General features: G+C 36.5%; 4 protein-coding genes and 3 pseudogenes across 6 annotated transcripts; 6 read left to right on the forward strand and 1 right to left on the reverse strand.

Annotated features, from left to right (window-relative positions):
- Positions 1–582: 582 nt before the first annotated feature.
- Positions 583–37,176, forward strand: LOC102541494 (cytochrome P450 2C18). Its single transcript, XM_072971671.1, is given in 12 exon segments — positions 583–809; positions 7,212–7,310; positions 7,312–7,375; positions 7,546–7,695; positions 10,497–10,512; positions 10,514–10,646; positions 12,963–13,139; positions 17,982–18,123; positions 21,005–21,191; positions 34,937–35,007; positions 35,010–35,081; positions 36,846–37,176. Coding segments are annotated over 12 exon segments (1,458 nt in total). The 5' UTR covers positions 583–641; the 3' UTR covers positions 37,025–37,176.
- LOC107034236 (tyrosine--tRNA ligase, mitochondrial pseudogene) lies at positions 4,121–5,629 on the reverse strand (annotated as a pseudogene).
- LOC140699372 (cytochrome P450 2C28-like) lies at positions 21,058–93,588 on the forward strand. Of its 3 annotated transcripts, none has more exons than XM_072971669.1 (7): positions 21,058–21,192; positions 57,233–57,439; positions 62,279–62,421; positions 70,427–70,579; positions 74,127–74,267; positions 76,268–76,343; positions 93,546–93,588. In XM_072971669.1, exons 3-6 carry the CDS (start codon positions 62,346–62,348, stop codon positions 76,321–76,323), a joined length of 426 nt encoding a protein of 141 aa, XP_072827770.1. In that variant the 5' UTR covers positions 21,058–21,192; positions 57,233–57,439; positions 62,279–62,345; the 3' UTR covers positions 76,324–76,343; positions 93,546–93,588. The 3 variants fall into 3 exon arrangements, with proteins under 3 accessions (XP_072827770.1, XP_072827768.1, XP_072827769.1); XM_072971667.1 differs by lacking the exon at positions 93,546–93,588 and adding an exon at positions 79,863–80,656; XM_072971668.1 differs by lacking the exon at positions 93,546–93,588 and adding an exon at positions 76,575–77,169.
- Positions 84,247–150,032, forward strand: LOC102533247 (cytochrome P450 2C18-like). The gene is made up of 10 exons (XM_031682404.2): positions 84,247–84,464; positions 93,536–93,692; positions 93,840–93,989; positions 107,265–107,425; positions 108,619–108,795; positions 116,853–116,994; positions 119,724–119,911; positions 128,239–128,244; positions 148,645–148,777; positions 149,515–150,032. The coding sequence occupies exons 1-10, from the start codon at positions 84,300–84,302 to the stop codon at positions 149,694–149,696; spliced, it is 1,461 nt and encodes a 486-aa protein (XP_031538264.2). The 5' UTR covers positions 84,247–84,299; the 3' UTR covers positions 149,697–150,032.
- Positions 132,519–134,482, forward strand: LOC102532995 (cytochrome P450 2C14-like; annotated as a pseudogene).
- Positions 138,120–138,866, forward strand: LOC102532759 (large ribosomal subunit protein eL32-like; annotated as a pseudogene).
- A 17,756-nt stretch (positions 150,033–167,788) lies between the features above and the next one.
- On the forward strand, positions 167,789–199,320 carry LOC140699373 (cytochrome P450 2C18-like). Its single transcript, XM_072971670.1, has 9 exons — positions 167,789–168,088; positions 169,302–169,464; positions 169,638–169,787; positions 180,081–180,241; positions 181,432–181,608; positions 190,878–191,019; positions 193,622–193,809; positions 197,981–198,122; positions 198,843–199,320. Exons 1-9 carry the CDS (start codon positions 167,921–167,923, stop codon positions 199,022–199,024), a joined length of 1,473 nt encoding a protein of 490 aa, XP_072827771.1. The 5' UTR covers positions 167,789–167,920; the 3' UTR covers positions 199,025–199,320.
- The last annotated feature ends 6,920 nt before the right edge of the window (positions 199,321–206,240 follow it).

Here is a 206,240-nt window from a genome sequence, read left to right on the forward strand (position 1 = left end):
TTCTTCTAGTGGTTTTTTGTGGGGGTGGGAGGAGGAGAGTTTGATGTAAAATACATGTAAATTTACTTAGCTAATTACTTGATACATGTTTGACTTTCAAGATGTATGAGTTACGTTACCAAGTTTATGTTTAGGAAGCTATAATGTTGGTACAGTGCACTAAAATATTTCAAAAGGCTTTCATTTTCAAGAACAAAGTATCTTAGTGCTTGATCAAGCATTAAAGGATAAACATTTTTTAATATACAAGGATTTGCCCTCAAAGCCATAAATTCTCAACTGGTCATTAATCTGGGAATCCAGAATGTTGATCAATTTTTTAAAAATTAAATCACTGACTTCACTGGTTCTCAACCACATGGGGTGTTTTTAAACAATTACCAGTACCTGGGCTCCACTCTAGACCTGTTAAACCAGATTGTCCAGGGTGGGGCATTAGACAGAAACTAGAGCAAAGAACACCTTATGTTAATCTTTATCAGAGGGCCAAATTCCCTTCATAAGAGAGATTAAAGTACACCTAGCTGATTGTTTACTTTGAGTCATTATGAATCAAAGACTCACAGGTTGAATTAGCTGGACTGTTAGAAAAGCTTTAGATTTCAGGCTCACAGTTGTCTAAGTAAGAAGAGAAAGCTTCAATGGATCTAGCTGTGGTCCTCGTGCTCTGTCTCTCCTGTTGGCTTCTCCTGTCTCTGTGGAAACAGAGATCTCAAAGAGGGAACCTCCCGCCTGGCCCCACTCCTCTCCCAATTCTTGGAAATATCCTACAGTTAGATGTTAAGGACATCAGCAAATCTTTAAGAAATGTAAGTATGTTTTATAGTCCTCCCACGGCTTGCAAAGGGTAAGTAAGTTAACTTCTACTTTAAAATAAAATCTATTTATTATAATATATTAAAATATGTCATTTTAAAGCAAATACTCCCTGTAGAGTTTTACCTTTGGTCTGTCATTGTCAAGAACAGTGGAATGAAGTAATGCATTTTGTGATTGGAGAAGCATTTAGATCTTTGTATGGTAGAATCAAAATAATAAAGTGGCAGAAGATGGGAGTGCTCCTTCTCTTCTTTATTTCACCACCATTTGCTATGATTTGGGGCTGCAAGTGAATGGTAAGGGAAGTGTTTTGTCATCAGAGATTTCATTCAAGAAGTCATTTACTATACAAACTGTATGTTTTGGTCAGAACAGCCATGAATTTTGAACTTCTCTGAAGAAGCAAATTATGCCTGATGTCCAGTAAATAGCTGGGGATCAGGACCAGCATGAGTGAATGATAGAAAAGAGTTAACTAGTCAGAGCCAGCTGGGTGGTGACTGAATCTTTCTGAATTCTGCACAAAGCGGCTGAGGCCAAGAACGCTGCAGGGTGGAAGAAACTGTTCTTTCATGAGATGCTGCATGTCCTGACACTGCCTCTGTTACGCTTACACCCTTTCTGTGTTAGTAATACCAGCAGATTTGGAAATGGGCTGGGCATTTGAATCACCTAGAGTGGTTTTAAAAAATACAAATTTCTAGCATTTATCACTACTGAGTCACAACTCCCATGGGATGACCTTTACAGGTGATCCGGAAGTAGTCAGCTGGAAATTGGCCCTAAGGTAGGCACTGGGGACTGATAAATTGCTCAGGCACTAGAGGTCGAATAAGAAGTGCTGAAATTTGGGTCTTCTATTTATTAGGTGTGACACACTGCAAATAAACAGGAAATTCTTTGACCCTCAATCTCTTTATTTATAAAACAGTGTAAATAGACTTATCTCAAGGTGTTGATCTGGTGGTTAGTAATAATCTGAGTACCAATCGCCCAGGCCATTGCCTGGTACATCAGAGGTGATATAACTATCAGCATCATATTTAGTCTAAAAATTTTTTACTGATGATAAAAATTTATAATTGATTTACAATACTGCATTAGTTTCAGGTGTACAGCATAGTGATTCACTTTTTTTTGAAGATTTTATGCTATTATATGATATTATAAGATTTGCTTTTAATGAAAATAGTGGTGGAGCTTTATTATTTAAAGCAAAACATCTGGACACACATACTCCTAAAGGCTTTCAGGGGGTTGGGAGTGAGGTCTAGAACATACACACATTTTAAAATTCCCCAGGTGATTCTTGACATGAATTACATTATACATGTTAAGATAAATTATATATTGCAGATATTAAAATTTTTTAAGTCACGACATTCATGAAGGACTACTGGCAGGAACAATATGGAGGTGTCTGTTATCTTTATCTAATGGTACCTACTTACTAAGAAACAATAGGCTCAGCAACTGATCTCAAACATAAAAAAAACAGACTCAGTCTGCTATGATATGGTACAACTCTATATCTTCATAGAATACATGCTTCCAAAATGTTTGTTAGCACACTTTAAAATCACTCTGCCATCATTCAACATCAGTTTTGAAATTATAGCCATACATGACTTATTTCGGATAGATCTGGTGACTACCATGCTATTCCAGCCTATTAAATTTGGAGAGGGAAAAGTAAGTATAATGCACCTTTCTCCAATATATCAAACAAATTTCAATTTGAAAACGTTACCTGCTGTGGTAATGCACTTGCTGGTACTACACACCCTGTACAAAGAAAAACAGAGGCAAGATAGGTATGGAAAGAGAAAACCTTTTGTTGGCCCTCAAACAGTGAAGTTCTGAACCATAGAGATGATCTCTGACATTTACATTGGATACCTATTACTTACTATGTCAAAAAATTGCCAGCATATAGTGACATAAAACTTTGTCAAGGAGTGAATTCTTCCCAACTCTACTCTCAGAAGAAGATTTAGATAAACCAGAACTTTTTAACACTTAAATCTACTTTGGAACACAGCAGTACAGCTTATACTGTATGAAAGTTTTATGATATTTCTCCTATTAGATTTTCAGAATTGCCTGAAGTATTATTAACATCTCCATTTTTGCACATGAAGATAGTGGCTTGCTGCAAGAAATCCAGGTAGTAAATGGTTAGAATTTGAACTCTGAAGCCATGAGTGGCTTGCTGCAAGAAATCCAGGTAGTAAATGGTTAGAATTTGAACTCTGAAGCCATGAGAGGCTTGCTGCAAGAAATCCAGGTAGTAAATGGTTAGAATTTGAACTCTAAAGCCATGCTATGCTGCCTGTAAGTTCTAAAAGAAATCTGATTGTAAACCATTTCATGTGTGTTTGTGTTTCACTTGATCCTCAGGGACGTAAGGGTGCTATCATCTTGGTTTTTCACATGTTGCAAATAGTGCTGGAGGATTAACTCACCTGATGTATGTAGAGCTTAATTTAACTAAGCCTTGATTCCAAATCCTTTAAATCTGACCTGAATTTTTTTTTTTAGCCCTTTTATCTTTGGATAGTCTCATTTGGTTAACTCTCTTCTGTCTGGTTGGTCACTTAACTTTTCAGTTCATCTCAAGTTGCAATATGCTTGGGGACAGAATTTGAAACTCAAAACTAATTTAAAAGTTTATAAATCATTGCTGCCTTACTTTACTAAATAAAAAGACAAGGCTTGAGTAAATTTAATTATATGGAAACACAGGCATGGGACTGGAAAATTGAATTAGAAACTTTCTGAAAAGTCAGGTACTGATTTTTGTTCTTTTCTTTGAAAAGAAACTACTTCTACTATAATTTCTAATGCCAACTATGGCTTCCTCTACCATGTTTCCTTTTTTAAGGAGAACTGTATTAGCTTCCTAAACAACAAAAAAATTCAGTGATATATACACCTGATATAAAAGTACCCACAATTCCTATACTACCTCTTTTTCATTTTCCCTCTCCCATATCCAAAAGAGCAAGAACAGGACAGGAAAACAACCATTAGTTTTTTTTTTTTTATGAAGTAAAATTATTAAGAGATTACTCTGGAAGTCATGCTTTTCTGTGGGAGTCCTTCATATTTAAGGATTAGGAATTAAAATATCCCACTGTTATACACACAAAACCAACCTATATAAATAATGAAATTACTCACGCTGTGATGCCTAGAGTATACTCCATTCTCTTTGTTTCATTTGCATAAGCAAAAGTGTAAGTTCGAATGTCTTGAGAATGAATAATGTATAAATTTGTTTGAACCACCAGAAGGATTTTCACCATAGCTGAAGTCATCTTATAATGTAGAAATTCCTTTTTCCTATTTTAAGTAATGAAAGTCCATTCTTAAGAATATGTTCTGCAAAAAACTAAAATACTCTCAGGATTTATTACTTGTCTGTGATTTATACTGACTCCGCCTTCTGTTATCATCCGATACCCTCAGGACCATCAGGCATTTGCTTTGCAGCATGTATCTAGGACGCTTGTTCCTGGGTCAAGGACTAATTCAGAAAATGAAGCTCACAGCAAAAAAGAATGTGACGATGAATATATGTATGTTCATGTATGACTGAAAAATTGTGCTCTACACTGGAAATTGACACAACATTGTAAATTGACTATAACAATAAAAATGTTAAAACAAAATTCCAGAAAATGAAGCTTCTTTAAACAATTCTTTTAACTTTTGATCAGACATGACCTCCAGTGCATCTATGCTGCTACGATAAAGGGCTTGTGTACACCTTTTTAGCAGAGTCCAGCCCTTTTCGTTCACGAACAAACTTTGTTACTTCTGCAAGTCCTTTCTAAGGACTCGGCTTTTCTGGCTCTTTGACATGCAGCTGCATTATGTGGTCAACCCCTGGAAGGAGGCATAAAAGTAAAGAGCGTCAGGTAACCTTCTGCCAAATAGTCATGCTGCCTGACAAAAAAACTGGAACAATTCAAACGGAGATGTCTTATACCTGTTTGGCCCAACAGCACCGCTGGCGGACTTTCCCAGTTTTGCTCCAATTGTAATTAGAGGAACAGAGTCCAAAAACGTCTTTTCCAGTCAAGTTGTGTATGAACTCGTATCCTGAAATGATATTGCCCAGCTGATCAGATCACCCAGCTGGGCCTGGCTTCCATAACGCTAGAATAGGTAGTAGAAATCACAGTCCTGGAGCACATGGTAGAAAAACCCGGCCAAACTCATGCTCCTGGGGCTCTTGAGCCCAGTCTGCACGATCAGCGAGCTCAGCTGTGCGCCCATGCGGAAGCAGCCGCCCACTGCCGACCGGAAGTTCTTCAGGAGCTGCTTCTAGCCCCGCACCGAGTCGTCCAGCACCGGAAGCTGCCCCAGGTCTGCGGGTTAGTGAGGCGCCTTGAGTCCTGGGTGCAGGTTGCGTGCGCGCGCCTCGCGCTCCGCGTCCGGCGCCTCGCGCTCCGCGTCCGCCTGACTCCCACCAGCTTGATCCGGTTGTGGCCCGCTCGCTGGAAATGAAAACAGGCCCAACAGCACCAGCAGGTGCCCTGCATTCAGTGAGTGGGCTGTGGTGTCGAATCCGCAATAGGTGGCCTGAGGAAAGTTGCCTGTGGTGCCGGGGTCGAAGAGCTCTGTGAACTCAGTCTTCGCACCACTCTCGGGGAAGAACTTGAACAGACCCTGAGCCTTCTGCACCGCCAGCAACCCCTGAGAGCCTGAGTGGGCCTCACGCAGCCCCGGGAGCAAGACTCCTGACTGGCCTGAGGTACCAAACCACCGGATGGAAAATGCAGCGCAGCTTGGGCGCCGCCATCTTGGCGGTGGCCTGTTACAAGATGTTAAATATATTCTCTCTGCTGTCCGGTGAATCGTTGTTGCTTATCTATTTTATGTATGGTAGTTTGTGTCTGTTAATCCCGTACTCCCAATTTGTACTTTCCCCTGTTTGGTAACCGTAAATTTGTTTTCTATGTCTGTGAGTCTGTTTCTGTTTTGTATATAGATTCATTTGTGTTATTTTTTAGATTCTGTGTTTAAGTGATATCATATAGTATTTTTTATTTCTCTGACCTCTTTCACTAGGCATAATATTCCTTGGGCCTGTCCATGTTGCTGCAAAGCATTTCTTTTTTTTTTAAATTGAAGTGTAGTTGGTCACAATTTTTAATGACTGAATAATATTCCATTGTGTATATGTATCACATCTTAAGCCAGTGGTCTGTTGATGGGCACTTGGATTGCTTTCATGTCTTGGCTATTTTAAATAGTGCTACTGTGAACTTTGGGGTGCATGTATCTTTTCAAATTAGAATCTTTGTTTTTTCTGGATGTATAACCAGAAGTGGAATTGCTGGATGATGTGGTAAGTCAATTTTTGTTTTTTTTTGAGGAACCTCCATACCATTTTTCATAGTGGCTGCAGCAATTGACATTCCCACCTGTAGTGTAGGAGGGTTCCCTTTCCTCCACACCCTCTCCTGCATTTATTATTTGTAGACTTTCTGATGATAGCCTTTCTGACTGGTGTTAGGTGATACCTCATTGTGGTTTTGATTGGCATTTCTCTAGTAGTGGTTTTGAGCATCTTTTCATGTGCTTGTTTACCATCTGTATGTCTTCTTTGGAAAAGTGTCTATTTAGGCCTTGTGCCAATTTTTTGATTGGGTTATTCCTAGCTATTTCATCCTTTTTGATGTGACTTTAAATGGGATTTTTTTTAAACTTTCATTTTGATAGTTCATTATTGGTATATAGAAACACAACAGCTTTCTCTATATTAATCCTGTATCCTGCAACTTTGCTGAATACATTTCTTAGTTATAATAGTTTTTTGGTGGAGACATGTTTCTTGATATAGTATGATGTCATCTGCAAATAGTGACATTTGTACTTCTTCCTTCCCACTTTGGATGCCTTTTGTTGTCTGATTGCTGTGGCGAAGATTTCCAATCTATGTTGAATAGAAGTGGTGAGAGTGGTCATCCTTGTTTTCTTCCTGAATTTAGCACTAAGGTTTTCAGCTTTTCACTGTTGAATATTATGTTGCCTGTGGGCTTGTTGTAAATGGCTTTATTATGTTGAGATATGTTCCCTCTATGCCCACTTTGGTGAGACTTTTTATCGTGAATGATGTTGAATTATCACCCCGTTTATATATAAGATCCAGAAATGTTTGAAATTATGTGTGGCAGAATAAAAACGTCGACAATGTGATGATAGCAATCTTAATCATGAGTAAAATAGACCAAATTGTGACTTTTTTTGATAATATTTGCATTTTCTTTTAAATATTTTTTAATTTAAAACATTTTTGAATTAATTTTAAAAATTTTTAATTAATTTTTTAAAATTTTTATCAATTTTTAAAATATTTGCATTTTCTTTCCATTTTCCAGCTCTCAAAAGTTTATGGCCCTGTGTTCACTCTGTATTTTGGCTTGAAGCCCACCATTGTGTTGCATGGATATGAAGCAGTGAAAGAAGCCCTAATTGATAATGGGAGAAGAGTTTTCTGGAAGAGGGAGTTTCCCATTGGCTGAAAGAGTTAATAAGGGATATGGTATGTGTGCATGTTTCATATTCAGCATTGGCAATGGGTGTGGGGAGGGTGGAGAACAGAAATTTGAAAAACTCCTCAGCAGAGTTGGTTCATCCCAGAGGCTGGCAAGTGTCAGCTCACTCCTCCTTTCCTAGGACCTCCCTCCTAGTCTCTGCTTCCCCTCCTGGTAGGAGTCCTCTTCAGCAATGGAAAGAGATGAAAGGAGATCCGGCGCTTCTCCCTCATGACCCTGCGGAATTTCGGAATGGGTAAGAGGAGCATTGAGGACCGTGTTCAAGAGGAAGCCCGCTGCCTTGTGGAGGAGTTGAGAAAAACCAATGGTGGGTGATTTCTGTACTCAATCTCTGACCTTAACAGGCTGCTCACTTCTCCAGTGACATCCTTGGAAACATTTCAGGGGCGGCCCCATTTTTCATGTGGGTAGTGGCTGTGAGTCCTCATGTGGAGGAGGAAGGATTTGACCCAGAGAAGCAAAGGAGCTTTTGTGTATTTATGCTTGTTGTGTGTGTGTGTAGGCCCAGAATGGTGCATACAGTGTGGATTAAAAGTCATTTAATGCTATTCTGTCCTGAACTCTTGTTTTCAAATCATTAGGTCATAAAGGTAGACAGTTTTGAGTCTTAGTTTTTTGACGTTAGAGAACAGTATTTTTCCTATAGTGTAAATGTGGGTTATCTATTCCAGAACATTTCAACAAGGAGTACTTGTCAGGTGGACACGGTAGAAATGACCTCATCACACCCTGATGAAGCATGAAACAAATGATATGTGCTTTTTAATTGGCCTATATTTGTATGCTCAGCCTCACTCACATATCTGAAGGTTTCTTCCAAGACCCTTTACTTGATGTTCTGGCCCATAATGATACTTTTCTATGATTTTAATTGCTTTGGCATCCCTTAGTGCAGACCTCGTTAGCTGTGATTTCCTTGTAAACAACTGCTTTTAAATTATCAGCTTAAGTTATTTAATGTTGTTCCCTACTTAAGTATTGTTTTATATATTTTAAGAAATAGATGCTATAGCATAATCCTCAACATTCCCCAAATGCCAGGTTATAAAATGATTTATTCAAACAGATTTCAGCTTTTATTAATAATTCATTGCCCTGCCTTCCCTAGTAGTGGCTTCTGTTTTCAGTTTTCTTTGTATTCCTCTCCTCCTTTATTAATGTAATAATCATGTTTTTAATTTTCTCTGTTATGATACTTTGACATCTTGGGGGCCTTGCAGACCCAGGGAACAACTGCCTTTCCCAGGATTAGCTAATTCTGAGAGCAAACATCTTGTCTGTGAGCATGCCTTTGATTTTCAAACTAACCTATCCAATGTCCATATCCCCTAGCCACCTCCTTTATTAAACTTTCACACACCAAGGCAATATTCTCCCTGCCTTAAATCAACCCAAGGCCAGTTACTGGACAACTAGAGACCACCCCTATAGTCTAGAGCCCTCTGAAATTACCCAAACTATCTAATCCTCAACTTAGTCAGCATACATACCGTGCATTGCTCATTTCTTCAATGAAAACCCCAGTAAAGGCTCTGGCCCATGCTTTCCCCTTGACCCTTCTGCCTCCTGACTGACCTTGGTGCTCCCCCTTGTGGCCCTGTGTGGTGTACCCCCTCTTCTTGGGATGTGTAAGTAACAAACTGTCTTTTTGATGGCTATCATCTGCTGATCTGTTATCCTCACCATCTGAATAAAAATAAAATCCCACATACATTTTATAACAACTGGATTTTAAGTTAGAACTTTTTGGTAATTTTTTTTACCACCTACTGCCGGCTATACTGACTTGTGAAGTGCTTGTCACAATGAATCTTATTTTCAGTCTGAATTCCAAATTTCCCTGCTCAGTAATTCTCTTTTTCAAAGGAAGTAGAAGGAAAGATTAAAAATCAGATTTTAGTTGTCAACACACAGAAGGAAATCATCCACTGCCTTCTAAAAGAAGTTTTTTTCCTGAAAGCTTAGTGCCCTGGCATGTTTCAGCTGAAAAGGAGCCTGGCAGAGGAGCAGTTGTTTAACAGGTTTCCTGTTACTTAATTCCCTATCATTTCTTCACAACACCTTGATTCAAGTCACCCTTAATTACATCTGTGATGTGGATTTGGGCATATAAATTTTATTGATTGTTTGATTATAGCAACTTCATTTAAATATTGTCCCCTAAAAAAGAAAACTACTTTTCTTCTGCTCTATCTGTACAGTGATGGAATTGATCTAAATTCGAATTTAAAATTTTATAATAGCATGGTATTCTGTTGATGGGTATATATAGCAATATCCCAGAATTGAGAGAGCAGGTTCTGTCAAATAAGTTAAATGTGAGGCCTGGTTGGGAGTAAGGACACTATTTCTTAGAGCAGGATGTTCCCCCCTCCCCCACCACATTGCAATAGAGAGACGAAGGGACTCCGTTTATCAGTTTAACCTTTCTTGTTTGCCCTATCTGTGATTTAAGTTTGAAGTGAAGAATTCTTACATACTTTTATTTTAGGAAAACAAATCTATCTTATAATTTGCGTTCATTTGTGTTAGTTTTTCTTTTCATGCAACATGGACGGCTTTTGCTTTTTTCTATTGTTCCATCAAATACCTGAATTTTTCCATAATCTTTCTGTCTTTAATCTGTTCCTTCACTGATTCTACAAGCTGTTCCTTCAACTATTCATTATGTATAAACGTTTTCTGGGTCCCTAACTATTTTTCCTTCCTACATCAATGCTTGATTGGCTATAAGCTTACCAGGCAGATGTGATTCTACATTGATAAATAGCCTGAATTATTAAGTGTTTTAAAAACCAACCTTTAATTTTTTTTTCTTTTTTTTTTTCCTGCTTTTCAAAATAACCAGCACCTTGGGTCAAGGCAATAATATAACTGGAGTATTTGGAAAATTTATTATTAATTGTTATTAAACCTCAAACTGGGATGGAATGGTCAGTCATGTTTAAGGGAAAAGTGGTGTGTTGACTTTAAGCATACTTAAAGTTTTGCTGATAAGGGAATTTCTAGGTAGATACTGCTTTAGAAATTCTAAAATTACTTGTTAACCACAACAAAGTTTTATATGTATATTTTAATAATGTTTTATAAATCTTTCCAATTCTTTAGCTTCACCCTGTGATCCTGGGCTGTGCTCCCTGCAACGTGATCTGCTCCATTATTTTCCAGAACCGTTTTGATTATACAGATCACGATTTTCTTAGTTTGCTGGAAAAATTTAATGAAAACCTCAGGATTGTGAGCTCCCCATGGATCCAGGTAAGGTCAAGATCTTCTCTTCCTGAAAAATCATTTATGTTCTTCTGACAGGTTCAGAATTACATATGGACCAGGCTGTGAAATGAATGTTTGAAAACTGAACATTTTGGATATTACAGTGTGGTAACTCTGGGACTTAGTTTCTCTCCTCTCTTTGTTTTGTTTTTTTTCTTACCCTACGGGTTTTTTTTTGGGGGGGGAGGTTCTCCCCCCCACCCCGTTACAGGCTATAGGTCTTTGTTTATTTAGTGACTTTTCTAAACTATTTTTGCAGAGTCTTTTGTGTGTGTATGTGGTCTCTGAAATCTGTTCCTTTGACTTATGTTCAGCTAGTGTTTGGATAGAGATGTCCTTGAATGTGAGGAGCCAAAAAAAGAGGTGAAGAGAAAGGGGTAGAGATAGAATGAGGAAGAGAAAGAGAAAGAGGGGAAGAGGGGAAAGAAGGAAGGATGGAAGGAAGGATGGAAATAACTCTTCCAGATTGCCTCTGTGTTGCTGGGCACTCATTCAGCCCTTAGCCAGGCCATTTTTAACTCTGTCTTGGTCTTCACTTGTTGCTTGCGCTAAGCCTAGAGATCAGCAGTGAAAACATAGTGTCTCTCAGGTCTTTATTTAGCCTGTGTCCTGCCCTGGGCATGTGTGTAGCTTTCTGAGTTCCTCAGTATACGTGAGTGCTTTCAAATGTTCTAATTTCCCAGAGGGACTCCCCCCACCGCCCAGCTTTTCTTCCCGAGGTCAGGTGCTCTGTTGAATGCCTTAACTGTAATCTTTTGCCCCAGGTGGCTGTAGGTTGTTCATTCATCTTGCAGGGTTTTTGAGACATACCTGCTGCTTTTCCACCCTGAGTTCTAAGTTAGATGACATAAAGACAGATGCCTGTGTCAGTTCTTTGGCCCCAGAGAGGTCAGGACGCAGAAACACAATTCTTTGTGAGTGAGGTCTGCTCTGGTCCCTCCAGAACTAGGAACCAGGGTCCCACATCAGAAGCTTCCCTTGTGAAGACCACTGCCAAACTGAGGAGGGAGGTGGAACAAGGGGGAAAAAAGCCACAAATCTTTCCCACCATTTTTAAGTTACCTTTTTTCTTGATTCAGCATTCACGTGATTGCTCCAAACCTTTGAATTCAAGAGTTCTGAGAAATTGATTCTGACAGTTTTTGCTTGATTTTCCAACATTCTTTGTAGGGCTGGGCCTTTGGAGCTATCTATTGCACTGTTTTTGCTGATGTTAATCTGTGAATATTTGAACACCATAGTCCTGCCCAGAGCTAGCATCACAGAGTGAAAATCTGGGAAAGATAGCTGAGCCTTTATTTTACAGACAAGAAAAGAAATACCTGAATTCAAGCCTATTGGGTTCCTGGCCAGTGATTTTTCCATTACCCCCTAAAACACAGTTTCCATAACTGCCCCAAAGCATGGCCATAGCACCCGGTGAACCCCCAGGTCCTTGCTGAAAGGTCTCTGTTGCTCATAAGTCTTGTCCTCTAGTCACATTTATTGACCTCTTCATCACTTTAACTTAGCAGAAATATCCTAATTAAGAAAGGAAGAGACTATCTCTCAAGGAGGGAGAATGTTTGTGAACAGATGCTGCCAGGGAACGCTGACTAGGGCAGGGGTGTGTCATGTGTCAGTTTGGGATCCGAGCTGACAAAGTATTGGGGTTGAGATGACAGAATGATTGGTATTCTGGTGTATGAACCATGAACAAACACCACGATTTTTCCCTGTGCTGAGCTTGTGTGTCCTGTACTCTGCCTAAATAAAACCACATGATCTTAGAAAAGTCACTTGCCTGCTGTGGTGCACATGTACTTTATCTGTAAAATGCTGAGTCGGGTTTCCTGCCAGTTTTGCGTCCTGCTGAATTAGAAGAGTGGTTCTGTTTCTGGGGCTGCCTGATAGTAGAACCAGCAGGGAGTGGCTTTGTGCTCTATGTCAGCTTACCCACACTTCCTTAACCTCTGTCTTCATCTGTAAACTGTGAGTCCTAGTAATTCATCTCATTCTATAGGTTGTAACAAAAAACTAAGTTAGAAAATGAAAGAATTGCTGTAAAGATGCTTTAATACTATAAGGTTGATGTATGAGTATAGAAAATTACTATCAATTATCATCAACTGGTCAGAATTTTCTCCCTTAAATATCTCTACCAGCAGAGAGAATTACTTTATATGTACAATATAAAATGCTCCCCCTGAAGACAGAGACCATTTTGTATTCATCTCTGTTTTTAACCAGGGCTTTGCATATGGTGTATGTCTCCGATATATGTTTTTAGTTAATAAACAATGTATTTTTTTAATCTTTAAGGTCTGCAACAATTTCCCTGCTTTCATTGACTATCTCCCAGGAAGTCATAACAAAATACTTAAAAATTTTGCTTATTTAGAAAGCTATGTTTTGGAGAAAATAAAAGAACACCAGGTATCCCTGGACATTAACAACCCTCGGGACTTCATTGACTGTTTTCTGATCAAAATGGAACAGGTAAAATGTTAATGACAGATTGGTTATCTGTTTGCCTGAATTGTTTGGTTCATTGACTAGTTCTGTACTTATTTGGGATGTTTAAATGGTTAGACAAGAAATGCTTGACGAGCACTTTGGGTACTTGTGTGTGCATGGATCTGGACTGAACATCATGAGAGATTTAAAATTGAACTGTTAAATAACTAGAATATATTGACCTTGTTTGTTAGGTACTAATAGGCTACCTGAGGAGAAAGGAATGTATATCCCAGGTGAAATGGAAATACAAACAAGTGAGACATACAAAATATTGAGCCATAGAAGGAAGGTGGATGTGATCATGTCACACAGCATGTGGGAGGGTGAGAAGGAAGAGTTTAACCTGGATGGGCTTCCTCTTTGTCCTAAGGTTTGATGTAGCTCTTCAAATATTTGCAGTAAGTCATAGGGGAGGGAATTTCAGATTGGTAGAAAGATACAATGAGAGGTTCAGAGGTGTGTTGTGGTAAGGAAATTAGATGGCTAGAAGAGAGAAGCCTGAACTGAATGTCATCAAAAATAAATTTAGACAGATGCAGAGGTGGAGGTTGGTGTCTGTCCAGTAACTGTAAACCTGAGTTTTGGCATGAAAAATTTTGATTTGATCAGGCAGAGATGTGTGAGCCAAAACAAGAGTAGAATGCAAATAACTACTGGGGAAAATTATCCTGAAAGTTCTATGAGATGAACTGTATCATAAGAATGGAGCTCAAGGACCAGCTGTGAGATTTTTCTTTTTTTTGAACTTTGGTTTGATGAAAGTTTAGACCGTGGAAATACAGAAGATTCTGAAATAAAATCAAGCTGCCCATCTTGTCATGTTATCAGAGATCAATAAAGATTGGTTTTAGTTGGCGGAGGGGATGAGAGCCAAATTGTAGGGATTGTATGGGAAATTTCAATAATATGACCAAATACCTTATTTGAGAAGTTCAACCAAGGAGAGAAACATTCAGATAGTAAATCTGAACAGTGAATTTGAATAGTAGTAGGGTCAGGTTGGAAACTATGATAAGAGTAATGTAGATGACATCAAAACCCTCGTGTGGGTGCAGAGAACTTCCTGAACTGAGGAAAGGCAGAACACACTGTAAAGAGCTAATTCTAGAGAAGGAAATTCCTTTATCTGAGGCCACGATTATTTTATTCAACCAGTTTGTAGCACTGGGCAGAAATGAGAAATCAGTTAATATACTAAAACGGCGAGGAGTCACAGATGCTGATGAAGGTTGCTTTGAAAGAATTGTCTATGGATTTGAACTGGACTGCTCAAATCATGTGTCCCAGGTGGAGCAAAGTAAAGCAGATGGTATGGTTTGAAGAAACTGGAGGAAGGAAGAAGCAAATTATTACTGCTCTCTGCTTTCTCTCTTGCTGGGGCAAATATTTTTATCTTTCTGGGGTCCAGTTGACTTGAGAATCTGATTAAAAGTATGGATACCTTCTCAGAAGAACACGTCTATATGAGTTCTTGATATTCTGCACATATTTTGAGGGGTTTCCTTAACGCTATGAAGCTTCTCCACTAATCCTGGGCTAAGGAGGCTTTAAAGTCTGGTATTTCAGTAATTTCAATTAGCCTGCTTCCTCAGTGCTATATTTAAAAACCACATTATTTCTCTGGATTTCACTATGGTATTTAGAGTATAACATTATTTTTTGATAAATCCTTATTGAGTATAATTCACATACCATACCCTTCACACAGTTTAAGTACAATTCAGTAGTTTCGTATTTCCACAGAGTTGTGCTGTCACCACCACCACAATCAATTTCTGAATATTTTTATAACCTTGAAAAGAAAAGTTTTATACTTTTGGAGTCACCCCCATTGCTCCCCATCCTTTCTTGCTCTAGACATCACTAATCTACTTTCTGTCTCTATAGAGTAGCTATTCTGGACATTTCATATTAATGGAATTATACGATATGTGGCTTTCTCTGTATAGCTTCTTTCACTTAATGTTTTCAGGGTTCATTGATGATGTGCAATATATCAGTATTTCATTCCTTTGAATGATTGGATGATATGTCATTGTGGATATACCATATTTTATATATTTTTGTTGGTTGATGGACATTTTGGTTGTTTCTGTTTTTTGGCTATTAGGAATAACACTTCTGTGGACGTTTGTATACAAATTTTTGTTTATACATATGTTTCAATTTCTCTTGGATATATACCTGGTGGTAGACTTGTCAGGTCTTTGATAACTTTATATTTAACCTTTGGAGGATCAAAGACTTAAGTGTAAGAGCTGAAACTAAAACTCTTAGGAGAAAACTTATGCATAAAATTGTCTGCACCATTTTATATTCTCACCAGCATTGTATGAAGGTTACAATTTCTCTACATCTTTGACAGTGCTTCTTAATATCTTGTCTTTTTGATTCCAGCCATCCTAGTAGGTGTGAAGCGGTCTTTCCTTGTGGTTTTGATTTGCATTTCCTTGATGGCTAGTGATGTTGAGCATCTTTAATGAGCTTGTTGGCCAGTTACATATCTCTTTGGAAGAATGTCTATTTCAGTTCTTAGCCCATTTTTTAATTCGGCTATTATTATTAAGTTGTTAAGTTATAAGAGTTCTTAAATATTAGAGGTACAGGTCCTTTATCAGATATATAATTTGCAGATATTTTCTTCTATTTTGTAGATTGTCTTTTTACCGTCTTGATAACGTTTTGATATTCAAAAGTTTTAAATTTTGTGAAATCCAGTTTATTAACTTTTTCTCTGGTTGCTTGTGCTTTGGTGTCATTTCTTAAGAAACTATCTAATGTAAGGACATGAAGATTCTCCCCAGTTTTTCTTCTAACAATCTTACAGCTTTAGCTCTTATTTAGGTCTGTGATCCACTTTAAATCAGATTTTGATGATAGTGTGAGGTATGGGTCCAGCTTCTTCTTTTTTTTTTCTTTTTTGCATATGTATATCCAGTTGTCCCAGCACCATTTGTTGAAAAGACTATTCTTTTCACATAGAATGGTCTTGGCAACTTTGTAGAAAATTAATTGACTGTAAGTATGAGACTCTCAATTCTGTTTCATTGGTCTGTATATCTCACTTTATGTCAGTACCACACACTCTTGATTACTGTAGCTTTATTTTAAAGTTTTGATATTGGAAAGTGTGAGTACTCCAGTTTTGTTCTTTTGCAAGATTGTTTTGTCTGTTGTTGGTCACTTAAATTTCCATATGAATTTTAGGATAGTCTAATAAATTTCTGCAAAGAAGCTAGCAGTGATTTTGATAGGGATCATGTTGAAACTGTAGGCATTGGAAGTAATGCCATCTTAACAATTACAGGTCTTTCATAGATGAACATGGGATGTATCTTTATTTATTTAGGTCTTCTTTAATTTCTTTTAGCAACGTTTTCTATAGGCTAACTTTTTTTTGATAGCCTAAGTGTACACAGCCATTTGATTCTTCAAATTCATTTGAACAGATGGAAATACTAATAATGGTTTATAGGTACTCTACTCTGCTTCTCGCCTTAGAGTAATTTTGAGTTGACAAGTTTAGAAAATTGAATGAAGTTGTTGTTACCAGTGGGGATGGTTACTTTTGTCTACCGAATACCACTGTAGGTAGGATTAAGTCTGTCTTAATGGAATTGATGACACAATATTTTACATGGCACAGGTCCCTTGGGGATTCAAAGAGCCTTATTAATGCTGGTCTAGAGGACTGATAGGGAGAAATCATTTTTTGTATATTAATGACATCCATAGTTAATATTTCAAACTATCCCATTGTTACTATCAATTTTGTGTCACAATATCCTTCATCTTAAAGCAACCTTAGTTGTCTTCGTGAAGTGCTTTTATTCTCACAATTTCCAATTTATGAGAGCTCTGTTCAGTCACTTCCTGTGCTCAGCATCTGCATTACCTCATCTCTCTCCTTCATCCTCCGTGGGCATTTAATGCCCAAATTCTTTGTCTTCATGTTTGTAACATTTCTTCTGTGTATATATTCCTGTTAATTCCTGCACTTGTTTCCTGGACCAGATTGCCTGTTGCCTTACATCTGGAATACAGTAGTAGTGGCTGACCCCATTTTGTCTTTGTGAATCCATTCTCTTTCTCTGTAATGTATTCTAGGATGTACTGCTATGGTAGCTTTTGCACATTTTCGGCTTCATAATGAGTCTTTAGGCAATATAGAATCCACATAAAGTCTTCAGCAATAGAAGAGAATTGCAATCTCTTGATCCTGGCTTGTAGCATTTTTCAAGATACAGCTCTGATTTGCCTAAATTAATATTGTGTTTGCCTACTAGTAAGAAAGAAAAACAAGTAATAAAGGTTTAAATAAATAATGGAGTTTATCTCACATACAGAGAGTCTCCTGTTGGGCATTTGGCAGTCCAGGGCTAGTATGGTAGCCCCAGAGAATCATGGACTTAGGTGGCTTCTGTTTTTCTTAAGCATACTTAGTACACAGGCTTCATCTTCATGCTCAGATACTCATGTTCCAAGATGATGTCTACACCACCTCCACCTTCATATCTGTGTTTTGAGTAAGAAGAAAAATAAGAAAGTGGCATCAGTAGGCCATTGTTAAGAAGTATGTTGGTTGGCCAATATAGCTGCAGAAGAGGCTGGGAATGGGATTTTTAGGCAAGCAAGGTGTAAGAGTAGGAAATGAAGATTTAGTCAATCCAAACACTTTGCCATACCATATGGTATTCTTGTTGTTTTAATACTGAACTCAACAGTGTCTGAGTTTCTTTAATTTTGTAACAATGTGAGTTTTTTGGATTCACTGTAATTGTATATGCTGGTAAACTGTCAAATTAAATCAAAAATTCTTAGGAAAAGCACAATCAACAGACGGAGTTTACTTTTGAAAACTTGATAGCCACTGTGTCTAATTTGTTTGGAGCTGGGACAGAGACAACAAGCACCACCCTAAGATACGCTCTCCTGCTCCTGCTGAAGCACCGAAAAGTTACAGGTATGACCAACATGGTGGGCAGGGTGAATTTCAGAGAAGGTATTGGGTCCATCATCTTACTTCTCTTTGTGAAGCTTTACTGTGGAAATTTCTGTGTTACCAGCTATAAGTTGTCCAAATACAAAAAAGGATAAAAGTGAGACAAATTGGTACAATAGGGGAGGATGATTGAGAGAAGTGAATACAGTGTGAACAGTAGTAACAGCAATAAAGCTATGGATTTCATCAGTGAAAAATTCTGGATAAGTGCCTGGATTTCATGGATAGGGATTTGCAGCAAGCACAGCCAGCATAAATTGGCCTTGAACTGAATATTAATTTTCTTAAGAAGAGGCCACTTTGAATGGTAGGTATGGTTTTGCAGTGATCTTTCCTTATTCTGAATATGCAGTGTTCTAATGCTAGAGTAGGGAATAATGGAGACTATATTTGTTAAGGTATAGCAGAAATTCTAGAAATTTGGTGCGAAAGCCTGAGAAAATTTAATTGCTTCTTACCCTGGTAACTTTACAAATACACAGCCACATGCCAGTCTGGGGGATGCTCCACAGTGAGTCACTACAAACTAGTCCAGGCATAGCTTAAAGCTGTTGATATCCATCTAGGGGCAGTCCCAGCAGTGACCTCAGCCATGTGAGTAAGGGCCTTGGATGAGGACTGCCACGCGTAGCTGGGGACATGGCTTCAGGTCTGCGGAGGTGCTCCATCAGTGCGATGCTCATTCTCTGTCCGGAGGGCAGCTGGGGTTGTGGGCTCCTCTGCTGTCTTAGGGCTTTTCGGGTTTGTAGGTGCTGCTGCTGTGCGTGGTGGGGGGGTCCAGAGTTGCAGTTGCCTCCACAGCTGGAGGGACAGGGTCACAAGTGCTGCTTCCACTGCTGCTCGGTTGCCTGTAGCTGTGGACACGTGCTGCTCTGACCAGGTGGTCAGAGTTGTGTGCAGTGCCTCCCCTGCTACTGCTGGGTGCTCTGGAGTTGCAGGCTCAGCTGCCGTGGCTGGGTGCCACAATCTCAGGCACTGCCTCATCTGTTCTCCCAGTTCTGCCTCTGGATGTTCCAGTCCACCCACCTTTAAATGAACAGTTGTGTGGAATTCTGTGGCATCCTAGTGTGTTGGGCAGAGTTACCTTTGTTGAGTTATGGATGTTTTACTGGTAGATTGAAGGTGAGAAACTAAGGGAGCGTCTTATACTGTTGTGATTATAACATCACTTCCCTCATTGTTGAGTATGATGTTAGCTCTAGGCTTGTCATATGTGGCCTTTATTTTGTTGAGGTACATTCCTTCTATAATTAATCTGTTGGGAGTTTTTATCGTGAAACGATCTTAAGCTTTGTCAAGTGCTTTTTCTGCATCTATTGAGATGATCATATGATTTTTTATGCTTCATTCTGTTAATGTGGTATATTATATTGTTTTGCATATTTTGAACCACACATGCATCTCAAGGATAAATTCAACTTAATCATGGTGTCTGGTCCTTTTAATGTGCTGTTGTATTCAGTTTGCTAGTATCTTGTAGGGAATTTCTGCATCTGTGTTAATCAGGAATATTGGCCTGTAATTTCTTTTCTTGTACTTGTGTCACAATTCAAAAGGATTTTTTTTATTCCAGAAGTCTGAGTCCAGAAAAATGGTGTTTACCATAATAATTTCCTTTCAGGTTAATAGTTTTAACTTTTATAAACAACTTTTTAAAAAATAATTTTAAATTATCTTTAAGCAGGTTCTGGTTATGAATAGCAGATTGGTTATGGAAATTATGTTTGAGTCATAATCCCATTGAAATGATAAATTAATTGCAGATGAGAATTACTCCTGTTTAAGTTGCAGAAAAAGAATGAGTAGATCTCCTGTAGGAGAATGGAGGTTTCAGAGAGGGTGCTGTGCAAAAGGCTTAGAAAACTATTTCAAAATGGATTAGATGGATAAAGCAGATGTGAGAGGAAACACCAAGAACAAAAGAGAAATGATAAATTGAGGCTTTCCAGTAATAAGAAGATTATTACTAGGAGTTTGAAACATCTGGCTGAGCATTTTCAATAATTCTAAATTGACACCTAAAAATTAGGAATTGAAATAGGTGCTTGTAAGACCAGGAATGTAGAAAAGGGTAAACATAATCAGTTGTCTTACTTTACATAGTCATAATGATATAAACAATGAATAGTGATACAATAAAAAATTGTGATAGAAATATACTGGAGAAAATTGAGGGGAAGTTGTGTGTGTGTGTGTATGTATTTTGTATGGGGTAGTGGTTGAGATGTTAGCCTTCGGGTCACCTACCATAAAGTCACACTTGGTCTAAAAATGGATAAATCAAGAAATATAAATAGTTATTGTTTAGAAATATGAGAGAAATTTCAGAAGAAACTGCTAGAATGTTTCAAAGTGGTCACCTTTGGGGAGTGTGAGGATTAGAGAAGATAGAATTGCAAGTTGTAAATAAATCCACACACAACACACATACAGTCACACAAACCATACATACGTATACATCAGTTATAGAATTTGATTTTTAAAGCATCATATATTATTTGATCTGTAATTAATACTTGTTCCCTGTTTTTCTGTGAGGACAGTAATTTCTTGAGTTAATGTACTATTTATATATGAAGCATTTCATCCTTTCTACTTGTATTCATGATTCTGTATGCTAATATAGAGGTGTGCACAGACTTATCTCAAAGCGTAGCTTGTATGAGTCATTTGTACCTGTATTATGACAATTCACTCAATGTCTAGGTGCATTTTTGAAACATAACTAATGTTTACAGTGATGTTGGGACAACTTCATAATGCCTCATGTATTTCTGAATTGGTATGCAAATGTGGGAGGCACATTTTTCTTTTTCCATCAGTCTTTCTTGTCTCTTATCAGCTAAGGTCCAGGAAGAGATTGACCGTGTGATTGGCAGACACCGGAGCCCCTGCATGCAGGACAGGAGCCACATGCCCTATACAGATGCTGTGGTGCACGAAATCCAGAGATACATCAATCTCATCCCCACCAACCTGCCCCATGCGGTGACCCATGACATTAAATTCAGAAACTACCTCATCCCCAAGGTAAGATTGATTTCTCCTGTAGTGACCTCAGCACTCTTGAAGCTCCCATATCCATGTGTGGTTTCAGTCCTCTACCAATGCAAGATGAGAGAGAACTGCAAAAATCATACATGTGGTAGCTTGATAGATTTTGTATTGTTTCCAGTTTGTGACTATAAATCTTTATGACAGATCTTGATATCTGGCTAAGTCTTCCAAATTTTTTTTAAATATTATTTTGACTACTCTTACCTGTTTGTGTCTCCAGATAGATTTTTAGTATCCATTTGTCAGTTACTCAAAACACTCAGCTATGAGTTTTATCAGGATGATATTAAATCAATTTGGAAAGAATTGACATCTTGACATGTTGCTTCTTTCAATTCATGGATGTGGTATAGTGTTCCAATTTATTTGGACATTCTTTACTTTTTTTTAATACTGTTTTGTTTTCAGTGCATTGACTTCCACATCTGTTATTTTTTTCCCAGATAAATATTTTTGATGTCATTATACATTGCATAATTTTTTTTATATTGCATAATTTTTAAAATGCCTTTTTCTACTTTTTTCTTATAAGGAAATATAATTGGTTTTATTATTTTGATGACTTTAGCAACCTTTCCAAAATCATATATCATTGCTAATTTGTGAATTTATTTGTAATTTCTGTGTATGCAGTTCTGCTCTATGGTTTAATATTTGTTTTATTTCATATCTTCTGATTTTCACGACTTTAATTTTTTTTATTTCATTATCACACTGGCTGGATTTCCAGGATAATGCTGAACAGAAGTGATCTTAGTGGCCTTTGTGTCATTTATGTTATCCAGGAAGAGATGAGGGTTAAATATCTCATCATTGAGAATGGTGTTTTATGTATATTTTTGTAAACATTAAAAAAAAGATTAGGGAAGTATTTCCTCAACTCTTATTTTTGTGTGATTTGAGGGGATAAGCTTTATTTTTTTAGAGCAGTTTTAGGTTCCCCCATATCCCCCCTGCCTCCACACATGCACAGTCTTCGCCATTATCAGCATCATCTACCAGAGTGGTGCATTTGTTAAAATTGATGCACCTATACTGATACATCATTAGCATCCAAAGTTCATCATTTACATTAGGATTCACACTTGGTGTTGTATATTCTGTGAGTTTGGGCAAGTGTATATCCATCATTGTTGTATCATATAGAGTACTTTCACTGATCTAAAATTCACTGTGGTCTGACAGTTTATCCCTCCCTCCCCCAAACTCCTGGCGACCACTGGTCTTTTTACTGTCTCCATAGTTTTGCCTTTTCCAGATTATCATACAGTTGGAATATAGTAGATAGTCTTTTCAGATTGGCTTCTTTCATTTAATAATATGCAAATAAGTTTTCTCCATGTTTTTTTCATGGCTGATAGCTCATCTCTTTTTAGTGCTGAATAATATTCCATTTTCTGAATGTGTCTCAGTTTTTTAATCCATTAACCTAGTGTAGGACATCTTAGTTGTTTCCAAGTTTTCACAATTATGAATGAAGCTTCTATAAACATCCTTGTGCAGGTTTTTGTGTGGACATGAGTTTTCAGCTCATTTGGGTGAGTACCAAAGGGTGTGACTGCTAGATCATATGGTAAGAATATGCTTAGTCTTAGAAGAGACTGCCAAACTTTCTTCCAAAGTGGCTGTATCATTTTGCATTCCCAAGAATAGTGAATGAAGAGTTCCTGTTACTCCACATCCAGGTTAGCATTTGATGTCAGTGTTCTGGATTTTGGCCATTCTAACAGGTAGTGGTATCTCATTGTTGTTGTAAATTTGCATTTACCTGATGACATATGATGTGGACCATCTTTTAATATGCATATTTGCAATCTGAGTATCTCCTTTTATGAGGTATCTGTTCACATCTTTTTTCAATTTTTAAATCATGTTGTTTATGTTCTTATTGTCGAATTTTAAAAATTCTTTGTATGTTTTGGATAACAGTCCTTTATCAGATATATCTTTCACAAATATTTTCTCCCAGTGTGGCTTGTCTTTTCATTCTCTTGAAAATGTCTTTCTGAGAGCAGAAAATTTTAATTTTAATGAAGTCCAGCTTATCAGTTCTTTCTTTTGTAAATTGTGCCTTTAGTGTTGGTTTTATATGATCTGAAAAGTCACCGCCAAGCTCAAGGTCATTTTCTCCTATGTTATTTTCTAGGAGTTTTATAGTCTTGCATTTTACATTTAGATCTATGACCCATTTTGAGTTAATTTTGTGAAGGATGTAATATTCATCGTTTTTTTTTTTTCCGCTTGTGAATGTCCAGATGTTCCAGCAATGTTCTTTGGAAAATTGTATTGTCTTTTCTCCATTGTATTGCCACTACTCCTTCGTCAAAGATCAGTCAGCTACATTTATGTGGGTCTATTTCTGGGCTCCATACTCTGTTCCACTGATCTGCTTGTTTATTCTTTCATCAGTACTACACTGTTTTGATTGCAATTGCTTTAAAGTAAGTCTTGAATTTGGATAGTGTGAGTTCTCCAACTTTGTTCTTCTTCAATATTGAATTGGTTATTCTGGGTCTTTTGACTATAAACTTTAGGATAAGTTTATCCGTATCTGCTTGCTGGGATTTTGGCTGAAGTTGCATTGAATTGGTAGAATAAGCTGGGAAGAGCTGACATTTTGATAATATTAAGTTTCTATCCGTGAACATGGAATGTCTCCATTTATTTAGTTCTTTGATTTTCTTCATCAGCATCTTGTTGTCTTCTTCATATAGAGCTTGTACATAGTTTGTTAGATTTATGACTAAGTATTTCATTTTGGGGATGCTTATGTAAGTGGCATTGTGATTTTAATTTTAAATTCCAATTGTTAATTGCTGACGTATGAAAATGATTCACTTTGTGTATCAACTTTTTATCTTGTAGTCATGGGATACTTAGTATTTTCAGAAATTTTTTTTCAAATCTTTTGGATTTTCTACATAGATAATGATGTCATTTGCAAACAAAGACTTTAATTTTTTTTCCCAATCTGTATACGTTTTATTATTCCTTTAGGTAAGACAGTGTGATGTTGACAAGCAGTGGTGAGATGAGATATCCTTGCCTTATTCTTGATCTCAGTGGGAAAACTTTGAGTTTCTCAATAAATTTGGTTAGCTGTAGTTTTTTTGTAGATGTTCTTTATCAAGTTGAGGAAGTTGCCATCTACTCCTAGTTCTTTGAGAATTTTTATCATGAATGGGTGTTCTGTTTTGTCAGATGCTTTTTTCTGCATCTGTTGATATGATCATGTGATTTTTCTTCTTTGGCTTGTTGATGTAACAGATTACATTAATTGTTTTTCAGATATTGAACTAGCCTTGTATACATGGGATAAAAATCATTTTATACATTATTGGAATAGATTTGGTAAAATTTGTTCAGGATTTTTACATGTATGTTCCTGAGAGAGATTGATCTCTAGTTTTCCTGCCTTGTAATGTCTTTGATTTGGTATTCGAGTAATGCTGGCCTTATAAAATGAGTTAGGGTCAACTGCTGCTGCTACTACCTTCTGAAAGATTGTAGTGATTTGGTACTTTTCTAATTTAAAAAAATTTAAACAAAATTTAATTTTATTGTTTTAAGAATACTTAACATTAGGTATGTCCTCAACAAATCTGTTAATGTTCAATACATTAATATTAACTATAGGCATAGTGTTATATAGCAGATCTTGAGAATTTATCTAGAACTTTATACCTATTGATTAGAAACTCCCCATATCTCCCTCCCCCCTGCTCTTTGCAATCTGTATAGTTTTTCATAAATGTGTGTACAGTTTGATCAAATGGATTCTCTGCATTCATTTATATGGCATATATTTTGTCCTCTCTGTCTCTGTGTCTGTCTCTTATGTATAAGCAGCTGGATTTAGTTAGCTACATTTTATTGGGAACATTTGTATTTATATTCACAAAAGACTGATCTGCAATTATTCTTTGTCAAATTTTTAATCAGACTTCTGATATCAAGGTAATGTTGGCCTTATAAAATAAGGTGGGTTATTTTCCGTTTTGTGGAGAGTTTATATATATATATATATATATATATATATATGTATATATATAATTGCCAGCTTTTCTCTTCTTTTTGTGTTCACTTTGTTCTGTCTTTCCTGTGCCTAATAAGTTTTGGTTAAGCTCAGATATACATAAGATAAAGAATGCAGTCTCAGATGATGTTTATCTTCTTCCATAAGGTGTTCATCCTTCCTCCACTATGTAGGAAGAATTATTTAACACCTCTTATTTCAGAATTGGATATTAATGCAGTCAGAAATTGACTATAGATACTAGTATACCTTTCCAAGTTTCTTCCTTCTATGGAATCTAGAAACTCATTTTGTCAGCAGCCTTTTAATGCTTTCTAACACTTGGTTTCTGTTTCTATTCAGACTTTCTAGTTGGTATCCTACAGACTACTCCCATCTAAAGCCTGCACATATTACTATTATATAAAAAATATGATAACTAAAAATTCACTTTAAGGGGAAAAGGGTTATGAGTTTAAGGTTGAAACCACTACTTCTATCTTCTGGGGAAGAGATAATTCTGAATATCTGTGTTGTCCCATATGGTAGAAGGTAGAGTAATTGTTTTTGGTATGTGTGGAGTCTAATGGTTTTGACCAATATGTAAAATTATGTATGTACCACCACAACCAAGGTATAAAACACTTCCATCATCTCAAAAAGTTCCCTTATTCTCCTTTTGCAACTAGTCCACTTCCCCGCATTGTGTCCCTTGGTAATCACTGATCTGTTTTTGGTCCTGTAGTTTTGCCTTTTCAAGAATATTTCAATATAATGGAATGTGACATAAATGAAATAACTTGTAATCAGTATATACATGCCTTTATCTCTTTTTTATGTGGCAGAATATGTTTGAGATTCATTTCTGTTACTGCATGTATCATTAGTTTGTTTTATAAAGTGAGTAATCCACCATATGGAGTACTACAGATTGTTTATTCATTCACTAATTGATGGCTATTTGGATTGTTTTCAGTTTTGGGATATTTAAATAAAGGTGCTATGAACATTTGCATGCAGGTTTTTGTGTAGGTATAAATTTTTATTTCTTTTGAGTAAATACCGCGGATAGGGATGGTTGCTTAAGTGTTTAACTTTATTAAAAAACCCCACCAAACTATTTTCTCATATGACTGTGACATTTTACATTCCCACTAGTAATATAAGAGAGTTCCAGTGCCCTCTGCCACTTGCCATTCTTAGTGTTTTTAAATTTTAGACACTGTTGTAGTTGTGTAGTGATATCACATTTTGTTTTACTTCTGTTTTCTTAATGAGTAATGATCTCTGGGTTTTTATGTGGTGATTTTATGTGGTGGCCATTCATATGTGTTCATTGGTAAAGTGCTCAAATTATATTCTTATTTTTATTGGGTTGTTTGCCTTATTATTTAATTATTGCAGTTCTGTATATATTTTACATGTAGCCTCTTTATTATATCTTAAGTGTTCCAGATATTTACTCCCAGTATGTGTTTTTTCTTACTTTTTTGTAGTTTCTAGGAATGTCTTTCAAAGAACTGTTTATAATTTTGATGGAGTCCAATTTATCAATTATTTCTCTTATGACTTGTGCTTTTGTGTCATATTTCTTTTCCAACACATGCTACCAAATATTTATGCTTTTCTTTTTCAATTTTTGTATTTAGGTCTATGATCCATTTAAAGTTCATTTTTACTTATGGTGTGAAGTAATGACCATACTTCATTACTTTTCTTTATGGATATCCACTTGTCCCAGCACCATTTGTTGAAAATACACCTGCTTTTTAAATCTTAAAGTAACATTTTCACTTATTATTTGTTCTAAAATATACAAAGTAGTAATTTAAAAAACAAAATTAGAGGTCTTAAATGTGATAAACTTAAGGGGTGAAATTTCTTCCCAATTTTGAATGTAAACATTTTAAAATTTAAGTAATTTAAACACACTATATATATACTACATGAAATATATATGAAATTGTGTACCTTTTAACTACATGTCTATCTGCATCTGTCTATATAAGATAGCTACCAAATTTAACACCTAAATACTTCAGTATATATCTTCTAGGAACATATGAGCAAGGACTTTATCCTACATAACAATAAAAGCATTCACATGAAAAGAATGATCATCTCTACAATAATTTTATCTAATACTTAGCCTATAAATACATTTTCTCAATTATCCTAAAATATCTTTTATAGCTTTTCTTGAGGGTACATCCAGAATCCAATAAAGGAACAACTATTTAATTTGATTATCTGTCCCTTTAATCCTCAGTGATCAAGAACAGTTCTTTTTCCTTTATTTATTTTATTTCAATACGTTGACAATTTCAGAGTCCAGGACAATTGTCATGTAAAATGTTCCTCAGTCTGGCTTTGTGTGATTGTTTTCTTGAGATTAGATTCCAGTTCTGTGTTTTTGGCAAAAAGATTACATAGGTAATGTGTATGTCCCACTGCATCACATTTTGGCTGAAGACATATAATGTCAGTTTATTCCATTATTGGTGTTGCTAAGGTAGTGTTAAGGAGGTGTCTGCCATCTCCATTGCTGAGGTTCTGTTTTTCATAAATAATAAATAATAAATCTGTGGTATGGTACTTTAAGACCTTGTGAATATCATGTTTTCCTAAATCATTCATACAGCAGTTTTAGCATTAATTGATCATCTTTACCTGAATTGGTGAAAAGTGATAATTTTTCTAATTTTATCATGCCTCTTTGTTTTTTAATCTAGAATTCATCTATAATGTAGAGTGCTCCCATATTTTTTTCAGGTTATTGTTTTTTTTTAAATATGTACTTTTATTGAAGTGTACTCATTATATCCCAGAGATAAATACTTAGTAGTTAGTATACTTGTTGATATATCTAAGAAGTCATTTTTCTTCTTGGGCAACTTGTCCTTTTCTTCTTTTCTTTTTAACACCTTTATTGTGGTATAGTTCCTATACAGTAAACTACACATATTTCAGACAAATGGTTTGATGAATTTTGATAGATATATACACCAATAAAACCACGACCACAATCAAGATAGCTAATAACATTTTTATCTCTCTCCAAGAGGTGCAATTTTTAAATTCCCAGTTTATCCATTCCCGCACCCTTTCCCCACAGGTAACCATAAGTCTGTTCTCTATATCTGTGAGTCTGTTTCTGTTTTGTAAAAATAATTCATTTGTGTCTTTTTTTTTTTTTTTTAGATTCCACATATAAGCAGTATCACATGGCATTTTTCTTTCTCTTTCTGGCTTACTTCACTTAGAATGACGATCTCTGGGTTCATCTTTGTTGCTGTAAATGGCATTATTTTACTCTTTTTTTAATCACTGAGTAGTATTCCATTATACATATATACCACATCTTCTTTATCCAGTCATCTGTTGGTGGACATTTACGTTGCCTCCATGTCTTGGCTATCGTAAGGAGGGCTGCTGTGAACATTGGGATGCATGTGTCTTTTCAAATAATAGTTTTCTCTGGATATATGCTCAGGAGTGAGATTGCTGAATCATATGGTTTTTATATTTAGTTTTTTAAGGAACCTCCATACTTTCCTCCATAGTGGCTCCACCAATTTACATTCCCACCAACATGTGGAAGAATTCCTTTTTCTCCACACCCTTTCCAGCATTTATTGTTCATAGACTTTTTAATGATGGCCATTCTGGGTGGCATGAAATTGTATCTCGTTGTAGTTTTGATTTGTATTTCTTTAACGATTCGTGATGTTGAGCATCTTTTCCTGTGCCTGTACACCATCTGTCGGTCTTCGTTGGAGGGATGTCTATTTAGGTCTTCTGCCTTTTTTTTGATTGGGTTGCTTGCTTTTTGATATTAAACTGTGTGAACTGTTTGTATATTTTAGTAAATGAGTCCCTTGTCAGTCACATCATTTGCAAATATTTTCTTCCTTTCTGTAGGTTGTCTTTTCATTTTGTTGATGGTATCCTTAGCTGTGCAAAAGCTTTTAAATTTAATTAAGTCCCATTTGTTTCTTTTTGCTTTTATTTCCATTACTCTAGGAGCTGGTTCAAAAAATATTTTGCTGTGATGTATGTCCAAGAGTGTTCTGCCTATGTTTTCCATCAGGAGTTTTATAGTTTCTGGTCTTATATTTAAACCTTTAATACACTTTGAGTTTATTTTTATATACGGTTGTTAGAGAATGTTCTAGTTTCAGTCTTTTACAGGTTGCTGTCCAGTTTTCTCAGCACCACTTATTGAAGAGAGTGTCTTTTCTCCATTGTGTATTCTTGCTTTCTTTGTTGTAGATTAACTGACCATAAGTGCGTGGGTTTATTTCTGGACTTTGTATACTGTACCATTGATCTAAGTGTCTGTTTTTTGTGCCAGTACCATACTGTTTTGATTACTGCAGCTTTGTAGTATAGTCTGAAGTTAGAGAGTGTAATTCCCCCAGCTCTGTTCTTCTTTTCCAAAATTGTTTTGGCTCTTTGAGTTCTTTTGTGTTTCCATACAAAGTTTAACATTTTTTGTTCCAGCTCTGTGAAAAATGTCATTGGTAATTTGATAGGGATTGCTTTGAATCTGTATATTATTGCCTTGGTCAGTATGGCCATTTTAACAATATTGATTCTCCCAATCCAAGAATGTCGTATATCTTTCCATTTATTTATGTCATCTTCAGTTTCCTTCATCAGTGTCTTACAGTTTGCAGAGTACAGGTCTTTTGCCTCCTTGGGTAGGTTTATTCCTAGATATTTTATTCTTTTTGGTGCGATGGTAAATGGGATCATTTCCTTAATTGGTTTTCTGCTTTTTTGTTGTTAGTGTATAGAAATGGAACTAATTTCTGTGTATTAATTTTGTATCCTGCAACTTTACCAAATTTATTGATTAGGTCTAGTAGTTTTCTGGTCGCCGCTTTTGAGTTTTCTATGCATAGTATCATGTCATCTGCAAACAATGACAATTTTACTTATTCATTTCCATTTTAGATTCATTTTATTTCTTTTATTCTCTGATTGTTATGGCTAGGACTTCCCAAACTATGTTGAATAAAAGTGGTGAGAGTGGACATCCTTGTCTTGTTGCTGATCTTAGAGGAAATGCTTTCAGCTTTTCTCCATTAACTATCATGTTAGCTATGGGTTTGTCATATATGGCCTTTGTTATGTTGATGCATGTTCCGTCTGTGCCCACTTTATGGAGAGTTTTCATCATAAATGGATGTTGAATTTTATTGAAAGCTTTTTCTGATCTATTGGGACGATCATGTTGTTTTCATTCTTCAATTTGTTAATGTGGTATATAACATCAATTGATTTGCAGATACTGAAAAATCCCTGCATCCCTGGGATAAATCCCACTTGATCATGGTGTATGATCTTTCTAATGCACTGTTGCAGTTGGTTTGCTAGTATTTTATTTGAGGATTTTTACATCTATATTCATAAGTTATACTGGCCTGTAATTTTCTTTTTTTGTGATATCTTTGGTTTCAGTATCAGGGTGATGATGGCCTCATAGAATGTCTTTTTTTGTGATATCTTTGTCTGGCTTCAGAATCAGGGTGATGATGGCCTCATAGAATGAGTTTGAAAGTTTTCCTTCCTCTGCAATTTTCTGGAACAGTTTCAGAAGAATAGGTGTTAACTCCTCTCTAAATGTTTGGTAGAATTCACCTGTAAAGCCATCTGGTCCTGAACCTTTGCTTATTGGAAGATTTTTAGTTACTGATTCAATTTCAGTACTGGTAATTGGTTTATTCATATTGTCTATTCCTGGTTCAGTCTTGGTAAATTGTACCTTTCTAAGAAATTGTCCATTTCTTCTAGGTCGTCCTTTTTGTTGGCGTATAGTTGCTTATAATAGCCTCTTATGATCCCTTGTATTTCTGTGGTATCAGTTGTAACTTCTGCTTTTTCATTTCTGAAATGAAATTTTATTAATTTGGGCCCTCTCCCTTTGATCAACTTGAGTCTGATTAAGGGTTTATCAATTTTTTTTTATCTTTTCAAAGAAACAGCTTTTAGTTTCATTGATCTTTTCTATTTTTTTTTTAGTCTCTATTTCATTTATTTCTTCTCTAATCTTTATTATTTCTTTTCTTCTACTAACTTTGAGTTTTGTTTGTTCTTCATTCTCTAGTTGCTTTATGTGTAACATTAGGTTATTTATTTGAGATTTTTCTTCTTTCCTGAGGTAGGCTGTCTCACTATAAACTTCCCTCTTAGAACTGCATATGCTGCATCCCAGACGTTTTGGATCATGTGTGTTTTCATTTTCTTTTGTCCCAGAGTATTTTTTGACTTCCTCTTTGATTTATTCAGTGATCCATTGGTTGTTTAGTAGTGTATTGTTTAGCCTCCACATGTTTGCAGTTCTTGCAGTTTTTTTCTTATAGTTGATTTCTAACCTCATAGCATTGTGGTTAGAAAAGATGCTTGGTATGGTTTCAATTTTCTTAAATTTACTGAGGCTTGCTTTGTGGCCAGCATGTGGTCGATTCTGGAGAATGTTCCGTGTGCACTTGAGAAGAATGTGTAGTCTCTTGCTTTTGGATGGAATGCACTGTGTTTCACTATTACTGTGTGTTGTCCATTTCTCCTCTTATGTCTTAACAATCGCATTATATATTGAGGTGCTCCTATGTTGGATGAATATATGCTTACAATTGTTGTAGCCTCTTGGATTGATCCCTTGAACATTATGTAGTGTCCTTTGTCTCTTGTAACAGTCTTTATTTAAAAATCTATTTTGTCTGATATAAGTATTACTACTCCAGCTTTCTTTTGCTTTCTGTTTGCATGGAATGCCTTTTTCCATTCCCTTACTTTCTGCTTGTGTCTCTAGCTCTGAAGTTGTCCCTTGTAGACAGCATATCTGTGGGTCTTGTCTTTGTATCCATTTAGCCAGACTATGTCTTTAGGTTGGAACGTTTAATTCATTTACATTTAAGGTAGTTATTGATATGTATGTTCTTATTTCTGTCTTATTAATTGTTTTGAATTTGTTTCTGTAGGTCTTTTTTTTGTCTTCTTTTTGTTTTCTTTTCTTGTGATTTGATAACTAGAGAAGTTCCTTTAACATTTGTTGTAAAAACCGGTTTGGTGGTGCTGAATTCTTTCAGCTTTTTGTTTATCTGTGAAGCTTTTGATTTCTCCATCAAATCTGAGCCTTACTGAATAGAGTATTCTTGGTTTAAGTTTCCCCCTCGCATCACTTTAAATATATCCTGCCACTTCCTTCTGGCCTGTAGAGTTTCTGCTGAAAAATCATCTGATGACCTTATGGGAGTTCCTTTGTATGTTATTTATTGCTTTTCTCTTGCTGATTTAAATATTTTCTCCTTATCCTTAATTTTTGTCAATTTGATTACTATGTGCCTCAACGTGTTCCTCTTTAGGTTGATTCTGTGTCGAACTCTCTGAGCTTCCTGGACTTGGGTGACTGTTTCCTTTCCCAATTTAGGAAAGTTTTTGGTTATTATCTCTTTAAAAATTTTCTCAGATCCTTTCTCTCTTCTCCTTATGGGACCCTTATGATGAGAATATTAGTGTGCTTGATGTTGTCCCAGACTTCCCTTAAACTATCCTTGTTTCTTTTCATTCTTGTTTCTTTTTTCTCTTCTGCAGAAGTGATTTCCACTAGTCTGTCTTCTAGCTCACAGATCTGTTCTTCTCCCTCATTTAGTCTATTCTTGATCCCTTCTAGTGTGTTACTCATTTGAATAATTTTATTATTCAACTCTGTTTGGGTATTCTTTATGTTTTCCAACATTTTCTAAAAACTTTGCTCTGTGTATCGATACTCCTCTTGAGATCTCTGAACATCTTCACCATCATTACTCTAAACTCTTTCTTGGATTGATAGCCTATCTCTTCATCACTTATTTCTACTTCTAGGATTTTATCTTGTCCCTTGGCCTGGAAGATGTTCCTCTGCTGCCTCATATCTTCTATCTTTCTGTTTGTATTTTTAGGTAGATTATTTACATATCTCATCCTTGGAGAAGTAGCCCTCTGTGGGAGATGTCCTATTTGCCCTGGCAGTACACTGCTCTCTTGTCACCCAAGGGCCAGAGTCCAGCCAGTCCCAGGGTAGAGTCTGGCCCTTGTTTGTGAATTCTTTTCACAGGCTTTGGGATTGTTGTTTTCTTATTTCTGGTATCTGCTCCCTGGTAGGTGAGACTGGATTAGAGGCCTATGCAGGCTTCCTGGCAAGAAGAATCTGCCTGCCCATTGCTGGGTAGAAGTTGGTCCTGGTGTGTAGTGGCATGTCTAGAGGCTCAGGAAGTCAGCTGATGGGTGTGACTGCATTTCCATGTATGTTGTTTGGCCTGAGGCTTCCCAGTCCTTAAACCTGTAGGCTGTTGGGTGGGGCTAGGTCTTGGTGCTAATTATCCAGTCAACACATTAGCCTCCAGGAAAGCTCATGTCCATGAACACTACCTGAATATCCACCAGCAGCTTCTAGGTTCCCCAGGTGGCCGCAGCTGTCCCCTACCTCGCTAGAAGACCTTCCAAAGCCAGCAAGTAAGTCTGGCCCAAGTTCTTGTGAAATCACTGCCTCTGCCCTTGGACCTGGAGCCCGTGACATTCTGTGTATGCTTCCCAAGAGAATGAAGTCTCTGTTTCCCTCAGTCCCATGGGACTTCTGGAGTTAAGCCCTGATAGACTTCAAAACCAGATGTTCTACGGTGTCCTCCTCCCAGTGCTGGAACCCAGGCTGGGAAGCCTGACGTGGGGCTTAGAAATCTCACTCTGGTGGGAGGGCCTCTGCAAGTTATTATTATTCAGCTTGTGGGTCACCCACCCGGGGATATGGGGCCCAATTATATTGTGAACATGTCCCTCCTCCTGTCTTGCTGTGGTTTCCTCTTTGTATTTCCAGTAGTTCTTTTTTCCTAGGTTCCAGTCTGTTTTTTCAATGGTTGTTTACCAGTCAGTTGTGGTTTTGTTGTAGTCATGAGGAGAGGTGGGCTTGTGGTCCTACTACTCTGCCATCTTGTCCAGAAATCTCTCCTTCCCAGGTTTTCTTTTTTATTGTGGTAAAATACACATAACATAAAAATTACCAATTTAGCTATTCTAAAGTGTACAATTCAGTGAAGTTTATTACATTCACAATGTGGTGCACCCATAGTTACTATCTAGTTCCATAAGATTTTCTAAGTATTTCAAAAGAATATCCTCTACCCATTAAATAGTCCTTGCCCATTCCTCCCTCCCTTCAGCCCCTAACAGCTACTAATCTGTTTCTGTGTGTATGAACTTGCCAGATGTCATTTTTAATCAGATCAGATCGCTATCTTTAAAAGCTCTATAAACATATTCCAAATACATCTGACTTTTCAAGAGTGAGCAAAGACTTTTCATTTTAAGCTATACTCCACATATACAGTGTATGAAGACTGAAGTTATGAGATAGAGCAAAGGGTGGGACAGACAGCGGTGTCCAAACATTGTGATAAGTAAGGGGATTCAGAGATCTAGCACCCAAGTAACCAAGTACTCAGTATTCCTGATGCTATTGGAGTCCACTTTAGTAACATCACTGACACTGGTCTTAAACTCATCCCTGTTACTGCTTGTTGTGTCTGGGCGGAAATGCCACTGCCCTCCTTTGGACTGGGATTTCTCATCTATAGATTGAAAGATCAGATTAAATGATTTGCAACATTTCTTCCAGCTTCAGGACTTCTTTATAACTTGATTTATCTTCATCTGTTCATTCCGGGGCACGACTATATTAACATCGTTGACTTCTGTGCTACATGATGACAAAGAATTCCCCAACCCAGAGGTGTTTGACCTGCCCACTTCTTGGATGATAGTGGCAGCTTTAAGAAAAGTAACTACTTTATGGCTTTCTCAGCAGGTAATTAAAATTACTTTCCTAAGATACTTCAGGGGACAAGAAATGTTTTTGCAACCAGTTGGAACTTACATGGTGCTCACTCAGGGGCTGCTAGAATTGCACTTTGTTCATGATTACAAGCACCACTCCCAGTGCCCATGCACTTTCCACTTACTCATCGTACATCTGCCTTATTGAAAGTCTGGGGAGGTGACCCAGTTCTTCCAAAGTGAGAAAGCTCAAAAATAGGTAGATTGAATTCTGCCTCTAGATGTATCACTGAGCTACCCACAAGCTCTTCTTAGCAGGTGAAACTCATCTAGACTTTTTTTGCCTGCCATGTATTTTTTATATGATATCCCTCACTTCCCAGGCTTCCCAGAATGATGCCAAAGAGGCTAACATCCTACCTGGGAAGGGAGGTTAGTAAACAGATCAATGTAATTCATTAAGCATAGTGTTGTGAGAGAGGAGCGCACAGGCTGCCAGGAGACCAAGAGGGAAGCTACCTCCTTTCTGGTCACTCATACCCCACAGTGAGGCCTAAAATGGGTAAGCAACATTCCAACAGCAGAATGGTAATTTAACCTGCACCACAGAGGACATGGAGCAAGGGAAAAAGAGAGAGCAAGGCACTTTTATAGGAGCAGGACATTTCCTGTAGTTTGAGAAGGTCAGAAACTCCCAACAAATTGTGGTGTAAGGAAGTTCTTCGGAATGTGGCAGGATACTGTGCAGTGGTTCCAGAGCACCATGATCTTCCTCCACTCTTGATCAGAGGTCTTGGATGTTGGGTCTTCATGGCTACAGCGTGTGCTGATTTCTGACTACAGAACCACTTTTATTTATTCAGTGGTTTTTGATGCCTGCTTTGGGTCTTGCTCTGAATATACCGAGATGTCAAGGACTGAGCCCTCTCCAAGGAATGCACATTTCAGCATAGCAGAAAAATAAATAAGCAGAGAATTTCAACTCAAGGTGATCTGTGCTTCAATTGAAGTGTGAGAGTGATGCTGAGGAAAACCCAGGGTGGGCAAAATTCTGTTGCCTGTGAAGATCACAAAGATTGTAAAGAGGAAATGAAATGGGACCTAGGTCCTGAAGGAAGTATAAGAGAAGTGCATCTTAGCCAAATGGAACAGCACAAGACAAAGCTAGAAACTCCAGGTATGTTAGGAATTGATGAGTGGATATGGCTAGTGCTGAGACTAGAGGGTATGAAGAATGGAAGGAATGATAGGGAACATCAGACTGGGAACAAAATATGAAGGACCAGTTTAATCCATATTTGGACCTCATCTCATGGAACAGATGGGAGAGACATTTAATATTTTAAAGTGGGAGAGTGACACATTTAGACACATGCTTTTAAAAGCACAGGAAGGAAAAGAATCTTTGGCTGAGTTTGGTGCCAGAGGTAGAAAGGGAAACACAGATACATGAGTTCCCACCTCTCAGTTCTACCTTCAACCTGTCTGGAGAAGCAGAGTGAGGATATTTCTACAAAGACTGATGGAAACTGGAAATGGAAAAGAGCAGTTATAATGTGGGCATACATAATGAAATGCTTGATATAGAGCTGACACTCAAATATTTGTTGAATGAAAGGTTCTCATTAACATAATAGGTGAATAGTGAATGTGTCCATCCTTCTGTCCATCTGTCTCTTAAACCATCCTCCAGCCCTCCATCTAGTCATTCATTCATTAAATAGTTACTGCATATGTTTTGTTACAGTTCCCAACGTATTATTCTCGGAACAAATCCCCTCTGTGTGTTATTTTCAGGAAAACGAATGTGTTGGAGAGGGCCTGGCCCGCATGGAGCTGTTTTTATTCTTGACCACCATTTTACAGAAATTTACCCTGGAATCTGTAGTTGACCCTAAGGATATCGACACCACCCCAATTTCTAGTGGGTTTGGCCATGTGCCACCCTTGTACCAGCTCTGCTTCATTCCTGTGTGATGAAGGGCACACCATCCAGCTGCTGCTGTGCTGTTGTCTCTAATTCCCCCTCCTTTTTCTCACTACCAGGGATGATTTCTCTTGCCACTTAATCTCACATCTTCCCATTCCATCAATATCCACTGAACATCCAGCCTCCATTGTACGTGAGATTCCTGAATTTTATTGAATAAATATATGTGCTGTTCTTTTTAGTCTGTAACACTTCTTTTGGCCACCACAAATGCTAACACTTATCTAATATTGACTTAGTACTATGTTATCACTGTGAAAGAGAGAAGAATGAGGAGTGTAAGCCAGTACACAGCCATTTGTCCTCTGCATGTTCTAAATAAAAAGCCTCAGTATTTGCTGGGCCTGTTCTCAAACTTTCCTTCTTTGTATGTAATACAGGTAAGAAAAGGAAGAAAATAGAGCCCAAGAGGCCTTACTTGTCCTTTATGATGAGCACTGAGAGGGACATAGGGGAATGGGCCAGAAAAACTCTCTTGGCTGAGTGTCTCCTACAGTTACTTGAGGTTTGGATTTGAAAGTGAGAGAAATTATATTCAGGAGCAGCTCCAACCTGTAGGGAAACAATGAGAAGATCAGCAATGGGAGGAATGAACAATAAGGGTTGGAACTCATTTCTTGGCTTTGGTGTCACTGTGAATGCTAATTAAAGACATACCATGTTCTCATTACTACATGTTTCAAGGTTACAGTCAAATATTATCATATGCTTTCATATTTCTAATAACATCTTCTAAATGTTATTCTTTTCTTCCTGAATGAGAACAAAACCCCTGCAAGGCATCAGCAAATTCTATTTTTTATACCTTCTTTCACACTGTTTTATATTTAATGTAAGAGTGATGGATAGCATGATGCTATGATCCTGAAGTCTTCAGTCTCATGTCATCTCTAAAGTGTAGATGACTGAACATTTTGTACAAGTCAAATTATTGGCATCATTTGCCTTCCTTCTGTCTTGAAGTGCGTGAAAAGAGAAGTGGTATCACCCATTCACCTTTTACTAGCTTATCTCCCAGAGAAATCCATTTATTCTTTAGTATGCATTTTAAGTTAACACATGGATATATATGTACATAGATATCTGTACATATGTATGTGCATAAGTAAGTGGTCACAGTGATATATATTGTGTACACACATTTGCATATGAGATGAAACATGATTCTTTACAATATTGGGTTCATACAACACATTGTTCTACAACTTGCTGTTTTTGCACTAAGTAATGTCAGGAAAACCTCTAAGTTATAAATAATTTGAAGGGACAGATTACAGAAGAGGAAATGGAAGTGATATTAAACATATGAAAAGTCTTACAAAGTGCAAATTAAAACTATATTACTTTGAACCTTCTTGGTTGGTAAATGAAAAAAAGTTTAATGTATTAGTAAATGTGTAGGATACAGGCAGTCTTATATTTGTTCTAATGTCACCTTCTTAGTGAAGTCTGAGAATCTTATTAAAACTTGTAATCTCCCCTCCATCATCACCTTTCCCATCCTTCAACTTCTGACTTCCCTTATATAGTTTTTGGTACTTTGTATGTTTTATGTTACTGTGTCTTTCTCATAAACCTAGAAGGTAGGTAGTATTTGTATTAGTTTTCTCTTGTTGTTGTAACAAATGACCACAAATTTAGTGGCTCAGAATTTCACAGATTTATTCTCTTACAATCCTGGAGTTCAAAAGTGAAATGTCACTTTCAGTGGGCTAAAATCCAGGTGTCAGCAGGGCTGCTTCCTCTGGAGGTTCTAGGAGACTGTCATTTCCCCATGTTTTTCAGCTTCTGGATACAGCCAGCATCCTTTGGCTCATGACACCTTCCTCACATGGCTCTATCCTCTTGCTTATCTCCTAGTACTTACGCTAATCTCCCTGTCTTCCTCTTACAATGACCCTGTAAATACATTTGGTCCACCTGGGTGATTTACCTCCTCATCTTACTGTCCTTAACATAATTATATTTGCAAAGTCCCTCTTACCATTTAAAGTGAGTTATTTTATTATTTGTTATCAGAAATAATCTTTATCAAGATTAATCTGTAACCATAATGAAAAGCATAGTGTCCAGTTGTGCCTTGAAAGAGCAAGTATAAATACATGGCCATTTTAGATGAGAAAGGATATGAAAACAGATTTATTTCAGGTACACCTTTCCTTTTAGAAATGGCCTTTAACATCTTGCTCATTTGAGGGGCATTGGAGCCTTCTGATGGGAGCTGAGTGTACAGTTTAGTTAGTTTTGACAAACACCAACACCTGAGTAACCACACCCTATCAAGCTATAGAACAATCCCAACCCCCTGACATGTTCCCTCACCTCCTTTCTGGTCAATCCCCAACCTTAGAAGCAACCAGTGTTCTAATTTCTAGCACGATACATTAGTTTTACGTCTTTAGGACCTTTATAGAAATAGACATTTTTGAATGATGAAATTGATTCATGCAAATACCATACTTAAGAGATTTTTAAAGTTATCTTTTTAAACCACTGAAGAAAATCTAGTTTTGGAAGCCTGCTAAGTTGATTACGAGCTTAGTCATAATTCACCCAGCATATGCTACTACACTTATATGGCAGAAAAGTAGATACGAGTATCTTACAGCTAATAACCTTTAAAAAATAAATTGTCACTGGAAGTCTAGGTGTGGTGTACATCTGTTTGTTTTAGAGAAACACTTCAGTTAACTTTCATTTTATATAAGCCCGAATGGAATTTGGGGATTTTTTCCTTGTTAAAAGATAATTAATATGGAATTTGGGATAATCACATTAATAATTGGGATAATTAATATGAATACTTCCTGCAGGGGTTGAGGAACTTCTTAAATCCTAAAACTCTTTTTGAGCATTTGCTTTCTCTTTAATCTGTATGTTTATTCAGTAAATATTTGCTGAACAATTAGTTCCTGCATACAGGGCCTGGACTAGGAATTAAGTGTCTTTTTTTCCTGCACATTTTCCTTAGATATCATTTTCTATTTATCTAGATGTCCATGTTCTAATCCCCAGGACCAGTGAATAACTCATTTTAAACAGTCAGATGGAATTTGCAAATATAATTAATTTAAGGAAATTAAGATGAAGAGGTAATCCTAAATTATCCAAGTGGACCAAATGTATTCACAAAGTCCTTGTAAGAGGAAGGCAAGGAGATCAGTGTAAGTACTAGGAGGTAAGCAAGAGTATGGAGCCATGTGAAGATGGTGTCATGAGCCAAAGGTTGCTGGCTGCATCCAGAAGCTGAAAAACATGGGGAAATAGACTGTCTTCTAGAACCTCTAGAGGAAGCAGCCCTGCTGACTCCTTAATTTTATTCCAGTGAAAGTGTTACTGCACCTTTGAACTCCAGAATTCTAAGAGAATAATCTTTAAGTGTGAAGGACTAATAAGGACTTTCAGTCAAACAATATTGAGTGAATTTGTCTCTAATTTTGCCTTACAAGGAATATTAGAATTTCTTCAGAGAGAAGAAAAATAATATACATAAAAACTTTAATCTGCATAAACAAGGGAGGTGCATCCCAGAAGAAACAATGGAAGGTAACATAACCATTTTATTTTTATTACTCTTGATTTATGTAACAGGATAGTTTATTTGCAATAATAATAGAAATAATATATTTTTTGATTATAGAATGTGAATAAATGAAATATGAGAGCAAAGATATTAGTGATGGTAGGGAGTATTTAAGTATACTTTTACGAGATACTTGCACTTCATATGAAGCGCTATTGGCTTATTTGAAAATGGACTTGGGTTAGTTGTAAATGTATATTTCAGACTCTAGGGAAATCTCCAAAAATGAAGCAATAAAAAGTAAGTATAAGTAATATGTTGAGAAAGAAGAGGAGTTGAGTGATGTCAGAAGCACAGTGGCATAAAACATTCTTCCTTTGTCTACTCCCTTTAAATAACTAATTAGCGATCCATCCATGAACAAAAGTGATTTAGTGGGACTATGGGACCCAGAACCCTAAGCCAAGAAATCTGGGAGAACTCTTGCCTACCTTTGTATCTGGAAATAGACAGACAGACCTCAATAAAGGCTGAAGATTTAAGGTAGTTAGTGAACCTGCCCCATCCCCTTCTGGCTGAAGTCAGGAGAATGTTGACCTGAGCAGATACCTCTGGGTGAGGGAGAATTTGTCAAATCTAGTCTGTTTGGAGAGGAGATTCTACCAGTTGGCAGCTTCTCCTGCAGAGAAATTAGAAATCAGTAAGTGTGTGCCTGGCTACCCTCATTGTGTGGATTGCATCTGGAGAAGCTTAGCACCCAGAGTACTAAGGCAGGACTTCCATGACTGGGGGCTGGGAAGAGAAAGGAAAAGAAGTATAATTTCAAAGGGCATTAAAGGGACACGGTCCCTGCTGACTACTTCAAGACTTCAGAAAGAAGTCTGCATAGAAACCTTGAGGAGTAACCCACCTGAGGATCTCCCCACAGGTTCTGCAGGCATTACCAATTCCTGGAGTGCTAAACCCACATGTCCTCCTCCTTTGCAACTGGAGTCTGCTCCTGATATTGGTGGTGAGAGCAAATCCAGAAATTACAGTGGTCTCAGAAAAACAGACCAGGGTTTTTGGCAAGAAGGAAACTATAAACTAGAGCTACAGTGCTATCAACTGGAAAACCAAAAAGAAGTTTCCAGCAGTCCATCTAGTTAGTTTTAAGAGGAGAAAATACAGAAGATTAAGAATTCTACTGCACGAGGGAGCAAAAAAGAGTGTATGTTTTCTCCATTCAAAACCTAGGAAACCCCAGATATAGCAACACCAAGGAGCAATACAACCATCTGAAGACAACCAGTTAAGATTTAAGGAAGTTTCTGCTATTTCATACGTGAAAGCAGCAAAGCAAAACTATAAAGAACATGAAAAATCAATAAAATAGGTCACTGCCAAAAGCTATCATTAATTCTTTAACACGTGAGTTCAAATCTATGGAATATTGTGATCTAGCCAACAAAGAATTCAAAATAGCTGTTTTGGAAAAAATTCACTGTCTACAAGAAAACTCATAAATTATGACAGTTCAATGATACAAAAAAACCCCAAATGAGCTCTTTATCAAAGAGATGAAAATCTTAAAAAGAAAAACAAAACAATTCTGGAGCTGAAGAATTCAGTGGATGAGTTGAAGAATGCAATAGAGAGCATAAGTAATAGAGTAGAGCAAATGGAAGATAGAATAGGTGAGTTAGAAGGTAGGAATTTTGAAATAACACAGAAGAGAACAAAGAAAATGGAATAAAAAAGAGCAAAGAAATTTTGTGTGGTCAGCTGGATTCCATCAAAAGAATAAAATCAGAATAATAAGGGCGCCAAATGGAGAAGATAGGAAGAAGGGGTAGAAAGTTTATTTAAAGAAAAATGCCTTGAAAATTTCCTAACTTGTGGAAAGCCTTCTGCATCCAAGTTTATGAGGCTAATATTATTCTATTATCTCAATACCAAAAGACTTTCTTTAAGGCACATTGTATTGAAACTAAAAAAAAAAAAAAAGAATCCTAAAGTCATCCAGGGAATGAAAGTGTGTAACCTGCAAAGGAACCCCCATTATGCTATCATTAGGTTTCTCAGCATAAATCTTACAAGCCAAGAAAAGAGTGGGCTGACATATTCCAATTGTTGAAAGATAAAAATTCCAGCCAGGAATACTCTATATAGGAAAGTTATCCTTTAGATATAAAGGAAAAATAAAGACTTTCTGAGATGAACAGAAGATGAGGGAGTTCATCATCACTAGACTTGCCTGGTCAGAAATGCTGAAAAGAGATCTTCAAGCTGAAATGAAAAGTCATATTTAGAAAACTCTAATTATATAATAGGATGGTGTGTTAAACACTCAACTATAGAATAAAGGTTGTAGAAAAAGAGTATATAATATAAACATATTTACATATAAAACATGACAGTTATATAATAGAGTATTATATATGAAGTATGTAATATAAGTATACAAATACAAATGTGTGAAATCTGGGTATTTTGTTAAGGAATATACAGTTTAAAGTAAATTGTGACATCAAAAATATAAAAGGGGGTTAAAGGTTTGTATTTTCATAGGCAATTTACAATAGCTTGTGATCAGCATAAAGTGGACAAAATGTTTTATCTATGGGACACTTTATTTAAGCCTCCAGATAGCCACAATGTAAAAATCTGGAGTATATTCACAAAAAATACTAAAGGAGAAATAGTGCATACCACCAAAGAAAATCACCAATTTACAAAATAGGCAGAAACAAAGTGAAAAAGAAAAATAGAAACACTAAATAACCAGAGCAGTTACTGAGATAGAGTTAGTAAGTCCTTATATATCAATAATAATCTAAATGTAAGTAGACTAAAATCATCAAAGGGCACAGAGTGGCTGGATGAATTAAAAAAGACAAGACCCAACTGTGTACTGCCTATGATTTAAGGAACTTTAAACTTTAAGGAACACATATGCTCAAAAGTAAAAGGATGGAAAAAGATGTTCTATGCAGAGGAAATTAAAAAAAAACTGAGAGTAGCTATACTTGTATAAGACAAAGCAGATTTTAAGCCAATAATGTAACAAGAGACAAGTTCATTATGTAATGATAAAGGGCTCAACTCACTAAGAAGGTATAAGAATTGTTAATATATAATCACCCAGTATTCGAGCACCTAAATATATTAAGCAAATACTAACAGATCTGAAGGGAGAAATAGGCAGCAGTACAATAATAGTAGGAGAATTCAGTACCCCACTTTCAGCAATGTATGTATCATACAGACAGAAAATAAGTGGAGGACTTAAGCCATACTTACCAAATGGACCTGACATACCCGGGTAAATTTTCCAACCAACAGCAGCAGAATACACGTTCTTTTCAAGTGCAAAAGGAACATCCTCCAGGATATATCATATGATAAGACACAATACAAGTCATAGCAAATTTTAAAAGATTGAATTTATAGCAGGTATCTTTTACCTGCAGTGGTATGAAAATAGATATCAACAAAGAGAGGAAAACTAGAAAATTTATAAACACGTGGAAACCAAACGACAATCTTCTGAACAACAAACAGGTGAAAGAAAAAATCAAAAAGGAAATCAAAACCATCTCTATATAAATGAAAATGGAAACATAACACCAAAACTATGGGGTGTTCCAGAAGCAGTTCTGAGAGGGAAGTTTAAGCAGTAAATGCTCATAGTAAGAAATTAGAAAGATATCAGATAAACAACCTAAATTACACATCAAGGAGCTAAAAAAGAACAAATTAAGCCCCATGGAAGCAGAAGTGAGGAAATAGTGAAGATTAGAGCAGAAATCTGTTTACATGAAAAGGCACTTGACAAAGTGAAAGTTGTTTTTCATGATAAAAATCTTCAAAAGATTGGGTATAGTAGGAACAGACTCAACATAATAAAGGCCATATACAACATGTACAGTCAACATTATAATTAAGAGGAAAAGGTTGAAAACTTTAATATCAGGAACAAGGCAAGTACGTCTACTCTCACCACTCCTATTCAACAGAGTAATAAAACTCCTAGCCAGAGCAATTAGGCAAGAAAATGAAACAAAAGGCATCAAAATTGAAGAGGAAGGCATAAAATTGTTACTTGCAGGTGACACGATTTTATATATAGAAAATTCCAGACTCAACAAAAAACTCTTGGAGCTAATCAACAAATTCAGTAAAGTTGCAGGATATAAAATTAACATACAGATATCAGTTGCATTTCTTTACACTAACAATGAAACATCTGAAAAAGAAATAAGGAAAATGTAGCAATAGTATCAAATATAATAAAATACCTAAGAATAAATTTAACCAAGAAAGTGAAAGATCTGTATGATGACAAGTATAAAACTTGGTTGAAAGAAAGTGAATAAGACAAAAAATCAAAAGACGTCCTGTGTTCATAGATTGGAAACACTAACATTGTTAAAATGTCCAAAATATCCAAACTTGTCTGTAGACTGAATACAATCCCTGTGAAAATTCCAATGACATTTTCCACAGAAATAGAAAAGCCCTGCCAAAATTGTATGCAACCAGACGAACCTGAATAGCCAAAACCTTGAGAAAGAAGAGCAAAGCCAGAGATATTACACTTTCTGATCTTGAACTATACTATAGATCTATAGTAATTAAAACAGTATTGGACTGGCATAAAATATTGTTAAAATGTGTATACTGCCCAAAGCAATCTATAGATTTAAAGCAATTCCTATCAAAATACCCTTCAGATCTTCCACAGAACTAGAACAAACAATCCTGAAATTCATATGCAACTACAGAAGACCACAAATTGGGAAAGCAATATTCAGAAAAAAGAATAAAGCTGGAGATATCACTTTCTCAAACTTCAAACCATACTACAAAAGCTACAGTAATCAATAATACAGCATGGTACTGGCATAAAAACAGAGTAAAGAACAAAATAGCTCAGAAATAAACCCATGTATATATGGTCAGTTAATCTATGACACAGAGGCAGGAATATACAATGGTGAAAAGACAGTTGCTTCAATAAGTGGTACTGGGAAAACTGGGCAGCTACATGTAAAACACTGAAATTAGAACACTTCCTCACACCACATTAAAAAAAAAAACTCAAAATGGATTACAGACCTAAATGTAAGACCAGAAACCATAAAAGTCCTGGAATAAAACAGAACACTTTTTGACCTAAATTGGAGCAATACTTTTTTGGTATCTCTCTCTTAAGGCAAAAGAAATAAAAGCAAAAGTAAACATTTGAGTCCTAATTAAACTTAAATGCTTTTGCAGAGCAAAGGAAACCATTGACAGAATGAAAAGACAACCTTCAGAATGAGAGAAAATATTTGTAAATGATATGACTGATAAGGGGTTAATATTCCAAAATATTTAAACTATTTATACAACTTAGTACCAAACAAGCAACCTTATTTAAAAATGGCAGATCTGAATAGATTTTTTTTTACTACTACTAATGACTACCAGGCACATGAAGAGATGCTCAACAGTGGTAATCATCAGAGAAATGCAAATCAAAACCCCAATGAGGTACCACCTCACACCTCTCAGAATGGCTATAATCAAAAAAAAGGACAAAATAACAAATGTTGGAGAGGGTGTGGAGATAATGGAACCCTTGTACACTGTTGGTGGGAATGTAAGTTGGTACAGGCACTATCAAAAACAATATGGAGGTTTCTCAAAAAGCTAAAAATAGATCTATCATATGGTCCAGCATTTCCACGGCTAGGTATATATAAATATCCAAAGAAAGAGAAAACACTAATTCGAAGAGATACATGCACCCCGTTGTTCATAACATCACTATTTACAAATAGCCAAGATATGGAAGCAACCCAAGAGTCCATCAACAGACAAATAGGTAAAGAAGATAGGGTATGTGTATATACAATGGAGTATTACTCAGGCATAAAAAAGAATGAATTCTGTTAATTGCAGCAAGGTAGGTGTTCCTAGATACTATGCTTACTGAAATCAGACAAAGAATGGTATCACTTATATGTGGAATCTAAAAAGATAATACAATTGAGTATATATGCAAAACAGAAACTGACAGATACAGAAAACAAACTAGTGATTACAGAAGGAGAGTAGGAAGGGGTAGGAGCAAGTTAGGGGTATGATATTAAGAGATACAAATTGCTATGTATAAAATAGATAAGCAATAGGGATATATTGTATAGCTCAGATAATTATAGCCATTATTGTTTTAAAAAAAATTTTTTTTAGCAATGGAGTATTTTTTAATTAAGGTATGTAGTTTCATTAGATATAATGCTATTCTATACTTAATAAGTTACAGTATAGTATAAACATAGCTTTTTTAAAATTATTTTTTAATCTTAATAATTTTATTCATACTTGCAGTTTTTTTTAACATTTTTTATTGATTTATAATCATTTTACAATGTTGTGTCAAATTCCAGTGTTCAGCACAATTTTTCAGTCATTCATGGACATATACACACTCATTGTCACATTTTTTTCTCTGTGAGTTATCATAACATCTTGTGTATATTTCCCTGTGCTATACAGTGTAATCTTGTTTATCTGTTCTACAATTTTGAAATCCCAGTCTATCCCTTCCCACCCTCCACCCCCCTGGTAACCACAAGTCTGTATTCTCTGTCTGTGAGTCTATTTCTGTCCTGTATTTATGCTTTGTTTTTGTTTGTTTGTTTGTTTTTGTTTTTTAGATTCCACATATGAGCGATCTCATATGGTATTTTTCTTTCTCTTTCTGGCTTACTTCACTTAGAATGACATTCTCCAGGAGCATCCATGTTGCTGCAAATGGCATTATGTTGTCGATTTTTATGGCTGAGTAGTATTCCATTGTATAAATATACCACTTCTTCTTTATCCAGTCACCTGTTGATGGACATTTAGGCTGTTTCCATGTTTTGGCTATTGTAAATAGTGCTGCTATGAACATTGGGGTGCAGGTGTCATCCTGAAGTAGATTTCCTTCTGGATACAAGCTCCGGAGTGGGATTCCTGGGTCATATGGTAAGTCTATTCCTAGTCTTTTGAGGAATCTCCACACTGTTTTCCATAGTGGCTGCACCAAACTGCATTCCCACCAGCAGTGTAGGAGGGTTCCCCTTTCTCCACAGCCTCTCCAGCATTTGTCATTTGTGGATTTTTGAATGACGGCCATTCTGACTGATGTGAGGTGATACCTCATTGTAGTTTTGATTTGCATTTCTCTGATAATTAGTGATATTGAACATTTTTTCATGTGTTTTTTGATCATTTGTATGTCTTCCTTGGCGAATTGCTTGTTTAGGTCTTCTGCCCATTTTTGGATTGGGTTGTTTATTTTTTTCTTATTGAGTCATATGAGCTGCTTATATATTTTGGAGATCAAGTCTTTGTCGGTTTCACTTGCAAAAATTTTCTCCCATTCCGTAGGTTTTCTTCTTGTTTTATCTCTGGTTTCCTTTGCTCTGCAGAAGCTTGTAAGTTTCATTAGGTCCCATTTGTTTATTCTTGCTTTTATTTCTTCTAGGAGAAAATTTTTGAAATGTATGTCAGATAATGTTTTGCCTATGTTTTCCTCTAGGAGGTTTATTGTATCTTGTCTTATGTTTAAGTCTTTAATCCATTTTGAGTTGATTTTTGTATATGGTTTAAAGGAGTGTTCTAGCTTCATTGCTTTACATGCTGCTGTCCAGTTTTCCCAACACCATTTGCTGAAGAGACTGTCTTTATTCCATTGTATATTCTTGCCTCCTTTGTTGAAGATTAGTTGACCAAAAGTTTGTGGGTTCATTTCTGGGCTCTCTGTTGTGTTCCATTGGTCCATGTGTCTGTTTTGGTACCAATACCATGCTGTCTTGATGACTGTAGCTCTGTAGTATTGTCTGAAGTCTGGGAGAGTTATTCCTCCAGTCTCTTTCTTTCTCTTCAGTAATGCTTTGGCAATTCTAGGTCTTTGATGGTTCCATATAAATTTTATTATGATTTGTTCTAGTTCTGTGAAATATGTCCTGGGTAATTGGATAGGGATTGCATTAAATCTGTAGATTGCCTTGGGCAGTGTGACCATTTTAACAATATTGATTCTTCCAATCCAAGAGCATGGAATATCTTTCCATTTTTTAAAGTCTTCTTTAATTTCCTTCATCAATGGTTTATAGTTTTCTGTGTATAATTCTTTCGCCTCCTTGGTTAGATTTATTCCCAGATATTTTATTACTTTGGGTGCTATTTTAAAGGGGATTGTTTCTTTACTTTCTTTTTCTGTTGATTTATCGTTAGTGTAAAGAAAGGCAACTGATTTTTGAACATTAATTTTGTAACCTGCTACCTTGCTGAATTCTTCGATCAGCTCTAGTAGCTTTTGTGTGGACCTTTTAGGGTTTTCTATATATAGTAACATGTCGTCAGCATATAATGACACTTTTACCTCTTCTTTTCCAATTTGGATCCCTTTTATTTCTTTCTCTTGCCTGAGTGCTGTGGCTAGGACTTCCAGGACTATGTTGAATAGGAGTGGTGATAGTGGGCATCCTTGTCTTGTCCCAGATTTTAGTGGGAAGCTTTTGAGTTTTTCACCGTTGAGTACTATGCTGGCTGTAGGTTTGTCATATATAGCTTTTATTATGTTGAGATATGTTCCCTCTATACCCACTTTGGCGAGAGTTTTTATCATAAATGGGTGTTGAATTTTATCAAATGCTTTTTCTGCATCGATTGAGATGATCATGTGGTTTTTGTCCTTTCTCTTGTTGATGTGATGTATTACACTGATTGATTTGCATATGTTGAACCAGCCTTGTGTCCCTGGGATGAACCCCACTTGGTCATGATGTATAATCTTTTTTATGTGTTGTTGGATTCTATTTGCTAAAATTTTGGTGAGGATTTTGGCGTCTATGTTCATCAGTGATATTGGCCTATAATTCTCTTTTTTTGTATTGTCTTTGCCTGGTTTTGGTATCAGGGTGATGGTGGCTTCATAGAATGAGTTTGGGAGTATTCCCTCCTTTTCAATTGTCTGGAAGAGTTTGAGAAGGACTGGTATGAGTTCTTCTTTGTATGTTTGGTAGAATTCCTCAGTGAAGCCGTCCGGTCCTGAACTTTTATTTGTAGGGAGGTTTTTAATTGCTATTTCTATTTCCTTTCTAGTGATCGGATTGTTCAAGTGTTCAGTTTCTTCTTGATTCAGTTTTGGTGGACAGTATGTTTCCAGAAACTTGTCCATCTCCTCTAGGTTATCCAGTTTCGTTCCATAGAGTTTTTCATAATATTCTCGTATGATATTCTGTATTTCTATTTTGTTTGTTGTAATTTCTCCATTTTCCTTTCTTATTTTGCTAATTTGTGCTCTCTCTTTTTTCTTCTTTGTGAGTTTGGCCAGAGGTTTTTCGATTTTATTTACTTTTTCAAAAAACCAGCTTTTGGTTTGGTTGATTTTTTCCTATGGTCTTGTTAATCTCTATTGTATTTAATTCCTGTCTGATCTTTATTGTTTCCTTCCTTCTGCTGCTTTTTGGGGCTTTTTGTTCTTCTTTTTCTAATTGATTCAGGTGGTGGGTTAACTTGTTTATTTGAGATTGTTCTTCTTTTTTGAGGAAGGCCTGTATCGCTATAAACTTCCTTAACACTGCCTTTGCTGTGTCCCATAGGTTTTGAGTGGTTGTGCATACTTGCAGTTTTTTAATTAAAGTACCTCAGTTACAGTGTGTCAATTTCTGGTGTATAGCAGTCATGCATATACAAGCATATATTTGTTTTCATTTTTTTTTCATTAAAGGTTATTACAAGATATGGGACATAGTTCCCTGTGCTATATAGCAGAAACTTTTTAAAAATCTATTTTTTTTTTGTTTAGGGTTTTAACTTTTTTTTTTTTACATTTTTATTGATTCATAATCATTTTACAGTGTTGTGTCAAATTCCAGTGTTCAGTACAATTTTTCAGTCATACATGGACATATACACACTCATTGTCACATTTTTTTCTCTGTGATTTATCATAACATTTTGTGTATATTTCCCTGTGCTATACAGTGTAATCTTGTTTATCTGTTCTACAATTTTGAAATCCCAGTCTATCCCTTCCCACCCTCTACCCCGCCCCCCCCCCCCGGTAACCACAAGTCTGTATTCTCTGTCCATGAGTCCATTTCTGTCCTGTATTTATGCTTTGTTTTTGTTTGTTTGTTTGTTTGTTTTTGTTTTTTAGATTCCACATATGAGCGATCTCATATGGTATTTTTCTTTCTCTTTCTGGCTTACTTCACTTAGAATGACATTCTCCAGGAGCATCCATGTTGCTGCAAATGGCATTATGTTGTCGGTTTTTATGGCTGAGTAGTATTCCATTGTATAAATATACCACTTCTTCTTTATCCAGTCACCTGTTGATGGACATTTAGGTTGTTTCCATGTTTTGGCTATTGTAAATAGTGCTGCTATGAACATTGGGGTGCAGGTGTCGTCCTGAAGTAGATTTCCTTCTGGGTACAAGCTCAGGAGTGGGATTCCTGGGTCATATGGTAAGTCTATTCCTAGTCTTTTGAGGAATCTCCACACTGTTTTCCATAGTGGCTGCACCAAACTGCATTCCCACCAGCAGTGTAGGAGGGTTCCCCTTTCTCCACAGCCTCTCCAGCATTTGTCATTTGTGGATTTTTGAATGACGGCCATTCTGACTGATGTGAGGTGATACCTCATTGTAGTTTTGATTTGCATTTCTCTGATAATTAGTGATATTGAACATTTTTTCATGTGTTTTTTGATCATTTGTATGTCTTCCTTGGCGAATTGCTTGTTTAGGTCTTCTGCCCATTTTTGGATTGGGTTGTTTATTTTTTTCTTATTGAGTCATATGAGCTGCTTATATATTTTGGAGATCAAGTCTTTGTCGGTTTCACTTGCAAAAATTTTCTCCCATTCCGTAGGTTTTCTTCTTGTTTTATCTCTGGTTTCCTTTGCTCTGCAGAAGCTTGTAAGTTTCATTAGGTCCCATTTGTTTATTCTTGCTTTTATTTCTTCTAGGAGAAAATTTTTGAAATGTATGTCAGATAATGTTTTGCCTATGTTTTCCTCTAGGAGGTTTATTGTATCTTGTCTTATGTTTAAGTCTTTAATCCATTTTGAGTTGATTTTTGTATATGGTGTAAGGGTGTGTTCTAGCTTCATTGTTTTACATGCTGCTGTCCAGTTTTCCCAACACCATTTACTGAAGAGACTGTCTTTATTCCATTGTATATTCTTGCCTCCTTTGTCAAAGATGAGTTGACCAAAAGTTTGTGGGTTCATTTCTGGGCTCTCTATTCTGTTCCATTGGTCTATATGTCTGTTTTGGTACCAATACCATGCTGTCTTGATGACTGTAGCTCCATAGTATTGTCTGAAGTCTGGGAGAGTTATTCCTCCAGCCTCATTCTTTCTCTTCAGTAATGCTTTAGCAATTCTAGGTCTTTGATGGTTCCATATAAATTTTATTATGATTTGTTCTAGTTCTGTGAAATATGTCCTGGGTAATTGGATAGGGATTGCATTAAATCTGTAGATTACCTTGGGCAGTGTGACCATTTTAACAATATTGATTCTTCCAATCCAAGAGCATGGAATATCTTTCCATTTTTTAAAGTCTTCTTTAATTTCCTTCATCAATGGTTTATAGTTTTCTGTGTATAATTCTTTCGCCTCCTTGGTTAGATTTATTCCCAGATATTTTATTACTTTGGGTGCTATTTTAAAGGGGATTGTTTCTTTACTTTCTTTTTCTGTTGATTTATCGTTAGTGTAAAGAAAGGCAACTGATTTTTGAACATTAATTTTGTAACCTGCTACCTTGCTGAATTCTTCGATCAGCTCTAGTAGCTTTTGTGTGGACCTTTTAGGGTTTTCTATATATAGTAAAAAAAATCTATTTTTATATATAGTGGCTAACATTTGTAAATCTCAAACTCCCAAAGTTATCCCTTCCCACTCGCTTCCCCCGGTAACCATAAGATTATTTACTTTGTGAGTCTGTTTCTGTTTTTTAGGTAAGTTCACAGTGTCCTTTTTTTCCTTTCTTTTTTTTTTTTTTAGATTCCACATATGAGTGATATCATATGGTATTTTTCTTTCTCTTTCTGGCTTACTTCATTTAGAATGACAATCTCTAGGTCCATCCATGTTGCTGCAAGTGGCAGTATTTTATTCTTTTTAATGGCTGAGTAGTATTCCATTGTATAAAATAAACCACAACTTCTTTATCCATTCATCTGTCGAGGGACATTTATGTTGCTTCCATGTCTTAGCTATTGTATATAGTGCTGCTATGAACATTGGGGTGTATGTATATTTTTGAATTCAAATTCCCTCCAGATAATATACCCAGAAGTGGGATTGCTGGATCATATGTTAAGCCTATTTTTAGTTTTTTGAGGAATCTCCATATTGTTTTCCATACTGGCTGCACCAAACTACATTCCCACCAGCAGTGTAGGAGGGTTCCCTTTGCTCTACATCCTCTCCAGCATTTATCATTCATGGACTTTTGAATGATGGCTAGCCATTATCTTTTAATAACATTTAATGGAGTATAATTTGTAAAAGTACTGAATCACTAGGTTGTATACCAATTATATTGAAACCAATATAATGTTGGCAATCAGCTATACATCAATAAAATAAAAGTTAATTAAAAAGAAAAATGTTAATTCACAACTCTAGCCAAACTGAAGTTTGCATTACTCTATGACAATGTGAGCTTAATGTTGATGACCTCTTGCTCATTTGGACAGTAATATGAATGCTGTTGATGTGAGATGTCACTGAACTGGGAGTTGGAAAAGTGGGATTCTAACTGAAGGCCTTGTGCTAATGCAATGGGGAAATTTTAACTGTCACTCATTACTAATTAGAAAAGGATAGATTGGACTAACTGATCTCAGGGATTCCTCCAAAATTTTTAATTGTCTTTGACTCTTTCATCTATAAAAAGAAATAATCTTCAACAGGAGGAACATGGAGCAGAGTAAGGACACTCATTTCTCAAGGAATAAAAGGGTTGTTCTAAGGAAAGTGATGGCATTTATTTCATCTAAAATAAGTTGGTCGCTTCTTTTAGAGTTTAGAGCTATGTTAGATAGCAAATTATTGCTTCTCTTTGCCCTAAGTAAAGGTTCCACTAACTCAAATTTAGTCTTGGACTAATTCAAGTTTGTAGGTTACAAAACTAAAATTTTATGGCCCCGATTTTAATTAACTGGTGCAGTAATTGTTAACTAAATCGATATATTTGGAAAGTCATTGATAACAATGAATATCAAAAATATTAAGGCAGTATACATTCAGTAAAATGTGGTGACCCTGGTGAACTGAATTTTGCTTGGAAGGAAGCAACCATGGTTCAGGAGACATGAGTCCCACTTTATCTCAACCACCTGCGGATACTGTGTTCTTGGTACAAGTACTGAATCTCCAAGGCCCAGTTTTCTCAAATTTAAAATGGTAATAATTTTACTTTATGCAAAGGTAATTGAGAGAATCAAAAAAAAAAAGATACCATAGGTGTGAAAATTCTCTGTTGCATGAGAAATAAAACATTTTGTAGTTAGATTTTGACAATAACTTGTGTTTTCCATATAAAGAGCTTAGAAATAGCTTCACTAATCAATTTAGAACAAATGGGATGATATCTTTGTGGAACAAATCATGCTTTGTAAAGCACTGTCTTTGTGATGTATATCATTTCAGTGATAATTTAGATCCTCATGACCACTAAATATTATCTCCTGTTCAGGCCTGCTTGTTGTGGTAGTTCTGTTCTCTGTGTTTGTTTAATGATGTCTCTGACTCCCATGCTCCACTGAATCCATACCTATTGTTCTGTGTAACAATCTCCCTTCTTTGCTGTTGATAACACATTGAAATTAGCATGGGCCAATGACAGTTCAGGCTTACAGAAATGGAGTTGGGCAGTCATTGAGGATCTAGTCTTAGGCTCATCTCTGTACCACTAAGAACTTGGACTCTCTTTGATCTGTACCAGACCCAAGGACACCACCAGCCATATTCAGAACACCTGCCAGGTGAGCTTAAGCAACCGTTTTGGACCCCAGCCAATTCTTACATAACAGAAACACTTGCCTGATCCAGTTATAATTCTTGACAGTTTATGTGATTTTGCAGATTTTGCTTTTATAAGTCTTCAACATTTTGTAGTCCAGAGGAACATGATTCAGGTGCTTGAATGTGTGTCTCTTGGGCTTCTGTCCTAACAAACTCTGAATGAATACCTTTTAAATCAATCAGGTCTGCATTTACTAAAATTTTGGTTAACACTGTGCATGTTTCATTCGATTATTTCTGACAAACTCCAAAAGGCAACAGAAGCAGTTGTGTCTGGAGGCAAACAGGAGGCTTGAGCCATAGTTACTCAAGCCTTCCCCACTAAATTCTTGAGATCTGCTCTTCCCTTAGTTACCTGAACAAGTTTTACTCTTTTGGTGTTGAAGAGGGGAGAATCCCCATTTTTCATTTCTTCTCTTAAGAATCTATAACCCTTTTTCCCTTGGTGTCCAGGGACATCCATTTAATATGAAGCCTGTTATTTTGTGAACAGTCAGGTGTATATCCAGAGTAACATTTTCAGAGGGTTGGTTTTGTTTTGCTAAAATTGTTCTTGAGGCAGCTGTGGTATAAGTGAGTGCATCACATTGGGCATCAGAAGATCTCAGTTTAAATCCTAGTGTTTTTGTTTATGAGCCATGTTCTCCTGTTCACCTAGAATCTCCCTTTCACCCATTTGAAAAATACAAAATTACAATCTCTACTTCCCAATGTTTGTATTGGTGAGAGGAGAGAAGAGATTTCAAGGTAAAAGCCATGTAAATGTATTTAGATAACCACTTTATATGTCTTCAGTTATTCAAGATGTTTGAATTATGTTAGTGTTAACCAAGAATTCCAAGAATGGAGACTTGGTTGAAATCAAAGAGGTAATTATTTGGAGTTAGGGCTGCAGCTCAAGGAGACACATATGCAAGAAGCAATGTTTGTGTTCTTCCAGACTAAAAAAAATGAGGAGGTTTATAAAGGCAGAACTCACAAAGGTACATAAATTTTTGTCAGGAATTAGGGGTGGATATTTTTTAATAACTGTAGATGGAAAATAACCTTTAAAATTGTATAAAAATAAAAAAAAATTAAAAATTAAGGATCTTGACAGTAATAAATCATTCCTGGATTATCTGGTAGGCCCAGTGTGATCACAAGAGTCCTTATAAGAGGAAGTCAAGTGGATCATAGATATTTGAAGATGCTCTTCTCCTGTCCTTGAAGATGGAGGAAGTGGTCATGAGCTAAGGAATGCAGATGGCCTCTAGAAATTGGACATGACAAGGAAATGGATTATCCCCTGGTGCCTCCAGGAGAAACACAGCCCTGTTGACCCCTTAAGATTTCTGACCTCCAGAACTGTAAGATAATAAATTAGTGTTGTTTTAAGCAAAAAAAAAAAAAAAGGATTACAGATGGCAAGACCTAAGGTTCTTATTCAGTAATATTGATTGGTGTTCAAAATGATTGCATAGTTGGTAAGGGTAGGGGGAACCTTGAAAGTACAAGATCACAACTAGCAGCTAATAGCATATGTTGTTTTCAGAACAGCAGGTGGAATCCTTGAGTTGTACACTGTTCAGAATCCAACTACTCAGTGATGTGGGAACATTTCTGAAACTACATTCACAATGACCACCTGGCTTCATTTGGATCCCTGAACCGTAGTTACTCCATTTTGATTTTTAACCCATCTTAAACATGTTATCATTAACTATTTTATGTATAGGTAATTATAATATTAGTACAGTACATTAAAATACTTTAAAATTCCTCTTTTTTCAAGGTCAAAGCATTCTAGTATTAGATATAGCACTGAAAGAAACTTTTTTTTAAATAAAAAAAGTATAGAATATAATGATTGTCCTCAAAGTGATTCATTCCCAACTGGTCACTGATTTGAATATAGAGTTATGAGCCTTTTTTGTCATCAAATTATTTATTTCAGTGATTCTCAATCTTGGCTGTACAGTGGAACAACTTTTCAGAAAAATTATCAATACCTGGACCCCAACCTGTTATAATTAAACCAGAACCTCCAGATTTGTCATTGGACACAGAGAAAACAAGACTAAAAGAGTTTATTTTTATCACTGGGGCAAAGTCCACACAGAATAGTATACAAAGTGATGTAACTGATTGGTCTCTTTGTACCTCAGAGAGGCACAAGTTGAATTAGCAGGGACTGTAATAACAGCTTTAGATTTCAGGCTCACGGGTCATAGTAAGAAGATAAAGCATTCATGGATTCAGTTGTGGTCCTGGTGCTTTTTTTTCTCCTGTTTGCTTCTCCTTTCACTCTGGAAACAGAGATCTCAGAAAGGGAAGCGCCCATCTGGCCTCAATTCTCTCCCAATTCTTGGAAATATCCTACAGTTAGATGTTAAGAACACAGCAAATCCTTAAGCAACATAAGTAGGTTTTATGATCCTCTGGTGTCTTGCACCGGGTAAGTAAATTAAGTCCAGTTTAAAAAATAATGTATATTGCTGTGGGCATGGTTAAAATAGGTCAGATTACATCTGTAAATTTTGATATTTTTCATGCTTTTTAGCTCTGACATTGTCATAAATAGAGATACAAAATCAGTCTGACTTACTGCTTGTCTGCTAAGGTCCAGGAAGAGATTGACCATGTGATTAGCAGACACCGGAGCCCCTGCATGCAGAACAGGAGCCACATGCCCTACACGGATACTGCTGTGCACGAGATCCAGAGATACACTGACCTCGTCCCCACCAACCTGCCCCATGTGGTGACCTGAGATGTTAATTTCAAACAACAACAACAACAACAAAAAAAAAACTACCTCATCCCCAAGGTAAGATTAGTTTCTCTTATACTGACCTCAGTGGACTTGAAGTTCCCCTTTTCACAGTATGGGTGCAGTCCTCTGGGAACATGAGATGGAGAAATGAAAAAAAAAAAAGTCATGGATGTGGTGCCTAGATGAGCTGTACATTGTTTCCAGTTTGGTCTATAAAGCTTTATAGCAGGTTTGAGAACTGGCAGTGTAAGTCCTTCAGATTTCTTCTGCTTCTTTAATATTGTTTGGCTAATAGCTATTTATGTTTCCAAACAAATGTTAATATCAATTTGCCATTTTTCCAAAACACTCTACTGGGATTTTTATCAGAGTGACATTAGATCTGTTAGAAAAGACTTAACTAAATGGCACGTTGACTCTTTCAATTAGTGAATGTGATAAAGCCCACATTTTGAAGGACTTTTATTTTTCTAAGTCATGTTCTATTTTTTTGGTGATTTGGTTTGAAAATCTTTCATTTAGTTTTACATAGGTGCTTGTTGTTATACGTATTTTTAAATGCCTTTTCCATTCTTTTATCTAGAGTATGGAAATATAATTTTTATGATTTGATGACTTTATACGTAGCAACTTGGCCAAATTTAAAATAATTGCCAAAATTTTGTCTTTATGTTAATTGCAATTTCTATATACATTGTCCTGCTATCTATGTTAATATCTTTATTTCATCCTTGTTTCATTTCTGATCTGCAGGAGAGTGGAGATTAACATCTCGCTATTGAGAATAATGTTGTATGTACTTTTTTAAAGATACTTTTAAAAATCAGATTAGGGAAGTTTACCCACTCATTTTTGATGATTTTTTTTGGTCATAAACATGTATAGGTTTTTCATATCCATGTCTGCATCTTCTGTTATGGTTATATATATTGGCCTCACTTTTCTCACTAAAATACATATTATAAGTCTATGCACACAGCTGGATTTTATTTGCTACATTTGTTCAGGACTTCTCTGTTTATATCATTGTAGATTTTTGGTTTGTAATTTTTCTTCCTCAGAATTTCCTTGTCATACTTCTGTTATCAAGGTAATGCTAGCATCATAAAATTAGGGAGAAATGTTCCATCATGTGGGTGTATTTTTATTGTCTTCCTCTCTCTTACTTGTGGCCCCTTAATTGTGTCTTTGAAATGACTAATTACTTTTGATTAAATATCAATTATTATAAATGAAAAAATGATGAGTTTCAGGTGATGTTTTTCTTCTTCCAGAAAGAGTTCATCCATCTCCTACTAAGCAGTCAGAATGATGTAATACCTCCTGTTTTGAATAAAATTTGGACATTGACACAGACTAAAATTAACGTTAGTTGTTAGCTTACCTCTCTGAGTCTCTCCCAGCTATGCACTTTGAGAAAAATTTTTGTTTTAGCAGATTTCTAATGCTTTCTAACACACAATATCTGTATAGATTCAGCCTGACTCTCTAGTTGGTGTGCTGCAAGCTACTGTCATCCACTTGAAGCTAAGACATATTACTATTAAAATTAGAAAATAATATAATCAAAATTTGTTTTTGTTGAGGAAAGTAACTAATGATATTGGTAGTTTCAAATACTGATGCGAATCTTTGGAGAAGACAGAATTGATGATCATAACTCAGAGGTTATGGGTCCTGTCTCAATGATTACTGATTTCGTATGGAGGTTCAGACTTCAAGTCCACTATTTTTTTGCCAAATGACTCAATAAGAAAAAGACTTTTTAAAACATGTATATTTGAGAATGTATATATGACAATATAATGATCAATATTCCTGATACAGTGGATGTGAGAGATGAGCAATCCCATTCTGATTCCTAGTGTATTGTTTCCCATTTACTTAGAAATAAGAGGAGAAACAAGTTTGATTAATTATTACCTTAGGCCCCACTATTTTTAAAAGAAAAATCTTTTTCTAATTTTGTCCTTTTGCAAAAAAATAGTGGACTTGAAGTCCTAACTCTTGTACGAAATTGGTAATCACTGAGACAAGTCCTACAACCTCTTAGTAAAGTCATCAGTTTTGTCTTCTCCAAAGATTGGCATTAGTACTTACAACCTTACCAATCTCGTTATTTACTTTCCTCAGCAAAATACAAATTTTAGTTATATTATTTTCTAATTTTAATAGTTATATTAAATTCCCTTTTGCACGGGCATCCAGTGTAGAAATACGAATTTTGGGTGGCTGATTCTGTGTTTTTACCAATCAGATAATTACTTTCTTTTATCTAAGGACAGAAGCCACTGAGCTAGGTGGAGATAATGGTCTAAAACAGAAGTTGGTAAACTTTTTCTGTAATGAGCCAGAGTGTAAATATTTCAGACTTTGAAGCCTTGAAGTGTCTGATTCCAGTGTTCACTTCTGCTTTTGTAGCATGGAAACAGTCATAGGACATATTTAAACAAATGAGAATAGATATATCCCAGTCTTTATGGAAGCTGAAATTTAAATTTCATACGATTTTCATGTGTCACAAAATGTTATTCTTCCTCGATTTTTTCAATTAAAAATTCTTAGCTCATTTTTTAATACAAGTAAAGGTGGTAGGCTGTATTTGCACATGGGTTGTTACTTGTCAATATCTAAGGCTGTCTAATGAAACCCTTTGCAATGCTGTGAGATTGATTTGTGGGTTTTAAAACTTTTGTTTTTGTTTATCTGAAGAACATTTCCCAGCACATAGTCCCAAAGATTTACTCTTGTTTATTTCTAAAATCTTAGTGTTTACATTTAGATCGTTTATCCATTCAGACAATTTTTACTTATGATGGGAAGTAATGATTATATTTCCTTTATTTCCTTATCAACATCCAGTTATTGGAGTAACATTTTATGGAAGTATATTGGCTTTTGTACCTTTTTTTTCTGTCTTAATGAAAGATCTTCATATATTACTTGTGTAAAAGTATACAACGGAATAATTAAAAAAAAAAGAGTTATAGACCTTTTATATGATAAACAGGGGATGGAGGTTTTCCCCATGTTGGCATTAAATTTTTTTTAAACTTAAAAACACTAAAGACGTATGCAAATGTAAGTAATATATGAATTTGTTTACATGTCCACTTTTGCATTGTTGATGGAAAAATTGATAAGCAATTTATAAAAGGAATATAAAATAGTTTTATTTGATCCAAATTGAAGAATGTAGCCCAGGAGACAGCCTCTCAGATAACTCTGAGGAACTGCTCTGGAGAAGCATGGTTTTCTGCACAGTTTCTTATCTTTTCAGAACAAAGAACATCAAACAAGTCAGGGATGCATTCCTTCAGAGTTTCAGGAAAAACACATCAGCATGTACACAGCAAGTCCGTATGGCCTTCGCATCTGCAAAGGGAGTCTTATTGTTGAAGGACCTCAAGCACTGGCATCCTTGGGAGGAAGGCTTTTGATTATTTTTTAACATGAACATTTTTTATTTCTGGTTAGTTCAGTGCACCTTTTTTTTTAATGATTAAACAGATCATAAGATACAAACAGGCTGTTTTAGTTAACATAAAATTAAGTTAAATTATGTATAAGCCAGATTGACTTCCCCATTACTCAGTATGTGAAAACTTCTTCCATTAGTATCCATTTATCTGTCTATCCATCAGCACTTCCCTAGTTCAGTATGTTTATCTCAGTAACAATGATTTGTGTGTACAGAGCATTAAATAGCATTTACATTCAGGAGTGACATTGATACAGTAATATTATCTAACATACAGTCTATATTTAAAATTTCCCAATTTTCCTGGAATAACCTTGATAGCATTTCTTTGCAAATCAATGTCCACCCCAAAAACAAGCATATAATTTGGTTATCTTTTCCCTATAGTCTACTGTTATCAGTTCTTTTAGCTCTGTTTTATTTTGGTACATTTAACTGTGAAGAGTTCAGTTTAGCAGTCATGTAAAATACTCCTTACGCTAGTGTTGTGTGATTGTTTTCTAGAGAGAGATTCCAGTTGTGATTTGGCAAGAGAACCTCATGGGTGCTTTGTGTGTCCCACTGAAATTCATTGGGGAGGCAGGGGGCACATAAGGTCACTTATCCCATTATTGGTTATTCAGTGTTGTTCACATGATAAAGTAGTCTGCCCGAATTCCCCATGGTGGAAGTGCTTTTTTGGAAACATTTAACTAATAAAAATCAGTTGCATGGTACTTTAGTATAGTTCTTCTCAATCATTCACCCAACATTTTAAGCATTATTAGATAAAACTTGCTTAAACTAATGATCCTAAGCTGAATTACTGTAAAATGATTTGTCTAGTTTCATCATCCTTTCTGTGTTTCAAATTGAGCATTAATTTGTAATTAATTTACTTCATATTTTTAAATTCAGACAGACTTAATGGAAATGATAAACACTAATATTTGTTACTGTATTTATTGTTATATCACAGAAGAAGTTATTTTTCATTAGATCACATGTCTATTTAGAATAGCACTATGAGCAGATAACTCCAGATATTTCAAGGTCTAATAGTGACTTCTATTTTAAACCATAAACTATGTATAAGATGAATGAAATTGAAGTGATAAAATAAAACAGATGGTGGAAATGTACACCAGTGTCCAAATGTGATAAGCAGAATGAATTTATAAGGTCTGGCACCCTGGGACCCATGTACTCAGTACTTCAGATGCTACTGACGTCCACGTTAGCAACATCTTGCCTCTAGTCTTAAACTTATCTTTGTGTATTAATTATTCTGTCAGACTCAAAATGGCCCTGTCCTTCTTTGGACCTAGGATTCCTCATCTATAGATCAGATCATAAGATTGGACTAAATGACTTCCAACATTTCTTCTAGCTACATGACTTCTTCATAATTTAGCATATTTTTATCTTTCTAGGGCACAAACGTAAGTAATATCATTGATTTCTGTGCTGCATGATGGAAAAGAATTCCCCAACCCAGAAATGTCTGATCCTGGCCACTTCCTGGATGGGAATGGCAACTTTAAGAAGACCGACTACTTCATGCCTTTCTCAGCAGGTAATAAAAAGTTACTTTTTTTTATTACTCCAGAAGACAAGCTATTTCAGGGGGATCTGTTGGAGCTATGTAGTTCCCACTCTGGGGCTGGTACAAATGCTCTTTCTTTGTGATGATGAGCAGCAATCCCAGTACACACATGCTTTCTCTCCCCATGATACATTCTGATTATTGGACTACCTCACTAGACCTTGGAGAAGTGACCCAGTTCTTCCAAATTCAGAAATAAAATTTGAGCTAGATACTAAAAATATAAGAGAAGTGCATCTTAGCCAAAAGGAACCATGTGTTATAAAACTTGAAACTTCAGGGTGTGTTGGAGATTGATGAAGATTAGATATACTTAGATTAGAGAACAGAGGCTGTAAGGAATGGAAAGAAAGATGTTGGGACCATCAGACCAGGAACATAATTCAGTGAATGTATGTGTGTTCCTAGAAGATTGATGAAAACTTGAAATTATGAAATTGTAGTTATAATGTAAGAATATGAGTGAAGTGCTTGGCATAGTGCTGATATTCAATAAACAGTAGTTGAAAGAAGCATACCCGTTTAGATAAGATGTCAGGTGCATAGCATGTGTGTTCACCCTTAGTCCATGTGTCTATTCAGTGATCCTGCCTACCATTCAACCATCCATCAAATAGTTACTGCATAGCCTTTTTCTGACAGCCAGAAACACAGTGTTCAAGGACTATGTATTATCTGTGTCTGTTATTTCAGGGAAATGGATTTGTGCAGGAGAGGGCCTGGCCCACATGGTGCTGTTTTTATTCCTGACCACAATTTTATAAGCATTTACCTTGAAATCTGTGGTTGACCCAAAGGACATTGTCACCACCCCAGTTGCCAATAGGTTAATTTCTGTACCACCTCCTTACCAGCTCTACCTCATTCCTATGTGAGGAAAGGTAGATCATATGGCTTCTTCAGTACTGTTGCCTTCAAATACCTCTCATGTGGGGCATCATTCACCTGTTTCCCATCAGTCTTCCCCAAGAATGCTTTCTCTGATCTCTCCTCTCTTCACTGTGTAGTTTCACTGCAAAAATTCATCTGCTGTTCTTTATACTCAATAACATCTGTATCAGCCACCATATATGCTAGTACTTTTATAATATTGAGTAGTACTATGTACACAGTACTAGGTACTACTTACAAAATAAAATAAGATGAGTAGTGTATGCCAATGCAAGCCATTTCTCATGTTGTAAATAAAAAATTACAATTTGGGTGAGCCAGTTCTCACACTTTCATTCTTTTGCTCTTGTTGTAGGTAAGAAAGGATGAAAAAAATGCAAAGAGATCATGCTAGTCCTCATAGTGATATGCGCAGAGAAGGCCAAAGGGAAGGAGAGCAGAAAAGCTCCCTTGGCTGTGTGCCTAGAGTTATGTGAGGTTTGGATTTGAAAGTGAGAGAAATTGTTTTCAGGAGCACCTTCACCCTGTAGGGAAATACTAAGATCAGCCATGGTGAGAAAGTAAATTCAAAGTAAACCATAGAATGTACAAATGAAAATCAGAACAGAAAGCATTGAAATTGTATGCAGGAAATCACTAGGAAAAAAAAACAGTGAATCAGGTTCTTTGAAAATATAGAAAAAAAATTATAGAATTGATAAACCCATAGCCAGGCTACCTACCCCCCCCCAAAGCAAGAAGACAGAAGTTACACAAGTTGTAATTAAAAGAGGGGGCATCTCTTTGATGACATGGACCTTACAGTGATAATAAAGGAATATTAGGAACAACTGTATGTTCACCAACTTGATAACTGAAATAGGACAATTCCTTAAGTACACAGACTTACAGGAAGGAGTAACATCAGTCACATGGCACGATAGTAAGCTCTGAACTCTCCTTCTCCACTGAACACACTGATTCAGAGCAACATGTGAATAAATTTCCTCATGAAAAAAATCCAGAAACTAGTTGAAAGCCTAACGTACTCTTTGTGAATGTGAATCCAGCTACATCAAAGCCAGAAAGAAAAGCAGGGACACATTTTCGACCTAACTGCCAACTCCAGCAAAGTGCCATGTATTGATCAGGAGCCCCCAGCTCCCAGATTCTGCCTCAGGAGCAAAGGAGTTGGCATGTACCTCTGGCATTCCAAACGTTTACAACTTTTGAGGGGGAATTGCATGAGGAACTGGGTTCTATGTTACTTGTCTTGGAGCACTGAGAGAAATCAGCATATTCTAGACACCTACAGATTGCTAGAACAAGAAAAGCAGGCTAGACTAGCACCCAAGTTTGAAAAACCTTCAAACTCTTAGGCTGAGCTGTTTGGTGGGCTAGTTTCCTGCATAAGAATAGCCAGTGAAGACTGTGAGAAGTGACTGTCTGATATACCGATAGTAATGCAGAGTGTCAAGGAAAAATGAAGAAACAGGGTATATATGATTTAACTGAAAGATAAGTCAAAGTAACAGTTACAACAGTTATCACTGGGTTTAGGTGAACAATAAAAAAGGATGCAAGAAGTTCAACAAAAGAAAATTTAAAAGCCCCCAACAGAAATAGAGCTGAAGAATACAATAATTGAACTGAGAAGTCTTTAGAGTGTTCAACAACAGAGTAGATCAAGAAGAAAGAATCAGTGAACTAAAAGTTAGGTCATTGGAAATTATTCAGTCAGGGGAGGATAAAGGAAGAAGAAGGAAAAAAGAAAAGAAGTGTAAGGGACACATGGAACACCACTAAGTGAATCAATATATGCAATACAAGAGTCCTAGAAAGGGAAGAGAGAAAGAGAAAGGACTAGAGAGCTTATTCCAAGTAATAATAACAGAAAACTTTCCAAATCTGGGGAAATCATTGGAGGTAAAAATCCTGCACATATAAAGAACTTAAAAAAAATCTTCCTGAATCAGTTTGTGAGGCTAGCATTACCCAAATTTCTAAAGCAAACAATGAGATTACAAAAGAGGAAACGCACAGACCAATATTTCTCATGAACTTAGATTCAAAAATCCTCAGCAAAATTTCAACAAATCAAATCCAATAATGTCCCAGTAAGATTTGTTTCAGGTATGCAAGACTGTTTCAATATTTGAAAATTAAATAATGTACCCTGTCCCATCAACATATTAAAGAAGAGAAATGACAAAACTGTGTACTTATATATGTATAAAAATCATCAGACAAAACCCAAAACTCATTCCTGATAAAAACTCTTAGCAAACTATGAATGGAGGGATTTCTTCAACTTGAGAAAGAACATTACAAAAAACATCACACCTAACATCACTGTTAATATTGAGAAACTTGAAATTTTCCTGCTATGATCAGGTGTAAGGCAAGATGTCCCCTCTCATCATTTCTTTCTGACATTATAGTGGAATTCCTAGCTAAAGAATTAAGGCAAAAAAAGGAATTAAGAGGTATATTGATTTAAAAGGAAGAAATAAAACTCTTTTTGTTTCAGACAATGTGATAGTGTATGTAGAAAATTGCAAAGACTTTTAGAGCCTCCTGGAACTAATAAGAAATTTTACCATGGTTGAAGTATACAACGATAACATCCAACCATCAATTTCTTTCTTATATCCTAGCAATGAACAATTGAAATTTGACAATTAAACACAATATTATATACAATAAAAAAGAAATACTTAGATATGTATCTTGCAAAATCTGCCCAAGTTCTATTTGAAGAAAACTATAAAATGCTGATGAAGGAAACCGAAGAGGATCTAAGTAATTGGGAATGTAGTCCACATCCATCAATAAGAGGTCTCAATATTGTTTAGTTTTCAGTTCTACCCAGTTTAATCTATAGGTTCTATGTGATCCTAATCAAAATCTCAGCATGTTTTTTTTAGATGTCAACAGTGTTTTATAAAGTATATATGGACAAGTTAGAGACCCAGAATAGTCAGCACAGTATTGAAGAAGAACAGAGTCAGAGCACTGACACTATCTTACTTCAAGACTTGCTCTAAATCTACAGTGATCAAGATAGTATGGTATTGATGAAAGCATAGACTAATAATTCAGTGGAAAGAAGAGAGTCCAGAAATAGGTAGATACAAATATAGTCAATATAGTCAACTGATCTTTGACAAGGAGGAAAGCAATTCAGCGGAAAAGGATAGTCTTTTCAACAAATGCTCCTGCAAATTCTAAATATCCTCTCTCTTAAACACACACAAAGATACACACATCTGATTTTATAGCCTTCACAAATGTTAACTCAAATTTAGAATCATAAATCTAAATGTAAAATGCAAAACTGTAAAACTCCTAGAAAATAATGTATAAGAAAATACTAGATGACCTTGGTTTTGACATAGATTTTTATGTATATCACTAAAGGTACAATCCATGAAAAACTTGTTAATTTAGATTTCATTAAAGTAACAACTTCTGCTCTGTGAAAGACACTGTCAAGGGAATGAGAGGAGAAGCTATTGACTGGGAAAAAAACATTTGCAAAAGACATCTGATGCAGGACTTCTATCCAGAATGTTCTAAGAAAACTTAAAACTCAACAATCAGAAATATAACAACCCAATTTAAAAATGGGCAAAATACCTGAACAGACACCTCACCAAAGTAGATATATAAATGGAAAATAAGCATATGAAGATACTTAACATCATATATTATTAGGGACTTGCAAACAAAAATAACAATGGGATACCACCACAGACATATAGGATGGCTAAAATCCAAATCATTGACAAAACAGAACATTGGCAAGGACATGGAAGCAGCAAGGACCATTGGTCATTGTTGGTGGGATTACAAAATGGTATCACCACTTTGGAAGACAGCTGTTTTTTGCAAAACTGAACATATGTTTCCCATATGAAACAGTCTGTGGTATTTATCCAAAGAGTTGATAATTTATGCCTCTATAAAAACCTGCACTTGGATGTTTATAGTTGCTTTATTCATAATTGCCAATACTTGGAAACAGCCAAGATGCCCTTCAGTAGGTGAATGGATTAACAAACTTTAGTGCATCCATACAATTGAATATTATTTCTTTGTTAGAAAAAAAATAAGCTATCTAACCATGAAAAAACATGGAAGAACTTTATGAGAATAAGTGAGAGAAACCAATCTGAAGACTACATACTGCGATTCCAACTATATGACTTTCTGGAAAAGGCAAAATTACAGATACAGTAAAAAGATCAGTGGTTGCCAGGGATTTGGTATGAGGGAAGGATGAATAAGTGAATCACAGAGCATTTGTAGGGCAGTGCAGCTATTCTGTATGATAGTACATTGATGAATATAAATCATAATGGTTTTCTCAAAACCCATAGAATATATGACACATAGTGTAAAACTTACATAAACCATGGACTTTAATTGATAGTGCTGTCAGTGTTTGTTCATTGATTGAAACAAATGCACCATTGCTGGTGAGGGTTGTTGATCAGGGAGGCTTTGTGGTATGGTAAGGTTGCAATATTGAAACTGTTCTTTCTGACAAGTTTTGCTGCGAACCTAAAGCTTCCTTAAGAAAATAACTTCTAAATTAAGTGAAATATGCAAGATTTGCATTCCTCTGTGATTGTGGAGGGTTTAATGTTGATGCCATCTGGATAATATGGACCACAATGGGAATTCTATTTGATGTGAGGTATCACTAAACAGGGAGTTGAAAAACCTAAGATAAGGAATCGTACTGATGCTCTGGTCACACTTTATCTCACTGAGACATACACTGTTCACTTGAAAAAATAAACGTCAAATGAGTTGATCTCAGAGATCCATTTTATCCTTAAATTATCTATGACTCTTTCATTCCATTAAAAGGAAGAGCCAGTCTGAAGCCTCAGCAGAAAGGAGGAGGTGCAGAGCAGGACAGCTCTTACTCAAGGAATAAAATGGTTGCTAAAAGAGAGTGACTGAGCTTTTTTTAAGCTGGTGTGGTTCAGTGAGAGTTAGAGGCATGTAAGTTAGGCAGCAAGTTAGTGCTTCAGTTTTTCCTGGTTAAAGTATTCATGAGACCTGAGTTCATTCAAGTTCTAAAGGTTACAAAACTAAACTTCCCTGCCTTCTCATTTAGATAAGTAGGTGCTGTAATTATTAACTATCTTAATATTTATTTTGAAAGTCACTGATAAGGGTGAATCATGAAATATTGAGTAATGTATCAGTTGACTAAAGTCCGCTCAGAAGAGAGTATAATACAGATGGAGGTGATTGGTCACTTTATGAGTAAAAGGGCCACAAGTCAATTAGCAGTAAATGATGGTGTAGCCGGTTGAACAGTTCTTTCTGCTTTAAAGGAAGAATCTAACAGCCGTGGATATGGGTTCCAATCTGAGCTCTACTACCTGTAGTCTGTGTCTTTGCCTCATGTGCTGAATCTCAGAGAACCTGCTTCTTCATCCCTAAGATGGGATAATTTACATTAGACAAATTGATGAAATCAAAAGAGATGATGGGCAAGAAAATTCTATGTAAATTGTCAATCTCCCTAGTAACATGAGGGCTAAAGCGTTCTGGAACTGGGGGTTTGACAAAAGTTAATTTTTCCTTACTAAATAGCTTAAAAATAATAGCGCTAACATTTAGAACAAATATGTTGACACTTGTATAGAATTCAGATTTGTGCACATATTGTCATTATTGATCTAGTAATTATATCGTTCCAGGGATACTTAGATCCTCTTGAGCCCTGCAGTTCCTCTCTAGTTTAGTTACGCATGTTGGGGTGCTTCTGTGCTGTGGGTACATATAATGAGAACTCCACCTTCTCTCCAGTACTGCTTTGCAATTGTTGTTCTTTCTATAATTTCCCTTCTTGGTTTGCATTGTTCAGTCCATTATTTCTCACAATGACAGACTGGAAAACAACAGGACAAGCTATGTATGGAAGTGACTGCAAGACGGGGAAAGATGGTATCTCAAGCTGTACTTACCAAATTCTTTTTCAGTTACATTGAAATTTTGAGATTAAGTCTTTTTACTGAGTTACACTGAGCAAACTTCATCTCTGCAGTGATAGAGAGGAAGAAACCCTCTATTTTTTCTTGTCTTGAGAACCTGTGGCTCTGTTATCTTTGGACTCTTACATTAACGTGAAGCCAGTTATTTTGTGAACAGTCATTGGGGTATATATTCAGAGAAACTTGTGTTTGGGAGGTTTTGATTTGTTTTGCTAAAATTTTTTCTTGAGACAGCTGTAATTAGTGTATGCAAAACCCAAAATAAAACAAGACATCATAATAGGCTTAGCAGGGTAAACTTTTTTTTATATACAAGGCATAAAATAACTGCCCCAAAAGGCATAAACTCCCAATTAGTCATGAATCTAAGAATGTAGAATTTTGAGCAATTTTCGTAAGTCATTTATTTCAGTGTTTCTTAATCCTGGCTGTACATTTTAACCACCTGAGTTTTTTTTCTTCCCTTTTTTAACTGCCAATACCTGGAATCCAACCAGTTCAATTAAACCAAAATCTCCACAATAGGCACTATAAAGGGGAGTGAGACTAAAGAACATTATTTTTGTCTTTGTTGTTTGACTACTAGAGTCCACTCTTCTGAGAGTATAAAATGGAAGATGATTAGTCACTTTATGAGTCAAAGAGGCATGAGTCAGTTATCAGAGAGTGTTGTAAAAGCTTTGGATTTCAAGCTCATAATTGAGTAAGAAAGAAAAGAAAGCTTCAGTGGATTCACTTGTGGTCCTGGTGTACTGTCTGTCCCATAAAATATATGGGAATTGGTGTACCAACTACCCAGGCCACTGCCTGGTACCTTACAGACTGTGTAAGTGTCAGATAAAACAATCACTTTCATATTATGTAAAGTTTGGAAATATTTGAAGGTGTATGTTGCAGAAAGCTAATAAAGTACACGGTAGCTGGGCATGTGTGCATGTTCAGCATTGGTAATGGGGGTGGGGAGGGTTGGAAAAGAGCCCCCCCGCCCCCCGCCAGCAGAGCTTGGTCCATCTACAAGGCTGGCAAGTGTCAGCTCACTCCTCTTTGCCTAGGACCTCCCTCCTAGTCTCTGTTTCCCCTCCTGGTAGGAATTGTGTCCAGCAGTGGAAAGAAGTGGAAGGAGATCTGCCTCTTCTCCCTCAGGACCCCACGGAATTTCAGGATGGGGAAGAGGAGCATTGAGGACTGTGTTCAAGAGGAAGCCTGCTGCCTTGTGGAGGAGTTGAGGAAAACCAATGGTGGTGAGTCTGTACTCTATAACTGACTTTAACAGTCTGCTCATTTTTCTAGTTACATCCTTGGAAACAGTTCATGGGCGCCACATCTTTCATATGGGTAGTGGTGTGTGCAGGAGGGAGAGAGAAGAGAGAGAGTCATGGGGGCTTTTGTGTATCTATGTAGTGTGTGTACACCCATGCAGTGTATTGTGCATAAAGTGTGGGTATAAAAGATCATTTAATCCTATTCTGTTACAGGTTTTTGTTGGTTGGTTTGTTTTTAAACTATTTTTTGAGTCATTTTTCTAAGAATGAAAGAATAATGTTTTCTGCATAATGTAAATGTGGGTTATGTATTTCAGAACATTACACCAGAGAATACTTGTTAAGTGGGTTAAGTGGACAAGATGGTAATGACCTCTTAACATCCTTAGGGAGTATGAAACAAGCAACACATGCTTTCACTTAATTGTACCATATTCATATGATCAACCTAATTGATATGCCATGTGAGAGTTTATTCTGGGATCCCTGCCTACAGTTCTGGCCTATATTGACAGCTTTCTAAGGTTTTAGGGAGATTTTTGTGCAATTCTTGAGTATTTTGATTTCTCTGTGAATACAGCACTATTTCAAAAATATCAGTGTTAATTATTTATTATTACCAAGTGCTCATTGTATTATCTATATATTTTGAGTAAATACTACAGAATAATTCTGCAAAATACACAAATACCAAGTTAAATGTGATTTATTTAACTAGATTTCAACTATTATCAATAATTCTTTACTTTTTCTTACTGAAATATAATTTAACTCTGTTTTCAGTTTTGCTTGTCTTTTTCCTCATCCTTTTTGGATTTTCATTACAAATTTATGGAAGTATTTCCCTCCCACTGACAGCTCTGGTAATCTGTGGAGTGCATGTCACAGTGCTTGTGATGTTCAGCTTATATTCCAAATGACACTATTTTTAAAAAGTTCTCTCTTCCAAATGAAGTGAAGGGAATATATGATAATAAGATTTTACCTGGGAATCACATGTACATGAAGAAATTTTTGAAGTTTCCCAAGTTCCCTTTATCTTCATAGCTAAAAAATACTTTCTGAGAGCCTAGAGTTCTCAGGGTTTAAAGGAGTCTGACATAGAAGCAGATATCTCAATAGGGTTTCTATCATTTGACGCCCTTACAGTGTCCTTACAACACTCTTGATTCAGATCATCCCTAATTTTGTCAATAAATGTGAGTTTCAGAGTTTTATGTACAAAGTTTACTGATCGTTTGATTGCAACAATTTTATAGATCTCTCACCATAAATATAAAACCATCATTTATGAAATGATAGACCTGTCCTAGGTGATTGTTAAATTTTAATATTTATTAATACATACTGTTCTGTTGTTAGCTAACAGAAATATATCACAGAGAGTCATAAGAGTGTGCCTTAGTCCAAATATATTAAATATGTGGATTGATTAGAGATGATGGACATTTATTTACTAGGGAAGGAAATTATCTTATTATTTTTAATAATGAAATCAGAAACAAACATTCCACTTATCAATATAATTTTTTGTTTGCCCTACCTGGGCTTTATGTTTGATATAAAAATTCTCATTTTATATTTATAAGATAGATTTTGTAAACAAATCTTAAAATTTCTGTTCATTTGTATTAGTGTTTTTTCTCATACGTTATGCACTTTCTACACTTGTTCCTTCAATTCCTCGATTTCTCTCTTTAATTTCTATTTCTTCTCTACTGATTCTACACACAAGTTTTTCAACTATTCGTTATATATAGAAAGTTTTGAAGTCCATAACTATTGCTTCCCTTTTCATATCAGTGATTTAATGTCTGTAGGATTTACAGACAGATGTAATTTTGCACTGATAACTTGAATTCTTATGTATTATTTTACAAATGGCCTGTTTAAATGTTTTTTCCTATTTTCGTTCTAAAAAGGGTGTAAATAAAGGCTGTGGATTTGAATTGAATAATTAGAGAAGACATTATTTAATTACATTGTAATGGTCAACTCAAGTTCAACATAAAATTGATGTGTTGACTGTGAAAAACTCTGTTTTCAGTTTTGCTTGTCCTTTTCCTCATATTTCTCAAAAAACTAAAAATAGAACTGAGATATGAGCCAGCAGTTCCACTCCTGGTTATGTATCCAAAGAAAAAGAAAACACTAATTGGAAAGGATACATGCATCCCAGTGTTCATAGAAGCAGTATTTATAATGGCCAAGATGTGGAAGCAACCAAAGTGTCCATCAACAGATGGATGAATAAGAAGATACAGTGTACGTACACACACACGCAATGGAATACTACTCAGCCACAAAAACGAAAGAAATACTGCCATTTGTAGCAACATGGCTGGATTTGGAAGGCATTATGCTTAATGAAATGTCAGACAGAGAAAGACATGCATGATATCATTCATATATGGAATCTAAAAAAATACAACAAAATGGTAAATAAAATAGATGCAGAGTCCTGGAAGAGAACAAATTAGTGCTTACAAGTGGGGAGAGGGGAGGAGATGGGGCAATAAGAAGAGTAGGGGATTTAAAAGAACAAACTATTTTGTATAAAATAAGCTATAAGGATATATTGTACAACAAGAGGAATACAACAGATATTTTATAGTAAGTATGAATGGAATATAACCTTTAAAAATTGTGAATTACTATATCATACACCTGCAAATTCTGTAATACTATATACTATATCAACTATACTTCAATAAAAATATGTAAAAATTTAAAAACAAAGTATACAATTCAGTGAGATGTAACTCATTCACAATGTGGTGTACCCATGGTTACTATCTAGCTCCAAATCATTTTAATTACTCTAAAAGGAAATCCTCTACCCATTAAGCAGTCATTGCCCATTCCTCCGTCCCTCCAGCTCCTGACAATGACTCATCTGTTTCTGTTGAATAGATTTGCTATCTGTCATTTTTAATCAGATCAGCCTGTATTTAATAAAGTCCTATAAACAGATTCCAAATGTATCTGACTTAAGAGCCAGCAGAGGCTCCCATTTTAAACTATAATCCACATATGAGATGTATGAAAACTGAAGTGGTGAAATAGAGCAAAGGGTTGGACAGAAGCAGTGTCTAAACATTGTGGTCAGTAAGGAGATTCAGAGATCTAGCACCCAAGTACCCAAATACTCAGTATTTCAAATGCTGTTGGAGTGAGGGAGGGTATAGCTCAGTGATAGAGTACGTGCTTAACATGCATGAGGTTCTGGGTTCAATCCCTAGTACCTCCATGAAAAATTAAATGAATTAACCTAATTACCTCCCTCCCCCCTCAAAAAAAGGTAGAAATAAATGCTATTGGAGTCCACTTTAGTAACATCACTGACACTGGTCTTAAACTCATCCCTGTTATTACTTGCTGTGTCTGGGTGGAAATGCTGCTGCCCTCCTTTGGACCTAGGATTCCGCATCTGTAGATCAAAAGATGGGACTAAATGATTTGCAAAATTTCTTCCAGCTCTAGCACTTTGTTATAACTCATTTTATCTTCATCTGTTCATTCCAAGGCATGACAGTATTAAAATCGCTGACTTCTGTGCTACATAAAGACAAAGAATTCCCCTACCAAGAGGTGTTTGACCCTGCCTACTTCTTGGATGTTAGTGGCAGCTTTAAGAAGGGTGACTGCCTCGTGGCTTTCTCAGCAGGTAATAAAAGTTACTTTCCTAAGGTACTCTAGGGGACAAGTTACCTTTTGGGGATCACTTGGAACTTAGATAATGACCATTCTGGGGCTGGTAAAATTGCTCGTTTCCCATAATCACAGGTACCACTCTCCTCTCTTATCATCCATCACCAATATTAGAACTTTGAGGAGGTGACCCAGTTCTCCTAAAGTGAGAAAGCTCAAAAATAAGTTGGTTGAATTCTGCCTCTAGATGTATCACTGAGCTACCCACGGGCTCCTCTTAGCAGGTGAAACTCATTTAGACTTCTTTTGCCTGCCATGAGTAAGGTATATAGGCTAACAAGTTTGAGTATTTTCTATGTGATATATCCCTCACTTTCCAGGCTGAGCTCTGGGGTTGCAAGTATCCAAAGCATAGAATGGCACCAAAGTGGCTCACATCCTACTTAGGGAAGCAGGTTAGTAAACAATGTAATTCATTAAGCATAGTGTTGTGAGAGAGGAGAGCACAGGCTGCCAGGAGACCAGAGGGGAAGCTGCCTGCTTTCTCATCACTCGTACCCCACAGTGAGGCCTAAAATGTATAAGCAGCATTCTAATAGCAGAAAGATAGCTGCCTCAGAGGAGCAAGGAAAGAAGAGAGGACAGGGCACTTTTACAGGAACAGGACTTTTCCTGTAGATTGAGAAGATTGGAAACTATCATGGTAGTGTCAGGAAGTTCTTGGGAATGTGGCAGGATACTGTGCTGTGGTTCCAGAGCACCGTGATCTTCCTCCACTCTTGATCAGAGGTCTTGGATGTTGGGTCTTCACAGCTACAGTGTGTGCTGATTTCTGGCTATAGAGCCACCTTCATTTATTCACTGGCTTTTGATGCCTGCTTTGGCTCTTGCTCTGTATATACCAAGATGTCAAGGACTGAGCCCTCTCCAAGGAATGCACATTTCAGCATAGCAGAAAATAAATAAGCAGAGAATTTCAACTCAAGGTGATCCATGCTTCAGTTGAAGTGTGAGACTGATGCTGAGGAAACCCAGGGTGGGCAAAATTCTGTTGCCTGTGAAGATCACAAAGATCGTAAAGAGGAAATGACATGGGACCTAGGTCCTGAAGGAAGTATAAGAGAAGTGCATCTTAGCCAAATGGAACAGCACAAGACAAAGCTAGGAAATCCGGGTATGTTAGGAATTGATGAGTGGATATGGCTAGTGCTGAGACTAGAGGGTATGAAGAATGGAAGGAATGATAGGGAACATCAGACTGGGAACAAAATATGAAGGACCAGTTTAATCCATATTTGGACCTCATCCCATGGAACAGATGGGAGAGACATTTAATATTTTAAAGTGGGAGAGTGACACATTTAGACACGTGCTTTTAAAAGCACAGAAAGGTAAAAGAATCTTTGAGTTTGGTGCCAGAGGTAGAAAGGGAAACACAGATAACACGACTTCCCTCCCCTCAGTCCTTCTATCTTCAACCCACCTGGACAAGCAGAGTTGGGGGGTGTTTCTACAAAGATTGATGGAAATTGGAAATGGAAAAGAGCAGTTATGTGGGAATACATAATGAAGTGCTTGATGTAGAGCTGACATTCAAATATTTGTTGAATTAAATGTTCAGCATATTAGGTGACAAGTGAGTGGCTCCATCCTTCTGTCCATCTGTCTCTTAAACCATCCTTCCAGCCCTCTGTCTAGTCAGTCATTCATTAGTTACTGCGTACATTTTGTTACAGTTCCAAACATACTGGTCTAGGAACAAAACCCCTATGTGTGTTATTTTCAGGAAAACGAATGTATCTTGGAGAGGGCCTGGCCCAAATGGAGCTGTTTTTATACCTGACCAGTATTTTAAAGAAATTTACCCTGGAATCTGTGGGTGTCCCAAAGGTTATCAACACCACTGTGATTTCTAGCAGGTTTGGCCACGTGCCGCCCTTGTACCAGTACTGCTTCACCAGTCCGGCTGCTCCTGTGCTGTTGTCTCTAACTCCTCCCTTTCTTTCTTTCAACCAGGAGTGCTTTCGCTGACCTCCCATCTCATATCTCCTCATTCCATCAATATCCAGTGAACATCCAGCCTCCATTGTAGGTGAGATTCCTGAATTTTGTTGAATAAATATATGTGCTAACACTTCTTTTGGCCACCACAAATGCTAACACTTATCTAATATTGACTTAGTACTATGTTATCACTGTGAAACACAGAAGAATGAGGAGTATAAGCCACTACACAGCCATTTGTCCTCTGCATGTTCTAAATAAAAAGCCTCAGTATTTGCTGAGCCTGTTCTCAGACTTTCCTTCTTTGTATGTAATACAGGTAAGAAATGGAAGAAAATAGAGTCCAAAGAGGCCTTACTTGTCCTTAATGATGAGCACTGAGGTACATAGGGTAAGAGGCCAGAAAAACTCCCTTGGCTGAGTGTCTCCTACAGTTACTTGAGGTTTGGATTTGTAAGTGAGAGAAATTGTATTCAAGAGCAGCTCCAACCTGTAGGGAAACAATGGGAAGATCAGCAGTGGGAGGAATGAACAATAAGGGTTGGAACTCATTTCTTGGCTTTGGTGTCACTGTGATTGCTAATTAAATAAAGACATGCCATGTTCTCATTACTATATGTTTCAAGGTTACAGTCAAATATTAACATATGCTTTCATTTCCCTAATCATGTATTCTAAGTGTTATTCTTTTCTGTGAACAGGAACAAAATTTCTGAAAGGCATTACCAAATTCTGTTTTTTTCTATATCCACCAGATTGTTAAGTGTGATAGCAATTTGATGCTATGATCCTGAAGTCTCTAGTTTCAGATCATCGTTAAAGCGTAGACAACTGGGAGATAAAGGATATCTTTGGGACTTCTCCCTGAAACACCAGTGGAAATGAGACTTAGAAATTCCTATGGCATTGGTATTAATTTCTTGATTTTGAAGGTTATTATTATATGGGAGATTTGCCTTGTTTGAACAAAGTAGGTACTGAAATAACTCAGGTCTTTGGAATCAGGTCAGCAGTTTACCCTCAAATGTTTCAAAGTAAAATAATTCTTTGGCATACCACCGAGTTCCCTCTCTGACACATGTATTTGTTTAAAAAATGTGTGAAGCCAACTATTGGCTCATATCCAGAATAAACTAGTTTTTCGTATACAGAAACTCAGTAACATTAAGTTTCATGGAAATGCAATTAAAAATTTTAATGAGCTATTCTTATATAGCCATCAAAATGGTTAAAATGAAAAAGACTATACTACAGGCTGACAAGAAAGCAAAGCATGTGAAATTCTCAGAGTAAAACTGTAAATTGGCCTAATCATTTGGATAATTTTTTTGGCAGTATTTACTGGAAGTAAACACATGCATGTCTAGCAGTTCCATTTGTAGGGCTGTACTTAACAGAAAAGCAATACATTGGGATCTGAAGAAGACATGTATAGGAATATACTTAATAGCAGCAGTCAAAATAGCCCCACATGGGAAGAAACTAAAACGTCCATAACAGTACAATGGAAAAAAGAAATAGAGTCCAAACAGGCCATATTCAGGAAACTTGGAGAACATCAAATAAGAAAAGTACCTCAAAGTCTACATGTAGGCACATCATGTTCAAAGGCAGAATATAAAGACAAAGAAAATACCTTGAAAGAAGCCAGAGGAAGAAGCAACCTAAATGTCCACTGACAGATGACTGGATAAAGAATATACAATGCAAGATACAATAAACCTCCTAGAAGAAAATATAGGCAAAACATTATCTCACATACATCTCAAAAATGTTCTCCTAGGGCAGTCTACCCAGACAATAGAAATAAAAGCAAGAATAAGCAAATAGGACCTAATGAAACTTACAGGCTTCTGCACAGCAAAGGAAACCATAAGTAAAACAAAACACAACCTATGGAATGGGAGAAAATTTTTGCAAATGAAACCAACAAAGGCTTGATCTCCAGAATATATAAGCAGCTCATACGACTTAATAAGAAAAAAAACAAACAACCAGTCCAAAAATGGGCAGAAGACCTAAACAAGCAATTCTCCAAGGAAGACATACAAATGATCAATAGGTATGTGAAAAAATGCTCAATATCACTAATTATCAGAGAAATGCAAATCAAAACTACAATGAGGTATCACCTCACACCAGTCAAAATGGCCATCATTCAAAAGTCCACAAATGACAAATGCTGGAGAGGCTGTGGAGAAAAGGGAACCCTCCTACACTGCTGGTGGGAATGCAGTTTGGTGCAGCCACTGTGGAAAACAGTATGGAGATTCCTCAAAAGCCTAGGAATAGACTTACCATATGACCAGGAATCCCACTCCTGGACATATGTCCAGAAGGAACCCTACTTCAGGATGACACCTGCACCCCAATGTTCATAGCAGCATTACTTACAATAGCCAAGACATGGAACAGCCTAAATGTCCATCAATAGCTGACTGGATAAAGAAGATGTATATTTATACAATGGAATACTATTCAGCCATATAAACGGACAACATAACGCCATTTGCAGCAGCTTGGATGTTCCTGGAGAATGTCATTCTAAGTGAAGTAAGCTAGAAGGAGAAAGAAAAATACCATATGAGATTGCTCATATGTGGAATCTAAAAAAAAAACCAAAACATAAATACAAAACAGAAACATACCCATAGACATAGAATACAAACTTGTGGTTGCCAAGGGGGTGGCAAGGGACAGTCTGGGATTTCAAAGTTGTAGAATAGATAAACAAGATTATACTGTATAGCACAGGGAGATATATACAAGATCCTATGGTAGCTCACAGTGAAAAGAAAGTGACAATATATGTATGTTCATGTATAACTGAAAAATTGTGCTCTACACTGGAATTTGACACAATGTTGTAAAATGACTATAACTCAATAAAAAATGTAAAAAAAAAAAGAAAAATAAGACAAAAATAATATTTATTTTTACTTTGGATGCAGAGAATGAGAGGGTTAGGTCAGACTGTTAGAAGGATCATTGCAGATTCTAAAGAATGGAATATAAAAATATTTTAAGATCAAGAAAAAAATAAATAAAAAAAACTCTCTGTTTTCAGATAATATATCTATCTAGGTAGGAAATCCCCCAAACTGAACCCCTTCCCCACCAAAAATCCTCCTAGAGTTAATCAACAATTGCAGCAAGGTTGTAGGATCCATTTTTTGTGTAATAGTCAATTGGTATTCTGTATATCAGCAATGAACAATTGGGGTTTGAAATTTAAATCAGTATTATTTACCTTAACAGAAAAATGAAATACTTAGATATAAAACTGGACAAAATATATATACATGATCTATATGAAGAAACCCACAAACCTCTGATTAAAGAAACCAAACATCTAAATAAATGGAGAGCTGTTCCGTTTCCATGGATAGGAAGACTTAATATTGCCAAGTTGTCAGTTCTCAATTTGAACTATAGATTCAATGCAATCGAATAAAAATTCTTTCAAGTTTTTTTTAGATATTGACATTTTGATTCTAAGTTTAACAGGGAGAAGTGAACATCCCAAAATCATCAATTAAATATTGAAGGAGAATTATAAAGTCAGGGTACTGATTCTTTCTTACCTCAAGTTTTTTTTTTAATAAAGCTACAGTAATAAAAAAAAAACCTACAGTAATGAAAACATGTGGTATTCATGGAAGAATAAGCAAATGGAGCAGTGAACCAAAACAGCCCAGAAATAGATCCAGACAAATATAGTCAACTGATGTTTGAGAAAGGAGCATCGGCAATACAATGGATAAAAGGTAGGCCTTTCAAGAAAAGGTAATCCTTTCAAGAAATGTTTATGAAACAACCGAACATCTACTTGCAAAAAAAGAAAAGAAAAAATCTACACACAGATCTTAACTGCCTTTACAAAAATTAACTTAAAATGGATCCCAGAACTACATGTAGAATGCAAAATATCAAAACTCTTAGAAAATAAACTGATAAAAAATATAGATTACATTGAGCCTGTTCATGACTTTTTAAATATATCACCAAAGCATAATCTATTTTAAAAAGGAACCCTCCTATACTGTTAGTGGGAATATAATTTGGTGCCCCATTATGGAAAACAGTAAGGAGATTCCTCAAAAAACTAAAAATAGACTTACCATATGATCCAGCAATTCCACTCCTGGGTATATATCCAGAAGAAACTAATTCAAAAAGATGCATGCATCCCAATATTCATAGTATATACAATAGCCAAGACATGGAACCAACCTAGATGTCCATCAACAGAAGACTGGGTAAAGAAACTGTGGTGTGTGTGTAAAATATATATATATAATGGAATACTACTCAGCCATAAAACAGAATAAAATTTGCAGCAACATGGATAGACCTGGAAATTGTCATTTTAAGTGAAGTAAGCCAAAATGAGAAAGAATAATACCATATGATATTACTTATATGTGGAATCTAAAAAAAAAGACATAAATGAACTTATTTACAAAACAGAAACAGACTTGCAAACAAAGAAAACAAACTTATGGTTACCAGGAGGGAAAGGGGATCGACAGAGAGAAATTGGAAATTTTAGATTTTCAGATGCTAAGTACTATATGTAAAATAGATAACAAGTTTATACTGTGTAGCACAGGGAACCATATTCAGTATCTTATGGTAACCTATAATGAAAAAGAATATGAAAAGGAATATATCTATGTATATGTGTCACTGAAATATGTGTACACCAGAAATTGACACAATATTGTAAACTAACTGTACTTCAACTAAAAAAATTTTTAAATAAAAATAAAATAAAATTGCTTCAGAAAAATAATAAAATATTTAGAAATAAACCTGACCAAGGATGTGAAAGACTTATAGCTGAGAGTTATAAAACATAGATGAAGGAAATTAAAGATGATTTAAAGAAATGGAAAGATATCCCATGCTCTTGGATTGGAATAATTAATATTGTTGCAGTAGCCATAGTACCCAAAGCAATCTACAGATTTAATGCAATCCCTATCAAATTACACAGGACATTTGCAGATACTAACTACTATATATAAAATAGATAAACAGCAAGGTCCTGTATAGCACAGGGTACTATATTCAATACCTTGTAACAGCTTATTGTGAAAAGGAAAAATATATATATATATAAAACTGAATCACTGTGCTGTACACCAGAAACTTACACAGCATTGTATTCTGACTATACTTCAATTTTAAAAGAAAGAAATGAGCTTCATCAGAAGGAAAGTGGAGTAAAGCAGGGACACTCTTTTCTCAAGGAATAAAAGTGTTGGCTCTAAAGAAAGTGATGGCATTTACTTTACCTAAAGTAAGCTGGTTGGCTCTTTTAGATTTTAGAGCTCTGTGACAGTGGTAGCAAATTACTGCTTCTCTTTGTTCTAAATAAAGGTTACATTGAGTCTTGGACTCACTCAAGTTTAAAGATTATAAAACTAAACTCTTTGATCACCATTTTAATCAACTGATACTGTAACTATTAACTAAATCAATAAATTTGGAAATTCACTGACTAGCATGAGTGAGAAAACATTGGATCATAAAGCACATTCAGCAGATGTGGTGACCCTGGTGAACTGAATGATTCAGGAGATGTAAGTCCCAGTCTCAGCTCTACCACCTACTGTGTCCTTAACACAAGTACTGAATCTCCAAGGCCCAGTTTCCTCATCCATAAATGGAAATAATTTTACCTTACTCAAAGGAAATTGAGAGACTTTTCAAAAGAGATATCATGGGTTTGAAAATTCTCTGTTACATGAGGAATAAAACATGAATCCATGTAAATATGGGGAATAAAATATTTTGTAATTAGGTCTTGACAAAATCTTATTTTTCCTTACTAAAAGAGCTTAGAAATAACTTCACTAATCAGTTTAGAACAAATAGGATGATATCTTTGTAGAATACATGTTTTGTAAAGCATTGTCATTAGTGATGTGTATCATTCCAGTCGTATTTAGATTCTCATCATCACTAAATGTCATCTGTCAGGTCTGCTTGTTGTGATGGTTCTGTGAGGTAGGTTAGTTTATTGAAGTCCTTGTCCCCCATGCTTCACTGAATCCACACCTGTTCTGTGTAAAATCTCTCTTTTTTGCTATTGATGACACATTGAATTTATAATGGAGTAACTACAGTTCAGGCCTATAGAAGTGGAGTCAGGTGGCCATTGAGGATCTGGTCTCAGGCATGTCTCTGCACCAGTGAGAACATGAACTTTCTTTGACCTGTACCAGACCCAAGGACACCACCAGGCATATTCAGAACTACACCTGCCAGCTGCATTCTCTGGTCTCAAAGTCTTCTCCTGGTAACTATGCAACCATTTTGGAACCCAGCCATTCCTTACTTAACAGGAACCCTTACTTGCCAGCTCCACATATAACTTTTGATAAACAACTCATGTAACTAACTGTAACCTTGCAGTTTTCCCATTTAGAAGCCTCCACAATTTTGTAGTCCAGTGGAACACAATTCAGGTTCTTCTCAAGTCTGTATATTCCAGTCTGCAGTCCTAACAAACCCGCAATAAACATGTTTTATTTATTTATTAAGGTGTTTAAACACTTGAAGCAATCGGGTCTCCATTTTCTAAAATTTTGGTCAACACAGTATATACTTCATTCCATTATTTCTGACAGTTGGAGGTTCCAAAAGATGACAGAAGCAACTGTGTCTGGAGGCAACTGGGAGGTTTGAGCCACAGTTTCTTGAGCCTTCCACACTAAATTCTTGTGGTTGGCTCTCCCCTCAGCTACCTGAGCAAGTTTTACCTCTGCAGTGATGGAGAGCGGTGAATCCCTGGCATTTATTCCTTCTCTTGAGAATCTATGACCCTTTTATACTTGGAGTTTTGAAATCAGCTGGTAGAGTCCTTAAGTTCAGAATTGAAGTTCTCAATGATGCAGAAACATGTCAGAAACCACATTCATAATGACCATCTGGATTCATTTTGGATCCCTGAACCATAGTTACTCCACCTTGATTTATAAATGATCTTAGAAATGTCATCACTGTTTTATGTATGGGCACATGTAATGTTCGTGAAACAGCCTGGGACCTGGGACCCTTTACTGCAGTGCTTGCACCTAGACAAACATCTCTTCGAGCAACACAATACAATGAAACTATAAAAGACTGAAAGTAACTGCATATACTTATAACTGCATAATTGCAGTCAGGGCAATTATGAACAATAAGATACATAAAGGCAAAAACCCAGCTACCGGTTCAGAGATGCCAGGAGCAAAAGCACGGTATACTACACATGACTCCTGCACACAGAACCACCGAGGAGATGGGTAGGCCACCTAAGTCACCCCTCTGGCTCAACCCACTGTCCGCCCCTACCCTCACCTTGCTTAAGGAGCCAGCTTGCCCCTCCTTGGGAAGTGAGCAAGGGAACCAGCTTCTTGTTCTTGCTCCCTTGTTCTGCAGCACAAGTCCCAATAAAGCCTTGCCTGAATTTCTTGTCTGGCCTCATATCAACTTCTGTTGATTAAACGGTCCAAGAACCTGAGTCTGTAACCTTAGTACAGTGAATTAAAATACTTTAACATCTTTCATTTTCAAGGGCAAAGTAACCAAGTGTTAGATATAGCATTGGAAAATAAACTTTGTAGAATAAATAACAGAGGCATACAAAACACTGTTGTCCTCAAAATCATACATTCCCAACTGGTCATTGATTTGAATCCAGAGTTATGAGCCTTTTTTGGTATCAAATTATTTATGTCAGTGATTCTCAATCCTGGCTGCACAGTGAAACCACTTCTTTAAAAATTATTAGTACCTACACCACAGCCCAGTACAGTTAAGCAAGAATCTTCAGAGAGCTGTTACTGAACACAGAGAAAACAAGACTAAAGGACACTTTCTTTTCGTTAACAGTGGGACAAAGTCCACACAGAATAGCATACAAAGTGGGTGTAACTGATTGGTGTCTCCTTATACCTCAGAGGCGCAGGCTGAATTAGCAGGGGCTGTTATAAAAGCATTAGATTTCAGGCCCACAGCTGTCTCAGAATAGGAGGGGGAGGAGGTGTTCATGGATCCAGTTGTGGTCCTGGTGCTCTGTCTCTCCTGTTTGCTTCTTTCACTCTGGATACAGAGCTCTCGGAATGGGAAGCTCCTGCCTGGCCCCACTCCTCTCCCAATTCTTGGAAACATTCTACAATTAGATGTTAAGAACATCAGCAAATCCTTGAGCAATGTAAGTAGGTTTTATGCTCCTCCAGTGTCTTTTAAAGGGTAAGTAAATTCAGTTCAGTTTTAAAAATAATACATATTCCTATGGGCACACAGTCAAAATAGGTCATTATGTAGGAAATTATCCCAGCAAATTTTGATATTTCTATTGCTGTTTCAGGTATGTCATTATCATAAAAACAGAACAAAATAGTGTGTTTTGTGGGTATAGAAACCTTTGGGTCTTCTTAGGGTCTTTGTATTTCTACCTCTTCCCCTTTTTATGGATGGGAAACACCATAGTTGGCAAAGAATGACTCCTGTCCATTGTGCCCTTTGCTAACTCTGTGTTTCATTTTATTGTCTTTGAGATAAGTTGTGGAATAATAATGGTAATGTGAATGATTCTTTATAGAAATGCGATTTGTATCTTTAGAAGATGCAGTTACTTACTGCCCTCAGGGTATGGACCAGTTTTGTGTTTGTTAAGAATCTCACTTTCTGCATCCTTGATGGCATATGTTTTTTTTTTACATTTTTTATTGATTCATAATCATTTTACAGTGTTGTGTCAAATTCCAGTGTTCAGCACAATTTTTCAGTCATTCATGGACATATACACACTCATTGTCACATTTTTTTCTCTGTGAGTTATCATAACATTTTGTGTATATTTCCCTGTGCTATACAGTGTAATCTTGTTTATCTATTCTACAATTTTGAAACCCCAGTCTATCCCTTCCCACCCTCTAACCTCCCCCCCCCCGGTAACCACAAGTCTGTATTCTCTGTCCATGAGTCTATTTCTGTCCTGTATTTATGCTTTGTTTTTGTTTGTTTTTGTTTTTTAGATTCCACATATGAGCGATCTCATATGGTATTTTTCTTTCTCTTTCTGGCTTACTTCACTTAGAATGACATTCTCTAGGATCATCCATGTTGCTGCAAATGGCATTATGTTGTCGGTTTTTATGGCTGAGTAGTATTCCATTGTATAAATATACCACTTCTTCTTTATCCAGTCACCTGTTGATGGACATTTAGGTTGTTTCCATGTTTTGGCTATTGTAAATAGTGCTGCTATGAACATTGGAGTGCAGGTGTCATCTTGAAGTAGATTTCCTTCTGGGTACAAGCCCAGGAGTGGGATTCCTGGGTCATATGGTAAGTCTATTCCTAGTCTTTTGAGGAATCTCCACACTGTTTTCCATAGTGGCTGCACCAAACTGCATTCCCACCAGCAGTGTAGGAGGGTTCCCCTTTCTCCACAGCCTCTCCAGCATTTGTCATTTGTGGATTTTTGAATGACGGCCATTCTGACTGGTGTGAGGTGATACCTCATTGTAGTTTTGATTTGCATTTCTCTGATAATTAGTGATATTGAACATTTTTTCATGTGCTTTTTGATCATTTGTATGTCTTCCTTGGAGAGTTGCTTGTTTAGGTCTTCTGCCTATTTTTGGATTGGGTTGTATATTTTTTTCTTATTGAGTCGTATAAGCTGCTTATATATTTTGGAGACCAAGCCTTTGTCGGTTTCACTTGCAAAAATTTTCTCCCATTCCGTAGGTTTTCTTCTTGTTTTATTTCTGTTTTCCTTTGCTCTGCAGAAGCTTGTAAGTTTCATTAGGTCCCATTTGTTTATTCTTGCTTTTATTTCTTCTAGGAGAAAATTTTTGAAATATATGTCAGATAATGTTTTGCCTATGTTTTCCTCTAGGAGGTTTATTGTATCTTGTCTTATGTTTAAGTCTTTAATCCATTTTGAGTTGATTTTTGTATATGGTGTAAGGGTGTGTTGTAGCTTCATTGCTTTACATGCTGCTGTCCAGTTTTCCCAACACCATTTGCTGAAGAGACTGTCTTTATTCCATTGTATATTCTTGCCTCCTTTGTCAAAGATGAGTTGACCAAAAGTTTGTGGGTTCATTTCTGGGCTCTCTATTCTGTTCCATTGGTCTATATGTCTGTTTTGGTACCAATACCATGCTGTCTTGATGACTGTAGCTCTGTAGTATTGTCTGAAGTCTGGGAGAGTTATTCCTCCAGCCTCATTCTTTCTCTTCAGTAATGCTTTGGCAATTCTAGGTCTTTGATGGTTCCATATAAATTTTATTATGATTTGTTCTAGTTCTGTGAAATATGTCCTGGGTAATTGGATAGGGATTGCATTAAATCTGTAGATTGCCTTGGGCAGTGTGACCATTTTAACAATATTGATTCTTCCAATCCAAGAGCATGAAATATCTTTCCATTTTTTAAAGTCTTCTTTAATTTCCTTTATCAATGGTTTATAGTTTTCTGTGTATAATTCTTTCACCTCCTTGGTTAGATTTATTCCCAGATATTTTATTACTTTGGGTGCTATTTTAAAGGGGATTGTTTCTTTACTTTCTTTTTCTGTTGATTTATCGTTAGTGTAAAGAAAGGCAACTGATTTTTGAACATTAATTTTGTAACCTGCTACCTTGCTGAATTCTTCGATCAGCTCTAGTAGCTTTTGTGTGGACCTTTTAGGGTTTTCTATATATAGTAACATGTCGTCAGCATATAATGACACTTTTACCTCTTCTTTTCCAATTTGGATCCCTTTTATTTCTTTCTCTTGCCTGATTGCTGTGGCTAGGACTTCCAGGACTATGTTGAATAGGAGTGGTGATAGTGGGCATCCTTGTCTTGTCCCAGATTTTAGTGGGAAGCTTTTGAGTTTTTCACCGTTGAGAACTATGCTGGCTATAGGTTTGTCATATATAGCTTTTATTATGTTGAGATATGTTCCCTCTATACCCACTTTGGCGAGAGTTTTTATCATAAATGGGTGTTGAATTTTATCAAATGCTTTTTCTGCATCGATTGAGATGATCATGTGGTTTTTGTCCTTTCTCTTGTTGATGTGATGTATTACATTGATTGATTTGCGTATATTGAACCAGCCTTGTGTCCCTGGGGTGAACCCCACTTGGTCATGATGTATAATCTTTTTTATGTGTTGTTGGATACTATTTGCTAAAATTTTGGTGAGGATTTTGGCGTCTATGTTCATCAGTGATATTGGCCTATAATTCTGTTTTTTTGTAGTGTCTTTGCCTGGTTTTGGCATCAGGGTGATGGTGGCTTCATAGAATGAGTTTGGGAGTGTTCCCTCCTTTTCAATCGTCTGGAAGAGTTTGAGAAGGACTGGTATGAGTTCTTCTTTGTATGTTTGGTAGGATTCCCCGGTGAAGCCGTCCGGTCCTGGACTTTTATTTGTAGGGAGGTTTTTAATTGCTATTTCTATTTCCTTTCTAGTGATCGGATTGTTCAAGTGTTCAGTTTCTTCTTGATTCAGTTTTGGTGGACAGTATGTTTCCAGAAACTTGTCCATCTCCTCTAGGTTATCCAGTTTGGTTCCATAGAGTTTTTCATAATATTCTGGTATGATATTCTGTATTTCTATTTTGTTTGTTGTAATTTCTCCATTTTCCTTTCTTATTTTGCTAATTTGTGCTCTCTCTTTTTTCTTCTTTGTGAGTTTGGCCAGAGGTTTGTCGATTTTATTTACTTTTTCAAAAAACCAGCTTTTGGTTTGGTTGATTTTTTCTATGGTCTTGTTAATCTCTATTGTATTTAATTCCTCTCTGATCTTTGTTATTTCCTTCCTTCTGCTGCTTTTTGGGGCTTTTTGTTCTTCTTTTTCTAATTGATTCAGGTGGTGGGTTAACTTGTTTATTTGAGATTGTTCTTTTTTGAGGAAGGCCTGTATCGCTATAAACTTCCCTCTTAGCACTGCCTTTGCTGTGTCCCATAGGTTTTGAGTGGTTGTGCTTTCATTATCATTTGTCTCAAGGTATTTTTTAATTTCAGCTTTGATTTCCTCATTGATCCATTGTTTTTTCAATAACATATTGTTTAATCTCCATGCTTTCCTTTTTTTCTCCTTTGTTTCTCTGTTGTTGATTTCCAGTTTCATGGCATTGTGGTCAGTAAAGATGCTTGAGATAATTTCTATCTTCTTAAATTTGCTGAGGTTTCTTTTGTGTCCAAGTACATGATCGATCCTGGAAAATGTTCCATGTGCACTTGAAAAGAATGTATATTCTATTTTTTGGGGGTGTAATGCTCTGAAAATATCCACCAAATCTAGTTTTTCTATTGTAGTATTTAATTTCTCTGTTGCCTTGTTTATTTTCTGTCTGGAAGATCTGTCTAGTGATGATAATGCAGTGTTAAAATCTCCAACTATGATTGTATTCCCATCAATATCGCCCTTTATCTCTGTTAGTAATTCTTGTATGTACTTAGGTGCTCCTATATTGGGTGCATATATATTAACAAGTGTAATGTCTTCATCTTGTATCACTCCTTTAATCATTATAAAATGTCCCTCTTTATCTTTCTTTATGGCCTTTGTTTTAAAGTCTATTTTGTCCTAAATCAGTACTGCAACACCCGCTTTTTTGGCTTTTCCATTTGCATGGAATATCCTTTTCCATCCTTTCACTCTCAATCTATATGTGTCCTTCTCCCTAAAGTGGGTCTCTTGTATGCAGCATATTGAAGGTTCTTGCTTTATTATCCAGTCTGCCACTCTATGTCTTTTGGCTGGAGCATTTAGTCCATTAACATTTACAGTAATTAATGATAGATGTGTGTTTATTGCCATTTTGAACTTATCTTTGCCGTTGAATTGGTATATCCTCTTTGTTCCTTTCTTCTTCGTTTTGTGGTTTGGTAATTTTCCTTTGTATTATCATGGATTTTATTTAATTTTTGTGACTCCCTTGTAAATTTTTGACTTGTGGTTACCCTTTTTTGTAAATCTATTAACCTATACCCGTTTTTAATAAACTGATAATAACATGATCTCAAACCCATCCTAGTGTTAAAAAAATTTTAAAAAAGAAAGAAAAAAAATTCTATATTTCCCTGCCTCCCTCTCCCACTCTCAGTGATTTGTATGTCTTCTTTTATAATTTCGTGTTTTCTTTATTTGTAATTCATGAGTTATCACCTTTCCAGTTGTACGTTTCTCATTTGTGTAGCATCCTGCTGCTTTTCTATTTAGAATAGCCCTTTCAATATTTCTTTCAGCATGGGTTTAATGTTGCTAAACTCCTGCAGCTTTTTTTTGTCTGTGAAACTCTTTATTTCTCCTTCTATCCTAAAGGATAGCCTTGCTGGATAAAGTATCCTAGGCTGCATCTTTTTTTCATTCACGGCTTTGAATATATCTTGCCACTCCCTTCTGGCCTGTAGTGTTTGTGTAGAGAAATCAGCTGAGAGCCTTATGGGGGTTCCCTTGTAGTTCACTCTTTGCTTTTCTCTTGCTGCCTTTAGAATCATTTCTTTATCCTTGACTCTGGCCATCTTGATTATGATATGTCTTGGTGTGGGTCTATTTGGGTTCTTCCTGTTTGGGACCCTCTGAGCTTCCTGTACTTGTATATCTGATTCCTTCTTGAAGTTTGGGAAGTTTTCAGTCATGATTTCTTCAAAAACCTTTTCAATCCCCTTTGATCCTTCTTCCCCTTCTGGGACCCCTATTATGCGAAGATTGGGACGCTTTATATTATCCCATAGGTCCCTTATGCTATTATCATTATTTTTTATTTGCTTATCTTGTAGTTCTTCTGATTGGGTGCTTTCTGTTGCCCTGTCTTCTAGATCACTAATTCGTTCCTCTGCATTAACTAGTCGGCTTTGCACAGCTGTTAGATCATTCCTCATCTCTGTCAATGAGTTTACCCATTTTGCTTGGCCCTTCTTTATAGCTTCAATTTCATTTTTGACATATTTTATTTCTCTAAGCATTATCTCTTTTAATTCTTTCAGCAATTTGATCACTCCTTTTTTGAAATCTTCATCTTGTAGGCTATCGATGTCTATTTCATTGAGCTTTCTTTTAGGGGATTCCTCTTGTTCTTTTAATTGGGAAAGATTTCTCTGCTTCTTCATCTTGCTCATACCTCTCTGGCACTGTGGTTTATGGAGTATCAGTTGTCTATTTTGGATCTTAAGGATTTTATCTATCTAATGCCTATTTAGGAATAGAACTTAGGAAAAAAAAGAAAAAAGAAAAAAAAGAGAAAAAAATAAGAGAGAGAGAGAGAGAAAGATTTTTAAAAGAAGGGAGAAAGAGGGTTTGATAACAATGTATAATGAATAATAGAAAAGCGGGTTGAAGCAGAGTATTAATCGGGTGGAGACGTCCTTTTAAAACCTTTAAAAAAAAAAAGGGGGTGGGGAGATGAATATGTGTTTGAAGCCTGTGTCTAATCAATAACAGGACATCAAAACCCAAGAGAAATAGAAATGAATTAAGAAGTAAAAATTAAGAGAGTAATTGAAAATAGAACAGGTAAAAAGGACACATTAAAAAACAAAAACAAAAACAAAAAAAACAAAAAACAAAACAAACAAAAAAAAAAAGGGGGTTGTCGGTGTTCTCCTGGAGTCTGTGTGCTTTTAATGTGATGTCCTTCTGTCTTCGTCCTGTTTTGGAAGCTCAGCTTGTTTTCAGAGGTCCTCCTTTGGCGCCCTCTTCTGTGGTGCTCCCAGCACCTGTCGGCAAGCAGATCGCGCCTCCTCCTAACACGGGGTCACATGCAGCTCTCCTCTGCTGCGGGCGGGTGGGTCACTGCCCCTCCAGATACTGCAGTCAGATGTTGCAGACTGGCCAGGCAGGAGGGCGGGTCGTGCCCCCTCCCAGCACCTCGGTCAGGGTTTGTGTTCCTGCCCAACAGGCGGGGGGGCTGCTCTCCCCCGCCTGCGCCGCCGGTAGCTCCGCTGCTCTGTGCGGCTGCGCACTCTGCGCCGGCGCTCTGCCCTGGCCGGCGGTCCGCCCTGGTCGGCGCTTCGCCCTCGTCGCGCTCCGCGGGTGGGCCCGGGGAAGACGGAGGGGCAGCCTCGTCCCTGCTCCGAGCCAAGACCCAGCTGCCTGTCTGTCTTTGTGGAGCAAGTTCTCTGAGGAACCAGGCTGGAAGGATCCTATCTGCCCCGGGCTGTAGGCTCGTCTCAGTCTGGCCCTTGAGGCTGCTAAGCCCTTCTGTGCGGACGCAGGTTTTGCCTCTGCCCCCGCCTGGGTGCTCAGCGCCGGAGAATATGGCGGCTCTGCCTGGGCCCTGCCCCTCTTCCCCTGAAAAGTTTCTGCGGGTTTTCAGAGATGGGGGTATGCACCCTCCCCCCGAGAGCACATCAACCTTGCTGTTTTATGGAGGGCCCAGGTTGTTCTGTCCTGTACACCCACAGCCTCGGTGCCCAGCCCCTTGCAGTCCCCCGGGGCTGCCTCCGTGCAGCCGCCGCAGTCCTCCGCCCGGCTTGTGCAGCCTGGCCCTGCCCGCCGCTGCCGGCCCGCGTCTCAGGCTGGGTGTCTGGGGGACGCTCTGAGCCCGTTTAACTTAGTTTTGTCAGACAAGGGCTGCTCTGTACAGATCCGAGCCTCGGAGGCTCCCCCTCCGTCCCGCTGGCCTCTCAGTTGGAGAGGGGAGACCCAGCGAGCGAGCGCCAGTCCTCCTCTGCCTCTCCCTCCCCGCGGGACCCGTCCTGCACTGCTTTGCCTTTTGTTCTTTCTTTTTTCCTTTTCTCCTACCAGATTTTTGGCGTCTTTATCTTTTGAAGAGGGCGATGATCTGTTGGAGTTCCGCAGGTGCTCTGGTTGGCTGAGTGGGTCTGTAGATGTGGGTCTTGGTGTATTTGTGGGAGAGGGTGACTTACAAGCGTCCTTCTACTCCGCCATCTTGCCCGGAAGCCCGATGGCATATGTTTTGATTCTTTGAACTGGTTGTAAATCCCACTAGTTCCCTCATTTATGAGTTAAAGGAAATCATTGACACGTGTGTTAATATTTGTGTGAGTTGTGATTTTCCCCTTTTGCTGGCCAAATCTTTGTGTAACTTCGCATATGCGTATTCCTACTCTCTTGGGTCTTTTGTTACTGTTATATTTTTTCTTTTATAGCCCCATGTGATAACCTTGCATTATAGTATTCTCACTCCTGGTACAGGATTTGACCTTGTCTTTACCCCTGCTGCTTTATACAGTGCTTTGGCATGCTGTCAGGCACTTGTGTTGATTGAGATGTGGGGGGAGGATGGAATCTTGAGCTCTCCAGGTTTCTGGATTCAAGGACGAGGGGGCACATCTTCCTCAAAATAATAAAAGTGGCAAAAGCGGTGAATGTTGCTTCTTTTCTTTGTTCCACAGCCACTTGCTGTGATTTGGGGTTGAAGGTAGTTGGTAAGTGAAGTGTTTTGTGATTAGAGATCTCCTTTTAGATATTATCTACTGTATAAACTGTATGTTTTGTTCAGATGGCCATGAAAGTAGAACTTTTCTGAAGAGGCAAATTGTGCCCCACGTTAAGGAAACAGCCTGGGATCAGGACCAGCATGAGTGAATGGAAGAGAGGAGCAATCAGTCAGGGCCCAACTGGTGGTAAAAGCGTTCACATGGACTCTGCATGAAGCTGCCATTTGTACCCTATGAAGGCTACAGGATGGAAGATACTGTTGTTCCATGAGACGCTACATGTCCTGCACGGCCTCTATGATGCTTGATCTCTTTCTGTGTTAGAAATACCAGCGGATCTCAGACTAGGCTGGGCATTAGAATTATCTGAATTTATTTTTTTAAACACAGAATTATAGTATACATCATAGGGCGAGGGAATCAGAATTCTCATCACTGCTACAGGTGATTCTGAAGAAGTCATTTGGGTGTTAATCCAAAGTTGGGCCTTGAGGATTGATGTATTGATCAAGGATTAGAGGTTGAATAAGAGTTTCAAATTTGAATCCTCTATATAGTAGCCATGGAACGCTGGAAGTGAATTGGAATTCCCTGACCTCAGTTTATTTATAAGTGGGACAAGTAAACCTGCTAAAGGTGCTAATATAAGGATCGATTGTAATCTGTGTACTAATCACTCTGGCCATTGCCTGGGACATCGCAAGTGGGCTCTCTAACAATCACCATCATACTTATGTATTAAGTTCAGAAATATTTTAGGTTGTCTGTGGTAGAATAAAACCACAGAAGTAGGATGATAATACATTCCACGTCAGGCACAGTATATTATCGAATATTGACTTTTCTTCTTCCATGCATCTTCATTCCTAGCTCTCAAAAGTCTATGGCCCTGTGTTCACTGTGTATTTTGGCATGAAGCCCACGGTGTATGGATATGAAGCAGTGAAGGAAGCTCTGATTGATCTGGGAGAGGAGTTTTCTGGAAGAGGCAGTTTCCCAGTGATTGAAAGAATTAATAAAGGACTTGGTAAGTGTGTTTGTGTTCAGGTTCAGCACTGGTAATGGAGGTGGGGAGGGTGGAAAACAGGAATTTGAAGAGCCTCTCCTGCCAAGTGTCAGCTCACTCTTGCTTCCCTAGGACCTCCCTCCTAGTCTCTGTTTCCTTTCCTGGTAGGAATCCTCTTCAGCAATGGAAAGAGATGGAAGGAGATCCGTCACTTCTCCCTCATGACCCTGCGGAATTTCGGGATGGGGAAGAAGAGCATTGAGGACCGTATTCAAGAAGAAGCCTGCTGTCTCGTGAAGGAGTTGAGAAAAACCAATGGTGGGTGATTCTGTACTCTGTAACTCTGACCTTAACAGACTGCTCTCTCCTCCAGTGATGTCCTCAGAACATTTCAGGGGCAGCCACATCTTCCATATGGGTATGGAGGAGGGAGGGTGTGAAGAAGAGAGAACCACGGGGGCTTTTGTGTGTTTGTGCTTGTTGTGTGTGTACCCCATGATAGTGCGCAGTGTGGGTATGAAGGTCATTTGCTCCTACTGTCTCCTGAACGTTGTTTTCCCATCAGAAATCACAAGGAATACTTTTGAGTCACTTCCTGAGTGAGTAGAGAACAATTTTTTTTACAGTATAAATGAGAATTATATATTCCAGAGCATTTCACCAGGGAATACTTGTTCAGTGGACATGGTAGGAATGACACACCCTTACAAAGCATGAAACAAGTGACATGTGCCTTCATTTAATTGGGCTATATTTATATGTTCCGTCTCACAGACATGTCTCAGAGTTACTTCCAGGGCTCAGGCCTACAAATACTAATGCCATTTGTGGTTTTAATTATTTAGGTATATCTTAATGTAATTATCACCAATAGAGATTTCTCTGTAAAGACAGCACTATTTAAAAAATACCAGCATTCATTGTTTCCTGTTAACTCAGAAGTCACTGGACTGATTTATATATTTTGAATAAAAATTTGCTATGTCATAATTCTGCAAAATGCCAAGTTATAAAATGTTTTATTTAACTAGATTTGAACATTGTCAACACCTGCTTACCCTGTTTTCTCTAGGTAGAATTTGGCTCTCTTCAGTTTGCCATCTTTGCCCCATCTTTATTGAATTTTGGTAATAAATGTGTGGTAATTATTTACCTCCCATTGCCAGGTGTAATAACTTGTAAAGTGTTTGTCACAATGACTCTGATTTTCAGCTCATATTACAACCTACCCTGTTTTTAAATTCTTCCATATTAAGTGAAAGGAAAGACAAAATCAGATTGTATGTATCACAAATACATAAAGAAATACCAAAGGCCTTCTAAGACACCCTCTACCAATCCAGTGAAAATAAAAGTTGTTTTAACACTTCAAGCCCTGGAATTTAAGAGCCTGGGATAGAAGACACAAACTACACGTGTTTCTTTTATTCTAACTTTTACCATTTCTTCCCAGCACTTTTTGAAAATTTATAGTAAAAAAATACATATAACATGAGGTCTACCCTCCTAACAAATTATTAAGTGAACAGTATAGTATTGAGTATTGTTAACTGTAATCACAGTGTTGGACAGCAGGCCTCTAGGACTTTTCATCTTGCATGACTGGTACTCTACATCCACTGAACTGGGAATCTCTGTTAGGGAACCAAAAGGCATTCACTTCTTGATGAGTTTTTAATCAGGAACAACACCAAGAGTAATTGTTAAAGTGAAGTTTTAATTTGCAGCAAATAAGGAGACCACGGGGAGTCATTTCTCAAAGCCGTGGCTGCTTCAACATGGAAAGATTAGTAGTTTTATTGCGGTTTGGGGGCATATTTCTTCACACATCACATAGTATGTTAGCGGGGCTTGAGCTCTGCCTGGGGAGGAGAATTTAACATTCAAATGAAGCAAAGGTAACTTCTGCACGATTTTTGGTTTGTCTGCTCAGGCTCTAGTCTTGTGGTTGGGCCCAAGCTGGTTTGAGCTGTTTTTTGAAAATGTATCTCTACCTGGAACCCTCCAAACCTTGAAAAAACAACTGAAAACCACCACCATCACTAACACTGGGTATTTCCAAATGAGTTCCCTAGGATCACAGTGAGGTTTCTAGATCTCATTCTTTGCCTGAGGTGCTCAAGGCCAGGGGTGACTGGTGACATATCCATTTCCTCTTCCTCAGACCCTGGAAACTAGCATTCTATTTTCTGTTTCTATCAGTTTGACTGCTGTAGATAACTCATATGTAAGTGAAATCATGCAACATTTGTTCTTCTGTGATCATGTTTTTTTTCACTTAGCACACGGTTCTCAAGGTTCATCCGTGCTGTAGCGTATGACCAGATTTCTTTCATTTTTATAGCTGAATAATATTTCAGTGTATGCATTTATCACATTTTCTTCTTTTTTAACAGCTTTATCTAGCTTGACATTTTAAGTCATATTGTACATCATCTAGTAAAGCACAGAGGTTCCATGATTTGAGGGTTCAGAAAAATTCTAACATAAATATAATTTATTCATGCAACTGATACCATGAGATTGCATTTGATTACTGTCTGGATATATCCTCTCTTATGTACCTATATTCTTAACATTCATTAATAGGAAATAGTTTTATAGTAAAGCCTCTTTAACTTTGGGTGGCAAAACTTTTAGCATTATCAGACCATTATATTCAAGTTATCTGACTCTGAGCCATGCAATTGTAATTATTCTTCCATTTGTGTGTTCCCCACCTGTGGGCATGGGACTTAAGTATATTGTGACTCTGCCCTTCATACTTGCCTCTTTGTGGTTCCTTCTTTATATCTTTAGTTGTAGGTCTTTTCTGGTAGATTCTGGTCTTTTTCCATTCATGATTGTTCTATAAGTTGCTGTAATTTTGGTGTGCCTGTGGGAGAAGGTGAACTCGTGGTTTTTCTGCTCTGCCATCTTCATCAATCTCCTCCCACATTTTCTTTTCTTTTCTTTTCTTTATTTATTTTATTGAAGTGTAGTCAGTTACCATGTGTCAATTTCTGGTCTTGTAGTAATCTTTAATGGAAAAGAATATGAAAATGAATATATATATATATATGCATAACTGAGACATTATGCTGTACACCAGAAGTTGACACATTTTCTTTTCATCATAAATAGTTGGTGGACATCTAGGTTGTTTCCATCTCTTGGCTATTGTCAACATGGGACTTCAGATATCTCTTTGAGATCATGATTCAGCCATTTTGAATAAAAATTGAGATTGCCCAAAAGTGAGATTGCTGGATAATATGGTATATTCTTTTTATTTTTTGAGGAACTTCCATACTGGTTTTCATAGTTAACAGTTTGACATTCCACTAACTATATACAAGGGTTCTATTTCTCCACTCCCTCACCAGTATTTGTTATTTTCTTCCTTTCTTTCTTCCTTCCTCCCTCTTCCCTCCCTCTGTTCCTCCATTTCTTTCCTTTTTTGCCATGATAATGGCCATTCTAATAGATGTGACATGATACCACTTTGCTTTTGATTTGCATTTTCTAATGTGTACTGTAAACCCAGACAGTTATATTGTTTTTTCTTTTTTGTAATGCAGATGCCTAATTTAATCTTTGATTGCCAAGGCATCCATTTTAAAGAGGCATCTCCCTCAAAAATTGCTATCTCAAATAAACACATGCTAGCTGCAGAACTAGATAAAGAGCTTCCACCATTGAGGCTCCTTTATCCTTGGTTATTTCAATTACTGACCATTTGGCCTATTTATTTTATTTCTCTTGTTCTTTAAATTGCCACTCTTATGTTTTAAATTCACCAATAGTGAGCCCTCAAAACCCTAGGCCCCAGCCATTCCCCCCAGTGAGAACAGAACCCCAGGCCCGTGTATGAGTAGTCTCTCTCTCCACTCACAGCCTTACGGTGTGTCCTCAGATATGCTGGCAATTTCCAAGTCTCCTGAGTTATAAACTCTATTTTCTAAAGTTTCCTGATGGTTACTGCTAAAGGGCTTTTTGCATTCCTAATAAGCATCACCAGGTCTGGTCAAACCACACCATTGGTTATTGATAGTCTGAGACCAATGCAGAACATAATGATTAGAGATGTTGAGCATCTTTTCCTACATGTGTATATATGATTGATCGTTTTTATTTCTTCTTATACTTTTTTAAATGAGCACAAGTTAAAGATATTATTTAATTTATTAATGAGAAAAATCAATTACAACCAGTTGTAATAAGGTGTTACTATCAATTCAAAGGAGAAGGGTAAAAAAGTGCAAACTTACTTACAGTAAAGGAATGTTGATGTGAATGTGCAAATGAAGACAAAACTAGCTTAGGAAAGTCAACTGAACTTCTGCTGGACAGAACTGAGTTTGTATGTCAATAGACAAGAATTATTTTGCATTGCTGTCAGTTACTGATAATTTATAAGTTGTTGCATAGAGTTCCAAGAAAATTCCGTCAGATAAAGCACAAGGGTGAACTATGGAGAATGTATAGTTTTCTGCTGGAGCACACATTTTCCATACAATGTAGCTGTAACTACACCTCTATATCCAAATTTTTAAAAATACACTTTCTTGAAAGGATGTGCTCTATACTCACTTTTTTCCCTCAGCTTTATTGAATTATAATTGATTATAACATTTTGTAAGTTTAAAATATATATGTTGATTTATGTTTATATTCTACAATATATTTACTACCATAGTACTATCTAACCACTCCATCAGGTCACATAATTATTATTTCTTTTGAAAACATTCGAGATCAACTTCTTTAGCAACTTGTAGGTATATGACACAGTAATGTTTTCTGTAATCACAATCCTGTGCATTAGCTCCCCAGAACTACTTCTTCTAACTGGAAGTTTATACTCATTTGACTGGTATGTCCCCATTTCCCACACTCCCCAGCTCCTGGTAACCACCCTTCTATTCTTTGTTTCTATGAGTTTGCTTTTTTTAGGTTCCACATATAAGTGAGGTCATAGGGTATTTGTCTTTTTATGTTTAACTTATTTCACTTAGCATAATGCCCTGAAGTTCCATCCATGTTTTTGCAAATGCAAGCATTTCCTCCTTTCTGAATGCTGAATGATATTTCATTGGGTATGTGTATGTGGTTGACCCTTGAACAACATGGGTTTGAACTGTGCAGGTCCAATTATATTCAGATTTTTAAAATAAATATATACTACATTACTACATGTTTTATGGTTAGTTGAATCCTTGGATGCAAGAATGTGGATGTAGAGGACTGACTGTAAAGTTATACATGGATTTTTGACTGTGCGGGGGGTCAGTGCCCCAACTCCCGTATTGTTCAAGAATCAACTGTATGTAAGTGACAAATATACATCTGTTTATCAGTGGATAATAGGAATAATAATAGGAATATAAAATAATTTTATTTGACCGAACTGAGACTATAGCCTGGGAGACACAGATTCAAGAAGCACTTGAATTGTGTTCTGTCAGGCTTCAAAATGGGGAAGGTTTATAAAGGCAAAACCCATAAATTACATAAGAGGTTTGTTAAGAATTATAACTGAAGATGGCAGGAAGTAAGGGTACTTGTTAAGGAAGGACTGGTTTGGGTCTGAAATGGTTGAAGAGACCTTGAGACCATAAGGTTCTAACTGACAGCTGCTAGCAGTTACTGTGTTCAGAATGGCTGGTGCTGTGATAAACTTCAGAAAATTCAGTTCTCAGTAATAAGGAGTGTGTCTAAAACTACATCCACAATAGCCACCCAGTCCCATTTTGAAATCCTTAACTACAGTTACTGCATTTTAATGTTTAAATGCATTATATTGTTTAATGGTTAAAGCGTATGTACATCGTATGTTTAAGACCACAAAAAGCTATTCTCGATATTATAAAATTCAAGCCAAATTATGTATGAGCCAGAATGACTTCCCCATACTTCAGTATGTGAAAATTTCTTCCATTATGTTATGGACACGTAGGTTGTGTCCACATCTTGGATATTGTGAATACTGCTGCAATTAACATGGCAGCACAGAAATCTCTTTTATATCCTGCTTTCATTTTCTTCAGATACATAGCCAGCAGTTGGATTGCTGGATAATATGTTAGTTCTATTTTTAATATGTGTAGGAACCTGCATGCTGTTTTACATAGTGGCTGTACCAGTTCACGTTCATACCAACAGTGGACAAGTGTTCCCTTTTCTTCAGAACCCAGCCAACACTGTTACCTTTAGACTTTTTGATAATAGCTATTCTAAAAGGTCTGAGGTGATGTCTTATATTTTTGATTTGCACTTCTCTAGTGATTATTGATTTTGAGAAACTTTTTGTGTACCCATAAGCCATCTGTGTCTTTGAAAAAAATGTCTATTCAGTCCCTCTGCCCATTTTTTAAAAATTGAAATATAGTCAGTTTACAATGTTGTGTTAATTTGTAGTGTACAGCACAGTGGTTCAGGTATACATATACTATTTTACATATAGTAGTTTCTGTCTGCAAATCCTGAACTCCCAATGTATCCGTCCACCCTCGCCTTTACCCTCTGGTAACTGTAAGGTTTTTTGCTGCCTGAGTCTGTTTCTGTTTTGTAAATAAGTTCTTTTGTGCCATTTGTTTTAGATTCCACAGATAAGTGATATTGTGTGGTATTTTTCTTTCTCTTTCTGGCTTATCACACTTAGTATGACAGTCTCCAGGTCCTTCAACGTTGCTGCCAGTGGCATTATTTTATTCTTTTTAATGGCTGGGTAGTATTCCATTGTGTGTGTGTATGTGTGTGTGTGTGTGTGTGTGTGTGTGTGTGTGTGATCACAGCTTCTTTATCCAGTCATCTCTTGATGGACATTTAGGCTGTTTCCATGTCTTGGCTATTGTAAATAGTGCTGCTATGAACATTGGTGTGCATGTATCTTTTTGAATTAGAGTTCCCTCTGGATATATGCCCAGGAGTGGGATTGCTGGATCATATGGTAAGACTACTTTTTGTTTTTAAAGGAATCTCCTTATTGTTTTCCATAATGGCTGCACCAAACTATGTTCCCACCAATATTTTAGGAGGGTTACCTTTTCTCCACACCCTCTCCAGCATTTATCATTTGTGAACTTTTCAGTGATGGCTATTCTGAGTGGTATAAGTTGATAATTCCTTGTAGTCATGATTTGCATTTCTCTGATAATTAGTGATATTGAGCATTTTTTCATGTGTCTGTTGGCCAAATGTATGTTTTCATTGGAGAGATGTTTGTTTAGGTCTTTTGTGCATTTTTTGATTGGGTTTTTTTTGTTATTGTTATTGGGCTGTATGAGCTGCTTGTATATTCTAGAAAGTAAGCCTTTGTTAGTAGCATCATTTGCAAATATTTTCTCCCATTCCATAGGTTGTCTTTTTGTTTGTAGTTTATATGTTTATGTAGTATGTTTATAGTTTCCTTTGCTATAAGGCTTACAAGTTTAACCAGGTCCCATTTGTTTATTTTTGTTTTTGTTTCTATTGTCTGGGTAGACTGCCCTAGGAGAATGTTGCTGAGATTTATGTCAAAGGGTACTTTGCCTATGTTTTCTTCTAGTAGGTTTATAGTGTCTTGTCTTATGTTTTTAAGCCATTTTGAGTTTATTTCTGTATATGGTGTAAGGGAGTGTTCTAACTTCATTGACTTACATGCAGCTGTCCAGCTTTCCCAACACTGCTTGCCAAAGAGGCTGTCTTACTTCCATTGTATTCTTGCCTCCTTTGTCAAAGATTAGTTGACCATAGGTGTGTGGGTGTATTTCTGGGCTCTCTATTCCGATCAATTGATCTGTATGTCTGTTTATGTGCCAGTGCCATGCGGTTTTGATTACTGTAGCTCTCTAGTATTGTCTGAAGTCTGGAAGGGATATTCCTCTAGCTTCATTCTTTTTCTTCGGTATTACTTTGGCAATTCTGGGTCTTGTGATTCCATGTAAATTTTAGGATTATTTGCTCTCGTTCTGTGAAAAATGTCCTGGGTTATTTGATAGGGATTACATTTAATTTGTAGATTGCTTTGGGTACTATGGTCATCTCAGCAGTATTAATTCTCCAAATCCAAGAACATAGGATTTCTTTCCATTTCTTTAGATCATCTTTAATTTCCTTTATCAATGTTTTATAGTTCTCCATGTGTAAGTCTTTCACCTCCTTGGTTAGGTTTATTCCTAAGCATTTTATTAATTTTGGGGATTTTTTTTTTACTTCCCTTTTCTGATGTTTTATTGTTAGCATAGATAAATACAAGACATTTCTGTGTCCTCTGCCCATTTTCAATTGGATTATTTTTATCCTGTTAAGTTGTATGAATTTTTAAAAATGTATTTTAGGTTTTAACCTCTTATCAGATATATGATTTGTAAATATTTTCTCTCACTTTGTAGGTTGCCATTTCATTTTGTTGATCATTTTGTTTTGCTATGCAGTAAACCTTGTTTGATGTAGTCTCCTTATTTATTTTTGCTTTTATTTCTTGTGCTTTTGGTGTTGTATTAAAAAAATCCATTGCCAAGACCAGTGTCAAGAAATGTTTTCCCTAAGTTTTCTTCTAGGAGTTTTATAGTTTAATGTCTTATATTTAAGTCTTTAATCAATTTAGAGTTAACTTTTGTGAGAAGTATAAGATAGGTATTATATTTTATTCTCTTGCATGTGAATATCCAGTTTTCCCAACACCACTTATTGAAGAGAGTATCCTTTCCATAATGTGTTTTCTTGACTCTTGTCAAATAATAGTTCATAGTATATGTATGGGTTTACTTCTTGGCTCGCAATTCCATTCATTGGTCTATATGTCTGTTTTTACACCAGTATGATTTTTTTTAGCTTTGTAATATAATTTGAAATCAGAAAATTTAATGTGTCCAGCTTTTTTCTTTGTTATCAGGACTTCTTTGTGTATTTGGGTCTTTTTGTCTTTCCATTTTAATTTTAGGATTTTTTAAATTTCTGTAAATAATGTTATTAGAATTTTGACCAAAATCACATTGAATCTATAGATGAGTTTGTGTAATAAGAACATATTAACATTGCTGATCTGTGAACACTGTATATCTTCCCATTTATTCATGCCTTCTTTTTTTTTGAAGTGTAGTGAATTACAGTGTATCAATTTCTGGTGTACAGCACAATGTCCCAGTCATATTCATATCTTCTCTACTTCATCAGTGTCTTACAAGGAAACAGTGTACAGAGCTTTTACTTCTTTGGGTAAATTTAGTCCCAAGTATTCTATTGTTTTTGTTGCTATTTAAATTGGGATTAATTTTTTGTTTGTTTTTCATAAAGTTTGTTGATAATATGTAGAAACACATGTTTTTTGTATGTTGATTTTGTATTCTGCAACCTTACTAAATTCATTGAATATTTCTGTCAATTTCTGGTTGAATCTTTAGGGGTTGTTAATATATAAGATCATTGCATCTACAAACAGATTTTTTTACATTTTACTTTTATTTGGATACCTTTTATTTTTTGTGTGTGATTGTTCTTGCTAGGATTTCCATCATTGTGTTCAGTAGGAGTTGTAAAAGTGAGCACAATCGTATTTCTGATCTTAGAGGAAACACTTCTACTCTTTCACCTTTGAGTATGATATTAGCTGTGGTCTTATCATATATGACCTTTACTATGTTAAGTAAAGGGATATGGAAGTGTTTTTATCATGAAAGAATTTTGGATTTTATCAAATGCTTTTTCTTCTTCTATTGAGATAATCATATGATTTTTACTTTTAATTCAGTTAATGTGGTGAATCACATTTATTGATTTACAAAAGTTTGAAAGAGTTGCCAGTCCTTAAATGTTTGTAGAATTCATCAGTGAAACCATCTGGTTTGGGATTTTTGTTTTGTTTTGTTTTTTGTTGGGAGTTATTACTGATTTGACAACCTTATTGTTTGGTTTGTCAGATTTTCTGTTTCTTTATGATTCAGTATTAACAGACTGTGTGTTTCTAGAAATGTATTTCTTCTAGTTTATCTATTCCATTGGTGTGTAATGGTTCATAGTAGTCTCTTCCTTTTTTGTATTTCTCTGGTATCAGTTGTAATGTCTCCTCCTGATTTCTGATTTTATTCTTCGGAGTCTTCTTTCTTTCTTAGTCTAGGTAAAGGTTTGTCAGTTTTGTCTGTTAACTTCTGTACTAGAAGTAATAGTGGTTTACGTACCACCTCTACATCATTAAAGTATTCTGATTTTGTCTATATATTTACCTGTATCAGCTAGCTTTATACTTACAAATGCTTTTGTATTGCTGTTCAGTGTCCTATTGTTTCAACTTTATGGAGTCCTTTTAGCATTTCCTTTAAGATATGTCTAATGATGATGAACTCCCTTAGCATTTGTTTATCTGAGAAAATATTTATTTGTCCATTATTTTTGAAGAATTGTTTTGCCAGATATAATATTCTTGGTTGGCAGGTTTTTTTCTTTCTCTCTCTCTCTTTCTCTCTCTCTTTCTTTCTTCATTTTGAATTATTTCACCCCACTGCTTTCTGGCCCGCAATATTTATTCTTAGTAATCTGTTGTTAGTCTTAACGATGCTTCTGTTGAATGTGACAAGTCGCTTTTGTCTTGTGGCTATCCAAATTCTCTCTTGTCTTTGATTTTCACAATTTGATTATAATATAGCTCACTGTATATTTCTTTTGTTCATCATAGCTAGTTTGTGTATTGGCCTTCTAGAATCTGGGTGTCACTTTTCTCCCCAGATATGGGAAGTATTTTCCATTATTTCTTCAAATAAGCTTCCTACCCACCTCCCTCTTTTTCTGTAATGTATTTATCGATCCACTGGTTGGTGTCCTATAAATCCCTTATTGTCTCTTCACTCTTCTTCAATTTTTTCCTTTTGTTCTTCTGATTAATATCAAATGAGCAAAAATTTTGTGGTATATTGTGTTCTTCAACCTGCCACATTTCAGTTGTTATTTCTAATGTGTTCTGTCTTTGTTGACAGTCTCATTTTGTTCATGCATCATTTTCTTGAGCTTGTGGAGGAGCATCTTTATCACTTTTTAATAAAATTCTGTGTTCAGACAAGTGATGTTGCTTCATTTCTATAGGATTAGTTCCAGAGGTTTATTTTGTTCATTGTTTGAACCATTTTTCCTGCTTCTTTGTTTCATGACTGTGTGTTGGGATCTATAAATTAGAAAAAAAAATAGCCATCTCTCTCAGTCTTTATGGAGCAGATTTACATAGGGCAAAACATTAGCGGTTATCTTGGCCAGAGACTTCTGGGGGCCTCTGAAGCTTTTTTCTTTTGGTGTATGCAACTTCTCTGGGCTTGTGTGTATAATTTCACAACTAGAAAAGCTTGTCAATTTCTTTTTCAGGAGCTGAGAATCTCTTGCTCTATTTGTTGTCTGTCTGTACATTGCAATTTTTCGGATTCAACAGGAGCAAGCTGGGATCATCCTCACTTTTCTCAGTGGCATCCAACGTTTGTGAGTTCCCCCTCAACAACCTGAGCCAGGGTAGGCAGATACCAATCCTTTGGGTAGTCCTCCGAAAAGCCAGAACACCAGATAAAGCTCCACTCCTCTCCCTTCCCCTTGAAGGAACAGTCTCAAGTTGTGCACCTTTTTTAGATTGTGCTAAGCCATGCTGGCCATAGCAAATCACTACTCCCACCCTCTTTTATTCTCAGAGGTCCCAGACATCCAGACTGTTCCAGTCTTATCAGCCCTCCAAGTGAGATAGGATAGAAAACATTTCCTGAATCAGCCCTGGGGTTCACTGGATGGATGCCTCATCGTTCTCTTCCCTATGATGGAGTAATCACACCTGGACGTTCTTTTCTAGCATTGAGTTGACCCAGCTTGGGGGAGGTACTGATGAAGGTAAAGTGAAATTGCACTTCTTATCAGTTTCATTGTATCTGTTTTCAGCTTTGTGCTCGCCTGTGGTACTGTGACTTCTTAAAGGATTCTAATCAGTGTTTCTGTGGAGGAATGAGGGCTGGAACCTCCTGTTTCACCATCTTTCTGATATCCCTCTCCACTGTACTTTTGATTTAAGTAGTCCTCCCTTACATTTATAGATGGGAATATGGGGTCTCTCTCTATATAATGAATTTTCTTTGATCATTTGGTTGCAACAAATTTATTTTACCTCCTACCAAAAGAGAAAACCCTTCCTCTAATGTAATTTCTTTACTGGAAATATAATTAACTTGATTTCAATGATGGGAATTTTAAAATTTATTAAAACATACTGTTCTAGCTATACAGGACAGTCAGTATCCCAGAAGTCTACATAGAGTAGCTTTGCTTAAATAAATTGATTTTCGATGATTATTGGAAATGGTGGACATCTAATTCTTTTTTCTTTCCTTTTTTTAAAAGAGCTCAGCTTTTTATTGAATGTGCTACTAAAGGTTTAGTCAGAAAGACCAGAGCCCATGTCATCATCAGACTCCTCCGATTCTTCTCTTTTCTCCCACTTTCTTCCCCTCAGCTGGGTCAGCAGTGGTAGAGGGGGCAGGACCTCCTGCTGGTGCAGCACCGGCTGCTGGGGCAGGTCTACCAGCCCCTATGTTGCAGATGGAAGCTCCCAATGTTAACATTGGCCAGAGTCTTTGCAAACAAGCTTTGTCAGAAAGGTTCCACATTTACACTGGCTGCTTTAATGAGGGCATTGATCTTATCCTCCATGACTGTCATGTCATCGTTGTGCAGAATGAGGGCCGAATAGATGCATGCGAGCTTGGAGACCTAGGCCGTGGCACCGGAGAGCTCTTAGGTGGGTGCTACCGGGTGCGGTGTTAGTCACCAGATGAAGTGAGGGCCTCACCCCAACGTACCCTTAGCTCCCTTGGAAGGACCAAGCACCTTGGCGACTGCTGAGGAAAGAGGGTAGACATTTAATTCCTTTTTTTTTTTTTTAGACATTCAGTTCTTAAAGAAAGTTTCTTTAGCATTGAAATAAAAAATGAAAGAACCTCAGTTACCAATTTACCTTCACTTATTTGAGATTTATTTTACGTTTTATATTTGGTTTAGAAAAATTCAATTTATAATACTCACTCACATTACATTTTATTGTTCATACAGTATGGATACTTACTGCTTTTGTACATTTGTTTTTTTCAAATACTTGAATTCACCTACAATCCCTTCCTCTCTTTAGCTTTTCCTCTACTGATTCTAACATCATTCTTTCAACTGTTCATTATACAAAACCACTTTGAGGTATCTAATTATTCTTTTTCTCTCTTTATCAGTGCCTAATTTTCTATAGGCTTTCCAGACAGATGATATTCAGCCTTGCCACCTTTAGTTATGAAATGATATGAAAGTGCCCTATTAAGTGTTTCTGTCATTTTCCTTACAAATTAGCAGGCACCTTGAGTGAAAAGGGTACAAGTAAAGGTAGAGGATATGACTTGAATTAAAAAAAAAAACTATCATTTAACTAGTTAGGTTGAAATGGTGTACTCAGCCTAAGGTAAAAGTGATGTGTTGATTTTATACTTGTTGAATATTTTGTGGTTAAGAGAATTTGTAGGAGAGGGATTGATTTAAAATTTCTAACATCATCTTGACCTGTTACCGCAAAGACAGTGTGTTTCATATGTATGTTTTAATGGGGTGTTTAAATTGTTTGTTATTCTTTAGCTTCACCCTGTGATCCCACTTTCATCCTGGGCTGTGCTCCCTGCAATGTGATCTGCTCCATTATTTTCCAGAATTGTTTTGATTATAAAAATCAGACTTTTCTAGACATAATGGAAAAAATAAATGAAAATCTCAAGATTCTGAGCTCCCCATGGTTGCAGGTTAGGCCAAGATCCTTTTTTCTCGAGAAATCATTTGTGCTCTTTTCTCCATGAAGTCCAAATCTCTGTGTCCACCACACTGTGAAGTGAATGTGTGAACACCACAGTCCTGCCCAGAGCTTAGCATCCTGGAGTGCTCATCTGGGAAAGATAGCTGAGCCCTTTAATGATGGGTAGGAATATACATGCCCAGGATTCAGAACTGAAATTCAACACTATTGACCCTGTTCAGTTGTTCTTCCACTAAATTCCAAAGCCCAATTTCCATAAAATACTTTGGTAATTTCCTCAAAGCATGTCTACAGCAATAAAAGTCTTTCCAGGCCCTTCGGGAAAGGCTCCCATTACACACAAGTCTTGTTTTCCAGTCCCCACTTAAGGACTTCTTCAGCCCAATGGTTGGCAGAAATATCCACATTTAGGAAAGAAGAGAATGTCTCCTTCAAGGAGAGAGAATGCTGCCAGGGGACACTGACTAGGTTAGGAGTGTCTGATGTTTCAGTTGGTATCCTAACTGACAAGGGAATTGTTTTAGAGATGACAAAATGATTGGGTTTTTTGGTGTATGAACCATAAACGGATATCATAGTTGTACCCTGTGCTGAGCTGATGTTCTGCACTCTGCCTAAAGAGGTAGTGGTGTGATCTTAGGGAAGTCCCTTACTTGCTCTGCTACATAGTTACTTTATACATAAAATGTTGAGCTGTGTTTCATGATAATTTTAGGACCCTCTCAGTTCTAAAATACTGATTTCACATTTGAAGCTACTAAACAGAAATAGGAACATCAGGGACCAGCTTTGTGCTCTATATCAGGTTGTCCAAACTCCCTTAACATCTGTTGACATCTACAACATGTGAATCATGGTATTTCATTCCTTCCTATATTTCATGGTTGCAAGAAAGAATTGATGTAAAAAATGAGATAATTGATGTAAAGATGCTTTTGTACTGTAAACATGGTGTATTAGTATAGGAAATAATTATCATCTTTGATCCCCAGTCAGAATTATCTTCCTCACATATATGTATCAGCATAGAAAATGATGTATTTGTGAAGTAGAGATTCCCCTCAATACAGATACCATATTATATTAATATTTATACCACAGTTTCCAACCAGGGCTTCGTGTATAGTATATAAGTCTTCATTAAGTGTTCTATATTTAATAGACTACTGTTTTCTCTTCTAGATCTGCAATACTTTCCCTGCTCTCCTTGATTATTTCCCAGGGAGTCATAATAAATTATTTAAAAATGTTACTCGGGTAACAGGTTATGTTTTGGAGCAAATAAGGGAACACCAAACATCCCTGGACATTAACAATCCTCGGGACTTAATTGATTGTTTCCTGATCAAGATGGAGCAGGTAAAATGTTCATGATGGCTCAGTTGTTTCATTGCTTATGCATTTTATGGGTCATTGAATAGTTCTGTATTTACCAGAGATGTTTTCAGTGTTCAGGCAAACAATGGTGACAAGATTTTAAGTACTCATTGTGTGCATGAAGCTACACTAATCACTATGGAAGCTATAATATCTAATTGTTAAATAAGTTGAATATATTGATCTTCCTCTTGGGTGTTAGTATCTACCCAAGGAGAGACAGCATGACACCTCAGGTGAAATGTAAACAATTACATACAAGTTAGAAAATACAAAATACCATTCTACAATATGAATACGGGCTTTATCATTGCATACACTGTGTGAAAGAATGGAAAAGAATGACTTAATCTAGCTGGGCTTTTTGCATGTCTGTTGGTTGGAAATAAATGTTAATAAATTTGCATTGAAGCAAAAGGAAGGGTATTTCAGGTGTGTGCATACTGTACATAGCACTGCAGAGATATGTGATAGGAAAGAGTTGGTGGATGGAAGAGAGAAGCCTTAGTTGAGTGTAAAATAAAATGAATTGGCATAAATGTGGAGATGGAGTTACATATCTATATGCATGAGTCCTTTATCATTCATTGAAAAGAATATTTTTCCCACATGAAACATCTTGGCACCCTTGTCAAAAATAGACTGAAATTGGGTGGGTATATTTGTGTATTGTCAAATCTATTCCAATAATCTATATGTCACTTGTTATACCAGTAGTATATCATCTGGTAGCCTTAATTACTAGCTTTGTAGTTAGTTTTGAAATTGAGAAGTTTGAGTTATCTAATTTTGTTGTTAATTTTTAAAGTTGTTTTGTCTATTTTGGGGCCTTTGAATTTTCAGATCAATTTTAGGTTATACTTGTCACTTTATGCAAAGAAATCAGTAGTGATTTTGCTAGGGATTGCAGGAAATCTATAGATCAGTTTGCAGTTAACATCATTTAACAAATTGGAGTGAAATTCACATACCATACAATTAACCATTTTAAAGTGTACAGCTTATTAGTATTTAGTGTATTCACAGTGCTGTGTAACTACTAGCTTTCTCATTTCAAAGCTTTTCCATTACTTTGCAGAAGCATTCAATATCCATTAAATGATCATTATTCCCTCCACCCCATCATATGTTAACCTGTAATCTGCTTTATGTGTCCGTGGATTTGCCTCTTATGAATGTGTCATATAAAAGGACTCATAGCATTGTCCCTACTGCTTCTGGGTTCTTTCACCTAGTATAATGTTTTGGAAACTTAGCTAAGTTTAGTATCTATTAGTACTTTGCTTTTCTCTTTCATGGCTGAATAATACCCCATTTTATGTACATATTATAACTTTTATGCATTTGCCTATTGGTGGACATTTGTGTTGTTTCTAATTTTTGGTCTTAGGAATGATGTTGCTATAAGCATTTGTGTACAAGTTTCTTCACGGGCATGCTTCCATTTTTGTTGGGTATATTCCTAGGTGCTTAATTGTCAGGACATACAGTAATTTTATTTCTAACATTTTGAGGAACAGCCAAGCTTTTCTGCAATGACTGCAGCATTTATATTTCCACCAGCAATGTACAAGGATTACTATTTTCCCACGTAATTGCCAATACTTACTTTCTAATTTCTTGTAATTGTTAAAGCTAGTCTAGTTAATGTGAAGTTGTATTTCACTGTGGATTTAATTTGCGTTTCCTTAATGAACAATGAGGTTGAATTAATTTTCTTGTGCTGTTCCTCATTTTAATATTTTTTTTTGAGAAATGTTATTTAAGTCCTTTGCCTTTTTAAAATTGGGTTGCTTGTCTTTGTTGTTGAGCTGTGAAAGTTGATAGTTCAGGCATCATACCCTTACATATGCATAAAATGGAAATATTTTCCCCCGACATGTAGGTTGTCATTTCACATCTTTGACTGACTTTTGATACACAAACATTTTTATTTTGATGAAGATAATATGTATCAGGAAACTAGACATACACACACACACATATTTGTTACTTTGGTGTCAAATCTAAGAATCTGTTGCCAATTGTGAGTTCATGAAGATTTACCATGACTTCTTCTAAGTGTTTTATAGGTTTACCTCTTATATTTAAGTTTTTCATCTATTTTGAGTTATATTTTGTACATGGAGTGAGGCAGAGATCCAACTTCATTCGTTTCCATGTGGTTACCTAGTTGTTCCAACACCATTTTACAGTTAATGTATCTCATAGTAACGAAATAATTCCAATCCTTCCCTTCCATCCCTTCTATCATGCTGTCATTCATTCCACTTACATAAAAGCGTATATATTTATAGGTAGTATATTCATAAATATTAATCAAATACATTGCTGTTAATATTTTGAACAAACTTTTAGCTGTTAGATCAATTAAGAATAAGTAAAAACTTTTTTTACCTTTACTCATTCTTTCTTTGTAACTTTTCACTTCTTTATTTAGATATATTTCTGACCTATATAATTGTCCTTCTCTCTGAAGAATTTCTTTTAACACTTCTTTCAGGGCATTTCTGCTGGCAACAGATTTCCTCTTTTTTTCTTTTCCTGAGAAAGTCTTCATTTCTCTTTCCCTTTTGAAGCATCATTTGCAGGATATGCAGTCTTGAGTGATGATTTCTTTTTCTTAACACTTTAAATGTTTCACTTCACTCTCATCTTGCTTGCAAGATACATGAGGAGAAATAGGAATAATTCATATCTTTGTTCCTTTATAAGTATGGTGTTTTTTACCTTTGGCTTTTTCAGAAGTTTTAAGTTTATCTTTGATTTTTTGTAGTCTGAAATGTACGCCTAGTTGTAGAGTTTTGGGGTTTAGTTTTTGTTATTTGGCATTTATATTTAGTGTTCTTTGAGTTTCTTTGATCTGCAGTTTGGTGTGTGATATTTGGGTAAATTCTCAGCCATTATTTTTCAAATATTTCTTCTATTCCTTTCTCTTTTTTTCCTCCTTCTGGTATTTCCATTCATGCATATGTTATACATTTTGTATTTCTCCCATAATCTTTATATATGCTTTTTGGTTTTCTTTCCTCTGTTTTTAAAATTCTTTGTTCTCTTTACTTTGGAGGATATGTCTATCCTCAGTATCAGAGATTCTTTACTCAGCTGTGTCCAGTGTACTAATAAGCTCACCAAAGGCATTCTTTATTTCTGTTACAATGTTTTGATCATAGTATTTTGGGGGGTTCTTTCGGAGGACTTTTTTTCTCTCTCCTTACATTGCCCATCTGCTCTTGCATGCTTTCTACTTCATCCACTGACTCATGAGTATATTATCCATAGTTTTATGTCCTAGTCTAATAATTCCACATCCCTGTCATGTCAGTTTCTGATGCTTGCTCTGTCAAATTCTTTTTTCTTTTTTGTCTTTTTGTATGCCTTGTAAATTTGTCTTGAACACTGGACATGATGTACTAGGTAAAAGGAACTGTTATAAGTAGGCATTTAGTGAAATGAGGGTGACATGTGGGAGGAGGGGAAGCATTCTATAGTCCTATGATTTGGTCTCAGATATTTGATGACCTTATGCCTTTGGACTATGAATTTGACACGTGATTCTCACTGTTTTTTCTCCCTTCTTAGGTGGGACAAGATAGGGTGAGTGGACTGGAGTGGATATTTCACTTCTCTCACATGGAATGCTAGAGTTGACTGAATTAAATGTTTCCCTTCCCCCATGTTTGTTAGGCTCAGATACCCTAGCAGGTGAGGCTATTGGTTAACTAGTTTCTCTTGAGGGCAGGCCGTATTACAAAGAATACAGTGCCCTGGTATATTTAAAAAGCATTCCTTTTGCCTTCCCTCTTTTGGAAACATGAAGAGATTTTTCTGCAGTTTTACTGCAAGAACTTGCTCAAGCTCCAAGAGGTAAATCTCAAAAAATTGTGGTGGTCCCTGGAAGGCAGGGTCACTCTGTAGATTTTCTCTCAGAGTTGTCCACACTGAGGTTTTAGGAATTTCTCAATTATAATTCACATTTTCCTTCCCTGACACTGGTTCTTATGGTTGTTTCCACTCGTGAGTCTTCTTTCCTGGTAAGTCTGACTTCCTGTATTCCCCTTTCAATCTTTACAACCTTGGAGGCAGTGGTTTTCCCTTTGAGTTCACATCTCTTAGGAATCCTTGAAGAGTTGTCAGTATTTCAGTCTGTTCAGCTTTTTACTTGTTCTTAGATGTGGAAATTTCCAAGCTCTTCATCTGTGAAACTATCAGATTTATTTTTCTATGCTTATGTATTTGTGAGTGAGTTTTCACTCTGTTACTGATTCCTAGCCTCATTTTATTTCGGTCAGAGAAGACAGTTTGTATTATTTTCATATTTTTCATTTTGTTGAGAATTGTTTACAACCTAACATATGGTCTACCATGGGGAAGGTTGTACGTGCACTGGAGAAGAGTATGTTCTGCTGTTGTTGAGTCAAGTATTCTTTATATATTTGTTAGTATATTTGATTCTAGTGTTGTTTAAGTCTTATATTTGTTCACTGATCTTTTGTCTAGATGTACTAACCATTATGAAAAGTTGGGTATTGAAGTCTCCCACTGTTACTGTGGGACTCTCCGTTTATCCTTTCAATTCTTTTAATATTTGCTTCATATATTTTGGTTCATACATATATAAAATTATATAGCTTCTGAAAGAATTTACCTCTTTATCCAGTATAAAACATTCCATTCTTACTTGCTCCTTTTAAACTATTTTTCATTAAAATCTATTTTTTTTCTAGCATTAGTATAGACATTCCTGCTTTATTTGGCTACTCATTGCTTGCCCAATCTCTTTCCTTTTTTCTCTTTCAACATATTTGTGTCACTGGGTCTCAAATGAGTTTCTTGTAGATAATACAGTTTTCTCACTGAAAATAATTGACATACAGCATATTAGTAACAGCTGTACAACATAATGATTCAGCATATGTGTGTATTGCAAAATGATTATCATAATAAGTATAGTTACCATCCATTACAATAAGTAGTTACAGATTTTCTTTCTTGTAATGAGAAATTTTAAGATTTACTCTCTACACTGGAATTTGACACAACATTGTAAAAGGACTATAATTCAATAAAAAATGTGAAAAAAATTTACTCTCCTAGCAACTTTCAAATATATTGTACAGTATTAACCATAGTCATCAGGCTGTACAGTACGTCTTTATTTACTTTATAGCTGGAAGTTTGTGCCTTTTGATTCCCTTCTTACATATTGACCACCTTTCATCTCTGGTAGCCACCAATGTATTCTGTGTATTTATGAGATCAGGTTTTTAAAATATTTCACATATAAGTTTGATCATATGGTATTTGTCTTTCTGTGTCTGATTTATTTCATTTAGGATAATAACTACAAGGCCCATCCATGTTGTCAAAATGTCAGAATTCCCTTCTTTTTTATGGCTAAATTATATTCTATACATTTATGGATATATGTATATATATGTAATGGAATATTTTTATACAAATTTAAATATTGGTTCTTTTAATGTCTGTCTTAAAATGTGAATTTTAATCAAAGCAGTTAGTTATATTGAAGGATTTATTTCTTTTCTGTTATTTTTAGCTCTAATGCATTTTATGGTTTTAATTTCTCAATTCTTCCAATATAGCCTTATTTTTTGTTTATCAGTTTTTTCCTTAGTGTACCTTTTTTATTTCCTCTTCAAATTTTAGTGTATTTTTAAGTTAACTTCTTAGTACTTTTAATGGGGATTACTGTTAACATCCTAAATTTATAAGAACTCAATATGAATTGATTATACAGTAGCTTCAAATTGCATGCGTTAACTCTGCTCTTATCAAACTTCATTCCCCTTTATTCAACTGGTGTCACAAATTACATTTTTATATATAGTTTTGTGCCTGGGGACATATTTATAATGATTGTTTTATGCATTTTTCTTTAAATAATACAGAAAATAAAAAAGATGTTTTTATACTAGAATACATAATATTAGCATTTCTATTTACTTACATTCTTTTAGAAAATTTATTTATTTATTTAATTGATGTATAGTTGATTTACAATGTATTAGTTTCTGGTGTATAGCATAGTGACTCATCTATACAGGTACATATACTCTTTTTCAAATTCTTCTTTATTATAGATTATTACAAGCTACTGAATATAGTTCCTTGTGCTATACGATAGGACCTTGTTGTTTATCTATTCTGTATATAGTAGTTTGTATCTCTGATCATGAACTCCCAGTTTCTCCCTTCTCCCCTTTCCTCTTTGGTAACCATTAGTTTGTTTTCTGTCTGTGACTCTGTTTCTGTTTTGTAAATAAGTTTACTTGTGTCATTTTTTTGATTCCACACATAAGTCAGATATGTCTTTCTGTGTCTGATTTACTTCACTTAGTGTGATCATCTCTAGGCCCATCCATGTTGCTGCAAATAGCATGTTTCATTCTTTTTTATGGCTGAGTAGTATTCCATGTATACCATTGTATACCACAACTACTTTATACAGTCATCTGCCAGTGGACATTTAGTTTTCTCTTATGTCTTGACTATTGTAAATAGTGCTGCCTTGAACATTGGGGTGCATGTATCTTTTTGAATTAGCGTTTCCTCTAGATATATGCACAGGAGTGGGATTGCTTGATCATAAGGTACATCTATTTGAGTTTTTTTTTGTTTTGAGATGGTTTTCTTTTTTTCTTTGAAAATACTTCATTTTATTTCTTTTTCTAATTTTATTTTTAGTTTTAATTTTTAAAATGGAGATACTGGAGACTGAACCCAGGACCTCATGCATGCTGAGAATGAGCTTTACCACTGAGCTATATCCCCAGTCCCCTATTTTTAGTTTTTCAAGGAATCTTCATACTGTCCTTCACAGTGGCTACACCAATTTACATTCCCACCAACAGCTGTAGGTGGGTTCCCTTCTCTCCACAGCCTGTTCAGTATTTATTATTTGCAGACTTTTAAATGATGGCCATCTGACTTTTGATTTGTATTTCCCTAGTAATTAGCAATATTGAGCATCTTTTTGTGTGTCTGTTGGCCATCTGTCACTTACACACATATTTTTTAAAAGAATATTTATTTACTAATATACTTTTGAATTTTCATATAGTGCCTTTGATTTTAACCTGAAAGCTGACTCCATTTAGCAGTTTTTGTATGGCTGATCTACTAACCAGGAACCCCTTATCTTTATTTGGGGAGTATCTCGAAATCTCCTATTTTATGGAGGATAGTTGTGCCAGATATAGAATTCTTGGTTGACATTTTTACATTCAGGACATTAAAATATCTTTCCACTGATTTCTGATCTCCATAGCTTCTGTTGAAAAATGAGCTGTTACTCATTTGTGGACCCTTTTTTCATGATAATTCACTTCCTCTTGATGTTTTAAACATTCTCTCTTTTGCTTTGGCTTTTGGCAGTTTGAATAAAATATGCCTTGCTGTGGGTCTTTTTGGCTTTATTCTTCTTATAGTTTGTCTTGCTTCTTGGATTTGAAGTAGATTCACATACTTCACCAAATTTTGGAAGTTTTCTACCACTCTTTTTCAAGAATTTATTTTCTCTTCTTTTCTTCTCTCTTTTCTGGGACTCCCATAAAGTAGATGATAGTACACTTGATTAAATTCCATACACCCCTTAGGCTCTGTTCTTTTTATTCATTCCTTTTTCTTTTTGATATTCACAGAGGAAATTTCTGTTGTCCTATCTTCAGGTTTGCTGTTTCTTTTTTGGGTTTCCTCAAATCTGCTGTTGATACATTCTGGTAATTTTTTTTTTTAAATTTCAGGTATTGTACCTTTTAGCTCTAAAATTTCTGTTTGGTTCCTTTTTATAATATCTTTCTTATCATTCCCCATGATTCTTCCACTTCTTTAATTTTCTTTAGTTCTTGTACAACAATTTGAGCATGTTTAAGACATGTATCTTAAAGTATTTATCAAGTCCAATGCCTGGGCTTCCTCAGGAATGATTCGTATCAACTTCTTTTTTTAGCTGTTAATGGTCCATACTTACCTGCTTTTTTGTATCTTTTGTAATGTTTTAATCAAATCATTCCTAGGAAAAGCACAATCAAAAGTTGGCATATACATTTGAAAACTTGGCATTCACGATATCTGATTTGTTTGGAGCTGGGACAGAGACAACAAGCACCACTCTGAGATATGGTCTCCTCCTCCTGCTCAAGCACCCAGAGGCCACAGGTATGACCAACATGGTGGACAGAGTGATTTCAAAAGAGATATTGCAAAGAGACTGGGAGTGCTTCCTACCTTGTTTCTCCTAGAGAAGTATGTAAATCTCTATTTGAGCAGCTTAATTTTTTCAAATTTAATGAAGGAAGACTAATGGGACGTCTTTACATAATATGAGAGAATGACTGAGAAGAGTGAATACACTGTGGACAGTAGCAGAATCAACAAAGCAGCATCTGGATTTTGTGGGAAGTTGTTAGTAGCAGACACAACCTGCATGACTTGGCCTGAAAGTACATCTTGGTTTTATTATAAAGGTCACTTTGATCTGTCCTCATTCTCAAAATGCAGTGTCCTAACACCAAGACAGGGAAAATGAAATCTCTCCTTCTTGAAGCATAAGTGGAAATCCTAGAATTTTAGTGAGGCTTCCTGAGATAATTTGTACAGCATGGTAAGTGCTTTAAAATTTTAGAGTCACAAAAAACTGATGTGTGTATAAAGGAGTTTTATTACTCCAGAAGGTTGCTTCCAGAAAAGTGGTTATTGCCAAAATAAGAATTTTGAGAGGTCAATAATTTTGTCTTTCACAAAGAACTTTTTGTTATAAAATAACTTTTAAAGAGTTATGGTTATACACAGCTGATTAGAAACATCCATTATCCTTCCCTGTGTCAGGATCTCACTGCAATGATTATAACCTATGACAAATGAGAATTAGTCTTTTAAAGTTAGAGGGAAGAGGTCAGGAAGCAGCCAACAAATCTCCAACAAATTTTTGAAACACAGAGAGCATATTGAGGGGTGATAATGAAGTCAGCAGAGAGGATGAAGTTGTGACCTAAATGTCAGAAAAGGAGGTTCCACAGTGAGGAAAAGTCACTTGTGTCCTTGCAATCCCCTGTAAGGCTCAGCATTTGTAAGTATCAAGTTTCAGAGGTGGCAGAGGGAGAAATAGGCTGATAAAGGTAGCTCTCCCCAACATGTCCCTTTGACAACCCTTTTCATCAGGTGACTTTTCCCCCAGTAGAATGAGAGAGGTTTACTCTCTACAGAAACTGAACCTAAGAGGTCCTACATGCAGGGGCACTGGGCAGAGGTAGGGGAAAGTGTGAGGTACACAGCTGGGGGAAAAAAAAGAAAAGTTAGGTAAGAATCCACTTCTTGAATGCAGAGACTCTTAGCTCCTTTCTCCATCCTGCTTCCTAAAATTCAGCAGCCAGACAAAAAACTCCAGAGAGTGAACACTATGGAGAAAAGACCTCCAAATGTACAAATGTACGGCAGAGTGAATGAAACAAAAACATCCACCCCAAGACACAGGGTCATGAAATTTCAAAACACCAGGGTAAAAGAGACAATCAGAAAATCTTTTAGAGATACACATCAGGTCGTGCATATAGGATTAGGGTTCGGAACAGTATTGGAAATCTCAAGAGCAACTACCAAATTGCATACTAATATAAACAAGCTATTTTCAGGCCTGTAAGTCTGACAAAACTTTCCCCCTCTTTTCCTTTTCTTATCCAAATGCCTGAAGTCATGTTAGAGGAAGTCATGGGCTCCAGGATTAAAAAACTCACGGAGAATCAAATTGTCAGGGTAGCTGCTAGATACCAGGCCTTGAAAATATCCAGTTTGAAATACATTAGGTGCATAAAACAGGTATGAGGGGAGACACCATGACCAAAAGAGAAGGGATCGATTATCTGTGGCTCCCTAATAATAGAAAAATTATTATTAGGAGTTAGAAATATCTACCTCAGTATTTGGGAAAATTCTAAATAAAGATGTAGAATTTTGTGAATTGAACTAGAGAGACATGGTTAAGTACAAGAAAGTACCAAAAATGAAGATTAATCACTGTTGTCTTAACAGGGAGTATTATAGTTCTATATACACAGGATGATATTCAGTACCTTGAATTAGCCTATAATGAAAAAGAGTTTGAAAAAAAGAGTTTGAAAAGGAATACATATGTGTGTGTGTGTGTAATTTATCCAGTATGCTGTACACCAGAAATTACACAGCAGTGTAATTGAATAAAAAATGAATATTTTAACAACAAAAAATTGTGGTCTAAATATGTTGGGGAAATGGACTAAGGAGATTTATGTATGTGTGTGGGTATATATTTTGTATGAAGTGTGGATGAAGATGTGTATTCCAACTCTCATACCAGGAAATCAGGTACTGTTTAAAATCTTTAAGTAAGAAATAGAAACAGAGAGTCATTATTTAGAAATATAGCATAAATTTCATAAGAAACTGCTAGAATGTTGAAAGTGGTGGCATTTGGCAATTGGAAGAGAGTACCATTGCAAACTGCACACACACAATACACAAATACATGAAAACATATATGTTATCATTTGACTTTTCAACTCGTATTATTCAGAAAGAAAAGTAGTATTTGATTCCTGTTTTTCTTTCTGCAAGGACTATAATTCCTTGACATTATGTTCGGTTTATATTTGAAATATTTCATCATTTCTCTTTGTATTATCTTGTATGCTGATACAGAGGTTTGTGTAGATGTATCTGAAGCCTAGCTTGTAGGAGACTTACATGTATCTGTAGTATGGCAATTATCTCTATATCTAGGTGCACTTCTGGTCACATAACTGATGTTTTTAATGATGTTGGGACACCTTCCTGAGGTTTCATGTATTCCTGAATTGGTATGCAAGTGTGTACTTTTCTCTCTTTTCATCAGTCTTACTTGTCTCTTAAATCAGCTAAGGTCCAGGAAGAGATTGACCATGTGATTGGCAGACACCGGAGCCCCTGCATGCAGGACAGGAGCCGCATGCCCTACACGGATACTGTGGTGCACGAGATCCAGAGATACATCGACCTCGTCCCCACCAACGTGCCTCATGCCGTGACCTGTGACGTTAAATTCAGAAACTACCTCATCCCCAAGGTAAGACTGGTTTCACTTATACTGACCGCAGTGGTCTTGAAGTTCCCTTTTCACAGTATGGGTGCAGTCCTCTGGGAACACAAGATGGAGAAATGAAAAAAAAAAAAATCATAGATGTGGTGCCTTGATGGGCTGTATGCAGTTTCCAGTTTAGTCTATAAAGCTTTATAGCAGGTTTGAGAACTGGCAGTCTAAGTATTCGAAATTTGTTCTGATTCTTTTAGATTATTTAGCTAATCTTAGCTGTTTATATTTCCAAATGAATGTTAGTACCACTTTGCCAATTTACCAAAACACACTACTGGGATTTTTATCAGGTGACATTGGATCAGTTTAGAAAGACTTACCGTGACACATTGAATGTTTTAATGAATGAATATGAAATATGCTTCTAATTTTGAAAGGCTTTCTTTAATTTTCCTAATAATGTTTTCTTTATTTTCAGTGCATTAGCTTCCATATCTTTTGTTTATTTTTCCCTAGGGGTTTATTGTTGTTGTTATAAATATTTTAAAATGCTTTTTCCATTCTTTTAACTGGAATATGGAAATATAATTGAGTATATCATTTGATGACTTTATATGTAGCAACCTTGCTAATTTAAAATAAAATAATTGCTAAAAATATGTCTCTAGAATAATTGCAGTTTCTGCATACATTGTCCTGCTATCTGGGTCAATATATTTTTTCCCCCTTATTTCATTTCTGGTCCCCAGGAGAGTGGAGATTAACATCTCACTATTGAGAATGATGTTCTGTGTACATTTTGTTATTTTTTTTTAATCAGATTGGGGAAGTTTACTTTCATTTTTAATGATTTTTTTGGTCATGAACATATATAATTTTTTCATATTGATATCTGCATTTACTTGTATGATTGCATATACTGTCCTCACTTTTTCCAATAAATATATGTATTGTAAGTATGTACATACTCAGCTGGATTTGATTTGTTACATCTTGTTCAGGACCTCTCTGTCCATAGTCATAAGAGAATTTTGGTCTAGAATTTTTTTTCCTCAAATTTTTCTCATTAGATTTCTGTTATCTAGGTAGTGCTAGTATCATAAAACTAGGTGGAAAATGTCTTCCCCTCTTCTTACTTGTGGCCACTTAGTTGCATCTTTGAAATGCCTGACTCCTTTTTGTTAAATATCAGTTATTACATATGAAGAAATGTAGAATTTCAGAGGTATGTATCTTCTTCCAGAAAGGGTTCATCCCTCTCCCACTGGGGAGGTAGAATGATGTAACACCTTCTGTTTTGAGTACAGTTTGGACATTGGCACAGACTAAAATTAACTTTAGATGTCAGCTTGTCTCTCTGAGAACTCATAACCATGGAATATTGAGACACATTTTTGTCTTAGCAGATTTCTTTTTTTTTTTTTCTGTCTTAGCAGATTTCTAATGCTTTCCAACACACAATTTCTCTATATATTCAGACTTTATAGTTGGTGTACTGTGAGCTACTCTTACTCACTTGAAGCCAAGACATTACTATTAAAATTGAAAATAATACAACTGATGTTTGTATTTTGTTGAGGGAAGTAAGTAATGAGATTTTTAAGGCTGCAAGTTAATGCCAGTATTTGGAGAAAACAGTATTGATGACGTTAAGTAAGAGATTATGGGACTTGTCTCAGTGATCATAGATTTGGTATAAAGGGTTAACACTTCAAGTCCACTATTTTTTGACCAAAGGACACAATGGGAGAAAGATTTTTCTTTTTTAACATTGTAGTCTAAGGTAATAATTACTCAAACTTATTTCTCCTCTTATTTCTTCATAAAGGGGAAGCAATGTGGTAGAAATCAGAATGGGATTGCCTACCTCTTATAACCACTGAATCAGGAAATGACCATCATATTGTCCTATTCCCAATGTGTATGATAGAAATGGCCATTTCTTTCTGCATGGATATTCCAGGGTATAAACTGGAACACTGGGTAGCTAATTCTATCTTTTTACAAATGGATAAGTGATTTATTTTACCTAAGGCTAAAGCCACAGAGCTAGGTAGAGATAATAGTCTAAGACAGGAGTTTGTAAACTTTTTCAGTAATGGGCCAGAGTATAAATATTTCAGACTTTGAAGTCTTGGAGTGTATGATTCTAGTACTCATTTATATTCTTATAGCATGGAATCTGTCATGTGACATATTTAAATAAATATGAGAATGGCTATATCCCAATCTTTGTGGAAGCTGAAATTTAGATTTCATATAATTTTCATATGTCACAAAATGTTGTTCTTCCTTGATTTTTTTCAGTTTAAAATGGTTATTAGCTCATTGTACAAAAACAGGTGGTAGGGTATATTTGCCCGTGTTGTTATTTGTCAGTATCTAAAACTGTCTATCTAATAGAACATTTGCAATGCTGTGGGGTTGATTTGTGTGGTTTGGGGTTTTTTTTGTTTGTTTGTTTATATAAAGAACATTTCCCAGTGCAGGATCCCAAAGATTTACCCTTATCTATTTCTAAAACTTTATGTTCTTAGTGTTTACATTTAAATCATTGATCCATTCGGATCATTTTTATTTATGATAGGAAGTAATAGTTTTCTTTTTTCTATATGAACATTTAGTTGTTGGAACAACATTTGATGAAAAGTATATTGTGTTTTGTATGCTTTCTGTATCTTAAAGATTTTTATCACTTTTATAAAAATATACAAGGAAATAATTAGAAAAATAGAGTAATAGACCTTTTTACATGTTAATGTTAGGGGATGGAAGTTTTCCCCTAATATTAAAATGTTTTAAAACTTACAAATATTACAAACATGCATATGTAAGTAATATATGAATTTGTTTATATATACACTTTTGCAACGTGGATGGGAAAAATCAATAAGTAATCTATAAAAATAGGAAAGAGTTTTATTTGAGCCAAACTGAGAATTATAGTCCAGGAGACAGCCTCTCAGATAACTCTGAGGAACTGCTCTGGAGAAGCATGGTTTTCAGCACAGTTTCGTATCTTTTCAGAACAAAGAACATCACAAGTCAGGGACACATTCGTTCAAGGTCTCAAAAAAAACCCAAAACAGATCAGCATGTACACGGTGAGTCAGTATGACCGTGGCACCTGCAAAGGGAGTCATATTGTTGTAGGACTTCCAGCATTGCCATCCCAGGAAGGGAGGAATTTAATCTTTATTTTTAACATGGACATTCTTTATTTCTGGTCAGTGAACCCTTTAATGATTACAGGAGATGTACAGTGTATGTTTGATAGGCTACAAACAGGCTATTTTACTTAACATAAAATTCAAGTTAAATTTGTGTATAAGCCAGAATGACTTTTCCATAACTCATTATGTGAAAACTCCCATTAGTATCCATTTATTGATCTATCCATCAACACCTCCTTATTTCAGTATGTATATCTCAATGTTTTTGTATGCAGAACAATAAAAACATTTATATTCAAGAGTTATCATGGATAAAATAATATTATCTAATGTACAGTCTGTATATAAAATTTCCCAATTTTCCTGAAATAACATTTATAGCATTTTTTTTCTTTGCAAATCAATATCCAGCCCAGGAACAAGCATGTGATTTGGTTACCTTTCCCTTAGTCTCCTGTTATCAGTTCTCTGTTTCCTTTTAGTACATTTAACTTTGTGAAGAGTTCAGTTTAGTGGTCATATAAAATATTCCTTTCATTTTTTGGATTGTATTCTAGAGATAGATTCCAGTTCTGATTTGCAAGAGAACCTCATGGGTGCTTTGTATGTCCCACCGAAATTCACTGAGGAGGTGGGGGGCACATAATGTCACTTATCCCATTATTTGTAATACAGTGTTGTTCACATGATAAAGTAAAATATGCCAGATTTCTCCCTGACAGAGGTCTTTTTTTTTATGTTTCATTAATAAAAGTCAATTGCATGGTACTGTAGGGCTTTGTGAGTATCACGCTTCTCAGTTACTGACCTAACAGTTTTAGCATTAATAGATAAAACTTGCTTGAAGATCCTAAGCTTAATTGTTGTAAGATGATTTTTCTAATTTTATCATTCTTCCGTTTTCAATCCTTTTCTCATCATGTAGTTTCACCACTGAAATGTATCTGCTATTCTTCATACTCTGTAACATCTGTATTGGTCACCACACATGCTGGTACTTCTCTAATACTGAGCAGTACTATATACATAGTACTGTGTACTCAATACAAAATAGAACAAGATAAGTAGTTGATGCCAGTGCAAGCCATTTCTCTTGTTTATATTCTTAATAAAAATTATAATTTGATGAGCCAGTTCTCAGACTTTCCTTCTTTTGTGCATATTGCAGTTAAGAAAAGAAAGAAAAAAATGCAAAGAAGTCATGCTTATCCTCCAAATGATATGCACAGAGAAGTACAAAGGAAATGAGAATAGAAAAGCTCCCTTGGCTGAATGCCTTCTAGAGTTACTTGAGGTTTGGATTTGAAAGTGAGAGAAATAGTTTTCAGGAACAGCTTCACCCTGTAGGGAAATACTGAAATCAGTGATGGTGAGAAATTAAATTCAAAGTAAGCCTCAGAATGTACAAATGAAAATCAGAACTGAAAGCATTGAAATTGTATGCAGGAAATTACTAGAAAAAAAATCAATGAAACCAGAGCATATTCTTTGAAAAGTTCAATAGAATTGATAAACCCCAACCCAGCCTACCCCCCAAAAAGCAAAAAGACAAATTATGCAAGTTGTAATTAAGAGAGGGGCTATCTGCTATAGACATAAAAAGGATAATGAAGGACAATTATTCACAACTCTTATGTCCACCAACTTGATAACTTAATGGAAATGGAACAATTCCTTAAGTACATGGTCTTACAAGAAGCAGTAACATCAATAATATGGCATAATATTAAGCTCTGAACTCTCCTTCCCCCAGTGGGCACACTGATTCAAAGCAACACATGAATCAGTTTCCTAGTAAAAAAAAGTCCAGAGACTAGTTGAAAGCCTTCTGTACTCTTAGTGAATGTGAATCCAGCCACATCAAAGCCAGAAAGAAAATCAGAGACACATTCTCAACATAACTACCAACTCCAAAGTGCTGTATATTGAGAAGGAACCCCTAGCTCCCAGATTCTGCCTGAGGAGCGAATGAATTGGCATGTTCCTCTGGCATTCCAAACGTTTACAGCTTTTGGGGGAGTTGCATGAGGAGCTGGCTTCTGTCTTACATATTTTGGAACATTGACAGGACTCAGCATACTGGAGACACTTGGGGATAGCTAGAACAAAAAGAGCAGGCTGGATAGCATGCAAGTTTGAGAGATCTTCAGAATCTTTGGCTGAGCTGATTGGTGGGTTTCTTCTGTAAGAGACTAATGAGTGAAGACTATGAGAAGTGACTGTCATTTGTGCAGACAGTAATGCAGAGTGTCAAGGAAAATGAAGAAACAAGAGATATATGATTTAACTGAAAGACAAGTCAAAATAACAGTCATAAAGATCATCATTGGGGTCAGATGAACAATTAAAAATGATGCAGGAATTTCAACAAAAACACATACAATTTAAATGTCCCAAACAGAAATAGAGCTAAAGAATACAACAATTGAATTGAAAAGTCATAGAGTGTTCACAACAGACTAGATCAATAAGAAAGGATCAGTGAACTAAAACATAGGTCATTGGAAATTAGTCAGGGAATGAAAAAGGAAGAAGAGAAAAAGAAAGGAAATTGAAGGGACATGAAGGGGACCAATATATGCAATATAGGAATACTAAAGGGAAGAGAGAAAGAGAAGAGACTAGAAAGCTTATTCAAATAACAGTGGTAGAATGCTTCCTAAATCTGGGGAAGGAAGTGGACATTAAAATCCTCATGTATAAAGAACTTCAAATAGAAAAGAGAAAAAAATACACACTGAGATACACCATAAACAAGTTGTCAAAATTCAGTGACATCAAGAGAATTTTGAAAGCAGCAAGGGAAAGAAATTTGTCACATACAATGGAACCCCCTCAATACTATCATATTTTTAGCAGAAACTTTGCAGAAAAGACAAGAATGAGAAAATATACTCAAAGTTCTGAATGAAAAAACCACCAACCTAGAATGTACTCATCAAAACCTTCTTTCAAAAATGGAGAGGTAAAATGTCTACAAAAAAACAAAACAAAGTATTCCTCATCACTTGAACTGCCTCACGGGAAATTCTAAAGGGAGCTCTTCAACCTTAAGTGAAAGCACAAGAAACAACAACACCATAGTATAAGAAGGAACAAAACAATTTTGCAGAGGAAAACATATAGAAAAATACAGAATACTATACTGCTGTGATGGTGGTACAAAAATGACATTTCTAGTATAAAGGTAAACAACAGAGTATTAAAATTAAGGATAAGTAAAAATATGTAAATTGTGACATTCATAACATAAACTTTAGGGGATTAAAAGTGTAGAGATTTGTATATGATTAAAATTAAGTTGTTACCAGCTTAAAACAGACTGTTATAAGATATTTTACATAAGCCCTATAGTATATAGTAACCACAAAAACCCTGTAGATGTTACATAAAAGAAAAAAATAAAGGAATCAAAGTAGCCAAAAAAGAAGAAAAAACAAGACAATAGGATAGGAAAACAGGAACAAAAACTCTAAGACAAACAAAAAACAATGAACAAAATGACAACAGTAAGTCAGTTGCTAGCAATAGTTACTTTAAATGTGAATGGATTAAACTCGCCAAAGGCTTAGAATCGCTGAATGGATTTACAAAGTAAGATCCACTATGTGCTCTCTAAAGGAGACTCACTTGAGATTTAATGACACACATAGGCTGAAAGTATATGAATGGAAAAAGTTACGCCAAGCAAATGGTAGCCACAAGAGAGGGATCACTATACTTAGACAAAATAGACTTTTAAGTCATTAATAATTACAAGGGACAGGAAGAATATGATACAGTCATAAAAGGATCAATCCACCATGAATAGATAACAATTATATATATATATGTACCAAATGCCAGAGCACAAAATATATAAAATAAACATTGACAAAATGGTCAATTAATCTTCAACACAGGAGTCAATAATATACAATGGAGAAGAGACAGCCTCTTGAGCAAGTGGTGCTGGGAAAGGTGGACAGCCACATGTAAATCAGTGAACTTAGAACACTCCCAAACACCACAGAAAAAAATAACCTCAAAGTGCTTTAGACTTAAACATAAGACAAGACACTATAAAACTCTTAGAAGAAAACATAGGCGAAACATTCTCTGACATAAATCTCAGCAGTGTTCTCCTAGGGCACTCTACACAGGCAATAGAAATAAAAGCAAAAATAAACAGGGAGCCTCATTAAATCTACAAGTTATTACACAACAAAGAAAACTAGAAACAAAACAAAAAGACAACCTATGCGTCGGGAGAAAATATTTGCAAAGGATATGACTAACTAGGGCTTAATTTCCAAATTATATGAACAGCTCATGTAACTCAACAGCAATAACAACAACAACAAAAAAACCCAGTCAAAACTGGGCAGAATACCTAAACAAACACCTCTCCAATGAAGACATACAAATGGCCAATAGGCACATGAAAAATGCTCAATATCGCTAATTATCAGAGAAATACAAATCAAAACTACAATGAGGTATCACCTCAAACCAGTGAGAATGGCCCATAATTAAAAAGTCCACAAATGACAAATGCTGGAGAGGGTGTGGAGAAAAGGGAACACTCCTACGTTGTTGGTGGGAATGTAGCTTGGTGCAGCCATTATGGAAAACACTATGAAGATACCTTAAAAAACTAAAAATAGACTTGCTGTATGATCCGCTAAACCCACTCCTGGACATATAACCAGAGGGAACTCTAATTTGAAAAAATTTATGCAACACAGTGTTCATACTAGTACTATTTACAATAACCAAGATATGGAAACAACCTAAATGTCCATCCACAAATGACTGGATAAAAAAGTTGTGGTAGAAACACACACACACACATGCACACACACAATGGAGTACTACTCAGGCATAAAAAAGAATAAAATAATATCATTTGCAGCAACATGAATGTCCCTGGAGATTGTCATTCTAAGTGAAGTAAGCCAGAAAGAGAAAGAAAAATACCATATAATGTCAGTTATACGTGGAATCTTTTTTAAAAAAACACAAATGAACTTATTTATAAGACAGAAACAGACTTTCAGACATAGAAAACAAACTTACAGTTACCAGGGAGGCAACCATAAAGGGATAAATTATTGAGGGAAAGGATAAATTGGGAGTTTGAGATTTACAGATACTAACTACTATATATAAAATACATAAACAGTGTATTTATACTGTATAGCACAGGGAACTGTATTCAATCTTGTAGTAACCTATGATGAAAAGGAATATGAAAAGGAATATGTATATACAGATGTATGGCTGAAACATTATGCTGTACACCAGAAATAGAAAATTGGAAACTGACTATACTTTAATTAAAAAAAAGTTTTATTGTCTATTTAGGTCTTCTGCCCATTTTTGGATTGGGTTGCTTATTTTTTTATATTAAGCCGTATGAGCTGTTTGTATATTTTGGAAATTAGTCCCTTAACAGTCATATCATTTGCAAATATTTTCTCCCATTCTACAGGTTATCTTTGCATTTTGTTGATGGTATCCATAGCTGTGCAAAACCTTTTAAGTTTAATTGGATCTCATTTGTTTATTTTTGCTTTTATTTCCATTATTCTAGGAGCTGGTTCAAAAAAATGTTGCTGTGATTTACGTCAGTGTTGTGCCTATGTTTTCCTCTAGGAGTTTTATAGTATCTGGTCCTACATTTAGGTCTTCAATCATTTTCAGTTTATTTTTGTATATGGTGTTAGAGAATGTTCTAGTTTCATTTTTTTACAGGTGGCTGTCCAGTTTTTCCCAGACCACTTGTTGAAGAGACTGTCTTTTCTCCATTGTATATTGTTGTTCCCTTTGTCATAGATTAACATAGACCATAAGTGTGTGTGTTTAATTTCCGGATTTTCTATCATGTTACATTAATCTCTATGTCAGTTTTTGTGCCAGTACCATACTGTTTTATTACTGTAGCTTTGTATAGTCTGAAGTCAGGGAGCAAGATTCCCCCAGCTCCATTCTTCTTTTTCAAGACTGTTTTGGCCATTCAGCATCTTCTGTATTTTCATATAAAGTTCAACATTTTTTTTGTTCTAGCTCTGTGAAAAATGTCATTGGTAATTTGATAGGGATTGCATTGAATCTGTATATTGCCATGTGTAGTACGGCCATTTTAACAATATTCATTCTTCCAATCCAGGAACACGGTATATCTTTCCATTTGTTTATGTTGTCTTCAGTTTCTTTCATCAGTGTCTTACAGTTTTCAGAGTACAGGTCCTTTGCCTCCTTGGGTAGGTTTGTTCCTAGGTATTTTATTCTTTTTCATGCGATGGTAAATGGGATTCTTTCTTTCTCTTTTATTTCATTGTTAGTGTATAGAAATGCAAGTGATTTCTGTATATTAATATTGATTTAATTAAAAGTTAAATTAAAATTGCACCAATAAAAAAACTTCGAATAAACCTGATCAAGGAAGTGAAAGACTTATAGCTGAGAACTATAAAACATTGATAAAGGAAAATAAAGGTGATTTTAAAAAATGGAAAGTTATACCATGCTCTTGGATTAGAATAATTAATATTGTTAAAATAGCCATAATACCCAAAGCAATCCACAGATTTAATGCAGTCCCTATAAAAATTAACCAGGACATTTGCAGATACTAACTACTATATATAAAATAAACAGCTAGGTCCTACTGTATAGCAGAAAGAACTATATTCAGTACCTTTTAATAGTGTATTGTGAAAAGGCATGTATGTGTGTGTGTGTGTATCTGAATCACTATACGGTATACCAGAAACTAACACAACATTGTATTCTGACTATACTTTTTTTTTAAAAAAGAGAGAAATGGGCTTCATAAGTAAAGTGGAGTAAAGCTGGGACACTCTTTTCTCAAGGAATCAAACTGTTGCTCTAAAGAAAGTGATGGCATTTACTTTATCTAGAGTAAGCTGGTTGGCTCTTTTAGATTTTAGAGCTCTGTGACAGTGGTAGCAAATTACTGCTTCTCTTTGTTCTAAATAAAGGTTACACTGAGTCTTGGACTCACTCAAGTTTAAAGATTATAAAACTAATCTTTTTGACCCCCCGTTTAATTAATTGATACTGTAACTATTAACTAAGTCAGGATATTTGGAAATTCATTGACTAGGATGAATGAGAAAACATTGGGTCATAGAACACATTCAGCAGATGTGGTGACCCTGGTGAACTGAATGTTTGCTTGGAGGGAAGCACCCATGATCCAGGAGACATGAGTCCCAGTCTCAGCTCTACCACCTGCAGGACTGTGTCCTTGACACAAGTACTGAATCTCCAAGGCCCAGTTTCCTTATCCATAAATGGAAATAATTTTACCTTGCTCAAAGGAAATTGAGAGACTATTCAAAAGAGATATCATGGATTTGAAGATTCTCTGTTACATGAGGAATAAAACATGAATCCATGTAAATATGGGGAATAAAATATTTTGTAATTAGGTCTTGACAAAAACTTACTTTTCCTTACTAAAAGAGCTTAGAAAGAACTTCACTAATCAGTTTAGAACAAACAGGATGATATCTTTGTAGAATACATGTTTTGTAAAGCATTGTCATTAATAATGTGTATCATTCCAGTTGTATTTAGGTCCTCATCATCACTAAATGTCATCTCCTGTTCACATCTGCTTGTGGTGGTGGTTCTGTGCTGTGGGTCACTTTAATGAAGTCCCTGACTCCCATACTCCACTGAATACACACCTGTTGCTCTGTGTGAAAATCTCCCTTGCTATTGATGCACATTGAAATGAACATGGATTAACCACAGTTCAGGCTTACAGATGTGGAGTCAGGCAGCCATTGAGGATCTGGTGTCAGGCACGTCTCTGCACCAGTGAGAACTTGAACTTTCTTTGACCTGTACCAGACCCAAGGACACCACCAGCCATATTCAGAACAACACCTGCCAACTGTACCCTATGGTCTCAAGGTCTCCCCTGGAAACTGTGCAACCATTTTGGACCCAAACCATCCTTACTTAACAGGAACCCTCACTTGTCTGATCCAGTTATAATTCTTGCCAAACAGTTTATGTAATTTTGCAGGTTTCGCCCTTATAAGCCTCCTCCAATTTGTAGTCCAGAGGAACACGATCCAGAGTAACATTTGTTGGGAGGGGGTTGGTTTGGTTTTTCTAAACTTGTTCTTGAGGCAGCTGTGGTGTAAGAGTGCATCACGATGGACATCAGAAGATCTCAGTTTCTATTCTAGTTTTATTAATTTCGAGCCGTGTGACACCAGAGAGATCTGTTCACCCAGAATCTCCCTTTCCTCCGTTTGAAAAACACAGAATTACAATCTCTACCTTTGGATGTTTATTTTGCTGGGGAGAAAGAGGAGATTTCAAGGTAAAAGTCATACAAATTTACTTAGACAAATTATACGTGTTTGGCCATTCAAGATGTTTGAATTATGTTAGTGTTAACCAAGAATTACAAGAATGGAGATCTGGTTGAAACCACGGGGTGTTCATTTGGGGTTTGTTAGGATTGCAGTTTGGGAGACACATATCCAAGAAACATTTGAATTCTGTTCCTGGACTGCAAAATTGTGTTCTTCAGACAACAAAAAGTTTATTATAAAGGCCAAAACCATCAAGGGTACATCGGTTTTTATTGAGAATTAGGAATCGAGATGGCAAAAAGAAGGGTGCTTATTAAGCAAGAATTGGTTGGGATTTGAAATGATTACGCAGTTATAAGGCGTGGAAACTGAATATATTTAAGATTTCAGGTAGCAGCTGCTGGAATATGTTGTTTTGAAAATGGCTGTTGGAGTTCCTGAGTCTGAGACAGTTCAGAATTCAAGTTCTCAGTGATGCAGGAACAGGTCTGAAACCACATCCATAACTACCAACTGGCTTCATTTTGGATACCTGAACCATCATTACTCCATTTTGATTTTAAATGACCTTAAATATGTCATCATTAACTGTTTTATGTATAGAGAACTGTAATTTTAGTACAGTACATTAAAATATTTTAAAATCTTTCATTTTCAAGGACAAAGTATTCTAGTGTTAGATGTAGCATGAAAGACAAACTTTTTTAATTTAAAAAAACAGCATAGAATACACTGATCATCCTCAAAGTCATAAATTGCCAACTCATTGATTCTAATCCAGAGTTATGGGCCCTTTTTGGCATCAGATTATTTATGTCAATGGTTCTCAATCCTGGCTATACAGTGGAACCACTTTTTTTTTTTAATTATCTATACCTGGACCCCAACCCAGTACATTTAAACCAGAATCTCCAGAGTGGTCACTGGACACAGAGAAAACAAGACTAAAGGACACTTTATTTTTATCCTCATCAGCAGACAAAGTCCACTCAGAACAGCACACAAAACAGATGTAATTGATTGGTCTCTTTGTACCCCTGAGAGGCACAGGTTGAATTAGCCGGACTGTTATAAAAGCTTTAGATTCCAGGCTCACAGCTGTCTAAGTAAGAAGAGGAGGCAACCATGGATCCAGCTGTGGTCCTGGTGCTCTGTCCTGTTTGCTTCTCCTTTCACTCTGGATCCAGAGCTCTCAGAAAGGGAAGCTCCCACCTGGCCCCACTCCTCTCCCAATTCTTGGAAATATCCTATAGTTAGATGTTAAGAACATCAGCAAGTCCTTGAACAACTTAAGTAGGTTTTTTGCTCCTCAGTGTCATGTAAAAGGTAAGTAAATTAAGCCCAAGTTAAAAAGTAGTATATATTCCTTTGGGCACACTGTCACAATAGATCATTGTGAAACAAACTACTCCCTGTAAATTAAATTATGGTATTTCTTCCTTTTCAGGACTGTCACTGTCATAAAAAGGAATGAAATAATGTGTTTTGTGAGTAGAGAAACATTCAGGTCCTTGTGTGGTAGAATCAAAATAATACAGTGGCAAAAGCTGGGAATGTTGCTTCCCTTCCTTGTTTCACAGCTTTTTGCTATGCTTTGGGGCCGAAGGTAAATGGTAAGTGCAGTGTTTGTGCTTAGAGATTTTCTTGCACAAGTCTTTTACTATATAAGCTGTGTGTTTTGTTCAGATGGCCCTGACAACAAAACTTTCCTGAAGAAGCAAATTGTGCCTGATGTTAAGGAAGTAGCTTGGGATCAGGACCAGCAAGAGTGAATGGAAGAGAGGAGTAATCAGTCAGGGCCCAATTGGTGGTAACAGCGTTCATGTGGATTCTGCACGAAGCTGCCGCCTGTACCCCATGAAGGCTGCAGGATGGAAGATACTGTTGTTCCATGAGATGCTGCATGTCCTGCACGGCTTCTGTGATGCTTGCTGTCTTTCTATGTTAGTAATGCCAGCAGATCTCAGACTAGGCTGAGCATTAGAATTATCTGTATTTATTTTTTTAAACATAGAATTCTGGCATCACCATAGGGCGAGGAAATCAGAATCCTCAGGGGTGAGCGCTACAGGTGATTCTGAAGCAGTCAGCTGGGTGTTGGTCCAAAGCTGGGCCTTGAGGATTGATGTGTTGTTTAAGAATCATAGGTTGAATAAGATTTTAGATTTGAATCTTCTGTATGGTAGCCATGGGAAGCTGGAAATGAACCAGAATTCCCTGGCCTCAGTTGTTTATTTATAAGTGGGATAAGTAAACCTGTAAGGATTAATTGTAATCTATGACCCGGTTACTCTGGTCATTGCCTAGGACACTGAGGCCACATATAAGTAGGATATGTAATAATCACTATCATATTTACAGATTCAGAAATATTTTAGATTGTATGCAGCAATATAAAACATAAAAGTAGGATGATAATACGTTCTGCATCATACCCAATATACTATCAAATAGTGACTTCTGTTAATGTTATGTGTATCTTCATTCCCAGCTCTCAAAAGTCTTGGCCCTGTGTTCACTGTGTATTTAGGCATGAAGCCCACTGTGGTGGTGCTTGGATACAAAGCCATGAAGGAAACTGACTGATCTGGGAGAGGGGTTTTCTGGAAGAGGTAGTCACCCAGTGATTGAAAGAACTGGTAAAGGACTTGGTAGGTGTGCATGTTCAGCACTGATAACGGGTGTGGGGAGGGTATAAAAGAGAAATTTGAAGAGCCCCCCCAGCAGAGCTTGGCGCAACCACAAGGCTGGCAAGTGTCAGCTCACTCCTCCTTCCCTAGGACCTCCCTCCTAGTAGGAATCGTGTTTATCAATGGAAAGAGATGGAAGAAGATACGGCGGTTCTCCCTTATGACCCTGTGGAATTTTGGGATGGGTAAGAGGAGCATTGAGGACCATGTTCAGGAGGAAGCCCACTGCTTTGTGGAGGAGTTGAGAAAAACCAGTGGTGGGTGATTTCTATGCTAACTCTGATGAATGCTCTATCCTCCAGTGACGTCCGTGGAAACATTTCAGAGGCAGCCATATCCTTCATGTGGGTAGTGGTTGTCAGCACTTGTGTGGAGGAGGGAAAGAGTTGAGAGCACCAAAGGGGCTTTTGTGTGTCTGTGCTTGTTGTGTGTGTACACTATGACAGTGCACACGGTGTGGATATAAAGGTCATTTAATCATACTCTCTCTTGCACTTTGGTTGTGTTCAAATCAGAAATCACAAGGAAAGTTTGAGTCATTTCCTGAATTAATTAGAGAACAATGTTTTTCCTATAGCATAAATGTAGGTTATCTATTCCAGAGCATTTCACTTGTTAAATGGACATGGTAGAAATGACCTCCTCACACTCTTATGGAGCATGAAACAAGAGACATGTGCCTTCACTTAATTGGACTATATTTACATGTTCTGCCTCACGCACATTTCAGAGTTATTTCCAGGGACCAGGCCTATAGTGCTGGTCAGTACTAATGCCATCTGTGGTTTTAATCTGTTCGGCATACCTTAGTACAATTCTCATCAATTATGATTTCTCTATAAGGACAGCACTATTTTTAAAATATCAGTATTTATTATTTCCTGTAACTCAGTACTCACTGTATTGATTTATACATTTTGAATAAACTCTTGCTACATCATAATTCTGTAAAGTAGCAAGTTATAAAATATTTTATTTAACTAGATTTAAACCTTACCTGCTTACCGTGGCCTTTGCTAAGTGAAATTTGGCTCTGTTTTCAATTTGGGAACTTTGCCCAATCTTACTGGATTATGGTAACAAATGTATGGTAATCATGTACCTCTCATCGCCAGGTGTAATGACCTGTAATGTGTTTGTCACAATGACTCTGATTTTCAGCTTATGTTACAAATTAACCTGCTTTAAAATTCCTTAAAAGTAAAGTAAAGATAGCAAAGCAGATTTTATCTGTCAGTCAATATAGACTAAGAAATATCCAAGGATTTCCTAATCAGCCTCTACCAATCTAGCTAAAATGAAAGTTCATTTGGTCCTTCTGTGGCTTTATCTTGTTCCTTCATTTGGAACATGATCCTCTGTCACTTCATTTTCCCCAGCTTGCTGCTTTTATGTCTACGTGTCTGGTAGGCTGATTGTATTTCCTGACCTTGAAGAAACGGCCTTTTGAAGGAGGTGTCCAAAGTGTCCCAGCGGCACACTGCATTTTGTCACTAGAGCTGCACAGTCCCCTTAGGTGGGCTGCGTTGGTCCTTTAGTTGTGGTGGGCTGACTTGCGGTCTGTCTGTCGGGCTTGGTTGGCTCTCAGTCTAGTTGGTTGCCTGTCCCTGCCTTGTGCAGAGGCTAACGGCCATGGTTGGCTGGGCTTTATCAGGAGGTGGCTTGCTGTGGACCCCTGGTGTCTCCGATGCTAGTGCCGGCCGAGTGGTGGGCAGAGTGGGGGTTCAGGAGATTTCAGGCTGGTGCCCAGCACTGGAGGGTGAAGCCAGGTCCTGAGGCTACTGCTGTGCCCCTAGAGGGGCAGAGCTGGGTCCTGCGGACTGGTTATGGGCACCAGGAATTGCAGAGCTGGTGTGGGAATGCTGGTAGGTGGGGCTGGTTCCTGACACAGCAGGTTGTGGGTTCTGGGGTGTCCTGAAGCTTGTGGTGGCCTACTGGTGGGCAGGGCTGGGGCCCAGCCTTTCCCAGGGTTGGTGCTGGCCTGCTGGTGTGTGAGCTGGGTCTGCATGCTGTCGGGCTGTCAGTGTCCTACAGCAGAGTTCACTGGTAGGTAAGGCTGATCCTGAGGCTAGAGGAGGCTTGCTAGTGGATAGGGCCAGGGATTCTGGGACTGGTGCCTGATCCTTGTGGGTTTGCTTGGTCCTATGGTCTCTGGCTGCAGGGCCCTGGGGTTCTGGGTTTAGTGCTGGTGCACTGGTGTACGGGGCCAGGTCCATGGCCCTCTGGTGGGCAGGGCTGTATCCAGGGGCAGCTGTGGGGTCCAGGGGTCTTCAGGTAGCTTCTCTACTGGATGGTGAGGCATTGATTTCTGGTCTCCACAGTATCTGTAGAAAAATGAGCTATTATCCTATTGAGGATCCTTTGTACACAATGAGTCACTTCTCTCTTGATGCTTTAAACATTCTTTGTTTTGCTTTGGCTTTTGAGAGTTTAAAATATGCCTTCCTGTGAGTCTGCTTGGATTTATCCTTCTCAGAGTTTGTTTAGCTTCTTGGAGCCATAGATTCATGTATTTCACCAAATTTTGGAAATTCCCAGCCACTCTTTTTTCAAATATTTATTTTCTGTTCCTTCCCTCTCTCTTTTCTTGGATTCCCATAAAGTGGATGTTGGTACTCTTGATTGAGTTCCATAGATCCCTTAAGCTCTTTTCATTTTTCTTCATTCCTTCTCCTTTCTGATATTCACACAGGAAATTTCTGTTGTCCTGTCTTTAGGTTTGCTGAAAAACTAGCAAACCTGATTCTTAGGCTTCCTCCAGTGTTGTTGATACTTTCTGGTAATTTTTTTTTTCAATTTTAGGTATTGTGTTTTTTAGCTCCTGATTTTGTTTGATTTCCTTTTTTAATACTTTTCTCATTATTCCCCACTTTTTTTTTTGAAGTGTAGTCAGTTATAATGTGTCAATTTCTGGTGTGCAGCATAATGTCCCTGTCATGCATATATATATATTTTTGTTTTCATATTATTTTACATTGAAGACTATTAAGAGATATTGAATATAGTTCCCTGTGCTATACAGAATAAATTTGTTTTTTAATCTATTTTTATATATAGTGGTTAACGTTTGCAAATCTCAAATTCCCAAATTTATCCCTTTCCACTCCCTCTTTCCCGGTAACCATAAAATTGTTTACTATGTCTGCGAGTCTGTTTCTGTTTTGTAGATGAGTTCATTAGTGTCCTCTTATTTCTTTGCTGCTTTTTGTTTTTGTTTTTGTTTTTTTTTAGATTCGACATATGAGTGACATCATATGGTATTTTTCTCTCTCTTTCTGGCTTACTTCACTTAGAATGAATATCTCCAGGTCCATCCATGTTGCTGCAAATGGCTATTCCCCACTTCTTCATACGTTTTCTCTGATTTTGTTTAGTTCTTGTACATAATTTTCTTAAGGTCTTTGAGTATATTTAAGACATGTATCTCAAGACTTTTATCTAGTAAGTCAGATGTCTGGGCTTCCTCAGGAATGATTTGTGTCAGCTTCTTTTTTGCCTGTTAATGGGTCATACTTACCATCTTTTTTGTATGCTTTGTAATTTTTTATTGAATCATTCCTAGGAAAAGTATAATCAACAACTGGAGTATACAACTGAAAACTTGGTATTCACTGTAAATGATTTGTTTGGAGCTGGGACAGAGAGAACGAGCGCCACTCTAAGATATGGTCTCCTCCTGCTCAAGCACCCAGAGGTCACAAGTATGACCAACATGGTGGGCAGGGTGATTTCAGGAGATATTGGAAAGAGACTGAGAGTGCTTCCTACCTTGTTTCTCTTAGAGAAGTATTTAAACCTATTTGAACAGCTTAATTTTTTTCTAATTTAATGAAGGGAGACTAATGGGACATCTTTACATAATATGGGAGAATGACTGAGAAGAGTGAATACACTGTGGACAGTAGCAGAATCAACAAAGCAGCATCTGGATTTTGTGGGAAGTTGTTAGTAGCAGACACAACCTGCATGACTTGGCCTGAAAGTACATCTTGGTTTTATTATAAAGGTCACTTTGATCTGTCCTCATTCTCAAAATGCAGTGTCCTAACACCAAGACAGGGAAAATGAAATCTCTCCTTCTTGAAGCATAAGTGGAAATCCTAGAATTTTAATGAGGCTTCCTGAGATAATTTGTACAACATGATAAGTGCTTTAAAAGTTTAGATTCACAGCTCTCTCTTCCTCGGCGCTACTTACTGAAGTGGCAGCCATCTCCTAGTCGGCATCATGGCTGCCCTCAGACCCCTCGTGAAGCCCAAGATCCTTAAAAAGAGGACCAAGAAGTTCATCTGGCAGCAGTCAGACTGGTATGTCAAAATTAAGAGGAACTGGCAGAAACCCAGAGGAATTGACAACAGGGTGCGCAGGAGGTTCAAGGGCTAGATCCTGATGCACTGCATTGGCTACGGGAGCAACAAGAAAACAAAGCACATGCTGCCCAGCGGCTTCCGCAAGTTCCTGGTCCACAACGTAAAGGAGCTTGAAGTGCTGCTGATGTGCGACAAATCTTACTGTGCTGAGATTGCTCACAACGTCTCCTCCAAGAACTGCAAAGCCATTGTGGAAAGAGCAGCCCAGCTGGCCATCAGAGTTACCAATACCAACGCCAGGCTGCACAGTGAAAACAACAAATAGACAGCTCATGCACATTGTATTTGTATTAATAAAACCATGAAACTAAAAAAAAAAAAATTAGATTCACAAAAAACTGATGTGTGTATAAAAGAGTTTTATTACTCCAGAAGGTTGTTTCCAGAAAAGTGGTTATTGCCAAAATAAGAATTTTGAGAGGTCAATAATTTTGTCTTTCACAAAGAACTTTTTGTTAAAAATTAACCTTTAACGAGTTATGATTACACACCTGTTTAGAAACATACATTATCTTGCCCTGTGTCAGATCCCATTGCAATGATTATAATCTATGATAAATGAGCATTAGCCTTTCAAAGTTGGAAAAGCGGAGGTCAAGAAACAGCCAGCAAAAAAAAAAAAAAAAAAAAAAAAGAAACAGCCAGCAAATCTCCGACAAATTTCTGAAACACAGAGAGCATATTGAGGGGTGATAATGAAGTCAGCAGAGAGGATGAAGTTGTGACCTAAATGTCAGAAGAGGAGGTTCCACAGTGAGGAAAAGTCACTTGTGTCCTTGCAATCCCCTGTAAGGCTCAGCATTTGTAAGTATCAAGTTTCAGAGGTGGCAGAGGGAGAAACAGGCTGATAAAGGTAGCTCTCCCCAACATGTCCCTTTGACAAACCTTTTCATCAGGTGACTTTTCCCCCAGTAGAATGAAAGAGGTTTGCTCTCTAGAGAAACTGAACCTAAGAGGTCCTACATGCAGGGGCACTGACTGGGCAGAGGTAGGGGAAAGTGTGAGGTACACAGCTGGGGGAAAAAAAAAGAAAAGTTAGGTAAGAATCCACTTCTTGAATGCAGAGACTCTTAGCTCCTTTCTCCATCCTGCTTCCTAAATTTTGGCAACCAGAGGAAAAACACCACCAGAGTGAACACTCTGGAGAAGCAACCTCCAACTTTTGTCATGTAGATAGTAAATTCTTTCAATATGTATAGCAAAGTGAACAAAATTAAAACATCCACTCTAAGACAAAGAGTCATGAAATTTCAGAACACTCGGTAAAAGGGACAATCACAAAAATTTTCAGATACATATATCAGGTCATATACAAAAGATTAGGATTCACAACAGCATCGAAAATCTCAAGAGCAACTATCCAACTGCGTGTTAATAAAAAGAGGGTATTTTCAGGCCTCTTAGTTTGACAAAACTTTCCCCCTCTTTTCCTTTTTTCATTCAAATGCCTGAAGTCATGTTAGAGGAAGTCATGGGCTGCAGGAATTTGGAAAACTCAAGGAGAATGAAAGTGTCAGGGCAGTTGCTAGATACCAGTTCTCGACAATATCCATTTCCAAATAGATTAGGTGGCTAAAACAGGTGTGAGGCGGCACACCATGAACAAAAGAGAGGATTCTGATTATCTGGGGTTTCATAAAACTAGGGAAATGATTATTAGGAGTTTGAAGCATCTATCTCAGTGTTTGAAATTAATTCTGATTCTAAATCAAGATATATAGCATTTTACGAATTAAACTAAAGAGACAAGGCTAAGTCCAAGAGAGTACCAGAAGTGAAGCATGATCATAGTTGTCTTAACAGGGACCATTATTTATGTAGTTAGAATGATGTTAAAATGAATATTCTAACAGCCAGAAATCGTAGTCTAAATATATTGGGGAATTGGACTAGAGGGATTTGTGAGTGTGTATGGTTGTATTTTGTATGAGGTAGGGATGGAGATGTAAATTCCCAAGTCTCATACCAGGAAATCAGATATTGTTTAAAAACCTGTAAGTAAGAAATAGAAACAGAAACTTGTTATTTAGAAATAGGACATAAACTTCTGAATAAACTGCTAGAATGCTGAAAGTGGTGGCATCTGGCAGTTGGAGGATGAAGAGAGTACCACTGCAAACTGCACACACACAATACACAAATACATGAAAACACATAATTATAATGTGACTTCTCAACCCATGTATTATTTTGATATAAAATTAATATTTGATTCTTGTTTTTTTTTCTTCAGGGACAGTTAATTCCTTGACATATGTTGTTTATATTGGAAGTGTTTCATCATTTCTCTTTGTATTATCATGTATGCTAATACATGGTACCTGTAAATGTATCTTGGGTCTAGCTTGTAGGAGACTTACATCTATCTATATTATGGCAATTCTGTATGTTAAGGTACATTTCTGGGCATATAATGGATGTTTGTAATGATGTGGGGACACTGTCATGAGGTTTCATTTATCCCTGAATTGGTATGCAAATATGAAATGCATTTTTCTCTTTTTCCATTAGTCTTCCTTGTCTTTTATCAGCTAAGGTCCAGGAAGAGATTGACCATGTGATTGGCAGACACCGGAGCCCCTTCATACAGGACAGGAGCCGCATGCCCTACATGGATGCTGTGGTGCACGAGATCCAAAGATACATTGACCTGGTCCCCACCAACATACCTCATGCCGTGACCTGTGACATTAAATTCAGAAACTACCTCATCCTCAAGGTAAGACCGGTTTCTCTTACACTGACCTCAGTGGTCTTGAAGTTCCATTTTCACAGTGTGGGTGAATCCTCTATGAGCTCTAAGAAGATGAGAGAAGTTAAAAAAAAAATCATCTATGTGTCATCTTGATGGATTTTTTGTTGTTTCCAGTTTAGTTCACAAAACTTTATAACGGGTTTTGACATCCAGCAGTGAGTGTCTTCCAGATTTGTTCTGCTCCTTTTATATTGTTTAGATAATCTCAGGTGTTCATGTTTCCAAATGAATTTGTGTGATTACCAAAACACACTGCTGGAATTTTTATCAGGGTGACATTAGCTCTATTTGTAAAGACTACACATCATGACACTGAATTTTTCAATTACTAAATATGATATACTGCTAATTTTGAAAGGCTTTAATTTTTTCAATAATTTTTTTTGGTGCATTGGCTTGCATATCTTTCATTTAGTTTCCCCAAGGTGCTTATTGTTGTTACAAATTTTTTTAAATGCCTTTTCCATTCTTTTAACTGGACTGTGAAATATGATTGATTTCTCATTTTGATGACTTTATATGTAGCAACCTTGCTTAATTTTAAATAATTACCAAAAATGTCTCTAGATTTTTTTATATATAAACATTTTTAATTGAGTTATAGTCATTTTACAATGTTGTGTCAAATTCCAGTGTAGAACACAATTTTTCATGTATAAATGAACGTACATATATTCATTGTCACATTCTGTTTTGCTGTGAGCCACCACAAGATCTTGTATATATTTCCCTGTGTTACACAGTACAATCTTGTTTATCTATTCTACATCAAAAATGTCTCTAGATTAACCGCAATTTCTCTATATATTGTCCTCCTATCTGGGCTAATATCTTTGTTTTATTTCTAGTCTATAGGAGAGTGGGGGTTAACATCTCACTGTTGAGAATGAGGTATTATGTACATTTTCTTATTTTTTTTATCAGATTAGGGAAATTTGCCCTCTCATTTTTAATGATTTTTTTTTTTTGCTCATGAATGTACAACTTTTTTTCATATCGATATCTGCAACTACTGGTATGTTGTGTATTCTGGCCTCACTCTTCCTACTAAATATACATAAGTATATACACACGCAGCTGGACTTGATTTGTTACATCTTTTTCAGGACCTCTCTGTTTATATTCATAAGAGATTTTTGGTCTATAATTTTTCTTTCTGAAAATCTTCTTACATTTCTGTTATCTAGGTAGTGCTGGCATCATGAAGTCAGGTGAGAAATGTTCCCTAATGTGGGTGTATTTCGTTGTGTTCCCCTCTTCTACTTGTGGCCACTTAGTTGTGTCTTTGAAATGCCCAATAACTTTTGGTTAAATATCAATTATTGTAAATGAAAAGAATTATAGCGTTTCAGAGGTATTTATCTTCTTCCAGAAACGGTTCATCCCTCTCCTACTAGGCAGTCAGAAAAATGTAACACCTTCTGTTTTGAGTATAACTGGGACATTGACACAGATTAAAATCAAGTTCAGATGTCAGCTTGCCTCTCCGAGAACTCTTAACTATGGACTACTGAGACACATTTTCATTTTAGCAGATTTCTAATTCTTTCCAACACACAGTTTCTCTATATATTCAGACTTTCTAGTTGGTGTGCTACAGGCTACTCTTATCCACTTGAAGTCAAGACATGTGACTATTAAAATTGAAAAATAATATAACTAAAGTTTGTATTTTGTTGGGGAAAGTAAGTAATGAGATTTGTAAGGCTGCAACTTAATGCCAATCTTTGCAGGAAACAGATTGATGAGTTTAGTAAGAGATTATGGGACATGTCTCAATGATCACAGATTTGGTATAAGGGTTAGCGCTTCAAGTACACTACTTTTTCACCAAAGGACACAATGAGAAAAAAAAATTTTTTAATATTGGAGTCTAAGGCAATAATTAAGCAAACCTGTTTCTCTTCTTATTTCTGAGTAAATGGGAAACAATGCATTAGAAATCAGAATGGGATTGATCCCTTCTCACATCCACTAAATCAGGAAATGACAGTTACGTTGTCACTTGCGTGTTCCAAATGCATATATTGGGAATGACCATTCCCCTCTGCATGGACATCCCAGTGTAGAAATATGAACGTTGGGTGGCTGATTCTACCCTTTTACCAAATAGATGATTTCTGCTACTTAAGGCTGGAGCCACTGAGGAAGGTGGAGATAATGGCCCAAGACAGGAGTTGGTAAACCTTTTCTATAATGGGCCAGAATGTAAATACTTCAGAATTTAAGACCTTGAAATGTCTAATGCCTTTGTACACTTTTGTACATTCTGCCGTTGTAGCATGGATGCAATCATAGGACATACTTAAATGAGTATGGCTATATCTCAGTCTTTATGGAAGTTGAAATTTAGATTTCTTGTAATTTTTGTATGTCACAAAATCTTATTTCCCTTGATTTTTTTTCAATTAAAAGTGCTTAGATCATGGTCTGTACAAAAACACATTTTAGGGTGTACTTGCATACGGGTTGTTAGTTATCTATATCTAAGACAGTTTGTCTAATAGAACTCTATGCAATGCTTTGAGATTGATTTGTGGGTAGATTTTTTGGGGGGTGGTTATCTATAGAATATTTTCCAGCACAGGGTCCCAAAGATTTACCCTTATCTATTTCTAAAACTTTGTAAGTGCTTACATGTAGATTGTTATCCATTCAGGTAATTTTTACTTATGTTGTGGAGTAATAGTTGTGCTTCTTTTATTTTTTCATGAATATCCAGCTGTTCAAGCAACACTGATGAAAATTTATTAACTTTTGTATCTTATTGAAAGATTTCCATATATTACTTGTATAAATATATACAAGGGAATAATATCAAAAACAGAATCAGACAAACTTTTATATGACAAACTTAGGGGATAGACATTTTCCTAAGTATGCATTAAATATTTCTAAAACCTAAAAATGTTTAAAACACATGCATATATATGTAACATACAAAATTTGTGTATATATCTAGTTTTGCAATGACAATGGAAACGATCAAAAAACAATCTATAAGAATAGACAAAAATTTTATTTGAGCCAAACTGAGAACTATAGCCCAAAAGCAGCCTCTCAGATAACTCTGAGGAACTGCTCTGGAGAAACATGGTTTTCAGCACAGTTTCTTATGTTGTCAGAACAAAGAACATCAAACAACCTAGGAATATATTCCTTCAAGATTTAAAAACAAAACAAAAAAAAAACAGATCAGCACATACACAGTGAGGCATATGGCTGTGGCACCTGCACACCTGCACAGGGAGTCTGATCATTGAAGGAGTTCAAGCACTGGCGTCCAAGGAAAGGAGGAATTTACTCTCGATTTTTAACATGGATATTATTTATTTCTGGTCAATGTACTCTTTTCTTTAATGATTAAAGCAGACAAACAGTGTATGTTTGATAGGTGATAAACAGGCTGTGTTAGTTAACATAAAATTCAAGTTAAATCATGTATAAGCCAGAATGACTTCCCCATAACTCAATACGAGAAAACTATTTCCATTAACATCCATTTATAAATCCATCAAATCCTCACTGCTTCAGTATGTTTATCTCAGCAATGATTTTTGTATGGAGGACAATAGTAGCATTTATATTTAAGTGTTACCATGGATACAATATTATCTAATGTACAGCCTATACTTAAAATTTCCCAATTTTCCTGCAGTAACCTTTATGGCTTCTTTTTCTTTGCAAAGCAATAGCCAGCCCAGGAACAAGCATATAATTTGGTTACCTTTTCCCTTCAATCTCCTGTTATCAGTTCTCCATTTTTTTTTCAGTACTCTTAACTTTGTGAAGCGTTTAGTAGTCATACATAATTATTCCTCAGGCTGGTTTTGTGCAGTTGTTTTCTAGAGATAGATTCCAGTTACGATTTAGTAAGAGAACCTCATGGGTGCTTTGTATGTCCCGCTGAAGTTCAGTGGGGAGGTGGGGGGCACATAATGTCACTTATGCTATTATTGGTTTTGCAGTGTTGTTCACATGATAAAGTAAGATGTGCCAGATTTCTCTGTGGCAGAAGTCATTTTCTTTACACTTAATAAAAATCTACTGCATGGTACTGTAGGGCTTTGTGAGTAGCATATTTTTCAATCACCCAACAATTTTAGCATTAATAGATAAAACTTGTCTAAATTAAAGATCCTAAGCAGAATTATTGTGAAATGATTCCACGAATTTTATCATCCTTTCAAATCTAAGATTAATCTATAATAAGTGTACCTTGTATTTTTAAGATACACTATCTGCATGGCAATGATAAACACTAATATTTGTTACTGTACTTACTGTTATTAGCACGAAGATGTTATTTTTCAATTTCAATTTCTTTATTTAACTTTTTTGGGGGATGCTTTTTATTTTTTTATTTTTTAACATTTTTCATTGATTTATAATCATTTTACAATGTTGTGTCAAATTCCAGTGTTCAGCACAATTTTTCAGTCATTCATGGACATATACACACTGTCACAATTTTTTCTCTGTGAGTTATCATAACATTTTGTGTATATTTCCCTGTGCTATGCAGTGTAATCTTGTTTATCTATTCTACAATTTTGAAATCCCAGTCTATCCCTTCCCACCCTCTACCCCCCTGGTAACCACAAGTCTGTATTCTCTGTCTGTGAGTCTATTTCTGTCCTGTATTTATGCTTTGTTTTTGTTTGCTTGTTTGTTTTTGTTTTTGTTTTTTAGATTCCACATATGAGCAATCTCATATGGTATTTTTCTTTCTCTTTCTGGCTTACTTCACTTAGAATGACATTCTCCAGGAGCATCCATGTTGCTGCAAATGGCATTATGTTGTCGGTTTTTATGGCTGAGTAGTAGTCCATCGTATAAATATACCACATCTTCTTTATCCAGTCACCTGTTGATAAACATTTAGGCTGTTTCCATGTTTTGGCTATTGTAAATAGTGCTGCTATGAACATTGGGGTGCAGGTGTCATCCTGAAGTAGATTTCCTTCTGGATACAAGCCCAGGAGTGGGATTCCTGGGTTATTTAACATTTTTTTAAATTCAGTTATAGTCATTTTACAATTTTGTGTCAAATTCCAGTGTAGAGCACAATTTTTCAGTTATACATAAACATACATATATTCAATGTCACATATTTTTTCGCTGTGAGCTACTACAAGATCTTGTATATATTTCCCTGTGCTATACAGTATTTTTAAACATTTTTATTGAGTTATAATCATTTTACAATGTTGTATCAAATTCTAGTGAAGAGCACAATTTTTCAGTTATACATGAACATATATATATAGTCACTTTTTTTTTCTGTGAGCTACCATAAGATCTTGTATATAGTTCCCTGTGCTAAACAGTATAATCTTATTTATATAGTCTACATTTTGAAATCCCAGTCTGTCCCTTCCCACCTCCCACCCACTTGGCAACCACAAGTTTGTATTGTATGTCTATGAGTCTGTTTCTGATTTGTAGTTTTGTTTTGTTTTGTTTTTAGATTGAACATATGAGCGATCTCATAGGGTATTTTTCTTTCTCTTTCTGGCTTACTTCACTTACAATGATATTCTCCAGGGACATGTTGCTGCAGTTGGCGGTATGTTGTCATTTTTATGGCTGAATAGTATTCCACTGTATAAATATACCACATCTTCTTTATCCAGTCATCTATTGATGGACATTTAGGCTGTTTCCATGTCTTGGCTATTGTAAATAGTGCTGCTATGAACATTGGGGTGCAGGTATCTTTTTGAAGTAGGGTTCCTTCTGGATATATGCCCAGGAGCGGGATTCCTGGGTCATATAGTAAGTCTCTTCCTAGTCTTTTGAGGAATCTCCATACTGTTTTCCACAACGGCTGCACCAAACTGCATTCCCACCAGCAGTTCCCTTTTCTCCACAGCCTCTCCAGCATTTGTCATTTGTGGACTTTTGAATGATGGCCATTCTGACTGGTGTGAGGTGATATGTCATTGTAGTTTTGATTTGCATTTCTCTGATAGTGATATTAAACATTTTTTCATGTGTCTATTGATCATTCTTCCTTGGAGAATTGCTTGTTGAGGTCTTCTGCCCATTTTTGGATTGGTTGTTTTTTTTTCTTATTAAGTCGTATGAGCTGCTTATATATTCTGGAGATCAAGCCTTTGTCAGTTTCACCTTTTGCAAAAATTTTCTCCTATTCTGTAGGTTGTCATTTTGTTTTACTTATGGTTTCCTTTGCTGTGCAGAAGCTTGTAAGTTTCATTAGGTCCCATTTGTTTATTCTTGCTTTTATTTCTATTGTTTGGGTAGACTGTTCTAGGAGAACATTTTTGAGATGTATGTCAGATGATGTTTTGCCTATATTTTCTTCTAGGAGGTTTATCAAGTTTTTGATCCATTTTGAGTTTATTTTTGTGTATGGTGTAAGGGAGTGTTCTAGCTTAATTGATTTACATGCTGCTGTCCAGTTTTCCCAACACCATTTGCTGAGGAGACTGTCTTTATTCCATTGTATATCTTGCCTCCTTTGTCGAAGATTAGTTGACCAAAAATTTGTGGGTTCAAGAGGTTATTTTTCATTAGCTCAGATGTCTATTTTACAGTAGCACTATAAACAGACAATTCCAGACATTTCAAGTCCAATAGAGACTTCATTTGAAGCCATAATCGACCTATGAGATGAGTGAAAATTGAAGTGAAAAAATAAAACAGATGGTGGGAATGTACACACTTGGTGATTAGCAGAATGAATTCATAAGGTTGGTACCCTAGGACCCATGTTCTCAGTACTCCAAATGCTACTGAAGATCACTTTAGCAACATCCTGACACTAGTCTTAAACTTATCCTTGTTTATTAATTACTGAGTATGTCTGGCTGAAAATGCCACTGACCTTCTGTGGACCTAGGATTCCCTATCTATAGATCTGTTGACTGAAAAGAAAAAGAAAAAGTCACAACTTGAGAGTTACAAGTTAAGTTTTATTTTGGGTAAAATGAGAACTACAGCCCAGGAGATACCTCTGAGGCTCTAAGAAACTGCTCCCAAGATTTAGGGGTGGGAGGAGATCAGTACACACAATTCTAGTGAAGGGGATACCTGCAATTGAGCTACATTTTGGCAGAGGTTTGCTTGCTGCTATTCATGAGGAGGTATCTTCATTAATGTTTTTAGTATTTAACTAGATATGAGAAGATGCAAGAAATAGGGCTCATAAAATTTTTCTCCTTAAAATATCTATCTGAAGTCCTCTTCTGCCAGGTTTCCCAGGGCACAGAGTGCCTCATTCCTGATCTTCACCCTTAACTCTTTTCAGGGTGTGCTGGAGGTCACCAACTATAGTGGCTCAAGACTTCATTCTTACAGAACCAAATGGCAAGGGATCACAAGATTGGACTAAATGATTTGCAGCATTTCTTTTTAGCTCCATGGCTTTTTCATACTTCAGTTTCTCTTCATCTGTTCTTTCCAGGGCATAGACATTAATGTCACTAACTTCTGTACTGCATGATGACAAAGAATTCCCCAACCCAGAGGTGTTTGACCTTGGCCACTTCCTGGATGAGAGTGGCAACTTTAAGAAGAGTGATTACTTCATGGCTTTCTCAGCAGGTAACAAAAATCTATTTCCTTTAGTACTTCAAGTACTTCAGAGAACAAGATGCCATCTGGAGATCAGATAGGACTTACATAATTCTTACTCTGGGGCTGGTAGAAATGCTCTTTGTCCATGATGTGGAGCAACAGTCCCAATACACACACACTGTCTCTCCCCATGATACATCCTCATTATTGGGCTACATTACTCGACCTTGGAAAGATAACCCAGTTCTTTCAAATTCAGAAATAAAACTTAAGCTAGATAGTGAACATAAAAAAGAAGTGCATCTTATTAGCCCAAAAGAACCATGTGTTATAAAACTTGAAACTTCAGGGTATGTTGGAGATTGATGAAGAGCAGGTATACTTAGAGCAGAGAACAGAGGCTGTGAGGAATGGAAAGAAAGATGTTGAGACCATTAGACCAGGAACAGAAAATGTAATGACTATATGTGTGTTTCTAGAAAAAGATGATAGAAACTTGAAAATATGAAATTGCAGTATTAATGTAAGAATATTAATACAGTGCTTGGCATAGTGCTAATATTCAATAAATTTTGTTGAAAGAAGGATACCTATTTAGATGAGATGTTAGGTGCATAGCATGTATGTCAACCCTTTGTCCATGTGTCTATTCAATGATCCTGTCTTCCATTCAACCATTCATCAAATAGTTACTGCATCGTCTCTTTCTGACAGCCAGAAACACAGTGTTCAAGGAATATGTATTCTGTGTTTGTTATTTTCAGGAAAACGTATTTGTGTAGGAGAGAGCTTGGCCCGCATGGAGCTGTTTTTATTTCTGACCACAATTTTACAAAACTTTACCTTGAAATCTGTGGTTGACTCAAAGGACATTGACATCACCCCAGTTATCAGTGGGCTGGCTTCTGTGCCACCTCCTTGCCAGCTCTGCTTCATTCCTGTGTGAGGGAAGGTAGATCATATGCCTTTTTCAGTGCTGTTGTTTTCAGCTCCCTCTCATGTGGGGTATTGTTCACTTTTTTCCAGTCAGTCTTTCCTGAATGCCTTCTCTGATCGATCCTCTTCTCATCATGCAGTTTCACCACAGAAATGTATCTGCTATTCTTCATACTCTGTAACATCTGTATTGGCCACCATGTATGCTAGCACTTCTCTAATACTGAGTAGTACTATATACATAGTACTACACACAGTACAAAATAGAACAGAATGAGTAGATTATGCCAATGTAAGCCATTTCCCCTGTGTATAATCTTAATAAAAATTATAATTTGATGAGCCATTCTCAGATTTTCCTTCTTTTGTGCATATTGCAATTAAGAAATAAAAGAAAAAATTAAAGAGGTCATGCTGGTAATGATATGCACAGAGAAGAATAAAGGGACCGAGAATAGAAAAGCTCCCTTGGATAAATGTCACCTAGAGTTACTTGAGGTTTAGATTTGAACATGAAGGAAATTGTTTCACCCTATAAGGAAATACTGAGGTCAGTGATAGGAGTTAAATTCAAAGTAAGCCAGAGAAACTCACAACTGAAAATCAGAACAGGAACCATTGAAATTGTATACAGGAAATCACTTGAAAAACAAAACAAAACAAAACAAAACAAAACAAAGAAACCAAAGCAGATTCTTTGAAAAGTTCAATAGAATTGATAAGCCCTTAGCCAGGCTACCCCTCCAAGAGCAAGAAGACACAAATTACACAAGCTATAATTGAGAGGGGCCACTGCTTTGATGCCACAGACATTAAAAGGATAATAAAGGAATAGTATTAACAACTCTTGTCCACCAATTTGATAAGGAACTGCCCATTTCAATTAAGTACATAATCTTACAAGAAGGAGTAACATTAGTAACGTGGCATAATAGGAAGCTCTCAACTCTCCTTCCCTCGGTGGACACATTGATTCGAAGCAACACATGAACAATTTCATAGTCTAAAATCCAGAAACTAGTTGAAAGACTTCAGTACTCTTAGAGAATGTGAATCCAGCCACATCAAACGAGAAAGAAAAGCCGAGACATACTCTCCATGTAACTACCAACCCCAGCAAAGTGCCATCTTTGAGCAGAAACCCCCTAGTTCCCTCCTCCTGAGGAGCAAATGAGTTGTCATCCACCTCTAGCATTCCAAACTTTAATGACTTTTGGGGTGGTTTCATGAGGAACTGGCTTTTGTCTTACTTATTTTGGAGTACTGACAGAATTCGGCATACTTGAGGAACCTGGGGATGGCTAAAACAAAAGAGCAAGCTACACTAGCATGCGAGTTTGAGAGACCTTCCAAATCTTTGGATAAGCTGCTTGGTGGTATTCTTCTCCTGCAAGAGACTAGTTAGTGAAGACTATGAGAAGTGACTGTCTAATGTGCAGACAGTAATGCAGAATGTCAAGGAAAATGAAAACAGGATATTTATGATTTAACTGAAAGATATTTACAGTCATAAAGATCATCACTGGGGTTAGGTGAACAATTAAAAATGATGCAGGAATTTCAACAAAAAGGCATACAATTTAAATGTCTCAAACAGAAACAGAGCTAAAGAATACAGTATTTGAACTGAAAACTCATTATAGAGTGTTCAATAACAGACTAGATCAAGCAGAAGAAACAGTGAACTACAGTGAACTACAAGATAGGTCACTGGAAATTATTCAGTCAGCAGAGAAAAAGTAAGAAGGGAAAAAGAAAAAAGTTTAAGGGACATATGGAACACCAGGAAGATGACCAATATATATGCAGCATAGGAGTCCTAAAGGGAAGAGAGAGAGAAGACTAGAAAGCTTATTCAAAGTAACAAAGGAGGAAAACTTCCCAAATCTGGGGAAGGAAGTGGACATAAAAATCATGACATATGAAGAACCTCAAATAATAGAAAAAAAACCCTCATACTGACACATACTATAAACAGGTTGCCAAAGTTCAATGATGAGAGAGTTTTGAAAGCAGCGAGAGAAAGAAATTTGTCACTTAAAATGGAAACCCCTAAATACTATCCACAGATTTTTAAGCAGAAACTTTGCAGAAGAGAATGAGAAAATACACTCAAAAGTTCTTGAACAAAAGAACCAACCTAGAACCTATACTCATCAAAACCTTCTTTCAAAAATGAAGGAGGTAAAATCTCCCCACACAAACAAAACAAAATATTCTTCATCACTTGTACTGCCTTACACGAAATGTTAAAGGGACTTCAACCTGAAATAAAATCACCATAAACAGCAACATGATAGTATGAGAAGGAACAAAACCCTTTTGTAAAGGTAAATATATAGAAAACTACAGAATACTGTATTATGTGATGGTGGTACAAAATGGCATTTCTAGTATAAAAGATAAACAACAAAGTATTAACATTAAGTATAAGTAAAAATATGTTAACAGATACACAATGTAAATATATGTAAATTGTGACATTAATCACATAAACTGGGGGGTATTTAAAGTGTAGAAATTTGTATGTGATTGAAGTTATTAGCTCAAAATAGACTGTTATAAGATATTTTACTTAAGTCCTATAGTATATAGTAACCACAAAAAAACTTCTAGGTGTTATGTATAAAGGAAAAAAATAGAGGAATCAAAATATACAAAAAAGAAGGAAAAACAAAGAAGACAATAGGATAGGAAAATAGGAACAAATATCTATAAGACAAACATAAAATAATGAACAAAATCACAATAGTCAGTCAGTTCCTATCAATAGTTACTTTAAATGTGAACAGATTAAACTCACCAAAGACTTACAATCACTGAATGGATTTAAAAAATAATAACCAACTCTGTGCTCTCTAAAAGAATCTCATTTCAGATTTAAGGACACATACAGGCTGAAAGCATATAGATGGAAAAAGGTACCCTAAGCAAATGGTAGTTGCAAGAGAGGGATCACTATAATTAGGCAAAGTAGACTTTAAGTCAAAAATTGTTACAAGAGACAGGAGGAATGTGATACATTCATAAAGGGATCAATCCACCATGAATATATAATAACTATAAATATATATATATATACACAATGCCAAAGCACAAAATATATAAAATAAACAGACAAAATGGTCAATTAATCTTTGACACAGGAATCAAGAATATACAACGGAGAAAAGACAGCCTCTTGATCAAGTGATGCTGGGAAAGCTGGACAACCACATGTAAATCAGTGAACTTAAAACACTCCAGAAGACCATATACGGGAATAAATTCAAAATGGCTTAAAAGAGTTAAACATAAGACAAGACTTTATAAAACTCCTAGAAGAAAACATAGGCAAAACTTTGTGATATAAATCTCAGCAGTGTTCTCCTAGGGCAATCTACACAGGGAATAGAAATAAAAGCAAAAATAAACAAATAGGGCCTTATGAAATTTATAAGCTTTTACACAGCAAAGAAAACTAGAAACAAAAAGATAACCTATAGAATAGGAGAAAATATTTGCAAATGATGCAACTAACAAGGGCTTAATTTCTATAATATACAAACAGCTCATAAAACTCAGTAAAAAAAAAAAAAACCCAATCAAAAAGTGGGCAGAAGATCTAAACAAACATCTCTCCAATGAAGATATAAATGGCCAATAAGCACGTGAAAATATGCTCAATATCGCTAATTATCAGAGAAATGCAAATCAAAACTACAATGAGGTATTACCCTACAGCAGTCAGAATGGCTATCATTAAAAAGCCCACAAGCAATAAATGCTGGAGAGGGTGTGGAGAAAAGGGAATGTGGTAGCAATGTAGTTTGGTGCAGCCATTAAAAAAAAACCAGAATGTAGATTTCTGAAAAAGTGAGTAACAGACTTACTATACGATCCAGCAATCCCACTCCTGTTCGTATAATCACAGAAAACTCTAATTTGAAAAGATACATGCACTCCAATGTTCATAGCAGCACTATTTACAATAGCCAAGACACAGAAGCAACATAAATATCCATCAACAGATGACTAGATAAAGAGGTTGTGGCATAGGTATACAACAGAATACTACTCAGCTATAAAAAAGAATGAAATAATGCCATATGCAGCAACATGGATGGACCTGGAGATTGTATTACTAAGTGAAGTAATCCAGAAAGAGAAAGAAAAATATACCACATGATATCACTTATATGTGGAATCTTAAAAATGGGCACCAATGAACATATTCATAAAACAGAAAGACTCACAGACATAGAAAACAAACTTATGGTTTCCAAGGGGCAAAGAGGGTGGTGGTAGAGGGATAAATTGGGAGTTCCAGATTTGCAGATACTAACTACTATATATAAAATAGGTAAACAACAAGGTCTTACTGTATGTCAACGGTAACTACATTCAATACCTTGTAATATCTTCTAATGAAAATTCAATACTTTGTAATAGCTTATGATGAAAAAGGAATGTATATAATGAAATATCGCTTTTCATATACTAAGTGAATCATGCTGCTGTATATCAGAACCTAACACAATATTGTAAACTGACTATACTTCAATTAAAAAATAAAAAGAAGAGAGAACACTTTCAAATTCACTTTATGAAGCCAGCAATTCTGTGATACCAAAGGCAGACAGAGACACCACAAGAAAGAAAAGTTCAGATCAATACTCCTTATGATGACATATGCAAAAATCCTCAGTAAAATACTAGCATAACAAACTCAACGGCACATTAGAAGTATCATACGTCATGGCTACATGGCATTTATCCCTCTGATGCAGGGATGGTTCAACATGTAAAATTCAAACAATGTGATACACTACATTAGAACAATGAAGCATAAAAATCACATGATCATCTGAATAGCTGTAGAAAAAGCATCTGATCACATTCAACACCCTTTCATTATAAAAACACTCAACAAACCAGGAATAATAAAGGCTATATGAAAACTGAGAGATAACATCATAGTGGTGAAAAGCTGAATGCTCTCTAAGAACAGGATCAAGGAAGGATCACACAGCTGATGTCCAACATCACACTAGAAGTCCTTGCTAAGAAAGTAGGCAATAAAAGGAAGTAAAAGGCATTCAAATCAGAAGGAAGAACTAAAATTATATCTGTTCAGAGATGGCATGGCATTATACACAAAAAATAAAGATTCTACACCTAAAAACCCATTAGAACTAATAAGTAAATTAATTTAGTAAATTTTCAGGACATAAAGTCAGCATGCAAAAATCAGTTGCATTTCTATGCACTAACAATAAACCATGTGTAATGAAAATTAGAAACACAACACCACTTATAGCAGCATGAAAAATACTGATATGGTAGAAAAATTAAGGAAATGAAAAAATTATACACTGTACAATACAAAACATTGCTGAAAAATTCTGAGACACAAAGAAATGGAAAGACATTTCAAGTTCATAAATTTGAAGAATACTGTTAAAAGGTCCATACTACACAAAGCCATCTACATTTCAATGCAGTATCTATCAAAATACTAATAATTTTTTTTACAGAAATAGAAATCAACAATCCTAAAATTCATAAGGAACCACAAGGTTCCAAATAGCCAATGCAATCTCAAAAAAGAAGGACAAATCTGAAGGCATGACACGTCCTGATTTTAAAATATATTACAAAGCTGTAGTAATTAAAAAACTCGGAACTATATTCAATATCTTGTAAAAACCTTTAATGAAAAACAGTATGAACCAAATATATGTATGTATATGTATGACTGGAAAGTTGTGCTGTAAACCAGAAGTTGACACACCATAACTGACTGTACTTCCATTGGAAAAAAACTCCACCTTATTAGACTAACATAAAAATAGACACAGAATAATGGAACAGTTTAGAGAACTCAGAAATAAATCCAAGCTTATAGAGTCACCTAACCTTTCACAAGTATACCAAGACTACACAATGGGTGGAGAAGAGTCTCTTCTACAAATAATCCTGGAAAAATAGTTATCTATGTGCAGAAGAATCTAATTAGACCTTATCTTACACCAGACACAAAAAGCAACTAAAAATGGGTTCAAGACTAAATGTAAGACCTGAAACTATAAACTTTCTGAAGAAAACATACAGTATAAGATTCATGACAGTTTTGACTATGATTCCATGGATATGACACTAAAAGCACAGGCAGCAAAAGCAAACTTAGACAAGTGGGACTATATAAAAACAAAAAGCTACACAAAAACAAACAATCAATAAGGTTAAAAGACAACATATAGAATGGGAGAAAATATCTGCAAGTCCTATCTGATAAGAGGTTAATTTCCAACATATACAGAAACTCTTACAACTCAATAGCAAAGGATGAATCCAATTTAAAAACAGCCAAAGGACTAGAAGAATCATATATCCAAAGAAAAAAATAGCAATGGCAAACAAGTATATGAAAAGGTGCTCGACATCACTGATCATCAGAGCAATGTAAATCTAAAACACCATGACATAGCTCCTTACACCTGTTAGGCTGGATATTATAAAAAGAAAGAAAACAAGCGTTGCAAGGATGTGAAGAAACTGAAACTTATGTATGCTGTTCATGGGAATGCAAAATGGTGCAGCTTGTATGGAAGACAGAATAGAGTTGCATCAAAAAGCTAAAAATAGAGTTACCATGTAACCTAGAAATCCCACTTTTGACTATTTAACAAAATAATTGAAATTAGGATATTCAGGAGATATTACACTTTTATATTTGAGTTGGCATTATTCAATATAGACAAGACGTAGAGAATCCTAACTGTTCCACCAATGGATAAATGGGGAAAATGTGGTATTTAACAAATGAGTATGTATGCAAAACAGAAACAGATTCACAGATTCCCAGATTCCCAGATTCCCAGATTCACAGATTCACAGACCTGTTAAAAAAATTAGTGGTTACCAGTGGGGACAGGGAATGTGGGATGGGTAAATTAGGAGAATGGGGTTAAGAGATACAAACTAAGATTATAAAATAATAAGCAACAAGCATATATTTTGTAGCAAAGGGAATTACAGCCATTATCTTGTAATAACGTTTAACATAGTATAATCTCTAAAAATACTGGATCACTATGTTGTACACATGAAGCTAATAAAATAATGTAAATCTACATTTTAATGAAAAAATCCTTTAACATTTCAAAAATAAGACAAAAGAAAGAACAATGGGGAAATGTAATATACACATAGAATGGAATCTTATTCAACCTTAAAAAATTAGGTATTGATGTAGTATGTTACAACATGGATGAACGTTGAGATATTATCCTAAGTCAACTTAAGCCAGTTACAGAATACAAATACTGCATGATTCCATGTATATGGGGTATCCAAAATAATTAAATTCTTAGGTTAAAAGAATTAAATGGTGGTTGCTAGAGGCTGGAGAGTAAGGGAAAGGGTCAGTTGCTAATCAGTGGGTATATAAAAGCTATATATGACAAACCTACAGCCAGCATAGTTGTCAACGGTGAAAACCTCAAAACCTTCGCACAAAAATCTGGGACATGGCTGCCACTATCATCACTCCAATTCAACATAGTCTTGGAAGTCCTAGTCATGGCAATCAGGCAAGAGAGAGAAATAAAAGGGATCCAAGTTGGAAAAGAAGAGGTAAAAGTGTCAACATATGCAGATGACATGATACTATGTATAGAAAACCCTAAAGGTCCACACAAAAACTACTAGAACTAATCGAAGAATACAGGAAGGTAGTAGGTTACAAGATTAACGCTCAAAAATCAGTTGCATTTGTTTACACTAACGATGAAATCAACAGAAAAAGAAAGTAAAGAAACAATCCCCTTTAAAATAGCACCCAAAGTAATAAAATACCTAGGAGTAAACCTAGCCAAAGAAATGAAAGACTTATACATGGAAAACTATAAAACACTGACTAAGGAAATTAAAGAAGTCTTAAAAAAATGGAAAGATATCCCATGCTCCTGGATTGGAAGAATCAATATTGTTAAAATGGTCATACTGCCCAAGAAAATCTACAGGTTTAATGCAATCCCTATCAAATTACGCAGGACATATCTCACAGAACTAGAACAAATCATAATAAAATTTATACAGAACCACAAAAGACATAGGATTGCCAAAGCATTATTGAATAAACAGAAAGAGGCTAGAGGAATAACTCTCCCAGACTTCAGACAATACTATACAGCTACAGTAATCAAAACAGCATGGTATTGGTACAAAAACACACATATTGACCAGTGGAACAGAACAGAGAGCCCAAAAATGAACCCACAAACTTCTCGTCAACTAATCTTCGACAAAGGAAGCAAGAATATACAATGGAATAAAGACAGTCTCATCAGCAAATGGTGTTGGGAAAACTGGACAGCAGCATGTAAAGCAATGAAGCTAGAACACTCCCTTACACAACACACAAAAATACACTCAAAATGGATCAAAGACTTAAACATAAGACAAGATACAATAAACCTCCTAGAAGAAAATACAGGCAAAATATTATCTCACATACATCTCAAACTGTTCTCGTAGGACAGTCTACCCAAGCAATAGAAATAAAAGCAAGAATAAACAAATGGGACCTAATGAAAATTATAAGCTTTTGCACAACAAAGGAAACCATAAGTAAAACAAAACGACAACCTACGGAATGGGAGAAAATTTTTGCAAATGATGAAACCAACAAAGGCTTGATCTCCAGAATATATAAGCAGCTCAAATGACTTAATAAGGGAAAAAACAAACAACCCAATTCAAAAATGAGCAGAAGACTTAAACAGGCAATTTTCCAAGGAAGAAATACAAATGATCAATAGGCACATGAAAAAATGTTGAATATCACTAATTGTCAGAGATATGCAAATCAGAAGTACAATGAGGTATCACCTCATACCAGTCAGAATGGCCATTATTCAAAACTCCACAAATGACAAATGCTGGAGAGGCTGTGGAGAAAAGGGAACCCTCCTACACTGCTGGTGGGAATGCAGGTTGGTACAGCCTTGTGGAATACAGTATGGAGATTCCTCAAAGACTAGGAATAGACCTACCGTATGACCCAGGAATCCCACTCCTGGGCATATATCCAGAAGGAACCCTACTTCAAAAAGACACCTGCACCCCAATGTTCTTAGCAGCACTATTTACAATAGCCAAGACATGGAAAAAGCCTAAATGTTCATTGACAGATGACTGGATAAAGAAGATGTGGTATATTTATACAATGGAATACTATTCAGCCATAAAACACGACAACATAATGTCATTTGCAGCAACATGGATGTCCCTGGAGAACATCATTCTAAGTGAAGTAAGCCAGAAAGAGAAAGAAAAATAATTTATGAGACTGCACATATGTGGGGTCTAAATAAAAAACAACATAAATACAAAACAGAAACAGACTCAGACATAGAATACAAACTTGTGGTTCTCAAGGGGGCAGGGGATGGGAAGGGACAGACTGGGATTTTAAAATTTAGAATAGACAAACAAGATTATACCATATAGCACAGGAAATATATGCAAGATCTTAGGGTAGCTCACAGCTAAAAAAAAATCTGACAATGTGCTCTACACTGGAATTTGACACAACATTGTAAAATGAGTATAACTCAAAAAAAGTTAAATAAAATATATAAAAAATAAAAACTATAAGGTAATCTACCATAAACTAAAAAAAAAAAAAAACAAACAAGAATACAAGAAAATTCAGATAGATGGTTCAATGATGTCAAGGAAAGAAGACATGACTAAAATGAGTTCTTTTATCAAAGACATAAAAATTATTTTTAAAAAATAGAGGGGAGAGATCACAGTGGAATGGGAGGACATGGAGCTCACCTCCTCTCACAAATACATCAAAAATACATCAAATGTGGAATGATTATCACAGAATACCTACTGAACAGTGGCAGAAGATCTCATACAAAAAAAGCCACTAGAAAGATTCCCACATAATGCGGCAGGACCAAAGATTAAAAAGAAAAAAGTAATCATAATGGGACCTGCACACCTTTGAGGGAGCTGTGAAAAAGGAAAGGTTCTCTCCTCCTAGGAACCCCGTCACGAGCTGCGAGATCAGCTGAGACAGATAGGGAGTTTCAGAGGCTCAGAGGAGAGTGCAGTCCTGGCCACCTTGTTGCAAATCCCAGCTCAAGCCATGGGTCCACTGGGGTGCGAGGAGGCTGGGTACTGAAAATCGAGCTTCAGCTGACAGATACAGGGAGAGGACTGGGGCTGGCTGCACATAGACAGGGAAGGGACTGGAGTGCAGGCTAGGCCACGACCTGGGGCATATGCAGAATGGAGCCAGGGTCCACAGTAGAAGTCCATTGTTAACAGGCACTCGAAGGGAGGGGTGAAGCCCCACATGGCAGCCTCACTCCTGGTGTGCTCACAGTGGGCACAGCTCTGCCTCTAGGAGCTCTGGGAGTGGCAAGCCCTGGTGGACTGCCCACACCTGGAGGCAGGGTTGAAATATGAGCCAATCCCCGGGCTTTGCAACTTCTGCAGATTTACACAACTGTTGGCTTTCTAAACCCAGTGCCTGCAAGACATCCCAGCGAATTACTGGTGCTCCTGTAGCTGTCAGGGGTGGGGGTGGGGGTCCAGCGTTAGCACCTGTTGGCTTTGTGGGCCTGTGCACAAAGAGGTGAAGCCGGGGTCTGGGCTGATTCTGTAACTCGTGGGTCCAGGTCCAGGTATTGCAGCAGGTTGTCCTGTCTGACTTCAGTGGATCTTTGCCAGCAGATTTGTGTCCATGGCCTTGTGAGCACAGCACCTGAGGGACACCTGGGCGGATTGCCTGCATTCCTGTGGCTGAGGCAGGGCCAAGGGCAGTGCCAATGACAGTGTACTTTCTGAGTCTACACAAGGACAGGTGACTTCACACCACAGAGTGCACTTCCTGGTGGACAGCTCCTGTGGAGGACTATCCAATGGCTCCTCTCCCAGCAGGAGCACTCCCGTCCTGCCTACTTCACCCCATACCTCAGAGCCAGATCTGGGAGCTTCTACTTTGACAACTGCAGAGCAGACTCTGCTCCTAATACAGCTGTGACAACCTCAGAGCAAAGAGGAGGTCCCACTCAACATCCAGTGCAGGCTTTGGTCATAATACCAATCACACTCTCATCAAGGGAATAAGGGACAGCACACACAGAGGAAAGAAGTGGCAAACTTCCATACTAAAAACAGCTCTCACACCAAAAATATAAGATGCATGCAGGCTACACGGGGATGCTCCAACAGGAAAAGCAGCCCTTCAAGACCACAGTAGGTTACTGTTTCTCTTAAATTCATAGAGTCAGAGAAACAGAAATAAAATTCAGAGGCAGAACCACTCTCAACTAAAAGAACAAGAGAAATCCCCTGAAAGAACAATGAAATAGACCTCTCCAGTCCTCCAGATCTCAAGTTCAAAAAGAAGGTAATAAAAATACTGAAGGAATTAAGAAAGGTTACCGACAGAAATGTACATCACTGTAACAAGCAACCAGAAACAATAAAGAGGAGCCAATCAAAATTAGAAAACTCATTTGCCAAGATGAGTGTTGAACTAAAAACAATAAATAACAAACTAAAGAATGTAGAAGAATGAATACATGATCTGGAAGACAGAATAAAGGAAATCACTCAATCTGAACAGCAGACAGACAAATGAAAAAGAAAAATGCAACATACGAGACCTATGAGGTAATATAAAGTGAGCCAATTTACACATAATAGGGATCCCACAAGGAGAAGAAAGAGAAAAGGAGATCCAAAATATGTTTGAAGAAATTATCACTGAAAATTTCCCAAACATAAAGAAGGAAACAGAAATCCAGGTACAGGAAACACAGAGGGTCCCAAACAAACCCACATCAAAATATACTATAATTAAAATAGCAAAAGTTAAAGATAAAGAGAGGATTTTTTTATTACAAAAGCAGCAAGAGAAAAAGAGTTACTTATAAGGAAACCCCCATGAGGCTATCAGCTGATTTCTCTACACAAACATTGCAGGCCAGAAGGGAGTGGCAAGATATATTCAAATTCCTGAATGACAAAAAGCTGCGACCTAGGATACTTTATCTAGCAAGACTATCTTTAGAATAGGAGGAGAGATGAAGAATTTCACAGTTTCAGCAAAAATTAAAAGAATTTAGGAATACTAAACCTATGCTAAAGGACAGATTGAAAGGTCTGCTCTAAATAGGAGAGAAGCAAGATGATATTGAAAGGAGAAAACCGTAACTGCAAAAGTGGTAACTACAATCAGTTGCAATAGAATAAACATAAAGATGTGAAAAAGAACACCAAAATTATTAAAGGTGTTAGAGGGGAACAAGAAAATATGATTTTTTTTTGTCATTCCTTTTAGGATGTGTTTGACCTTACATCACCATCAGTTTAAAGCAAATAGACATGGTAAAGGCTTAGCATACCTGAAAAACAAGGGAACCGCAAATCAAAAGCATACAACAGTCACAAAACCCAAAAAGAAACCAAGATACTATGAAAGAAAATGATCAAACCACAGAAAGCAAAACGAAAGAAAGAAACAAAGAGGAAACACCAAATCAACTGGAAAACTAAGTTCAAAATGGCAATAAACATACATTATCAATAAGTACTGTAAACAGTGGCAGAGACTCTGTGTGTGGCAGAAGAGTCTGTGTATGTGTCAGAGAACTATGTACTTTCTGCTTAGTTTTGCTGCAAACCTAAAGTACTCTAAAAATAAATTCTAATAACTAAAAAGAAAACCCTTAAACCACAACTCTAGACAAACTGTACTCTATGACAACGGAGGGCTTAATGTTGATATACACCTGGTCACTTCAACAGCAAGTCGAATGCTGTTGGATGTGAAAAATCACTGAACTGAGAGCAGAAAACCTGGGATTCTAAAATAAGGCCTTGTACTAATGCAGTGAAGAAACACTGTCTCACTGTAACTAGTTGATCATTAGGAAAAATAAAGATTAGACTAACTGATCTCAGAGATTCCTTCTATTTTTAAATTATCTTTGACTCTTTCAGTCTTTAAAAACAAATGAGCTTCAACAGAAGGAGAGCAGAGCAGAGCAGGGACATTCTTTTCTCAAGGAATACAAGGGTTACTCTAAAGAAAGGGACTAAATATATTTTACCTAATGTGTGGTTCTTTCAGAGTTTAGAGCTCAACAAAATTGTCATTCTAAGTGAAGTAAGCCAGAAGGAGAAAGAAAAATACCATATGATATCACCCATGTAGAATCTAATAAAAACCAAACCAAACCAAACCAAAACAAAACCGTGATGAATTTCTCTACAAAACAGAAACAGACTTGCCAGACATAGTAAACAACCCTATGGTTACCAGGGGAAAGGGGGTGGAAAGGGATAAATTGGGAGTTCAAGATTTGCAAATATTAACTACTACATATAACATAGATACAAAAACAAATTTCTTCTGTATAGCACATGGAACTATATTCAATACCTTGTAGTAACCTATAATGGAAAAGAATATGAAAATGAATATATGTATGTTTATGTATGACTGAGATATTATGCCGTACACTAGAAACTGACATGTAGTAACTGACTAAACTTCAATTTAAAAAAGGGGCAGTTGCTCTAAAGAAGGGACAGAATTTATTTCACTTAAAATAAGTTAGTGTGGTTGTTTTAAAAGTGTTTAGAGCTGCATGACTTACGCAACAAATTACTGCTTCTCTTTGTCCCAAATAAACGTTCCACTGAGTTTTGAACTCACCTTTAAACTTAAGTTTAAAGGTTTAAAGGTTACAAAACTAAACTTTTCTCACCCCCATTTTAATCAACTGATGCTACAATTATTAACTAAGTCGATATATTTGGAAAGTCACTTACTAGAATGAGTCAGAAAATATTGAATCACAGAACACATTCAGCAGACATGGAGAACCTGGTGAACTCACTGTTTGCTTGGAGGGAAGCACCCATGATTCAGGAAACATGAGTCCCAGTCTCAGCTCTACCACCTGCAGGGACTGTGTCCCTGACATGAGTACTGAATCTCCAAGTCCCAGTTTCCTCAACCCTCCAAATGAAAATAGTTTTACTTAGCAAAAGGTAATTAAGAGACTCCAAAGAGATATTATGGGTGTGAAAATTCTCAGTGCAAAGAAGAATAAAACAGAAACCCATGTAAAAATGAGGAATAAAATATTTTCTATGTATATCTTGACAAAAAAGTTTTTTTCTTTACTAAAAGAGCTTAGAAATAATGGCATGAATCTGGAAGAAATAGGAAGATCTCATCATAGAACACATGTTTTGATGGGAGAAAATATTTGCAAAAGATGAAACTGACAAAGGCTTGATCTCCAGAATATATAAGCAGCTCATATGACTTAATAAGGGAAAAAACAAACAACCCAATCCAAAAATGGGCAGAAGACCTAAACAAGCAATTCTCCAATGAAGACATATGAATTATCAATAGGCACATTAAAAAAATGCCCAATATCACTAATCATGAGAGAAATGCAAATCAAAACTATCATGAGGTATCACCTCATACCAATCAGAATGGCCATTATTCAAAAGTCCACAAATGATAAATGCTGGAGAGGCTGTGGAGACAAGGGAACCCTCCTACACTGCTGGTGGGAATGCAGGTTGGTGCAGACATTGTAAAAAACAGTATGGAGATCCCTCAAAAGACTAGGAATAGACTTACCGTATGACCCAGGAATCCCGCTCCTGGGCATATATCCAGAAGGAACTCAAATTCAAAAAGACACCAGCACCCTCAGTGTTCATAGGAGGACTATTCACAATAGCCAAGTCATGGAAACAGCCTAAATGTCCATCAACAGATGACTGGATAAAGATGCTGTGGTGTATTATACAATGGAATACTATTCAGCCATTAAAAAAGACAACATAATGCCATTTGCAGCAACGTGGATGTCCCTGGAGAATGTCATTCTAAGTGAAGTAAGCCACAAAGACAAAGAAAAATACCATATGCTATCACTCATATGTGGAATCTAAAAGAAAAAAAGAGAAGAAGAAGACAAATGAACTTAAATATAAAACAGGAAGAGACTCATAGACATAGAATACAAACTTGTGGTTGCCAGGGGGAAGGAGGGTGGAAAGTGACAGACTGGGAGCTTGAAATTGTTAGATACTGACAGGTATATATAGAATAGATAAACAAGTTTATACTGTATCACACCAGGAAATATATACAAGAACTTGTGGTAACTCACAGTGAAAAAGAATGTGAAAGAATATATATATATATACATTCATGTATGACTGAAAAATTGTGCTCTACACCACAAATTGACACAACATTGTAAACTCACTATAACTCAATAAAATTTTTAAAGATTGTAAAACTTAAAAAATATTTTTTAAAAGAACACATGTTTTGTAAAGCACTTTGTGATGTATATCATTCCAGTGATAATTTAGATACTCATGACCACTAAATTTCATCTCCTGTTTAGGTCAGCTTGGTGGTTCTGTGCTGTGGGTCTGTTTAATGAAGTCCCTGACTCCCGTCCTCCACTGAATCCAAACCTATTGTTCTGTGTAAAAATCTCCCTACCTTGCTGTTGATGACATATTGAAATGAACATGGATTAACCACAGTTCAGGCTTATAGACGTGGAGTCAGGTGGCCATTGAGGATCTGGTCTCAGGCACGTCTCTGCACCACTAAGAATTTGAACTTTCTTTGACCTGTACCAGACACAAGGACACCACCAGCCATATTCAAAACAACACCTGCCAGCTGCACCCTATAGTCTCAAGGTCTCCCCTGGCAACTATGCAACCATTTTGGACCCAAACCAATCCTTACTTAACAGGAACACTTACTACTTGCCAGCTCCAACTGGTAATCCTTAACAACAACAAAAACTCATATTCTAATTGTAGCCTTGCAGTTCTTGCCTTTATAAGCCTCTCCCATTTTGTAGTCTGGCAAAACACAGTTCACACATTTACAATTCCGTGTCTCTCAGGCTACAGTCCTAACAAATCCCCAAGGAAGTCTCTTCATTTGAATCTAGCCTGCATTTTCTAAAATGTTTTTATTAACACTGTGCCTGCTTTATTCTAGCATTCCTAACAAACTCCAAAAGGCAACAGGAGCAATTGTATCTGGAAGCAACTGGGAGGTGTAAGTCATAGCTTCTGAAAGCTTCCTCACAAAATTCTTAAGATTGGCTCTTCCCTGTTACCCGAACACATTTCACCTCTTCAGTGAAGGAGAAAGGAGAATCCCTATTTATTATTTCTTCTCTTGAGAATTGGTGATGCTTTCATCCTCGAGTCTGGGGACATCTATTTAATATGAAGCTCCTTATTTTGTAAATAGTCAGCAGGATGTATATTCAGAGTAACATGTGTGGAGGGGTTAGAAGACGTTTTCACATATTGAGGTATGGGTAAGTTATTCTCATTCCTACATGATTTGACCTGAACTTTATGTTAACTAGAACAGCCTGTCTTACAGCCTTGGGTTTATCATACATTATACATCTGCTTTCATCACTAAAGAAGACAATGCATTCTCCGAAGTAGAGAATGTCCAGTTTGAAGACAGAGATAAAAGGCCTCCGTTACATGGCACTTATGCTAGTAGTCCTTCAAAGATAAAGTTCCCTTCCCAGCCGACAAGGCCATACTGACTTGTATACATGCTAATCTGTCTCTTTTGATACCTTGAAGGAATGCACCACTGCCATGTTTGATGTATATTCTTTGATCTGACAAGATATAAAACACTGATGAAAACCAAGTCTTTCTGGAACAGTTTCTCAAGGCTACAGAGAGGCAGTCTCCTGGGCTACAGTTCTCACTTTGACTTGGATAAAACTGTCTCCTTTTTCTGATTATAGACTGGTTATTGATTTTTTTTTTCTGTTAACAGCAGTTCAGTTTTGTGTCGCTGAAGTTTTTCTTAACGTAGCTGTGGTAATAAGTGAGTATATCACAACGAGCATCAGAAAACCTCACTTTTATTATTTATGAGCTGTATGACATTGGAAAGCTCTCTTGTTCTCCCAGAATCTTTTTTCCCCATTTAAAAAGCACACAATAGTAACATCTATCTTCCAGTGTTTATTTTTGGGGGGGAAGGCAGAAGATGCCAGTGAAAACGCATGTAACTTTAGTTAGTTAACTACTTTATTTGTGGTTGGTCATTCAAGATGTTTGAATTATGTTAGTGTTAACCAAGAATTCCAAGAACAAAGCCCTAGTTTAAATAAAGAGGTATTTGATTGAGGTTTATTAGGGCTACAGCCCAGGAGACACAGATTAAGAAGCACTTGAACTGTGTTCTGCCAGACCGCAAAGTGGGGGAAGCTCATAAGGGCAAAAATCCACAAGTTACATACATACATTGTTTGTCAAGAATTGGTACTGGCATTAACAAGAAGTAAGGCTACTTGTGTTAAAAAAAAAAAACTGATTGGGGTTTGAAATGATTCCTTACTTGTGAAGTGAAAGGGTTCCAATCTTTCAAACTATGAGGTTGCAGCTAGGAGCTGCTAGCATATATTGTTTTAAAAATGACTAGTAGTATCCTTGAGTTTGATACAGTTCAGAAAATTCAAGTTCTCAGTGATGCAGAAACAGACCCACATCCAACAATGGCTACCCGTTTCTATCTTGGATGCCCGAACCATAATTACTCCACCTTCATATTTAAAGGCTCTTGAACATGTCACTATTGGCTATTTTATGTAGAGGCAGGTGTAATGTTAGCAGAGTACATTAAAATAATCTAAAATCTTTCATTTTTAAGCACAACATATCCCAGTTTTAGATATAGCATGACAGGACAACCTTTTAAAATATAAATGGCATAGAATACACTCATTGTCCTCAAAGTCATAAATTCAAAATGGTCATTGATTTGAATAGACTTTTGAGCTGTTTTTAACATCAAATTATTTATTTAAGTGGTTCTAAGTCCTGGCTGCATAGTGCAATCACTTTTTTAAAAAGAATTGTCAAACATGAAACTCAACCCAGTACAACTAAACAAGAATCTCCAGAGTCATCACTGGACAGACAAAAAATAAGACTAAAGGACACTTTATTTTGATTTTCATCAATGGCCAAAGTCCACGCAGAATAGCACACAAAACAGATGTAACTGATTGGTCATTTTGTACTCCAGGGAGGCACAGGTTGAACTAGCAGGGACTCTTATAAAAGCTTTAGATTCCACGCTCACAGCTGTCTAAGTAAGAAGAGGAGGCAACCATGGATCCAGTTGTGGTCCTGGTGCTCTGCCTCTCCTGTTTGCTTCTCCTTTCACTCTGGATCCAGAGCTCTCGGAACGGGAAGCTCCCGCCTGGCCCGACTCCTCTCCCAATTCTTGGAAATATCCTACAGTTAGATGTTAAGAACATCAGCAAATCCTTAAGCAAAGTAAGTAAGCTTAATGCTCCTCCAGTGTATTGCAAAGGGTAAGTAACTTAGCCCAATTGTTAAAGTAAAACACGTTCCGGTCGGCACACTATTAAAACAGGTCATTATGAAGTAAATCATTCCCTGTAAATTTTGATATTTCTCTTACCTCTTCAGATCTGTCACTGTCATAAATACAAGAGTGAAATGATATGTTCTGTGAGCAGAGAAACATTTAGGTCTTTGTGTGGTAGAATCACAATAATAAAGTGACAAAAGCTGGGAATAACACCTCCTTTGTTTCACAGTAATTTGGGGCTGAAGGTCAATGGTAAGTGTAATGTTTTCTGATTAGAAACTTCCTTGCAGAAGTCTTTCACTATAGAAGCTGTGTGTTTTGTTCAGATGGCCATGAAAACAAAACTTTCCTGAAGCAGCAAATTATGCCTTATGTTAAGGAAATAGCTCTGAGTTGAAGACAGGCATGAGTGAATGAAACAAAGAAGTAAGCAGTCGGGGCCCAACTGGTGGTAACAGTGTTCATGTGGATTCTGCACGAAGCTGCTGTCTGTATCCCATGAAGGCTGAAGTATGGAAGATATTGTTCTGTGAGACGCTGCATGTCCCACACTGCCTCTATGATGCTTGCTGTCTTTCTCTGTTAGTAATACCAGTGGATCTCAAAGTGGGTTGGGTATTAGAATGATCTGAATCTACTTGTTAAACTACAGAACTGTAGTGTTCATCACAGGGTGAAGGAATCAAAATTCTCACGGGAAGAGCTCTCTCTACAGGTGATTCTGAAGCAGTCCACCTGGTGTTGGCCCAAAGGTGGGCCTTGAGGATTGATATAGTGCTTAATGATCAGAGGTTGGCGAAGAAGTGGTTCAATTTGCATCTTTTATGTAGTAGCCATGGGACACTAGAAATCAACTGCAATTTCCTGACTCCGGTCCTTATTTGTAAGTGGGACAAATAAACCTGCGAAAGGTGCTAATATGAGGATTAATTATAATCTGTGCATTAATTGGCCATTGCCTAGCACGTTGCAGGACACCCATAAATGGGGTCTACAGTAATCACCATCATATTTATTCATTAATTTCACAAATATTTCAGGCCATATGGGACAAAATAAAAACATAACAAGTAGGATGATAATACGTTCTGCATCAGGCCCAATATACTATCCAATAATGACTTATTTTGCTATTATACACATCTCTATTAATAGCTCTCAAAAGTCTACGGACCTGTGTTCACTGTGTATTTTGGCATGAAGCCCACCGTTGTGCTGCATGGATACCAAGCAGTGAAAGAAGCCTTAATTGATCGTGGAGAAGATTTTTCTGGAAGAGGCAGTTTCCCATTGGCTGAAAGAATTAATAAAGGATACGGTAGGTGTTCATGTTTCATGTTCAGCATTGGGAATGGGGGCGGGGAGGTTGGAAAAGAGGAATTTGAAGAGCCTGTCAGGCAGAGTTTGTTCTATCCATGAGGCTGGCAAGTGTCAGCTCACTCCTCCTTCCCTAGGACCATCCTCCTAGTCTCTTGTTTCCCCTCCTGGTAGGAATCGTGTTCAGCAATGGAAAGACATGGAAGGAGATCCGTCGCTTCTCCCTCATGACCCTGCGGAATTTCGGGATGGGGAAGAGGAGCATTGAGGACCGTGTGCAGGAGGAAGCCCGCTGCCTTGTGGAGGAGTTGAGAAAAACCAATGGTGGGTGAGTCTATACTCTAATTCTGATAGAATGCTCTGTCTTACCAGACTGCTTTCTCTCAAATGACATCCTCGGAAAATTTCAGGGGTGGCCACATCTTCATACCAGTAGGGGTTGTCAGCCCTCACACGGGGCAGGGAGGATGTGAATTCGACAGCCACAGGAGCTTTTGTGTGTATCTCCGCTTGTCATGTGTGTACACCCATGACAGTGCATACTCTGTGGTTATAAAAGGTCATTTTTTCATATTCTCTCCTGAACTGCTTTAAAATCACAAATCACAAAGAATAGTTTTGAGTCATTTTCTGAAAGAGTTAAGAGTCCATGTCTTTCCTATGTCATAAATGTGGCTATCTATTACAGAGCATTTCACCAGGGAATAGCTGTTAAATGGACAGGGTGGGAATGACCTCCTCATACCTTTGCAGAGCATGAAACAAGTCATATGTAACTTCACTTAACTGAACTTTATTTATATAGTCAGCCACACAGACATGTCTGAGAGTTACTTCCAGGGCCCAGGCCTGCAGTTCTGGCCAGTACTAATGATGCCATCTATGATTCCAACTGAGACCCATCTGAGTGCACTTCTCATCAATTACGATTTCTCTGTAAAGGCAGCACTATTTTAAAGATACCAGCATTTCTTATTTCTTGTTATGCAATACTCACTGTATTTCTATTTTGACAAAATATATGCTACAGTATAATTCTGCAAAGTACACAAACACCAAGTTACAAAATGTTTTATTTAACTCGATTTCAATCTAATCAATACATCCTTACCCTGTCTTCGTAAATGGAATTTGACTCTCTTGTCAGTTTGCTAAACTCTGACCCATCTCTATTTGATTTTGGTAACAAATTTATGGTAATTATTTACCTCCTACTCCCAGGTTAATGACCTGTAAAGTCTTTGTCACAATGACTGATTTTCAGATTGTATTACAAATTGCTCTGTTCTAAAATTCTTTCTTTGGGATTAAATGAAAGACTGAAAATCAAATCTAGACAAAGAAATCCCCAAGGTTTTCCAAAGCATCCTCTACCTATCAAGATAAATAAAAGTTCTTGTAAAGCTTACAGGCCTGGAATACAAAGGAGCCTGTCATAAAAGCCTCTCAGGACACATGTTCCTTTTATTCTATGCCCTACCTTTCCTTTGCAAAACAAACAAACAAAAAATTTATATTAAAAGAAAAACATAACATGACATCTCTCTTCTTAACACATTATTAAGTGTGCATTACAATATCACTAAGTATAATGAAACTGTTGTACAGCAGGTCTCTAGAACTTTCATCTTGCATAACCTGGCCATCTCTACCCACTGTACTGTGATTCTCCTTTTCCTCTCCCCCAGCGCCCTGGTAACTGGCATTCTACTTTCTGTTCCTATACGTTTGACTATTTTAGCTGCTTCATAAAAGTGGAATCAGGCAACATTTGTCCGTTTGTGATCAACTTCTTTCACTTAGCGTAATGTGCTCATGGGTCATCCATAGTGACAAGATTTCTTTCATTTTTATGGCTGAATAATGTTCCAGTGTATGTATTTACACATCTTCATTCATTAATCCTTGAGGGATATTTAGGTTGTTTCCACCTCTTCTCTACTGTGAACGTGGGAGGGCAAATATCTCTTTGAGATCCTGAGTCAGATCTTCGGAATAAAAAGTCAGAAGAAGGATTTCAGGGTAATATGGTAGTTCTGTGTTTAATTTTTGGAGCAGCCTCCATATTTTTTCCATATTACCTGTTGGTACCAGTGCTCTACCAACCATGTCAAAGGATTAAATTTCTTCACATCCTCACCAATACTTATTTCCTTTTTTCCTTTTTATTTGATAAAGGTCACCTGAATACATATGAAATGATATCTCATTGCTCTGATTTGCATTGTTTAATGTGAAGTGGATATCCCGACATTTTTTCCCTGCTTAGTAACGCAAGTGCCTGACTTAACGCTCTGATTACCAAGGCATCCATCTCAAAGAGGCAATCCTTCAAACCTGGCTATCTAAAACAAACACATTGCCAGCCACACCACTAGATAAAGAGGCAGGCTACCTCCTCCAATGGGCTCTCCTTTGTTTTAGAGATCTTGGTTGATTTTAATTACTGACCTTTAAGGTAACTAGATTTAACAAATTTTTCTCTTCTCATGCTTTAAATTCCAACTGTTATATAGCAATCTCACCAATAAAGAGTATTTAATCAACATATTGTACACCTAAAACAGATATGATATTATAAATCAACTATACTTCGATTGAAAATAAGAAACAAGCTCCAGATACTCTAGGTCCCTACACTCAAGTCCATTAGAGTAGAATCCTAGGCTCTCCCTCTCCCTGCCTATAACCAAGCTATGGCCCAAAATATGCTCTGTAATTTCCAGGTTCTGTAAGTAATACACCCCTATTTTTTCAAAATTCCCTAATCATTACCACTGAAGGGCATCATGCTTACTCAAAATAAGAATGCAAGGGCCGGTCCAACCACAATTTTGGTTACTGACAGGCTGAGATCAGCAGAAAAGTTAATGCTGAGTGATGTTAATCATCTTTTCATATACCTGTTGATCAGTCTTTATTTTTAAAAACAAACACAAGTTAAAGATATTATTTAACACATCAATGAGGAAAACAGTTTCCACCAATTGTAACAAGGTGCTACAACCAATCAAAAGGACAAGGGTCAAAAGGTACAAGTTTATTTACAGTAAAAGTATGCTGATGTGAATGTGCAAATGAAGACAAAACTAGCTAGGGAAGTCAACTGAACCTCTCCTGGACAGAACGGAGTGTGCATGTCTATAGAGAAGAATTATTTTCCATCACTATCTATCACTGAAAATTTAGAAACTTGCAAAATAGCTCCCACAGAATCACAGAAGGGTCACCTATGGATCATGTGTACCATACACCTTCCCTACACTGGAGCTGTAACTACACCTACACATCTAGGTGAAAAATAGAACTCAACTTTCTTCAAAGGTGTGGCCTACATTCAATATTTTTCCCCAGCTTTACTAAGATTCAATTGATACTGTAGAAGTATAAAGTATACACTATGTTGATTTGATATACTCATATATTGCAATATGATGACCACCACAGCACTGTCCAACACCTCCCTCAGGTCCCATAACTACCATTTCTTCAGAGAACATTTAAAGTCTAATTTCTTACCAATTTTTATGTTTATAATACACTTATGTTAGCTATAATCACAATGCTGTGCATTAGATCCCCAGAATTTTCTACTTGGAAGTTTGTATTCTTTGACCAACTTCTCCTCATTTCACACTCTCCCTAAACCCTGGGAACTACCCTTCTACTCTCTGCTTCTATGACTTGTTTGTTTTTTCAGATTCCACGTATTAGTGATATCATATAGTATTTGTCTTTGTCTTATTTCACTTAGCATTGTGCCCTCAAGATTCACTCATGTTGTGGCAAATGCAAAGATTTCCTTCTCTCTCCTGGCTGAATAATGTGCCATTGTGTGTGTGTATGTATATACAGTTGACCCTTCTATAACATGGGTTTGAACTGTGGGGGTCCACTTATATGTGGCTATTTCTCACTAACAACTTGCTACAGTACTACATGGTTCGTGCTTGGTTGAATCCTGGAACGTGTAACTACTGAGATGGAGGGCCGACAATAAAGTTATACAGAGATTTTCACGTGCATAGGGAGTCAGTGCCCCACCCCCATGTTGTTCAACGGTCAACTCTGTGTGTGTGTGTGTGTGTGTGTGCGTGTGTGTGTGTGAGTGACATCTTTATCCATTCAACTGTTAGAGATTTAGTTTGTTTTCAAATCTTGGATATTATAAATAATCCTGCAATAAATATGGAGTATAGAAACCTCTACAATATCCTGTTTGCATTTCATTCAGATATATACCTAGAAGCAGGATTACTAGATCACATGGTAGTTCTATTTTTAATACGTGAAGGAACCTTGACAGTATTTTACATAATGACAGTTTATATTCACACCAACAATGCATAAGAGTTCCCTTTCTCTACATCCTAGCCAACACTTAACGTTTGACTTTTTGATGGTAGCCATTCTAACAGCTATGTTTCTTCTGCATTTTCCTGAGGATTAGAAACGCTGAAAATCTTTTCATGCAACTCTTGGCCATTTGTATGTCATCTTGGAAACATGTCTACTCAGTTCCTCTGCCCACTTTCAATCAGGTTGTTTTTCTTTCTATTAAGCTGTGTGAGTTCTTTACATATTTCGGAGATGAACCCTTTATCAGATATATGATTGCAAATATTTTCTCACATTTTGTGGGTTGCATTTCATTTTGTTGATTGTTCATTTTACTATGCAGAAAAGCTTTTTACTTTGATGTAGTTGCATTTGTTCATTTTTGCTTTCATTGCTTGTGCTTTGGGTATCATATAAAAAAAAATCATTGCCAAGACCGATACCAAAGGGCCTTTCCTCTAAGTTTTATTCTAGGAGTTTTATGGCTTCAGGTCTTACATTAAGTCTTTAATCCATTTAGAGTTATCTTTTGTGAGTACTATAAACTAGGGGGCCTGTTTCATTCCTTTGCATGTGAATATGCAGCTTTCCTATCACTGTTCATTTATTTTTATTTCTTGAAGTATAGTTGTATTACAATGTTGTGTTAGTTTCTGTTGTACCTCACAGATATTTAGTTATATATGTGTGTGTGTAGATACATTCTTTTTCATAGGAGGTTATTACAAGGTACTGAATGTAGTTCCTTGATAATCCCCAAATCCCATTTATCCCTGCTCCCCTTCAACACTGGTAACCGTAGGTTTGTTTTCCGTGTCTGTGAGACTGTTTCTGTTTTGTAAGTAAGTTCATCTGTGTGACTTTTTACATTCCAAATAGAAGTGATATGAAATTTATCTTGCCTCCTTTGTTGAAGATGGACGGTAGGTGTATGGGTTTATTCCTAGACTCTGTATTCTGTTCCATTGCTGTCTATGTCTGTTTTTGTGCCAGTACCACATTGTGTTCATTACTGTAGCTCGGTAGTATTGTCTGAGTTCAGGGAGGGTTACACCTCCAGCTTCATTTTTCCTCAGTAATATTTTGGCAATTCTGGATTTCTTGTGATTCCATATAAATTTTAGGATTATCTGTTTTAGCTCTAAAAAATGTCATGGATAATTGGATAGGGATTCCATTAAATCTGTAGATTGCTTTGTGTAATATGGCCATTTTAACAATATTAATTCTTCCAATCCAAGAGCATGGGATATCTTTCCATTTCTTTAAATGACCTTCAATTTTCTTTATTGGTGTTTTAGACTTTTCAGTGTATGAGTCTTTCACTTCCTTGGTCAGGTTTATTCCTAAGTATTTTATTATTTTTTTTGAAAAAATGTTATAAGGGATTTTTCTACTTTCCTTTTCTAATATTTCATTGTTAGTGTAAAGAAATGCAAGAGATTTCTGTATGTTGATCACGTATCTTGCTACCTTGCTGAATTCCCTTATCAGTTCTAGTAGTCTTTGTGTGGAGTCTTTATATGTTTTTCTACACATAGTATCATGTAATCTGCACAGTGACAATTTTACCTCTTCCCTTCCAATATGGTTCCTTTTTATTTCTTTATTCTCTTACTGCTATGGCTAGGACTTCGGATACTATGTTGAATAGAAGTGGTGAGAGCCAATATCATTTACTGAAGAGACTGTCCTTCCCCACTGAGTATTCTTGGCTCTCTCGTCAAATATCAGTTGATAATAAATGTGTGGGTTTATTTCTGAGCCCTCAATTCTGTTCCATTGGTCTATGTGTCTGCTTTTAAGCCAGTTCAATCAATAGCGTTTTGATATCTTAGTTCTATGACAGAATTTGAAATCAGCAAGTTTCATGTGTTTAACTTTTTCCTTCATTCTCAGGGCTTCTGGGATACTTGGGGTCTCTTTATAATTCCATATGGATTTTAGGATTATTTTTTGTATTTCTGTAAGAAATGCCATCAGAATGCCACTGAATCTACAGATTGCTTTTGGTAGTAGGGACATATTAACAATATTAATACTTCTGATGCATAAACACTGTATACCTTTCCATCCGTTTGTGCCTTCTTTAATTATTTTCATCACTGTCTTATGAGACATCAGTGTACAGAGCTTTTGCTTCCTTGCTTAAATTTGGTCCTAAGGTTTTTATCATTTCTATTGCTTTTAAAAATGGGATTATTTTCCTTATTTCTTTTACAGAGACCTCATTGTTAATGTATAGAAATACAGATAATTTTTGTATGTTCATTTTGTATCCTGTAACTTTACTGAATTCATTGATAAGTTCTAACAGTTTTGGGTGCTGTCTTAAAGGTTTTCTAAATATAAGATCATACGTAGCATCTACAAATAGACATTTTTAGTTCTTCCTTTGAATACATTTTATTTTTCATGAATGATTGCTTTGGCTAAAACTTTTGGAGTACTATGTTGAATAGGGGTTGTAAGAATGGGAGCTTTCGGGGAGGGAGGGTATAGTTCAGTGGTAGACTATGTACCTAGCATGCATGAGGTCCTGGGTTCCATCCAGAGTACCTGTATACAAAATAAATAAATAAACCTAATTACCTCCCCACCCCAAGAAAAAAAAATGAAAAAAAAAATTTCAAAACAAGAAAAGAATGGGTACTCTCATAGTTCCTGATCTTAGAGGAAAAGCTTCCAATCTTTCACCGCTGAGTACAATATTGCCTGTGGGCTGGTCATATATGGCATTTACTATGTTGAGTGAAGGAGTCTAGAACTGATTTCATCATGAAAGAATTTCAAATTTTGTCATGCTTTTTCTACCTCTATTCAGATGATTATATGATTTTTACTTTTCATTTTGATAAAGTGGTATATCACAGACATTTATAAATTTGCATTTCTTTGAGTTTGAGAAGGATTGCAAATGTTTGCCAATCCTTAAATGTTCGTACAATTCATCACTAAAGTCATTTGGTTCTGGGCTTTTGTTGTTGGTGGTGGTTTTTGGTTACTGATTTGACAACCTTATCATTATTGGTTTGTCAGCTTTTCTATTTCTTCCTGATTCAGTGCTAACAGGTTGTATGTTTCTTTTTTGAAATGTATCCATTTCTACATTGTACAATTTGTTGGTGTATAATGGTTCATAGCAGTCTCTTCAACTCTTTTGTATTTTGTGGTATCAGTTGTAATGGCTCCTCTTCATTTCCGATTTTGAGTTTTCCCTTTGTTCTTAGATAGTCTAGGTAAAGATTTGTCAATTTTTTTCTTTTTCTCAATAGTGGTTTATGCACCACTTCTGCATTACTACAGTATTCTGGTCTTGTCCATATATCTACCTCTATCAGCAGGCTTTATATTTTCATAATGGTTTTGTGTTGCTGTCCAGTATCCTACTGTTTTAACTTTAAGGACACCTTTTAGCATTTCTTCTCAGACGTACCTAGTGGGGATGAACGCCCACAGCTTTTGTGGGAAGTCTTTATTTCTCCTCGTTTTTCGCAAAAGAACTATTTGCCAGATATAGTATTTGTGGTTGGCAACTCTTTTTTGCCTGCTCTTTGAATATATCATCCTACTCCTTCCTAGACTGCAATGTCTCTGCCTAGAAATCTGTTGTTGGTTTTATGATGCCTCTGTTGTTTGTGACAAGTCACTTTTGCTGCTATCAAAATTCTCTATCTCTGACTTTTGACAATTTGGTTATAATGTATCTCACTGTGGATTTCTTTTGTTCATCCTAGTTAGAGTGTGTAGTCCTTCTAGAATCTGAGTAGTTTTTCCCCAGATATGGAATGTTTTTTGCTATTATGTCCTCAAATAAGCTTCTTGCCCTTTCTCTCTCTCCTCCCCATAGTGTTCATATTGATCCCATAAGTCCCTTACGCTTCCTCCACTCCTTTTCATTTTTTCCGTTTGATCTTCTGATTGAACAATATTAGATGGCCTGTGTTGGAGTAAGTCCTTAGGTGAGTTGTTGTCTTTTTCAGCTGAACAAATTTCAGCTGTTTTGTTCTTTTTTATGTGTTCTCTTTGTTACATTTTCATTTTATTGACGCATCGTTTTCTTAAACTTATGAAGCACCTTTATCGTGTTTTCAAAAAAATTCTCTGTTCACGTGTGATATTCTCCATTTCCTCTGAATCCCGTTTCTGGAGATTTATTTTGTACCTTTGTGTGAGCCGTGTTTCCTGCTTCCTTTTGTGTTTCGTGACTTTCTGTTGGGATCCAGGGACTTGAAAAAGTTGTCACTTCTCCCAGTCCTTAGGGGCTAATTTTACGTAAGGTGAAACCGTCACCAGTCATCATAGCCAGAGACTCTGGGGGTCTCGACCTATTTCTTTTAGTGGATGCAACTTTTCTGGGCTTGAGTAGAATTTCACAATTAGGGAAGCTTGCCAAATTCATTGCAGCAGCTAGTGATCTCTTGCTTCCTTTGCTGTCTGCAGCACTGGGATTTCTCTAGTTCAACAGAGGCAAGCAACTCCACTTTCCCTTGTCTCAATGGCATCCAAAGAGTATAAACGCCCCCTTACCAGCCTGAGTCAGATGACACACATACCATTCCGCCAGATGCAAGCTCCACTCCTCTCCCTTCCCCCTGAAGGAAAGCCTGAAGTGGTTCACCTTCTCTAGGTTGCGCCAAGCCATGCTGGGGATAGCAAGCCACTATCCTCACTTTGCTTTATTCTCCGTGATCCATGACATCCCTGTACTATGCCAGTTCTGTCAGCACCTCAAGTGAGGTAAGACTGAAACCATTTCCTCAAGCAGCCAGCTGAAGAGCTGGTTCACTGGATGCATGCTTCATCTTTCTCCTTCCTGTGGAGTAATCACAACCTGGGGCATTGTCTTCCAGCACGGAGTTGTGGCAGCTTGGGGGGAAGTGCTGATGCAGGTAAAGTGAAACTGCACTTCTACAAGTTTTAATGTCATTGTTCTTAGTTATATACTTGCATATGGTGTGTAACTACTTAACTGGATTCTGAAAATCTCATTAAAGAATTTTAGTCCATTATAATTCCTAAACCAGTGTTTCTATGGGAGAACAAGCGCTAAGACTTCCTATTTCAACATCTTCCTGATGTCACTCTGTCAGTATATTTTTGATTCAAGTAATTCGTACATCAATACATGTCAATGTTGGATCTCTCTACACAGATCTTTTGGTTGTGTGAATTTTTATCGATCATTTGATTGCATCAGTTTTATTTCACAGATCTCCTACCAAAAAAAGATTATTTTTCCTCTCATGTAATTTCTTAACTGGAAATAAGTTCATGTTCATTTAAATGATACATTTTAAATGTATTAAAACACACTATTCTATTGATGCATATACAGAACAATGTCCCTGAAGACCACATACGGCACCTCTGTGCAAATAAATTTTTGATGCTGATTGGAAATTATTAACATTTAATTCCTAACAAGGGAATTTCTTAACACTGAAATGAAAAAAATGAAAGAACTCCATCCATCAATTTTCCCTTTTTGTGTCACCTGGGATTTACGTTTGAAATCAACACTTTACATTTTGTTTATATTTTAGACCAAAAAAAACCCTATCTTATAGTAATTGTTCATTTGTATTAGATTCTCTTCTCATACAGCATGGATACTTGCTGCTTTTTTTTTTTAACATCTCTTCTTCAAATACATGAATTCACCCACAATCTTGCTCTGTTAAGCTTACCCTGTGGTGACTCTAGAGATGATTCTTTCAAATATTCATTATAAAAAAAAACGTTTTGGGGAGAGGGAAATAACTCAGGGGAGAATGCATGCTTAGCATGCATAATATGGTCCTAGGTTCATTCCCCAGTATCTACATTAAAAAAAAACAAAACAAAGAAAAACATTTTGAGGTCCCTAACCATTCTCCTTCTTTATCAGTGTTTGATTTCTACAGGCTGTGCAAACAGATAATATTCAGCACTAATAACTTTGTTATTAAATGATATAAAAATGGCCTTTTGAAATGTTTTCTTCTTTTTCCTTCAAATTTACAGGCATTTCAGGTGAAAAGGATACAAGTAAAGATAGTAGATGTGAACTGAAGTTTTTTTTTCAAAAACCATTATTTAACTAGTTAGGCTGAAATAATTTATGCAGGTTAAGGGAAAAGTGACATGTTGATTTTATGCATGTTCAAAACTTTGTTAAGGGAATTCGTAGGTAAAAGATTGCTTTAAAGTTTCTAAAATCATCTTTACCTGTTATCTCAAAGACAAAGCATTTCACGTGTATACTTAAATGGTGTCTTAAAATTGTTTATTCCTTAGCGTCACCCTGTGATCCCACTTTCATCCTGGGCTGTGCTCCTTGCAATGTGATCTGCTCCATTATTTTCCACAATCGTTTTGATTATAAAGATCAGACTTTTCTAAACATAATGAAAAAATTTAATGAAAATACCAGGATTATGAGCTCTCCATGGATACAGGTGAGGCTCACATCCTTTTTTTCTAGAGGAATCATTTATGCTCTTTTCTCCATGAAGTCCAAATCTCTATATCCACCACACTGTGAAGTAAATGTGTGAACACCACAGTCCTGCCCAGAGCTTAGCATCCTGGGGTGCGTATCTGGGAAAGACGACTGAGCCTTTTACAACAGGCAGGAAAATACATGCCCAGAATTCAGAACAGTAATTCAATCCTAGTCACCCTGTCCAGTGGTTTCTTCCACTGAATCCCAAAGCCCAGTTTCAATGAAATACTTTGGAAACTTTCCCAAAGCATGCCCATAGCAATAAAAGGACATCCAGGACCTTCTGGAAAGGTTTCCATTACCCACAACTCTTGTCATCCAATCACCACTTAATAACTTCTTCAGCACAACAGTTGGCAGAAATATCTGCATTTGGAAAGGAAGAAAAGAAGGAGGGAGAGTGCTGCCAGGGACACTGACTAGGATAGGAATGTTTGATGCTTCATTGGCATCCTAATTGACAAGGTAATTGTTAAGAGATGACAAAATGATTAGGTTTTTTTGTTGTATGAACCATAAACAGACATCACAGTTGTACCCAGGGCTGAGGTGACATGTTCTGCACTCTGCATGAAAGACAACAGTATGATCTTAGTAAAGTCACTTGATTACGCTGCTGCAGTTACTTTATACATAAAATGTTGTGTCATGTTTCATGGTGTCTTTAGAAACCTCTCAGTTCTGAAATACTCATTCTATGTTTGAGTTTACAAAAAGAAATAGAAACAGCAGGGACTAGCTTTGTGTTTTATATCAGGTTGTCCAAACTCTCTTAAGCTCTGTTGTCATCTACAAAATGTGAACCATAGTATTTCATACCATCCCATATTACATGAGTCAAGGGAACAATTGATAATAAGAAAATGAATGAGAAAAATTTTAAAAAGATGCTTTTATACAACAAACATGATATATGAGTATATAAAATGTTCATCGTCTTTGGTCCCTAGTCAGAATTTTCTCTTTCATATACATCTATCAGCATAGAAAATTATGTACTTGTAAAGAAAAAATTCTCCTAAAAGCAGGAATACACACATGACATTACCATTTATACTACTGTTTCTAACCAGGGCTTGGCATATGGTATACAAGTCTTCATTCAGTGTTCTTTATTCGATAAACTATTGTTTTCTCTCCTAGGTTTGCAATAGTTTCCCCGTTCTCATTGATTATTTCCCAGGGAGTCATAATAAAGTAATTAAAAATGATGCTAATTTAAAAGACTATATTTTGGAGAAAACAAAGGAGCACCAAGCATCCCTGGACATGAACAATCCTCGGGACTTTATCGATTGCTTCCTGATCAAGATGGAGCAGGTAAAATGTTAATGACAGATCAGTTATTTGACTGTGCATTCTCTGTTCATTGATTACTCTCATATTTACAAGGGATGTTTCAGTGGTCATGCAAACAACGTTGACATGCATTTTAGTACCCATTTTGTGCATGAATATGCAATAAATATTGTTATGGAAGACATCATATTTAACTGTTAAAGAAGTAGAAAACCTGATCCTGCTCTATGGGTACTAATAGTCTACCCAAGAAGAGACAGAATGATACCCCTGGTGAAATATAAACAATTACAAACAATTTAGAAAATACAAAATGTCATGCTATACTATGAAGATGGGCAGGATCATTGCACACACTGCCTGGAAGAATGGAAAAGAATGGCTTAACAGAGCTGGGCTTCCTGTATGTCCAGTGGTTGGAAATAAATCTTAATATATCTGCACTGAAAAACAGGAGAGGGAATTTCAGATGGGTGAATATTGTATATAGCAGTGCAGAGATGTGCGGTGGGAAATACTTGGTGGATGGAAGAGAGAAACATTAATTGAATGTAAAGTAAAAAGGAACTGGCATAGATACAGAGTTGGAGTCATATGTCTGTGTGCATGAGTCCTGCACCACTTGTTGAAAAGGCTAGTTTTCCCACGAGTCATCTTGGAACCCTCGTCAAAAATCAACTGACAAGACGTGAGTGTTACAACTATATGGAAACATATTGGACAACGTAGAAGAAATGGACACATTTCTGGAAACATACAGTCCAGCAAGATTGAATCAAGAAGAAATAGACCACTTGAACACTTCGATCACTAGAAATGAAATCAAATTAGCAGTAAAAAAAAAACCTCACTACGAATAAAAGTCCAGGACCAGATGGCTCCACTGGGGAATTCTACTAAACATACAAAGAATAACTCTCACTGATCCTTCTCAAACTCTTCCAAAAGACTGAAAAGGAAGGAATGCTTCCAAACTCATTCTATGAAGCCACCATCACCCTGATACCAAAACCAGAGAAAGACACTATCAAAAAGGAAAATTATAAGCCAATATCATGGCTTTAACATACATGCAAAAATCCTCAACAAAATAGTAGCAAACAGAATCCAACAGCACATAAAAAAAGATCTTACACCATGATCAAGTTGGATTCAGCCCAGTATCACAAGGATGGTTCAACATATGCAAATCGGTCAATGTGATACACCACATCAACAAAAGAAATGACGAAAATCACATGATCATCTCAATAGATGCAGGAAAAGCATTTGATAAAATTCAACACCCATTTATGATAAAAACTCTTATCAAAGAGACCATATCTCAACATGATAAAAGCTATTTATGAGAAACCTACAGCCAGCATAATACTCAGTTGTGAAAAGCTGAAAGCCTTCCCACTAAAATCTGGAACAACACGAGGATGCCCACTCTCACCACTTTTATTCAACATAGTCTTGGAAGTCCTAGCCACAGCAATCAGGAAAGAAAAAGAAGTAAACGGGATCCAAATTGGAAGAGAAGAGGTAAATTTGTCACTATATGTGGATGACATGATACTATATACAGAAAACCTTAAAAGTGCCACACAAAACCTACTAGAGCTGATAAAAGAATTTAGCAAGGTATCAGGATACAAGATTAACATACAGAAATAAGCTGCATTTCTTCACACTAACAATGAAATAGCAGGAAAAGAAAGTAAAGAAGCAATCCCTTTTAAAATCGCATCTAAAACAATACAATACTTGGACAAAATCTGACCAATAGGGTGAAAGACTTATACATGGAGAACTACACAAAAATGATTAAGGAAATTAAAGATGACTTAAAGAAAATGAAAGATATCCCATGCTCTTGGATTGGAAGAATCAACATCATTAAAATGGCCATACTGCACAAGGTAATCGACAGATTTAATGCGCCAATCAAATTACCTATGACATTTTTCACAGGAATACAACAAATAATCCTAAAATTTATATGGAATCACAAAAGACCCAGAATTGCCAAAACATTTTTGAGGAAAAATAACAAAACTGGAGTCATAACCCTCCCAGACTTCAGACAATCCTACAGAGCTATAGTAAGAAAAACAGTGTGGTATTAGCATACAAACAGACATATGGAACAGAATAGAGAGCCCAGAAATAAACCCAGAGACCTACAGACAAACTACAACAAGGGAGGCAAGAATATACGATGGAGAAAAGACAGTCTCTTCAGCAAGTGGTGCTGAGGAAACTGGACAATAGCATATAAATCAATGACGTCAGAATATTCTCTACCACCATACACAAAACTAAACTCAGAATGGCTTCAAGGCTTAAATGTAAGAGAAGACACAATAAACTTCCTAGAAGAAAACACAGGCAAAACATTCTCTGACATAAATTTTAGCAATGTTCTCCTAGGACAGTCTACCCAGGTAATAGAAATAAGAGGAAAATTAAACAAATGGGACTTAAACAAACTTATAGACTTTTGCACAGCAAAGGAAACCAAAAGCAAAACAAACAACAACCTACAGAATGAGAGAAAATATTCACAAATGATGTGACTGACAAAGTTTAATTTCCAGAATATATAAACAGCTCATACAACTTAATAATAAAAAAAAAACAATCCAATGCAAAAAATGGACAGAAGAGTTAAACAAGCAATTCTACAATGAAGACAAACAAATGGCAAATAGGCACATGAAAAAAATGCTCAGTATCTCCAATTATCAGAGAAATGCAAATCAAAACAACGAGGTATCAGCTCCCATCAGAATGGCCATCATTCAAAAGTCCACCAACAGTAAATGCTGGAGAGGATGTGGAGAAAAGGGAACTCTCCTACAATGTTAGTGAGAATGTAGTTTGGTGCAGCCATTGTGGAAAACAGTATGGAGACTTCTCAAAGGACTGAACATAGACTTAACATATGATCCAGCAATCCCATTACTGGGCATATATCTGGAGAGAACTCTAATTCAAAAGGATACATGTATCCCAATGTTCATAGCAACACTATATATAATAGCAAAGACATGGAAGCAACCTGAATGTCCACTGACAGATGACTGGATAAAGTAGTGGTATAGCTATACAATGGAATACTACTCAGCCATAAAAAGGATAAAGTGATACCATTTGCAGCAAGATGGATGGCCCTAGTGATCATCATTCTAAGGGAAATAAGCCAGAAAGAGAAAGAAAAATACCATATGATGTCACTCATATGTGGAATCTTAAAAAGAAAAAAAGAGGACACTAATGAACTCATCTACAAAACAGAAACAGACTCGCAGACATAGTAAATGATCTTATGGGTGCCAGCGGAAAGAGAGTGGGAAGGGATAAACGTGGGAGTTCGAAATTTGCAAATCATATCCACTGTGTATAAATACAGCTTAAAGAAAATGTCCTTGTGTATAACACAGGGAACTATATTCAATATCTTATAATAACCTTTAATGAAAAAGAATATGAAAACAAATATATGTATATGCATAACTGAGGCATTGTGCTGTACTCCAGAAATTGATACACTGTAATGACTATCCTTCAGTAAACAAGAAAACGAGTGTTTATTTGTCCTCTCAACTCAATAATCTCTATGTCAGTCCTTATGCCAGTATCACATCATTTGGTAGCCTTAATTACTAGCTTTGTTTTTAGTTTTGAAATTAAGAATATCTCTCGTTGTTATTTCCAAAGATTGTTTTGGCTTTTCAGGTCCCTTAAATTTCCATGTGACTTTTAGGATAAACTTGTCAATTCATGCCAAGAAGGCAGCAGTGATTTTAATAGGGATTGCAGACTTTGAGTGAGCCTATGCCTCTGGACTCTGAACTTTACGTAGGTTTCTCAGTGTTTTTCTCCCTCTCCACATGGGGCAGGATAGCTAGAGTGGGCTGGAGTTGGGTATTTCACTTCTCCCACATGGAATGCTAGAGCTACCTGGATTAAATATTTCCCTTCCCTCAGGTCAGTTAGGGTCTGATAAAACCCCAGCAGGTGAGACTTTTTTTATCTAGTTTGTCTTGAGGGCAGGCCTTCTTAAGAAGAATTGAGTGCTCTAGTACATTTAAAAATCGTTCCTTTTGCCCTCCTTCTGCTGGAAAAATGAAGGGATTTTTCTCCAGTATTTACTGTGAGAACTTGGTCAACCTCCGGGAGGTAAACCTCAAAATACTGTGGTGGCCCCTGTAGGATGGGGCTCCCTGTGCATTATCTCTCAGAGTTGTCCACACTGAGCTGTCAGCAATTTCTCAACTACGACTTAGGTTTTCCTTCCCAGGCACTGATTTCCATTCGTGGGGCTCTTCTCTGTTAAATCTGACTCCCTGCATTTCCCTGCCAACTTCTCCAATCTTGGAAGCAGCAGTCTTCCCTCGGTCCTAACCCCTCTCGTGGATCCTAGAAGAGTTATTTACAATTTATTCCCTCTTAGAACGGAACTGAAACTTCTAAGCTCTTCACATGTGGAATTATCAGATTTATTTTTCTATGTTTAAGTATTCATGAATTTAGAATTTTCACTTGACTGTTGATTTCTAGACTCATTTTACTGTTATCAGAGGGTAGTCTGTGTCATTTTTATCTATTTCAGTTACTGAGAATTCTTTATGACCTAATACATGATCTACCATAGAGAAAGTTACATGTGCACTGGAGAAGAGTGTGTATTCTGCTGTTGTTGGGACGAGTGCTCTTTATGTGTCTGGTAGTAGAGTTGATTCTAGTGTTGTTCAAGTCTTACATTGTCTTGTCAATCTTTTGTCTAGATGGACTATGCATTATTGAAAGTTGGGTACTGAAGTCTCCTACTATTCTTGTTCAACTCCCTATTCATTCAGTTCTTCTAAAGCTTGGTTCCTGTAGTTTGGCATCTTATGTTTAGTACAAATATCTGTTTATTGTTATAGCTTCCTGATGAATTCAACTTTATCTTTTTTTTTAAGGAGTCTAAAATATCCCATACTTATTTGTTTCTTTTCAACTGTTTTTGATTAAAATCTATTGTTTGTAATGTTAATATAGCCATTCCTGCTTTATTTGGCTACTCATTGCTTGCAACATCTCTTTCCTTCTTTCTGATTTAACGTGTTTGCATCTCTGGGTCTAAAGTGAGTTTCTTGTAAATAATGTACACTTTTCTAAATTGAGATATAACTGACATAACATTAGTTTCAGGTGTACAACATAAGAATTCAATACATGCATGTATTGCAAAGTGATTAATTACCACAGTAAGTCTAGTTAATATCTATTAGCACAGGTAACTGCATTCTTTCTTGTGATGAGAATTTCCAAGATTTACTCTCTCAGCTATTTTGAAATATACAATATATAGTCATCAGGCTATACATTACATCCCAAGACTGACTGACTTTATAATTGGAAGTTTGTACCTTTTGACCCCTTTTTTAGCATTTTGACCACTCCTCATCTCTGGCAGCTACCAATGTGTTCTCCATATTTATGAGTTCAGTGCTTTTTTTATATTCCATGTGTGAGGTCATATATTTGATTTTCTCATCCTGATTTGTTCCACTTAGCATAATGCCTTCAAGGCCCATCCATGCTTCACAAGTGGCAGGTTTCCTTCCTTTTTATAGCTATATTATATTCCATCATAAATGGAATATTTCTATACACAATTTAAAATGTATTCTCTCAATATCTGTCTTAACTTATGAATTTCAAAAACTGAAGTGATTAGACATAGTGAAGGATTTACTTCTGCTCTGATATTTTCCCCTAATGCCTTTTGCTTCTCAATTCTTCCAATATATCTATAATTTTTGTTTGATCAGTTGTTTTAGTGTACCTTTTTTCCTCTTCAATGTTTTGCATGTAATTTTCCTTAATTTCTTAGATTGTTCTTAACATCCTAAAGTCATAAAAACCTAGTATGATTTGATTCCATAGTAGTTTTAAATTGCATGTTAACTATGCTCCCATCAAAATTCATCCCGTTTTATTTTTTTGTGTGTCACAAATTACATCTTTATATGGTGCGTGCCTAGAAATATATTTATAATGATTGTTTAATGCATTTTTCATTTAAACAGTATAGAAAATAAAGAGATTCATACTAGTCTACAATAATTTTAGCTTTTATATTTACCTAGTTATTTTCAACAAGCATATTCACTTATTAATGTGGGTTTTAATTAACATCTAGTGTCTTTTGATTTCACCCTAAAAGGTAACTTCCTTTAGCATTTCTCGTAGGGCAGATTTATTAATGAGGAATCCCCTTACCCTTTATTTGGGGCATGTCTTAATTTCTCCTTCGTTATGGATATAATAGTTCTGTCAGTTATAGAATTCTTGGTTGGCATCTTTATGTTCAGGACTTTAAATGTGTCCTTCCACTAATCTCTGGTCTCCACACTTTCTGAAGAAAAATGAGCTGTTTCTACTATTGACAATCCTTTGTACATGATGAGTCACTGCTCTCTTGATGCTTTAAACATCTCTCTTTGTCATTGCTTTTTGACATTATGATTAAAATGTGCCTTGCTGTGGCTCTGTTTGGTTTCATCTTTCTTGGGGCTTATTTAGCCTGTTGGATGTGTAGATTCATTTGTAACCAAAGTTTGGAAGTTTTCAGCCATTCTTTCTTCAAACATTTTTTTTACTGCTCCTTCTCCCTCTTCTCTGGGACTCCAATAAAGTGGAAGTTTTACAGTTTATTTAGAGATCCACAGGTCCCTTAGGATCTGTTCATTTTTCCTTATTACTTTTTCTTTCGATTATTCAGACTAGATAATTTCTGTTGTCCTATCATCAGGTTTGCTGTTTCTTTCTTGGGCTTCTTGCAGCCTGTGGTTGAAACTTTCTGATAAATTTGTTTTAATTTCAAGTATTGTACTTTTTAGCTCCTGAATTTCTATTTGGTTCCTTTTTAAAATGTTCTCATTATTGATGTTCCTTATGTGTTCTTATACTTTATTCATATTCTTTAGTGATTTGCACATGGTTTCCTTCCTCTCTTTGAGAGATCTAAGACATATATCCTAAGCTTTTTATCTAGTTAAGTCCAGTGCCTGGGCCTCTTCAGCAATGGTTTGTGTCAACTTTCTAAAGCTGCTAATGAGCCATAATCACCTGTTTTTCATGTGTGCTTTGTAATTTTTCTGTTGAGAAGACAGTATTTAATATATTGTATTGCATAACTCTGAAAATAGGACTTTACCCTGTTCCAACAACTGCTACTGTTACTTGATGAAGACTACAATCATTCATCTGTTTAGAAAGTTTTCCAAATCGTTTTTGCCAAGACTGTTTTTCTTATCCTCTGTGGGCACCTGACTCTCTTTTCTGTCATCTCTATAGTAAAGTAGTGACTTTACAGGCATTCTCTCAAATACCTACAGCTAAAGAAAACAGAAAAGTACAAGATGGCATTCTCTTTATCTTTTCAATGAAAGCCCTGGAGATTGAAACAATGGCTATTCTCCGTGCCAGCCTCTCAGTGATCAAAACCTACAATCCCAATTTTGAAAAACGTGTTCCCTGTTGCCCACTCTGGGACCTACTAGCTATACTGACTAGCTGTACTAGAACACAGTCTACACTTTTCATAACTGCCTGACTTCGAACTAGGTTATGAGCAATGTTAGCCAGTATGTGAGATATAGATGTATCAACATTTATACTTAAGCACATCAGCTGCAAGTGTTTAGTCCCCAGAGTACCAAAAGAGTTGCTCAGAGACTTTGTGCATGGCCAGCAGTTGTTTCAGTGAACAGATTGATTTGTGAAACTTCCTTCTGCCATCTTTGTGATGCTAATCCACTAATGCTATCATAAAAATATTGCATGTTTTAATCTATGTCAAGGAGTGTTCTTTATCTACGTTTTCTTTAATTTCATTCAACATTCTTTTGTATAGCCTAATACTGGTAGGCTATATGCACATAAGCACTGTATCTCCAAATCCAGTTCAAGTAATGGAAATACTAATATTGCTTTATGAGTGCACTGCTCATTCGACTGTAGAACACTTGTTAATTGACAAGCTTAGAGCTTGGGTAGAGCCAAGGGAGATGGCTCTTTCTAACAAGTACACAAATTCAGAGTGTTTAGTCTGCCTTGATTCTCTTTATTACTTAATATTAGACATGGCATTGGACCTCTGGAGACTATAAATGCATCATAAAATCAATGCTGGCCTAGTGACATGTGTGCAAAATATACTTTTTTTTTCATGTTAATGATCCTTTCCACTCAGTATAAAACTGACTGCTTGTTGTTACCTATTCCATGTCACATCATCTCCTCACTCCTAAACTAACATTACCTGTACTTGTCAACTGCTGTCTCTCCCAACTTCCCACGACAGCTCCATTCAGTCAGTCTGATACCCTTGGCATTACCCCTACTCTCCTCTTCCATATGGAAGTGAATATCCCAGATTCTGTCTTCATGACTGTAGTGGCACTTCAAGTGTATATTTCAATTCATTCCCATATTTATTTCCTAGACCAAGCGGCTTATTGCATCACATGTGGAATACAATAGTGATGGCCCTGTATTATCTCTGGGCATCCATTCTCTTTTTCTAGGTTGAACTACAATATTAGCTTTTGCACAATTTCACCTTCATGGTGAGTCTGCAGACAATATTGAGTTTTATACCTTTTTAACAAAAAGAGAATTATGAAGTCTTGACTCAAGTTATAATATGTTTCATGACATAGCCCTAATTATCTATTTCTACTAATTAAGATTGTATTCATCTAAAAGTAAGAGAAAAACTGTTAACAATGGCTTTAGCAAATAGTGGGATTATTCAGCTCATATACAAGGAGGCTTGTCATCTGTCACTGTAAGGGATAGTCCCGAACCCCCAAAACATTAGAATTTTAAACACCTTCCATTCTTCTTCACTCAGACTTAGAATATAAGCCTTATTTCATGATCAAGCCCTACTGTCCCAAGGTGACGTGTACTCTATCAACTCCCTCAAACACTTCTTTTCAGGTGGAAGGAGAGGAAGTGGTACCAGTAGGCTTCTGCTTATATCTTACTGGCAAAAAGTAAGCTGCACAGCCTACTTAAATGCAAAAGAGGCTGATGAATGGAACTTTAAGGCAAGTGAGGAATAAGGAGAAAATGATACTTGAGTCAACTCATCTACAGTACTTTTGTTATATCATACAGCAGTTTTTCCTATAACTGTACCTTGTAGTTTATATGTTGGCTTAACCTTAAAGCAGTATGACTTTTGGATTAACAGCAATGCTAGCAAATTAGCTTGTGAAATAATTTTACCAAATCATTCCTAGGAAAAACACAATCAAGAATTAGAGTTCACTGTTGAAAACCTGTTAGCCACGATATCTGATTTGTTTGGAGCTGGGACAGAGACAACGAGCACCACTCTGAGATATGGTCTCCTCCTCTTGCTGAAGCACCCAGAGGTCACAGGTATGACCAACATGGTGGGCAGGGTAACTTCAAAGTAGATACTGGAAAGAGACTGCGAGTGCTTCCACCTTGTTTCTCACAGGGAAGTATTTAAATTTAAATCTCTGAACAGCTTAATTTTTTGAAATTTAACGAAGGGATAATAATGGACATCTTTACATAACACAGGAGGATGAGTGAGAGAAGTGAAGACACTGTGGGAGGTAGCAAAGTAATAAAGCACTCTCTGAGGTTATTTGTAGCAGACACAGTGGGCATTAATTAGCCTGGGGCTGCACACTGGTTTTATCATGGAAAGGTCACTTTGATTTATCCTCATTCTGAAAATGCAGTGTTCTAAACAGGGGTGGAAAACAGAAACACTCCTCATTGAAGCATAGGTGGAAATCCTAGAAATTTGGTGAGGTTGCCTGAGATAACGTCCACATTCTGCGAAGTGCTCTCAAATGTTACATTCACAAGAATTTATTGTATTAAGGCTTAAGATGCGATAAAGGTATTTTAGTGGCCCACAATTCTGTTTCTAGAAAACTACTGCTTGCCAAAAGGAGAATTTAGGGTGATCAATCATTTTATTTTTTACACAGAACATTATGTTACAAAAGTACATTTAAAGAGTGATACTAAATCCATAGCAATTTAGAAACACTATCTTGTCGTGTCAGGACCCCTCAAGATGACTATGACCTATTACAAACGAGAATTAGTCTTTTAAAGATGGACAAGAAGAGGCCAGGAAACAGCTGACAAATGTTTAACAAATGTCTGAACACACACAGCTTACTGAGGGGTGATAATGAAGTCAGTATAGAGACGAACTTGTGACCTAAACATCAGAAAAGGAAGTTACATTATGAGAGGAAATAATTTACGTCTCTACAATCCTATAAGATTCAGTATTTGGAAGTACCAAGCGTCGAAGACAGTGTGGGTAGATATAGGCTGATAAAGGTAGCTCTCCCTGCCACGTCCCTTTGACAACCCCTTCTATCAGGTGATTGTTTTTCCCCAGTAGGATAAGAGAAGTTTACTCTCTAGAGAAACTGAAACTAAGAGGACTTACACTCAGGGACACTGGGCAGAGGTAGGGGAAAGAGGGAGGTGCACAACTGAAAAGAAAGGTTAGGTAAAAATTCACTTCTTGAGTTCAGAGACTCTGAGCTCCTTTTTCTATCCTGCTTCCTGAAATTAAGCAGCTAGACAAAATTCACAGAGAGTGAACCTGAGATTCGCCCTGTAGAGTGAGAGAGAGAAAAGACCTCCAAATTTTGCCATGTAGATAGAAAATTCTCTCAACATGTACAGTAGAGTGAATGAAATAAAAACATCCACCCCAAGACACAGGGTCATGAAATTTCAGAACAACAGAATTACAGAGAAAATTATAAATTCTTTCAGAGACATGTCAGGTCACATGTCAAGGATTAGGATTTAGAACAGCATCAGAATTCAAGAGCAACTCTCCAACTGTGTACTAAAAAAAGATCTTTTCAGACCGGCAGTTGTACCAAAATTTTTCTCCCTCTTTTCCCTTTCTCACCTGAAGTCATGTGAGAGGAAGACATATGCTCCAGGAATCAGAACTCATGACTGACAATGAAAGTGTCGGGGCTGTTGCTAAATATCAGGCCTAGAAAAATATCCATTTCAAAATGGATTAGGTGGATAAAGCAGGTATGAAGGAAGACAGCAAACAAAAGGGAAGTGATTATCTGAGGCTTCCTAAAAATAGGAAAATTTTATTATACGAAATTGGGAATACCTACCTGAGTATTTGGAAATAATTCTAGGTCAAGATACAGAAATTTATAAATTGAATAAAGAGACATGATTAAGTCCAAGAATGTACCGAAACAAACATAATCAGTCCTCTTTATCAGGGAGCCCTGTTTATGCAATCAGAACAATATTGAAATGAATATCCTAACAGCCAAAGATTGTGGTCTAAGTATGTTTGGGATAATGGAGTAACAGGAATTGTGTGTGTCTATGTGTATTTTGTATGAGGTGGGGATGGACATGCAAATTCTTATCACACATAGGAGGATGTTGTCTAAAAATAGGTAAGTTGAAAATAGAAGTGGTGAGTCATCATTTAGAAATAGAACATACATTTCAGAAGGAACTGCTAGCATATTCAGGGTGGTGGCATGTGGGAAGCTAGAGGATGAGGAGACTACCACTGCGCACTGCACACACACGATATACAAATACACTAAAACACATGCTTTATAATTTAACTTTTCTAGTCCTATATTATTTTGTAGAAATTAATACCAGATTTCTGTTTTTCTTTCAGCAAGGACAATAATGTCTTGACTATATGTTCTGTTTATACTTGGAAACATCTCATCATTTGTTTTATCATGTAGGTTAATATAGAGGTATGTACAGATGTATCTTGAGTCTAGCTTGTAGGAGACTTATATGTATTTACATTATGGCAATGATCCTCTCTATGCCTAGGTACAGTCTGGTCACATAACTGATGTGTACAATGATGTTGGGACACCTTCATAATGCCTCATGTATCCCTGAAATGGTATGCAAATGTGGGAGGCACATTTCTCTTTTTCCATCAGTCTTACTTGTCTCTTATCAGCTAAGGTCCAGGAAGAGATTGATCATGTGATTGGCAGACACCGGAGCCCCTGCATTCAGGACAGGAGCCGCATGCCCTACACCGATGCCGTGGTGCACGAGATCCAGAGATACATTGACCTCATCCCCACCAACGTGCCCCATGCGGTGACCCATGACATTAAATTCAGAAACTACGTCATCCCGAAGGTAAGACTGGTTTCTCTTCTCCTGACCTCAGGGGTCTTGAAATTCCCCTTTTCACAGTAAGGGTGCAATCCTCTAGGAATACAACATGAGAGAGGCCCCAAAATTACATGTGTGGCAGCTTGATGGATTGTGTGCTATTTCCAGTTAGGTCTATAAAGTTTTATAACAGATTTTAACAGCTGGTAGTGTAAGTCTTCCAAATTTGTTCTACATATTTTATCTTTCTTCTCTGATCTTAGCTGTTTACCTTTTCAAACAAATGTCAGTATCAGTTTCTCAATTTACTGAAAGGCTCTGTTGGAATTTTTTCAGGATGACATTAGATGTATTTAGAAAGACACAGCACCATGATTTCTTTCATCTTTGAATTAATTAATATGGAAAAATACTTCCAATTTGGGGGAGCTTTTATAACTTTCTCAGGTTTTTTTCAGTGCATTGACTTGCCACGCTTTTTTTTCCTAGGTGCTTAACATTGGTTTTTTTCATAAATATTTTAATGTCTTTTCCATTTCTTTTTCTGGAATATGGAAATAAAATCAATTTTATCATTTTGATGATTTTTTCTGTAGGAAACTTGCTACATTTATAATCATTGCTGGTAATTTGTCTCCAGATTAATTACAGTTTCTACATACATTGTCCTGGTATCTGGGTTAATATCTTTGTATCATTTTTGTTTCATTTCTGATCTACAGGAGAGGGGAGGTTAGCATCTCCCTATTTAGCATGTTTTATGTACATTTTCGTAAATTTTTAAAATCACATTAAGAAAGCTTACCTTCTTCTCTTATTATGTATGATTATGTTTGGTCATGATTGATACACAATTTTTTTCCTATTGATTTCTGCACCTATTTGTCCCGTTATATATATTGGTCTAAATTTTCCTACACACACACACAAAGCTAGCTTTGATTTGCTACATTTTGTTCAGGACTTCTCTGTTTAGTCATTGGAGATTTTTGGCCTATGACATTTGTTCCTCAAAATTTTCTCGTCAGATTTCTGATATCAAGATAATGTTGGCCGTACAATATGAAGTGAGAAATGTTCCTTATGTGGGTGTATTTTAATTGCCTTCCTGTCTTCTACTTGTGGCCACTTAGTTGTGTCTTTGAAATGCATAATGACTCTTGGTTTAATATTAAATTATTATATATGTGGAAAAAACGCAGAGTTTTCAGAGATGCTTATCTTCTTCCAGAGAGTTCATTCCTCTCCTACTAGGCAGTCAGAATGATGTAAATATCTCCTGTTTCGAGTAAAATTTGGACACTGACACAGACTAAAATTTACTTGAGGTGTCAGCTGACCACTCTGAGGTTCCCCCAACTACGGAATATTAAGACAAATTTCTGGTTTAGCGGAGTTCTAATGCTTTCTAATACACAATTTCTGTATATACTCAGGGTTTCTAGTGGGTATGCTGCAAGCTACTCTCATCTACTTGAAGGCAAGACATATTACTATTAAAATTAGAAAATAGTATAATAACATTTGTATTTTGTTGGAGAAAGAAATGAGATGGGTAAGGCTGCAAGTACTAATCTCAATCTTTGGAGAAGACAGAATTGATGAATTAATAAGAGATTATGGGACATGTCTCAAGGATCCCAGATTTGCTACAAGGGTTATGACTCCAAGTCCACACTTTTTTCACCAAACGACACAGTGAGGAACAGAGTTTTCTTTTTTAATATTGGGGTCTAAAGTAATATTTAATCAAAATTCTTTCTATTTCTATTTCTAAGAAAATGGAAACAATCCACTAGGACTCAGAATGGGATTGCCCATCTCTCAAATCCAGTGTATCAGGGAATGAGTATTGTATTGTCATACATATTCCCAGTGTGTATATTGCAAATGGGCACTGTCTTCTGCATGGACATCCCAGTACACAAATATGAACATTGGGTAGTTGATTCTACCTTTTTACCAGTAAGTGATTTGTTCTACCCAAGCTGGAGTCATTGAGCAAGGCAGAGATAATGGTCTAAGCAGAAGCTGGTAAACTTTATCTATAATGAACGAGAGTGTAAATATTTCAGACTTTGAGGCCTTGGAGTGTTTGATGCCAGTGTTCACTTCTGCGACTGGAGCATGGAAGCTGCCACAGGACACAGTGAAACAAATGAGAATGGCTATATCCCAGTTTTCATGGAAATTCAAACTTAGATCTCAGTTAACTTTCATGTGTCACAAAAGGTTATTCTCATTGATTTTTTTCAATTTACAATGCTTAGCTCACGATCTGCACAAAAACAGGAGGCAGAGTGTACTTGCACGGTGATGGTTATTTGTCAATATCTAAGACTGTCTAAAAGAACACTTACAATACACCAGGCTGGTTTTTCTACAGGGTTCTTTTTTTCCCCCTCTCTAAAGTGTATTTTCCAGCACAGGGTCACAAAGAATTACCATTATCTCTTCCTAAAACTTGATAGTCCTAGCGCTTACATTCAGATCACTGATCCATTCAGGTAAATTTTTACTTGCATTGCTGAGCAATGGTTATCCTTCCTTAATTTTGTATAAATACCCATTTGTTAAGCAACGTTTGATGGTAACATATTGGCTTTGTAATTTCCTTTGCATCTTAAAGGTAGATTTTCAAAAAAACATGTACTGAAACATATAAACATGGATACTTTAAAAAAAAGGTTATAGATCTCTTATATGATAAACTTAAGGAATGCAATTTTCCTCAAAGTTTGCATTAAAAATCTTTTAAAACTAAAAACGTTAAAGACATGTGCAGATATATGTAAAATATGAGCTTATATATGTATCTACTATTATATCCATTTATCTGTTCATTTATCTGTCAACACCTCAATCCTTCAATATGTATATCCGAGTAAAACAATTTGTGTATATAGATCAATATCGTTTACACTCAGGAGTTATCATTGACACATTAATATTATCTAATGTACATCCTGTATTTAAAATTTCCCATGGGGGGAGGGGTATAAAGTAAAGCTCAGTGGTAGAGCACATGATTAGCATGCACGGGGTCCTGGGTTCAATCTCCAACTTCACAACTTTCCTGGAATATCCTTTACAGGTTTTTCTTACTTTTCAATTCAGTGTCCAGCCAAGGAACAAGCATGAAATTTGGCCACCCTTACCCTTTCGCCTCCTGTCATCAGTTGTCTTTGCCCTCTTTGTTCCTTTCCGTACATTTCACCTTGAGACATGTCCAGGCTAGTAGTCATGTAAGATATCACTCAGGCTGGTTTTATGTGATTGTTTTCTAGAAATTAGATATCAGCTATGATTCTGCAGGAGAAGCACATACATGCTTTGTATATCCCTCTGAATTCATTGCAGAAGTGAAGTCACATAATGTCACTTACATCATTACTGCTTATACACTGTTGTTCACATAATGAAACAGTATCTGCAACATTTCTCCATGAACAAAACTCTGGGGTTTTTTACATTTACTTCATAAAAATCTAGGGCATAGTACTAAGACTTTGTAAATATCAGATGTATCACTCACCCAACAATTTTAGCATTAACAGATAAGTTGCTAAAAATCAATGATCCTAAACAGAATTGTTGTAAAATGATTTTTCTAATTTTATCATCCTTTATGTATTTCTAAACTAGGATTAATCTGTAATGACCCTATCACATATTTTAAAATTAACACAAACAGTCCACACAGCAATGATAAACACTAGCAATACTTATTACACTTGTATTATCACAGATGCTATTATTAAATCACATGTCTATTTTTAAAAGCCGTTTTTAAACAGAAAGCTCCAAAAATTTCAACCACTATCAGAAGCTTCCATTTTTAACCATAATCCATATTTGATATGAATGAAAACTGAAGTGATAAAGTAAAGCACCCGGTGGGGACATATCCCAGTGTCACATGTGGTGATAAGCAGATGGATTCAGAAGGTCTGGCAGCCTAGGACCCATGTACCCAGTGGTTCAAATGCAGCTGAAGTCCAAGTTCACAGCATCACTACCACTAATCTTAAACTTGTTTATTACTTGTTCTGTCTGACTCAAAATGCTACTGTCCATCTTTTGACCGAGGATTCCTCATCTGTACAGATCAGAGATCAGAACAGATAATTTATAACATTTCCTCCACCTTCACGACTCCTTTGTAATAGAGTTTATCTTCATGTGTTCTTTCCAGGGCACGACTATATTAACATCGCTGACTTCTGTGCTGCACGATGACAAACAATTCCCCAACCCAGAGGTGTTTGACCCTGGCCACTTCCTGGATGAGAGTGGCAACTTTAAGAAGACCGAGTACTTCATGCCTTTCTCAGCAGGTAATAAAACAAGTATTTCCTTTCATTACTTCAGAGGACAAGATACCTTTTGGGGGTCACTTGGACCTTACATAAATTCCCACTTGGGTGCTGGCAGAATTGCTCTTTTTCCATGATTATGAACAGCAATCCCAATGCCCAGGCACTAGCCCTCCTCATGATACACCCTAGATTCCCAGACCTTTGGAGAGCTGACCCAGTTCTTTGAAATTCAGAGAGAAAATTTGAGCTAGGTACTGAAAATACTAAAGAAATGCATCTTAACCAAAAGGAACCCTGTGTTATAAAACATGAAATTTCATGCTATGTTTAATATCTATGAAGAGTAGGTATAGCTGGAGCAGGGAACACAGGCTGTAAGGAACAGAAAGAAAGATGATGGCAACACCAAACTGACAACAGAAAATACAACTACACTATGTGTTTCTAGAGAAAAACAAGATTGGTGAAAACATACAATGTCTAATTGCATGAGACTAAATGAAGGACTTGGCACAGTGCCAAAACTCAATAAAAATCTACTTAAAGGAGGACACCTGTTAAGACACAAAGTTCTATGGATAGCATGTGTGTCTACCCTAGGTCCATCCGTCTATCCAACTGTCCTGCCTTCCATCCATCCATTCAACCATTCATTAAATACTTACTGCACAGTGTCTTTCCGACAGCCTGAAACATATTTTTTAAGGACTGTGTACTCTTTGTGCTTGTTGATTTCAGGAAAACGGATTTGTGCAGGAGAGGGCCTGGCCCGCATGGAGCTGTTTTTGTTCCTGACCACAATTTTACAAAACTTTACCTTGAAATCTCTGGTTGACCCAAAGGACATTGACACCACCCCAATTGTCAATGGGTTTGCCTCCGTGCCACCTCCTTACCAGCTCTGCTTCATTCCTGTGTGAGGAAGCGACGATCATCAGGCTTGTCCTGTGATACTGTCTGCAACTCCCTTATCTGGGGAATCGTTCATCTCCTTTCCTCTTCCTGACCTGCCTGGGAATGCCTTCTCTGACCTCTCCTCTCATCACTGAGCAGTTTCACTACAGCATTGTGTCTGCTATTCTTCACGCTTTGTAACCTTGCTTTGCTTTCAGTCGTCACACAGCTAATACATTTCTAATATTGACTAGTACTGCGTAGTCTATACAAAATCGAACAAGACGATTGGTGTATGCCAATGCAGAGCCACCTCTTGTGCATGCGCAAAATAAAAAGCATAACTTCATGAGCCAGGACTCAAGAGTTTCCTTCCATTGTGTATAATACAGGTAAGAAATGAAAGAAAATAATCCATAGAAATCATGCTGGTCCTCATAATGATAAGCACAGAGAATGACAAAGGGAATGCGAGAAAAAGCTCTCTTGGCTTCATGTCACCTAGAGTCAATTTAGGTTGGATTTGAAAGTGAAAGAAAGTGTGTCCAGAAGCAGTTTCACCCTGCAGGGAAATACTGAGATCAGTGATAGTGAGGAATGAAATTCAAAGTTGGTCACAGAAAAATAACAATAAAAGTCAGAACAGAAATTGTAAACAGGAAATCAAGAAAAACCCAATGAAACCAAAGCAGGTTCTTTGAAACTCAGTATAACAGATAAACCCATAGCCAGGCTATGTCCCTTAATGATAGAAGACACATATTACACAAGCTGTAATGAAAGGAGGGCCATCTCTTTGATGCCATGGATATTAAAAGCATAAAAAAGGAATATTGGAACAATCGTATGCCCACCAATTTGATACATTAGATGAAAGGGTCAAGTCATTAAATACACACTCTGTCAGAACTCACCCAACAAGGGGTAACATCAGTACATGGCATAATAGAAAGCTCTGAACTCTCCTTCTCTCAATGGACACACTGATTCACAACAACACACAAATCAATTCCCTTGGTAAAAATCAAGAAACTAGCTGAAAGACTTCTGTACCCTGCATGAGTGTGAATTAAACCACAAGAAAGCTAGAAAAGAAAAGCAGAGACACATTCTTACCATGACTTCCCACCCGAGCCAAGTGCCATATAACTGGGGAGGAACCCCTAAGCTCCAAGCTTCTCCATGAGGACCAAAGGAGTCGGCCTGCACATCTGGTATGCCAAACGTTCACAATTTACTGGGGAGTGGCAAAGGGAACTGATCTCTGTGTTGCTTGTCTTGGAGCACTGACAGGACTCTGTACACACTGGACACTTGGGGATGGCTAGAACAAGAAACACAGACTAGACTAGGATCAGGTTTGTGACACTCTCAGACTCTTTGGTTGAGCTGATTGATGAGGTAATTCTCTTGCAGGAGACCAGTCAGAGAAGACCGGGAGGAGTGGCTGTTCTGTCTAACATGCATAGAGCAACTATGAGTGTCAAGGAGAATGAAGAAACAGGCGACACATGTTTTCCCTAAAAGTTAATTCAAAATAACTGTTGTAACAATCATTGCTGGGGTCACTAGAATAATAAGGAAATGAAGTAGGAATTCCAACAATAAGACAGACAATTCAAAGTTACCAAACAGAAATTACAGAGCTGAACAACGCAAAAATTGCACCAAAGAAGTCATTAGAGGATACAACAGACTAGATCAAGGAAAAGGATCAGCCAACTTGAAGATAGGTCATCAGAAAATATTCACTTGGGAGCAAAAAGAAAGAAATAAGAAAAGAAAGTTTAAGAGACTCACAGAGCATTATCAAGTGGACCAATATATTCAGTATAGGAATCCTAGAAGAGAAGACAGAACTGGAAAGTAACAATAAGCAAAGTAACAATAACAGAAAATTTCCCAAACCTGGGGAAGGGAGTGGACATGGAAACGCAAGAAGCATAAAGACCCTCAAGCGGGAAAAAATAAAAGAAAGCCACACTGAGACACAATAATCTCAGTTGTCAAAAGTCAGTGACAATGAAAGAATTTTAAAAGAAGTAAGAGAAAGCAACTTGTCACATACAGGGAAACCCCCGTAAGAGTATCAGCAGATGTTTAAGTAGACATCGTGCAGGAGAGAAGGGAGTGAGTGCGGGGAGCCACTCGTGACTGAGGGCTGCCAAGCACAGAAACTGGGCGTAAAACCCCAAAGTGCAGGGCGCCAGGCTCTGAGGTTGGGACTGCCGAGCACAGAAACTGGGCCTAAACTCCCAGAGTGCGGGGCGTCAGGCTCTAAGGCTGATTGAGCTAAGACAATCTCTGTCCCGCCACCCCTTTGTTAGAAAAACAGCAGGTGCATTTGGAGTCGGAAAAACATCTTAATGCCATTGAGTTGTTAAGAACTAGGGCTTCTGGAAAGAGAGATACAATCGGCCACAAGTTAGTGATCTTTGCCTGAAAGAACAATCACTTGAGCTAATGATACACGAGTCATGATGTTAGCCTAAAGGAACAATAATCTTAGTCTATGATCTTAGCTTTTGGGGATCAGTCAATCTTGGTGTATGGAACAGTAAACAATGATAATGATTTTAGTGCACACCATTAATGTACCCTGAAAAACAATACCTGTGCCTACGTGCAAGAATGCACAAAGTAGTCACTTGAATTTGTATAAATTAACTGCCTGAAATAAACTCGATGTCCACTCTTGACCTAGCGTCTTGCGGGCTAGAGTGAGACCCTCTCAACCCCACCTTTTAGTCTTGTCTTTCTTTTCTCAGTCCTGCAGCACAGGTTTCTGGACCTGATCGATTGTCGGCTGGCTCCGACAAGTGAGAAAATATACTCAAAAGTTCTGAAAGAAAAAAACCTCCAATCACAAATCTTTTCCCATCAAAACTATCCTTTAAAAATGAAGGAGACATAAAACCCCCCGAAATAAACAAAGTTGAGAATACTTATCACCACTCCAACTGCCTTACAAGAAATGCCAAAGGGACTTCTTCAACTTGAAATGAAAGCACCACAAACAGCAACATGATAGGATAAGAAGGAATAAAACCTTTTTTGTAAAGGTAAATATAGAGAAAAATACAGAATACTATATTGCTGAAATGATAGTAGGAAAATGACTTTACATAGTGAGTTTAATGACTATTAGAAAATTTAAAAGACAAAATATGAAGAATAACTATAAGTAAAAACATGTTAATAGATACACAATGTAAATATATATTAAATTCTGACATTAATAACAAAAAATGTGGGAAGGATTAAAAGCATAGAATTTGTATGTGATTGAAGTTAAGTTGTTATCAGCTAAAATAGACTAAGCTCTTTGGTGTAAGCCCTCTGGCCTTATGGTTTTCAAAAGCAAAGATAAAAGAAGTCAATGTATAGCAATACAAAAAAAGAATAAAAACTAAAGTAAGACTATAATACAGGAAGGCAGGGATAAAGAACTACAAGGCAAACAAAAAATAGTTAACAAAATGAAAATAGTCATTCTTTATCAATGACTACTTTGAACGTAAATAGATTAAATTCCCTAATCAAAGACATAGAGTGCCTGAATGGATCAAAAAAAAAAATAAGATCTGATTATGTGCTGTCTACAAGAGACTCACTTCAGATTTAAGGACACACATACACTGAAAGTAAATGGGTAGGTATTCCATGGAAATGGTACCCAAAAGACAGCAAGGATCGCTACCCTCACATCAGACAATACAGACTTTAAGTCAGAAAGTATTACAAAAGACAGAAAAACGATACTATCTAGTGATAAAACGATCAATCCACCACGAATATAGAACAGTCATAAATATACATGTACCCAATGCCAGAGCACCTTAATATACTAAATAAACACTGACAGAACTGAAGAGAGAAATGCAACAGTAATATAATAATAAAAGAACTGTAATAATAGTAGTAGACTTAAGGTATAGGTTAACCAGAAAGAAAATCCACAAAGAAATAGTGCATTGGAACAACACTGAACATCCAACGGACATAGCAGACATGTATATAACTCAGCTCCTAGAGAGAACTACGGATGTAATAAGCAGACATATATAAAACATTCCACTCAACAGCAGCAGAATGTACATTCCTCTAAGGCACACACGGAACATTATATGGGATAGATGATGTGTCACATCACAATATAAGTCTCTACTAATTCGGGAATAGTAAAATCATACCAAAATATCTTTTCTGACTACACTGGAATGAAACTTGAAATTAATGGCAGAAGAAAAGCTGGAAGTTCATAAATATGTGGAAGTTAATACATTTTTGAACAACCAATGGGTCAAAGAGGAAATCAAAGGGAAATTAGAAAATACACTGAGAGAAAGAAAATGAAAAGACATCAGACCATGAGTTATGGGATGCAGCAAAAGCAGTACTAAGAGGCAATCTTTAGCTAGCCTAAGGTATAAAGAAGAATCAGATCAACAAAATCACACAAAAAAAGATATACTATACAATTATTGAGACAGAATAAAAAGAACCATAAAAAATTACTATGAGCAATTATACACCCTCAGAATGGATGGATACCCTGGAAGAAGTGAATTAATTCCTAAAAACATAAAACCCACCAAGACAAGACTGGATCATGGAGAAGCAGAAGGTCAGAACAGAACTTCAATGAATAAAGGGATTGAATCAGTAATCAAAACCCTCCCAACAAAGAAACCCCAGGACCACATAGCTTCATTGGTGAATTCTACCAAACATTTAAAGAAGGATCAGTGGTAATCCTTTCAAACCCCTTCCAAAATTGGGAGATGACAGAACACTTTCAAATTCATTATTTGAGGCTAGCAATTCCATGATGCCAAAGTCAAAGACATCACAAGAAAAAAAAATCACATGTCAATATTCCTTATGATGACAGATGCAAAAATCCTCAATAAAATACTATAAGAATTAATTCAACAGCACGTTAAAGGTATCATACATCATGACTAAGTGGCAGTTTTTTCTCTGCAATGCAGGGATGATTCAACTTAAAAAAATCAAACGTGATACACTACATCGACACAATAAAGGATAAAAATCACATGAGCATCTCAAGAGAAAGGATGTGACAAAATTCAACAGACTTTCAATATAAAAACACTCAACAAACTAGGTATACAAGGAATTTACCTCAATATAATGAAGGCCATATGAAAACTGATAACAAGACTATAATGGTGAAAAACAGAGAGCTCTTTCTCTAAGATCAGAAGCAAACAAGGATACCCACTCTCACCACTGATGACAAAACATAGTACCACAAGTCCCAGCTAGAGAAATTAGGCAAGAAAAAGGAAAAGACATTCAAATCAGCAGGGAGGATTAAAATGATTTCCAGTCACAGGTGACATGATCTTACATGAAGAAAATGCTAAGATTGATGCGCACACACACACAAATCTCTCTCACACACAATAAATGAATTCAATAACTTTGCAGGACACAAGTCAACATACAAAATTCAGTTGCAATTGTATCCACTAAGAATAAATGATGTGTAAAGTATATTACAAACACCAAGGTATTTATACTAGTATGAAAAAATATAAAAAACTTAGGAATAACTTAAATAAAGAAATGAAAGGCTTGTATACTGAACAAGACAAAACATGGCTGAAAGAAATTTTAAAAGAAACAAAGAAATGGAAATCATATCCCATGTTCATAGACTGGAATAATTAATACTGTTACAATATCCATACTACCCAAAGCCATCTACATTTTCAATACAATAGCTATCAAAATACTAATGAAGTTTTACAGAAATAGAAATGAACAACGTTCAAATTCACATGAAATCATAAGGCTCTAAACAACCTACTGAATTTTGAAAAAGAGGAGAAAAGCTGGAGGTACAACAATCCCTCATTTCAAAATACACTACAAAGCTATAGTAATTAAAACAGTATTAATCTGACAGAAAGACACACATATACAGCAATGGAACAGTATACAGAGCCCAGAAATAAACTCAAGCTTATACCTGACTTTCAACACCTTTGCCAACACAAGACTACACAATAGAGAAAGAACAGTTTATTGAACAAATAATGCTAGGAAACTACATTTCCAGGGGCAAAAGAATTAAACTGGACACCTGTCTCGCATCAACTACTGGATATCTGCACACACATACACACATCTAAACACAAACTTATACCCTTCACAAATGTTAATTCAAAAAAACCACAGTTCTAAAGTTAAAATGGAAAACTGTAAAATTTATAGAAGATAACATAGGAGAAATTACTAGACAACTTGGCTTTGGCAACAATTTTTCTGTACATCATCAAAAGTACAACCAGTGGGAAAAAAAAGAGAAACTAATGATAATTAGGATTTCATTAAAATTAACAAGTTCTGCTCTGTGAAAGACATTGTCAAGGGAATGAGAAGAGAAGCCAGTGACTGCGAAAAAATATTTGCAAAGGACATATCTGAAAAAGGACTGTTATCCAAAATATACAAAGAACTCTGAAGAGTCAAAAATATATCCAAAATAGACAAAGAACTCTTAAAACTCAACAGATAAAAACATAACAACACAATTTAAAACTGGACAAAAGATCTGAACAGACACCTCACCAAAGAAGATACACACACTGCAAATAAGCATGTTAAGAAAGTTCAACATCCTAGATCGTTAGGGACTTGCAAGCAGCAACAGCAATGAGATACCACTACACACAAAGACAGTGGTTAAAATCCTAATCACTGACAAACCCAAGTATTGGCAAAAATCTGGAACAACAAAAATTATCAGTCATTTAGGTGGGCATGTAAAATGGTGTAGGCACTTTGGAAGATACTTGGCAGTTCCTTATGAAACCAAACATACACGTACCACCTGACCCAACAATCACACTCCTTGATATTTATAGATGAGTTGAAAAATTATGTCTGCAGAAAAACCTGCACATGAATGTTTAAAGTTGCTTTATACATACTGCCTAAAACTTTGAAGCATTTTCAATGTCTTTCAACAGGTGAAAGGATAAACAAACTGTGGTACATCCATATAATGGAATATTACTCTGTGGTTAGAAAAACATCAGACATCAACCCATGAAAACACATGGAAAAACTTTATGAGACTTACTAAGTGAGAGAAAACAATCTGAAGACTATATGCTGTGACTTCAACGACATGACTTTCTAGAAAATGCAAAACTATGGATATAGTAAAAAAAATAAAAATAAAAAAGATCAGTGGTTCCCAGGAAC

This window comes from Vicugna pacos, chromosome 11, assembly GCF_048564905.1.
Source record: "Vicugna pacos chromosome 11, VicPac4, whole genome shotgun sequence".
Classification (NCBI taxonomy): Eukaryota; Metazoa; Chordata; class Mammalia; order Artiodactyla; family Camelidae; genus Vicugna; species Vicugna pacos.

Excerpts from the sequence above, each read along its gene's own strand:
- LOC140699372 (XM_072971669.1), top strand. The coding sequence starts at position 62,346 with ATGTCTGATCCTGGCCACTTCCTGGATGGGAATGGCAACTTTAAGAAG. Across the intron at positions 70,580-74,126 it reads GTTGAGGAAAACCAATGGTG|GCATGACAGTATTAAAATCG; the intron begins GTGAGTCTGTAC and ends GTTCATTCCAAG. Across the intron at positions 74,268-76,267 it reads CCTCGTGGCTTTCTCAGCAG|GAGTGCTTTCGCTGACCTCC; the intron begins GTAATAAAAGTT and ends TCTTTCAACCAG.
- LOC140699373 (XM_072971670.1), top strand. The coding sequence starts at position 167,921 with ATGGATCCAGTTGTGGTCCTGGTGCTCTGCCTCTCCTGTTTGCTTCTC. Across the intron at positions 193,810-197,980 it reads GAAACTACGTCATCCCGAAG|GGCACGACTATATTAACATC; the intron begins GTAAGACTGGTT and ends TGTTCTTTCCAG. Across the intron at positions 198,123-198,842 it reads CTTCATGCCTTTCTCAGCAG|GAAAACGGATTTGTGCAGGA; the intron begins GTAATAAAACAA and ends TGTTGATTTCAG.
- LOC102533247 (XM_031682404.2), top strand. The coding sequence starts at position 84,300 with ATGGATCCAGTTGTGGTCCTGGTGCTCTGTCTCTCCTGTTTGCTTCTT. Across the intron at positions 93,693-93,839 it reads AAGAATTAATAAAGGACTTG|GAATCCTCTTCAGCAATGGA; the intron begins GTAAGTGTGTTT and ends CTTTCCTGGTAG. Across the intron at positions 148,778-149,514 it reads CTTCATGGCTTTCTCAGCAG|GAAAACGTATTTGTGTAGGA; the intron begins GTAACAAAAATC and ends TGTTATTTTCAG.